We start from the raw sequence: 284,418 nt of genomic DNA on the forward strand, positions 1-284,418 counted from the left end.
TTAAAGTAGAGTCAATAGGACTTGCTAAAGATTTGGATGTGAGAGATGGGTGGGGGGAAGAGAAAGCAAGGGTCTAGCTTCCACCACTGGGTGTTTGGTGGGTGGTTGCATGGGGAAAGATGTGGGTGCCTGGCAGTGGCAATGGGAATCCAAAGTTCTGTTTGGACTTGTTAAATTCAAGGTGTGTGCTGGTTTGGATAATATAATGTCCCCCAGAAAAAGCCATATTCTTTAATGCAATCTTGTAGGGGCAGACATATTAGATTGATTAGGTTGGAATCTTTGGATTAGGCTGTTTTCCTGGAAATGTGACCCACCCAACTGTGGGTAATAACTTTGAGTAGACTATTTCCATGGAGGTGTGGCCCCACCCATTCAGCATAGGTTGTGATTGGTTAGTGGAGTACTTTAAAAGAGAGCTGCACATGCCCAGATGTTTGCTTGCTGACGCTGATGGTTAGACATGCTTGGGGTTGCGGACCTCTGATGTTGGCTGCAGCCAAGAAAGACATTTTGAAGACGGCCATTGAAAGTAGACTTTTGCTACTCCAGAGTTTGCCTGGGAGAAACTAAAAGAATACCCCCCCCCCAGACACCCTAGAGAAAAATGTCCTGGGAGAAAGCCATTTTGAAACACAACCTGAGCGCAAAGAAGATGCCAGCCACGTGCCTTCCTGGACAACAGGGATTTTCTGGATGCCATCAGCCATCTTTCAGTGAAGGTACTTATTGTTGATGCCTTATCTTGGACACTTTTATGGCCTTAAGACTGTAACTTTGTAACCAAATATACCCCCTTATAAAAGCCAATCCATTTCGAGTGTTTTGCAAAATGGCAGCATTTGCAAACCGGAACAAGGTGTCAATAGGCTTCCAAACGGAGCTGTCCTTTACCCAGCTGGGTGGACATGACTAAAGATCAAAAGAGAGGTCAAGGAGGAGAAATAGGTTGGGAGACTCTTGGCATATAGAGGATATTTAAAGCTTTGGGGCTGGGTGGGCTCACCAGGGAGAGTGTAGGAAGAAAAGGGACCCAAGACTGAGCCCTGGGGATGCCATCCCTGGAAGTCAGGTAGAGTTTCCTGGGGCTGCTGAAACAGGACCACAAACTGGGTGGTTTAAAACAACAGAGGTTCATTCTTTCACTGTTTTGAGGGTCAAGTGTCCGAAAGCAACACATCAGCAGGGCCTCACTCCCTCCGAAGGCTCTAGGAGAACCTGCCTTGACTTGTCCAGCCACTGGTAGCTCCAGGAGATCCTTGGCTTGCAGCCGTATCACTCCAATCTCCACCTCCGTCTCCACGTGGCCTTCTCGTCTTCAGTCTATGTCTTCTCTCTGTCTTAAATGCTCCTCTGCCTTTCTCTGATAATGACATTTGTCATCACATTTAGGACCCATCCTAAATCCAGGATGAGCTCATTTTGTAAATACATCTACAAAGACCCTTTTTCCAAATAAGGTCACATTCACAAGATGTGAACAGATCTTTTGGGGAGACAACCATTCAACCCACTACACTAGGTGAAGAAGCAGACAGCGAGGTAGTGGGGAAACCAGGAAAGTATGGAGTCAAGGAAGCCTGGAGGAGAAAGAAATTCAAAAAGGAGCGAGTGTGTGGTGGTGCCAAATGCTGCAGAGACATGGGATGTCGTGAGGACAGAGAAATCATTATTGGACCCATCAGCTTGAAGGTCACCGCTGACCTGCCTCGTCGAGAGCCGGCTCCGAGGGATGGCGGTGCCTGAAGACTGATGGGGGTCGGCTAAAAATGGGGTGGTGTGGAGGTAGACACGGCACCTCAGACCATGCATTCAAGAAGCTTTATTGTGAGTGGAGCAGAGGAGTGAGACAGCAGCTGAAGGAGGAGGTAGCATCAAGGGGGAACTCCTTTGTTATTTCTAACAGCAGAGCAGGAATCTAACATGATGGGATTGATCAGTAGAGAAGTTGAATATTCAGGAAGGTTTGGGATGATTGCACAGGGAAGTCCTTGAAAAGGCCAGAAGGGACAGGACACAGAGCCCATGTTGAGGGTTTGTTGTTGGTTAGGGCAGGAGCAGGCCAGCCAAGGTAACAGGGGGTGGCCAGTGCATTCATCACAGCACCTGATAATTCTGTCTCATGAGTTCCTTGCTCTGGTTTGTGAATTTATAACATGGTAGGGATGTTTCATTGTAGCCCCAGGAGCTCTCCCAGCATGCAGTGCATGGCACCTGCTCAAAGGATGTTTGCTGAACAGATAATTCCCAAATCGATTTCTAATGTTGATATTGAAAGTGAGGGTCAGGCTTCTGTACAAATAAAACCAATAGTGTATACACTGGTGATTCTATTTGCTGCTGTGCCTTCTTCGCCCCCATCTCTGCTTTTCAAAGTCCTCCAGGTCCATCATGCCAATGCCACCTCCTCCAGGAGGCTTTCCTTGATTCTTCCAGGAGAAGGATCCAGGTTTCCATTCTGAAACCTGCGCCTCTTCTGACAACTCACCCCTTTGGTCTGGAATTAGGCTTACTGTGTTTTGTCTTGACAACTTCCTAACCTACTGTTTGTAAATGAATGAATGGTAGGGTCCCTAGAGATAGAGTTGTGTCATGGTGCTCCACGGGTATTTTCTGAATTGAGTTAGACTTAGCATGACTTCTTTCTTCCACAGAGCTTGAAATTACAGACCCACTCTGCAAAAAGGGAAGAAGGCGTATCACCAGCTCCAAGCAAACCACAAAGTGATGGGTTTTCATTTTCAGTGCATGTCTAATGAGGAAGTTAAGTTAAACTGGGCCCTACTAGAAACCCAGCCAGCAAAGGTGGGTGCTCCTCTCCTTGTGAGCGTCGAGACTGGGTCAGCCCGAAAGCCTGATGTTCCTTCTCACGTCCCCGGCACCTGGCACAGGGCCTCATCCAAGTATTTGCAGATCTGTTGAATTCTGGAGCCTGAGAGCCTTCCTGTGGTCCTTTTACCTCTGCATTCCTTGGATTATAAGTGTCTATAAATATTTTCTGAAAGATATTATACTATAAAGTGGCAATTTTGAAAGTCTGAGGGCTGCTCAACTGTTTCTAGCAGTGTGGTTAGGACCCGCGCGCTGACTCGGCTGACTTAAGGAGCATGGGCAGAAACGGATGGATGGTTCTGGGTGGCTCCAAGGAGCAGAGTCAGGACTGAAGGATGGGGAGAGCAGGTGCTCAGAGGCTGATTAGGGCTCAGACCCGAGACAAATTCTTGACAACGAGCTTCCATGATGGAGCCGGCTGCCTCCTCCCCCTGACGCTCCAGCAGAGCTGGCACCAGGGGACTCCATGGGTCCTTCCACTTTGGAGAGAAAAGGCAGACACCTACTGCTGTGGGCTGAATTGTGTTCCCCAAAAAGATATGTTAGATCCTAACCCCATCCCACGAAGGTGGCCCGATCTGGAAACAGGATCTATGTCGATGTGATGAGTTGAGATGAGGTCATTCTGGAGAAGGGTGGGCGGTAATCCACATGACTGGTGTCCTTATAAGAAGAAGGAAATTTGGACACAGAAAGAGACATGAGAGGGGAGAAGCCCAGGTGACGATGGAGGCAGAGACCGAAGTGCTGCAGCCAAGGAGCGCCGAGGATAGCTGGAAAGCCCCCAGAAGCTGGAAGAGGTCAGCAAGAATCCCCCTCCAGCAAACCAAGACAGCCGTGAATGCCAGCAGGTGTGCGGGGGAACCAGCAGTCCTCGTCTGAGGGCACTCCAGGCTTCCTTCCACCCCCCGCATATCCTCACCAGCATTCTCGTACTTCAAGGGAGCACACGCGGAATTACTTCTGACCCTCTGTGATATCAGCAGCTTTATCCTCAAATTTCAAATGCCAGGATGCTGGACAAGATAATGGGAAGGCAGAGATACATTAGAAATGACCCCCACCTTCAAGGAGCTCAGTGTCTAATGTGGGTGCAGGTGGGGTGGAGAAAGGACACTTGGGGGTTTATGGAGCACTAAATACTGACACCCTGCTTTCCTCTCTTGACTTCAGAATCAACTGAGAAATAGGAAACAGGAGACAGAGAAAAGGAAATCAAAGTACCAGCTTTACTACTGATGCCGTCGATTGAAGAATGTGGTCTAAGGCCAAAGGGGTGGACAAATGCATCTCTGAGCTGAACTTACCACCCGCCCACAACCCTCAGGCTCCACGATCCCGTGCTCTGGAGAGGGCAGGGGCCAGGCTGGCTGCACATGCTCAGTCGCTTCTCCCAAACCCACCAAGCTGACAAGGCGCTCTCCCTCTTCCTGGTGATGGAGTGAGCGAGGGGCATCAGAGGCTGGAAGCTCCTCCCAAGCTCCTCCTTCTTGGGGAGTGGAGTGGGCTTTCCCAACCCTCTGTGGAAGCATGAGGAGTGGGGGATGAAGGCTCCCTGCGATGAACATGACCATCCAATTAGGGCAGAGTACACCATGCGGTCAGACAATTTAGACAATGCTGCTCCATTCAGGGCAGAAAGGTGAATGGGCTGTGCCAATCCAAGGAGGCCCAGTGGAAGGAGGCCGTCAAATCCAAGTAGGCTTGGCCAGGCCATGAGAATTACGCTGAAACTTCACTAGCAAAGACCACTTTCTCACTCACACTCTGAGAAAGGACCGTGTTCTTTAATCCATGCTTACAGGTGTAGAACTTTTGTAGGTGGGACCTTTTGACTAGGTTGCTTCAACTGAGATGTGACCCACTCATTCAAGGTTGGTCTTAATCTTCTTACTGGAGTTCTTTACAAGGGAATAAAACAAAAAGAGATGAAATTAAGAGAAGCTCACAGAGAAACACCCAAAGAAGTTTAGAGAAAAAGCCACAGATGGAGAAGCCAGAAGCTGGGGCAACGAAACCTGGGAGAGAAGGACCAGCAGACACCGCCATGTGCCTCGCTATGTGACAAAGGAGACCAAGCCCGTCAGTAGCTGGTCTTCAGGGAGGGTATCGTCCTGTTGATGCCTTAACTGGGACATTTCATAGCCTTAAACTGTAAGTTTGTAAGCTAATAAATCTTCATTGTTAAAAGCCTGTCTATTGCTGGTATTGCACTTTGTCAGCATTAGCAAACCAAAACACACTCCATATCCAACACCAGCAGTTGGGTCTCAGCTCTACCTAGTGACTCAGTGTCCCAGGGTATCAGAGGCTCCGTCTTCCTATGAAGCTGCCTTTTCAACGTGTCATTTCAGGGTCACCACCCAGGGAAGTGAGAGCAGGTGGGTCCGAAGGAGCTTCTCCCACTCTCCCTGGAAGGTGCATGCAACCCTTGGGATCACAGTCCATTAGCCAGAACTAGTGCCATGGCCACCTACCAGCATGTCCCCCACTGGCAGTGTCAGGGATGCTCCCGTTGCCTTACTGAGAAATATTCAGCCCCTTCCACAGGTAAGCCTGCAATCATAAGTGCTTTCAGCTGGGAGCAAGGCTTTCGGAACAAATACGGTTAATGCTTCAACTTAATAATGAGGTTCTATTAGCTGCTCAGAACCCACTTGCACTTGGGAAAACTCCTGATTCTCTGCAGGGGTCCAGATGCAAGAGCAATAATCTGAGGCCCTTGGACCCTCAGGATGGGAAATGAATTACATGTTTATTTTCTCTAATTTCTAATTGAAATTTAGCATGTTCTTCCACTAAGAATAGAGGCAACAAGCTACAGTATTCTGTTAATAGCTGTGAATTTGTCTCCAGTAGAAATCACAAATATTTTCACCTCACATTACAGTTGTTGCAGATATGTCAAAATAGCATGTGCACAGATCTCTAGACTGAAATCGTGGTAGTTAGATCTCACTGGTAGATCTGGCTACTTAATGTGTCTGGTAGTTTGGAGCTATGAACCCCAGAAAAACATGTTCTTGAACTGAATCCATTCCTATGGGGGTGAACCCATTGTAAGTAGGACATTTTGATGAGGCTACTTCAGTTGAGGTGTGGCCCTCAGTCAGGATGGGTCTTCATCCTATTACTGGAGACCTTCATAAGCAAAAATGAAAGGGAGGGAACAGCCAGAAGCTGAAACGCAGTGGAACCCGGAAGAGAAGGGAACGGCCAGGAGAGGCCGCCATGTGCCTTGCCGTGTGACACGCTAAGGACCAAGGATGGAAGGCAGCCAGCCCCAGCATGCCAGTCTTGGGAAGAAAGTTATCGCCTTGATGATGCCTCGATTTGGACTTCCCCTTAGCCTCAAAACCATGAGCCAAGAAATTCCCACTGTTTAACCTGACCCATTTCAGGGTATTTGCTTGAGCAGCCAAGAAACTAAAAAGATGTGCTAATAAAGAAGCCCATTATATTAGTAATGATGTTATACATTATTCATTTTGATAACTTGACCTTAGTATAATTGGTTTTCTTTAGAATTCAATGCATTTTATATCATGCATGTAAAACTTCATCCTGAGAAGAAGCCCTAGGTGAAGTTTCACCAGCTGACCTCAGGGTCCGTGGCACGAAATAGTTAAGAACTCCAGGATCAGTTAGATTCATGGACCTAACCTCAGAGAGGGACCCAGCCATGAAAAAGCACCACATGCTGCCTGGGTGCTAATATTTATTCTTTCATTATTTTATTTATAAGTAGTGATTAGAGATGATCTTAAATAAATGTTTTATTTTAAACATTTTTATAGAAAACGCATAAAGGCCTAGGGAAATCTTCTGCATTTCGTCCCCTCAATGTAACTGGCCCTTCCAGGATGGGGAGGAGGGAAGAGCCCCTGATTTCTAGTATTTACCAATTTTTGTGGCATAAATACTCGCACTATTTCTGATTTCAAGCTACCAACATAATGTCACAAAACACAGAGTTGCAAAAAGATGCTGAATAGAGTCCTATTATATTGTATTTCCACCATACAGATACAACAGACACAATAACCTCAAGAGCACAGGGAACAGTAAAACATAGTAAAATAATTAGGATGCAATGAGTTTTGGTTCTAAATACTTTGCTTTTAAAATAATGTCTTTAATTGTAAGTTTATGCGATTTCCTCTTCAAGAATGAAGGTGGATCCCTACCTCACCCCATATACAAAAATCAACTCAGAATGGCTCAAAGACCTAAATATAAGAGCAAGAATTATAGACATACCTTGGAGATATTTCAGGTTTGGTTCTAGACCACCATAATAAAGCAAATATTGCAATAAAGCAAGGCACACCAATTTTTTGGCTTCCCAGTGCATATAACAGTTATGTTATATGTGCAATAGCATTACGTCTAAACAAAAACAATTACATACCTTGATTAAAAAATACTTCATTGCTAAAAATGCTAAACATCATCTGAGCCTTTGGCAAGTCATAATCTTTTTGCAGATGGAAGGTCCAACCTCAATGTTGATGGATACTGACTGATCAGGGTGGTGTTTACCAAAAGTCGTGGAGCTGTGGAAATTTCTTAAAATAAGACAACCCTAAAGCTTGCCATAGCAATTGACTCTTCCTTACATGAAAGATTTCTCTGTAGAACATATTGCAGTTTGGTAGCATTTTACCCACAGTACAACTTCTTTCAAAATTGGAGTCAACCCTCTCAAGTCCTACCAACCAAGTTTATGGAACATTCTGAATCCTTTGCTGTAATTTCAACAATGTTTACAACATCTTCACCAGGAGTAGATTCCATCTCAAGAAACCACTTTCTTTGCTCACCCATAAGAAGCAACTCCTCATCCATTTTATCAAGAGAATGCAGCATCTCAGTCACATCTTCAGGCTCCACTTCTAATTCTAGTTCTCTTGCTATTTCCACCACATCTGCAGTTATTTCTTCCACTGAGGTCTTCAACCCCCTCAAAGACATCCATTAGGGTTGGAATCAACTTCCTCCAAACCCCTGTTAATGTTACTGTTTTGACCTCCTCCAATAAATAGTGAGTGATCTTAATGGCATCTAGAATGGTAAATCCTTTCCTGAAGGTTTTTAATTGACTTTCCCCAGATCTGTCAGAGGAATCACTATCTGTGGCAGCTATTGCAGCCTTACAAAATATATTTCTTAAATAATGAGGCTTGAAGATTGAAATTACTCCTAATATATGGGCTGCAGAATAGATGTTGTGTTAGCAGGCATGAAAAAACATTCATCTTGTACATCTCCATCAGAGCTCTTGGATGACCTGGTACATTGTCAATGAGCAGCTGTATTTTGAAATGAATCTTTTTTTCTGAGTAGTGGGTCTCAACAGTGGGCTTAAAATATTCAGCAAATCATGCTGTAAACAGATGTACTGTCATCCAGGCTTTGTTGCTTAATTTATAGAGTGTTTCAGTTTGCTAAGCTGCCAGAATGCAATATACCAGAAATGAGTTGTCTTTCCCAATGGGGATTTATTAGGTTGCAAATTTACTGTTCAAAAGCCATGAAAATGTCCAAATTAAGGCATCGAGGTAGGTGCCTTCTCTGGGGAAAGGCTGATGGCATCCAGGATTCCTCTGTCACATGGGAAGGCACATGGAGATGTCCGCTGGTCCTTCTTCTCCTGGGTTCTGGTTCCAAAATGGCTGTCTCCAAAATGTCTCTGAACTTCTGTCAGCATTTTTCTCTCTCTTAGCTTCTCTGAACTCTCTCCAAAATGTCTCTGCCTTTTATCCTCTCATAAAGGACTCCAGCAAGAGGATTAAGACCCAACTTGTATGGGCTGGGTCACATCTCCATAGAAACAACCTAAACCAATAGGTCTGCCCCCACAGGGATGGATTAAAAGAACATAGGCTTTCCTGGGGTATATAACAGATTCAAACCAGCACATAGAGCACAGACAGAGTAGATTTAGCATAGTTCTTAAGGGCTCTAGGATTTTCAGAATGCTAAATGACCACTGGCTTCAACTTAAAGTCACCAGCTGCATTAGCCCCTAACAAAAAAGTCAGCCTGTCCTTTGACGCTCTGAAGCCAGGCAATGGATTCTCCTCTCTAGCCATGGAAAGTCCTAGATGGCTTCTTCTTCCAATAGGAGGCTGTTTTGTCTACATTGAAAATCTGTTGTTTAGTGTAGCCCCCTCCATCAGCTCTTAGGTATCTTATCTAGATCCTCTGGGTAACTTGCTGCAGCTTCTACATCAGCACTTGCTGCTTCACCTTGTACTTTCATCTTATGGAGATGGCTTCTTTGCTTAAACCTCATGAACAAACCTCTGGTAGCTTCAGACTTTTCTTTGGCAGCTTCTTCACTTCCCTGAGCCTTCATAGAATTGAAGAGAGTTAGGGGCTTGCTCGGGATTGGGCTTTGGCTTAAGGGAGTATTGTGGCTGGTTTGATCTCCTATCCAAACCACTAAAACTTTCCCCATATTGCTAATAAGGCTGTTGGGCTTTCTTATCATTTGAGTATTCACTGGAATAGCACTTTTAATCTCCTTCAAGAACTTTTCCTTTGTATTCACAGCTTGGCTAAATGGAGCAAGAGGCCTAGCTTTCCACTTAGCTCAGCTTTTGACATGCCTAAACATTTCTAACTTTTGATGTAAAGTGACAGATGTGCTATTTTTCCTTTCAGCTGAACACTTCGAGGCCATTGTAGAGTTATTAATTGGCCTAATTTCAATATTGCTGCATCACAGGGAATAGGGAGGCCTGAGGAGAGGGACAGAGATGGGGGAGCAGCTGGTTGATGGAGCAGTCAGAACACACACAACATTTATCGATTAAGTTTGCCATCTTATATGGGCACTGTTCATGGCACCCCAAAACAATTACAATAGTAACATCAAAGATCATAGATCATTATAACAGATAATAACAACATTAAAAAAGTTTGAAATATTGGAAGAATTACCAAAATGTGACACAGATACAAAGTGAGCACATACTGTTGGAAAAATGGCACCAATAGACTTACTCGATGCAGGGTTGCCAAAAACCTTAAATTTATAGAAAATGCAGTATCTGTGAAGTGCAATAAAGTGCAGTATGCCTGTATACAACTCGTAGAAGAAAACTTCGGAAAGCATATTTAGGACCTTGTGTTAGGTAATGGTTTCTTAGACTTTACACCCAAAGCACAAGCAACAAAAGAAAAAAATAAATAAACAGGACCTCATCAAAATTAAACACTTTAGTGCATCAAAAGACTTTATCATGGAAGTAAAATGACAACTTACACAATGGGAGAAATTATTTGGAAGCCACATATCCAATAGGGGTTTAATATCCATAATATATACAGAAATTCTTCAACTCAACCACAAAAAGACAAACAACCCAATTTAAAAATGGTCAAAGGACTCGAAGAGACATTTCTCCAAAGAAGATATACAAATGTCAAAAAAAAAAGCATATGAAAAGATGCTCAGGGAAATACAAATCAAAACCACAGTGAGACATCATTTCATACCCACTGGAATGGCTATTATTTAAAAAAAAAAAAAAAAGAACAGAAAATTGCAAGTGTTGTGAAGGATGTGGAGAAATAGGAACACTCATTTATTACTGGTGGGAATGTAAAATGGTGCAGCCACTGTGGAAGACAGTTTGCCAGTTTCTCAGAAAATTAAGTATGGAATTACCACATGACCCAGCAATCCCACTTCTAGGCATATACCCAAAAGAACTGAAATCAGGGACCCAATCAAATATTTATACACTGATGTTCATAGCTGCATTATTGAAAATTGCCAAAAGATGGAAGCAACCCAAGTGCTCATCAACTAATGGATGGATAAATAAAATGTTGTCTATCCACACAATGCAGTATTATTTGGCCATATAAAGGAATGAAGTTCTGAACCTTGCAGACATCATGTTGAGTGAGATAAGCCAGACACAAAAGGGCAAAGATTGTATGATCTCACTGATACGAAATAATTAGAAGAAGCAAAGTCATAGAGTCAGAATCTAGAATTTAGGCTTTCTTGAGACAGGGTTAGAGTAGGGAATAGGGAGTTAAGGCTTAAAATGTACAGAGTTTCTACTTGGGACAATGGTAAAGCTTTGGTAATGGATGGTGGTGATGATAGCACAACATTGTGAATGTAATTGACACCACTGAATTATACATTTGAATGTGTTTAAAGGGGGAATGTTAGGTTGGATATATGGTACCAGAAATAAAATTTTTAAAAATAAATCCACGGAACTGCACAACAGAAACAGTGAACCCTAAGTTAAAAATGAACTAAAGTTAATAATACAATTATTAAAATATGCTTTCATTAATTGTAACAAATGTACCATACCAATGCAAGGTGTTAATAATAGGGTGGTACATGGGAATCCTGTATTTTATGCATGATTGTTCTGTAAACCCACAATTTCTCTAATAATAACCAATCAACTCATTCAAAAAAAGAAAGAAAGGCAGGGATGCAAAAACTAATGTGAAATTTACAAAACCTGTTATAAGCCTCTCCCTTGGTCTCCTCACAACTCCAGGGTATAGATCGAGCAAATAAGTTCCCTTTTAAAGCTGAGGGGGTGGAGGCTCAGAGAGGCTGAGTTACTTCTACAATGTAACACAGTTGCTAAGTACCAGATGCTCATTCTTCACACAAGGGCACCCCAGGTCACCCCTACAGAGCAGACAGTGCCCGGCGCCACTTGAAGAGCCTTGAGCCTTAAGCAGTAAACTGCATATCAAAGTGAAATTCTAAATTGGACCAAACTGGACTTTATAACAGCAAAGTGATTGGAAAGCACGGGGTTTGCCTGAGAGTTTGTTGGGAGAGGGATGAGGAGATTCAAATGAGCATGGCTGGGGGCAGCGGTGGAAGAAAAATAAAGCCCTTTCAGTTTTGTAGCACCTAAGGACAAAGGGTTCGAGACACCAGCTCCATTTTGTCTTATTTGTGGCCCGTGGCTGCACCACATCCCCCCCCACACACTCGGCCTATGGGGTGCCTTGTCAAAGTTGATTCAATTGATGGATGAATAACTCAGGTGTCAAACTCTGTTAGGCTGCAAGAGGGTTTATTTGACTTGGGGCTCAGGCCCGTGGATGCCATTACAGAGCTATAATTGGTTTTTTGAGGTGAATCAGTTTTCCTGTTAGCAGACTAAAGTGACTGAGGGTTTCAATCAACCAACATCTATGTTGTCCCGGGAGAGCAGCCAGCAATTCTTGCACCCAGAGATCTTAACTGCCAGCGGCTGCTGCCCCTGCAGCACGCTCCAGGGGAAAGGCTCACAGGACCAGCCTCCAATCCCAACTACATGATCCCTGGGTGGCAGAGCACCCTTGGTCACCTGCAGCAACCTCTCCCTGCCCCACCCCCAGAGAAAGCCTGACCCTGCTGAAGTGCTGGGAGGGTGGCTTTGCTCCCTGTCAGTCCGGAGCTCACTCACCTGACCTTTAAAACCACTTTTGGGCAAGGTGGCCTTGGCCTCTCTAAGTGGCGGGACACACACCACTGTTACCTGTTTGTTCCAGGTGTCATCCCTGAAAGCGGGACTCCCAGCTGATGAGCTTCAGGTCCAGAAACCGAAGAGCAAGACTCCGCCTCTGTCAGGAGGTCCGAGCTCTGCCACGCATGTGGCCCCGGGCTGCATTCAGACGGCCACCATGGCAGGTCACCACGCACCTCCCGCTCTCCCTGCACTTTATTTTCTTTGCTCCTTCACTGTCTGACTTCCTACTCTGAGCTCTGCAGGGGCACGGCATATTTTGTTATGTTCACTCTGATATCCTAAATGCACTGCCCGGGGGCTGGCACACAGTAGGCCCTTGAATTTTGGGGGGTTGAATGCAAATATATTCACACTGTAGCCTCCCTCACCCCTTCCCGCATCAAGACTGGGCTGTAACCCCCCTGGGGGCAGGAGGAGAGGAAGCAGCGTGTGATTTCAGTCACTCTGTGACCTGTAGGTGGGAACGGTGATAATACACAGCCCAGGAGGTTGCGGTGAGGGTTAAGAGGCAGGCAATGCAATCACCATGCAACGTGCAATCCCAAGATAAACCATCCGCTCTAGGAATCAGCATTTCTGAGTCCCCCTTCAAGCTCCTGGTTCATAGGAGACACCCCACAAATGTAATGGGGTGCCAGAGGAAGCTGGTCTTTAAGAGAATTTTTAAAGAGGGATATTTTATCCTTTCAAACCTTGAAACAGTGTTTGCAGTTGGCATGGAGTGGAGGCCAGGCTTGCCTTTGGACAAACTGTCCTTGCTTGGAGAGAAAAGCAGCACAGGGGCCTCTTGGCTTGAATCTTGCCTTTTTCCAGCTTCTAGAAGCTGCCTGCGTGCCTTGGCTTGTGGCCTCACATCACTCTGACCCCTGTTTCCATCACCACATCACCTTCTCTCTGACCCTCCTGCCTCCCTCTTATGAGAACAAGAAAACGGATTCTTCCCTAGAGCTCCAGAAGGAACACGGTCCTGTCAATGCTTCATTTTGGACTTCTGGCCTCCAGAAATGTAAGAAATCTGTGTTGTTTTAAGCCACTGGATTTGTGGTCACTTGTTACAGCAGTCATAGAAAACTAACATGTCATCTCACCCTTTGGCCGTCATCACAGTTATAATGGATTCAGGTAAGACTCATCAGTGGAAGATGACACTAAGGGTGAATGGTTGAACAGAAACAGGATATTTACGTAGTCTCCAAGCGTCTGTCATAAGACATTTATTAATTACAAAGAGAAAAATAGTTACCTGACAGCAGAGAAACCCAACAGACTTTACCTTAACCAGGTGATCCAAGGTAGCATCACCCAAAATGAAACAAGTCAGAATCATGTGCCTCCTGACACGACGTACCAAGAAGAAAACACCATCATTTCTATGGTGTGGGAACCCAGGGCACAGGGCATTCCCCAAGGGCCTTGAAGACTGCACGCAGCAGCTTGTGTGACCTAGGTTTGTCCTATTCTCTTCGTAAAATCAGGTGCTAAATGTAATCTATACCGGAAACTACCTCCCCCGGAGACTCGCTGAGATACTGTTATCTACAAGATAATCTGTAGTCCTCCCCTCCTCCCTGTGATTGCAATCAATCCCTTGCACAACACACACACACACCCCACCCCCATCCCCACCCCCACCTGATGCTCTCAGACCCACTGGAATGTCGAGCCCTTATAACCAGCTTGTTCAGTCCCCCCAACAAAGGGTGGAGTATTTTCCCATTGCGCTCTGAACCTGCCGCCACTCAGAGCAGCTCCTGGATCCAGGCAATGTGACTGACTTACAGTTTTTCCTTATAAGTAAGCCCTGAATAAAAAGTTCATACCTCTGAACTTTCCTGGCATCGTCTTTGGCATCTCAGCAGCAAAGGCCCACTTGGGCCATGACATATGGTATTGTGCCAGTTTGAATGTATTATGTCCCCCAAACGCCACTGTCTTTGATGTAATCTTGTGTGGGCAGACCTATCAGTGTTAATTAGATTGTAATTCTTTGAGTGTTTCCATGGAGAGGCACCCCACCGAATTATGGGTGATGACTCTGATTGGATAATTTCCATGGAGGTGTTGGCCCGCCCATTGGGTGGGTCTGAATTAAATTACTGGAGCACTATATAAGCTCAGACAGAAGGAGCAAGCTGCTACAGCCAAGAGGGACACTTTGAAGAAAGCACAGGAGCTGCAGATGAAAGACAGTTTGAAGACGGCCGTTGAAAGCAGACTCTTGCTCCGGAGAAGCTGAAAGAGGACAAATATCCCAAGTGCAACTAAGAGTGACATTTTTAAGGAACTGCAGCCTAGAGAGGAACATCCTGGGAGAAAGCCATTTTGAAACCAGAACTTTGGAGCAGATGCCAGCCACGTGCCTTCCCAGCTAACAGAGGTTTTCTGGACACCATTGGCCATCCTCCAGTGAAGGTACCCTTTGTTGATGGACACTTTATGGCCTTAAGACTGTAACTTTGTAACCAAATAAACCCCCTTTTATAAAAGCCAATCAATCTCTGGTGTTTTGCATTCTGGCAGCATTAGCAAACTAGAATAGGTATCCATGCCCAAACTGCATACCCTGGGTCAAATCATAAAAACATACCGGACAAAACAAAGCTGAGGGGTATGATACAAAATGACTAGTCTGTAATTTTCAAAAATATCAAGATCATGAAAGGCAATGAAAGTCTGGGGAACCGTTCCAGTTTTAAAAAGCCTAAAGAGATACAGCTAAAATGCAATGCACAATTGTGAATTGAATTCTACCCTAGAAAAATTTCTTTTGTTGAAAAAAACATTATTGTACAATGATGAAATTTGAATAATTTCTGTAGGTTAAATAATAGTATCGTATCAGTATTAATTTTCTGGTTTTAATCCTTGTTCTGTGGCTATATTAGAAAATGCAACTCCACCCCTGCTTTTTTTAGGGAGTATGTCCTGAAGTATTTACAAGTAAAAGGGCATCATATCTTTGACTTACTCTCAACTGATTCAGAAAAATAATGTACACACGCAGAGATAATGATAAAGCGAATATGATAAGATATAAACATTTGGGGCTCTGAGTATAAAGGAAATCTTTGTATTATTCTGGAAACTTTTCTCTATGTTCAAAATTATTCCAAAATATAAAATTTAAAAACAAAGAAATACTGCATCATCAATACTCTTGATGGTAGAAAGAACATCGATAACTGTCAAAAAGTGATTTAGAGGAATTGGGGTCTGAATGTGAAGAAGTTTCAGGAATACTTAAACAATTTCTCTCCCTTCTATTTTCTTTTCTATGTGTGCACAAGAATAATAAATGATCAAAGTCTATGTCTAAATGAGTTTAAAAAAGCTACAGTAACTTTGCAATAAAAATTCTAGTTATTCTAAGGAAACACTGACAGTTTAATTGCTAGCTCTTTTTCTTTCTTATTGGTACATAAATAATGATGTATCTTTGAATAGAAAAAAAAATTAGGTAAATAAATATTTCTAACCCTGACTCTGCCAGGGATTAAAGTGTGTGACCACAAACAAGGCGATTTACCGCCAAGAACATTTTTTTCCTCATCACTAAGACTGGATAACGGTATCTACCTTGCAGAGCAGTTGTGGGGATGAAAACACCATCATAACGATAAAAATAATAATGGCATTTAAGCCAGTGTGTCTACTTGGCAGGCATGGCACTCACTCCTGAATATTAGTGCAGACTCTGCTTATTGAGCAGGGTCACAAATTTAATTCACACTATCAGGTCATGTGGGAAAAAAATGTTTTTGTTTATTTAATGTGGAATGAAGCTGCTGTTTGGCTGGCATCCCATTTGGAGTGCTCTCTTAGCCGACCACCTCTGGCCCTACCGCTCTCTCACTCTCTAAGGTGCCGGATGGTGAACTGGGAGAGGAGCTCACACGCCCCAGGGTGGTGGGAGGCTAGAGACCCTGCCTTGTGCTCAGCCCAGGGTTTCAAGGTCTCCTCTGATGCTGAAGCTTCCAGTGACCACAGTAACTCATGGAATGGTCTTTGGGGTTCCTCTAAGGTCTGGGATCACTACTGGGTGGCCCCTGGCTGCCATCCTCCAACCTCCACCCCCACCCCCCACCGTGGCCAGGGCAGGCCCTCTGGTCGACCATGCAGCCTTCTGGGCACCTTTCTGTAGGTGGGCTTCAGGGGGACAGTCCCTGGCCCTTCTTTGCCCTTAGGAGACCTTTACCTCTGGAAACACTCTCCCCTATCTTTGAGCCTGGGGCTCAGGAAGAAAAATGCGAAAATAGCCTTCTGCCTTCTTTGCCCTGCAACCACTCATACCTCCTTCCTTCTCTCCCACAATTCTCCAGTTTCGTTTGCTTTCACTTCCCCAGATCCTCTCATATCCTGACACTGTTCTCAATGGAGGCTTGCGCCCTCCTCTTCAGACCACTGGGGATCTCTCAGAACCTCCAGGCTTTGCTGTTGATGTGCTAAGGAGGGAGATAAGGAATCCTAGTAGATCCTCTCTCTCCACAAAGCCTGGCTTTCAAAACCAGGTGGAGCACAGCGTCAGCTGCCTTGGGGCAACAAGCCTTCTGGCTCCCCCGGAGGAACAGGCTACAAGGAAAGAGAATTTTAAGAGGGAAATAAAATGCATTGGTTTAAATCTACAAAAGATTATCCTTGGAAAGTTACTATGATAATATGGCCCTAGAAGAGGGAGTGAGGTCCCCAAAGCTTGAGGATAAACTTCAGATAAAGCATTTGCAAATTCGTGGTCTTAAACCACCAGAGCAGCAAGACGCAGGGGAAAGCGCCTGGAACCAGGAATCCCTGGTTAATTGGCACTCCTGGAGCCCCCACATCTCGATTAAGAAATTCAGGGTTTAGAAGAGATCACCTCCAAGGGCTCTAAACTCTGAGATTTTCTGGGCAAAGGTCCTAATTCCATGTACTTCCCATTTCTCACTGAGGCTGCCAAACAAGGTCAAAATCAAAGCCGTCTTAAACTTTGGAGTTACTTAAGGAATTTGGACTCCTATGTTCTGCCAAAGTTGGCTCCCTGAAGAGATTTGGAATCGCTGCATCCATCTACCCAGGAGAGAAGTGTGGTGGCTCCCAGGGAGGGGTCATTAGCAGGAAACAACCTGGGGCAGAGGACACAAGAGCAGAGCCAAGCAGGAAGGAACCAAACGGGGAGTACGGGGATGTAGAACAAGATGGTAAATATGGGGACCTGAGCGAGGCCATTCCAGAAAATCTAGCCCAGCAAGTACTGAACCATCTCAACAAGAGCACATCATTTCTTCCTGAGCTGTGATGACAACCTTCCCATGGGTCTTCCTACCTCCACTCTTGACCCCTCTGATCCCTTCCCCACTCTATCAGCAGCCCTCAGAGTCCATCACACCTCTGGATCTTCCCACTGATCAGGATAAAGACCAGGGCTTGCAAGGCCCTACAGTGTCCTGCTCAGTGGTTCTCAACCCTGACCATATAGCATAACCATGTTGGATCCAATACCAAGAGATTCTCGTTCAGTTTGTCTGGGGTAAGGTCTGAACGTCAGTTTTTTTAAAATCTCCCCAGATGATTCTAATATGTACCAAGGACTGAAAAACCCCTGATTTGGCCCTGCCAACTTCTCCAACCTTATCTCATACCATTGATACTGAACAAAAGCAGTGGTTTCTCTGCCTGATGTGCTCAAATGATAAATTCCTGAGATACCAGGATTTCAAAGAGAGAGAGAGAGTTTATTGCTAGGTGTGAAGCAGGAGATCAGATGGCCCATCAGCAAAAAATCTGTCTCCCTGAATTGCAATAACTCTGATGGTTTTATAGTGCCAAAAGATGGGTGGGTTTTAAGAGAATGAGCATAATGACTTGAGATGATGAGGTTAGAGATGATTTCGAATTGGGTTGGGTTAGTTCCGGGCTGACTCAAGGACTTTCATTAATAAACATTAGGGGCTGTCTTTAGTGATCATAAGACTCTAAATTTGAAAAACAGAATAAGGGGGTGTAAGTGAGGGTTAGTCACAAGGTTTTTACAGTCACAGAATAAAATTTATATCATTATACAATTTTTATCAGAGATCAAGGCAGCTGGATTACAGTTCAGAGATTTCAGGTATTTCCCTCTGTCCATTCTAATATATCAGAAAGCAAAAAGTAATATCTATATAATGATTCGGTAATCATAATCACCCCCTAAATTCTAACATCTCGGTCACACCGTTTTCCCTCTCATTTTCTTTATGATACAGCAATATTCCCCATTTATCCCCAATACCTTTAATAGGCCAACCTGCCTTCCCTCTTGGACCCTTTGTATTTGCTTAAATCCTATGGCCAGACTGCTTACTCATTCACAAGCTCTCAGCTCAAACATCCCTTGCCCTGGGGAGCCTTCCCCAACCTGCTTGACTAGATCATGCATCCTCTTGCATGCTGTACCACTCAAGTTAGGAAAACAGACAGAACTAAGTGTTTCATGTAGAAGGGATTTACATCCCTGGAATTGGTTACAGGTGATAGAAATGCTAAGGACCCTAACAGGGGATGATGTAGCAACCAGGAAATTAGCAACAGCAGGGAGCTGCTCCCACACCTGGAAATAAAGACATAAAAGACACTTACCAGAGGCCAGGAGCTGGGGCAATCTGGAAGTGCTGGAGTACAGCGAGTCACTCAATGTGGGCTAGAACCACAGATGGAGGGTGTCTATAATAGGTGATAGAACTGAAGAAGAGACACAGCCATTGCAAGAAAGACCATCAAAGCAGAGAGAGGGAAAGAATTACCCTGAGTTCACCCTCTCTCCCATCTTCCAGTCTTCTACTAGTGTGTCCCATTTGCCCCAAACTACCCAGAAGCCAGATGACAAGGAAGCCTAGGAAATGTAATTCTATAAGACACCCACTGTGCCAGTTTGAATGTATTGTGTCCCCCAAACGCCATTATCTTTGATGTAATCTTGTGTGGGCAGATGTTATCAATGTTGATTAGATTTCTTTGAGTGTTTCTTTGGAATGCGCCCCACCCAACTGTGGGTGATGACCCTGACTGGATAATTTCCATGGAGGTGTTGCTCCGCCCATTCAGGGTGTGTCTAAGTTGATCAGTGGAGCCATATAAACGAGCTGACTCAAAGAGAAGGAACTCAGTGCAGCTGTGAGTGATGTTCTGAAGAGGAGCAAGCTTGCTAGAGAGGAACATCCTGGGAGAAAGCCATTTTGAAACCAGAACTCTGGAGCAGATGCCAGCCACATGCCTTCCCAGCTAACAGAGGTTTTCCGGATGCCAATGGCCATCCTCCAGTGAAGGTACCCGATTACTGATGCATTACCTTGGACACTTTGTGGCCTTTAGACTGTAACTGTGTAGCCAAATAAACCCCCTTTTTATAAAATCCAATCCATCTCTGGTGTTTTGCATTCCTCAGCATTAGCAAACTAGAACACCCACCAAAGTAGGTTTTCCAGGAATCCATTGCTGCATCAAACCATCCCCCAAATTCATGTTTCTGTGGGTTAGCTGGGCTCAGCTGGACAGTTCTGACTTGGGATCTCTTGTGCAGTTTTAGTCAGTTGTTCAAAGTCTCAGCTAGGCTACAAGCCCAAGATGACACACTCCCAGGGCTGCCAGGTGACACAGGCTGTCAGCTGGGAGCCCAGCTGGAGCTTCAACCAGAACTCCCCTCTGTGGCCTTTCCATGTGTCTTAGGCTGTCTCCCAGCATGATAGCTGAATTCCAAGAGGGAGTGTCCTAAGAGCAATCTTTCCAGGAGACCCAAGTGCAGCCTTAAAACTTCATATGACCTGCACTCGGACATCATTTCTGCTGTACTATCAGTCAAAGCACAATCTGGATTGAAGAGAGTAGAAGAGACCCCACTTCTCAATGAGGAAGTAGTGGAGCATAGAGGGAGAGAAGGTGTTAATGGTGGACATTTTTGGAGATTAGTGCCCCATCTGCCCTCTGGCCATAATTCACATCCATTTTTCCCAGGCAAAACTTACCCCACCCCACTCCCAGGACACCCAAACTTTCATTCCTTTATGACATCATGTTCAGGCACAAAGTTCAAGATCTCACCATATTAATCATGTTCAGGTGTAGAAGAGGCTCCTCAAATGCAGCTGCTCAAGTACAGTTCTCAACCCAAAGACTTGTGAACTGGAAAAGTTATCAGTCCCCTTATGCTCCTATTCCTAACCTAGAGTGGTGGGACAGGTAAAGGAAGACTATGGTAACACTCCCATTCAAGAAGAGGTGGGTAGAGTAGGAGATGCACAGGCCCATAGTAATTCTGAAATTCAGCTGGGCACATCTCCTTGGGAGCGGTTCGCCATGACCCTTGGCTATGTTCTCTGAGTCAGCCTTTCTTTTCCACAAGAGGTGGCCCAGGTGATCAAGGAGCTTTGTCGGCCTCCCTCCTGCCTATATGAAGTTGAGGGCCAAGCAGCCTTTTAGCATCTTGAACTGTCTCTTCAGTCCAAGCTGATACAGTTCCTTAAAAATTCATATGCATTTCATATCATCAAATTATAAACGCACATTTCTTGCTGAGATGTGCCCTTCTCTTCTTTGAGCTGCCTCCAAGCTGAGGGCCAACAACTTCAAGACTTTAAAGGCCCTGTTGTATAGCAGAGATGGTCTAACAGTTACTCCCTGTGATGCTCATAAGTCCCCTTCCCGAGCAGAGCGGGTCTACGAAGTACATCCTCAAGTCATTCTAAGGTCTTAACAAAGGGTCATGTAGTTGACTCCTAGATTTCATTTTGGCCAGATACACCGTGTTTTATTGGCAGCTCCTTGGATTTGATCTTTGTCCTGAGGCCACTTCTTACTTGAAAACATCTTGCCATCTGGAAAGATTGTCCTGAGCTCTCTGCCTTTCCTCTCAATTCTGAGTGGTTCCTTTTTTAGATTATATCTTTCTATCCATATCTTCAAGGAAGCCAACTGGCACTTTTAGCATTCCACTTGGAAACCTCCTTAGCTGAATCAATAAGTTAATTAGGAAACCTTTTTATGTCCCAAGTCAACACAGACAACTGTCTCTAATTGTTTTTCCAGTCTGTAAATCACATCCCGTTTTCTCCAGCCTCCAACAATTTCTTCACTGACAGTCTCCTTGAGGTCCTTCCAGCTTTCGCCTACCGCTAGTCCCAAAGACAAGTTTTGGTTATGGCACCACCCCATTTCCCAGGACCAGTTTCTGTTCTAGTTATCTAGTGCTGCTTAACAAACCACCCCATAACTTAATAGCGTAAAATAGCAATTTATTAATCTCACATGGTTCCTTGCACTTAGCTGGGAAGTTCTCACTTTGAGGATTCTCATGCAGTTGCGGTTGAATGACACTGGGGCTGCTGTCATCTGGAGGCTCAGCTGGACTGTATGTCCAGGATGGTCCACTCGCAGAGCCAGCAGCCGATGGTGGCTGTTGGCTGGACCCCAGCTGGGGCTGTCACACATGTGGCCTCTCTGTGGGCTTCTCACAGTACAGTGGCTGGATTCAAAGAGGGATGATCCCAAGAATAAGCATTTCAAAAGAACCAGGAGAAAGCTGGAAGACTGCTTATGACCTTGCCTTGGACATCACTTCCACCGTGTTCTCTTTGTCAGAGCTGTCACAGGCTAGCCCAGATTCCATCATATGGAGAAATATCCTCCACCCCTCAGTGGGGGGAGGGGTGTCATGTGTACAGAGAAGAAAGGATGGATGGTGGCCGACTTCGGAGGCAAGCTACAACAACGGAGAAGGGCAGGCAATGGACCTGCAAGCAAGGAGGCCAGTGACTAGCACCCTTTTCTCACTACTCCCCGTGATTTTATTCATAGCATTTATTTCCAGTTTATAATTAAATACTTGTTTGACTCTGAATAGTCTCCCTTTTTCCCAGACCATATGAAGGCCCGGATCACATCTGTTTTTATGCACCATTGTGTTTTCATACTTAGCACAATGGCTGGTCCTTACTAAGAGTTTATGCAGTATTTGTTTAATAAATGAATGAACAGAGTATAACTACTCCATGGGAGCTTTCAGGGGGGCTGGGGGCCCATATTTCCATCGAAGCATGTAGGTCTCTGTCCATGAACAAAGGGTAGCAGAACTCTTTCTGTACCTTCCTTTGGCATCTGGGAGTGACAACTGTTGATAGCCTGATGCCATCCCCTGCCTCTCATTGGCCGCACATGAAGAGTAGTGTACCCTGCAGATAAAGGGATCCTCCCCAGTGCAGTTGGGAAGGAACACGGAAAGGACCTTGGGTGCTGGCAGCTTCGGAGTGGGACTGTGTCAACCAGCCAACGGGGACCCCAGCACTAACATGTATTCATGACATCGCCTAGAGAAGCTATAGCTCTGTTCTCATGTCTCCACATCCCATAGGCCATGGGAGCAAGCACACGGGCCACAGCTCACACCCATCAGGTGGCAGTGGGTGAGCCTCGGGAATCAAATTCTTCAACAATCCTAGCCCACCCGGGGCTGGAAGGAAAACAATCAGCAATGAAGCAATGAAGTCCTTGTCAGAGGCTTGAGATAATGTAAAGATCACAACTGGCTCCTGGGCTCTTGCTTAGAAGACGAATATAATCAGATAAAAAATTTAACCCAACAACCAGCTTGAGGATGTTTTCAAGAGTGCTGTGGGAGGTTTTGCAGAGGGCCTCGGTTGGCTCATCTCATCCTCATCCCAAAGCAGGAGTGTCGCCGTGGATGGTCAGGCTCAAGGTCACTCATGGGACCATTTTCTCAAGAGCAGTGGTCTCTAAAGGGGGACTTGTGTGCCCCTGGGTGTGCCAGACCACTCATTTCAATGTGGGAAGGGAATGTTAGAATTTCCCTTGATATTTATTTTTAATTTCAATCCTTCTCAATGTCCATTTTTTGTGTATGTTTCATAAATAATATACATAATAAAGTCATCGAATAGAAGACATAATTTATAAATAGTATAATAAATTGAAAGCTGTTTAAAGTTGGTTTTTACTGGTACAGGTGTACAAAGAAAAAATTGGAGATCACTGCTTAAGGGTCGAGTATGAGCAAGAGAAAAATGAATACAGATGAACTGGCAACAAGTTCCTCACTTTCACCTCTGCCCTCCAAACTGTGAAGATAAGAGGGTTCTCTGGTTGCTTCCTCTCTCTCCAGGGGGCTGGTTGGGTGGGCTGGAGCAGGGGTGTCCCCTCACTCAGGACACTGAAAGCCAGGAAGGACTGGAGTGAGGAAGGGGAGGGATGGGGTGGGGTGAGGAGGCCACTTAACCTGCCTACAGTGGCCACAAGGAGCCTTCCTGCTCCTCGGGGCTAGGAGAGGGGCCCAGCACTGGGGTCTGGGGCTTGCTGGGCCTTGTTCCCTGCACGCACACTTCTCTCGGGAGGAACATCTTGGGCGGTAAGCCCCCATCACAGGCAGGCCTGGAGGTCCTGGGACCCTTGGCACGCTCTCTCAGTAGCATTCATTCCTGACAGTTGCTTAAAAGACTAAGTGATCCCATTCCTTCCACAAATGTAACCCAGCCCCTTCTACCTGCTGGACCCTGGACCACAAGTTTTACATTTGTTATAGACAAAGAAATGAATATCCAGGGAGATAAGATGGATTCCCAAGATAGCAGCCAGGAAGTAGAAGGACCACTGTGCGCCTGCTGTGTGTGAGACACTGCACATAGTAGGGAGCTAGGTCCCTGTCCTCAAGGAGTCTCCATTCTTCTGGGGAACTGAACGACCAGGCTTTCTCACATTATGAAATGTCTCTGGAATTGTTGGCTGGCTGGCTAGCTGGCTGGAGAGATGGATGGATGAATGGATGGATGGATGGATGGATGGATGGATGGATGGATGGACAATACAGCAATTCCTTTGTCATCATACTCATAGGTTTACTCATTCCTGATACTTAATAGCCATCGGCTTATTGTAGGTGAGGGTTTCTCAAAGTGTGTTCCATGAACCCTGGGCATTAGCATTTCTTGGTTTTGAATGTGTGTGGGGGAGGGAAGGAGGTGTCAGTGGATAAATCAGATGCCTGGGATCCATGAGTCTAGTGAGTCTGAATCCATGGGAGTGGGTCTCAGGAACTGCACTGAAAGTGGCTCCCCAGGTGGATTTGTACATGATGAAGTGTGCAAACCTCTGAAGTAGATGATACTGAGCTTGAGAGTTGGTGGAATGATAGAGGGAGGCAGCGAAGAGAGGAAGGGACTAAGGAGAAAACACCAAGCAAAGCCAGTATTAAGCACCTACTGTGTGCCTGCTGTGTGCCAGACACTGCACATAGCAGGAAATGAGACAGACACAGTCCTGTCCTCAAGGAGTCTTGGTTCTTGTGGGAACTGGGTAGTATACAAGTAATTTCAGAGAGATGAGTTACAGGAAGAAGAAGGTTCAGGAAGCTGCAAGGATGGGTGACAGGCTTGACCCAAGGAAGGCCTCTTGGAGAAAGTGGTGTTAAGCTGAAATCTGAAGGAGGGACAGGAGTTAGCCCAGCAGGCAAGGTGGGGAGCAGAGGTCCAGCCCAGGACCACCCGTGGGTAGGCTGCTTGGCAGGGAGGGGCTGTCATGATTCAGGAGCTGAAAGAAGGACAGTGAGGCCAGAGCAGAGGATGCAACGGGGAGGCAAGAGGCTGGCAGGGCTAGACCCCACAGGGCCTTGGGGGCACAGCAAGTAGCCTTGAAATCCTCATAGCAATGGGTGACCATTGCACAGTGTTGGCAGTTAAATCTCATGGATGGAGAGAGGAGCCCCTGAAGAAGACTGAGTAGAAGTCAAGGAGGCAGGGGGTACACCAGGGCATAGCAGTATCCAAAGACCCAGCAAGAGAGCTGGGAAATGCCATGAGCCAAACTGAAAACTTGATTACTATGAAAAGGGGGAGGATGGATGTTGGGGAACTTAACCAAAAGGAGGTTAAATCATTTACTGAAGGCTATGAGATAATAAGTGGTAGAGCCTGGGTTCAAATCCAGGCTGTCTGGTTCCAGAGTCTGCTCAACTAACCATTCCACCGCACCAGGGGCTGGCAACTGTGACCTGCAGGCCAAATCTGGCCCACCACCTGCTTTTGTAAATACAGTTGTACTGGAACACAGCCACACCCACTCTATAACAGCAGCACTGAGGAGCTGCCATGGAGGCTGTATGGCCCACAAAACCAAAAATGGTCACTGTCTGTCCCTTTAGAGAAAAAGTTCCCAACTTTGCACTATAATATCTACTTTAAATGAGATAAAGTATGTAAAATGATCAGCACAGTTCCTGGTGGAGAGAAAACACTAAAAAAATAATAATTGTGTGTCTGTTGTAGTTATAACTGGTAATATCTGGATTGGCATTAGGACTAGGATCAATAGCAGTTTCAGAATCAGGATTAGTATCAGTAACAGCAACAGCAGAAGCAGCAGCAGAATCAGCATCAGCTTCACTATCAGCAGAATCAGCATCAGCATCACTATCAGCATCAGCATCTGCTTCAGCATCTGCATCAGCACCAGCATCTCTATCAGTGTCAGCATCAGCACCAGCATCACTATCTGCATCTGCATCACTATCAGCATCAGCATCTGCTTCAGCATCTGTATCACTATCAGCATCAGCATCAGCACCAGCATCAGCATCAGTATCACTATCAGCATCACTATCAGCATCAGCATCTGCTACAGCATCTGCATCACTATCAGCATCAGCATCAGCATCTGCTTCAGCATCAGTATCACTATCAGCATCTGCATCTGCATCAGCACCAGCATCAGATCAGCCATTCCACCAGACTGCCTTCCAAAGGAGAAGCAGAAGTTCTAGTGTCAAGGTGAGGCTGGTAAGTAATTCACAAATCCTCTCTGAGCCCTCAGGAAGTCCCCCCACCTCTATCAGGTACCAGCAGAGAGGTGATGGCACTCAAAAGGTGGAAGAGGAAATACCTCCTGCCAAATGAAGCCTGTGTTTTGCAGGGCTGGGGATGGGCTAAAATTTCAGCTATTTTTCAATGCTTCAAATCTGTGTAGGTGAGCAAAAGTTAAAAAGGGAATTTGTCGACAAAATGATTCTAAAGTTCATCAGGAAGTGGGAGCTAGAAGAACAGCCATGGAAAGTTTGAAAAGAAAAAAGTAAAACATGAAGTAGGATGATACTCTGCCAGGAACTTTAGATTATATTATCTCATTTAATCCTCATGATAACTCCATAAGGTCATGACTGATATTAGCCCCATTTTAGAGATGAGAAAGCTAAGGTGCAGAGACCACAAAGGATCTCCAAGGATATCTATGTCTATATCTATATCTACATATCATCTATATATATTTACATCATACCTATACTTTACCTATACCTATACTTATACTAATATCCACATCTTTATATCTATCTATATTTATATCTATCTCTATATACCTATCTACGTCTAAAACTATACCTACACCTACACCCATACCTATGAAAAGGGTTTGAGAAAGAATCTAAATGCAGATTATTTTTAACCAGATCCTAAGCTTTCTGCATACCCCATGCTGCCTCCAAAGCAGCCTGGGAAAGCCATATAGTGATTAGTGAGTAATTTGGATTGCTAACAAAACCTGCCTTACTGCTGATGGAGAGAAGTGCCATGCCTGTGGTCTTCATCAAAAATGGCTAATGAGAAGACACTTGTATTATTTGGGAAATGCTGCTGTTTAATAAGTAACCCCTCAACTGAAAATTTTACACACACACACACACACACACCATGGCCAAGAAAGTCTGCATGAATTCAGCAGAAATGCTTATTATCACAAATGTGAGGCTGTGCTGTGAATAGTAAATTCTAAACCCCTTCCCCTTCCTGCTGTTCATTACTAGGGTTTGGAGAATCTCCAAATGTTGGGTCAATTATTTGATCCCAGTGGTATGATTGATCAAAGACCCCAACAACCTCCATGCTTATTAAAATCTATTCCACATACCAGCAGCAATTAAAACTTGGGACTCAGACTGTGTCAGCTTCCAGGCCCATCTCACATGACTAGAATTGATAGAAAATTTCCAGTAGCCCCAGCACTTGGCTCTGACAGTCTGCACACTTGATGGGTTTCATTTCAAGTTAAAATATATGCCAGGGTTTATCATTCTCACTTCCTCTCCCCCAACTCCCCACCACATCCACACAAATGGGTACACCATCCCATCGCTCATACATTTTTGTACTATTGGTGGTCTCTATCATTAGATGAAGCAAGCCCTAGATAATAATAAAGCCTGGAACCCACGCATGACTGGCCCAGAAAAGGCCAGCCCCCAGGTCACGGTGTAGAAACTTGGGCTTTATACTCGGTCCTCCTTCTCCCTTATCCCAACATCCCCAAGCTGCAAATTATACCTTCTTAATATCCCCAAAGTCCTTCATCTCTCTCTATTACTGCTACCATCTTCAAAAGTGATGAAAGGCACTCAAATAACTTGAATCCATGTCAGGGAAGGACAGATAAGGGATGTCTTAGGTATTCAGTTTACTAGGTACCTTCTATGGGCAAAGCGCTGTGTCAAGCACTTTATACAGAGGATCTTTCTAAGTTCCTGCCATATCCTATAGGTGGATATTTTTATCCCTGTATTACAAGTGATGAAATTGAGCCTAGGAGACGCCAAACCCCCATTCCATGGTCCCCAGAGCTAGAAATAGAACTAAAGTCTGTGTTTTCTATACAAATCCCAGATGTGTTGGATTAAATTCAAATCAACAAGTACTCTGTGAGCTTCTGCTCTGTGCCAAATATTCTTCTAAGTGCTTGGAAAACAGCAGTGAATGACAACAGTGAATACAAAAGCTATTCTCTCAACTCCTGTGTAGGATACAGGTCATAGCAACCTGTGTTCCTGCTGCAACAACTAGGGAAAAAATGAGACAATTACATTGGAGAGCTATGGATTCAACAAAACAGAAGATAAACTAAAATTCCAAAGAGGGAGGGGACTCTCCTAAGTTGAGTAAATAGAGAACCACTAGGTTCTCAGTCAAAAGTTCAGAAGGAGTGGAATTTAGTCTCTCCTCTAGGGCAGCTAGTAATTACTGAGAAGCTGTATGAAACAGGGTTTTCAGGGTCTGCAGTGACCAGTCACACATCATACACAAGTCTGGAACGTGTGGAAAATCTGAGATTGCACTGAAATTTGTAAGTTCCCCTGACCAGGGGTCTGGTACCCCTCCCCACCCAGACCCTGTGGACTGTCTTGCAGCTGGCTCCCTGAAAGGAAAAAAAAAACAACAATCTGCTGGGACCAAGAAGGGGGGCTCAACCCAGCCTCAACTGCAAAACCAATTAACAAATTAATTAATTACCTTTTGGAGCTGGGGGTGCTAGAGAAAGGCTGGGCTCTGGGAAGGGGTTGGAGGGGGGTGCATAAAAGCAGGTACCCATTCCCTGGCTCCAAAAACACTTTTTTGTTGTTGTTGGTGGTGGGTTTTGTTTTTTTTTTTCCCCCTACATTTTATTCCTTCTCCTCTCTCACTGACTCCTTATCATTTTACACTTCAATAGCCCCAGCAAGGGCAGAATTAAAGCTGTTGGAGAGCAATTATCCAGATAATAGCCCAAAGCACTCTGACACTGACAAAACTTCCAGGCTGGAGAAAGGCTTTAACAAGGGACTTCTTTTTTTTTTTTTCTTCTTTTTCTTTCCTTTTCTTCATCTTCTTTTTTTAATTTAAAAGAAACATATGTGGCTCAAAAATTTAAGGTAATATAGTGGTTATTTTCTATCAGATAGCCCAAATTGAAGGTCTAGGTTTGTCCTGGGGGAGGCAGAGTACCCAGAACTTCTTTGAATTCCAGATTAACTTCTGAAGAAAGTCTCCACACCAGTCTTTAATTAGCAACTCAGGCTGACCAAGGAATTAAGCTGAAGTTGCCCCAAAGAGGAGAGGGGAGAAGGGAATAGTGCCCCTGGGAGACAGCTAGAGTTCCTAGGATTGGGAGAGTGGACAGAGGTCCACTGGTTCTAGGAACTCAGAACCCAGGGGCTGGAAATCAGAAACCAGCTTCAGTCAGCCACACTCTTCAGTCAGAGTCACCAGGAGAAATAAAGGCTCTGCACCTCCTTACACTGGTGGGGGAGCTGCGGGCTGGCAAGTGCCACAAGCTGGACAGGAGAGGAAAAGCACCAAGTCTAGAGGCTTCACAGGAGGGTCTCATTCTCAGGGAAACTTTATACCCTCCTCCTGAGACCTGGGCCTCTCTAGACTGGGAAAAACCTGACTGGGGTCAACCATATCTGAGGAGACCATCTCACAAAAAAGGCTACATAGAGGCAGGGCAAGAAACAGAAAAACAAGATGTGAAAAATTCTGATCAACTAAACAGAGCCTAAGTTAGAGGTCTAGAATAAGTTGAACTGAACACCAAAGGTTCAAGAACAAAGCCAACCAACAAGAAAACCCTAGGTTAAAGAGTGAAAACAAGCTCCAGAATAAATGAATCAAGAAAATCAGATGCCTAGACAATTTAAGATAATGAGTCATACTAGGAAACATGAAAATATGGATCAGACAAAGGAACTAACTAACAGTTCAACTGAGATACAGGAGTTGAGGCAAGTAATGTTAATTAAATGAAGTAAGGAAAGAACTAATTAAAGATGTTTAAACAAATCTCCTAAATCAATTCAATGAGCTGAGGGAAGATAAGGCACAAAAGATGAAGGATATAAAGAAGACATTGGTTGACCATAAAGAAGAATTTGCAAACTTAGAAAATACAAATGGCAGAACTTATGGGAATGAAGGACACAATGGAGGAGATGAAAACACAATGGAGGGATGCAACAGTAGATTTGAACAGGCAGAAGAAAGGATCAGTGAACTGGAAGATAAGACATTTGAATTTATACACACAAAAGAACAGATGGTGAAAAGAATGACAAAATATGAGCAGGGTCTTAGGGAGAAGAGTGACAACAGGAAGTGCATGAATATATGTGTTATGGGTATCCAAGAAGGAAAAGAGAGTGGAAAGGGGGCAGAAAGAATAATAGAAGAAATATTCACTGAAAATTTCCCAACTCTTGTGAAAGTCAGAAAATTACAGATTCAAGAAGTACAGTGTACCTCAAACAGAATAGATCCCAATAGACCTAATCTAAGACTTACTGATAAGATTGTCCAATGTCAAAAACAAAGAGAGGATTCTGAAAGCAACAAGAGAAAAGCAATCCATCACATATAAGGGAAGCTCAGTAAGCCTATGTACAGATTTTTCTGCAGAAACCATGGAAGCAAGAAGACAGTGGTATGATATATTTAAGATACTGAAAGAGAAAAACTGCAACCAAGAATTCTATACCAGCAAAACTGTCCTTCAAAAATGAGGGAGAGATTAAAATATTTTCAGACAAACAGACACTGAGAGAGTTTGTAAATAAGAGACCAGCACTACAAGAAATACTAAAGGGAGTGCTACAGGCTGATAGGAAAAGACAGGAGAGAGAGGTTTGGAGAAGAGTGTAGAAGTGAAGATTACCAGGAAGGATAAAAGGAGAGAGAGGAAAAATAAGATATGAAAAGCTGATAACACAGGCTATCAGGAGATAGAAAGAGGGTAGAAATTGGGCATTTGATGCTGAAGAACTACAGAATGTTCAGCAGGATTGATTGTATAGATCCATAAATTGATAGCATAATACTGTGCGATGGTAGCACAATATCGTAAGTACACTGAACAAAGATTTCTGTGAGTAAAGATGAAAGAGGTGGGATGGGGAATGTATAACACCAGAGGTAAAGATAGATGATAAAGCCTGGGACTGTATAACTTAGCAAAAACTGGAGTGTCCAATGACTCTTACTAAATGTACAAATATAAAAATGTTTTTACATATAGGAGAACAAATGAATGTTAACCATGCAGAGTGTTGAAAAAGGGATGGTATTGAGGGAAAAACATAATCAAAGCAAACTGGAGTCAACAGTAACATAATATGCTTCCATTAAATGTAACAGAGGCAACATATCAAAGCTAAATGTGTATGAGAGGGGGATATAAGAGAGGGATATGAGATTCTTGGTAGTGGTGTTGTTGTCTGTCCTTGCTATTATATTGAATTGTATGACATTTTATTTTTCTTTTCATTATCTTTTTTATTCGCTAAAAAAAAAACACAGAAAACTTGTTTTCATAGTAATCAATATGTTCAAGTGCTGAATGTGATAAATGCACAACAATATGATGATACTGTGAACAACTGATTGTACACTGTGGATAATTGTATGGCATGTGAATATATCTCTATAAAACTGTAGGAAAAATAAAAATGGGGTAAAAGTGCTGGAGAAAACATGGAGAGAGGGACATACCTACTTACTGTTGATGAGGAGGCAGAATGGTGTAGCCTTTCTGGAGGACAGTGTGGTGGTTCCACAAGAAGCAAAGTATGCGGGGGCCATAAGGTCCTGCAACCTCATTATGGGGTATGTACTTGGAAGATCTAAGAGCAGAAACATGAATGGACATTTGCACACTGGTGTTTATGGAGGCAGTATTCATGATTTGCAGTGGGTGGAGGTGGCCTAAGGGTACATCGACTGAGGAACAGAGTGGTAAACTGTGGTGTATGCATACAATGGAATATTGAGAAACTACAAGAAGAAGTGAAGCTGTGAAACATGCAATGAGGTGCATGGATCCTGTAAACCACATTTTGAGTGAAGTACCCCAGAAACAAAGACAAACGCTATAATGCCTCACCAATATGGACTAACTACAATATGTAAATTCAGAATTGAATCTTAGAGCACAGCCTATCAGGGGAATGATTATTGTAATGGTACCTAGATTGTAAGCTCTTTCAGCAGTCAAATCTATTCCTGAATTGTAATGGCTATCTCCAAACTCTGAGATGCTGATCCCTTTGCGTATAACCTGATAGGTCTCTGGAACATTGGGTATCTGTGTGACACCTGAATCTCAGAACTAGAGCTTGGCAGATATGAATGTCATGATTAGCGCATATAGCAACTGTTAAATTTTTTTTTTAATGCTGAAAAAGAGCCCAGACTTCAATTAGAGATATGAATGAAGCAGATCTAGTTAAGACTAGGGCAAATCAGGCCAAAGAGTAAAGGTCAAAACTGACTGTGTTTTAAAACTTCAACTTCCATGTGAGACCAAGGGAAGAGATGTTTATTTGGTGTAGGATCTATATTTTCTAAACCATGTAACTTCTACAGTCAGTTTGTTCAAACACCACGATTACATGGAACTTTGATTAGTAAGTGAGATATGGTAGGTTTGTATAGGTTAGAGTGAAATAGCAACACATCCCAAAGTAGTTTGGGCAGAGAATAAAAATATATATGCAGGGTCCCCTGAGGAGCTGGGGGAAGATGCAGAGGTGTTGGACTTCTTCACCTGGGTTGTTGCTGATGCTTTCACAAACATTGAGGACTGAGAGTTTGGTATGTCGAGCCCTCTATCTTGGGGCTTGCCCTTATGAAGCTCGTTACTGCAAAGGAGAGACTAAACCTGCTTATAATTGTGCCTAAGATTCCCTCCCTGAGTACCTCTGTTGCTCAGATGTGGCCCTCTCTCTCTTTCTAGCTAAGCCAACTCAGCAGGTGATCTCACTGCCCTCCCCATTACATGTGACCTGACTCCCAGGGGTGTAAATCTCCCTGGCAACACAGGATATGGGGGGGTGTAAATCTCCCTGGCAACATGGGACTCCCAGGGATGAATCTGGACCGGGTATTGTGGGATTGAGAACATCTTCTTGACCAAAAGAGGGATGCGAAATGAAACAAAATAGTTTCACTGGCTGAGAGGTCACTCTGGTGGACATTCTTATGCACTATAGAGATAACACTTTTTAGGTTTTAATGTATTGGAATAGCTAGAAGTAAATACCTGAAACTATCAAACTCCAACCCAGTAGCCTTGACTCTTGAAGATGATTGTATAAAAATGTAGCTTACAATGGGTGACAGCGTAATTGTGAAAACCTTGTGGATCACACTCCCTTTATCCAGTGTATGAATGGATTAGTAGAAAAGTGGGGACAGAAACTAAATGAAAAATAGGGTGGGATGGGGGGATGATTTACGTGTTCTTTTTTACTTTTTTTTTTTTTTTTTTGGTCTTATTATTTCCAGTGTAAGGAAAATGTTCAAAAGTAGATTGGGGAGATGAGTGCATAACTATATGATGGTACTATGAACAGTTGATTGTACACCATGGATGATTGTATGGTATGTGATTATATCTCAACAAAACTGAATTTAATTAAAAAAAAGTTCAAGAGGGTCATGCACAAAAACCAGTGATAAACAAGAGGTGGGCTGAGTCTAACTAAACTGCATCCCAGCCACAATCCAACTCAATCCCTGAGGAAAGAGGAAGAATCTCTGATAGAAAAGGACATCATCTATAGTCTCTGTGGGTCTTTTACACAAAATGGTCAGCATACAATAAAAAATAAATCAGGAGACATTCAGAGAGGAAGAGGACATGACTCATAATTACTAAAAATATTGACAATAAAAGCAGACCCACAGATGATAAAAGTTTTAGAGTTAGCCAACAAGGGTTTAAGAATAATTATGATTAATATGTTTAAAAATAGATGAAATGATGTACAAAAGATGAAAAATGGAGAATTTTAATCAAGAATTTGGAATCTATGAAAACAAGTGAATGGACAATCTGGAACTAAAAAATGCAATGTCTGAAAGTGAGAACTTATTAGATGGCTTTAACAGCAGATGGGACAAAGCAGATGGGATTAGTGCACTTGAAGGGAGGTCAATGGAGAAATATCCAAACTGAAGCAAACAGAGAAAGAAGAATATAAAGAACAGAACAGAGCAAAAGAGACATGTGGGTTATGGCCAAATGGTCAATTTGGAGTCTCAGAAAAGAGGAAAGCAGAAGCAATATTTGAAGAGATAATATTTGGGACTTATCCAAAACTGATGAAAGATATCATCCTACAGATTCAAGAAGTTCCATGAACTCCAAGCAAGATAAACACAAAGAAATTCCACCTTGGTGTACCATAGTCCAATAACTAAAAATCAAAAGACAACCACGGAAATTTTAAATGGTCACAGAACATTATCTTCACATGAGCAATGATAAGATTATCATAAATCATAAAGATTTATGACTGACTTGTCAAGAGCAACTATGGAAGCCAAAAGACAATGGAATGACATATTTAAAATGCTTTAAAAAAATCCTCCCTCCATGAAGCTTTCAGACTAGTGGAGAGATAATAATAACTAAAGGCATACATATGTACATTTTTCAAGTGGTAATGAATGCCTTGAAGAAAAACAAGTTAGGGTAAGAGGGTAGAAAGTGATGAGGAGGGGGATTCTAGAAGATGGCGGTTAGGAGAGACAGGGCAAAAAAAATCTCCATGAAAAATACTAGATAAAAGACAGGAAGTGCTCCAGAACACCAGTTCCAGTGATGTATCAGCTGGACAAGGTCTGCTAAATCCACAGGGACCATGCACTTGATGAAACCAAGAGTCTTCATTCCAAAATGAGTGAGTGAGCCTGTTGGAGAACCAACAGCCATGCCGCAATCTGGGGAAACCATGGGTTGGCATTTAGAGTTGGATTAGTTTTAAAGCCCCAAAAGTGGCTGTGGATACAGCAGCAAGAACTGCATAGTGAAGCACGGTGGGAACCATGTCCCCCCAACCTGTGGGCACACCTCAATACCTGGCATGGAAGATAGCCTTTTGTGCACCCACTGCTAATTGTCTCAGATCTGGGAAGACAGAGGTCAGTGAAAAGGAGAAAATAACCATGCCCCATACAGCCATCTTCCTGGTGGGGTGGGAACACTCCTGCACAGCACTGCAGCCCAGAGCTGCCCCAAACAACCCAGCACAGTGGGAAGTGTTTCCAGCAACACGTGCACATGCCCCAATATTTGGCATGGACAATAGCCTTTTGTGCACCTGAAGCTAATTGTTCTGGAGCTAGGAAGGCAGAGGTGTGTGAAGAGGGAGAAATTAACATGCCCCATACAGCCAATATTTCAGCAGGCTGGGAACACACCTACACAGCCTTGCAGCCCAGAACTTCCATTGGGGGATGGCGCGCACTTGTGATGTAGCACAGTCTTCCCTCAGCAGAGATCCTAGGAGGGCACAGCTTGGAAGGGGGACCCACTCGGAAATCCCAGGGACCATACACCAATACCAGGGACTTGTGGGTCAGCAGCAGAGACAAACTGTGATGAGACTGAACTGAAGGTTTAGACCCTTGCAACAGCTTTAACTCTCCAGGAACACCTGGGTGGTTTGATTATTAAAGCTGCCCTGCCTCCCTAACCACTCAGACACATGCCCCACATTCAGGGTGGACAGCACCAACTGCACACACAAACTTGGTGCATGAGTTGGACCCCCACAAGATTCAGACCCCCACTCACCACAAAGACAAATTTGGGGAGAACTGGTTTGAGGGGAATAGGTGACTCGCAGATGCCACCTGCTGGTTAGTTAGAGAAAGTGTATGCCACCAAGTTGTAGATCTGACAAATTAGAGATAATTGTTCCAATAAGCTTATGTATCCTAAAAGAACCCTATCAAGTTAAGCAAATTCCAAGAGGCTAAAAACAACAGAAAATTTTAAAGCATATGAAGAAACCAGACGATATGGATAACCCAAACCCAAACACCCAAATCAAAAGATCAGAGGAGACACAGTACTTGGACCAATTAATCAACTAACTAGAGACAAACAATGAGAGCATGGCACAGTATATAAAGGACATGAAGAAGACCCCAGAAGAGCATAAAGAAGAAATTTCAAGAGTAAATTTAAAAATAGCTGATCTTATGGAAATAGAAGAAACTGTCAAACAAATTAAAAAGGTTCTGGATACCCACAGTCCTAGACTAGAGGAAGCTGAACAGCAAATCAGGAACCTCGAAGAGGACAGAATGGAAAGTGAAAGAACAAAAGAAAGAATGGGGGAAAAAATTGAAAAAATTGAAATAGACCTCAGGGATATGACAGATAATATAAAACATCCAAATATAAGAGTCATTGGTGTTCCAGAAGGGGAAGAGAAGGGTAAAAGTCTAGGAAGAGTATAGAAATAAAATTGGGGGGAAAACTTCCCAAACATTCTAAACAAATAAATACACAAAGCATAAATGCCCAGCAAACTCCAAATAGAATAAATCCAAATAAACCCACTCCAAGACACATTCTGAAGATTGTCAAATACTGAAGAGAAGGAGCAAGTTCTGAAAGCAGCAAGAGAAAAGCAATTCATCATTTACAAAGGAAACAGCATAAGACTAAGTAGTGACTACTCAGCAGCCACCATGGAGGTGAGAAGGCAGTGGCATGACGTATTTAAAATTCTGAAAGAGAAAAATTGCCAACCAAGAATTCTTTATCCAGCAAAGCTCTCCTTCAAATTTGAGGGAGAGCTTAAATTTTTCACAGAGAAACAAATGCTGAGAGAATTTGCTAACAAGAGACCTGCCCTATCTGAGATATTAAAGGGAGCCCTACTGACAGAGAAACAAAGAAAGGAGAGAGAGCTGGAGAAAGGTTCAGTACCAAAGAGACTCAGTATGGGTACATAAAAGGACATTAAGAGAGAGAGGGAAAAAGTATATCCGACAAGCATAAACCAAAGCATAGTATGGCTGATTCAAAAAATGCCTTCACAGTAATAATGTTGAATGTAAATGGAGTAAACTCCCCAATTAAAAGATATAGATTGGCAGAATGGATCAAAAAATATGAACCATCAATATGTTGCATACAAGAGACTCATGTTAGACACAGGGACACAAGAAATTGAAAGTGAAAGGATGGAAGAAAATATTTCATGCAAGCTACAACCAAAAGAAAGCAGGGATAGCAATATTAATCTCAGATAAAATAGACTTTAAATGCAAGGATGTTATGAGAGACAAAGAATGCCACTACATACTAATAAAAGGGGCAATTCAACAAGAAGAAATAACAATCATAAATGAGACAAACACTGGCAAAACTAAAGGAAGCAATTGATGCTTCCACAATAATTGTGGGAGACTTCAACACATCACTCTCTCCTATAGATAGATCAACCAGACAGAAGACCAATTAAGGAAACTAAAAACCTAAACAATCTGATAAATGAATTTGAATTAACAGACATATATAGAACATTACTTCTCAAATCACCAGGATACACATTTTTCTCTAGTGCTCATGGAACTTTCTCCAGAATAGATCATATGCTGGGACATAAAACAAGCCTCAATAAATTTTAAAAAATTGAAATTATTCAAAGCACATTCTCTGATCACAATGGAATACAATTAGAAGTCAATAACCATCAGAGACTTAGAAAATTCACAAATACCTGGAGGTTAAACAACACACTCCTAAACAATCAGTGGGTTAAATAAGAAATAGCAAGAGAAATTGCTAAATATATAGAGACAAATGAAAATGAGAACACAACATATCAAAACTATGGGATGCAGAAAAGGCAGTACTGGGGGGGAATTTATAGTGCTAAATGCATACATCAAAAAGGAAGAAAGAGCTAAAATCAAAGAACTAATGGAGCAACTGAAGAAGCTAGAAAATGAACAGCAAACTAATCCTAAACCAAGTATAAGAAAAGAAATAAAAAGGATTAAAGCAGAAATAAATGACATAGAGAACAAAAAAACAGTAGAATAAATAACACCAAAAGTTGGTTCTTTGAGAAGATCAACAAGATTGACAAGCCCCTAGCTAGACGACAAAATCAAAAAGAGAGAAGACCCAAATAAACAAAATAATGAATGAGAGAGGTGACATTACTGTGGATCCCAAAGAAATTTTAAAAATTACAAGAGGATACTATGAACAACTGTACGCCAACAAACTGGATAATGTAGTGGAAATGGACAATTTCCTGGAAATTGAACAACCTAGACTGACCAGAGAAGAAATAGAAGACCTCAACCAACCAATCACAAGCAGAATGATCCAATCAGTCATCAAAAAGCTTCCCACAAATAAATGCCCAGAGCCCGATGGCTTCACAGAGGAATTCTAACAAACTTTCCAAAAAGAACTGACACCAATCTTACTTAAACTCTTTCAGAACATTGAAGAAAATGGAACACTACCTAACTCATTTTATGAAGCTAACATCAATCTAATATCAAAACCAGGCAAAGATGCTACAAAAAAGGAAAACTACCGGCCAATCTCCCTCATGAATACAGATGCAAAAATTCTCAACAAAATACTTGCAAATTGAATCCAAAGACACATTAAAAAAATCATACACCGTGACCCAGTGGGGTTCATTCCAGGCATGCAAGGATGGTTCAACATAAGAAATCAATCAATGTATTACAACACATTAACAAATCAAAAGAGAAAAATCAAATGATCATCTCAATAGATGCTGAAAAAACATTCAACAAAATCCAACATCCCTTTTTGATAAAAACACCTCAAAAGGTAGGAATTGAAGGAAATTTCCTCAACATGATAAAGAGCATATATGAAAAACCCACAGCCAGCATAGTACTCAATGGTGAGAGACTGAAAGCCTTCCCTCTAAGATCAGGAACAAGACAAGGATGCCCACTGTCACCACTGTTATTCAACATTGTGCTGGAAGTGCTAGCCAAGGCAATCTGGCAAGACAAAGAAATAAAAATCATCCAAATTGGAAAGGCAAAAGTAAAACTGTCATTATTTGCAGATGATATGATCTTTTATCTGGAAAACCCTGAGAAATCGACGATACAGCTACTAGAGCTAATAAACAAATTTAACAAAATAGTGGGATACAAGATTAATGCACATAAGTCAGTAATGTTTCTATACACTAGAAATGAATGAAGTGAAGAGACACTCAAGAAAAAGATACCATGACACCATTTTCAATAGCAACTAAAAAAATCAAGTACCTAGGAGTAAACTTAAACCAAAGATGTAAAAGACCTATACAAAGAAAACTACATAACTCTACTAAAAGAAATAGAAAGGAACCTTTAAAGATGGAAAAATATACCATGTTCATGGATAGGAAGGCTAAATGTCATTAAGATGCCAATTCTACCCAAACTCACCTACAGATTCAATGCAATCCCTATCAAAATTCCAACAACCTACTTTGCAGACTTGGAAAAGCTAGTCATCAAATTTATTTGGAAATGGAAGATGCCTTGAATTGCTAAAAACACTCTAAAAAAAGCAAAACAAAGTGGGAGGACTTACACTCCCTGACTGTGAAGCTTATTATAAAGCCACAGTAGTCAAAATAGCATGGTAGTGGCACAAAGATAGACATATTGATCAATGGAATTGAAGTGAGAATTCGGAGATAGACCCCCAGATCTATGGCTGACTGATCTTTGATAAGGCCCCCAAAGCCACTGAATTGGGACATAACAGTCTTTTCAACAATTGGGGCTGGGAGAGTTGGCTATCCATATCCAAAAGAATGAAAGAGGACCCCTACCTCACACCCTACACAAAAATTAACTCAAAATGGATCAAAGACCTTAATATAAAAGATAGTACCATAAAACTCCTACAAGAAAATGTAGGGAAACATCTTCAAGACTTTGTATTAGGCAGTCACTTCCTAGATCTTACACCCAAAGCACAAGAAACAAAAGAAAACATAGATAAATGGGAACTCCTCAAACTTACAAGTTTCTGTACCTCAAAGGAATTTGTCAAAAAGGTGATTAGGCAGCCAACTCAATAGGAAAAAATTTTGGAAACCATGTATCTGACAAAAGACTGATATCTTGCATATATAAAGAAATCCTACAACTCAATGACAATAGTACAGACAGCCTAATTATAAAATGGGCAAAAGTTATGAAAAGACAGTTCTCTGAAGAGGAAATACAAATGGCCAAAAAATACATGAAAAAATGTTCAGCTTCAGTAGCTATCAGAGAGATGTAAATTAAGACCACAATGAGATACCATCTCACACCAATTAGAATGGCTGCCATTAAACAAACAGGAATCTACAAATGCTGGAGAGGTAGTGGAGAAATTGGAACTCTTATTCATTGTTGGTGGGACTGTATAATGGTTCAGTCACTCTGGAAGTCAGTCTGGCAGTTCCTTAGAAAACTAGATAGAGAGTTATCTTTTGATCCAGCAATCGCACTTCTCAGTATATAACCAGAAGATCTGAAAGCCATGACATGAACAGATATCTGTATCCCAGTGTTCATAAGAGCATTATTCACAATGGCCAAGAGATGGAAACAACCCAATGTCCTTCAACAGATGAGTGGATAAATATAATGTGGTATATACACACGATGGAATACTACGCGGCAGTAAGAAGGAACGATCTCGTGAAACATATGACAACATGGATGAACCTTGAAGACATAATGCTGAGCGAAATAAGCCAGGCACAAAAAGAGAAATATTATATGCTACCACTAATGTGAACATTGAAAAATGTAAAATAAATGGTTTATAACGTAGAATGTAGGGGACTTACCTTGAGGAGCTGGTGGAGAATGCAGGGGTATTGGGCTTCCCCACCTCGATAGTTGCTGATGTGCTCACAGACATAGGGGACTGGTGGTTTGATGGACTGAGCCCTCTACCACAGGACTTGCCCTTGGGAAGACTATTGCTGCAAAGGAGAGGCTAGGCCTCCCTATAATTGTGCCTAAGAGCCTCCTCCCGAATGCCTCTTTGTTGCTCAGATGTGGCCCTCTCTCTCTAGCTAAGCCAACTTAGGCAGGTGAAATCACTGCCCTCCCCCCTACGTGGGATCAGACATCCAGGGGAGTGGATCTCCCTGGCAACGTGGAATATGATTCCCAGAGAGGAATCTAGACCTGGCATTGTGGGATGGAGAACATCTTCTTGACCAAAAGGGGGACATGAAAGGAAATGAAATAAGCTTCAGTGGCAGAGAGATTCCAAAAGGAGCCGAGAGGTCACTCTGGTGGGCACTCTTATGCACAATATAGACAACCCTTTTTAGGTTCTAGTGAATTGGAGTAGCTAGCAGTAAATACCTGAAACTATCAAACTGCAACCCAGAACCCTTGAATCTTGAAGACAATTGTATAAAAATGTAGGGGTGACAATGTGATTGGGAAAGCCATATGGACCACACTCCCCTTTGTCTAGTTTATGGATGGATCAGTAGAAAAATGGGGGAAGGAAAAAAACAAACAAACAAACAAACAAAAAAAGGCACCCAGTGTTCTTTTTTACTTTAATTGCTCTTTTTCACTTTAATTTTTATTCTTGCTATTTTTGTGTGTGTGGTAATGAAGGTGTCAGGGTTTGACTTTGATGATGAATGCACAACTATGTAGTGGTACTGTGAACAATTGAATGTACACTTTGTTTTGTATGAATGCATGGTATGTGAATGTATCTCAATAAAATGAATAAACAAACAAACAAAAAAAGAATGTAGGGGACTTAGCAATAGAGAGCAACTAGTGAAGGGGGAACAATAGCCCAATAAGAACAAATAAGTTATTGTGGGTAAATTTAACATTCTGGGAATGCCCAGGAATGACTATGGTTTGTTAATTTTTGGTGGGTATAGTAGGAACAAGTTAACAGAAATGTTATCTTAGGTTATCTGTCTTTCTTATTCCTTTACTGGGTTATAGCCTGTATATTTTCTTGGGGTAGAGTAGGAACATTTTGGAAGTAAACTATCAAAACAAAAAAAAATGGGGAGGGGGCTTTTGTGGAGGGTGCATTTGGCAAGAGCCCCCCTGAGAGCACTGGATACATATTGAGGCAACTGGGCTTTGGGCTAATTGGACTTACATTTTACTGACCTTCAATCCAGTGCCCTTCCTGGGACCATGAATATATGTTCAGATATACCACACTGGGACCAGAGCTGAGAAAAACAAGGTCTTCTTTTCGTGATCGTCATTTCTTGACTGCCACAGCCTGGGAACGAGGATGGCTAGGGCAGTGTTTGGCCTGGAGGTCCCTGTTTCAGTTTGCTAAAGCTGCCAAAATGCAATATACCAGAAATGGACTGGCTTTTAATAATGATTTATTAGCTTACAAGTTTACAATTCTAAGGTCATGAAAATGTCCAAAATAAGGCATCAATAGGGCAAAACCTTCCCTGAAGACTAGTTACTGGTGAGCTTTGACTCCTCTGTCATCTGCAAGGCACAGGGCGATGTCTGCCAGTCCTTCTCTCCTGGGTTTCATTGTTTTCAGCTTCTGGCTTCAGTGGCCTCCTCTCAGCTTCTCTGTGGGTCTTCTCTTTAGCTTCTCTGGGCCTTTTCTCTGAATTTCATCTTTTAGCTTCTGAATGTTTTATCCTCTTATAAGGGACTCCAGTAAAAGGATTAAGACCCACCTGGGGCAGGCCTCAACTGAAATGGCCTAACCAAAAGGCCCACCCACAATAGGTCTAACTCACTGGAATGGACTGAAAGAACATGACCTTTTCTGGGGTACATATGGCTTCAATCTACCACAGCCTCCCTCCAGTGTTTTTGCTGGGATGCCAGCCCCCATCCCTTCTCTGCCAGGGATGAGGTCGCTCTTGTGGTCAAGGCAGATTCGGTTGCTGATAGTGTCCCTGGTGTGGAACGAGTCCTGCTCATAACATGCCCGGAGTCAAAGGGAATCTGCCCTCCCTCACCCCACCCAGGTAGTTCCACTTCTTTCTGCCAGTCTTGCAGGGCCAAGCCTCCTTCTTCCCTCTTGTTCTAAAGCCCTTCCTCTCATCCAACATGCCCTTCAGATCTCAGTTACAGAATCACTTCCTCCTGGAACCTTCCCTGGCACCCCACACCCAGGTCTGGTACAGCCTCCCTTTCTTTCAGAGCTGTTTTATTAATAACAGGATGAACTGATTAAGGTCTGTGTGCCAGTTTAAATGTATTATGTCCCCCAAAATGCCATGTTCTTTGATGCAGTCTTGTGGGGGCAGATGTATTAGTGTTCATTAGATTTGAATCCTTTGATTGAGTGTTTCCATGGAGATGTGATTCAATCAACTGTGAGTGAAACATTTGATTGGATAATTTCCATGGAGGTGTTACAGGGTGGCTGTTAATTGGATCACTGGAGTACTTTAAAAAGAGCCACACAGGCCCAGATGCCTGCTGCAGCCAAGAGGGACACTTTGAAGAACACGCAGTTGCTGAGAGAGGAGCTTCAGCTTACAGAGATATTTTAGAGACGGCCTTTGAAAGCAGACTTTTGCTCCAGAGAAGCTAAGAGAGGACAAATGCCCCAAGAGCAACTAAGAGTGACATTTTTGAGGAGCTGAAGCCTAGGGAGGAACGTCCTGGGAGAAAGCCATTTGAAACCAGAACCCTGGTTTCACACTAACCACATGCCTTCCCAGCTAACAGAGGTTTTCTGGACACCATTGGCCATCCTCCAGTGAAGGTACTTGATTGTTGATGTGTTACCTTGGAGACTTTATGACCTTAAGACTAACTGTGCAACCCAATAAACCCCGTTTATAAGAGCTGATCAATTTCTGGTGTTTTGCATTCCAGCAGCATTAGCAAACTACAACAATCTGTCTCCCGGACAGAGGGCAGGAACCAGACCTGGTATAGTTCACTGTGTATCCCTGTCACTTAGCATGGCACCTGGCATGAAGTGTATATTCAACAATGCTTTGATGAATGAATGAATGAATGAATGAATGAAGATACCTAGACCCATACCTCAGAAGAGGGAGTTGGGCAAAGGTGTCAGGGATTTCCTCTCCCACAGTTCCTGATACAGCAGCACTGATTAAAAGTCCCCACTTATGCAAAATTCCTCACCATTAAACGAATACTCTAGTCTTGTTGCTGGAGGTTGCAATGTGAGAAGAGCTTGGGGCTAGGGTGGGAGGAAATGTGTTTTCTAAAATTTTTTTTCTTGAAAATTAGTGATGCCAACCCCCAAATAACTGTTCCCATTTAATAATGATGATGATGATGGTAATATAATAGATAATATTTGTTGAGAGCTTACAATGTACCAAGTTCTGTCCTGGGCATGTTACATGCATTATTTTATCCCCTTTTAGAGATGGAAAAAGCACTGAGACTTAGAGAAAGCAGGTAGGTTTGCCCAAGGTCTCTCAGTGAGCAGGTGGAAGAAGCAAGACCCAGGCCCAGGACTGCCTGACCCCAAGCCTGCATTCCTTCTACCAGGTAAGGCTGCCTCAGCAGAGAGAAAAGGCCTCTCCACCCCGCTGCAGCACAGGGGGGGAGTATGTACCTAGGGGCTCAGATTTCACCTGCCTAAACAATCCTTTCTGAAGCTGATGACACCACCAACCCGACCCCACAAACATACCCCAAACCCACACGAGCCAGGGGATTAGGCTGCTCTCCTCCAGCCACTCTGATCAGGGGCAGCTCCAGTTCCTTTTCTGCTCAAAGCCAGTGCTTTAGGACATTTGCTTTGCAACCTGCCGAAGTGGAAGGCAGCAGCATCTTTGCCTGTTTCCCCCCAGACACCTGAGTCCTCCTACAAAGTCACAAGCATCCCCAAGGACCCCTGGGCCAGGCCTTTGCAGCTGGCAGGTGGATTTCCTTACACTCTTGGAAGGACAATGAGGGGCTGCCCCAGCCACTGTCTGCCTCTGGGACTTCCAGAGCAATATCCTCAGTAAAGTTCAGACTTGTGGTTTCCTCACTGGGAACATGGATGGGCAGCAGAAACATAAAGTGAGTGTCTAGCTGCTGAGATGGCCCTTACAAGCTAGCAGTGTTGATGACACATACACGACTATATTTAATACGAGGCTGCTTATACAGAGTGTGCAGATTTCAGAGGAAGAAGACAGCACACTTTGGGAAGATGGATCAAGGAAGACTTCTTGGAGGAAGCAGCACTTGAGCTTGATTTGACAGCAGAGAAAGGGAAAGGCCCTGCCCAGTTCAGCACTCCAGGTGGCCAGTGAACACCATGTGGCAAAATCCAGTCTTCCTCTCACTTGCCTCTCAGCAGCACTGGCCCCTGACAACCGCTCCCTGCTGCTGGAAACACTTCCTTCTCTGGGCCTCGAGAACCCACGCTTTGGTCTTCTCACCTGGTGGTCTCTCCTTAGTCTCCTTTGCTGGTTCCCCATCTCCTCCTAACATCGGAGCACCCCGGGGCTCAGTCCTTGCACCCCTTCCCGATCCATACTCAGTCCTTGGCGAAGCAGTCCATTCCCAAGGTGGGAGTGACCATCCCTATGGGGGCAACCCCCAAAAGGCTGTCTGCAGCCCAGGCCTGTCCTCTGAACTCAGACTCCTATTTCCAGCTGCCCGTTGGCATCTGTACTTGATGACTAAGAAGCCCCTCAGATTGCATGTATCCTCCTCATCTCAGCTTCCACATCCCCCAGGGTCTTCCTCAGCAGTAAACGGCATCTCCTCCGAAGGCTGCTCAGGATAAAAACCTTGGGGTCATCCTTGACCCCCTTCCTCTCACGCCCCACATTAAATCCTTTGGGAAATCCTATTGCCTCTATCTTCAAACTAGATCCAGATCCAACCACTCGTCCCACCTGCCCTGCTACTGCCCTAGCTTGGACTATTGTAATGGCTCCCCCACGGTCCCCCTGCTTCCATCCTTGCCCCCCAAATTCCATTCTCAACACAGCTGTCAGAGTGATTCTTTAAAAGAGTCTGCATCACTCCTCTGTTCAATGCCCTTCAATGACTCCCTGTTTCCCTTAGAATAAAATCCAGAGTCCATACAGGGACCTACATGATCTGCCCCCACCACAAATCCTCCCGGTTCCCTCTGTCTTCATCTCCCACTAACTGCCCACCCCTCACTCCACTCCAGCCCCTCCTCGCTGTTCCTCACTCCTGCAGGGCAGGCGCCTGCCCCAGGGCCTTTGCATTAGCTGTTCCCTCTCCTGGAACCCCCTTCCTCAAATAGACCCAGGGCTCACTCTCTCATCTCCTCCATGTCTCCTCAAATGTCTCCTGCTCAATGAGGCCCACCCCTGCCCACCCAATACTACATTGCCACCACATTCTCAACCTCCAATACCTCTCTGTTTTCTTTACTCCTATGACTTACCTTTTAATAATTTTCTTCAGTTGTCTGTCTCCCCTTGCTAGGTTCTAAACTCCAAGTGGGCAGGGATTTTTCTTTTTATTCACTGGTGTATCCTAAACTCCCATAACAGGGCCTGGCACCTAGTAGGTGTTCAATAAATATTTGATAAGGAGCATGGAGAAGGACATGTGCGGGTGACTGAGCTTGTACCTCGACTTACCAGGCCTGGGCCAGGGGACCTGATATCACCCCCTGGGGAGGGTAGTAGGTACGGGCGTTAGTGCCCTCTGCAGCCCCCCCGAGCCTGAGGAGCGAGGTCAAGGCAGCTCCCTTTTCCTCACCCAAAATGCCACTGGCAGGGGAGGCTTGCCGGAGGGAACCGCCTTTCTCCCAACCGCCCTTTCCTCACTTCCTTATCTTGCCCACACACTCCCTTGTGCCAAGGCCACTCCTGCCACCGCCAGCGCGCATGCACCGTGGCCAGAACAACCCCCGCCCGCTGCAACGGCTCCTGCGTCCTCTCAGAACCAATCCTAGCCCCTCTCCCTTCAGTATTGCCATTTAAGGCTACTTCACCTCTTTTCCAGCCCTACCCTTCTTACCAGCCTATATAACCTGTAATCACCCCTGAATAAATCTTTTTGGCGCATACTCCTACTGGATGAAGAGTGTCTTGTCCTTATCGCCGCCCTCCACACCTTGCACGCCTCCCGCCGAGGACCCGGCCAAGTCCTCCGCCTCGCCCTCGGCTCCGGGAAAGAGCCCCCGCCGCCGGTACCCTTTAAGCAGCCCCGAGAGCTGAGGGCTCCGCTACCGGCCGCCACTCCCCCCAGAAGCAGTAACCGCGACCGCAACTGGTGCCCCGTGTGAGGAAACGTCTCCACACAACAGTTCGGCAGGTCGCCCGCTCGCCCGGACGCCTCTCCAGCTTCCCGTTTCCTCGCCTGCAAGGTAAGGGCCGCCTCTCCTTCGCCGCTTCCGGAGCCGTGGGAGGTTCACTGCTCCGAAGCCGCTCCTCCCTTCCCCCACGCTCTCTTCGTCCGGTGGGAGTGTGCGCCAAGGAGAGCTCTCTTCGTCCTCTTGTATGCGCACTTCTATGACCCCCGTTCCTCCTAACGCTCTCCCTCTTCCCCTCCATTACTTTGCTGTGGTTCTTTGTATCTTTGTTTCCTCATTTGGCGCCGTGTGCCTCTTTGCAACCGCCCCCCCCGACTGCTCCCGTTGCCAAAGGGCACTGCTTTCCGCTCTCGCCGTCTCCTTCGGCCTCAAGGCCACGGTTTATCTCATTCTCTCTGCTCGGTAAACAACCCCCCCCTCCTCCCCCCTCAGCTATGGGTAATCGTCTATCTACGTGCCAGGCACCTCAAGTTCGTGCTCTAGCGGGTCTCCTAGACACACATCGCTGTAAAGTGTCTGTCCGGCAGCTGCAGGTATACTGGGACCTCCTGCTGCCCTTTAACCCATGGCTCACCACTTGCCATCTTTGGGACCCTGTTACTTATGATCGTCTTATTGATCGAGTCACTAACGCCATGGAACATGAGAGCAAGCGCTTCCCTCCCGGCTTGCTCCCCACCTTGATAACCATCCGCTCCTGCCTTCAAGGCTCCCTCCCCCCTGATCGAGGCCCCGTTAAATCCAAGGAGGCCCTATCAACCCAGCCAACAGATTCAGATAGCGATACTAATTCAAATCATGACTCGGACACGGAGTCCTTAGTCGAGCAGATTAACAACGCGCTCGAGGTGACTCCCAAAAAGCAAAATAACACTGCGCCACGCCAAGATGGCGAACTTCCTCCTTCTTTTTCCATCGAGGGGAGGAAATGCTCCGGCGATGACATCAGCCCTAAGCTGGGCCGGAAACCGCATACGCTTTACCCCGCCCTTCCACAGGGCGGAGCTAGTCCGTCATCTTGTGCCTTGAACCCCGCCCTTTCACAGGGCGGGGCTGATCCACCATCTTGTGTCTTAGCCACGCCCACCGCGCCGCCATCTTGCGACGCTTGGGGCCTCCCACTCCCGCCTCCCCCTTCGGCGAGCTCCCCCTCGGAGCCGCTACCGGCAGCTGCCGCCGCTCCTTCCACCCTGCCAACTAACAACCCCTGGCTGCCTTCTACACCTCAAGGCAACCCTTGGGGCAACGCTCCCCCTACCCCCACTCCCGCGCCAAGCCCTCTGCAAGCGCGTCCTCCTTTCTCTCGTGCTTTTCGCTGCTTTCCTCTTAACCTTGCCCCCACCCCACAGAAACCGTATGACTGGTATCCCATTGACTCAGATACTATCAAGCAGCTTCGCAGGGCCGTCAAGGAGGACGGGTTAGGTAGCCCATACGCTTCCCAAATACTGCAGGATCTCGGCATGGACTTTTGCATCCCCCAAGACTGGGCCTCGCTTGCCCGTTCCATTCTTAACCCCGGCCAGTTTGTTGACTGGCGTGCTCACTTCCAGGCGGAAGCAGCTAAGCAAAGTGAGCAAGACACAGCCATTGGAGTCTATCATCCCCCCGAAGCCTATATGGGCACTGGAGCGTTTCTAAATGCGACTGCTTATATTAATGTCCCTGCCACCTTCTGGACTATCCTCAGAGGCATCGCCTTACGCGCGTTTGCCAACTGCTCTGCCTGTCGGCCTAATAAATTCACCAAGCTCTTCCAGGAGCCGAGTAAGCCTTTCGCCACCTTTGTCTCCAGAGTCAAAGAAACCTGCGCTCAAAAGGTAAGTAATCCCCAGGCCCAATATTACATGTGCCCATCCTCAAATCCTGGAAAATCGTACTGTAATTCCCCCAACGAGTACTACTGTGCATACTGGGGGTGTGAAACACTAACCACTAATTGGAAGCCTCCTGTTCCTAATCATTACCTTACCCTAAAGTGGGCCCCTACAGGGTGCAAACTCCCTACTGTTAACTGGCTCGGCCAAGAAAGTAAGGGATCCTGCACACATCTTAATCTTACAGTGCAGCTCCCCACTGATCCCTCCTGGTTACTCGGTCAAATTTGAGGCTTCAGAATCTATGAGAAAAGAACCGACCGAGGATCACTTATTCTTATAAAAAAGGAGGCTGTAAACCAATCATGCCAAAATACTGCTTTAAAAACACCCTCTGGCATAGGTCCCAATAAAGTCATTAACCCCCTTTTTCCACAGCTCTCCAGCCGCACCTCAGCTCCAACCAGCCGCACCTCAGCTACAAACAACGCATCGCCAACCCCACCACCCCAGCTTCCTCTGCCCCCTTCTCGTTATTCCTCTCCCCTCCTCAGCCTCATCCAAGCCGCCTTTACCTCAGTAAACTCCTCCAACCCCAATTTTACCTCATCCTGCTGGCTCTGCCTCTCCACCTCTTCCTCACTATACGAGCCTGTTGCCTCCAACCTCTCCTTTTCAGAAAGCACAGAAAACAGCCCCTTGGAATGCAATTGGAATACCTCTGCCATCCCCCTAACCTTTCATTCAGTCTCCTATACGGGAAAGTGCGTCCGCCCTCGCTCCAGTAACTCTCCCAACCTCACTGCCTGTGCCAGCTACTCATCTCCCAGCAGCTCTGCCAAATTTCTCATTCCTCATAACTCCTCCCAATGGCTCTGCTCCTCTACAGGACTTACCCCCTGTCTCAGCACGAATATCATCAGTGAATATAAAGAAACTTGCCTCCTAATTGTCCTTATCCCTAGGGTCTTATACCACAGCGAAGAAGACTTCTTCCTCCGTCTGGAAAGAACTGCAGCTCCTGCCCTTCTGCAAAAGCGAGAGCCCATCACTGCCCTCACAATTGCCTCCCTCCTAGGTCTTGCCGGCACTGGCACCGGAATCGCTGCACTAGCCAGTCAAGGCTCCGCCCTAACTCACCTCAGGGCGGCTGTTGACGAGGACATTCATCACTTACAAAACGCTATTTACCATCTAAAAAATTCTGTCAGTTCCCTCTCTGAGGTAGTGCTCCAAAACCGCCGAGGTCTTGACCTTCTCCTCCTCAAAGAAGGAGGCCTCTGCGCCGCCCTAGGAGAAGAGTGCTGTGTATATGCCAATTCCACAGGTCTCGTCGAGGACAGCCTGAAAAGAGTCCGAGAGGGACTAGAAAAGCGTAAAAGAGATCGTGAAGCCACCAGTTATTGGTCCAGTTTTTTCACTCCCATCCTCCCATACATCCTTCCTTTTCTTGGCCCCTTATTAATGATTATTCTAGCTCTCACCTTAGGACCCTACATTATCCGCAAAATTGTCCAGCTTGTAAGGAAACAAACGGATGCCATTTTTTCCTCGTTCGTGCAAATCCAGTATCAGCGACTCGCCACCTCTGACGCCCCCCACTCCAAGATGACAGCCAACCCTCCGCGACCTCAACGCCACCGGTCGACTCACCAACCGCGAGGCCCTTCTCAATCACCTGAACATCGCTCTCACCTCGAGTTCCAGCTTCTCTGAACCCCTGAACTTTAAACCCCTCACCTTCACCCAGCCCGCTGCAGCGAAGCCATTGTCAAGCACCCGGGCACCACACCAACACTGAGCTCCAGCCTCGCTGAGCCACCGTCAACCCCTTTTTCCCTTCCCTAACCTCCCCCTTCCCTCACCCTTAGCGGGCCTCTCTGGTAAAGCCTCTTCCTCTAATTAGAAAAGAAAGGGGAATTGCGGGTGACTGAGCTTGTACCTCGACTTACCAGGCCTGGGCCAGGGGACCTGATATCACCCCCTGGGGAGGGTAGTAGGTACGGGCGTTAGTGCCCTCTGCAGCCCCCCCGAGCCTGAGGAGCGAGGTCAAGGCAGCTCCCTTTTCCTCACCCAAAATGCCACTGGCAGGGGAGGCTTGCCGGAGGGAACCGCCTTTCTCCCAACCGCCCTTTCCTCACTTCCTTATCTTGCCCACACACTCCCTTGTGCCAAGGCCACTCCTGCCACCGCCAGCGCGCATGCACCATGGCCAGAACAACCCCCGCCCGCTGCAACGGCTCCTGCGTCCTCTCAGAACCAATCCTAGCCCCTCTCCCTTCAGTATTGCCATTTAAGGCTACTTCACCTCTTTTCCAGCCCTACCCTTCTTACCAGCCTATATAACCTGTAATCACCCCTGAATAAATCTTTTTGGCGCATACTCCTACTGGATGAAGAGTGTCTTGTCCTTATCGCCGCCCTCCACACCTTGCACGCCTCCCGCCGAGGACCTGGCCAAGTCCTCCGCCTCGCCCTCGCCTCCGGGAAAGAGCCCCCGCCGCCGGTACCCTTTAAGCAGCCCCGAGAGCTGAGGGCTCCGCTACCGGCCGCCACTCCCCCCAGAAGCAGTAACCGCGACCGCAGACATGGAGGCCGAGAGGCAGGAAACGTGCTCAAGGAGAGGTGAGCAGTCCACTTCCCAGGCAGACGTGCATTACCTCAGTCCTGGCATCTGAGTTTAACTCCTTCACCTCGTTAGTCCGCTGTAAAAGTCACCGGAAGAAGTTAACTCCTTGCCCCCACTTCTCCCATATGATATCGAGTGAAAAGGGCCTTGATGTTCCCTGTTTCAGGGGGACCTGGGTCTGGTTGAAACCCCCAGGGAAGACAGTTCCCTCCAGATGTGGGCTCCTTAGCCTTGGAGCTGCCATTCATTCATTCAACACATGTGCTCTGGGCACCCCTTGTGTGCCAAGCCCTGAGCTGAGCAATGAGGGCACAAGGATGAAAACAAAACTGTGAGGCCTGTCTTTTGTGAGGTTACGGTCTAGTGGGGGTGAGAGGTGTGTGCAACAGAATCTTTACTGGAAAATGCTAAAGCTCTATCTTTACTTTTCAGTGGCTGCTCTAGGGGTTATAATATACACTTTTAACTTAACACAATCAATGTTCAAATAATATACCATCATTTGATATGGAAGTATCTTACAACAGCATACTTAATTTATACCCCCATACATCATGCTATTATTGGCTTTTACTTTTATGTATGTTATATATCTGTGATACATTCTTACTACTCTTTCCTTAAACAGTCAAATATTACAAGAAAAAGTTTTAATGAGGAAAAAGTATTTGATATATACCCACATTTTTACCTTTACTGGCACTCCTTATTACTTTGTTCAGATGGGAATTTCTATCTGAAATTATTTTCCATTCAGTCTGAAGAACATCCCTTAAATTTCTTGCAATGCAGGTCTGATGGTAACAAATTCTCTTAACACTGGTGTATGTTAAAATGTCTTTCATCTTCATTTTTTAACGCTATTTCCCATGGATATAGAGTTCTCGGTTGACAGGTTTTTTTTTTTTCTTTCAGCACTTTAGAGATATTATTCCTTTATCTTCTGGTATCCATCATTTCTGGTGTGAGTTTTGAAAATCTTACCTTTTTATCTCTGTGTATAACATGTCTTCAAATATTTTTCCTACCCTACCCTCTCTTAAGGGATGCCAACCACACATTCATATGCTGCTTTATATTGCTCCACAGATCACAGAGCCTTTGTTCATTTATTTTTCAGCTTTTTTTTCCTCTCAGTTCTTCAGTGTGGGATATTTTTCTAATGCCCTGCCTTCAAGTTCAATGATCTTTTTATTTTTAAGTGTATAATCACATCCTGTGAAGTTTTCATTTCAGAGATAGAGTATTTTGAAGTTCCAGCAATTGTGTTTGGTTCTTTTTTTTATACTTTCCATTTACCTATTAATTATGTTCATGTTTTCTTTTAAATAACAAGTATATTTATAGTAACATTTAAAGTCCTTTTCTGCTGATTTTTTCATTGCTATCTTTTCTGGGCCTGTTTCTATTGAATGCTTTTCCTGGTAATGGGTCATATTTTTCTCTTTTTTTTTTTTTTTTTCCTTGTATATCTAGTCATTTTTTATTGGATTCTGGACATTGTGAATATACTACTGTTGATATCTGGATTTTTTGTCTTCCTTTAAAGATTGTTGAGTTTTGTTCTGGAAGGCAGTTATCTGTGGATCAGTTTTAGTCTTCTGAGACTTGTTTTAAAGTTTGTTCTGGTGGGTCTGGAATAGCCTTTACTTTGGGGCTAGTTTAACCCAGTCCTAAAATGTAGCTTTCTGAGGTCTCTACTGAATCACCCAGGTCTCCATCACGATTGGTCAAGTCTTGAATGGCTTCCAGCCCTGGGTAAGTTCTGGAAACTGTTCATCTTACAGCTCCCTGCCCGTTGTTTTTTTGTCCAGCCTTGTTTCAACTTATGCTTGTACAGCTTAGTATTCAGCCAAAAACTCAGGGAGAACTCTGGAGCTTTCTCTGCATAGCTTTCTCCTTCCCAGTACTCTACCCCACAAGTTCCAGCCACTTCAGCCTTTCTAACTTCAACTCTGTTTCCTCAAATCAAAGAGATTGCTGGGCTCTCCTGGTTATCCCTCCTTTGCCAGCGTCTGGTAAATGCTTCCGGGAAGAAAGAGTGATCACAGGACTTACGGATTTTGTTTTCCTTCTTTCAGGAGTTACAATACTGTGCTGCTGATTGCCCAATGTCTGAAAACAGTTCCTTTATTTATTTGTGTCCAGTATTTTTGTTGTTCATGATGGGAAGGTTATTCCAGTAACAGTTTTCCAGTGTGGCCAGAAGATGTAGCAAAGTGGAAGAAATGAGAGTTAACCTTCCGCCCCCATTCCAAGAAGGCAGCCAGTCCTCTGTGTTTTCTTGCTCCCAAGGGTTGTCAATAAGTATCAAAGCAAAGGAAGAAAAATAAGCCCAGAAGTTAATAAAGAAAGACTTTACTAGGGGAATTATTGCAATAGGGAGATACTCAAAGCCTGAACCAGAGACATCTCAGGGAAGCGGTGGAAAGAGATCATGTGCCAAGATGAAGAGGGTGCTAAAAACTGCTAGGGCTCTTGAAATGTGCAACAACATGAAAGTTGAGGCAGGAAATATTGATTTGTGTTCATGCATGTGGAGTAGGGGTCTGGGCCTGAGATGGTGCAGACAAGTTACAGTGCAGGAAGCTCATGTCAAGTTCAGGGCCTCGCTGTCCCACACAAACAAACCTAGTTATGTCAAGCCCAACATTTCATCAGCCTTTTCATGACTATTGAATGGCAGTGTCATTTGTACACCTTAATATCATAGACATGGCACACTGCCATGCTGATCAACAAATGATTGTAAACACAGAGAGTAAAAATGAAGTCCTGATAACATGAATGAACCTTGAGGACATTTTGTAGAGTGAAATAAGCCAGACACAAAGGGACACATATTGTATGATCTCACTAATACGAACTAATTGCAATGAGTAAACTCACAGAGTTAACATCTAAAATATGGATTACCAGGAGATAGAATGAGGGTAGAGAATGGGGAGCAGATGCTTAATGTGTGCAGAATTTTTAACTAGGTTGAATTTAAATGTTTGGAAATGGATAGAGGTGATGGCAGCACATTGTTGTGAGTGTAATTAACAGAAGTGAATTCTGTGTGTGATTGTGGTTGAACAGGGAAGTTATGTTACTAGAAGGAAAGCTAGAGGTTAAAATACGGGACTGTCTGTTTTAGTTTGCTAATGCTGCTGGAATGCAAAACACTAGAGATGAATTAGGCTTTTATAAAAGGGGGTTTATTTGGTTACACAGTTATAGTCTTAAGGCCATAAAGTGTCCAAGGTAACACATCAGCAATCGGGTACCTTCACTGGAGGATGGCCAATAGTGTCCGGAAAACCTCTGTTAGCTGGGAAGGCACGTAGCTGGCGTCTGCTCCAAAGTTCTGGTTTCAAAATGGCTTTCTCCCAGGATGTTCCTCTCTGGGCTGCAGTTCCTCAAAAATGTCACTCTTAGTTGCTCTTGGGGTATCTGTCCTCTCTTAGCTTCTCCAGAGCAAGAGTCTGCTTTCAACAGCCATCTTCAAAATGTCCCTCATCTGCAGCTCCTGTGCTTTTTTCTTAGTGTCCCTCTTGGCTGTAGCAGCTTGCTCCTTCTGTCTGAGCTTATATAGTGCTCCACTAATTTAATTCAGACACACCCAATGGGCGGGCCAACACCTCCATGGAAATTATCCAATCAGAGTTATCACCCACAGTTGGGTGGGGCGCATCTCCATGGAAACACTCAAAGAATTACAATCTAATTAACACTGATAGGTCTGCCCACACAAGATTACATCAAAGATAATGGTGTTTGGCGGGACATGAAACATTCAAACTGGCACACTGTCTAACACAGTGAACCCTGTGGTTGATGATGACTGTGATTAGTAGTACAAAGATAAATAAGTTCTTTCATGAACTAGAACAAATATATGTCACCATTACAAGATGTTAATAATAGGGCAGTAAATGGGGGGAAATGCACCTAATCTAAATTGTAGACTATAGTTAACAGTAATATTTTAATATTCTTTCATCAATAGTCACAAACATACCACACCAATGTTAAGGGTCAAAAATGGAGGGTGGGGATGGGGTAAAGAAGTGTGGCTTTGTTCTGTTTTTTTTTTTTCTGAAAATGTTCTAAAATTGATTGTAGTGATGAATGCACAACTCTGATTATACTGTGAACCACTGATTGTGTACTTTGCATGGATTGTATTGTGTGAGAATATGTGTCAATAAAACTGCTTTTAAAATATTTTTAAAAATTATATGAAATCCAAATTTCAGTATCCACAAATAAATAAAGTTTTACTGGCACACAGTCCTGCTCGCTCATTTATTTCTTGTCTAAGGCTGCTTGGAGCAACGACGGTGGAGCCGAGTTGTGACAGAGACCATATAACCCGCAAAGCCTAAAATACTTAGCATCTGGCCTTTTGCAGAGAAAGTTTGCCGATCCCTAGTCTAGAAGGCTGTGATCTGTATGGGGCAGCCTGCACCAACGGGCCAGCTTTGAGGAAATCCAACAGGTGAAAATCCAAATTGGCAAAAGCCAACTTTGAAGGTGGCTTCTCCAAAGTGCAGTCACTACAGCTGTGCTGGTTTGAGTGTATTGTGTCCCCCAAATGCCATTATCTTTGTGGTCTTGAGTGGGGCAAACATTTTTGGTGCTGGTTGGATTTGCTTGGAATGTGCCAAGCATCACAATCAGCTGTGGGAGATGATTCTGATGAGATGTTCCCATGGAGGCGTGGCCCTGCCCATTCAGGGTGGGCCCTGATCGGTGGAGCCATATAGATGAGCTGACTCAGAGAGAGGAACGGAGTGCAGCTGGGAGTGATGTTTTGAAGAGGAGCAAGCTTGCTAGAGAGGAATGTCCTGGGAGAAAGCCATTTTGAGGCCAGAGCTTTGGAGCAGACGCCAGCTGCCTTCCCAGCTAACAGAGGTTTTCCGGACGCCACTGGCCATCCTCTGGTGAAGGTACCCGATTGCTGAGGTGTTACCTTGGACGCTTTGTGGCCTTAAGACTGTAACTGTGTAGCGAAATAAACCCCCGTTTTATAAAAGCCAATCCATCTCTGGTGTTTTGCATTCTGCAGCATTAGCAAACTAGGACAACAGCCAATCTTTAAGATGTTTCATGCAGTTCAACCCCAGCACGAGTGGCCCAAAACAGGTCCCTGGAGTTAAGTGGGCACAACTCTAGAGCCCTGACATGTTCACTGAAGATTTGGAGTTTGCACCACCTGCAGTAGGTGCGCTGAAGGGGGGCCACTGAAAACATGAGCCAGGGACTGAAAACACCTGACCTGAGTAGAATGGGTAGCTTTAAAGATTTTAGCCTGTTGCTAATGATTATTGATCAGTGCTGATGATCACTTCTGAGTCATAAACCATCAGAACGTCAGCTACGGCAAAGGCCAGGGAACTCACACAGCCCAACTTGCTTATGACGCAGTTGGCACAATTGAGGTCCAGGGACAGAAAGCCATTTACCTGAGGTTGCACAGCACGAGAGCGGCAGACCCAGGACGAAAAGCCAGGTCTTCTGAGTCCCAGCCCTGTGCTCTCTCCATGACTCCGGACCATGCCATGCCCCTGGACCCCTCCATCACAAGGCCCTCCCTTACATGTTCAGTGGATATCTCAAATCACTTTGGGTTCCTGAAAAGATAAGACTCTTTCCATTTCTCTAAACCAGTTTTATTGCTAATTCCATTTGGCTTCTTCCCTAACATCTTTCTAAATTAGTGAGATTATCTTTCAATTCACACATGTCCATGATTCTGACTAAAGAAACATGTAACATGGAGAGAGTAGCCCTCACCTAAGGAAATACCCCACCAAAGTCAGTATTTATTGAGCAGCTACTATGTGCTGAGCACTGTGCTAAGCACTGGGGAGCCAGTGGGAGGTGAGCGAGACATGCGCTGGTCCTCCCTGGGCTGCCATTGTACTGGGGAGGTGGGAGTGGGTGGAGAAAGTACAGGGCTCCGGGGACACATGCTGGGAATGGGGGTGTCACCTACTCTTGGAAGTTAGCCAAGCCTCCCTGAAGAAGGCATGTTTTCATCTGAGACCTCTGGGACGAGCACTTTTATCCAGAGGAGAGACGGTATTAAGGAGAAAAAATGAGCTCCCAAGAGGACAGCATTTTCCAGACCCAAAGGATGAGAGAGTCCAGGTGTGAGTGGGGCCCAGAGAGGGAAAGCGGGCACAACCAGAGGCTGGAGGGTTGGGGTGGGGTAGGGGGTGAGGGACACAACGTGGGGTGAGTTAGACAGTAGGGGTCATGGTGACGGGGATGGAAAGAGGTGGGACATTTGGAGTCAGGTACCTATAGGATCTGGTAATTGGTTGGCATCTTAGTTTCCCAGCACTGCCGAAACAAAGGACCACACACTGGCGACTTAAAGCAACAGAAATCTATCGTCTCACAATTCCAGAAGCGACTAGTCCAAATCAAGATGGGGCCGTGCTTCCTCTGCAGTCAGCAGGGTTCTCGTGGGGGCTTGCCAACATCCACGGCACTCTTTGGCTTGTGACATAATTCAGTCTTGGCCCCCACCACATAGCTGTCTTCTCTCTCTCTCTCTCTTTCCACCTGTGCCCAAATTTACTCTCCTTAAAAGGACCCCAGGGCCAGTGTGGCCAACCTGAGGTGCAGCCCGAGGCACCCTCTCTGCCACCCTCGGGAGCAGGCCGGGGGGCGGTGTTGTCACCCTGATTTGTAGATGAGAAAAGCAAGGCTCTGAGAAGAACTGGGCTGGTTCAAGGTCACGGGAAGGATCAAATCTATTCGTGGCCAAAGACCATGCAATCCAAGGAATGCGATGACCCCAGCGGTCCATAGGAGGAGCACGGATTGATACTGTGGAGACATCGACTCGAACTGCCCAAGCCCTGGGGGGATGGCCGGTGGCCCCTGTGGGGAACAGTTCAAGAGGATGTCACGGGGTCAGACTGTGCAGACCAGTTCCGGGCCGTGCAGGATGCCTGCGGGAATGCAAGGACCTCTATCCCCAGGAGGACGAGGAGGAAGCCAGCAGGTTTAGAGGGAGCAGCTCCCACAGGGGCCACCACAACCAAAATGAGAAGGGGCAGTCGAGCTAATGAAGGCCATCAGGCAGTGGGCTCAAGTTCTCCCATTTCAGATTGAAATGGACCTTTTGCAAAATGCTTTTCAGTTGCTCGCCAAGAAAGCGTCTTTCCTTCTGTAGTTCCATGCACTATAACGTACAAAATAATTTATTTTCGTGATCGAGCTCTTGGCCCCGGAAAAAAACCTGGCAAAGATGGGGTTTTTTGCATGTGTCTCCCCTGTATACCTATCAGCAAAATGTAGTTGCCCCTTTTGAATTCTCTTTTCTCAGATTGACCTGAATTCTGCCACTTTGAAATAACATGCTGAATATTCGCAGCAACCAAAAATCATTACACAGGAGTGTTTCTTGTGCATGACCCATTATATCCTTTTTAGTACATTTAGAGGAAAAAAAAACATCTTCCTTTAAGAATGCCAGAGTGGGGCCATTCCTAATAGAAGAGGCAAGATTATCAGATATTTATTTCTCCAAACCCATCTTGACCTTTTGTATATGGGGAGGTACTATGAGGTTATATACTCCATTCCCGATACATTTTGGTTTCTTTTTTTGCATTGAACTCCAGGTTTTCTACATTTGGAGGGCAGAGATTTTGACCCCTGATTCACAGTCTGTGTCTAAGTGAAGGGAAAGGCTGGTTATCCCCATTCCTTCTCACTCTGTAAGCCCTGGTGGGGGGTCCTGGGTTAGCACGGGTTCTGCCTCAGCCAGTTCAGACACAGTGCTCTTGAGGGGGGACCTACTGTTACCAGAATCACAGCCAAGAGAGAAAATGGTGTGAATTGAGAACTCAACTAAAAGGGAAAAGATTTCTACCTGGGGGAAAAGAAAAAAGGACCCTAGTCATGTTGGGTTGGTGTCCATTCTAATCCAGTTTGACCTCATCTTTTTTTTTTTAACTTTATTTATCGAAAAATTAAAACAAACAAACAAACAAAAAACACATTTCAAACAAAACAAAGCAAAGGATTAAGACAAACAAATAACCTAAAATAACTACTTTGCTTCCAACATGTTCCTAACCATACCCCCAAAAAATCAACAAACCATAATCAAAGGTATAAGAAAAATCAAATAACCTAAAATAACTACATGGAAGCTAATTTTTTTAATGCAATAGCTTTTTTTTTTTTTTACTTTATCAAAAAATTCAAACAAAATAAAACAAAGGATTAAGAATAACAAATAACCTAAAATAACTGTATTGCTTCCAGCATGTCTCTACTGTACCCTAAGAAAATTAACAAACCCTAACAAAACAAAGGAGTAAGAAAAATAAATAACCTAAAATAACTACATTGCTTTCAACATGTTCTACCATACCCAAGAAAGTTTGCAAACCATAATCATTCCTGAGCACTCCCATAACATTGAGATTACCCCCAATAGCTTACCTGTACTTATTAGATTATCGTTCCCCCTTCACTAGTTGCTATCTATCTCTAGGTCCCCTCCATTCTACAATATAAAATATTTATTTCACATTTTTCACAGAGTTCATATTAGTGGTAGCATACAATCTCTCTCTTTTTTTGTGTCTGGTTTATTTCACTCAGCATTATGTCTTCAAGGGTCTTCCATGTTTTGACCTCATTTTAACAACATCCTCAAAGATCCTATTTCCAAATCAGATCCCATTCACAGGACTGTATCTTTTTGGGAGACACAATCCAATCCATAACAGTTGGATTGGGAGGAGAAGGAGGTGAAGGGTATTCCCGGATGTCCATTTGGGACCACGAGTTGGATGAGGGCTTTAGGGCAGTAACCTGATGGTAGCATGTAGTGCATGTGTGATGCTTCTCATTTCTAATCTTCGAGCCCATGGCCACCCTGAGGTAGGACCTGAGCAACGCTGACCAGGGCAATGGTGCTGACCTGGAATGCAGGAGATGGGGGGGCTCCAAAGGACACTGGCGGGCAGCAGCTGGCACAGCCTTTCCCAAAGATGCAGAGTTAAACTCCAGGGTCTCTAGGAGATCCACAAACAATTGAACCCGCTTCCTTGGATGACCCACCTGTGGCCCAAGGGTGGAAAACCCGCCTGGCCCCTTTGCTAAGCAACATGCCACCTAAGGAAGGAACAAAGTTGGCTCTCCCCAAACGCCTGTTGTCTCCTCTATGTTGCGTATAAATCCTATCTTTGTCTTTGCTACATGAAAATCCATACAGTGTTGGTTTCTCTTGTATATAAGTAAACGTGCTGCTTATGACCTGTGTCTTTGATTTATTCTTTGACAGTGAGCACCACCATTATCTCCATTTTACAGATGAGGAAACTGAGGCTGGGGTTCGTCCAAGGAGCCAGGCAGGGTTCCAGTGCTGGCTTTCTGTCTCCAATCCCCTCCTCTCCATCCTTTCCCCAGGACAGCTCACAGCCTGAGGAGGCTGAACCTCCAGACCCCAGCCTGCTGCAGAAGGTATTTCCAAGCAAGAATCAGACTTGAACACAACTGGAGTTTCTGATATGATGGTGCTTTCCAGGGCCATATACACTCCTTTGTCCCCAGAGGTGCTGGGGAGAACTGTCAGGACCACCTCAGTGGGAGGGAATGTGGAATGTGGGGGGAAAAGGCTCCCCCTGGGGACACATATAAAACTGCCGGATTTGCTTTAGGGAAACATGGCTGGGCCTAAATATCCTGACTGCATCCCGGGTCCACCCTCAAGCAGAGGCGCATTCCCAGGAAAGTACCGCCATCTGCTGGATGTCCCCTGGTATGACGCTCTCTATCATAGAACAAAAACATTCAGAAAACAGTGTCTCAAAAACACCTAAGATGCTAGCATGAGTCTGGTTCACTTCAAGGGATGTTTTACTGTTTGGAATCAAACTTGAGACTATGCAAGTGTTTGCTCCACTGAGCATTTAAAACCAAATTAAAATAAGTGCTTTTTAATGATTTAATAAATATTTATTGAGCACTAATAAAATAAGACAGACATGGTCTTTGCCCTATCGTACGTTGCATTCTGGTAAGGGAGGCTGTACATCATACGTACAGACAGACGTATAATCTACCTATGCATACATGTACATATATCCATGCACCATGTGTGTATGCACATACATCTGTACACAGTATGTGCATACAAAGGTGCATAGGCAAGCTCACCTGAAGCATTGATCAATGTCATGAAGATGAAGAAGAATAAAATATGTTCATTTCTGGGGCTCTGTTGGAGGGAGCTGGGGGTTGCTCTCCATCCAGGGCAGTGTAGATGGTCTTTTGAATCAAGAGAAGGAGGCAGTCATGCAGGAAAGAAGACATTTCCAAGCAGAAGGAACAGCAAGGACAGAAGCTGAGAATGAGCTTGACAAGTGTGAGAAGCCGCTGTGGCTGGGCCATTGGAGAAGTTTGGCTCAGCTGAGTTCAGTATACGGGAAACCTGAATGGGTGAGACTTATTCTTCCCCAAATTATCTCTCAAAAAAGAAGGTGTCCGCTTAGAGTTGAATCTTTCAAAATTCTCCCACTACTGGGCACTCTTTCAGCTACTTAAGTTTATACATCTATGTTCAATGTGGGGAAGCCTAATAGCCTGAAATGACCCCTGCAAGAGCTAGTTTAGGGAGCTCACCCGCTGGGCAATCAATAGCCCCAGCTGGAAGGTTGAATCTTGTAAACAGGATTTCTAAAAATCACTTTAAAATCCAGAAGGAAGGTGGTTGCATAGAGACCATGGATAACACCCACAGGAAAAAGGAAAAAAAAAAAAAATTAGTGTCCTAATGTGCTTAAGTTAAATTCCCATGGAAGTGGTCATACATAGATTCAAAACTGCTGTATCTCAGACAACTGAAATAAAAGTAAGGGAATATGCTCTAGAGGACCTTGGCTGGCAGCTTGTTAGAAATGCAGAATCAGAATCTGTATTTAAAGGGAATCCCCAGGTGATCCACCCGCCCTCTAAATTTAAAAAGCACTGCTCCAGACAACCTGGTACAGAAGTCAAAAAGTGCTCTAGCGATGGCAAAAGTCTTCATGTTGAAAAGGCAGGTAGATCACTTCAAGTTGCTTCATAAACTGCAAGGGGGTTAAAAAGAAAAAAGCAATATTCCTAAACAGTTATATTGTTTTATAATATATTAATATAATATGTGTAACTAAAGTAATAGTGTAGCAGGGAGGGTTGCCTAGAGCCAGACTGCCTGGGTTTATACTCCAGTTCTTTCCCTGTGTGTCCCTGAGCAAGTTACTCAACTTCTCTGTGTCTCGATGCTTTTACTGGTAAAAGTTAAAACTTAATATTATATTTAAGATATATATTTTTGTGCAGATGATATGAATTTAATACTACTACTTTTTTTTAAATTTTATTTTTTACAAACACGCCCCAATTCCCCTTCTCTCTTTCCTTCCTCCCCACCCCCAGCCTCTAATCTGCTTTCTACCTCTGCAAATTTGCTATTTCCAGTTATCTCTTATAAGGAATATCATACAATGTTTGTCCTTATGGTCTTGCTTGTTTCACTGAGCATAATGTTTTCAAATATATTTAAAATACTTGATAACTGTATATTTAATATATTTGTTTCATCTATACTCATAAAAGTTTATTTATTTAGTCTGTCAAAAAAACATTTAAAAAAGTTCTCTAGCTGGGAAAAATGCGAAAAGGTGGCACACCTTATATTTTGGAAACACAATGTGTTTCCGTTTGCGTTGGAATTCAACTAGCTCCTGTGGTTCATTTGGGTTCTAAGATCCCAGCTGGGTTAAGCCCAAGTCCCTGCTGTAAACTAGTATTTCTATTGACCTGTAAACACTCGAGTCAAATGTAAACAATGCATAAATGAATAGATGAAAAAAAGGTGACTTTGAAAAGCAGCGACAGGAACCAGCTTGCCCACGTCACACAACACAACAACCCCCCACCCGCACCCCACTGTGTGTGGATGCCTGCTGGGGTTACCCCGGGGACACAATGGTCAGAGGACTTTCCCAGGGCCACTGGCCCAGGGCTGGAGCCCAGAGAGGAAACCTCAGCTCAGAGGTTGGTGTCAGGTGGGTGCAGAGGGAGCCTGGGCCTTGGATGTGAGCCCGCGGTGGGTGGGGGTGATACAGGGCCTGAGACAGGCAGGAAGCGCTCTGCAGAAGACAGCCTCGGAGTGGGCAGCTGTGCATTGTAAGCCAGTTTCCCCGTGTTTATTTATTTCCGTGTGGCCATTCCCCAGTCTTTGGAAAAGTCTTCAGAAAAGTCATTGCTTCAATGTCCCAGTCGTGGCCCGGCTGGGCTGCAGGACCCCTGGGAGCAGTCACAGGCTCCGTGGAAGAGCTTGGGCAATCTGTAAGGAGTTTCCAAGAAACAGCCACTCTTAGAGAAAAGCATTGGGGCTTCTAAGCTCAGACACCTTCCCCACTTGGAGAGTCTCCCCAGATACCTAGCTCAGAGGTTCCCCGTTTCACTCCATGGAGGAAGGGGCAGTTCCTCTCAGAAGCCCACACAGCTGGGTTGTGGGAGACTGGACAAGTAAGAGACCGGGTCAGAGGTTGACATGGAATTTGGCGCCCTAGCCCCATGTCAGCCCCATGTGGAGCAGTCCTGCAGGTGCACGTGTTCAAGCTGAAACTAGAGGCACGTGGGTGCAGGTGGGTGGCCCTGTGCTCCTCCACTCCCCTCCCTGGGGCTCCCAGGCAGCCGAATTTGCAGGGAGACTTGTTCCTGCCCCATGACCACAGGAAGACAGAGCAGAGGAAGTGCTGAGTCCACCCAGAACGCCCCCAGCCAGCAGGCCCCCCACCCCTCTGTGGGCTCCTTCCAGCTTAAGTCCAAACTGAGCTGAGTTCCTCCAAAACCTCTCCCCAGCAGCAGGGATAGAAACCCAAGGAATAAAGCAAAAACGAAGATGCAAAGTGGGTGAGACACCCCTACACCACACTCCCAGCAGGTCCAGGGCAAAGAGCTGTGTTTCCTCAGAAGAGTCTGCACAGAACACGGGGCCCATGGCAGTTGGGGACACGAGAGCCAAAAGCAGATGTCTGGAGTCCCTGAAAGCTGACGGACACCTGGAAGAACCCAGGGGGACCCTGGCAGGACCAGGGAGGAGGTCAGGGCTCCTGGTGCTCTGGGGAGGCAGCGAGGGCTGGATGGAAGGTGTGGGGCTCAGCTCCCTACAGGCACTGCATCAGTCAGAGGACGACTGTGCTGACTTCTAGGGGAGCTTTCTCAGCTCAAACTGGAGTCTCTCCCCAGGGCTCCCCATGCTGTCCTCTGTCCCTGATAAAAAGTTGACCCCCACCCCAGAGGGCCCCTCTTGCCCACCCCTCTAGGCTCCTGCCCCACCACTCACGCTTCACCCGGGCCTCTCCCGTCCATGAGTATCTGTGCAAATCTCCCTCTGCCTCCCTCTCATGAGGACACATTACCTCGGGCCCATGTGGGTAATCTAGGGCAATCCAGGATCCCTCTCTCAAGATCCTCAACTTTATCACACCTGCAAAGACTCCCAGCACCACCTCTGCCATTCATTCATTCATTCATTCATTTATTGGCCATATATGGTAACACAGTTTCCAGGGGTTAGATGTGGACATCTTTGGGGGGACGCTTTTTCAGTCTATCAAAGCTGGGAAGGCACGTGACTGGTGTCTGCTTGCTCCCAGGTTGTGTTTCAAAATGGCGTTCTCTAAATTGTCAGTGTCAGCTTTCAACGGCCGTCTTCAAAATGTCTGTCTCAGCTGCAGCTGCTCTTCTGTCTGCGCTCTTACATAGGACTCTAGTAAACTAATCAAGCCCACCCTGAAGGGTGGGCCACACCTCCATGGAAATTCTCTAATCAGAGTTATCACCTACAGTTGGGTGGGTCACATCTCCATGGAAACAACCTAATCCACAGGTTCCAACCTAATCAACACTAATACATCTGCCCCCACAAGATTGCATCAAGCAACATGGAGTTTTGGGGGACATAATATATCCAAACCGGCACAGAAGCCAACTGGCACATCCCAGGGCCAATTATTGTCAAGGCCAATTAAAAGATTTCCCCAAAGTTTCAGAACATAGTGAGATGCTTATTTTGTAATGTCGTCAGTGGAAAAGGCAGAACATGACACTGTCTTTACAGCCTGATTTCAAATGTGTAAAATTATTCACTGAAATAAGTAGAAGGAAGTGTGACTAATGAAAGCTGTTCATCTTTGGTGAGTGAGATTACTGATCTGTTTTTCCCTTCGTTCTACTTCTCTGTTTTTCTAAGTGAACATGAATTATTTTTATAATTCAAACAAATTTTTAGAAAAATGTGTTTAAAGGATATATATGCAGCTAAATTGTGATTTATTTTGGATTTCTTCCTAAACTAAAACAGAAATGAAGTTATAAAAATATAGAAAAATGATATAAAACCACAAGGACAAGGAGAACAAAAATGAGAGGAGACAACTGAAGATGAGAAAGTCACCAAATTTTCAGAGAACGGAAAGATTTCCATCACTGGAGGTCTCAATGAGCCCAGCTGCTGGGGACCACCCAGGAGGGGAGGCCCAGGGCTGGAGGTAAAGATGAGGAAAAGGTAGATCTGTGGGTCAGGAGACCTGCAGGTGCCTCCCCTCTCCTCCACCTCACCCAGTGGGCACCACCTCTACCCCTGGGAGCTGGGGGCAACAAGTCTGGTGCAGGGCATAGAGAGGCCTGGAGTTGAAAACTGGAGGGGCAGGTGAAAATCTATGCACTGATTAAAGGGATCCCTACCCTTCCCCTGCTCTAGCTTCTAGATGGCAGACCGGCTCACAGGTTCATAGGGGGCATGGAAGATTCTAATCTGGAGAAATTAAATGGCCTTAGAGAAAAGGTCTCCAAATACCAACATGAAAGTTCACCAACAGGAGGCCAGCTCAGCTCCCAGGCACTCCACAGGGAAACTCACCAGTGCACCAGTCCCTCCAGCCTCACCTACAGCCCCGCCTGGGACACATGCACTTACCAATTCCAATCCCCTATTCGCTTGTAACCCCCTAATCTGCACCTCAGCTCTCAAATGTGAGCCAGAAGCAAAGGGTCTCCAGCTTGGAAATCACCAGAACAAGAGACCTAAATAGACAAATGGGAAGGAAACCGGAAGGCATGGGGAGAATGCAGAAAAGAGACGCCTGTAAGGAAAAAGAGGTAAATAAAAAAAGCTCTAAGGAATATTCTCAGAGTCAAGACATTGTTATCCTTGAAGATAGAATACAGGTCTAAAAAAAGTATTAGATAACAGCTCTTAGAAATAACATTTTTTTAAAAGGTTAGCAAAATTTGATTGAAAGGTTGGAAGATTTCTGCCCTAGTATAACCTCATTAGAGAGGCCTGCCCCCAAAATCACCCAACCAAAAGTGTTTTTATCCCTTACCCTGATTTTCTTTGTACTCCATAACCCATCTGTGCCAGTTTGGATATATTATGTCCCCCCAAAAGCCACATTCTTTAAGGCAATCTTGGGGGGGCAGATAAATCAGTCTTCTGATTAGGGTGGAAACTTTTGATTGAGTGTTTCCATGGAGATATGACCCACCCAACAGTTGGTGAGGCCTTTTGATTCGATTATTTACATGGAGGTGTGGCTTAGCCCCACCCACCTTAAAGCCACCCAGGGTTTTAATTAGATCACTGGTGTCCTTTAAAGAGAGCTCACACAGAGAGCAGAAAGGAAAAAACACCCCAAGAGATGCTTGCTGATGCTTAGAGATGCTTGGAGATGCAGACAGAAGGATGTTTGGAGATGCTAGGCTAAGAGAAATGCAGAGACATGTTGGAGAAAGCCATTTTGAAACACAGCCCAGGAGCAAAGGACCTGCAGACACCAGCCACGTGCCTTCCCAGCCCACAGAGGTGTTCAGATGCCATTGGCTTTTCTTCAGTGAAGGTATCCTCTTGCTGATGCCTTAGTTTGGACACTTTTATGGCCTTAGAACTGTAAATTTGTCACCAAATAAACCCCCTTTATAAAAGCCAATCCATTTCTGGTATTTTGCATAATAGCAGCATTAGCAAACTGGAACACCACCCAACCTATTATTCATTCATTTATTTGTTTACTCCTCCCTCTCTCCCCCTGGAATAGGAGGCCTGTGAGGGCAGGAACATTTTCTGCGTTGATCTCAGCTGTACCCCTAGCACCTGGAGCAGTGCCTGAACCAGGAGATGTACACAGCAAATATTTATGGGAGAGAGGAAAAAGGGAAGTCAAGAAAATCTTCTGAAAAGTAGAACAAAAAGATAAGGATTTTGAAAATAGGGTAGAAAAGATAAGTAAACTATGGGATGGATTTAGGAGATCCAATGTCCAACTAGCAGGAATCAGAGAGAACAGGAAAAGCCAGGCAGGTAGAATCCCCAAAGTTGCAGTGGGAAATTCCCCAGAACTAAATGCAGGGCTCTCCAGACTGAGAGCCATTGAAAGAAAAACCAAGAAAAGATTCACACAAAGGCACCTCATCCTCAGAGGATGTGAGAGACAAAGAAAAGATCCTGAAGAGAACGTTTCCTAAAAAAGGAAAATATCATCACAAAAGCTCAGGAATCCGAAGGCAGTGGAAGCTGGAAGATGAGGCAATGTCATCAGCATCTGGAAGGGAAACTATCAGATCGAGCATTCGCCTGTAATAAAACCTTTGCAGCCATGCTGGTCTCAAAAAACAGGCTCCCATACACCTTCTTGAGAAAGCTTTTGCAGGATGTGCTCTAGCAGAGCAAAGGAATAAACTAAAAAAGACAAAGACATGGGACCTAGGGAACAGAGAATTGATACAGGGAAGACATGAAGAAAAGTCCAAGAGTGATGACAGGGCAACCAGAAGGCAAGAAGTTCAAAATAGAGCTGGAGGATGGTGGGCTTCAGGGGGAGAGACAAGGGAGAGAGGGGAGGTACAGAAGAGATAGGACCAGTTTACCTGATGCTTCTGTTTAAAAACTGCATCAATGAATATTTGGCAGATGTCAAAATATTATGTAAAAATTAAATTTAAAATAATCAAATAGAAAATAGTCAATTAAAAAATATAATCATTAATAAAGTTATACAAAAACTTTTATAAAGTTATACAAAAAAAGAAAAACAGTACTTGGATTATCAATAAAATATAGTCATAATAATAATGTAAACCCTGACTACTGATTTAGCTAAAAATTGTAATCATACAGACAATAAGGGAGAGGGGGGTGGGGCACGGTTGGTGATGATATAAAAGTACCTTTATCTACCAAGAAAAGATAAGGGTATCTTCATCTACCAAAATGCAGAGATTAGATAATGTCTGAAATTTATTAACAAGGAAATAGCAATATAAGCATATTATTAAGAAATACGGAGGTAAATACCAGAAGAATCAGCTTAGGAAATGGAAGTTGGCAGCCTTGTGGGGAGGACTATGAGCTAAAAGGTGAAAGGCAGGGGGCTGCTGTTTTTCATTATAGTTTGTTAGTACCATTTGACTAAATAAATGTATGTAATGTTTTATTAAAGTAAACATTAACTAATTGTTTCAAAATCCAAATAAATAGGATTGTAAACAGTTATACCTTAGTTGACCATGTTGCCACCACTCAGAAAGGGATGGAAGGGCAAACTGGCAAAGGAGAGAGCACACGGGTGGGCACAGGAGGGCGGGATGAGGGAGGCTGCCAGCAAGGAGAGCTCTAGGCCCTGCCCTAACAGAGGGAGGGGTGGACCTCTGAATTTGTGTAGAACTAGTTAACTAGGCCCAGGGCTGTGGCTGGGGTCAGAGAGAAAGAGCAAAGAAAACTCAGCAGACTATGGGAGCTCCTTTGTTTACTGGTATTTGAAATATCACCCAGTTAAGCCCAGCGGGACCCCTGGCCTGGAGGCACATGTCTGCACACCCCCTCGAGCCCACAACTGCTTTTCCCTGGACATCGTGTGCACTGGCTGTCCGTCCATCTCTGCCCAATCAGGCGGGCTCTGGAGTCGCTGATTTCAGCAGTGGGGCCTCCGCCTCCTCCCTGGCTGTGGGTTCCAAAAGGGAAATGAACAACAAATTCCGTGGCAAGAGCAGCTTTTCCTCTCTGGGAGCAGGAACATTCCCAGACGACCAAGATGCCTCTGAGTTCAGGTACAGTGCAAAAATCATGGGTTTTGTGTTCAGTGGGAACATGGCTCAGATGCCAGCCCTGCTACTCACTAGATGGTGACCTTGGACAAGCGACTTGTCCTGAGTCTGTTCCATCCTTTGAAAGGGGGAGTGAGATAATATCCCACATTCACAGACTTTTGGAAAAGTAAACTAGGGATTGGAAATGCCTGGCACTTGTTAGGTGCTCAGTAAGTGTCTATCATCTTTACCTGTTTCCACTCACACCAAATGGCCCCCACCATAAAAATCCAGGCAACAAGCTGTATTAGTTTCTGATCGCTGCTGTAACAAATTTCCCACAGCACATTCATTCTGACAGTGCTGGAGGTCAGAAGTGCAAAATCAGTTCCGCTGGGCTAAAATCAAGGTGTCAGCAAGCCTATGCTCCTTCAGGAGGCTCAACAGGAAAATCCATTTCTTTGCCTTTCCCACCTGCTAGAGACCACCCACATCCCTCCATCTTCAAGTCCACCACTCCAACCTCTACTTCCGTAGTCCCATCTTCTTTTCTGACTCTGACTCTCCTGCCACCCTCGGATAAGGACCCATATGATTGCATTGGGCCCATCCAGACTATCCAGGAGAATTTCATCTCAAAATCCATAACTTAATCACAGCTGCAAAGTCCCTTCTGTCATAGAGCATACCTATTCACAGGTTCTGGGGATCAGGGTGTGGTTGACTTTGGGGTTTGGGGAACCGTTATTTGGCCAAACACACAGGTCTTCTGAAAGTCCACTAACTGCAGGAGCTTGGACAGGTGGACTAGATCCCATCCCTTTCCTTCACCTCTGTAATAAGGTGCTCCGCCAAGACTCATTTCAAGGAGACTTTACCAAGGAGTTGCGTACAAAGGTAAAAAGCTACAATGATGGGCAATGTGCAGCTGGGTTTCCAGGATTACAACTTCCTTACAAGGCACTGAAGAACTGCAGACAAGCTCCGTCAGGCCCAAGGTATTCTGACACCTGTGTCAGGCCTGGCACTCCTCTGACTCGGGGCAAGAGGTGGGGGTACAAGGTCCCAGCTGAAGGCTCAGCCCCAGCCGAGTCCAGAGCAGGAGGGAAGAGCCAGGCACTTCTGGTCACATAGTCTGGGTCTCCCCATGGACTCCCCAGGATGGCTGCTCTTCCATGGTTGATGATTATCAAAACTCATGGCTCACTCAGGACTAGCGACAGACACATCAATGACCTGGAAATACTTTCTACGCTTGATCACCAAACTTCCTGTACCCAGGGTACATTTCTATCTCCTTTGGCTGGCAAAATGGATCCCTGAGAAAGCTGTTAATTAGGTACAATGCACCTAGTATCACAATTCTTGCTACTAATAAATTAGAAGTAACTCAAGGTTAAACTGTGTTCTTTCAAATGTAACGCCATGCAAGCCATGCAATAAAAGCCTAATGTATCAGTTAAGACATCCCACTATATAATGAAATTGAAGTACTATTACAAATAATAAAACTCAGTGGCAGTAAGTCAAACTGTGATCCTAGGAAAATAATTCATGGGGATTTCCTGACTGCAGGCCCTCCCCTCAGCCCAGAGCAGCTGGGCAATGGACACTCCACTGACCATGGCAAGTGTGAACACCTTGGCCTTGACCTTCGAAGATGAGCCTCCATGCTCCTGGAGCGACCAAAGTGGTCTGTTAGTAAACATGGACTTGTCTCTACTCTCCTAAAACCTTAAATGGTGATAAAAACATCCTGCAACATAAAGCCCAAAGGTAGTCCAACACACCAATAGTGGGTAATTTATATGACAGCTTGACATGGGCCAGGCTCTTCAGAGGGATTATCTTATCTGAGCTTCATCACCAGCCTCAGGGAGACACTACTTGCTACTTTCCCATTCAGTGGAGGAGGAAATGAGGCCACTAATGTGTCTGAGGCCAATCACATGGGACTCAGCAAGCATCAGGATGCAAATCTAGGGTGTCTGGCCGAGCCCAGTTCCTAACTACTCCCCTGTGCTGCTAGGCTGGTGAACTGTAATAGTCTAATATGGTATTTGCTAAGCCACAGGGGTTCCTAGGTGAAGTCTGCAAGCACCCAGACAAATAAAAGGGCAACTCCATCTGGTATGATCGAGACAGGGGCTGTGGGAATGAAGCTGGGCATCGGTTCTGTCCTGGGAGGTCCAGGAGGCTTTCTGGGGGTAAGGGTGGACTTCACAGTGACACCACCGGGGAGCCACAGGATGTCTGCAAGCAGGGGAGTGAAGTGGCCAGAGAGGTGTTCATGGAAGGTCATCCTGGCTCAAGCTGGGCTGAAGGATCTTTGAAGCAAGTGCACTTTCTGTAGTTTTCCATGAGAAACAGCTGAGAAAAGGAGTGTCTCCCTTATGCTCACAAGTGCAAAATGCTCACACAGCTTTAAGAGCTGGAACGCTACTCTCAGGAACTAAGATGGGAATGCTGCCTTGCAGCCCGCCTCGGTCACTCTGGGCGTCCCCTAAGGGGACCAGCTCCCTGCCTCTCCGTCACCATTTTCCATTCTTCCTCAAATTAGCTATTCTACACTTCTTAAGGAGAATTCCAAGCTACTCTTTTAAATATACTAAACAATTCTTAAATAGAATAGCAAATTTACTTTAAAAAAAAAAACAAAACAAAAAACCTATAAAACAAATCAGCTACTTCCATCCACCACTCTTATTTTTCCCCATGTCAGTGACTCTCAGGAGCAAACAGGAAAGCTTTCCCACTTCCAATTTAAATTTACTTCAACAAAGGCTTGTCAACCCAAAAATCACTCCTCTGTATGCTTAGCATAATTTCTCTCCTTGACACAAATAAAGGATCCTACTTCTCAAGACAAAATTCATCTCTTAATATCTAAGTAAATTGATGAATTTAACAAGAACCCTCTGAAGCTGGCTGTTGTGGCTTTATTATAGGAAAGCTTGATTTCCCAGATTCTACACAAGTGAATTCAATAGGGCAAATAAAAGTAAACCAAACAGATTTCTTAAATTATGTTCTGTGGTAGATTGAATTACATACGCCAACAAGACACGTTCTTGGCTGGTGGGGGTGAAGGGCAGGGGTTAAAAAAAAAAGACATGTTCTTTTAATCTTAATCTGCATGCCTGTGGGAGTGAATACATTTGTAAGTAGGACCCTTTGAAGTTGTATTATCAGTTAAGGTGTGACTCATTTGTGAATAGGATCTTCTAAGATCCTATTTGAGTGTAGCCAAACTAAATAAGAGTGAGCCTTTATCAGCATTACTAGACTCCTTATAAATACAAACCAGAGTCAGAGAAAGCCAAGGAAGAAGCCAGAAGTCAGCAAAAACCAGAAGAGCTGACACAAGGAGAAAGAAATTGCCATTTGGCTGCAGGCAGAGATGCAAGCCAAGTATTGCAGCAACCTGGCACCAGAACACTACAGATTTGGGTAGAGAGCACAGCCTTGGTTTTGGACTTCCAGCTTTCAAATCCATAAGACAGTAAATTCCTTTTGCTAAGCCAATCAGTGTATGGTATTTGTCATAGCAGCCCTGGCAAACTAAGTCACCATCTGTCCTCAAGTATCTCCAAAGCTCATAGCTTCAGTGAACTATAACTAGTTATGTAACTACCAATTTACAAAATCATGAAAATTTTTAATCTTCTCCAATAACTTCATCTATTTCTAAAGGGCTTAATAAAACAGTACTTTGAAGCTATGACAAAAATCCAATATAATTACAATACAAGCCAAACGCTGCAATTTTCAATAGATGATGTGTGATATTACTGTTTGTACAAAGAACTTTGGCGTCACTGTTTTAATTATCACAGTGAACTCTAGTTATGCAGATCATCAAAGTTATTCAGACTTACAGCAGACAGTATCTTCTTTTCCACTTGGTAATGAGTTGTTAAGCACATATTAAAGAATTACTAATTAACTTTTAGAAAGGACATTTACATTTCTTGTGGAGTTCAGTGATTTCTTAAACTTCTACATTCTCCAGTGATTTTGATATGACCTGTGATTCAGAAACATATGAGCCAAATTATTCACTTGACAGCCTTTCCCTAGTTCTAATAATATTCTAAGGAGGTTTCTGACACTGATGTTTCCCTGCTAATAAGTGTCTCATCATTTCATTCCTCAGATGAACCCTAAGGGAATGTGGGCAAAGGAAAAGCCAAAAGAAGCAAACTTGTGGAATTTTACCAGATGACACGTCAGATGTGAAGGGAGGGCACAATTTTGCAGACTCTACTGTGTGACTCCGGGACTGGTGTATATCCAAGGGTCACTAAAAATGATTCATTAAGGGTATTCTTTCCGAAGAACAAGGTCGCAACCTGGCTGCTCCCGGGGCAGCAGCAGTGGGGAGATCTTGAGATTCGCTTTCCTTCTATTGCCCTCTTTGCTCAGCTGTAAAGAAAATGGTTCAAATGGATGAGCTGTAACCTCATCTAAGAGTCTACAAAGGCCCTCAGTTTAGAGCAGACACAGATGCCAATGCGACAGAGAGTGCAATTAATAGAATAAAAAACCTTTCTGTGAGAACCATCTGTTTGCTTTCCCGGAAGACTTAAGGGCAGTGATGGCAGGGGTGGCGTGGGCCTCTCACCTGACAGTTCAGACCTAAGGGAAGTGGGGTGGGGCGACAACAACTTTCCTTTAGGAATCTGAACACCTCTGGTAGGGGCAGAGAGCTGCAAGGTGCCCCAGCAGGTCCTGCATGCAAAGAGGACAGGTCCATCAGGTTCAATCCTTCCCTCACTAAGTGATTCCGTCTTCAGTTTTCTCAAGAGGAAACTCAGGTAGGCTAAATATAATCAACACAGAACAAACATCTTGAAAGGTTCTGGGAAATAAGCCAGACTTCTTTCATCTTTGTCATTTTTACCCTTTTTTTGTTAAAAAATGCATCCTTCTTCCTACTGCTGCCACGAGAAAGATGTAATTCTAAATAAATGTTCTATTTAAGCCCCTGGAGATTAATCAAGCCTCCAGGGGCCCAAAGACACAACCTCCCTCTGGACCACTGCAAAGCTCTTCCCATTCCATCATGCTGCAGCCTCGGGATGGAAAACGCTATAAAGACTTTATAGAGACACCATATACTTGAGGTATCTCTGCCATGATTTCAACTATTTTCTTTTTTTCTATAAAGGTTCCAAGTTTTAGAAAGAAAACATTCATTAAATCCCATACTTTGGTGGAATGCTAATGACCTTTCCCTACTGCAGGGCTGCTTACGAGCACAGGTGTGCAAAGCTGGGGTGGGCTGGGCCACCTGCTACAGCCCTCACCTGTCTCCTCTGCCCTCCAGTCCAGTCCCAGCCTGGCCAAATGGACTGTCAACACCACTCAGCATTCACAGCACTTACTTCCTCTAGAGAAATTAGAGAGGTTGGTGCAACTTTTGTGGCAAATTTAATAGAAGAATATAACGATCACTCTTAATTCAGAAAAACAAAAGGTTGCAGGCACAAAAACCCTTACAGGGTTACTGCTGTTCAGAATGAAGAACTCACTCACAGTATCCCCAAGTTGGCAGTTTATTTTAAAAAACATCACCCCAGTTAATTACATTTTCTTCCTTGTCCATCATATCCTTAACAGAAAAAGCTACAGAATTGGGGAGGGGAGATCCATTGTCTTTGCAGGCTGACTCACCTGCAGAGGAGCCATGGATGGCAATGATGATTTAAAAGGTCTGAGTTTTACTCCTGAATCAGGCAAAGGGTAAATGACAACATAAGAACAGATTTTGTTTACAGCAATACCATAACACAACATTGAATTATTACAGTGCAGTGGTTATAATTCTCTTTACAATATTCTTAGCCCAAATACCAGACAAACTAAATAATCACCCAACTGCTCACAGACCTGTAGAATTAGTGCAAGCAGTTGTAGTCTTCATAATAAAACCCCAAATTGATAAGGCTTTTCTGGCAGTGAGTCTTTGACACTAAAAGCTTCCTTCCTCTTCTGAGAGCAGAACGTTCTGCTCAGCGAAGACCCGTGCCACCCTCACTTTGAGTCTTGGTCTTTCTTCTCATCTAAAAGGACGGAGCGGATTCCCAGCTTTTTCAGTTCTTCCACCAGGTCCCCGTTCTGGTGCATCTGCAGAAGAATGTCACAGCCACCCACGAACTCGCCGTTGAGGTACACCTGCGGGATAGTGGGCCAGTTGGAATAGTCTTTAATGCCTGTGGGGAAAGAACATTTCAATGTCACTTAAATGGTCCAAGCTGAACCTTTCCTAGCAAAATGGTTTTTACCCACTCCTAGTGCAGTGTCTCTCCCTTGCTTCCCCCACGCTTGGAGAGCAAGAGTCTGAGCCTAAACCCTTCCCATCGGACCCCATCTGAGGTCTCAGAAACCTACTTGGCCGCTCATCCTGTTCCCACCCTCATCTCACTGGATTTGTGCAGTTTAGGCAAGTGCCCAGGAATCTACCTGACATAGGACAGGCACTCGATTCATGGCAGAGACCTGGCTGGCTCATGTAATTTGCATAAGATACACAAAATCATAGTTCTCAGTGACCTCAAACTTGAAGAAACGCCACCACTTCACTCCCAAATGGGTGATTTAACAGGGTCCATCACAGGAACTCACCAGCACGGCAGGCAGTACCCTCCTACGTGCTTTTCATTCCAATCTGGGGTGGGGAGCACCAACAGGCCCTGCTGCTCAAGATGTTGAGGCACTGATTTTTACCTTTAAATCGTTACTTTCACCCAGAGAAAATTCACTGTCCTACGGCTACAGACCACTGCCTCATCCTAGTCAGCCACCCAATGGGCCCTCGGTGAGCAGGCAATGAGGCTCAGCACAGACCCCACAGCTCACCAAAGCCCATGTCCTGGGCCAGGCGCAGGGCCACAGGGTGAGTGAAACCTGCTCCCTGCTCTCAAGAGCTCCCAGCAGACAAGAAACCACCAGCCCGCCTGTGCCCGGTCACAGGCACAGATGGCTGCGCAACACAGAAGATACGAGGCCCGGTCTGTTGGAGTGCAGATGTGAGATTATTCTGTTCAGTTCTCCAGGGCCATGAGGAAGATGGTTATTACAAAATGATAGCAAAGAGATGTGGTTTCAATCTTGAAGATGTAAAATTACTCTTTTCCAACATCTCTCCTCACCATTCTACTTCCTTTTCTACTTGTATGTTGAGATGAAATATACTTTTTAAAACACATCCAGGCTATAAAGAGAGTCCTGTGTCGGTTATGTGGACAACAGAAGCTGGTCAAAGGACTGGTATACTATGATTAATCACTACAGATAATTTTAATGGCCCAAATGAACATAAAGACAAAAGAGTAAAGTCAACAGAATCTTCAGGCAAAATACATTATTAGGCAAATAAAAGAATGTCAAGTGAATTTTATGTAAATCAACAATACAAAAACTTGTTCTTGACACCCTATCATTTATTATTAAATGTTTAAAATCAAACATTTATTTTGCAAATAAAATTATCTATTTGAATTATATCATGAATAACAGTCCTAAGATACAACTTTAAAACTTTACTATTGCCTTCTAAAAAGTAGCAGCTTTGCTCTCAAGGACAGCACCAGAGAAGGCCTGGCCTTGGAGTGCTTATCTTTATTCTCCAGACCTTCACACACCAGAAGAAATGGCAACAGCATAACAGGCCTAAAAGCACACAATTCTGAGCCACTCCAAGCCACTCAAGCTGCCTGCAAGGAAAACAGACAGCTGGTGGTGTGGGGAAGTATCCCTAGTGGGTAAGTTTCATTAATCATAAGAATGACTTTATAACACCAAATATCTAAGATATATTAGAATATCCTGAAGAATTCAAGCTGTTCATCATTCTGATGTTTGGTGCTACATAAACAATTACTCAGCATATGTTTCTGTTTGAACTCTAGCCCTCAAAACCTATTTTACAATGGTGCCAGCTATAAATCTTTTACTTTTATTTAGACCGAGGGCGGGTTGTGGGAATTAAGAAATGTTTACAGTAAACTTGAGCAAATTTTAATTCTTCTAAATGTTCTTAAACACCTTTACATGAATCGACCATGATACATGATATTGTATCAGTTTTTATTTTGTATTGAAAATATATTGTTAAACTCTCTATGACAATAAATGTCTACCAATTTCTTTTGATGGGATCTACAATTTTTGAAACACCAAAATCAAAGTAAATCTGCCACCTGATGGCCACTCCAAACCACATTTTTAATGTATCCTAAAAAGCACAAATTTTTAAAGTAAAACCTTTCCTGAGTACAAAAACGAATTGCTTTTATCAACCATTCTTACAGTACTGCACTCAAAGGATTTGGCTTGTCTCTGTCATTAGCATTCGTGCTGCCCATCCTGACCACCGTGTCAGGGGGCTCACCACCTTACAGGAAGGAAGTCACTACCCAGACAACTGACTTCCAGACCACATGGGATTCCGGAACATCCAGCGTGCAGTCATATGTGACTGGGAATAACTCATTCCAAACCTCTTGGCCCTCATCTGTCTTGCATGGTAATTTACATTCTAAGAACTCAGAAGAACTCCACCTCAGAGCTCATGATGGCATTTTCTTGACTGTATTCAAAGTGCCTACTAGCTGTTAGTTTACTAAAATTAAACTTACCTGCTTCTTTACTTTTTAGATTAACAAGTGCTGCAGGTAGCTGATACCAAGGTAAAGGTTCAAAAGTGCCCTTCTTAAAAAGTATATTTCCCATTTTTTAAAAACCTGATTACAAGTTTAAGTATTTAAGGAAATAGCCAGTTGTTTCCTAGACAATGACGTGAGAAACTTCCAATAATAAATGATCAGTGTGCATAATGTGAAAATTAAAATGGATCCTATCAACCCACAATTAATTGCTTAAACATAGCTAATACACTTCAATTTTCAAAAATTGCAATACAGTGATATTTCTTACAAATACCACTTGCAATAACTCAGTGTAAGAGAGCAGTTCTTGAAAATCAGAAAATCATATCAAGAATGGACTATATTAATGATAAATATATTTTGTACATGAGGAGATTTGATTTGGGAAAGAAAATGTTGACTGCAAAGTTACGTAACAGAATAACACTAGGAATTGGAAGTTAGGAGGCTGACTTACAGAATCAGTTTTATACACTTACACTGCTATACACACACACGAATAAATATTTAAATTAATATTACTTTCGAAAGTATCAAGCTAGAAAGAAGAGGGGAGGAAATGTACTGGGAAAGTCCCTCCCAGGGTTCTCAAAAGGTACTGTTAGCTTTTGAAAATTCATCACCTTTTAGAACACAGGCCTTCACTCCTGGTTTGGACAATAAATTATACAAGCACTGTAATCACAGTTTTCTTTTTTCTGGGTAGGTTTTCCCTCCAGGAGTGTCAAAGCCTCCTGACTAGATTCTGTGGCCTTGGGCTGGTCACGCCACCTTCAGGAATCAGTTTCTTCACCTTCCCTAATTTACAGAAAGACATTAGGACCACATGAGATTATCTGAGCTGCCAGTATGGAAAACAGTCGACCCCTCAACAAAGGCAAAGCAGTGCTCTATGGCAGAGCAGACGAGGGTCATCAGACCATGGCTAATACCTAGTACAGGTAGCCTCAGATAAACTTCTCATTCTCCTAGCCTTGGTCTCCTCATCTGTAAAATGGGAATAACACCCGAGACCTCATAGATTTATTATGAAGATTGAATGAGATAACACTGGTGAAATGAAGAGAACTGGTGAAATGAAGAGAACTCCTAGAACATTGCAAAGGCAATGTGGACATTCTATCCATGTCAGTGTCCGCTCCCCCCACTCCCCACCCCTCATAGTAGAAACAGAGACAGCATAGCGGAAGGATGCAAGGAAAAAGACCAACTGAGTATGCTATGCAGTAACAAAAAATACCATTTACTGAGCTAAAGGGTTACTGAGTTCTCTTTGTTTTACCTAAATAATTTCATTTAATCTTTACAAAAATTCTACAAGGTAGGTATATTTATCCTTCTTTTACAGATGAAGAACTTAAGGCTCAGAGAGATTGACAAATTACCTAATGTCACAGTGTTAGCATTTGATGGAGCAGAATTTACACCTAAGTTTCTAGGTGACAAAGCCACAGCCCTGAATCATCCACTACCTGCCTCCCTTGCCAAAGGTGGCCTCTGGCCTGGGATTGGCATCTGTCACTCCAGTACATGTGCTACATATGTATCTGCAATGTATGGATGGCACTGTACAATGCAGGGCATACGTACAACATCTATAACATTTATATACACAATGGCATTATGCCATAAGTACCTTCTTGCAACTTGTCTTCAACAAAGATCCTTCCTGCCAATTTTTCATTATTACCAGCACTGCTACAGTGAACCTCTTGTTAACACACCTGCAGAGGTCTCTGGAGACCAGGCTGGTGGCAAATGCTGCCTGCAGGCCAAATCTGGCCCACCTCCTGTTTTTATAAATAAAGTTTTATTGGAACTCAGCCATGCTCATTCTTTTATGTATTGTTTGTCCACAACTTCTCTCATACAACAGCAGAGTTGAGTAATTGTGATGGAGACTGCATGGCCCACAAAGCCTAATGGGCTTCCTCTCTGGCACGTTACAGAGAAAGTTTGCCAAACCCCTTTCTAGACTACTGGCAAGGGAAGCAGCTGGGCCTTCAGCTCTGTCCATTTCCAATCTACCGGGTACTGGCAGTTACTCTTCCAAAGTGGTGGCACCACTTTATACTCCCATCTGCAGTAAACAACATATCCTCACGCAAGCACATGCACACAACTTGTTACCTGACTTCTAATGTTTGCCAATATGATGGCATTTGGTACTGGAGAGGTTAAGGGTATTTTCAAACACTTGACAAACATTCAAAAACAGGAAAATGGTTACATAAAGTTATTTGTCCAACAAATATTTGAGTCCCTGTTCTGTCAGGCACTGTTCACAATGCAGGGCATACGTACAACAGTGATCTAAAGAGGCACAAATTTGATAAAGTGTAGTGTTTTTAAGAACAATGACGAAAACATTCCTTGAAAGCTTGCTTTGCACAAGCAATATGCACAGCCCCAGGCAGTTGCATAAGACATGCTACCCACTCTCAGGAGGGCAAAGAACTGTGCATGGGCAAGCATGATCTCATTTATGCTTTAAAAGCAAACTAAAAAACAAAACAAAACAAAACACAACTGTGAGGTACAAGATCCAAATTTTAATATTGGTTTAAAAGGACTTATGGAGGATTTTCACTTTCTTTATAACTTTTAGTGTTTTCCAAGTTTCCTCTATGACAGAATATTACTTTAATAATTGAAAATAAAGGACATTCTTAGTTAAGACCAGACTAAGGACATGCGGTGTCTGTCTACAGGGCCTGAGCCCTTTGCGGCCCTGTCTTCGGTGTGTATGTACTCCAGATTAAAGGGAGAAGGGAAAGAAGAATTGAGGAAGGTCAGAATGTGATACTGTCTCCCCATCCCGTGTTTCCTGGGTCAAGGTCTCAGGATAAGACCTGTCTGCATCACCCTCGCTGGACCCCAGCTTCCAGAACTAGAAGCCAGCATCTGAGGGTCTTCCTCAGTTTGGGCCCTTCCATAGAGCACAGCCTGCTCTGGCACAAGAAACCAGGGGAGGCCAGTTTTGCAGTGGTCCCTCTCATCTGTTACTAGAAGTGACCCTGGGGCTGGGAGGGGAGCACAGACACAGCTCTAGCAAGCAAAAGCAAGCCTCACCCTCAGCCTGGCAGGCTCTCTCAGGAAACTAAGGTTTAGGAGCAAAGAGATGGAGAGTCTTACCCTAGTTTTAAAACATTACTCTGGCTAAACTAATTCCCCCGTGGGAACATACGCACGTCACCCTGCTCCACTCTGAATGTTAATATTTAAACCAATCTTTCACTTTTCTGAGCAACAACAGAGGTATATGTTCAATATATCAACAGTATATCTATTAACCAAAATAACAATCTGATGAAACTCGAAGGTCAAGAAATTTAAGGGTTCAATCCTGTTGCTGCTGTCTGAACACCTGAGAACATGATGAGATCACAAGGCAGATGCCTAGGAGAGAAGACAGAATCATAAATGCTATCAGTAAACATTCTTATTTCTGCTCCTACTTGAAGTTTATTGGCCATATTCCAGTATATCCCACCTCTGGTTATATTAAACAAGGGAAAGCAAACTCACAAACCAAAAACCCTCAAAACTTCATACTAGGCAAGATATCAATGACACAACTTTTTACTAAAACCACACTGGCAATCTGCAGGGGACCTGAGGGCAAGTCCCAGGGGAAAGATCACAGAGTGGTTTTCCCTCTCTTATCTTTTAAGCGAAGGACTCTATGAAGACTACAGAGCCCTCTGTTGTGATAAAGCCCAGAGCCTACCAACTGGTGGCATTCTAGCTTGATCGGGAAGACAAAAGGGTCATGAGCTCAATGAATAGTAATATTATACATACCTGGGAATATGACCCTACCTTCTCCGCCCTCAGTTTAACATCTTCTAGGTTCCACCACCAAAACCACCACCTGATCACACATGCAGGACTGAGTTACCCTGCTGTCGCCAGTGTTTTTGTAAGGATTAGATAACATAAGAAAAACTACTTTCAAAACCATAAATGCCAATGATAAAAACAGCTATCACTTTCCGGGTGCCTTCTGGGTGTCAGAAAAGGCACTTTAAAATTTTTCTCTCCCTTCTTTTTTTCCTCACAAAAACACTGTGGAGTTGAGTTTCATTATCCTCATTTTACTGAGGAGGAAAATGCAATTGAGTGATTTGCATCAGGAGAGGATTCCAACCCAAAGTTTCTTTCCACTGCACCAGCTTGTTTTATCCATGTAAAGAATGACTATGGTCAATAATTTCAAATTTAGAAAAATAGATCCTTCTAACATATCCCCTGGCACCTTTAAACTCTTCTCAGTGGCTGTGACTAACAATAGCACCAGGCTCAGGGAGGTGTTGGGACTCAGTCATTAAAAGTCTCTAACTGGCACATCACAGTCTCCTAAGCTGCCTTCCAAGGGGAACAGGCACAGCCTCCCCATTTCTCCACTGAACCCTGACCCAACTAGCCAAAAAGCACATACTGGCCTCTTCCTCCTATCCTTGACTTAGATAAAACAGGGAATGCCAGCAAAGCACCTTGCACAGTGCTTGCCATAAAAGTTGCTAATAAGCTGTCAGGGCCTCCCTTCCCTTCCCCTGGATCAGTAGAAAGCCCCAGGCCCGGGAGCATCTGGCCAGGGGCTTGCCAACCCTTGGCCCCAAGAGTCACTGTGGTTTCCTCTTCCCACCAACCTCTTTTCCAAGCCCCCTGCCCCATATTCCCTCCTGTCCTAGAGTACCTAAAACCAAATTTAAGTTAAGCTCTCTCCCCCACCAGATCCCAACTAAGACCAGGCCAATTGCTGTGCCAAACTCTCCTAACTACATCAGAAAACCATCCTGAGACCCTACACCTTCGGTCAGCAAAGACCAATCGCTGACCTCACTGGCCTCAGACAGGGGCAACCTTGGCCACCCCAGACCATCGACAGACCCAGACCCTGATCCACGATACTGGCCAACGGTGTCACCAAAAGTGCCTACCTCATAGCTGGAATTAAATTTAAAAAAATGTGCTTTCCCCTCTATGCGCCACTTCTCCAGCTGCTTACCACCCTCCTCGGACCCAGCCAGAGGGAACTCGCCCCGAAATACCTATTTCAGCTCAAGGTGAGGTTCGGTGAACCCCTAGGACTTACCCCGCCGCCCAAAACGGCAACGGCAGCAGAATCGCCAAAGCCCAGTTCCGATCACGCCCCCACCCCGAAAGCCTCCACTGTACAGACTCCGCGCTCACCCCCTTCGAACCCTCAGAAAAACACAGAGATCCCCCAGCCCCAGGTCCCGCGCCGCACCACCTCTGACCCTCGGCTCCGAGAGGAGAACAACCCGGCCCCAGGACTGCGAGATATAACCCCTCGGCTTCACGCAGCGAACCTCCCCGGCCCTGCCCGGCGGCACCCCGACTCCCGGCCCTGCGCCCGCAGCGGCCTCCGCCGTCACCCCCACCCCCGCACCTGCGGGCCCTGACCTTGCCGGAGCCCGGGGTCGTCCAGCACGTTGTAGGCCGCGTAGTCGCGGACGCCATGCAGCCGCAGGATCTGCACCACGGCGTTGCTGAAGCCGCACTGGGGCTGCTCCGGCGTCCCCTTGAGGAAGACCACCACCTTGTCCTTCTTCACCAGCGCGTCCAGTTGCTCCGCCGAGCCGCTGCCGCCGCCTGAGCCCGAGCCCGCCGCCCGCGCGCCCGGGCCCAGCAGGCCGCCAACGCCGCGTCCCCAACGGAGCAGGGCCGCCGCCGCTCGGCCCAGGGAGCCGCTCATTCCCGCACGCCCGCCGGAGCCCTCGTCGGCCCGGGACCTGCGCTCACTACAGCGGCCGAGCCCGCCTCCCGGAGGCCCTCATTGGGCCCGTCCGACCGCTCTCCACGATTGGAAGACATTGGCCCGCAACGACCAATTCTGCCAATCACGTCACTTCTCCCGCCCCAGCGGGGTGGAGGCGATCTAAAGGACAGAGCCGCAATCTTCGGCTTTATTATTGGCCATCGGCAATCGCTTTGCAAGTTGATTGGAGACAGTGGATGCCCATCAAGGTCACGCTCTGAAGCAAAGAGAGGCAAAACGAGGGGCAGACCACTTCCCTTCCAAGAGCAGACGGGGTCTGACGGGATACTCCTGGAGGACTCGGTAAGGCGCTGGGCGGGGTTTTGCCCGTTCCGCGGGACGCCGGGAAGGGGTCACTTCCCAGACGAAATTCCGGTTCCGGTGTAAGCGGTGGTTGAGTTGCCATGGCGACGCGGTTGGCGGGCTATGCCTCGTGCCTACAGCGGGTGCGGTAGGGGATTGGAGCAGGCCCGAGCCCTCCTCCTACAGCTGAGGTGAGTGGCCTGTGCGGGGGGGCCCCGTTGTGAAGGGCAAGGGGGCCGGGCCGGGCCGTGGTGGGTAGGCCTCGCTGAGGCTCCCGCGCTGGGGCTTCATTTTGCGAGTCCTCTCCCAGCCCTGCGGTCCAAGCGCGAGCCGACGCCCAGAATAGGTCCCGCGGCCCCGGGCCCTCTGGGGCGCAAGTTATTTCTCTACCCCTCTGGATTTCTGGCCCACTTAAACCCCTGGACCTACGTTTAGGAAAGGTTTGTTGAGGAAGTAATTAAGAAATGAATTGGTTCGCTCGACAAACGTTTCCTGAAAGGTGCTGTGTTTTAGCTGCTTTATCGAATTCCCTCCCAGGCACTTGGCTTAATTCACTGGGTCTGAAACAGTGCTTGGAACGTGGTAGGTGCTCTTATTGGTGGGACAGTGAATCCGGAAGAGCAGGACTCGGCGAAATCGCTTTGTGGTCTGTAGTCTTGGAACGGCTCTGGGTTGGTGGTGCCCTCGAGCACACAAGACTTGCAGAAAAAGCATACTCCAGAGGAAGCTGAGGCATGGCTGCTCCAGGGCCAGCAGTTCCATGTGCAATTTTCCTCTGATAGGTCCTGGGTACTGTTGCCACGGTGATAATGACCTTGCCATGTCATTATCTATCAACCAACAGTAAGAGAAGCTTTGCAATCGAGATATTGTTTAGCAGATGAGTGGTTTCTGTTGGACACTAAGTACTGCTACAAATTACTTAATTTGTTTTTTTATTAAAGCAGTTGTAAGTTTAGAGAAAAACTCTGCAGAAAGTAGAGTTCCCATATATCTCGACCTCCCTCCCCTGCAGTTTTCTCTGTTAACATTTTGCGTTAGTTTTATACCTTTGTTACAATTTTTGAGACATTATTATTATTAGTTATTCTCCATAGTTTACATTAGGGTCCACTTTTTGTGTTGTGCACGTCTATGTATTTATTTTTTTATAACATATAAAGAACTTAAAATTTCTGTTTTAACCACTTTCGAGTATACTCTTCAGTGGTGTTAACTACATTGTACTATCATCACCACCATCCATTATAAAAACTTTTTCATCACCCCAAACAGAAACTCTGTATCAATTAAACATTAGCTCCCCTTTCCCCACCATTACCCCTGCCCCTGGTAACCTGTATTCTAATTTCTAACTATGAATTTATGTATTCTAATTATTTCGTATAAGTTAGATCATACACTATTTGTCTTAATAAGTTACCTTTTTTTAAACCTGAAGTATTTTAAAGATTGTTGCTAGAAGTGACCTGTTTATGCTTTGGGAGTGATCAAGTTTAAAAGCAGAAAATTAGTACCTGTGATTTCAGCAAGTGAACCTTCCAAATATTCATTCAACATGAAAGTTTAGCCTAATAAACTATGAAAATAAGCATAGGACATTACTTCAAAGTGCTCCTCAGTGACATTTTCACCCCCGTCGTGTTACTGATTTTTGCTGATCTTCTAAAGTGGGACCCAAAATTGGTCAGGTTTTTAAAGAATTTTTTTGTTTTTCAGATTCATCAATTCCAGGTGAATCAGAGGAACAAGATGCATCATGAACAGAAATATATAGATAATGCTGTTATGCTGAAGCATAACTGTTGTTCCAGAAGTCCAGCATCTGGTGCACTTAACAATAGAGAATATGTTAAATTATTTCCAAAACCACCTAACTTTATTTCTTATTAATGTTATAGTAAGTTTTTTTGTTTTTTCTATTTAATAAACATTGACGATTTCCTGAAAACCTAAATTGTTTATTGCCTATTCTAAACTTTATAGTTCTTTAGTGCTGACTGGGAGAGGAGAAGAATTTGCAGACTTACGTTTTGAGTATCTGGAGACGTAGAGCATTAATGGGGAGCATCATATCCCTAGCCTAGTGCTTAACATCAACTTTGGAAGTAAAGTTGTCTGTTTTAGTGGCTAGGTGTTATTAAGTTGAGAATACAGCTATCATTATTGCTTTAAAGTAATCTTTGAGCAGGAAGAGTACAGAACCTGTGTTTTTCAAAATTACAGTAGAGTTGCTTCATGTGAAAGAAGATGGGGAGACCGTACATGAAATGCTAAAGGCATAGGAAGGCATGTGGGTGCTTTCAGGGAGCTAAGAGGGGTGGCTTGATAGCATGACCAAGGGCAGGAAAGCAAATCACAGTATAAAAAACAAAGAAATCGGAGCAATATATCTAAATTTAAGTTTCTAATACAACACAACCAAAAATGTGAAATGTTATATATGTTAAGTGTATCCCTTTCTGCCTTTGATTTTAAACCACTCTTGGAGTGTTGGCATTGGATATCAGTGATTTGAAGAAACACAGGAAACTGTTCAAAATATTTCTTCCAAAGCTTCAAATTTTTATACTTGATTTGGTGTTTTGGTTTTGAGGTTTCCCTTTAGAAATCCTGTAATGAAAATATGACAAAATCGACTTCTTATATGAGCAGTTGTTAGAAAGCTGCATTTATGCTCAGATTTATCTGGGTATTTTTGACACATAAGTATATTCTGTATCAGTTTGAAATTTCTCCCTTGTGGATATTAATGGGGAGGTGAGGGTAGCAAGTACACAGAAACTTACATCACAAAATGTAATTAAACCCCAAACTAAATTATCATTCCATGTAAATATGCTGACTCAGACATCCTAAAAATGTTTTCCTTTTCTGTGTTTATTTATAGGTAATGGCTTTACTATGTTTGGTAAAAAACTGGTTTCCATCCACTTCTCCAAAAGCAAACTTACTATCAAATCCATAGTTTAAAACCTTGCAAATGTGAGTCTCTTGCTCTATCAAGTAGAAATGGAGAACTAGATTCAGGATCACTGAGTCAGAGGTGATGGTTCTTCTGAAACTCGGCATGTCTGTGTTTCTGTACCCCGACAGTGCCGCATTCTCATTTTCTTTACTCACCAATTATCAGTTCTTAGAAGATGAGAGGGTGTGTTGTTGCACATAAGAATGTGTGATATAGAAGTGTCTTTAGGTCCAAGCTTGCAGAGCATTCCATAAGTGTTATTTTGAGAAAGTGGTCACTTGCATCGCAAGGGGGATTCCTGAGCTAAAATAGCATTTGGGACCTAGAGTTCTGTAGACTAGAGCTGGAACATGAAATCCTTCTCTGTGTGCACTTAGCTGTTATAGAAGTAATTTTAGAGTATCACCCCACCCTAGAATTAACTTGATTCCCTAACTACACTAAAAATAATGTGATATGTGAGAAACCGAGGCAATGCCCAGCCCTCCAAGAAAATTCTGTAATCCCTAATGCAAAGATAGAAATGCCTTTTGGACTTTGACCAGCTCTCTCTGACAAGACAGATAGTTTAATAAGACTTCTCTGGCGATGGGAATGTCCTCAGCTTTCCTAATCGCTCTTTCCTGCATCCTTTGACATCAACCCTTTTCCTGGCCAGCTTCCAGCATATCACCTAGGTCCTGTTATCTGCTTTCAATGACTGGGCAAAATGAAATGGTGCACCAGATGGGGTCAGTCCAGTCAAGAACAGGCCTCAGGAGATGGGTGAGCAGGTGAAAACATTCTCAGAAGAAGCATTTATGGAAAGTCTGAATGCAGAGGAGAGCCTGATTCTGTTCCAGGGTATAGACTGTAGGGGGATGAGGCCTGTGTGCCAATAATGAGCATCACTAAGTATCCATGAGAGCTTTTTTATTCCCCTTGAATGTTCCACCCCTCCTATCTTCCCCTTCCTGGACTTTATTTATTATTATTATTATTTAAAATTACTTTATCAAATTAAAAAAAAATTTAAAACTCCTTGTGATATCTGACAACGGTTATGCATTTTTCAAAGAGGTTTCTTTTGTAAGGGGAAACAGTTTTAAGGAATCTATTTGTACTCTTTTCCTCTGCTCCTAATTTACCCCAAATAATATCTTGCATGTATGTGTTTTTGTTTTTGTTTTTGTTCTTCCAACTGTTTTTATGTGTGTAATTCATTTAAACCTTATATTAACCCTAGTTTAGTGGTTCTCAGACATTTTGGTCTCGAGATTGTTTTATTTCTCTTATTTGATTATAACATATTTTCAATAGTCTTTAGCACTTCTTGTTCCTTTGTAAGTTTTATTGCCTTCACAAACACTTTTTATATTATACTACATCAAATCCTTTAGAAAACTAAATATTCCCAAATTGTCTTCTCTGACTCTACATGTGTGTATACTGGATGCAGAGGTGATTTGTAAAATTAAAATGACAACAGTGTTTCAATCCTGAAATCCAATGGGAAACTAAACCATAACTTTTCATTTCTGAGAATTGTGTTCTCTTGTCTTCCTTTTTACCTTGGAGACTGAACACCTTGGCTATAGGCCTTTCAGTATCAGACAGCTGCTGGACTTTGTTCTATTGAGAACTTTATTTTATTTCGAGGAAAAGAGCCCAAATCCTGTCTCCTGCAAGGTGGTATTAAGAATTAAGTGGTAATCATAAAATGTGTTAAGGTTTTTGATTAAAGGTGATGATAGAATTGTTGACGTTTCCTCAACTGCCTGTTTAATGAACGATTTTAATGTTTCTTATCGTGTTCCATTTTTACTAGCAGATAGTTTCTATAACTCAGACTGTTAGTACATTCCAAAGACTTCTGAGAGGCGCCTAGACCACAAAACATAAAAAGCAAGGAGCTAGTGCTGTTGTGTGTCAAACCTGTTATGAAGATTTATCTTTCAGCGGAAGTTTGTCTCCCTCTGATAATCACCGAGTTTGTAGCCAGAGGAACATTTAGAAAGTTTTATTGTTTTCCTTCAAATGACTGCTGAGATGTATTGCCAAGGCCGTAAATATTCTTGATGGTGAGTCAGAATTTCACTTCGTACTTCAACCTTTGGGCCTTAATAATTTCATGCTTTCACAATTAAATCTTGCTATCATGGGGATCCATTGCTCCAGCCTTCTTCAACAACTCATCTAGCAAAACAAAGAGAAATTCATCCCAGTTTCATTGGGGGGAGGGGGGTATACTGAGACATTAACTGTTTGTTTTCCTTTGCAGGAGAAAATCAGTGGTTCTTAAAATATTTTTTCTGCTTTTATGGCCAGAAAAATCCCATTTGTTAATTCTAAACTTTGCACTTTTTGAAGTTGTGGCCTAGTGAGGTGTAGTTAATATCAAATTTCAGTGAGCCCATTTCAAAGAGTTTCAATAAAAGAAAGACCTACATTATGTTGTAAACCAATTATATTCTGCTTTAAAAGTGGGGAAAGGAGAAGGAGGTTTGCAAAGAATTTTGTATTAAAATCCTTGAGGAAAGGTGCCTTGTTGGCATATCTTCTTGTCTCCAGTTCTGCTGTGATCTGGCACTTCCCTGTCATATTTATTCAGTGCAGCTCTAAGTATATATAGAGGCCAATCCAGTTGGTGCCACATTCCCGTTTGGTTCTTCTCTTCCCACCATGCAGTGGCAGCTCTGTGATAGTTCACACCCGCTGTTGGCTGTCTGCAGATGGGACCAATATTACCCTATAACTTGAAGGAATTTTGGCTTGTGTAAGAAAATAGCACGTTAGCTTTCAAAGTCATTCTGTCTTTTGAGAAACTTGGAGGGCTCCATCAACTTCATAATGAGCATCATGCCTTACCCAGCAAGGCAGGTAGGGGGCACTAGTCCATTTTATTTAGGGGCAGCCAAGAGCCATTAAATGCTGTCTGTGTAATTACACACAGGGCCTGGGAATTAATCTCCTGGCCCAATCCTAAAAAGAGCCTCTCAGTAATCACTCAAGGCCTATTCTTATTTTAGGGAATGGCTAACTTGCTTAAGTTTTCTAATATTCCAGCCATAACCAATTAGAAGCAGTCGGTTTAAAAGGCTAACACTAAAAGCAGGAAGAAACAATGACTGATAGGTTAGCAAGGATTAAAACAAACCAAAAAAAAGCAGACATTTTGGGATTTACAAAACAAACAAGACCTTTCTGGGAACATCTTATGTAAGCAGCCTCCACCCCTCCCTATTCCTTGAGCAGTAGAGCCTTGAATAATGCTTCCAGGTCACCAAGGAAAAGAAATCTCATGCCACGTGCTCTGCAGAAGTCAAGAAAATGTACAGTATAATTTAGATTGCCACTAAAAACGCTACACATATATGTGGCTTAAAGGGGTCAATTTCTATTATGTTAAAAGCTACACTTCAGAGGAATACGTTCTTCCCCCATTATGACAGGTAAGCAGGGTTTTAATCTAATTCTCTTATGTACCTCACAATAGTCCCTGGTAAGCACTTTAGAACTATGTACTAAATTTAATTAGGTAGCAAGGGAATGGATAACACAGGCATGAAGATGAGTTTTCCTAAACTGTGAAGCAAATGCTGGGCTTAATGAGGGAGCTCAGCTAAGTTAGAGCCTGAGGTAGCTGTCCATAAAGCAGTTCCGTAAGTGCTATGCTGCCAATCAATCCAGGGTGCCTAATAAGAGCTGTCAAAGGGTGGAAGCACTTCACTTGCCCCCTGCCCAGCCCTATCTCACTGCTCTTGGGGACCAAGACCCCTTCAGGTCATCAGCATCTAGTCCAGCAGGATTTATTTTTATAATCCAGGGCCTCACCACCGTACCTGGCACATACTATATACTCAATACATAATTCTTGAATAAAGAACAATATGGGATGGTGCTTCAACAAATCCCAAATTGCATGACACAACATTGACAGCAGAAGGCCTGGAAGGTGAAGAAATGGTCAGCCCTTGAGCACCCACAAGCTCTGTGCTAATAGGATGCAGAGCAGAATAAGACACTCCCAACTCCCGGGGCCCCCACAGTCTTATGTTGGGAACAGGTGAGGAAACTGGTGCAAGAGTGTCACCAGGTCCTGGAGAGAGGGGTTTGCGGAGACACTCTGGGCACAGTGGGGTCAGAGCCTCAGGGATCAGGGAAGGCTTCATTGGGAAGGAGCGTCTTGACCTAAGTCTTGAGTAAAGGGTAAAGAACATCTACATGAAAGGAGGATGGGCTCTCCAGGAAGACAAAGCAACTGGGGCACAGCCCTCTGAGGGAGCACGCAGAGGTAGACAGAAGCTTGTGATACGGTTCGGGTGAGGCCTCTGCAAGAGGAGTTCTTAAGAGAGCATCCCGGCATGATTGTTGGGGGATCAGAAGAGGCCGAGAGTAACAGGGAGGCCATTTAGGAGCCTGTTGTAAGACTTCCCTCCTCCAAGTCTCCGGGACACTGTGAATGAGCAGTGGAGGCTGTGAAGCAGCAGTGACAGTATTTGGTGTCTGGCTAGATGTGTGGAGGGCACTGGGAAGAAAAGGGAGGTAATCAGGATTATCCCCTGGTTTCTGCCTTAGCTGCTGGTGGCTTCTGTTGCTAAAGTGGGAAATAGAGCAGGAGGAAGAAGGAGCACTGAAGGGGTGAGGCATGGATCACTCTGGGACATTTTGAGTTTCGAGGTACCAGAGGGGCATCTGAATCATCAGGTGACCAGGTGCAGTTTTGCAGATCATTATCTCTACTGGATCTGATGGAAGAACTGGGTTGGGGGAGAGATTTGAGCAGGGAGAGCAAGAAAAGAGAGCCAAGGAAGAAACTCTTAAATGAATACATTTAAGGAAGGGCAGGCCGTGGAGGCTGAAAGCTGCCTGGAGAGGCAGGAGGAGATGGGAGCCAGTGGTTCCGTGGTGGGGGAAGCTGCAGAGAGCCTCCAGGTAAGGATGCATCTAGCAGAGGAGGTGACTTGGTCATGGACAGAAGCAGTCAGGGGTGTTGGGACCTTCTGGGCAGCACACATAACCTCTCATGGTCTCTGGAATAGGAAGGAGTTGGGCCAGTGAATTTTGAAGTGTCTTCTGGCCATTATTTCCATGTATGACAGCCTTTGTTATAGGCCATCTCTATAGTTGTAAACTGAGCAGGTAAGGTCCAGTCATTTTGCACCAGTGATTCAAAAGTCTCCGGATGTTGGAATCGACAGCCTTGATCACTGAAGCAGGTGAACTAATCCCACGGGCATAACGCCAGCAGAGACCTGTCAAATACCCAAGGACACCAGGATGTGAGTGCCGCCTTCTCTCCTGGCTGGTTATGGGGGATGCTTCTGTCTGCTGAATGTGGCTCTTTAATTAACTAGGAGGAGGACTTCACGGCATACACTGCTTTTCTCTGCAGGCCAACTCTCTGACATCAAAGAAGAAATTTAGGATTAAATTTTTTTAAATCTTAGGCCAAGCGCTGTTGCTATCGCACTTGCAAGGACTTGGCAGCAGCCAGTGTGAAGAGCAATTGTTTTGAGTGTGTTTTTGCCAGGCTGTTTGCAGCAAGATTCCCAGGCTTTGCGTAACTAGGGCTAAAGCAGTGAACCTCGGCCTTCTTCGTTAGGGTGGCCCATCAAGAGTTAGGCAACCTTCTTTATGCAGACACGTGGACTGATGTGACATTTACAAGCCCCTGCCACTAGATAAAGGAGAAGGCTGGGCCCAAGTGTGGGCTTCTCCAGAGAGCAGAGTGCCGCCTGCCCTTGCAGTGCTGGGGAGAGACAGGGGAGAGGCCCTGCCTGGCTTCTGCTGCCCTAACTCAGGGGCCAAGGCTGTGCCTCTTCGTGTGCCAGACTGGGCTCCGGGCCTCCCCCGGCTCCCCAGGCACACTGCCCGTCACACGGTGCTCCTAATACTGTCACATGGTCAGAATAGCCAAGCCTGTCCAAGTGGGGAAAAGACACTTCAGCAAATTCCAAAGCCATGTCTCCTGGCAGCAAAAATTAAAAGACTTCTCTCCTTCCTTGGTGGGGAAGTCTTCCTTGCTCTCCCTGGATCTTCGACCTCTTTCTGAGAGTTGCTTTCCACCATGAAGTTTTGTTTGAAAGCTTAGTAATTTGGAGATTTAATTCACCATAATTGTATACATTTACAGAACTTGCAGTTGGCAACACGTCTTCATCTTCATTATTCTTTGCAATCCTCATGACAGCTCTTACAGGGCAGACTCTTTATAGATGTGCAAATGCAGGGAGGTAAGACAGGTCACCCCGGCCAGCCGGCTGGGGTCCCAGGAGATGCCAAGTCATGACACTTCCGACCCAGTGAGCTCTCACTCCACGGACCCACCCCAGGGTTGGCAATACCGACCTTGTCAAGGCTGCACTTAGAATTCAAAACAAAAGCAAACAAACCAGGCTCATAGTATGCTATTGTTAAACCACAATGATGAACAGTTGACGCTGTGACTGAAGAGTCATCCACACACCTAGGACATTTAGTGACCTAGTGTACTGGTTTGAAGCTGTTATGTACCCTGGGAAAGGCCATGTTCTTTTAATCCAATCTTATGGGTGCAGACCTGTTGTTGGTGGGACCTTTTGATTAGGTTGCTTCAATTGAGATGTGACCCACCCAGTTCAAGGTGGGTCTTAATCCTTTACTAGAGCCCTTTATGAGAGGATAAAAGGCAGAAACACCCAAAGAGAGCTTAGAGAGAGAAACATCCAGAGAGATGTAAAGGAGAATAGCCCCGGAGATGCTAAGAGAGGACCTGCAGATGCTCAGAGAGAAAGCACTGCAATCAGAGGGAGAAAGTAACAGAACCCAGGAGTGAAGGACCAGCAGACACCAGCCATGTGCCTTGCTGTCTGACAGAGGAACCCCGGATGCCAGCAGCTTTTCTCAGAGAAGGTATTGGTCCTGTTGATGCCTCAATTGGGACATTTTCATGGCCTTAGAACTGTAAAATTGTAAGCTAATAAACCCCCTTTGTAAAAGCCAACCCACTTCTGGTATATTGCATTCCAGCAGCTTTAGCAAACCAAAACACCTAGAAAACAGCCAATCTTGGACATGACTTTGCCAATGCATGGCATGGGCAATCAGAGAACACAAAACCACATAACTGTGTGTGTGTGTGGCTGGGGGGGGGGTGTATATGGGTCCTCTATATTTTCTGCATGATATTTCTGCAAGTCTGCAACTTATCTAATAAAAGTAAAAAAAGAAAAACACATTTACCATTTGAAGTGAGGTCATCCAGCCTTGTGCATTTTATGGATTGAAGCTGGTAACTCTGATGGTTTTCTGGCTGCATCCACAGATACTTGGCATAAGTGGAAGGTGCAGCCATGCTGTTTACACTCACTGCTACCCCTTTCTTGCCCCTTCAGGGCGGACGCTCTCCTTCCTGCAGGAGAGAGATCACACACAGACTTCTCATTCATTACTGAAGCTGGTGCTGTTTCTTGGCAAAGTACTTTAACTTCTCATCAGTAACTTTAACCCATAAGGAGCTCATCACATTCATGAAGTCAAAGCTTGTCACTGGGTTCAGCATAGCTCTCAGTAAAAATATAACCTAAGAAATGGATTGGAAGTAAATCATGCCCAGAATCTGGTCCTCTGTGCTTGCTACCAGACAGACTGTAGAGTATGCACACCAGGCCAGGCTGCCTGGATTTGCTTCCAAATCCGCGACTCAGTAGCTGTGTGACGGTGGGCAAGTTACTGCCCTCTCTGCCCCCTCATCTGTGAAACGGGATAATGCTAGGTGCCTAGCCTGAAGGGCAGTGATGAGAGTTAAATGAGAATAAAAGGAAAGACTCAGAACAGGGCTTGGCACACATCAAGCCCTTAATAAATGTTAAATGTCATGATTGTTCTCCACCATTCAAGATACAGCTTACTTCCCCACCTATCCAGAATACCTTCCTCAAACACTGGAGCCTTCACCCCTCCTCCCTCATGTCCCTGGGTTCCTCCAAGAGTTACTTCTGTACCATGCAGTCTAGCATTTGATGAAATGCAGTTTGGTTTTGCCAATTCAATGCTTTGTGTGTTTTAGTATTGCTTCCCCAGTAGATTTGTGCATTGATTTTTGGCAAGAAACATGTAATTTGCTTTTGTTGGATTTGCACTGCTCATAGCCAAGTCCCAGGCAATTTGGGGCACTTAAATATCTTGGGTTCATCACTATGAGTGGGAAAAAGCTGGTAGAGGGGTATTGTATACAGGTACTATAACTAACAGTTAAAACCTAAGGTGTGAAGACACAAAAACCTATGCCCGAATGCTTATAGCAGCTTTATTCATAATGGCCCCAAACTGGAAACAACCAGATGTACTTCACTGGGCAAATCATTAAACTCTGTCCGTCCATACCAGGCAACACTACTCAACAGTGAAGAGGAACGAGCTACTGACACAGGCGACAACCTGGCTGAACCACCACGGAATTACGCTGAGGGACAACAGCCAATCCCCAAAAATCATATACTGTATTATTCTATTTATACAACATTCTCAAAATGACAAAATTATGGAAATGGAGAACCGATTGGTGGTTGCCAGGGGTGAAGAAAGGGTGGGGGCAAGAGGGAAATGGGTGTAGCTATCAAAGGGCAACCTGAGCCAAAAATCTTCTGTATCTTAACTTCATTGTCATCATCCCAGTGCTACTGGACTATAGTTTTGCGGAAAACTGACTAAGGGCACCAGGGGATCTTTCTGTATTATGTTTACAACTGCACGTGAACCTACAACCTCAAAATAAAAAGTTTAATTAAAAAAAAAAATCTCCAGGTTGTCCGCACAGAAGCAGAAAGAGTAGATAAGTTTGCTCACTGATGGGGAAAACAAGATAAGCCTCTTATAGAAGGACTCTAAATTTTTTAGGAATAATGTTTATCAATTGTACTTAATATTTTTGTTTATGTTAATACTTATTCCTTGGAGTATAATAATAGTATGTAGTCATGCTGAAAGACGTTATTGTCAAACACAAGACTCACATTATGTTTTAAACACAATCAAGATTCACGTAATGTGTTAAACCTTAGAGATGCTCTTTTCTAATTCTCCCATCTTACAGATTCAGCAACTCAGAAGTGACCCAAAGTCACACATCTAATTAGAGAAACAAGGGCGAGATCCCCGTTGTCCTAGGATCCAGCCTGTGCTTCCTATACACTTTGTATTTTATATTCTTCTTGTATAAAAGCACAATTAAGTGTATCTAGAGGAATATTCTGCATTACCTCACTTCCCCTGCTTGAAATGACTGCCTCACCCCACAGGGCCCCCTGCTCAGTCACCAGTCACTGGGAGGCAGCTGCCAGCCAGGAGGGTGGCCTACTCCGATAGATCAACAAGCCCGCCCTGGAAGCACACAAGTAGAACATGAGAACACTTGGAGAACTGGGGGGGAGGCGGGGGGGGGCATGGGGGGCAGAATTGGGAGCAGAGCCGGAATGAAAACTGGTTTGTGCCAGTTTGGATGTACTATGTCCCCCAAAATGCCATGTTCTTTAATGCAGTGTTGTGGGGGCAGACATATTAGTTTGTTTGGAATCCTTTTATTGAATTATTTCCATGGAGATATGGACCCCACCCATTCAGAGTGGGTCTTGATTTAATCACTGGGGTCCTATAAAAGAGCTGACAAACAGAAGGACAACAGAGCAGTTCAGAGAGACATTTTGGAGACAGCCACTGAAAGCAGACTTTTGCTGACACTTTGGGGATGCTAGCCCAGTGTTTGCTCCAAAGAAGCTATTTTGAAGAACGCACAGGAGCTGAGAGAGGAGTTGGAAAACAACCCAGGATCAGCAGACACCAGCCACATGCCTTCCCAGCTAACAGAGGTTTTCTGGACACCAGTGGCCTTCCTTCGGTGAAGGTATACTCATGTTGATGTCTTAACTTGGACATTTTTATGACCTTCAGACTGTTAATTTGTAATCAAATAAACCCCCTTTATAAAAGCCAGTCCATTTCTGGTATTTTGTGATGGTAGCATTAGCAAACCGGAACATGGTCCATCTATAGTGAAGCTAGCGACAGAGAGGAAAACAAATTTTCGGGACACGAGTAACTACCCTGAGACCCTAGGCAGTGCTCCTCCTCCCCAAGGCCCCATCCCCCCATGCCTGTCTCAGTTTACCCATCTGTACAAAGAGGGATTGTATCAGCCAGAAAAGCCATTCTGGCTCTGGATATTTTGTTCTAATCTTGCTGTGGAGACTGAACACACAGCACACATCTGAAAATCACACTTACCAGACAAGAATCGTAGGGGATTGCTGTTGAAGCAAGCTAACCATTTACAAATGTGAAACAGACCTGAGTCATTTCCCCAGGCTTATTCAGTTGGTTCCCGCAGCCCCGTGAGTGGTGGTGGAGATGCTGGCTGCAGGAAAGAGACATGGAGAGAGAGTAGTAAAAGCTTCGCTTTTTAGGAGACATCGTGTACACTGCACAAACAGTCCCCACTGCCAAATGAGTCACAATTTCCCAAAGGCATAATTTTAGTGCCCTTCTTGTGGTTCCCTCCAGGGCTGCTTCTGAAAGGGAGGCCTCAGGGCAGGGTTTCCTGTGCTCAGTTCCAGAGATAACAGAGGGGCTGCCCCCATCCATCCCTCCCCACCCCACCCCTTGCCAGAATTTTCTTTCTGGAAGGGTTTTCATTTCCACTCCTTTCTGTAGCGGCGGATAACGCTGTAGATGAGTTGAAGTTTTCCAAGCTTTCCTGGTTGCAAACTCCTCTGTTCTCCTACAGTTGCTTTCTCAACTTTTTCCCCCTCCATACAAACTATTTTGGAGTGGCAAAAGACGGCCACCCACTTGCCCTTATGAAGTTTGTTACTGCAAAGGAGAGGCTAAGCCTACTTAAAATTGTGCCTAAGAGTCACCCCCAGAGAATCTCTTTTTTTGCTCAGATGTGGCCTCTCTCTCTAAGCCAAATATGCAAGTAAACTCATTGCCCTCTCCACTATGTGGGACATGACTCCCAGGGGTGTAAATCTCCCTGGCAACGTGGGACATGACTTGAGAGGAAGAGGTTGGCCCTGGCATCATGGGATTAAGAAAGCATTCTTGGACCAAAAGGGGGAAGAGAAAGGAAAAAAATAAAGTTTCAGTGGCTGAGAAATTTCACATGGAGCCGAGAGGTCATTCTGGAGGTTATTCTTATGCCTTATATAGATATCTCTTTTTAGTTTGTAGTGTATTGGAATAGTTAGAAGGAAATATCTGAAACTGTTAACTACAACCCAGTAGCCTTTATTCTTGAAGATGATTGTGTAACTATATAGCTTACACTGTGTGGCCATGTGATTGTGAAAACTTTGTGGCTCCCACTCCCTTTATATAGTGTATGGACAGATGAATAGACAAATGAAGACAAAAAGTAAATGAATAATAGGGAGAGATGGGGGTATAGGATGTTTTGGGTATTCTTTTTTACTTTAACTTTTATTCTTACTCTTTTTTTGTGTGTGGTAATGAAAATGCTCAAAAATTGATTATGGTGGTGAATGCACAACTATATAATGGTGCTGTGAACAACTGATTGTACACCATGGATGACTTTATGGTATGTGAATATATCTCAATAAAATTGAATTTAAAAAGAAGACTGCCATCCAATTAACAAAATATACGGTCCTGCTTTTGATGAGACAGTGTTTATTTCAGGCTTAAGAAAAGCAATGGGAGCATGTTCTGAAAATCATTAAGCCTGTAAAGCCAATGATAATAATAATAATAAACTAATATCTGCATAATATTTTACAGTTTATAAAACTTTATCACACATGTTCTTACTTGTGCAATATTATTGCTATCTCAATTTACAATGAGAAACCAAGGTTATATGGTTCACTACAGTGCACCCAGCTAAATAAGTGGCTGAGCTGAGCCTGGAATTTGGGTCTCGGCTCTAAAATCTATGCTCTGTGCCACCTCAGCCGTGGGAGGGACAGCCCATCTCTGTGCACCATGGTACCCTGTACAGGCCCCTGGGACCCAGAACCAATGCACTTATTTTATACTTGCCTCCTTCTTCCAGACTCCCTGGGGGTCGTTGTCTACACCTCATTCTTCTCCTTATTCCCAAAGACCGGCACATAGTAGGTGCTCAGGAAATGCTTGATAAAAGACTGATCAGCTCCATGCCAGAAACTGTAGTGCTCCTACCATCCCCAGAGCATAACAGTAACAGCTAAGCTGAGTTGGGTGTTCACGAGCCCAGGTACAGAACCATACAAGCAAGGCTCCTATTCTTAGACCCATTTAACAGAAGAGGAAATGTAAGATGAGTAAGGTGCCCAAAGTTGCAAATTCAGGCAGTTTGTCACCAGACCCCGGGCTCTAAACTCCCAACTACACCAAACCATCACTACCTACAGGAGACTGGTTATGCGGAGCCCTGCCTTCCAGCAACCCTGGTGGGGCCATCTCTGTTCTTTTGCAAATCTCCAGGCCTGTTTGTCCCTTGGTCTCCCATCTGTCATGCAAAGGTAATTAAAAGTTTCCTATCTACCTGGAGGATCTTTGCAGAGACTTAATAAGGAGATGCACGTGAAAGTATTCTGACAGCAAAGAGCGTTATCCAAAAGCCAGGTATTACAATAATCGTTAACCACCATCTGCAACTTTGCATGGCTGTTGTAACCGCACGGCCTGCGGCTGCACCTTTGGTGGAGTCTGATGATCCCGAGAAAGCAGTCACGGGCAAAGATGCGGAGGCTCTGTGTATCTCCTATGACGCATGAATAATTACAACTTAATAAATGGGTTCCAAGGAAAGGAGGCATGACGGACACTCTGGCGTTCTAATTCAAGCTACATCTACCCGAGCGTTAATCTGGGGTTTTGGCTAATCCTTCCACCTCTCCCACAATTTGGAAGAGACACGCACAAAACATCACTAACTGGGTCTGTTTTACAATGTAATCTTTCTCTTAGAACCCTGATTTTTACTCTGATTTAGTCAACAAGCATTGATTGAGGGTCTTCAGCAACTCTCAGAGTGTAAAAAGCAAAACGCCCTCCAGGAAGCATTAGATTTGGGGCAGTTTCCTGACGACTCTGAGCCTCCTTTCCCTCATCTGCAAACTGGGGGTAGCCACATCTAATTTGTGAAGACTGGAGTTCGAATGCACTAAGTACCTGACACAGAGTCCATAGTTCTACAGGTTAAAGCTCACGTTAGGAGCTCTCTTCCCCATCAAGCGAGAGGAATGAATCATGCGAGCAGAATGAATCATGCGACTATATAATTACTCAGAAAAAAGATAAGGGCTAAGGAGGAGGGCCTGTTCAAAGTTTCAAAGCTGGTGGATGCTCTGGAGGGACGTCAGTGACTGCTCCGCCTGGGCAGGGACAGGAAGAAGAGAGAAGCTAGAAGGCTTCCAGAGCCTTCCAGCAGTGGGAGGAGTCTGGCAGAAGAGGCGAGGAGCAAACCCCCAGCCCCGGCCACCACAAGTGCAAAGGCACGGAGGCAGATAAGATTTAGAGGTTCTGCTGCAAGGTTAAATGGCTGGGGACTTGGCTGGATCAGGGATTGGCCATAGGGTGGGAGGCTACGTCTGCTCGCTTGGGGTGGGGTGGGATGGATTTATGGGGTTAGGAAGCAAATTCTTGAGCCATGGGTTTGTGGGAAGTCCAGATGACAGGTGGAATTCACATTCCTGGTGTCTCATCCTGTCCCCCGGGGAGCCTGGGGGGTTCCCATCTGAGCCTGGGGCCCCGGAGATCCTGCGCGGCAGCGAGGAGGGTAGGGAGGGAGTGGCCGGGGAGGGCGCCCGCGCCCCCACAGAAGGACTGCCTGGTGGGTGTCATTTCTTCGTGGATTTCACGCTTTCGGGAAAGTGCCGCAGCCAAGGCCCCCACTTCGGCGCCGTGCGGGGAGCAAGACCTGCCCACCTTCAGCCCCTCTCCCCAGATCCAACCCTCCCCCGGGGAGAGGCGGCTACGCGCCATCTCCAAGGATGAGGCCCGGGGGCGGCTGCGCGGGCAGCGGGGAGGCGGAGAGGCCCCTCCCGGGGTCCCCGTAGGTCGCGGTGCAGCGCGTCCTCGGCCCCTCGTGCCAAGCGCGTTCCTCTCCGGCTCGGCGGTGCTGGCGGGGCCTCCCTGCGGCTCCCGGCGAGGGCGGGGACGGGCGCGGGTGTCCGGGCCCCGCCTCGGCCCCGCCCCGCCCCGGAGCCGCCCGGGACGCAGGGCAAGGGAGCGGGGAGGCTCGGCCGGAGCTGCCCGCGGCGCCGCGCTCCTCCGCGCTCCGGGCTGGGTAAGTGGCGCGGGGCCGGGCCCGGCAAGACCCGACCCGGGCTGGTCCCCTGGGAAAGGGTCCCGAAGGCCGAGGGGGACCGGGGAAGTCGCGCCCGGCCGGGGGGCGGGGGCCCGGCGTGACAGCTGCGGGCGCGCGGGTATTTTTAGTTTAAATCCTACCGCTCCCTGCCGGCAGCGAAGTCCTCTCCCAAACCCTGGAGGTTCGGCCTGCACGGAAAAGCCCCGAAGTCCCGGGACTGTCACCGCGGGCTCGCGGGCGCTGGTGTCCCCGGGCCTCGGCAGGAAACCGGGGCAGGAAAACCCCCTCCTGGCCGCCAGGGGATCCTGTGCCTGGGAGACCCGAGAGCGGCCGGAGGGAGGGAAGTCCCACCCGCCGCCTCGGTTTAGTTCAGACTCCTCCTGGCTGTGCAGCGTTGGGCAAGCCACTCAGCCTCTCTGAGCCTCGTTCCCTCGTCTCTGAAGGACGGGGTCAGGAATCAGAAATCGCTGCGGGGATTTCTGAGGGAGCGTCAGATGGATGCTGACTCCCCTTCAGATCAAAGTCTTCAGCTCTTGACGGTAAACATTGGACCCAAGTGGGTGTGGACCTGATGCCATGGAGATCCACCCGGATCCGCCCCTCTGTAGCGAGTCTGACCACTGCTTAGAAAGCCTGTGGAGGGTGATGATGGATATTATTATTATTAAATAATAAATATCATTATTTTATCACTTTGGCCCTGAAGCTCTGGCCCAGAGCTGACCTGGAAACCCTCTTGCTGGCTCCTGTTCTCCGTTTTCATTTTTAAAGGGTTATTGTCCTTGTGGCATTAGCAAGGGAACTTCTACAGTCCAAGCTGCTAGTGGGGGAGCCTGACTTGGCAAAGGGTACATGCCCCATCCCACGGGAGTGAGGCCAGGAGAAGACAGTGGAGAAAAGTGACTGTCTCTCCAGAAAAGGGAGTATGTCCCCAAGTCCCTGCCCTTTTGAGCTGGCCAGGACAGTGTTCTCCATCCAGAGTCCCAGAGAGGGGGAGCGATTTGCCCAGAGCTGCACAGCAAGGGAGCCGCGCAGCTGGGCACAGAGCGTGGGTCTCTGGAAGGAGCCAGCCCTGCGTTCTGCACAGCTGGGGCAGCCAGCAGCCCACAGAGGTCAGGGGCGGGGAGGTGGGAGGGGCACCGGTGCCGCGGGCTGTTTTGCGCAGTTTCCTGTAACCGTGCCCCAGCGGGGCTCTCTGACACGTGTGGGCTGCACATTCCCCAGGCAGGACAACACTCGGCAGCCGCAGCTGTGCCAAGCCTGCTGGCCCGGGGCGTCGGTTTTCAGCCGGAGGGGCCCCTCCGGGGGCGGCTGGAGAGGGCGTGGGCTGGAACAGCCTGTTTCTGGAACTCGCACCTCACTGGGGGTCTTGGGGAGAAGGCCTGAGGATTTGCCGGTGGCTCCAAGAGAAGTGGTGAGAATCCAGGCTCAGTTTCTGCCTCAGGGTGCAGGCTGGCGTCTGACCCCCATGGGCACCTTCAGGGTGAGTTTGAGCTCCTTCCGCCTCCATGGACACAACCCTCTGGCCCGGGACGCTTTGCATGTTTTCCAGCAGCTGCAGGGCTGTCCCTGCCTGAGTGGCCCCTTGGACCTTGTAATGCAAAAACCTGGGGCCTGGGATTCTGGGGGAGCCTGTGGCTGCGGTGTGACGTCCCCTACGGGGAGGCAAGACTGGACAGGTCCAGCACGACCTCCAAGCACCCTGGAGACTCCAGGAGCCCGGAGGGGCAGCAGGGTCTCCGTGTTACCCAGCTGTTAGGAGTGAGGTGACCAAGTCAGATCCCTGGGTTTCCTTGGCCCTTTCCTAGCTGTGTGACTTTGGAAAATTCGCTTCACCTCTCAGAGCTTCAATTTCCTTCTGCTTGAAACGAGGATGACAGTCCTACCAGCGTCAGTGCTGCTCTGAACACTGGAACATTCCATGTAAAGCTCTTTGTTCAGTACCGGACAGCTGTTGTCACGGTTTGGGGTGAAGGGGCCTGGTTTGAACATCCGGGTTCCTCCTTATCTGTGCCCCGCCCCTCTCTACCTCGATTTCCCCATTTCTGTCAAATAGTAGGTGGTCCTGGATTGTCTCCCTCTGGGCCCTTCTGGCTCTGAAGGCTGCTCTAGGACCCCAGGAGAGAGATGTGAGGAGGGCCTGAACAGGGCTCAGATATGTGACTGGGGCTTGGAGCATATCGGGTCTCTTGCCTCCTATGATCCTGGCGATGCCTGCAGGTGAGGCAGCCATTCCTACCGTGTTTCCAGAGGCGGAGCCTGAGCCTTTAAAGGGTAGAGCTAGGATTCGAACTTGGGACTTTGACTGGATGCTCTTGGTTACACCCCACAACCAGTCCCAGACAAGACAAGGACACTGTTATACTTTAATCCTTGAGAGAACTGTTCTGTGCAGGCAGGATCCTGGTCATAATGATGCTGGATCAGCAATCTGTTCTGGGGATGAGCCACTGGGAAGCAGGTGGGGGACAAGGATCAGGAACTGACACCTCGGTCTTGCCATCTCCAAAGCAGAGATCTCCCCTGCCTTTGGGGTTGCTGAGAGTCCAGCACTCAGGGGGCTGCCCAGCATGGTGGGGGCACCCCGTTAACGGGAGTGATCATTGTTTATCATTGTATTATTACTAACCCTGTTGCCAGCCCACTGTGGTGGGGCCTGGGGCTCTCGCCTGGTTTTCCAGGCTGCAGATTCTGCTCAGGGAATCCCAGCATCTGGGAAATGCTTTGAAAATCTCAGCAGAGAGCTGCCAAGAGAACCAAAGCTCAAAAAAACAAACACGCCAGCAATGAATTGTTTAGGACATGTGTGCAAGAGGGAAAATGACAGTGAAAAGCAAGGCAGTGGCGACCTTTACTACAAATCCAACCACAGCATGTGGGGGTGGGGCAGTGGGGGTTGTGGTTGGCAGTGTCACCCTGGGGGGCTTCCGAGGTGGTGCTGGTTACAAAGGAATTCACTTTGTAATGACTTTTAAAACTGTACAAATATTCTGTTTCACAGTTTATAACAGGTTTAAAAAAGTCAAGGGAGTGAGAAGACAAAATCAGGGTGGTTATTTTTTGGGGGCAGTGGGCGTGGGTGCGGGATCAGGGAGGGGCCCGCGGGACCTTCAATGGAACCGATTATGTTCCAATTCTTCAGCTGAGTGGTACGCTGGTGGGTGGGTTTTTTTATTTTGTTTTTTAAATTTTAATGCTTATACACACACACACACACACACACACACACACACATATGTATATATGTTCCATTATATATATATATATATATATAAATCTTACATAATACACATAAAATAAAAAGATAATATGGAACATTTTCAGAATACTTGTTTAGAAAATCAGCCTCTTTCCTCAGATTCAAAATTAATCTGGCTGGATTAAAAAACTAAAATAAAACACAAATCTTGTGTGACATGGGAGAAGTAATTGGTCTCTCCCGAAAGCATACAAGAAGGTGACACTAACACTGTACAATCTCCTACTGGCAGAGTAATTTTTGAAGTCCTGACCTAGTGCCTTATGCTCCTGAATCATAAACTCCTGAGTTTGAGCTGGGAGGAGCCTCGGGTCACCGGGCCGAGAGTACTGGCTTTACAGCCCAGGGAAGTGGCCCTGCCAAGGCCAACACGGGGCACACCCCTGGGCCACCAGCCTCCTGCTCGGGACTTTTTAATTTTAAAAAGTCAGAAGAGAGCCCCAGCCGGTGATGATCAGGCACCTCGAGATCTTACATGAACAGAAACATTGTCAAAGGAAAAGTATAGGCAGTGCTCAGAGTAACACTGCCTTCCAGAAGTCCTTCTGGGAGAGCTCCTCCTTCTTTTGCTGGGCATGGTCATTGCTGAGACAGCTTAGTGCTGTGGATATGGTGGGCCTTAGTTTTCAGCTGGGCAGATAGGTTCAGAGAGGTTGACCGCTTTGCCCCAAATCACACAGCGGGTTAGTGAGGGAGCAGGGGAGCCAGTCAGAGGGAGAACTGAAAAGATTAGAAACTTTTTAAAGTGGGTTGTGTAGCGAGCACATTCCTTACTCCTTAAAAGATGAAATGCGAGGCGCCCCAGCCCAGCCTTGCAGAGGATGGTTGGGTGTTGTCTTCCAGCTGTCAGATCACAGGGAGGCTCTGGGACCCAAGGGCTCCAGCGTGGCCACACTCTCCTTATGACCGAGCTGGGAGTGGTAAACCCAGAGTCAGAGGAAACCCACCCCACTTTTAGTGCTAGTGCTTTTTGGGCACTTGCTCTGATTTCTGGCCTCCTTCTTCCTGCCCAACAAAGCAAAGATGTCCTTCAGGCTTTGCCTCTGCAGAGGTGCCTGTCCCTGCCAACAGAGCTCACAGGGACCAGCCTGCAGGTGCTGGTTTTCCAGATGTGCAGTGAGAACAGAGGCGGCTGCTGTGCGCAGATATGCATGCTCACCTGGGCAGCAGAGATCTGGGTCCGTCCTGGGGGCCAGTCTGCAGCCCTGTGAGTGACACTCCTTCTCCCATCTAACGGGGGTGGTGATACCTCCCTGTAAGGTAGGGCGTATGTGCTGAACTAATGAGCGCCAACTTTATCCGTGCTGCGTGACTTTAAGAGACAGGAAACAAACCTGTGATATTTGTGTCTAGGTGCCCACAGAGGGTGTGTGCACAGAGTCAACAAGTATTTGCAAGTGACAGCTGCAGAGGAGAATGAGAGAATGCTAGAACTGGCTGGAGCCTTGGAGACCATCTGAGCCTGTCCTTTTACATATGGGGAAACTGAGGCTCCACCAGCAGAAAAGATTGGCCCAAATCTCTCAGGTGTCTTGGGGCATGTTCAGGATCTGAGATCCTATCTCCTGACCCCCATCCAGTGCTCTTTCCCTTATAACCACCTTCCCCTAAAAGTCTGTTCCATCAATGGGGTAAGTCGGGATTGTTGCATGATGCAAGTGGGAAGGGTGATTTTCAGGGTCAGGCCCAACCAGTCATCAGCAAGGCATGGATGGAATAAGGTGGGGCCACCGGGGCCTGTTTAACTTTAACTAAGCCAATAGTTTTGAGATTCGTAAAGGCCTGAGCTTCTCCCAAGTGACATATTTTGAAATAAGACAGCAGGCTGACTCACTGGGATAGCCGTCTTTCCTTGTTTTCTCAAAGAGCTCAGCCCTTGTATAATGGTGCGAGTAGCCTACAGTTCTATGGAAGCTTTGACCCTCACCTGGGCCAGTCTTGGTTTCCTGCTCTTTAAAATGGGAGGTTGAAATTACATCTCCTAGGCACCTTGACGTTCAGTGGTCAAAGAGCCACAAGTGTTTGGGGACCTCCAGTCTGGCCCCTGCAATCTGCCCACCTACCCCAGAAGGACCAGATCTGTTAATTGGTGACTCCCTGCTTAACCTTCAATGGCTCCCCATTGCCCTCAAGACAAATTCCCAAGTCTCTGGCTGGGAATTCCATGCTGTCTACAGCCTGGGCAACTCTTGGCCCTGTGAGCTTCCTCACTGGACTGTGGACCCTCCTGTGGCCGGGGTACAGGGTCAGTCATCCTCATGTCTCGGCTCCCAAGTCAGACCCTGGCAGTGGCCGGGTATTCAGAGAGAGATTTTAAAAATTTAAAGAAAAGGCTTTATACATGAAAGAGAAGTTTACAAACTTCAGGGGGAAGGTGTGATGTGCATCTTTTCTCTTGAAAGCCCTCTTAGGGGACTGTCCTATTGGGGAGAATGTCCGGTTTTCCTGGGCTCTCCCGGGGCCTTTCCTGGGATCTTGAGCAAGTCTCTGACCTCCCCTGAACACACCACTCTCTCTCCTACCCAGGCCTTCCCTCTTACTCTTCCTCTCCCAGACCCTCCAGTGGCTGCTCCTGCTGCCCAGCGCCATCCCAGCTCACAGCCACAGACTCGTAGAGGTGTCCCTGACCACATGGTATACCCCATCCCACCCTGCTGAGCAGTGCTCTCTCCTCTCACCCGGTCTCATTGTCTTCAGGGCACTTATCACCACCTGAAATGATCAGTCACTCATTTGCAGTTAAGCTCATAGTCTGTCTCCTTTACTGGGAAGTGAACTCCATGAGGGCAGAGATTTTTGTCTGTTTCCAGAGCCTAGCCATTGTAGCTGCTCAATTAATATTTATGGATGAATGAATGAATGAATGAAGAAACGAATGCCTATATAAACTGATGGGGTGGGCCGGATCCCATCCAGGATCTCTTGCACGGTTTGTCATAACAGCTAGCATCCACCCAGCACTTAGCGAGTGGCAGCCTTGTTCTAAGCGCTCTCTGCATTTTCCCCCTTAACCCTCATGACGCTGGATGCGGTGTGCTCAGGTAGTATTCCCATTTTATAGAGAGGCATAGTAACCTGTGCTCAGCTCGTGGGGTTGGGAATTGGACCCAGGTTATCTGCTCCCAAAGCCTGTACAGATAACACCAGCCCACACTGCCTTCCATGCTGCTGGTGCACAGGCAGGAAGTGGTGAATGAGTCAGCCCTGGAGCTCGGGCCCCCGAACTCAGGCCTCTGGTTCTTTCTCAGCCTCCCCTGCTGGCTCTCACATCGCCAGGCGATTCCTCGGAGGAAATGCTTTCTGTGTGGCCAGTCACGTGGCTCCAGAAATGGCAGAGGTTTTCCAGAGCCACCCGCCCTAGGGCACCCCTCCCGCTCCACCCCAACCGCACCCTTTCTCCGTAGGTCCCAGGGAACTCCGTGTGCAGCTTGGGCACTAGCTGTTGAGGATGCGGTGACCACAAGCCGGCGGTTGTAGGTTGGGTGGGAGCCAGCGGGGATGCCAGGCACACTGCCGCTCATCCAGGCCGGGCAGCCAGCGAGCCTGGCTTACGTAATTTGCCTGTTTATTGGTTTGCTGAATTCAAATCCAATGTTGCTCAGAAACAATTTTAGAAAACGGATTTTTAAAACTCTTGTCCCATGACATCTCTTGTCCCCACTTCCTTCGGGGTGAAGCCCCCCAGTGCATGGGGAGGTGGGGTGCGTGCCAGGCCCTCCTCAGCAATGTCATCCATCGTGGTTTGTGATGCAGAGGAGTCGCCCCAAGTTCCTGTATTTGTTCCCTGCAGGAAGCAGCGGGTGAGTCATGCCCCTCGTAGCTGTGCCAACTCTGGTTTGGGAGCCGGAGAGGCACTTGTTGGTGGCTGGATCTCGGCCCTTCTGCCTTTGACCTGTGTGCGTTGGGCAACTGCCTTCCGTCAAGGGACTAACGTGGGTTGAGATGGACGTGGGTAGAAGATGCCAGAGGCCTGTCTGGTGGGCACGATGATGGCCTTCAAGAGACAGTCCCCTCCTGGAGGCCGAGGGCTCTGGGACGGGGAAGCACAGGGGGCTGGAACCTGCTGGGCACGGACTTCCTTTCCTGTACTGCACCCTTCACCTTGCTGGGTATGTGTGAACGTGCTTTATAAACTGCAGACCCCGACACAGAGGTGCAGGGTAATTTGTAGTGTTGGTTCCCCCACAGGGTGAGGTGTCACTAGCACCATCTGTCTTCCCAAGCAAAGGACGGCTAGATTTGCCACGTTGGCTGAGGTGTGGGGCTGGCTGCTGTGAACTGTGGAATCAGACAGACTTGGGCTGGGACCCCAGCTCTGCCACCTGCTAGGTGGTCTTGGCCAAATCCCATAGCCTCTAGGGGCCCTGGCTCACTCACCTGCAAAACGGGGCTGGTCAAGCCCTCCACAAAGGCAGCTCCCATTGCTTCCCTTTCCGGCCCCTCGCCCCACCCCTCGGAGTGCACCCATTTCCCCAGGTGCTCACTGGCTTGGGGGCAGGGAGGGGGCTTTGGTGATAATGTGGGCCTGGAAGGCAGTGCAGCGCTTCTGCCTGCGCTGGCACTTGTGGGGAGTTGGACCCTTCTGGTCCGTGGAGGAGCACAGCTGCAGGGAACCAGCCCTCGGCCCAGGCGTTCTTGGCCAAGGCCATGGCCAGGCAGGTCTGGGGAGCTGAGATGGGCAGGCTGTGCCCATTGGGAAGCCAGCACCCACTTTAGAGCAGTCTTTACTGGGGCAACCAGGTGCAAACCTCACAGCTTGATCCCTTCTTTCCTTCCCAGGGTCCCTAAAGCAACATATTTCTCATATAGAATCAACTAAAAAAATTAAAAAAGCCAAATCCACCCCATCAGGCTTTGGAGTCTTTCTCCCAGCCCTGAGCCTTGGGGTCTTCAACGTGTGGGGGTCAGATCTCCAAGAGTTGCGTTGGGGCCACTAGCACTCGACAAGACAGGTTCCATGGTATAAGCTCAGGGCACAGGTTGGCAGCCACCCCCTCTCCAACTTCCTCTCCAGCTTCACTTTTACTTTTCTTTTAATCCTCTGGTTATACCATGTTCTCATAGTCATCTGGGTGCCACCCTAGACCAGCTGTCAGGAATTCCTGGGCATGGGCTGCATATCTGTAGTTTTTAAAATGTAGTGGTTGAGAACCAGTGGGTTTTGTCAAGAAAAGTCTCAGCATGAGGCTAATGTGTTTTAGGAGCTCTCTTATCACCAGTCCATCTCTCTCTCTCTCTCTCTCACTCTCTCATTCCCTCGCTCTCTTTCATTCTCTCACTCTCTTTCTCTAACAGGGGTCAGGCTTTAGGTGCAAGCTGGCAACCATATCCAGAGGGAGTGAAGTCAATACTATTCATATTCATTATATTTATTTCTTATGATGTTCTATTTATGGCAATTGATCCTGACCCTGGTATTCTGTTTAAGATAAAGGTTAAAAGTTTCCTTTTTAAATAAACTTAAGTTTTAAAGGGGTCAAATAAAAGAAAAATGAGAAAAAAGTAACTCTGCAGGTGTCTGCAGATGTGGCCAAAATCCTGACTGGGATGCACTTCCGGCCAAGTCTGTGGAAAGAGGGAACAGGGTGGCCTCTGAGGGTCCTGCTGGCCAACACCTGCGAGGAACTCGCTGGGCTGCCCGACAAGACGGCCGGATTTCCCGGGACCCGTTCGCCCCAGGTCCCAGGGAGAGCCGGGGGTAGCAGATCTGAGGGTGGTGCGTGCAGAAGGAAGGGGCTCCCAGTGGCTTTACCCAGGGAGCCCCGGGGAGGCCCAGCTGCGTTGCATCTGCAGCAGTGCCTTTGCCCCTCTCTCCTCCGTCCCCAGCCCTCCTTAGGGCATCCCAGTGGCTTTACCCAGGGAGCCCCGGGGAGGCCCAGCTGCGTTGCATCTGCAGCAGTGCCTTTGCCCCTCTCTCCTCCGTCCCCAGCCCTCCTTAGGGCAGCGTGAGTTGCTCCATGTCCTGCACTCGGGGGTACTGAGAGCCAAGCGCGAGGACAGGACGGCAGAAAAAGCTGGGCGCGGCCCACAGGGTCTGTTCCTCCGAAGTTCCGGTTCTGGCTCTGGGCCTGACTGCGTTTCTTTCGCATGGGGCTGTGGGAGGTCCTGGTCAGGGGTGGGGCCGTCCTCAGGATCCTGAGGGTGCAGACCCTGCCTTGGAGGGCCGTCCTCGGTGGGCCTGGCAGGAGGTCCCTGAGAGTGTGGGGAAGACTTCAGCTGAAGGGCCAGGGCCACCGAAGCGTCTCTAAGTGAGGGAAACCCCGGAGGGAAAAAGCTGATGCAGACCCAGCTCAGCCCGTGGAGGACTTTGGCTGCTCTGCCCGTTCCAGGTAACGGGGGATTGCCTCGTGGTCTGCTGAAAGGAAGATAGAAGCTTCTGGGCTCCCAGACCTGGAGGAAGGCTGTGCTGACAGGCAGGGGGTGGGGTGAGGTAGATCCCTCGGGCTGATGAATAACCTTTGCCCTCAGAGCTTCTAGAACAGGGGTTGACAAAGTTGTTTTCTGTACAGGGTCTGATAGTAAATGTTTTCGGCTTTACTGGCTGTATGGTTTCTGTCACAGCTCCTCATCGTAGACTCAACTCTCATAGACAGAATGCAAATGAATGGATGTGGCTATGTTCCAATAAAACTTTATTTTATGGATGCTGAATTTGAATTCCATATAGTTTTCACATGTCATGAAATATTCTCCCGTTGATTTTTTCTCAACCTTTAAAAATGTAAGCACCATTCTTAGCTGAAATTGTCATACACAAAGAGGCAGGGGGCCGGAGGTTGGAAACCCTGTTCTAGGAGCTCTCTCTGCAGTTGGGGGGCGGACCATGCACACTTGAGCTAGTCACTGTTCTGCTCATTTCCATTTTTAAAAATGTGGTCTGTTGAGTGAAATAAGCCAGACACAGAAGGACAAATATTGTATGATCTCACTGATATGAAATAATTGGAGTAAGCAAACTCATAGAGTCAGAATCAAGAGGTATACATTACCAGGGGACGGAGTGAGGTTGGGGAACGGGGACTTAATGCTTAAATTGTACAGAGCTTCTCTGTTGGTTGATTGTAAGGTTTTGGTAATGGATGGTGGTGATAGCACAATATTATGAATATAATTAACAGCACTGAATTATATATTTGAATGTGGTTAAAAGAGGAAATTTTAGGTCACATGTATGTTAATAGAATAAAATTAAAAAAAAAATCCATGGGTCTGTACAACACAGTGAACCCTAAGGTAAACCACAGTACAATTATAAAAATGTGCTTTCATCAATTGTAACAAATTTACTGCATTAATGCAAGGTTTTAATAATAGGGTGGTATGTGGGAACCCTATATTTTATGCATGATTTTTCTGTAATCCCACAACTTCTCTAATAAAAAAAAAAGATCGTTCTGAAATAGTCCTCAGTCTTAAGTCTGCCATTTAAAATAGAACCCAATGCTGGTGAATTAGTTTATTCATTCAGCAAATATTAATAGTCTAGTGGCAGAGACCTGGATGTGAAAGCTTGGCATATTCTGGCTGTGGGAACTTGGGCAGGTGGTTTAACCTCTCTGAGCCTCAGTTCTTTCATCTGGTAAAGAAGCAGTAATAGTAAGACCTACCACGTACATGAAATAACCTGTGTAAGACTCTTGGCATAATACCTGGCACAGAGTACTCTAAAGGTTAGCTGATATTCCCTCACCTCTATAAAGAGTGCAAGAAGGGGTGCAAAAAGATGGACGGGAACATTTTATCCCTTTATCCAACAACCCTGCAAAGTAGATCTTATGTGGCATTTTATAGAGAAGGAGGCCTGGAGAAGCTGGGGCGCTTGTCCAAGGTCACGGCTAACAGTAGATGGTGCAGCTGGAAGACAGTCTGACTCAAAAGACCGAGCACTTTTCAAGAGAGCCTTGGTGGAGAGCTTAAATCTGGCTTATCTAGGTGTTGCTGATGGAATTAATTTAATCATTAGTCTTTCTGGTTAGAGCCGGAGCTCTTGTTCTAACTCCTCCTTGCTGGGGAGACCAGCATGTTTGGGGGACCTCAGCCTCCAGCAGCTGTGGGGGTGCTTCAGGCAGAGGGCTGCCTGTCTTAGGAGAGCCCTTTCGCTGTACACAGAGCTCCAGTTTGGAAGCCCACCTGGAAACAGGCATCTGGGGAGACCTTAGGTTTTCCGAGTCCCTGCAGGGCTAGTGGGGAAAGTGCTAGAAGACCAGTTTCGGGGAATCCACTTTCAAACGATGGAACCCTCGGGATCTTGCTAAACAAATACTGGAGGTAAGTTTCTGGTGGTTTTATGCCTTGGTTTTGCCTTATGTAAAACAGAGATGGACGTGTCGTAATTGGTGTCTCATTGCTCCAGGTTAGCACGTGTGTGCTGAGCTCCGGTGGCGCTTTCTCTGAATGCACAAAGCAAGGCTGGGGGTGGGGAGGCCTGTCCTTGGGCGTTGCCGGCCTCGGCCTCAGGAGATAAAGCTCGGACAAGGGGAACAGGACTGGGCAGCTGGGATTCTGAGCCAGGGACGCTGGGCCGCAGTTTTCCACACCCTCCCTGCGTTGCATCTAAGGCTGCTGATGAGAGAAGGGAGGACCCCTGAGCTCTAGATTCACCACGTGCTGTCCTGGCTACCCTGGGGCATGTCTCCCTCCTCTCAGTGACCCGAATAAAAGCTGCTCATGACAAGGCTAGTTCCCAGCACCCACCACTGAGTGGCTGGAGACTGGGGGAAAGGAGGGAGGACTTTAAGGGGGGGAGTGACAGGAAATGAAGGTGGAAGTAGTGACCTACAGCCACGGTTTGCTCGAGACTGGGGTTTCCTGGGTTCAGGGACTTTCTGTGCTAAAACAGGGATGCCCAAGGCCAACTGGGATGAGTTGGTCACCTTGGTTTGTGGATCAGGGTGCTGGGTGCACGGTGTCAGGAGCAGGGGTGGTCTCTCCTGTGAGCCTCAGGGCTCCTCCGGGCCCCTCCCCTGTGCACCAAGAGCCTCTGGCCCTGCTGCCCCCCGAGAGCTGGTGAGCACCCTAAAGGCAGAAACCACCCTGTCCTGGGGGCCAAGGCCTGCGGCCAGAGCACAGGGTGTTGCTTGAATGAATGGGAGGTTGAGGGATTCCCCCTTCGTCTCCTTCGGGCTGGGCACAGATCACTTAGCAGCTAACTCACACCTTGCCTGGTGCCGTTTCCTCTCCCAGATGCCCTTCCTGCCCTCAGCCACCTCCTGCTCTGGTCCTTTAAGACTCAGCTCGAGAGTCACCTGCTCTAGGACTCTTTTCTTGACCTCCCCCTCCCCCCAGCACAGTGTCTCCTGCACCCACTGAGTCCCCCTGAACAGAACCTTCCTCTGTCCCCTAATTGGGGTTATTTGTTTATATGGTTTTCTCCCCCGCCTCCAGTGAGCTCCTCAAGGGAGCGTCTCCAGTTTAGTATTTTCTCTGCTGCACTTGGCCCCAGCATGCCCTCCAAAGATTTCTTGAAGGAATGAACAGAGCTGAACACCAAGCAGAGATTCATTCATTCCCTCCTTCACTATCCAAGGCAGGGGATAATCCAGCAGTGCACACAACTGGCAAAGCCTATGCTTGGGTGGAACTTACATTCTAGGGAAAGGCTGATGATAATCAAACAAATAAGTCAGTAAAGTGGAACAAAGCAGAAAATACAGAGGAGAGGGGCTGGTTGCCTGCAGGCTGGGATGGGGCTCCAGGTCCATGGAGGGGAAATAGCGTAGGCTCAGCCTAAGTGGGAGAAAGAAGGCCTCTTCCCCTGGGTGGTGACAGCTCAGGGACAGTGGCCTTTGCCTTTCATACAAAGCATGTGGACTGTCAGGCCCTTCAGGGAAATCCATTAAAGCCGGCCTTGTCTGAGAGGAGGGAGAAAACAGTTTACAAAGCTGGATGGTGTTTTGTGCCTGGGGTGGGAAGCCAGCGTGCGCCCGGCCCTTCCCCTTTGGCTGGGAGCGCAAAGAAGGGTGCCCACGTGCTGACGCCGCTCCCTCGGCTGTGGGTGACCTGGCAGCCGCAGCAGTAGGTGGGGCCCTGGGCTCTGCTCTGGGACTGTGGGGTAGACCCCAGGGAGCTCAGCTTCCTCCCTGTGGAAGGGATTAAAGCCCCCTCCCGGCCCCAGCACAGAGGATTGTCAGGGAGAGGATCTAGGGGGATAATAGGTATGAGAGTGCTTGGTCAGCTGCCAAGAGCTGGACACAACAGTAGGCTATTGTCCTCTGGGTCTGACGGGGAGCTCAGTCCCACACACAGGCCCCTGCCAGGACAGCAAAAGGCAGCCTCCTCCCACAGGGTTCCTCGGGCCTATGCTTGGGAAACAGGCTGCTACCCAGAGTGCCAGGCGAGGGCCTGAGTCCCCAAAGGTGACCCCAACCTGGCTGACAACTCACAGAGAGCAGAGGAGAAGGCGGTCACCAGGCCCGGTCCCCTTGGCTTCACACACGTCGTAAACCTGGCATCTTGAAGCCCTGGCAGGAGCAGGCACGCACTAATTATACTCTCCACAGCCTGTGAACAATTGACCTGGGACGCCAGGCAGGTGAGGGCTCTAGGGGATAGGTCTCAGGGTCTCTGAGGCTTCCAGAGAGAGGGCAGGAGTTGATGGTGCTGGGGAAGGCTGGGCTAGGTCATTCAGTGGACCTGAACTTGCAGCCCCCTGGGATGGAGTCAATTTTAAACTTCTTGGGCTCTGCTAGGGAACTTTTGGGTAGGACAAAGGCAGCAGGCTCACTTGTGTGTGACCTTGGGTGGGTTACTTAACCACTTTGAACCTTGACTTCTTTATGTATAAAAAAGAAGAAAAGCATTCCTTTTTAAGAGTGGGTGGGTAGACTCAATGAGCTGATGCATGTAAGCACCTAGCACAGTGCCTGACACCTGGTAGGCCTGTGGCAGTATTTGTTCCAGAAAAATCAGGGCAGGCTTCCTGGAGGCAGTGATACCAGAGCTCATGGGTGAATGTAGCCAAGCAGAGAAGGGCATTCTGGGCAGAGGTAGCAGCACAAGCAAAGGCACCGAGGGGAGAAGCACATGGTGTAGACAGGGAGCCACAAGTAGCTCCTGCTGCATGGAGAGGAGGTGGGAAGTAGTGGGAGGTGAGGCTGGAGAAGTGGGTGGAGAAGGGCCTTGACTGCCCCACTAAGCATCTTGGACCTGCTCCAGTGGGGGCTGTGGGGCACCTGAGGGTTTAAAGTCAGAAGTGCCCTTGGCTCTGAGCCCTTAGATGCCCCTTTCTGCCAAGAAGAGAAGACTCTGGTTCCTCTGCCCCCTGCAAGGCTGGCAGGTTTCCTTAGAAGCATCTCAAAGCTTCATGCCTCCACAGCCAAGCATGGAATTTGCTCTGCTGGCTGCGGGTCTCCCTCAGGTTTCGCCGCCCCAGACACTCACCTGCTCCCCAGACTCCAGCCGGATGAAACCTTGCCTTCCCCCACCCCCACCTGGCTGTTCCTCCTGCAGCTGGCAGCTGAGTCATGAAATGAAAAGTGAGGTTCAGGTGGTTCTGTGTCATTTTGCAAACCAGACCTGAACATTGTGGAGGATATTTTTATTAGTTGGAAAATAAAGCCGCGGTGAGCTAAATGTATGGGCTACTTTGTCACTGGCTGCCGTGGACTCAGACTGTCAGCAGCACCCCGGCTCTGTGTGGGACTGAATGGCCTACCAGGCCAGAGACCAGCTCTTTGCAAGCTTGTAGGTGCATTTTACAAACAAGGATGCAGGCACAGAGAGATGAGTAAACTTGCGTGAGGTCCCACAGTTGATAGATGGCAAAGCCGGTGTGCAGTGCCCAGGCTGGTCATGCTTCAAAGTCCTACCCTTTTCTTGATACCACAGCGTGAATGCCAGGCTTAATACTTGCTTTAGCTAACATGTAATATCTAATATGTAATATCTAATATAATATATAATTTCTACTAATATAATATGTAATATCTAATATCTAATATGCAATATTTAATGTAATTGTGAAACCTTTTAATTAATTTGTTTTTAAAATGTATGTAACTTTAAAGTCTTTTAATTTTTTTAGAAACAGTGTTCCTGTCACCTTAAGGAAATTAAATTTTTTAAAAAAGATTTATTGGAACACAGCTACGCCCATTTGCTTGTGCATTGTCGATGGCTGCTTCGGCCTTACAATAGCAGAGTTGAGTACCTGCCCCAGAGATACAATGGCTGCAAAGCCAAAAATATTCACTATCTGGCCTTTCACAGAAAAAGTTTGCTGACCCTGATCTAGGTGCGCAGAGTTTGTAGCATGCCCTGTATCTTTTCAGCCACAGCAATATTCCATGATGTTAATTGACTCATTTCTCATTGTAAAAGCCCCAGAATATTTCATGGAGTGGATGTTACAAACTTCCCTGAACTGTTTCCTTTTTTGCTGGGCAGTTCTATCGCATCTTTCTGTTGACTTTCCTTATCTCAGTCGCACTGTCACATTTGCAAATTTATCCTTTATTTAACAAACACTCCCATGGGCACTGTTCTAAGCTCTTTACCAATATAACTCACTTAGTCCTCGGCTTAGCAAGAAGTTCCTATTATTATCATCGCTGTTTTATGGCTTGAAGGCAAAGTCACAGAGGAGCTAATCGTGGCTTTTCAGCCCCCGTGCCAGGGTTTGAATCTCTCCAGGCTGGCCCCGCAGTCTGTGCTCTCAGGAGCGGTCAGCAGGCGCCCAGGGAAGGTCCAGCCTTGGATGGTGGCCCCGTGGGGGCGGCCGGGCCCGGCAGGGAAGGTCCAGCCTTGGACGGTGGCCCCGTGGGGGCGGCCAGGCCCGGCAGTGACTCACCTCGAGCCACCCGCCCCGCCCAGCTGCCCCACGCCACCTAGCTTTGGCTTTCCTCTGCGCCTCCTGTTACACAACTGGTCAGCTCAAGCCAAGTGACCACAAACTTTGTTTCTTTGTGGAAAATGGCCCCAGAAAGGTCTTCTGATGCTGAAGAAGTGCAGAGACGTAGGAAAATCGTGGCTTCTGGTCTAAAAAACAGCAGTTGGGGGTAGTCATATAAGATGGCTGAGCCCAGCGGGGGCTCTGCTTTGTGGCCTGAGGGGTCGCAACTTACCACCACCCGTTCTCAGCCTCCTGAGGTCAGGGGGCCTTTGGGAGGCTGATGCAAGCTGCAGAGCTCACAGGAGAGCAAACATGTACCCAGGATGCTGTGGAAGATTTCGGGGGGTCATGGCCCATCCAGGGACCCCAACCTGCTGCCTGGGATGTGAGTTATATTCCCTCGTCCACAAAGACATTTTTTAGAAGTGAGTTTAGTGAATAATTTCCCACAGGACAATGAACTGGTGGATTCCAGAGCTTCCCATATCGAGAAATGCCGGGTAGCGATTGGTGGTGGGAGGGACCCCAGCTGCGGGAGAACACTCCGAATGCTGCACCCATCTTCCAGAAGAGAAGACACTCTGAGCCGTCGTCACCCAAGAGCCTGGTCAGGATGGCGGGCTCCGGCCCACTCTGCTCGTCTCTGTGGTCTTTGCGCCAACCCCAGTCAGTGTCTGTGTGGAGCAGGTGATGAACCAAGCTTGGTCGTTAAATGAGCCAAGCTTCTCCTGAGCTTCGGGAAGGAATGGCTCTCGGCTGGAAGATGAGATGATCCCACCCAGACCCTGCCTGTTCCCCAGGTCCTTCGAGGGCATGCCCTCATCTTTACCTGACCTGGTCTGGGTGGAATGAGAAGGCACGAAGGGCAGCAGTGAGAGCCAGCTGGGCTTTGCTCAGCCGACACTTCCTGCAAGTCCAGGCCCAAGTCTCCTGCGGCTGGGGTCAGTGTCCCTGTGCCGGCTGCTCTGCCTGGGTCATTTTGAGCCACATTTCTGAGCTTTGGCTCAGGCCAGTCCACCTGCTTGTTATACCCTTTGCCACTTCTCACGTGACCGGGCCCCATTCATCCTTCTCGTCTCAGCCAGGATATTTTCTCCGTATGACCCCCTGCGTGGCTCCCTTCATCAGAATCATTGCTCCGTTCTCTAGGCTCCCAGGGCTTCTGGCGGACCCCTCCATTTTGCCATCATCGCAGTCTGACTTAGAGTTTGCGAGCCGTCGTCTCTCCCAGAGGCCGTGAGCTTTGTAACCCGCCACCCCCAGCCTGGCAGAGCACCAGGCGCATCCGACGCTGAAGCCCAGTGGTCTCAGATTGGAATCGTTGCCTCCCAACTGTTAGCTGGGGAACCTGGGGCAGGCCTGAAACTACTCTGACCCTTAGTATCTTCCACTATAAAATGGAAATGAGGAAGAAAATTGCCTCTCGAGTATAAAAAATATGTTTATTATTAAGTCAGCAAATACTAGTTGAGCTGAATCGAGTATAGCTTCTCACAGGGGAAGGGCTTGTTCGTCATGGAAATTTATTCCAAATTCCAAATAACAAATGATCCACCCTGGGGTGGGCACCCGGGGCATGCATGGCCGTGTGAATGGGTATGAGGGCCGGGCTTGACTCTCATTTCCTCTGAGACCCGCCCAGGGTCGCCAGCTTCCCACGGTGATGCTGCCACTGGAGGCAGGACCTTCTGCTCCCCGGCCAGCGCATTGCCACCCCCTCGGGCTGCATATGGCATCGCTTTGGGGAGGCAGAGGTTACTTTCTGTTTGTTCCTTTGTTTGATTTGAAAACGGTCACACCCATTTATATAATGCCTGTGGTGGTGGTTTATTTAATGCCCAGGGACCAGGCTGGATCCTGGAATGGTCATCAGGCTCTCAGAAGGAGCCTGGCTAAAGAGGCTGGGGTTACAGGCAGCTCTGGAACCCAGTAGACTGAGGTTCAAATCCCACGTCTGCCATTTGGGCACTGACAGTGGCCTCTTCTGAGAGTCTAAAGGCAGGTTGTGTCAACTCTCTGAGCCTTAATTTCTCTGAAATGGGGATGGTGATTGCAACCTTGCAAATTATTAAGGATCAAGTGATGTGATGAGTGCCTAGAGAGAGTGAAGCATGCTGGCTAGTGCCTAACTCATGCCCAGTTAATGAAAAGAACCCCTTAGCTTCCCTTTACATTGGCACACCATCGGCCCTACCTGGATAAGGTAGTGAGCCATCTGTCACTGGAAGAGTACAAGAGTCTTGGGAACCACTTGGTGGACATATTTTCAAAGAAATTTAAGCAGAGGCGGATGGTTACACTGGGTCCACTTGAATGCCTCTGCTAGTCTTGTTTTCTGGTTTGCTAATGCTGCTGGAATGCAAAATACCAGAAATGGATTTGCTTTTATAAAGGGGGGTTTATTTGGTTACAAAGTTATCGTCCTAAGGCCATAAAAGTGTCCAAACAATGGCGTCAACAATAGGCTACCTTCACTGAAGAACACTGATGGTGTCTGTTAGCTGGGAAGGCACAGGCACGTGGCTGGCGTCTGCTCCCGGGTTCTGGTTTCAAAATGGCTTTCTCCCAGGACGTTCCTCTCTAGGCGTCTGGGGTTGCTCTCTTAGTTTCTCCCAGGCAAACTCTGGGCTAGCAAATGTCTGCTTTCAACGGCCATCTCCAAAATGTCTCTCTTGGCTGCTCTGAGGTCCTTCTGTTTGTGAGCATTTTATAGGACCCCAGTGATTAAATCAAGGCCCACCCTGAATGGGCAGGGTCCATATCTCCATGGAAATAATTCAATCAAATGTTTCACCCACAGTTGATTGAGTCACATCTCCATGGAAACACTCAATCAAAGGATTCCAACCCAATCAACACTAATACGTCTGCCCCCACAAGATTGCATTAAAGAACATGGCATTTTGGGGACATAATACATCCAAAACCAGCACATCCTGAGATTCTGATTGCTTTTTATTTAACAGCTTTTGTTGAGATATAATTCACATACCATATAATTCACCCATTTAAAGTATATAATTCAGAAGCTTTTACTATATTCACAGAGTTGTGCAACCATCACCACCATCAATTTTCAACCATTTTCATCATCCCAGAAAGAAACCTTGCACCCCTTAGCAGTCACCCCACAACCCCCCCCCCCATTCCCCCACTTTCTGTCTCTATCGATTTGTCTCTTCTGGGCATTGCATATAAATGGAATCATACAATACTTGTCCTTTTCTGTCTGTCTTCTTTTGCTTAGCATAATGTTTTCAAGGTTCATCCACATTGTTGCACGTATCAATACTTCATTTCTTTTTATTGCCAAATAATATTCCATTTGTATGGGTTGGATGTACTACATTTTATTTAGCCATTCATCAGTTGATGGACATTTGGGTTGTTTCCACTTTGGGGCTATTATGAACATTCATGTATAAGTTTTTGTGAGAACAAATGTTTTCCTTTCTCTTGGATATATATACTCAGGAGTAGAATTGCTGGATTATATGGTAATTCTATATTGCACTGTTTGAGGAACTCTCAGAATATTTTCCAAAGTAGCCACACTATTTCACATTCCAACCAGTAGCATAGGAGGTATTCTAGTTTGCTAACGCTGCCAGAATGCAAAACACCAGAAATGGATTGGCTTTTATAAAAGGGGGTTTATTTGGTTACAAAGTTACAAGTCTTAAGGCCATAAAGTGTCCATCAACAAAGGGCACCTTCACTGGAGGATGGCCAGTGGTGTCTGGAAAATCTCTGTTAGCTGGGAAGGCACACAGCTGACGTCTGCTCCAAAGTTCTGGTTTCAAAATGGCTCTCTCCCAGGACGAGCCATCATTAAAATAAAAAACTTTTGTCCTTCAAAGAACACCATCGAGAAAGTGAAAAGCTAACTCACCAAATGGGAGAAAAGTTTTGCAAATCATATATCTGATAAGGGACTTGTATCTAGAATATACAATGAACTCTTACATTCAATTATGAGAAGATAGCCCAATCTTAAAATGAGCAAAGGATCTAAACAGACATTTCTCAAAAAAGAAGAAAAACAAAAAAAAATACAAATGGCCAAAAAGCATGTGAAAAGATGTTCAACATCATTAACCACAGAGAAATACAAATCAGAACCAAAATGAGATACCACTTCACACTCACTAGAATGGCTATAATAAATAAAACCGATAATAACAAGTGTTGGGGAAAATACAGAGAAATTAGCACCCTCCTGTGCCGGTTTGGATGTATTATGTCCTCCAAAACGCCATTACCTTTGATGCAGTCTTATGTGGGCAGGAAACATAATGGTGTTGATTGGGTTCCTCAAAAATATCACTCTTAGTTGTACTTGGGGTGTTTGTCCTCTCAGCTTCTCCGGAGCAAGAGTCTGCTTTCAACAGCCGTCTTCAAACTGTCTCTCATCTGCAGCTACTCTCTCAGCCTCTGTGCATTCTTCAAAGTGTCCCTCTTGGCTGTAGCAAGCTTGCTCCTTTTGTCTGAGCTTATATAGTGCTCCAATAAACTAATTAAGGCCCACGCTGAATGGGTGAGGCCACAGCTCAATGGAAATTATCCAGTGAAAGATCTCACCCACAGCTGAGTGATCACATCTCCATGGAAACATCCAATCAAAAGTCTCCAACCCAATCAACACCAATATGTTTCCTGCCCACACAAGACTCCATCAAAGATAATGGCGTTTTGGGGGACGTAATACATCCAAACTGGCACAGGAGGGTGCTAATTTCTCTGTATTTTCCCTAACACTTGTTATTATCGGTTTTATGTATTATAGCCATTCTAGTGAGTGTGAAGTGGTATCTCATTTTGGTTTTGATTTGTATCTCTCTGTGGTTAATGATGTTGAACATCTTTTCACATGCTTTTTGGCCATTTGTATTTTTTTTGTTTTTCTTCTTTTTTGAGAAATGTCTGTTTAGATCCTTTGCTCATTTTAAGATTGGGCTCTCTTCTCATAATTGAATGTAAGAGTTCATTGTATATTCTAGATACAAGTCCCTTATCAGATATATGATTTGCAAAACTTTTCTCCCATTTGGTGAGTTAGCTTTTCACTTTCTCGATGGTGTTCTTTGAAGGACAAAAGTTTTTTATTTTAATGATGTCCAGTTTATCTATTTGTTTCTTTTGTTGCATTTGCTTTTGGTGTCATATTTAAGAACTGTTGTCTTATCAAAGGTCATGAAGACATATGCCTTGGTTTCCTTCTAAGAGTTTTATAATTTTAGCTTTTACATGTAAGCCTTATATCCTTCTGCATTAATTTTTGTATATGGTGTGATGGAAGGGTCCAACTTCATATTTTTGCCTATGTATATCCAGTTGTCCCAACACCATCTGTTGAAAAGACTCTTCTTTTCCCATTGAATTATCCCTGGCACCCTTGTCAAAAATGAACTGATCATAAATAGGAGGTTTGATTGTTTCTTTATCTGTGGGGCATTTTGAAGAAATGAAGTGCTTCCCCTCAAAGGCACAGGATGGTTTTTAAAAATTATAATTGTCTTTTTATTAGAGAAGTTGTAGGCTTTTAGAAAAATCAAGAAGAAAGTACAGCGTTCCTATATAACACACATAGTTTTCCCTATTACTAATGCTTTGCATTAGGGTGGTAGTTTTGTTCCAGCTGGTGACACAATATGCTTGTAATTATAATTATGACTATAATTGTACTATTTATTAAGTATGGTGTAGTTTACACATGGAGTGTTTTTTTACCAAGCTGAGTCCTGGCTGTAACTCTGCCAGGAAGTTGCTGCAAGATCGTAACGGGGCTCTTTCCTTGTCTAAGCCTCAGGCTCCCGTCTGAGGCACAGCTGGACAAGAGGGTTCCTAAGAACTGGTCCAGTTTTGGCACACAGAGACTCGGCGAGGCTAATGCAGAACCTTTTGTTGACTTCCTGGGGTGCCCCTGTCATGCTCTGCAGCGAGGTCCCTAGTGTGGGGTCTGGAGCCAGTCTCGATCAGGGGCTCTGCCTTTCCAAGAATGTCGACCTCATGCTCGTGCACTCAGCAAGCAGCCCCGCCTGGGTCTCCCGAGGGGCTGAGATCCAGGCTCCACCCCCGAGGCTGACAGTGAGAGGGACCAGGGGTTGCAGGTGCAAGGGGCTGATAGCTCAACAGGGTTGCCCATAGGGCCACAAGGCCTGACCTGAATGACACATGCTTGCTCTGGGCCAGATCTGGAGAGTATCAGGTTGAGCTGTGGGTGCAGCTGCGGTGGAGAACTCTCTGCAGCTCTTTTGCCTGCCGGTTGGTGGAAAATATTACTCTTCTTACACTTGTCTCTCCAACCAGGGCCAACACGTGGACCAGGTGGGTGCTGGACCCTCACATAGAAGTACGGTGCGGTGTTGTGGGGAAGCCATTGGAGTTGGACGGCTTAAGTTCCAATTCTGGCTTTGCCTGCTTTGGGGAAAGTGATTTAACATCTCTGTACCTTGTTTCCTTATTATAATATGGGGCTCATAATGGGAGGACCTCATGGGAGATTTGCTTTAGAAAACTGGCACAAAGAGCAAGTCCTTCTAACATCTGCAGATCTGCAGTGGTTATAGGTTGGAATTGTGTCTTGGGACAATGCAGCGTTTACTGCAGGGCTCTCTGCCTGCTCCACAGTAGGTTATTATGGCCCATGGCTATGACATTGTTCCGGTTTGCTAATGCTGCTGGAATGCAAAACACCAGAAATGGACTGGCTTTTGTAAGGGGGTTTATTGGGTTACACAGTTACAGTCTTATGGCCATGAAGTGTCTAAGGTAAGGTGTCAACAAAGGGTACCTTCACTGGAAAAAGGCCATTGGCATCTGGAAAACCTCTGTTAGCTGGGAAGGCATGTGGCTGGCGTCTGCTCGCTCCCAGGTTGCGTTTCAAAATGGCATTCTCCGAAATGTCTGCATCAGCTTGCAACAGCCATCTTCAAAATGTCTATCTCAGCTACAGCAGCAAGCTCCTTATGTCTAAACTTACGTAAGGCTCTAGTAAACTAATCAAGGCCCACACTGAATGGGCATGGCCACACCTCCATGGAAAGACTGAACCAATAGGTTCAAACCTAATCCACACTAATACATCTGCCCCCACAAGATTGCATTAAAGAATATGGCTTTTTCTGGGGGACATAATATATACAAACCAGCACAGACACACTGTAACCTGGTGTGATTCGCCTTTAGGTTCCCAGAACAGAAGATAATTGTAGTCCCTAACATTCTGATAAGGTAGGGTTTCTCTGCAGTGGGTTTTTCCCTTCCTAACAGTGATTCTGTTAGAGAAAACTCCCACTGCGAATGGATTTGCCTCTTCCCTGTAAAACAGCCTTCAGGATTAAAGCTCGCCCATCTCAGAAGGCATGGGAGGCAGGTGGGAGCCATCGCTCCCCTTTTACTCTTTTACCAACGAGGAGCTGAGCTGGTTGACATCGGAGCCGGCATTGGAATCCAGGGCCCCGGATGCCCATCCAGGGCCTGTTCCCTCCCCCACCCCCCGCCCCCCGAAGGAAGAAGGCTCTTGGCAACTGTTTATGTGTCAGCCGAGGCCAGAAGAGGCATCGTCATTTATAATTTCCAGATTTACTTATCCATTCAAAAATATTTGGGGGCAACCCCTAGGTGTCATTGTCCCAGATGCCATGATCGAGAGGCCAAGGACTGTGCCCCGGTGCAGGTTGCATTCAGCGAGAACCACAGACTCAGAGTTCAGGGGGCTGGACTCGAACCCAGGCCCCCTACCTTGCGAGCTGTTTTTCAACCCTGATGCTAGGAAGCCCCGTGGCAGCTGCACAAGGTGTTGGGCAGGGATTCAGGCCCCCTTTGAACCAGGGCCTCCGGGGACTGTCGGGGCCTGCGGGAGGATGGGGTAGTGGCCAAGGGAGGAGCTCTTTGGGAGCTCTTGTGAGTGACTCCAATTGCTTCTCTGATGTTACACACTCTTGGCTGCTGGTTCAAGGTGCCCACTTGTTTCAGTTTCCAAGCAAATACCATGAAATGGGTTGGTTTAAACAATGGGAATTTATTTGCTCACGGTTTGAGGTGGGAAAAAGTCCAAATCAAGGTGTCATCAAGGTGATGCTTTCTTCCTGAAGACAGTGGCGTTCTGGGGCTGGCTGCTGGTGATCTTTGGTTCTTAGCTTGACAGATGGCAAGGCCCATGCAGCCCCTCCTAGCTTCTCTACTCTCTTCTGGGTTCTGCTGAATTTTAGCTTCTTGCTTCCGTGGCTTTCTCTCTCTCTCTCTCCCTGTCTGAATTTCATTCTGCTTATAAAGAACTTCAGTACTAAGAATTATGTACTGAAGGCCAGGCCCAACCTTAACTGAAGTAGCCTCATCAGATGGATTCACAGGAATGCATTGGATTTAAGAACATGCTTTTCTGGAGTACATGGCTCCAAACCACCACGCCAGTTTTGTCCTCAGGGAGCTGCCCACGGAAGGAGTTGGCAGTCCGCCCCCTTGGGGCTGGAGCAGGTTCCCATTGGCTCACGTCTCCCTGTCACTCACCTCCTCAGTCTCTGGGAAGTGCTTAGTTCCAAGGCCCGAATTAAAATGTTAAAATAAAGAAGTTGGTTAGCCATTCAGAACTGCAAAATCACAGTGAGATCTCATCACACACCGATTAGGATGGCCAACAGTAAAAAGGCTGACCACACCAAGCGTGGGTGAGGATGTGGAGGCACTGGAACTTCCATCCACTGCGGGTGGGAAGGTAAAGTGGTGAGGCCACTCTGGAAAAGAACTTGGCAGTGCCTTAAAAGTTTAAATATACACCTACCACATGACCCAGCCATCCCACTCCTGGGTATTTATGCAAGAGAAATGAAAGCATATGTTCATAGCAGTGCTATGTGTAATCTCCAAAAACCATCCATCGATGGGTGAATAAACAACCATACAGTGGAATATTCTGAAGCCATCAAAAGGAACGAATTATTGATGCACACAACAAACATAGATGAATCTTAGAATAAGTATGCTGAGTGTAAGAAGCCAGACCTCTGAAAGGAGTACATGCTGTATCATTCCATTTATATGAAAAACTCTAGAAAATGCAAACTAATCTATAGTGACAGTAAGCAGACAGTGGCTGCCTGGGATGGGAGTGGGCAGGAGGAGAGGATTACAAAGGGCACCAGGAACCTTTTGGAGGTGATGGATGTGTTCATTATCTTGACGGTGGTGATGGTTTTATGGGTGTTTATGTCAAAACTTATTAAACTGTACAGTTTAAATACTGGCAGTGTATTTGCTGGAGTTCTCTGGGGAAAACAGAATTGACAGCATAAACGTGTGTGTGTGTGTGTGTGTGTGTGTGTGTGTAAATATTATGAGCTTTATTATAGAAATTGGCACATGTGACCACAGGGAGGCACAAGCCCAAATTCCATAGGTCAGGCGCCAAGTTGGGAACTGTAATGAAGGTTTAATGAATACCCCAGGAGAATTTCTAGAGATAGAAATTCTTTCTGACTGCTGAAATCCTTAAGGCCTTCAACTGATTGGATGAGACTTCTCTCATTGCTGAAGGCAGTCTCCTTAGTGGTTTGTAGATGTCATCAGCCGCAGATGCAATCGACTGACTGATGATTTAAATCCATGAAATTTACAGTAACAATCAGACCAGTGCTTACCTGACCAAACAACTGGACATCATAACCCAACTAAGTTGACACATGAAATTGACCATCACTGGCAATTTATTGTATGTCAATTATACCTCAATAAAGCAGTTTATTTATTTTTTTTAAAAAGTGATGGCTCATTCCCAGCCAACTAATCAGATGCCTTCCTTTCGGGAGCTCCTGCAGAGACAAGGTGTGGCAACAGATAAAGTGAAATATGACACTCACTAACCCTGCCCTGCCATCCTAAGCCCCAGTTTTCTCATTGTGAAATGGGACCCATGATAGTATCTACCTCCCAGACGTGGTCGTGGTCGGGAGGAGAACATGGGAAGTGATTAGTAAACACACAATAAATGGTAGCCCACGTGGGGCCCCCTGGGGCGCCAAAGCAGGGAGGGGTCGTTTCTACTGGGGGAGGGGAAGCCAGACAGGTTTCCTCCTCTGTGTGCCTGTGAGCCAAATCTCCAAAGGAGAACGGGGAAGGGGAAGAGCAGGGGAGGGGAGAGCGGAAGGGCTATGCTTGAGAAGCAGGAACTAGACTTGGAGCATCTAGAAACTGAGGCAGAACCCGAAAGCCTTGTGGCAAGTCAGGCAACTGTGGGGTTAGACGGGAGCCCCATCCTCGAGGGTCCCCAAAGAGCAGTGACATCCACTGGGCCAGTTTCTTGACTTGGGGTCTGAAGATTTTTCTGGAGATCATGGGCTTCTGTGAGAAGTTTAAAAACTTTTAAACACTGTATATTGGTGCCATGCTTTTCAACTGAAAGGCATTTTCATCAAGGAGAAAACGTATTTCTAAAGTCAGTGTTGAGAAAAGTGGAGTCTGGGAATATATTCCCGCACAGCCATATTCTTTTCTTTTAAAAGCATCTGCATTTTTCAGGCTTGAGCTGTGCTGCAGTGCCCCCCTACCCGCCCCTGGGGGCTGCAGGCCATGCTGAGCTGACGTCCAGCAAAGGGGCTGCTGGTCCCGCCGGGGGAGGCTGTGGCTTGGACCAGCCGGACAGGCAGGTCTGGTGGGTTCAGTGTTGGAATCTCCTCTGTGGGGAAGTCAAGCAAGGTTCCTGCACCAGGAGGTGTAAACGCACTGGGGCAGAAGGGGCTGGCAGGTTCAGCTGGGAGACGCCTGTCCACCATGCTATCAGGACGCTGGTCTGCGTCACGGGGGAAGGTGGGGACAGGTGCATGGCAAAGGGCCCAATATCCAGTCTCCTGGGGGGGGGGAGGTGCTGGGCATGCCAGCCTGGAGGGAACTGGGGCTGGCCGTGCCCTCCTGCAGGGTAGATGGCGAGCTCTCCTTCTTGGCATTAGCCTGAGCAGGGCATGCAGGCCTTGGAGATTTAACCTCAAGATGAGCGGGGGTCTGTGGTGTGTCACTGCCCAGGATTTCGAGAGGGCACTTAGGGCTCCCGCCCTCCCTCTTGGTATTGTGCAGGTAGCGCTGGGTGGGGGCAGGGGGTAGGGGGAGATGGTGCTCTTTGGACAGTGTGCCCTTTCAGGGCAGGCTTTTGTCCTCACCCCCACCCCTCACCTCACCCCACCCCCCATGCAATTTCTTAGAAGCACTGAGACTTCGCTGGTCCTTAAGGATCCCACGGACTGGCGGGGTCGGGTGGGGTCTGTCACATTCATTCACAGTCACACTGAGCAGGCACTGAGCCCAAAGAGGAGGGGAGTAGGGAGCAAGACAGATGAGGGGACAGAGATTTTCGGATGGTAGGATCCAAGCTGAGATTGACAGTCAGGGAAGGCTTCCTGGAAGAGAAGCCCTCTGAGCTGAGCCTCCAGGGGTGCTCAGTGTCCTAGGCAGAGGGAAGCAACCTGGTGAGTGCAGAGGAAACAGTGGGTGTTTCTTGTTCCTGGGAGGTTAAGGGTGTGTGGGGGGCAGGGGGGCAGGGTGGCCAGCAGGAGGTGAGGCCGGAGAGCTGGTGGTATCTGTGGTTACCTTCTGGGGCCTTCGAGGAATAAGTGTGTGTGAATACCTTCAAGGTCTATCAATGAAACAAAAGCAGCCACTGTGTGCAGCTCAGCTCCAGGGATGCAGCTTGAAGCAAAGGCCTTTATAGTTTGGGGAGGGAACCAGCAGCAGTGCCTCACTCTGTCCTTCAGGTGAAAGGGGCCTGCTCTGTTCTTAACCCAGGTAACTCAGGGAGCTGGGTCAAGGAAGGCAGTTTTGGACACGTGGTGAATTCAGATTTCTTTTGGTTTTCTAATCTTGGCCCATATTGGACTGACCGTGGAAACCCCTAGCTGCAATCCTTCCCTCCATATATATATGCATATGCCAAACGCATGCGTGCGCACACACACACACACACACACACACACACACACACACACACTCTCTCACACCGCAGCTGGAATAGTAAATTCTAGCTAAAAGGAGCCTTAGACATCATCGAATACAGCAGTTTGCCAAGTGTGGCCCTGGGACGGGCAGCATCTGCTTCCCCTGGGAACTGGAAATGCAAATTCTCAGGCCCCAGCCACTAAGACCTCCTTATCTGAAACTGGAAGTGGGTCCCAGCAACCTGCATTTTAAAACACAGCTCTCCAGGCAGTTCTGAGGCAGCCGCAAGTTGGAGAACCACTATTCCAATCTGTTGTTCCTCGAAGATTTTTTTTTTTGTCCCCAGAAAAAGCCACATTTTTTTTTATTTTTTTATCTTCATTTTATTGAGATATATTCACATACCACACAGTCATACAAAACAAATCGTACATTCGATTGTTCACAGTACCATTACATAGTTGTACATTCATCACCTAAATCAATCCCTGACACCTTCATTAGCACACACACAAAAATAACAAGAATAATAATTAAAGTGAAAAAGAGCAATTGAAGTAGAAAAGAACACTGGGTACCTTTGTTTGTTTGTTTCCTTCCCCTATTTTTCTACTCATCCATCCATAAACTAGACAAAGTGGAGTGTGGTCCTTATGGCTTCCCCAATCCCATTGTCACCCCTCATAAGCTACATTTTTATACAATTGTTCCTCGAAGATTTTTAAAACCACAAGAATACATGCTACACACACGCATGTATGACCCGGCTATCAAACAAGTCTTGAACCGTATTTTTCCCTAGCACACGAGAAGCTCTGTGAAATTTTCCATTCCCTCCTATTCTGTTGTCTTTCGTTATGAAGAATCTTTGATCAAGACCTCTGCACTGGTTTCACAGCCCGCAGGGTGGAGAACACTGACCTAACGCCTCTCCCCCCAGATCCGAAGCCCGGCCTCGCGGATTGGCCCGCCCAGCGTCACGCCTGTCCCCGGACTCGGGGTCCCAGCGGGGTCCCCCGGCGCCTCGCCCACGCTGCGCGCCCCTCCGCGGGGCCGTCCCCCGCCTCCCGGACCACACCCAGGGGCGGGCCGAGCGCCACCCTCAGGACCCCGCCAGTGCCTGCCCCCTTGCAGCCTCTGATTGGCTGCCCTCCTGGCAACCTGAGCCAATCGCAGCTGGTCCTCGGGAGCCAAGGCCCCGCCCCTTGGAGCCCCCGGCCCCGCCCCTTGGAGCCCCCAGCCCCGAGGCCCCGCGCTCTTTTGCGGGCAGTCTGGCTTCCGCGCACCGGTTCCGCTGGTTTCGTGCTTGCCTTCATGCCTTCTCCCCTCTCAGACCTTTATGTTTTTACTAAGCGTTGCTGAGACCAGCGTTTCCCGGGGCAAAATCTGGGTGTCCTTCAGTCTGTGCCTTTTGAGGGAGAGTTGGGTGTAGTTAATTGGAAGGTGATGGGAGATGCTGACTGCGGAAGGAGGTGGGCCGGGGGCCGCCGGCCTCACTGCCCGGGACCGTTCATCTGGGGTGGCTGATTGCAAGTCGCCTCTCCAGAGCACCGGCCTTGGAAGCAGTTGCTGGCCGGTCCCCTTAAGTGGCTGTAGTTGTAAAGCAGACCCCGACCACCCTGGTTACAAAGTGGACTTTCTTTGTCTTTTATAAGCCGGTGGGCAGAGGGGGCTGTAGTGCAGTCTGTGCGGCATTAGTGCAGACTCCTACTCTCCCCAAGCCTCTGTTTGGTTACATCTAAAATGGGACCAAACCCAGGAGTTCTCAACTCCAGAGGCAGCTCCCTTGGAGAGCTGTTGTAAGATTCAGTAAGGTGATGGGAGCATGCCTGGTCCAGTGACCAAATGTGATGCCCAGCCTCCCTTACACACTTTGTTCTCGGAGTCACCTTCTGCTGATGCCACGTAGGAGAGAACTGCAGGGCACCATCCTCTCCATGCTTTGGACGATGGCTTCTCTGCCACATGATCTGTGAGAAGCAAACAAGAAAGAGCCTTCCCAGAATCCGCTTGACAGAAGCTTTGGGATTAAAACCAGCTGCAAGCTCAGTTCCTGAAATTCCAGCCACGGTGTATGAGAGCAGCAGGAAAGCGAGTGAGGGTGGGATTGGTGAGTGGCAGGGCAGGGCAGGGCTGAGCCGTGGAGAAGCGAGTGGTGGGGAGGCTGAGCGTGCCTGGTGCTACGGCCAGCCTCTGCCTGCACTGCCGACGGGTCTGGGGTCAGTCTGTGGTGGGTGGTCCCCGGCCAGGTCACTGGAGCAGAAGCCAGGCCATATGGGAGCTGGGTTTGCACAGACCCAAAGTACTTGGGTTCTCGAGCAAAAGCCAGTGGTCAGCTGGATTGGCACAGAGCTGGAGGGGCAGGCACTGTGTCACTGAGGCTGCCTGGCAGCTGGGACTGCAGTTTATTGTTCCCAACACTAGGTTCTTGAGCAAAGGCCCAGATTTGTGCCCTGGAGTTGCCTTCCTGGAACTTGGGTGCTGTTCCGGTTTGCTAGTGCTGCTGTTCTGCAGAACACCATAATGAATTGGCTTTTATAAAGGGGATTTCTTCGGTTACAAAATTACAGTCTTAAGGCCATGAAAATGTCCAAACAAAGGCATCAACAATAGGGTACCTTCACTAAAGATCACCAAGGGTGTCTGGAAAACCTGTTTCTGGGAGGCACATGGCTGGTGTCTGCTTGCTCCCAGGTTGCGTTTCAAAATGGCATTCTCCAAAATGTCTCTAAGCTGCAGGTCATCGGGACAAACTCTGGGCTAGTACCCCCAAAGTGTCAGCAAAACTCTGCTTTCAATGGCCATCTTCAAAATGTCTCTGCAAGTTGCAGCAGCAAATTCCTTCTGTCTGAACTTTTATAGGGCTCTAGTAAATTAATCAAGGCCCATGCTGAATGGGCAGGGCCACACCTCCATGGAAATTATTGAATCAGGGTTATCACCCACAGTTAGGTGGGTCACGTCTCCATGGAAACAACATAATCCCAATATATCAGGAGATTGGATTAAAAGATCATGGCTTTTTCTTGGGGGGAATAATATATCCAAACTGGCACAGGTGCCTGTGGAGAAGACTCACAGAGGGCAGGCTGCCCCAGGGTCCACCAGGGCTCCCCAGGGCCCCCCAACTGCGTGGGCAGCACTCTGAGGGATTCTGGGGGAAGGTATAGACAGGACGTGGCAGCCAAGTAGCGCCATGTAGTTTGAGAGCAGTGGGTCCTTCTTAGCGTCTGCATGATGGTGGTCAATGTTCTTCATATCACTGACTCTCATTTTCTTGGCTTTAAAGTGGGGATAATAACAAGTGTCTCACTGACTCTTTGTAGGATAAATGAGTTAATTGCTGTGATCCTTTTAACACAGAGTTGGGCACATACAAAATGCTAGATAAATGTTGGGTATTAATATTATTATCATTAATCCTGGATTCATCACTTCTTGGCAAGCTCTTTGCCTCTGCAAGTCTCATTTTCCTTCTTTGTAATAATGAGACTAATAGGGCTAGCCAAGCTGACAGCAGCTCGGGAACCTGATGTCCCCCCTCTCTTGCCGGGAGGGAATTAAGGGATTTGGTTCTGTCCTAAGCAGGATTCTTGGTGTGTCTGGATCATCGAATAGCAGGAAATATTGTTGGCACATTTTGTTGGTGTTTGGGTGTTGGAGGATTTGGGGTATAGGGCTGTTCTAGCCTGGTCCTGATGGGGTGTCTGCCCCTCACTGGTGGTAACACAAAGCCATGTCGGGAACCCCATTCTGCAGCCTGAGCTTCCCAAGGACCAGAGAGGGGAAGGGAGGTGTTGAAGCCAAGCGGCCCCTGGTACACAGGGTTCTGCACCGCGGTTGACAATCCGTGGTCTCCCAACTGAGACTGACTAGGCACCAGTACCCTGCCTTCCTACAAGGCTGGTCCCCCCAAAATTGCAGCTGGGCCAGTTGCTCAGGGAGCCAGGAGCAGGACAAAGGAAGCCTGTGTCCTTCACGGTCTCCAGATGGACGGCCATCCTGTGGGTGCCCTCACATCCCTTCCTCGCATCTCCCTAGCAGGGCCCACCCTGCAGGCTGCTGTGCTCAGGCTGCCCATGCTGGTTTCCGGCGGCCCAGCCCCCAGCAAGCACCAGAGGGAGGCTGGAGGGCCCGAGGCACGGAGAACCCCGGGTCCCTCCAGCAGCCTCTCCGACCTGGGTGGGGTCTCCTGCAGCAGTTCTGTCTCCTTGGAGACCCCAGCTCCTTCTCAGTCTCTCCCAACCCTTATCTGGAAGCCTCACCTCCTCCCTCTGTCTCTCCAGCTAAGCCACGCAAGTGGCTGATCTCTGGGTCGCCTGCTGACTCCTGACGGCTTTTCAGCTCTTTCATCCCTTGTGGATCCAGGTCCTGGCATCACATCCCTTCTGTTTAGCTCAGCCCACTACATTTACTCTGCCTAGTGGCCCCTGACCCACAAGGGCTGCTAATTCCCAGGAGCAGTGCTGTTATGCCTCGAGTTTTGGTGGGGTGAGACATCATTTTTTGTTTGTTTGTTTATAAAAAAACTTACTGTGGTAACATACATATAACATAAAATTCCCCATCTTCACCATTAATTTTTTTTTATTAGAGGAGTTACAGGTTTATAGAAAAATTGTGCAGAAAGTACAGTTCCCATATAGCCATCCACTCCACACACACAGTCTTCCCTTTTACTAACAGTTTACATTAGAGTGGTACCTTTCTTACAATTGATGGAATGTTAGTATTATAATTGTTATCAACTATAGTCCATAGTTTACCTTGGGGTTCACTCTGTATTGTGCAGTTCCATTCTGATAACATAGTGTTTCGGTTTGCTAATGCTGCCATTATGCAAAACCCCAGAAATGGATTGGCTTTTATAAAGGGGGTTTATCTGGTTACAAAGTTACAGTCCTAAGGCCATAAAAGCGTCCAAACAAAGGCATCAACAATAGTATACCTTCAGCGACGGAAGGCCAGTGGCATCTGGAAAACCTCTGTTAGCTGGGAAGGAAAGTGGTCGGTGTCTGCTTGGTCCCAGGTTGAGTTTCAAAATGGCATTCTCCAAAATGTCTGCATCAGCTTCCAACGACCGTCTTCAAAATGTCTCTCTAAGCTGCAGCAGCGAGTTCCTTCTGTCTGAGCTCTTAACAGGACTCCAAACACTAAATCAAGACCCACGCTGAATGGGCGGGGCCACACCTCCATGGAAATAATCTAATCAAAGTTATTACCCACAGTTGGGTGAGTCACATCTCCATGGAAACAGCTTAATCCAAAGATTCCAACCTAATCAACACCAATACATCTGCCCCCACAAGGACTGCATTAAAGAACTTGTCATTTTGGGGGACATAATACATCCAAATCAGCACACATATCTACAATCTAAAATTAATTTTAACCACTTTAAAGTATACAATTCAGTGGTGTTAATTACAGTCATAATGTTGGGCTACCACCACCACCATCCCTTACCGAAACTTTTCCATCACCCCAGAGGTTCTGTACCAATGAAGCATGAGCCCCCATCTGCCCCCAACTCCTTTCCCTGGTAATCTAGTTTCTGACTCTATGAATTTGCCTATTCTAGATAGTTCATATAAGTGGGATCCTGCAATATTTGTCTTTTTGCAGCTTATTTCACTCAACATGAAGCTTTTCAATGTTGTAGCATGTATCAGCACTTCGTTCCTTTTTACAGCTGTACAAATATGCTGCATTTTGTTTGTCCATTCACCTGTTACTGGACACTTGGGATGTTTCCACTTTTTGGCTGTTGTGAAAAATGCTGCTATGAACATTGGTATATATACGAGTATCTGTTTGGGTCCCTGCTTTCACTTCTTTAGGGTGTATACCTAGGAGTGGGATTGCTGGATCATGTGGTAATTCTGTGTTCAACTTTTTGAGGTACTATTTTCTGTTTTTTGCAGCAGGTGCACAATTTTACATTCCCACCAGCAATGTACAAGGGTTCCTATTTCTCCACATCCTTGCCAATACTTGGTCTGTTCCGTTTTTTTTTAATAATAGCCATCCCAGTGGGTGTGAAGTGGTATCTTGTTGTTGGACAGTGTTTGGGGGCAGTGTGATCTGGTGAAACAAGCACCGGCTTTGGAATTCAACAGGGTTCAAATCCTAGCCCTGCCGCTCACTGGCTCTGGGTCCCCAGGCCGGCTGCCCTAGTCCCAATGTCCTTCCCTGTGAAACGGGGCAGGCGTGACAGCCCCTGCCCACGAGCACCTGCGACACGCCCCAGTTAGTCCTCCCAGCATTCAAAGAGGAAGGTGCTGTTTCTAACCCCTTCCCGGAGACGGGAGAGCTCAGCAGAGCTCAGTCTGAGAGGAAAAAGCCCCACTTTTCCACCCTCTGCTGCCTTTCAGAGTGGGATGCCTTTCAGAGTGGGAAAACCTCATGCAGTGTCGGCATCCGTCATCTCTTAAATGCCAGCGCCCTTCTCGTCCCTGGCTGGTTTTGTTTCGTTTTAACCTTCATCACATGTTCCAGTATCCTGTCAACCATGTATTTCTTTATGACATTTCCCCTTCCTCCATTCTCCCTGAGCTTTCCCTATGACTTTAATTAAGAGTTTCCTGTTGAGGAGGTGGCCCAAGCCTGGAGCTCAGACTCTAGAAGCTTCCTGGCTTCTCACAAAGATGCCCCCCTCACCATCCATTCTGGGGGACGCTGTGCCCCAGCCGTGTCCGCAGGTCCTGTCCACCTCGTGTGGGCTCGGCAGTCTCACAGGCCGGGGCTTCCAACCCACCCCCATTTTCTGAGCATGCACCCCCTCTCGAACCTGCTCCTTCCATCTTCCCCATCCTGGGATATCTATCTTCAAGAAAGCAAAAGTCACTTCCATTCTGGCTGGCATTTGTGACAACCCTTCGGGGGACACTGAAACCCAAGCCTGCACCAGGAAGGGCTGGCATCCTCCGGTCCTGCCTTCTGCTGACTCAACAGACACACAGCCAGGCGGTGGCAGGCCCAGAGCCCGTGTCATGCCACCTGCAACCACAACCCAGGCAATGGGAGAAGAGGTTTAGAGATAGAAATGGCTTTTTTTTAATCTGAGCACTTTTTTTTTCCCGAAATGTTAGAAAAAGTACATAGTCCCGTGTTTTACATCGTCTCCATTCAACCAGTCTGAGAAGGAAAACAGAATTGCCAAAGATGAAAATTCTCCCCACCCAGAGAGGCTTGTGGCTGAGCCAGCTCCCAAGGCCTTCCCTGGCTCTGCTCTGGTCTCCCAGCCGCCATCCCAAGGGTGACCTGTCTGAAGCCCCGAAATAGTCATGCGCCTCCTCCCACCTAAGCCTCTGTGGCTCCCCATTGCCCATGGCCCCTGAGGCTTCCTGACATGGCCCTTGCCTCCCCACCCCCAGCTCCCTCCATTGTGTCCTCCCCCCGCCCCCAGTTTCCCCTGCTCCAGCCTCCTGCACCCCCAGTGTGTCTCCAGCCTGCTCCTGTGCCCTTGGCATGTAGCAACAACCCCTCGGGCGTCCCTTCCTCCAGGTAGGCTCCCCAACCTCACAGCTCACCTGGGGCTGGATTCCAGACCCCCTCAGTGGTTCCGTGTATCCCGTACACCACTCCCTCAAGCCCACATGGGCCTGTGCTTTCTGATTATGCGTCTCTCTCCCTCCTGAGCCATGCCTGCTCCACCTCCGAGTCCTCAGCACCCAACTCCCAGCAGCTGCTCCGACACATGAATGCAGAAGTCAAGCAGCCAGGAAGCCCCATTCCAGCCCCACGCCAAACCTGTGGCTGATTTGAGAGCCTGGATGCAGGTTCACAAGGAAGAAACTCCTCCCCCCAACACATGAGGCATTTAGGATAAAAGGGACCCGCTTCCAAGCACGGAATGTTCCAGGCACTGCAGGAGATGGATTTTGACATTCATCAAATCTAGGTGTTTTCCCTGTTTTCCAGATGAGGAGACAAAGCCCAGAGAGGTTAAGTGACTGGCCAAATGTCACCCAGCTGGTGAATGGTGGGGCTGGGAGACCGGGACCAATTCTAGTTCTTCTGTTCCCGAGGCCTGTCCCAGCCCAGGACAGGGGCCTGTGGGGTCGCTCAGCTTTGCTGGCAGCTGTGGTCTCCTGCAGATGCTTAAACAGGTCTTGGCAAACTATAGCCCATGCACTGCATCCAACCAGCAACCTGTTTCTGTATGGTAATGAGCGAAGAATGGTTCTACATGTTTAAAGGGTTAGTAAAAAAAATAATAAAAAGAGTATGTGATGGGGATCATATGTGGCCCATAAGGTCTAAAATGTTTTCTGATTGGCCCTGTACAGAAAAAGCAAGCTGATCCTGCTCTAAAATGTCCTCTGGACCATTCTCCGTTGAGGGGACTTGAAAAAGCAGCAAGAGGCCTCTGCTCTCCCGTGGGAGCCTGTCTGGCTGCGTGGAATTATGGCTGCGGGGGCCGGCCCACCTCTGCCTTCCTTGGAGGGGCTGCAGCATTGGAAGCTGTGACCAAGCTGGCTGAGGAGGGGGCTCTGAGGGGACAGAAACGGGCCAGGGCCCAGGCCAGGGCTGACAGCCTGAGGGCAGAGGCTGGTCCCCGGGCCAGGCAGCTTGAGGCTTGGCTTGGCCTGGCTTGCAGCAACCAAAGTGATTCGGAACCTCTTAGTAACCCAGAACCCCAGTGTGAGGGCTGCAAGTTCCCTCGGGACTGTTCACCAGTGCACAGATGGGGAAACTGAGGCTAAGAGGCAAAGGCGCTTGCTCAGGGCCACTCAGTAAGCATTTGGTGGAGTTAACTCTTCTGACTCTGAGGCTCCAAGCTCTGGCTCCGACCTCCCCCCACTCAGCGAAACCTGGGCTTCTAGCAGAGGGAACAGCGACGCCGGGCGCCCCTGCCAGCCAGGGGACAGCTGCCGAGAAATGCAGCTGAGCTGCGGGGTTGGTTGTGAGGAGGGAAGAGGGAAGAAGAGAGGCTGGAAACAGGGTCGCTGGGGGCGCTTTGGGGGCAGCTGGAAGACCTCGGACTTTATTTTGAGGAGCAGGGAAGCGGCAGATCTTTTAAGTGGGGCTAATCTTGCAGGATTTGTGCTTTAGAAATTCCTAAGCCCCTCTGGCTGCCCCTGGAGGAGGAACGGGGAGAGGCCTAGAGCCTGGCCAAGTTTATCAGAGGACCGACCAGCATCCTCATTCATCGGAGGATGTACCGACTGCCTCCTCCCAGGGAGAGCCCGGGCGTGCCCCCGGCTTGCTGGGCCACCTCATAACCCACCTGCACAAGAGGAGCAGTGCGTGAGGTTTCCTCCTGAGCTTTCCGTGAGGGTCCAGGGGAAGAATGTCTCCCTGATCTTTAAATCAGTTGTGGGTGGGGTTTTCTTGAGGTGCTCATCTGCTTCTTATCTTTCAAACTTTAAAAACTGCAAAGTGATAATGAGGAAAGAACTGAAATTGTGCAACTGTAACAATTTTTGAATTTAGCTATATGACCGCTTGTTGAGCTGTACATCGAGAGATAACACCTTTCTGTGTGTATGTTATATTTTACAGTGGAAATGGCTGAAGTTGTGGAACCCATGACATTCTTTGAGATTTGCTCTCTAACTTCTTGTGAAATTTTACATTGAAAGTTATTACTGTTGTGTTTATATGTTAAAGTTCACAATAAAAAAAAATGGAAAAAAATAGCTGCAAAGTGGAGCTGACTCTCCTTTGCATTGGCTGTTGGAAGGTTTCGGGCTGGATTCCGTTCCAGGTCTGTGCCCTGGCACCGGGCTAGGGGGAGAATCCAGGTGGTCCGTGAACTTGGACGGGAAACTACTTACATCCGTATCGCTACTACCTTCTAACTGCTGTTTTGCATTTCCTCTCATGGGGCAAAAGGAAACAAAACTCACTCTGCCATCAGCAGCACCCGTAACTTTGCCACGTGTAGCTTTATGAGCATTACAGGTGTTGCAGATATTCTGAAATGTGGTTTGTGCCCATCGCTGTTTTAAAAAGACAGTAGTTATTTGCTAGATCTCATTTACTGGGTTAATAAAGAAGCACATATATATATGTCCCAAATTTGATTTTTAGTATTTTAGATAACTGTATTTTAATATAACTGGTTTCCTTTTTAATCCTTGTCCACATCTGAAACCATTATTCTGAGACAGGACCCACAGGTCTCACTAGACAGCCATTGTGGTCAATGGTACAGAAAAGGTTAAAAGTAAGATTTTCCCCCCTGCCCCAGCTCAGAGTTCAGCCACCTGCAGCCTGCATGCGCGTTCATTGTGCAGCTTCTCCATCCAGCTGTGCGCTTCCTGAGGGCAGGGATGGTGTCTGCTTATTTGCTGTTGTACTTGCAGCGTCCAGCCTGACTCAGAGCATGTGCTTAATTCCATATGTTTCATTGAACTGAAACAAAATGGTCCGTGGATCAGGCTGAGAGGCCGAGGCTCCTGAACTCGGGACTGGCTCTGCCGGCCTGTGACCCCACCAAACGCACTCGTAGCTCATGCAGCCGGGACTGATCTCACGGTGTGAGGCCCGGCCAGGGTCCCGCCCCACTGGTCCCAATAGGATGTATCTTGTGGCCTCCAAATGACCACCCCTCATGGACCCCAGGCGGGCATTTCCAAGGCATTTCCAGTGAGAAAGATTGTCCAAAACCACACTGCCTTTCGGTGATTAGAGCGTGTCATCTGAAACTCCTCGAGACTTGTTTCTGTCCCTCCCAGTCCTTGCTTTGTAAAAATAAAAGCTGGGGCTTTTGGAAACCAGTCAAGTCACACACTAGGAAAGAGATTAAAGCCACAATGAACCAATTTAAATGCCTGCCGTTCTGATGTGCTTTTCAAACGAAGCATTCAAAGAGAGGGCGCGGCTGCAGGGAACATTTTAAGTTGTTAGAAAAAAATCAAAACAGCTCTGTAAGCAAAACAACATGTTGGGAAACAGTTTTGAGTCGTGGGCCCGGCTCCCAGTGTACAGCCCACTCAGAGTCACTTGCTCCCGCCCCCTCACTGGCACTGTTTCTCTGCCAGGCTGCTTCTGAAGGTCTATCTCGTTTTCTCCTTGTCTTCACCGGTTCCTGTTTGAAGGCTCTTCCTCCTGCTCGGTGCAGGCCCGTGGCACCTCGCTGGGTGGGTGTCCAGATTCCCAGTCAATGCTTATTGAACAACCAGCGATTGTTGAGAAGAAAAGACAAACAGACTATCCACCCACTGTTATAAAAGGTTTTACTCTCTTCTTATCATTGCAAAGAAATGATTGTCCTTGAGAGAAAATTCACAAAGTACATAAAGGGAGAAATCAGGAAAAAAAATCCCAACCATAGTCCCACCAATCAAAGACAAGCATTGTTGACATTTTGTGTGTTTCTTGCTGCTTGATTTAATTTTTATAAAACACAATTCACATGTATTTCTCTCTCAAAAAGAGAGTTTGACGCAGGCTGGGTGGCCGCCATCTATCTTGTGGCTACCCAGGTCAAGGAATGGGAGGTCTGAGGGGTCACGTTGGATGCGTGTAGGGCCAGACCTCGGAGCGGATTAAGCCACTTCTGCCTATACTGCCTGGCCCCAGCAGTTCACGACCCTCTAACTGCAAGGTTTCCCAACCGATTCTTTTCATGAGCATAGCTTTTGTTTTGTTCCATTTGTTTGTTTGTTTTAATTCACTATAGAGTTGTGATTACTAGGTGTATAATTTTGCATCATTTTTTATTATCATTATATCCTAAGCATTCTCCATCACAAACTTATTTTAAACATACCCCTTGTTGGCTGCATGCTATTCTACTGTAATTTGCTAAACTAATCCCCTATTATTGGGCATTTAGGTTGTTTCTAGTATTGTTTTGCCATTTAAAATAATGCTGTGGTGGGTTTCTTGGTACATTAAACTCTCCCAAATTCTGGGCTATTTCAACAATATTTGCTGAGGACTTACTCTGTGCAAGGCACTCTGGGAAATTGAAGGATCAGCCAGACACAATCCTTCAAATGAGATGGAGGTATAACTTTAATCCAAAGTAGTTTATAGTTGCTATATGTGGGCAACTAGAACTGCAATACGGAAGAATTTTGCCTGGGCTTAATGAGATTTTAATGAAGTCACTTGAGAAAATCTAAAAGTTGGCATCTGCAGCCTAAAAGTTAAGGGTCATAGGAGAAGGGGGCAGCCTAGCAAAGGGGGGTTGGTTTGGACAGGAGACCTAGGCCAGCGGGCCAGCGTCGCTAAAGCAGGGCTGCATCTCAAGAGCTAAGTCAGAGAACTGGCAGTGGCTGCCAGGGGTGCTGAGTGGCGGGAGGTGGTGGGTGGCTCGTGGGAAACTCTGCCTTGATTGATTAGCATGTATCTGCTGTTGACCTGAGGTGGTGGAAAAGTAAAGACAAGACAGCTGGCAAACATGGCCATCCCTGCCTGGGTGCAGCGTCTTGACCAGTGCCACAAATTGTAATCCTTGGGTCGAAGCCTTTTTGTAAAGAAACTAGAGTTCTTTATTTATCACAGACATCTTAGACGGTGTGAGTTTTAAGATCCTTTTCTGGATCCCAAAGAGAGTTGCCCCTCAGTGCCAAGGGGCCAAAGGGGAGCTTTGCCAGCCTAGTGCCCGGGGCCTGCTCTTCCTGTTCAGCAGCCAGGAGAGGCCAGACCTGTTCCCCAGTCCTTTGGCTGTTTGACAAACACACTTGCCCCTGGCTGTGTCACCCAACTTCGGAGCACCAGGAGGGGTGTTGGTGGTGGGGTGTGGGCCTGTTCCCAGGGTCTGCTGCCCCGTGCCCCGCTCTGTGCCCCCCCGCCAGCCCCAGACCGCCCAGGCCCTCTCGGAGCCCCCTGCATCCTCGCCTGTCGCCCTGAGCTCACGTGGTCCTTCCTTCAGCCCCCACAGGCACCATGACTCAGCAGCCCCAGGACGGCTTCGACCAGAGCGTGGAGGACGCCCAGGCATGGATGCAGGCCGTGCAGGAGCGCCTGCAGCTGAATGACAACACCCAGGGGCCCCGCGCGGCGCTGGAGGCCAGGCTGCGGGAGACCGAGGTAGGCAGAGGCCCCGACCACCGCCGCTGCCCGCCCAGCTCCACCACTCTTGGGCTCACCGCCTTGGCCATGTCCTCCCCTAGGGCCTCAGGTTTCCTTTCTGTTAAATGGCAAATGGCAGGGGTGGACCGGACCCATGTTTCTCAAACTTTGATGTGTACCCAAATCTCCCAGGGATTTTTGTTGAAGTGCAGATACTGATCCAACAGGTCCAGCTGGGGCCCCAGATTCTGCATCTCTCACGAGTTCCCAGGTGATGCTGAGACAGCTGGTCCTTGGAGCAAGCTCCTCTCCTTCCTGTCCTGACCAGGGTCACCTGTGCAGCCAGATGGGAGGGACCCCCCCCCCCCAGTCGGCCAGCCCTGGCTTTGTGCCCCCTTCCCTGCTTCCACGAGGCTGAGGTCCTGCAGGTCTGGGTTGTGCTGGGCCTGCCTTCAGCGGGGTGGGCAGGGGCCCTGCCAGTGATGCCGTGACCCTCCAAGCTCCCCCAGGGCTGAGGGGCCGGCTTCACCCACCCACCTGGTGCAAAGTGAATCCTCAGTGCCTGAGGTCTAAACTGACTGGAAGTGCTGGCACCTGGGGTCTGGTCCAGCACTGTGGTGCCCCCATCTGAGGGTGGCTGCCAGGGAGCCAGGGAACAGGGGGAGGACCACTGGGCCGAGAGTCAGAGACCTGGGTTAGAGTCTCCATGCTGCTGCTTAAGTGCTGTGTGGCCTCAGCCAAGTCCCTTTCCCTCTCTGGGTCTCAGTTTCATATGTGTAATATGATCTGTACTGGAGTGATCTGGGCAGGGAGGGCTTCCCGGCTGGATGGGGAAGTGAGCAGAGAAAAGATCTGAGACCATGAGTCAGGGCAGGGGCTCTGCAGGCGGAGGGGACAGCATGCTCAAAGGCACAGACATGTGCAGGGAGCCTGCAGAACCTGGAAGCAGCTCTGATTGCTGCAGAGAAGGGGAGCAGGGCCAAGGAAGGCAGGGAGGGAGGTCAGCAGGGGCAGGTCATCGAGGGCCCCAGGTTCCCCACAAGGGAGGTGACTGGACGCTGCACCTACCCAGGGCAGGTCCCACCCTCGGCCAGACGCCAAGCTTCTCCAAAGTGAGCATTTCCTCCCCTTTTTGGTGTCTGCCGCCCTGACCCACCAGGGCTGGGATGTTGGCCAGGAGCTTGTGTAGGGGGCAAAGATGGTGGTTCATGGGCCTTGCGTATTTTCCAGGTCCACCTTAATCTGCAGGAGTCTGAAGTGGCTGCCATGGGTTGCCCTCCTCAGAATCCCGGGTCCCTGTGACCACATCCACACCCCTTTCCAAGACTCAGGCCTGTGCAGCTGGGTCCTGGTGAGCAGTTTCTGGGGCGTTTACCCGAGGTCCAAAGGGGAAGGCAGGTGACGATAAAGAGTGAGGCCCGTGCAGAGGTTACACCCAGGGCACCCGGGGAACCTGGCCTGGGGGAGGCCATGGCAAGTGACTTCACTGCTGAGCCCTCAACAGTGAGGAGAAGTTAGCCAGCTTGGGGGTTGTGGGGGGCGAGGGATGGTCAGGAGAGGGGTTCCAGGCAGGTGAACTAGCATAGGGAAGATCCTGGGGGTGCAGAACAGCTTGGGGCATGCAGGGAGCCCTGGCATTGGTGCTCAGGAAGCATCCGGCAGAGGCGGGGACGAGCCAGAGGCTGACGGCCTCCATGCCATGCCAAGGAGTTTGGACCCTGGTCTCTAACAGAGCGGGGGATGGACTGCAATTGTGGAAGGTGGGGGACTGGAAGGGGCGGGGCCAGCCTGGAAGTCGGGAGGGAGGCAGACTTGGCCTTTGTCATCATAGTCATCATTATTGTCACCAATGGGGCATTTATCAATTGATTACTCCCCGGGGACACCAGGCAGGGGTCGGCCTGGGAGAGGGAACTGACATTCATTAAACAACAATTATGTGCTAAGTAAAAGGCCACTGTCGACTTTCATGTTTATTTTCACAAAAGCCCTGTGAATGTGGCATTGTTATGTGCATTTTAAAATAAAGAAATGGATTCCCAGAGACACTAGGAGATTCTTAAGTTCAAGGAATCGATCTGTTCAGGGCTTGAATCCGGATCGGAACCCAGAGCATCTTTGGGCCAGCCCTGGGCCAAGCCGGGACATGGGAAGGTGGGGGAAATGCAGACATGCTCTTGGGGGTCCACGGAAGACTGGGGAGACAGGTTTGCCAATCATCAGAGCATCCAGACAAGTACTGGGGACACCATCCCTAACCATGGGTATCAGGATGTTGTTCTCCCAGACATTCCATGGCTCCCCATTGCCCGCCAAAGAAAAGGCCAAACTTCACCTGGCATGAAAAGGCCAAACTTCACGTGGCATCAAAAGTCCTCCACTGTCTGACATACCCTCACCTCCCAAGCACACACCTCCTCCCCTTGGCAGAAACCTCCTGGGCTTCCTGTCACCCAGCGTCTGTCCCTGCTCCTCCCTCTGCTTGGAATGCCCTCTGGTCTGGGCCTGGGGGTGCAGCCAGACGAATAGCTCCCTGTCTAGGAGGTGCTTCCTGACCTCACTTCCCTGTCCCAGCCCCAGCTCCTGGTGGGCTCTGTCCAGGAGCCCCACAGCCCTGTGTTGTCCTTGCTGCCCGAGGGCGTTTATCACTTTGGATCTTGTACCCTTTGCTGGCTGGTCATCATCTTCTGGAGGTGGGAATGACTTTAAGCAAAGTCCAGGGTGGTCCTTGAGAGGGTGAGCCAGGCCTGGGACCCCTAAGTGCATCCGCCAGGTGAGCCCCGAGGGAGGTGATCTGGATCAGTGCAGACGGGAGTTGGGTCCTGGGTGCTCCGGCCACTGTCTCCCCCATGGGGCCCAGGCGTGCTTCATTGTCAATGTGCTTTGACATCCCAGAGCAGTTTTGCAATGAGGAAGAAAGCTTTCTGCCCTTCCCACCTGGTGAAAGGGAGATGCTGGTGCCTTCTCCACCCACCCACATGGGACCTTCTCCCGGGCTCCAGGGTCTCCCTCGTAATTCCTCCACCAGCTCCATTAAGCACACCTGTATGTCCTTTTGCTCGAGTGATGGATGTGAGTTCCAATCCAATTCTGACATGTAGAATGGCCAAGAGTGAGTCCCGTGCCTTCCCAGAAGCTCATTTTCCCATCTGTAAAGTGGGGGAAAGATCCCCTTGCTCCTTGTACAGCTGAGGGGCTGTTGGAGACTCAAATAGCCTCACAGCGGTGACAGCCTTTGCTCCTGGGAGCAGGACTCACAGAAGTTAAGAGCTCTGGTTCTGGGTCTTGCAGGCCTGGGTTCGAATCTCAGTCACAACTGTGTACCTTGGGAGCATTTTCCAGAGTGCCCTGAGCTCTAGCTTTGCTGCTTGGGAAAGTGACCATTGTGGCCTTGCAGGGGTGCAAAAGGATGAAGAAGGAGAGTGCAGGAAGATGACACATGGACATATTTGGCACACTACAGGCAATGCCAACCAAGCTGGACAGACGGAGGCAGTCGTGACTTTTGGTGTTAGATGCTGGAATACACATGACGCTGACAGTTCCTGCCCCTCGACCTGCCCCCAGGAGCCTCTGGTGGGGGCTTCCGGCTTCTCTCCCAGATCCTAGGGTCTCATTCTCTTTGCCCTCTTGTTCCCAGCCTTGTGGGTCTTGCACATGGGTCCTGGCCCCAGCCAGCTGCTTCCTCACAGGCTCCCAGGCCCCTTTGTGATCCTACCATGAAGGCTTGGCTTCCAAAAGTCAAAGGCACCTGTCTCGAAATACTTCTTACTTCTAAACCTTTTTCTGAATCCCCATCTCTAAATGTCTGCACCATCCCTTGAGGCTTGGTGTCAGTACCACCTCCTCCAGGAAGCCTCCCTGGAGCTCCCACAATGCTTTGTGGTTCGAATGGGCTCGTGTCTGCAGGACACCACCCCAGCCTGGGACTCGGGGCCATGCCTTGTTCATCCAGGACCTCGAGCCCAGCCGGTGTCAGCCTAGAGGGGGTGCTCTGCTTGTCCTGACTAACCCCGCTCCTCCTGCTCTCCTGGTCCCCCTGGCTCTTCTCCTCTCTGAGCTTTCCCCCTCCTTCCAACCCCCACCTGACTGTTGCCCACATTGGCTGCTTAAGCTGTAAACAATTCCCGGCTGCACTTCTGAGTACTTCCCAGCTGGCCGAGCATCCCCTGCCAAGCATTTCTGGACTGTGTCCTTGCTTGTGATGGGCTAGGAAAGAACCTCGCATGAGCCAAAGAGTGTGGTCAATTAGGCTAGTAAGGGAGGGTGGAATCTCCTTCTCAAAATGTGGCTTTGCCAGCTCAGCCACAGTCTCTGGCCTCCCAGCCCTGGGCACGGTGCAGACACCCGCTGGGGCAAACGTGTGTGCTTCAGGTCAGGGTGGACTGTGTGTTCCGCCTGCCTTGGGGACAGGCCAGCTCATCTCCCTCTGGCAGGGAAGCATCATACCCACTCCTCGCAAAGGGCAAAGGGCAAAGGGCAGTGTGTTTTGGAGCCTTCCATGGCTCCTCAGTCCAGCCTGTGTCTCCCCCACAAGGAACCAGGAGGCAGAGGTTAGGGCCCAGGGGAGACCCCCTAGTCAGGACCCTGGGCTTCATTTGGGGAAGGAGTGGGAGTCCTGGTGGAGACTTTCCAGGCCGGGCCGCCTCCTCCAGGGTGTGGCAAAGCAAGACTGAATTTCTCCTCTTCCCCCACGTTGTTGATTCCCTTCATTTCTAAGGCTGGTTTCCACCTAAGCTTCAATTGGACAGAATCTTCCTGCAAAGCTCAAGGTTTCTGGGTGTCCCCTGCTCCCTCATTTATAAAATCGGAATGACTGTGGTTCCACTTTGTTGGCCTGGGGAGTGGGCATGACGTCTACTCCAGAACTTTGGGAATATCATACCCAAGTCTCTCTGGGTGGCAAGAAATTCTTCCTTAGCAACACGAGGGGTCCCTTGCTCCTAGTGGTGTGAACGGTCAGGGGCCCGAGAGTGGGTTACTTTTACTCAGTCCAGAACATTCCGTGGTGGCCCTCAGCTCTTCAGTCCACATTAATCACCACAGATGCTTTTGTTGCCGAGGTTGCTGTTTGCTACTGATGGGGTCTTGGGGGTCCCTGTCTGGGTGCTCGTGGGGCTCTGCCACATCCTGCACTTGCTCCTGCCTCCTAGACCCCAACCAAGCACATCTTTCCGTGTCTTGGGGAATTTCCCGTGCCCTTGGCTCCACTGCTCCCCTACCCCACTCATACTCTCACCAAGACCACAAGTGAATGACCTCATTCAGTCCCACTTTTGAATAACAAGTGTTGGCCGGGACATTCCTCCTGCTATCATTATGAATATCATCATCAATATAATTGCTAATCTATCTTATGCACAAAAAGGATCGAGACCGTTGCCCATTTGTACTCACTGGTGGTGGGTCTACGTTAGTGCTCCGTGGTTTACAGAGTATATTAGCTTATGTTAATTTTTAAATTACCATTAATTTTTAAATTTGCACTATAGCCCTGTGTAGTACACAAAGCAGGGGTTCCTGCTATTTCAGGATGAGGAAGGGGGGCCCAGAGTTGTTGAGTGACTTCCCCAGGTCACACGGTTGTCAGCATCAGACATGCTGACAACCATGTGCTACTTCTCCCCAAGAGTCAAGCAGCCCATTGGAGCATCAGGCTGAGAGAACTGACCGCTGGCCCCCGGGGAGACAGACCGGGGATCAGAGCTTGAGTTTTAGGCAAATGTGCCATCAGCACATTCAGATCAGAAGGTAAATACGAGGACAGTGACAGCGAGCACTTAGCGACTGGGAACCAAGCATGCACGCAGCACTGATGGAGCTCCCTGAACTACCTTGTGCTTCCTCGGACCCCTGCCTCCCCCATCTCACAGACCTAGAGAATTTAAGGGCCTTGATGAAGGGCGCACAGGGAGCAGGGAGTGGAACTGGTTGGAGTCCAGCCCTATCTTCCTAGAGGCCCAGCTCAGGCCACCAGTTAAGCAGAATCGTGATGATGAGTCACAACGACCGCTAATGTTAACCAGAAACTTACTATGCGCTGGACCTTGTGGGTTGGTCTTGTCTGCCAAGAAGCTGACACCAAAATGAAATTAAATGTGCAAGACATTTACTAGGAAAATGCCTAGGAGAGAAAATGGGGCGGGAGCCTGGGAGAGACGGGTCAGACTAAGCAGGCTGGCCCCAATCCAGGAGGGCGGGGAGGGGGAAGGGGGCAGGGGAGGCGGCCTCGGAGGGACTTTGGCAAGGCCACGGGGAGCCCGCAGCCAGAGCCACCCGTCGGAGGCGTGGACACCAGGCACGCCTTCATGCTCCCTCCCCGCGCTGTCCCTGGCCTGGCAGCCTGTGTGGTCCCTGTGGGAATGCATGGACGGGCTCCAGGGCTGCTCCCTGCCGTGGAACTGAGGGGCCGATTCTCCGGGCTGCACACACCGGGCAGCCCTCGACGGGCACTTTCTCATTTAATCCTGAAACGAAAGTCTGGGAAGTAGATGCGATTAATAGCTTCATTTTACACATGGGAAAACCAAATCCAGAGAGAGAAAGAAACTTGTGAGTTTACAAACTAGAAATGGGCCACGTGGGGGAGGGGAAGGAACTCAGCAGACGCCGCCAAGCAGTTTTGTGCAAATCTCTGCCAGCCCCTGCTCCTCCCCGCAGAACAGTCCATCAGATTGCCAGGTACACAGAGGAAGGGGTGTCAGGCCATGGTTTGAACCCCAGCTTCTCTGGCCCCAAAGTCCCACCTCTTCCCACCAGGCCACAGTCTTTCCAAAGCTGGGCCTGCTTGCCTTTGTTCTCAACCCTGGAAACTGTCCCTTGTGTCCACAACAGAAAATATGCCGGCTGGAGCCCGAGGGGAACGTGAAGGTGGGCCTGGTGCTGCAGACAGCCGAAGCCCTCCTGGCTGGTTGCCGTGAGGACCAGAAACCCGAGATCCTGGCCCGATTGAAGGATGTCAAAGCCCAGTGGGAGGAGACTGTCACGTACATGACTCACTGCCACAGGTATGATGGCCGGGGCCGGGCTGGCCAGGCCTTTGGCCACAGCTGCTGAACCTCCCTGCCCAGCTCCATGCTGGCCTGCGGCCACCACCCAAAGGCCCTGCCTCCAGTCCTGAGAATGCTGGGAACAGGATGTTCTTGGGATTTGGGGCCTGCCCTGCTTCTAATTATCATCCCGCTTCATGATGAGACTATTCACTCGGGGTCCATTGTGTTCTGCCAACACTTCTTAACAGACCTGCCTTTGTGTACATCCTCCAGCAGAATGGCAGAATGGCCCTGGAATTACAAGGCCTGCTGTTTTGCTAACACCCTAGCCCAGATTCCCTGCCCGTCCAGGGAGCCAGGTGGTCAGGGAGAAAGAGTCAGATTGGCCTGGGGTTGACTCTTGCCCTGCTGGTGCCTTACTGTGTGACCTTGGGAAAGTTACTTGGTCTCTCTGAGCCTCAAGCTCCCCATCCAGACCATGAGGATAATTGAGTGTGCCTTGAAGGGTGTTAGGAGGGTGGAATGAGAGTGCAAATGCCAAGAGCAAGACACAATGCTTGATGTGCTGTTGGCCCTAAGACAACAGGAGCTGCCGGCATCCTCTCCATCTTTATACAACGAGAAAGTGGATGGAGACTGGGGTGTGCTTTGCACAGCGTTTCCTGCCTTTCAGCCTTTTCACTCGAAATTCCAAAACAAGTGGCCTGATGTTAGCTGGATAGAGAGGACCACCTCCATGTTACAGATAAAGAAACTGAGGCAGGTGAAAAGGCAGGATTGTGCATGAGCTCATGTCACCTCTGGGACCCACAGTAGGTCCCCAGACTTGTCCCCACTGAGCCATAACAAGCCCAGATGCAATCTGCAAATCGTGATGAATTCCCAGTGGCCACGATCTCATGATTGTTAGGGCACAGACTAGTGCGAAGAACCCCGGGTGACTGTGTTCAAGTCCCAGCACCAGTGAGAAATGATTGGGGGTGACATTAGCAGGAGTTTAGGGGTAGAATGTGGGGCACTGGTGGCTAGGGGCTCCCCAAGCCACAACACCAAGGTTGGGGGGTTCCTAGAGCAGGTCTGCAGTCTAGGCCACCTGCTTGACCCTTAGCCTCACCCATGCAGTTAAGTTCAGGCCAGGAGGGTCTTACCTAGGAGGAGGGAGGGCCCAGAATCTGCAATATCAACACAATGCTCAGGCGATGCTGAGGCCAGAGCAGGTGTCTCTGTGCCTTAGCACACTGTCCCCTCGGGTCGGGGAGGAGCCCGGCAGGCAGGTCCATGGCCCCTGTCTCTGTGTCCACAGCCGCATCGAGTGGGTGTGGCTGCACTGGAGCGAGTACCTGCTGGCCCAAGACGAGTTCTACCGCTGGTTCCAGAAGATGATGGCCACCCTGGAGCCCCGTGTGGAGCTGCAGCTGGGCCTGAAAGAGAAGCAGTGGCAGCTGAGTCATGCCCAGGTGCTGCTGCATAATGTGGACAACCAGGCTGTGCTCCTGGAGCGGCTGCTGGAGGAGGCGGCCTCCCTGTTCAATAGGATCGGTGACCCCAGCGTGGACGAAGAGGCTCAGAAGAGGATGAAGGCCGAGTATGACACTGTGAGGACCAAAGCCAAGGTGAGGCTTGGCAGGCTTTTCCTCATCTACCCACCCATCTACCTACCCACCATCTACCCATCCAGCCACTCATTAGCCCACTATCTATTCATCTATCTACTCACCATCCACTATCCACCATCTATCATCCATCTACCTACCCACCACCTGTCCATCTACCCATCCACCTTCTCACCCTTCCACTCACTCACCTACCACCCTTCTGCCTACTCACCTACCACCCTTCTGTCTACCCAGCTCCTAATCATGTCTACTCACTTACCCATCCACCTCCCTACTAATGCATCCATCTACCCACCCACCTATCTACCTCTCCACCAACCTAATCAGTCTATTCATCTATTTGACCACTTAATCACTCATCCATCCATCTACTCACTCACCTAACCATCAACCCACCCACCTCTTCACCCACCGATTCACTCATCCATTTTTCCATTTCCTACCACCCACCTACTGTTGAACCCTCCACCTACCTACCTATCCACTGACTACCTCTCACCCATCTGCTCATCCACCCACCAACCCACCATCAAACTCTATCCATCCATCTTCCATCTATCCATCCACTAATAATCTACTTGTCTACTCACTGTCTATCCACCATTCATCCAACCACTGCTCACCCACCCACCCATTCATCTCGGGACCATGTCCCCATCCATCTACGTACTCATAAAACCAACCATCCATTCATCCTTCTTTATGCCACAGCATCCACCTAACTACCCAACTGCCCAGTTCTTCCCTCCTTACCTAGTCACTTAACAGTCACACGGACCATGGACCTTCCCTGTGTCCAGAGGTGGGATAAGTTCTATTCCAGATACTGAGGAACAGAAATATTTAATAAAACCCACTCCCTGCCCTGTCAAGGAAAACTTCCCAAATGATGGTTATGTTTAGAATTATATTAATAATATTAATAATGCAATCAGCAGTAGATGCAATCAACTGATTATAGATGCAAAGCCATCCACAAAACACCCTCACAGTATCAATCAGGCCAGTGCTTGCTTGACCAAACAACTGGATTCCATAACTAGACAAATTGACACATGAACTTAACCACTCCCTACCTGCCTCCTCCTGCTCAACTCTAGGCTCCACAAGCGGGGGTGCCTGTCTTGAGTTCCTTTACGGCTCCTCTGCAATGCATATTTGACTGCCTGGCTGACTGCATACAGGAATAAATTAATCTACACATGCACATCTCTGCTCAGCAACCCTTTGAGGGTACCCCAGTGTCACTCCATGCCCCACACATGGTGGGTGCTTCCTGCACATGCACTGACTGACTGACAAATGACTGTGATGTTCACTTTCACCCACAGCTTCCCTGCTCCCCTCCCCTTCGCCCTCTCTCCCCTCTTCCTTCCTCCCCATCTCCTCCTACCCTTTGGTCTTCTCCTTTAGTCTTTGCTTTGCCACTCTCTCTTGCCACTTCCCCATCTCTCTGCCCATCCTTTGCCCCATTCCCTCACTTCCTTCTGGCCTTGATCTTTAACCAACCCAGTGAGTCATTAAGCTTAATTTTTTTTGAAAAGATCTATCCAGTTCTTTATTATATCTATTATATCCACCTGTTCTTTTTATCATTGTTATTTTTCCCTTAATTTTTGCAATCCTCCTTTTATATCTGCAATCATTCTAAGCATATGTATGTTATAATCTCCACCAGATTGTTGAAGTAGCTGAAGTTCTGGGGTCTGATGCTGCTGTCTGTTGTGGCTCCGGATGCAGTGGGTTGTTTCCTTGGGGGCTTTGTAATTTTGAATGTGAGCTCATCGCAAGCAGGGCTTTGTCTGCAGAACCTGGAGTGTGGGGCATGGCCCTGAGAGTGGTTTTGTGTTTGCTTCTGCGAGGAAATTACTGCCACTACGGTTCATTCCTATTTTTAGGTCAATGTATTGGCTTAGGGGTTTCTGCATCAAGTGGATATTCTAAATTTGAACCCGAGCCCAAATTATGCAACAGGTCCCTGTTCTATGCTCTGAAAGGTGATTTTTTTTTTCTTTTTTCCTTTTTTTAGCCCAGATCCCAGACTGAAACACATAAGCTCCCTTCTCCTATTGTGTTAGTGGGAGGATTTTTTTCCAATTCATCCTTTGACTAAGGGGACAGTCATTTGAGAGTCTGGCCTTTTTGCAGTGTTCTCTGCCCACTCTGGGCCCAGAGTCTTTTCTCCTTTTCCACCTGAGCCATAGACCCAAGCCACTAGTCACCAAGCCCAGCAAACACACACGTGGGTTTCACACCCTGCTTTCCACAGCATCCTTACTTCTGAGCTGTGCCGACACCTCTTACCTTGGTGTGAGCTCGGCCCTCATGCAGACCATTGTTTAAATGCTTATTGTATTTTAGTCCATTTCTAGGTGTCAGCAGTGGAAGGGGGTTCAGTTTACCTATCTGTATTGCCGGAACTGGACATCTCCTTGGTTCTTCACACTCACAATTTCAGCTCAGGGTGAGCTGAGACTTGGTGACCCGGGAATCCATGGGATCCGTGAGCAGGCACAGGACTCCGACCCCTGAATGCTCGGGAAGGGGCCTGGGCTCAAAGCCAGGCTCTGCTGCTTCCCAGCTGTGTGGCCTCGGGCAGCCCACCTTCCCTGCCCTCAGCTCGGGAGGCCTGAATGGGTTCATGTTCCAGCCCTTTGGAAACTGCCAAGCACTTTCCCATTGTAAAGGATGGTCTCCACTCTCAATAGCCTGAGAATAAATAGGGATCACAATTGTGTGACACACAGCAGGTGTCTGAGCTATTTACTGAATGGGAGAGAGCCCGCCCCTGCCGCCTGATGGTAACTAGGATAGAGGGAAGTGGCAAGAAGTCATGGGGCAGCTGCAGGGGGACCAAGGGAGACAGACGAGGCAGTCTCGGGTCTGGCTCCCCCAGAGGCGGCCTGCGCACACCCGAGGGCGAGGCCAGCTTACCCGGGGCTGCGGGGCTGCTCTGCAGGTCCGCCCCTCGCGCCTGGGCCCCGCCCCTCCCGCCTGGGCCCCGCCCCTCGCGCCTGGGCCCCGCCCCTTGCTGTGATTTACAGGAAACCCCAGCAGTGGCAGCCGGCAGACAGAATGCAGGGTGCAGAGAGGAAATGAAAGTGCTTGCAGTGTGTGCATGTGGAGGGGGGATTCCAGGGGACTCTGTGAGTCAGAGAACACCCCCAGTTTCGTGCCAGTTTGCAGAAATGAGCGCCGCGGAGGGGCTCATCGTCGTTCCTGGGGCTTCTCCCCGACTGGAATAAAAAAGAAAAAATCGTAGCAATCACTCTTGTCGGTCTGCGCTGTCATCATTTCTAAGCTTCTTGAGGTCTCTGACTTCACTTGATCCTCCCAGCCTCCTAATGTGACAGGTAGAGGAAGTATTACAGGACCCGGGTTTTTTTTAGATTAAAAATAAGAAATCTAAGGGCCATGTACCACTGACCCACTACAAAGAACCAGAAGCTCTAGGCGGCTCCCAGTTTAGTCTCTACCTTCAATTTTGCCCCGGGTCCTGGGTGAATACCGGGCCCTGTGCTCATCACGGGGTGTCTCGTGGGGGTCCTGTCACAGGCTGCAGGCGCTGGAGCTCCCGGAGGAGGGGAGCAGTTTGCCGCCAAGGATTCTCAGGAGGCAGAGGCCCAGCCAGCGAGGCCCCGGGGGAGCAGGGGTGCGGGTGTCGTGGCCTGGGCCCCTGAAGCTGCCGCCCCGGTGGAAGCCCCTCAGCCGATCTAACTCTGGCCTCGACAAGGAAGTGGGGTGCCGGTGTTTGCTGGGGTGACTGGATCTTGCAAAGGGAAGTGAATTTAGTTTGGCTTTCTCAACTGTTGGGTGAAGCCCACAGACCCTTGCTTTTCTCTTTCTGGACCCCAGAGATTTGGGACCTCTGGTCTTACAGGGAGCAGGTTCAGCTTTTGGGTGGGGAGGGACCCAGCAGCCATGGAGGGGTTTCCACCCCTGTCCCTTTGAGAGCTGGCTGCAGGGAGGCCCAGAGGAGAGGATGTGGGTGTTGGAAATAAAGCGGTACCTGTAAGGGAATAAACGCTCACTCGGTTCTGGAGGAGAAAAGAATTTATTTATAATCTTGCAAGATAGGGCGTCCAGCCAAACATGTGGCAGGCTGGTGCGCCAGAGGAAGAGAATGGCGATCTTTAAAACTCCTACTTCTAATTCGCAAGTCCCTCCCCTGTTTCCCCATTGACTGGGTACTACAGAGGTTACAGCCTATCCGAGAACACTAACTAATTTATCTTTTGAGATTTTAATTTGTACAGCCTATTCCAGAGAGCCAATTAGCTCATTATTGAGATTTTGAACTGATCAGCCTATCCCAGAGAGTTCATTTAGTTAAAAATTTTTTTTTTTTTTTTTTTTTTTTTTTTTTTTTTTTTTGCTGTGAGTTCCCGCCTCTGATCTTACCTTATATCTCTTTACATTCCAGTAACCATGGTTACTTTTCCATATAAGGAGCTAGCATAGATTTTCTTTCTTCTTTTTACTATAGGGCTTGTTTAAGCTGGTTCTGCCTCCATTTTCCTTATTCCATGCTGTCTCTATGTGAAAACTAAACTTATCCCTTTCTTACAGTGGGGGAGGCAGGCAAGCCCCTGCAGACCCCCTGACTCTATATCCAAAATGTTGTGCGAATGTGCATTTTTCTGGGGAGAGGAGCCATTGCTTTGATCAGATTCTCCAGACAACTGAGAAGCTACAGAGGAGCTACTGAGGGACAATCTTTACATTGTAAGAACAGGGTTTTTGCCCTGCCCCAAGGGCATTTATGCACATCCTTGGAAGGCACTTAACCTCCCCACTCCAGGGTCCTCGTCAGTAAAATGGAGTGTCACCACCATGCACCCACCCCTGGGCATACCCCAGCCTTCCAGCCCTGACACAAGGAAAACACTCTGGTTCCATCCCACATGGGGTGGGGAACGCTGGGTGCCCAGTAGCCCCTGAAGATCCTTGGTGTTCCCATTGTCTCCTGGTCACTCCCTGCTCCGTGAATTCTTGCTGTCCTCGGAGGCTCACCCCACCAGAGTCAGCCTGAAGATACGTCAGGCCTCGATTTCCACAAACACCTGCCTCCACAAGGCCGTCACTGATGAAATATGGGGGTTCTCTGCCCAATGCACACTAATGGCCAACTCCTGAAACATCAGGCTTTCAAAGGGAGAGTTTATTGCTTCACAAAGCAAGAACAGATAGCCTGTGGACCTAAAGTCCATTGCCCAGAACTGCAGTAACCCTGAGATTTTTATCGTAACAAAAGATGGGCAGGTTTTACGTTAATGAATATAATGGCTCCAGATGACAAAGTTAGCGATGATTTAATTCTTGAGCATGCTCAGGTGGATAACATACTTAGTCACAGAACATATGTTAGAAAACAACATCCTTAACATGATGATGGGTGTGATTTTTAGTATTATAATGAGGTATAGGTCACTTATAAGTTAAGATTTAAGCCACTGTGCATGTCAGGGGAGCCAACTTAGTTAGATCCAGCTTCACCTAGAGAAGATAGCTTAGGAATTGGAGTGGATTAGTTCTGAACTAACTCAGTTTCCTTCATTAATAAACAGCAAGGGACTGTCTAGTGATCACAAGACTTTAAAGTTGTAATCCAAGATAAGGGGGTACAAGCAGGGCCAATCAGAAGTTATCACAAGGCTTTTACAATCATAAGGTAAAGATATATTCACTATCAAAGATCAAGGCATCTGGGTTACAGATCAGTGAGTTTCAGTAGATGCAGGTATTTACTTTTGGTTATTCTACGATATACTAGAAAGTAAAAAGGCAGCTACATAATAATTCAGTAATCATAATCATTTAACTCTTAACTTCTCAGTTACCAGGCAAGGAAGACTTTGGCTGACTGGGTGGTGAGAATGGAGTTTTTACAAAGCCCAGCCTGGCTGGGCAGGTAACTTGACTTCATTGGACATCCCATTCTTCCAGGCACTTCCATTTCTGCCAAGAAATTTCCTCCCTGGATCACCTCTCTCCCCCTGCCCCTTCTCTTATCTGAAGGGCCCCTCCTTTCCTTCCTGGCTGCTACTGGAACTAAAAATATTTCCCTTTCTAACTGGAGTGCTTTGGCTCTCTCCTTCCCAGCTGTCCCACCTCATCTTGGGGCCTGAAGGTCTTGCAAGACAGTTGTCTCCTGTGAGGGATGCAGTTGCCAGCTTGTAAACCAACACACTTCCCGCATCCCTCTGTGGGGCAGGAATACCTGGCTCACCGGACAGGTGTGGGCTGAGACGCAGCTTGTTTGCTGGGAGAGGGCGGAGGTGCAGCAGCTGGGTCACCCTGACAGTGGCACTGAAATCCAAAGCCCTGGACAGCCAAGAGCTTGGCCTCCCCACCTTGCCAGCATCCTGGTTTGTTGATAGGTCTGAGACACATAACAAGGAATGCTGCTTTCAGGTCCCATCAAGCTGTGTGACCCGGTGAAAATCACTTACCCTCTCTGGGTTTCCAGATGTGAAGAGAATTCAGAGCTTGCCAGCATGCACAGCCTCTGTGCTGGCCTGTTAAACGCCTCCTCCAGGTGCCAGCACATTGCCGGCCCTCCATACGTGAGTGGGGAGAAATGAAACAACCCAGAGGTCTCACGAATGGGCCCTAGCACCACTCCATCACAGAACAGCTTCGGTGCAGCAGCCACCCTTCAATGAGTTTTTTTTTTTCTATGAATAGTGGAAGAAATCCTTGGTGAAGAGCAGGGCTGTGTCCTCAGTCCTTTTCAGGTTCTTTTGGAAGGTTCTTTGTGGGAGCTGTCATTTGGCAGCAAGGGTTAGTGCTGCCTACAACACGATGCCACGTTATGACAAAAGTGAGTTGCGCCCCAAATTATCCATGCATTCAGACGTTCATATGCAAGAACCAAAGCAGTTCATGCAACCCTCTCTGCCTGACTGGTGCAGGCCTCACCCTGCAGACAGGGGTCCCTTGAGGCAGGCCAGATGCCTTCCCAAGGCCGAGGGCTGGAATCCCGCCCCAACAGCACTTGGAGTCAGGATTGTGTGACCCAGTGTCTCCCCTCAGCGTCCGGGCGGGCTCTCAAGGATGGGGGTTGCTGCTAGGATATTTTATATATTCATCCTCTACTTTCAGCCATGGGATCCCATTTTCAACATCTGCTGGTCAACAGGCCACTGTTTTCTCTTATGAAAACCCACTTTTTACTTTCAATATGTTAATTAGCAAAGCCTCTGGTTTTGATGAAAAGGGGAGCCCAGGAGCACTGTGGGGTCACCTCGGAATGAATATTCTTTCTTTCTTTTTTTCCTCTCAAGTTTTCCTACCCTTTCTTTACCTATCTCCTGCTCAACCTTCCAGACTTGCCTTTGGATATGTCCCTAGTTGCCTGTGCAAGCCCCTGTCCACCGTGCGTGCAACTCTGAGTTTCATTCTTCCTGAACAACTTGCAGCTTCTTGAGTGGAACCCCCCACCCTCTCCCCTACCCCTTGCATTACAAGCTCCTTCTGCATCAAGACTGCTTCACCTGGAAGGAGATTCTTGAGCGGACCACTGGCCAGCCCCTGGGGTGAGGTTTAAATCACAACTGGCACCCAGGCCACAGCACCCAACAATCCCAAGCATTTTCAAGTCAGGTATAGACATAGCAGGCTGACTGCCAGTAGACTTGTTTGTTTTTAATTCACTGAATCTGTTTTCCGAAGGACCGAGCAAACAGTAGCCTCTTCCTTCTCCCTGCTTCCTGCAGAGGCCTTTCGGGAAGGTGTGTCTGTCTGGCATCTTGGCCATGAATCAACACCACTTGCGCTGCCCTTCGTAAAAACATAAATCCATGCCACCTCTGCAGATTGGCTGGGTTTTGGTATCCCTGACAGCTCTGTCCTGGCTGCAGCTGGTTTAACTATTCAGTCTAACAGGGAGGCTGAGCACACGCCCATCTGTCACCCTGTCACCCCTTGGCGTGGCCAGGACCCCAGAAGTGGCCGAACTGTGTCCCTGTGACCGTGAGGCCTGGCCCAGATCTGGGCTGGACTCCTGCCTGGCTCAGCTGCATGCCTGCTTGAGCCCACTGCCCATCATGGGGACTTTATTGCCTCTGGGTGCTGCCAGGTGCCAGCTCCACATCCTTCATGCACACAGAGACACCAGCCTCGGCCTCTCCGTGGAGAGTTCACTCTGCAGCGACATCCATCACCCTCAGCACCAACCAGGGCCCAGCATTTATTCTCTGCTCGTTATTCCCAACCCACTTTGTTTCATACATCAGCCTTTCCTGGGCATGCGGGAAACTCTGCAAGGGCTTCAATAGATGCAAAGAATCCAGGAGGAAGAAAGAGGCAGCAGGGAAACTTGCTGAGGGCCCGGGGCCATCTGAGGCTGTTGGCAGTGGACACAAAGAGATTGTCACTGCCCCATGGTCCACTCTGGAATACAAGCAGCTCTGGCATCCTCCTGCCTGCCGTTCCCTGCTGGGAAGCACCGAGCCTCACTTCCATGAGGGTGGAGGAGAGAGAACATCTCACCTCTTCACTGAGCCCTTGGTTTCCCCATCTGTAAAATGGGGATATTTTCTCCCACTTGCAATGGTTGTAGCAAAGGTTTAAATGAACTAGTATTTCTAGATTGGATGATAAGCTTCTCAAAGGAAGGGGAGGGCACATGCAAATAGCCGGGGAAGGTTTTCGAATCTACATACCTGTCCGCCTATCACTCGAGAACATTTGACTTAGCTTCTCAGGTGGTTAGAACCTTCCCTGACACGGCCTGGCTTCGTGGCAAAGAGCTGAGGTTGGCAAACTTTGGCCCGTGGGCCAAATCCAGTCACCACCTATTTTTGTACAACCCATGAGCTAAGAATAGTTTTGGCTTTTTTTAATGGTTGGGAAAAATATACAAAAAGAATATTTCATGACGTGAAAGTTATGACAAATTCAAACTTCAGTATCCATAAATAAAATGCAATTGGAATTAGGCCGCCGTCAGTTGCTAAATGCATTCATCGTCTGTGACAGCTCGGCGCTACAACAGCAGAGTCGAGTAGCTGTGACAGAGACCATATGGCTGGCGAAGCCAGAAATATTTACTATCTGGTCCTTGACAGAAAACATCTGCTGACCGTTGGCAAAAAGCACTGATTTGAGAGTCCAGTATTAGCCGTTGGGATCCCGCCCACGAGGCCCTGTAGGAGTTATAAGACCTTCTAACTCCAGTTTGGTCATTTGCATAATGGGATGGTTTGCTGATTGCTGTGAGCATTAAATAAGATGATGCTTGTAAAGCTCCAGGCACATAGTAGGTGCTTATTAAATGAAAGTTTCCCCTTTCTTGACTCACTTCTTGAAACCTTTTCTCCAGGGGCAGGCAGGTTTTGGTGGTGTTTATTCTCCCTGCAGTTCAGGAAGCATCCACAGAGCCTGGCCTGAGCCACACCCTGGGGAGATGAAGTCACTGAGGCCAGCCTTGTTCCTCGGGAGCTCTTGACTCCCCCAGCAGATAATTAGGAACTTGGCACAACGCAGGGGGACAGGTGTTCTGAGAGAGCTGTGTCCCTGAATTTGGGGAACACAGAGAGAAGGCTACTAATTTGGCCTGGGACACTGGGCAAAGCTTCAGAGAAGGTGGGGCCTGGGGGTTGGCAATGCCAGGTGGGCACCTGCCCACCAGGTAGCGGACAGGTGGTGGGAGGGAGTAGGGAGGACATCCCATTGCAGGATGCAATTGTAGAGTGGAGTAGTCACGACAGAACCCTTATGGCCGGCGAAACCAAAAACATTTACTATCTGTTCCTTTGCAGTTGCAAAGGCGTGGGGCCACGTCTGGGCCATGTCGTGTCACTGGATGTGACAAGAGCATTGGGGGTGAGGTGGGGGTGGAGCAAGAGATAATAAACAACAACTCACAGTTATTAAGCATTTATTTAATCCTCACTGCACCCCAGCGAGGCAGGAGCTGTTATTAACCGCACTGTACAGATGAGGAAACTGAGGCAGGGAGGTTAAACACTTGCCACAGGCAGCTGGGGTCCCCAGTCCCAGCCCTTGACTTCAACAACAGTGAGCGGTATGGAGGGGTCTGGCCACGGGAAGCCAGGCTCTGGGGGCAGAGGGGAGCCCCAGGAGGGGGTTAGGGAGGGGCTGCTGGGATCGGGAAGTGTTTTGAAATACAGAGTCTCTAGGTGCACAGTGGGTCTTACAGCAGGGACACAGTGATATCCACAAATGCCAGCCTCCCTCGGGACATCAGCTAGTCCTTTGTGTGGTTACAACTTAGGAGGGATTGGCTGAAAATAGAGATGATTCCAACCAAACACTGAACATGGCTGGATCCTGAGGAATTGAGGGCGGCTGCTCCTTTACTTGCAACCCCCCATAGACACCTTTAAGTGATGCAGCTGGAAATGCCACTGACCCTGTCTTGCTACTGGGTTTGAGTCTTGGCACTTTCCTAGCCAGGTGATGTTGGGCAGGTAACCTCGCCTCTCTGTGTCTCGGTCTCCTCATCTATCCATCTGGGATAACCATGGGGTTCTCAGGAAGGCTCAGTGAGACGGAGCCCTTCTGGTTCTTAGAGAGGTGCCTGGCACCTTGGCGAGTGCTCAAAATGAGAGTGTTCCGTTGTTGTCGTCCTTGTGATTGTTGTTTCCATGCCCCTACATTCAGCGCGGCTCCTAGGACATGGCAGGAAAGAAAGCCAACTGAGCAGCTGAGTCGAGGGCCCAGTCCTAACCTGCTTTGCTTGCCAACATGAAGCATTTCTTGGCGTAATGCTAAGAAGGTGGAGCAGAGGGTTTGGGCTCTCTTTGTCTCCAGCAAAAGGGTTGCGGTTGTCTGCACACACACGCACACACACCTAGCCCGGCTGTGGACTTCCTGACCTCATGGCCGCGGCTTCTCCCCTCTCCCACAGGACCGGGTGGACCTGCTGGAGCAGGTGGCCCAGGAGCACCGGCAGTTCCAGGCCGGCATGGATGAGTTCCAGCTGTGGCTGAAGGCGGCCACGGAGAAGGTGAACGGCTGCCTGGGGCGGGGCTGCCAGCTGAGCACCAAGCAGCGGCTGTCGGCTCTGCAGGTAAGCCCGGGGCTGCGTCTCCACCAGGGGTCCCGGGCAAGGGGGTTGCCTGTGACGCGCTCATGCGAGGCAGGTTCTACTTTATAGTTTAACTGGTCAGTGCTGGGTGCCCAGGAGATACAAACGTCATGACACACGGGCCCCACGTGGGGAGAAGTGCAGGACTGAGTGTAAAATACTGGGGTGCTAAGCTGTTTGTGGGACTCCCTAAGCCAGTAGGACAACAGCATGGCCTCATCCCAGAGCCACATGCCCCAGGGGACACTGGGCAGTGTCTGGGGACATTTTTCGTTGTTCCAACTGGGATGCGGCCGCTACTGTCATCTATTAGGTGGAGACAACGGATGCTGCTGAACATCCTACAATGCACAGGACAGCCCCCCGCAACCAAGACCTGTGCACCCCCAAATGCTGAGGGCAAGGAACCCTGGTGTAGACAAAAGGGCAATAGACCTGCCGTAAGGAAGCATTGGATCCATCCCAGCTTTTCTGACTTGCTGTGTGGCCTTGCCTGAGCCCCTGACTCCCTCTGAAAATTGGGTGGATTATTGTTAGTTATTCAAAAAACACTTTATAATTTTTGCTACAGCTGTACAACACACCTGTACTATTTATTTCATACTGGTATTTAAGTTAACTCACTTTTTAAAGGACTGATGAACATTTACTTAGAAAGAAAAGGTATATCACTTGCCATAAATGGCAAATGCATGCAAATGAAATAAATACAATGAAAAACAGGGTCATGAGGTTCCAGAGCTTCTGCTGCCAGCTGAAGCCTCCAGCCTGAGATTCACTCTCTCCTTGTTAAAAAAGGGAAGGTTGACAAATGTGGGGAGATGTTGAAGACAGAAAGGACCCAACAGAGACTTTCTCCTTGTCTTATCTAAAGGCTTGGCAAAGTCAGGGAAGGGAATGCCTTTCTCTCATGGCAGGTCAGTGACATTTGATGCACTGTCTACCCCTTGGAAAGCCAGTCCCCCCACCCACCAGCTCTCCTGGTGTTCTGGTTTGCTAAAGCTGCTGGAATGCAATATATCAGAAATGGGTTGGCTATTAACAAGGGGATTTATTAAGTTACAAGTTACAATTCTAAGTCCATGGAAATGTCCAAACTAAGTCATCAACAGGAGGATACCTTTCCTGAAGACAGGCTGATGGCATCTGGGGTTCCCCTGCCACATGAGAAGGCACATGGCAATGTCAGCTGGTCCTTCTCTCCTGGGCCCTGGTTTCAAAATGGCTCTCTCAATTTCTGTGGGTCCTTCTTGCTTCTCCCCTGGCACTTTCTTTCTCTCTTAGCTTCTCTGAGCTCTCTCGCTCTGTGAGCTCTTTTAAAGGACTCCAGTAAAGGATTAAGACCCAACTTGGATTGGGTGGGTCACATCTCCACGGAAACAACCTAATCAAAAGGTCCCACCCACAATAGGTCTGCCCCCAAAGAATGGATTAAAAGAATATGGTGTTTCCTGGAGTACGTAACAGCTCCAAAACAGCACACCTGGGAATCTAGGGATTCTGTGTAGCATGACATTCGCAGGGCCTCGGGGATACACAGCAAATGTGTTGTCCTCCCACTGGTGTCCTTTTCCTTCTTCCCTCCTGTCCCCCTCAGGACATTGCCAAAGACTTTCCCAGGGGCGAGGAGTCTTTGAAGAGGCTGGAGGAGCAGTCTGTGGGGGTCATTCAGAACACCTCTCCTCTGGGTGCGGAGAAGATCGCCGAAGAGCTTGAGGAGCTGCGGAAGGTCCTGGAGAAGCTGCGCGTCCTCGGGCAAGAGGAGGAGGGGCGGCTGCGGAGCACGCTCAAGTCCAAGGGCGCCTGTGAGCGGCAGATCACGCAGCTGGAGGCAGAGCTCGGAGAGCTCAGGAAGTGCCTGCAGAAGCTGGCGGAGGAGGGCCTGGAGCCCACACCGAAGGGAGAGACTGAGGACGAGCTGGTGGCTCGCTGGAGACTCCACTCGGTAAGTGGGTCTGGGCAGACCATGGTCCCGGCCAGTCCCGGTGCTGTCCGCGCCCCTCGGTGTTGCCACGCTGGGCTCCTCTGCGCCATGGGAGAACCGTGCTGAGCTTTAAGCTTGCTCGCTGATGTTCCCTGAGTCTTCAGCAATCTTTCCAAGTTCCCTGAGGCGGGAAGTAGGAAGGTTGGGTGTTTGTCACCATTTTCCAGATGAGGAAGCTGAGGCCAGGAGAGAATTTTCCGTCACCCCCAGGGACACAGGATGAGTCAGTGAGTAAATAAGACCAGAGGTGGCCTGGGAGGCCAGGTTTGGGCCTTGCAGCCACTACCTTGTCCTGGAAGGTGGACTCCCCGAGCATGGGGCAGAGGTCAGAAGGGAAAGCTCTTAGCATGGAGATAACGAAGAGCAAACACGACAGGGTTCTGGGGAGCCCAAGCAGAGGATGCCCACCATGAGAAAGGTGGGTGGATTTCAGACCCACACCCGATGTCTGCACAGATCACTCTCACCCCCTTGTGCAGACTCACTAGGCAGGAAAAGAGATTTTTTTAATAGGGATTAACAACACCCCACCACCCCAGTTCTCTTTATTGTTAACTCAATATCACAATTCCTGAAATGTCCTTAAGCTGTCACTCCAGATGCCATCTCCATTCTCACTCCCCTCCGATGTTTGTCCAGACACAGAAACATCTGTGTAGCTGGAAACACAGCAAGGTCCTCTTAGTGGGCCCCTTTCACTCAGCCTTCTGGTCAACCAGGGCACACTGCAGTGATGGTCTTCACGCAAAGGGAACTGTCTCCCCGTCAGGACTGTCTGCGTCAGCTTGGGTTAGAGGTGGTGGGGTGCAGTGGGGTAAAGGGCATAGGCTTTGGTGCTGGACGGCCTGGGTCAAGGTCCAGCTTCTCTCCTTGCTAACTGGAAGGCTTTGGCAGCCCTGCTTTAACCTGTTGAGCTTAGAGTAGCACCTGCCCAAAAGCCAGTGCTGAAGAAGGATTGCCTTTGACCAGGGGAGCGGAAGGCCTGCAAAGCCCTGCCATCCTGGAGAGTCGCAGGGAACCCCAGCCACCTGCCCGTGGTCTGGCTGCATTTCAGAAAACCTCCCCACATCTCGACAGGGTCTCCGCCCCACCTCATTCTGTGTTTCTTCAATTAGAATCAAGACGTGGCTAGCCAGAAATCAATGATAAAGGAATTGTGGAATTTGCTACTATCACTTGTGTTCTTAAACTAGCATTCACATGGTCACTGTTCACACTTATGTGTGATAGAGCAAGGAGCAGACAGCAGTTCTGCTCCAACCCAGCCCTCCGGGAGCAGCTGGGTGCCTTGGCAAGAGGCCAAGTGCACGGCTCCAAGGTGGCCCAGGCTGGCTGGGGCCCAGAGCGCCCATGACTGAGCAGAGTGGGGGAGGGGAGTGCACAGTTATCCTGTCTTGCACCAAAGAAGAAATGTGGACCGTTTTCCCTTTCGTGAGAAACAAGCATACTGCAGGGAACCATGTCCGTGTCGGGGCCTCGGTTAGAAAGCAACTTACAAAGAAAGTCTCTGTGTCAGGACATGTTTGTCTGCAAAAACTTCGAAGCAGGGGTTACTTACCAGCACCTGCTGTCTGGAGTGCTGTATAGCTCCATGATCCTCGTTTTATGGAAGCTGAGAAGCTCAGAGGCTGGATGGCCTGCCCAAGTTGCCCACGGTAAAGGAACTTGAACCCAGGCAGTCTGGCTCAAGGGGCCGTGCCTCTAACCACTGGGCCATCTCTCCCCCTGCAGCCCTGAGACCCCCTCCCATAATGGAGAGTGGGAGGCTAGGAATAGCTGGTGGCATCTGTCTGCTGATAGGGGGGTGGGGGGCACTTGTCCCCTCCAGGCAGGCTTGGAGCCCCAAAGGTCGAAATCAAAGTGGTTTTCTGGCTGAACTGGAGTCAGTTGGGAAATGCGCCTGGCTTCCAGGGCTCATCCTCCCCAGCATCCCAGATAACCAGAAAATTTAAAATGTCAGCATTGGAGGTACAAACGGGGCATGTCAGAGCAAGAAGGGATCCCTCACTTTCCCAAGCAGGGAAACTGAGGCCAAAGGGCCAGAGCCCAGCCTGGCCACACAGCCATGGGACTGCATCCCTCTCCCCACAGCTCCCAGGCCACTCTTGCTCTGCTCCTCAGGGACCCGGGGCCCTTGCCATTTCTGCCATGTGTGCAGCCTCAAGTGAGCTTTTGGCCTTGTGGGGTAGGGGTGGGCCTTTCTCCCGAGACACCCCATAATCCTGCTTGCCTCTGTCCCCCACCCCCCCCCCATCCTGCCCAGCCAGATCTCAGCTTGCCTTGCAGGCTGGCCAGCTTTCACAGGCACTGCGGGCTGGGGCTTCTCACAAATGGCTTGGAAGCTGCTGGTTCACGACTGATTTCGTCTTAGTCTTCTACGAAAACCTTTCTAGATGTCTGTACTTTGTGCTTAATAGTTGAATACTGTCAGGATTAGTTTTGAGGATGCCCGGAGCTGGCCAGGCAGCTTCTAAGTCCTCCTGTCTACAGAGTGGCTCCTACCGTCCCCTGGCTGCCACCTCAAAGCCCCCTATGTGAGCTGAAAACTGATCCTTTTCATACGTGGTTCACCCTAGACTGAGCCAACTTGAAGCTGCTGCTGGTGAATGAAGGAGCTCAACAGAGATGGGGATTGTCAGGAAGGGCGAACACAAGGCTACCTCCTGGGGGTGTGGGGGGGCACCAGCTGGGCAGGTGCCTTGTCAACACCACACATTTACCCTTACGATGGGTGAGGTTGGTCAGAGCAGCCCCATCTGACCAGTGAGGCCAGGGCCTACGGCAATGCAGCTAGGATGGGGTGGAGGTGGGTTTCCAAGCCAGGGCCGTGCCAAAGCCCACGCACTTCTCACTCCCCCATCCTGCCTGCTCCTGAGCACAGGCTGAGCAAGGGGCTGGGGGTGGGGCCGGTCAAGGGCTAACTCCGCACTTCCCATGACAGCAGGCCAAGGCCATGTCTGCAGTGCCTGGACACTGCAAAGTGAAGTGAAGCAATTCTGCTGTAGTCCATGGAAATATATTCCAGGCCTGCCAATAATAACAACTGGATTTGAAAAGCACCTCTCGGATGCATGATTTCACTGGATGCTTAAGAGGCAGGTTTGGAGCTGGATGACCTGGGTTCTGAGGGTAGGTCCAACCATTCTCCAGCTCTGCAACCTTGAGCAAAACTCTTAGCCCCGAGTTTCCTCATGGGGTCAAGATACTTACCTTCTGGGATGCTTGTGAGGCTTGAATGAATGGGGCACCCAGAGCACTCAGCATTGGTGTAAATGTTCCCCGAATCTCAGTTATTTTCATTACTGAGTTTTTGTAGTTGTCAGAACAATGATAATAAAGAAAAGCTCGGAGACAGGAAATCCGAGATCTGGATCACAGAGCCGGGAGGTGGGAGAGCAGTGGCTGAGCTCCAAGGTGGGTTCCCAGTCCCCATGCTGTGGGACAGTTTTCCCCCCTACCTGGCCCACCCCCACCAGCCCTGCTCCTCCCCTCCACGCATGCCTGCCCTATGGTGGACGCTCTCCAGGACACCCCCTCACCCTCCTGCCTTGTCTGCTGCAGGCGACACGGGCAGCGCTGGCCGCGGAGGAGCCCCGGGTGGAGCGGCTGCAGGCCCAGCTGAAGCAGCTCGTCGCTTTCTCCCATGACCTGCAGCCGCTCTTCGACAGCGTGGTCTCGGCCATCCAGGAGTTCCAGAGGTACATGGAAAGGCTGGTGGGTGGATGGGACCTCGGGTGGGACCGACCCCCAGACTCAAAGGGCCTCCTGGCCCATCTCACCCCTCTCCGGAAGGTGGTCTTGCTTTCTGGAAACTTAGGTCAGTCTTGAGCCTCTCAACTCACTGGCTGTGAGATACTCATTTGATTCCAGCATCGTCCTCTTGTGACTGTTTTACATTTTGCTCCCAGAAAGAGGCAGGAACTTTGCTTTTGTCCAGGGTAAGCTGCTCGTTCATCCATTTGCATCAGGGCTCTTCATGCAGCTTAGCCTTGGGAAGTCTTCATCATGTGATGGCCAAGAGGAAGGGCATTTTAATAGCCAGTCCCCAGTCCCTGCTTTCTGAGGGGGTAAGTCCATCTTCAGCCCACGCCTGGAGCAAGCATAGCCAGACCTCTGCTTTCCTAGCTCAGCAAAGACCGGCAGATCAAATTTGCACCCTCTGAGGTCTTGAGCAAGATGCCAATGTGGAATCTGTGTGTTTTAGGCACTGGCCTCCAAGGCGTTTTGAACCTAGTGCCACTGACCGCGTGGCCCTAACACCTCCTCTGCCGTGCGGGGGTCTCCTTCCAAATGAACTAACAGCTGCTGCCCGGCTGCATGTCTCCTGCCCCACGGGTGTCCCAGGTCCCATATCTGTGGAAGGAGAAGAGTGGTCTTGATCTCCTGTGGGATGCTAAGCGGGTGCCTTGAATTTCCCTTGCAGGAGGCAGACAGTGGGGTGCGGTGGCCGGGGGTCTCCCCTATCCCTCCGTGACTTCTCTTGCTGAGATTCAGGGTGGGTGAGGCCCTCAGGGCTGGACAGGAGCTGCCAAGCCCACTGAGGCAGGCAGACCTCCAGTTTGGTATCCTTTGTTTTTGTCCTGGGTACTAGACTTCGGTTTAGAAGTAGCCAAGCAGGGGATGCTAGAGAGTAAACCCAAGAGCCCAGAGCTCATTAACGGGAGTTCCATGACACGTCGGGCTTGTCCCTGTTGCGTGACCAGAAGGCTGTCATTCATTCTGAGGTCTGAGCTGCTGCCTCGTGGCCTGGGCCTCTGGGGTCATGCAGAGGGGTTCTGCGCGGCCTCTGGCACCCATCTTTGCTGTGGGCCTCTCCTCCACCCTCGCTCGAGTGCATCCTCTTCACATCTGTCTCCAAATGCCGCTCTCAGCTCCTCCAACCCCTGCCCGCCCCCGAACCTTCCTTCTGACCTCAAGTTGTTGAAGACCGTCAGGGGCCTCCTCTCACGGGTATCAAATCTTAGCTGTTTTCCACAAATCTTCCACAACTTTCCTACACAGGGAAGTTTCTAGGTTTCATCCTACACATTCCTGTTTGTCATTCTGCAGCAACCAGTCATTTTACTTTAGGACAAAACTACTCTCTTTTCCTTAACAAAAACACATCCGTATGCCTTACATTTTTAAATTGCCAAAAATATCTCAGAAACTGTCTTCAAGCCGACATCCTACAGAACACAATTACTCTTGAAATAAAGTTTATCTTGAAATAAAGTTTATTGAAGTAATAACTCAATTTCATTAAACACAAATATACCCTTTTCAGCATCTTAAATATTTAGTAGATAAAATGCTAGTTTTTTTTTTTTTTTTTATCAATAAACCTGCATAAGCTTAGGTAGAACATACCCAAGTAGAATAATATTGTATGCGTGCATCGTACTTAACATTAACTCAGGAGACATGGCTGTTTTTAACTAACAATATTAAACTTGTCCCATTTGTCAAAGGTTTAACAAAACTATGTGAACTTGAATTTTTTTAAAACACTTGGGTTTAGTTCTACAAATACTCTCTGGTAGTATTAGAAGTTTGGCTTCCGTAATTTCTGGGTCTTCAGGAGTATTAATTTATATACAAGCACTTGTTTATCTTTAAGCCAATGTGAATAGAGCTGTTTTAAGGAGTTTTATAAGTTAATTTGGCAATACCATCCAGAGGTAGGTAAAATGTCATACATTAAATATATAGACCAACACAGATAGAGAGCCTGGAGCTTCAATTTAAAAATTTTCAGCTTGAGTCAGACACAAAAACACAGGAACACGGAAAACATAAAATACAAAGCTCACTAGTTTATATTATAGAGCTGGCTTTCTGTCCTTGACCCACTTTTATATTTTTATCAGAATTTGCTCTTGGCAGACTGGCCACACTGACCTTACTTGCTTCATATGAGGCTAAAGCTTTCCCATCAATATTCATGGGGGAAGCTTTTAAATTTTCTTTGCCCTGGTGTGTAATCTTCTAGAAGCTTTGCTCTTTTCTCAGGCCTATATGACCCTCAGATTTCTTGTGGACAGAGGGATCCTTTAGGTCCCTTTCCAGGTCCGTCCATTCAGCTTTTCCTTCCAGGATTTAGCATCTGGGGTTCAGACAACACCTATCAGGTAATCCTGGGTCATGTAAACCCCAAAGAATTCTAAGTTCTCTGAGTAATTATGCCTCTGAGTTTTGTCTTTGACCACAGGTTAAAGAGGCTGTGGTTGGAACGCGAGAATAGGTGAAGGGTCTCATCTTACAGGGCACCTGTCTGGTTTCCTTTTCTCCCCACCTTCTAAGTAAAAGAATAAATGAAAAGGAGAGTTTGTAGATGCAAAGGAGGATAAAGAGAAGGGGCTGAAGGCCCAGCCGGAGTAACTCACTTTTTCCACAGTCCTCGTTGGTTGTCTCGGCTTCTTGTTTCTTAAGCTTTTCATTGGCTTTTATAAGGAGTCTTTTAAGGAGGCTGTTCTGGAATCACTAATTCTTGTTGATACCCCATTACACCAGTTAAAATAAGCATCTCATGGCTTTTGAGATATGTGGGATCCCTTATTTTCTCAATGTCCTTTGAAGAGAACTACTTCATCTAAACTAAAAAGGCCCCACCGTGGCCACTGCAATTCTAAGTCATCCTTAGTAAAGTCTGACCTTTTTTTTTTTTAAATAGACAAGTTAGGGGTCCATAGTTTTTAAACATGTACCCAGCCAGCATCCCAGCCAGGGAACCCCAGATTCTGAATTTTTTGACAAAGAAGAACCCATGTTACTTACTTGAGATCTCAAGTCTTTACGGTCTGATCCCCAGACTCGAACGAGATTCTTCATCTGATCCCCAGACTTTGGCACTGCTCAGAGTCAGAGCTCAACACAAGGACGGAGCTCAAGCTCAGGTCCCAGAGAAACTTACCTTGACTTCTGGGCACCGGTGAGAGAGCTGAGAGCACAAGGGGCTCATGGGTTCCTTTCACCTGCTCTTCTCAGCACCTCCAGGGGCTGTCAGGGGTCTCCTTCCTATCCCACTCTTGATGCCAAAACTGTTAGAGATATATCAGAAAAGTTATTAATTACGGGAATTTATTTGAGCAGTTTACATTTCGTGAATTGGGCAGCATCCAAACCATATGTGGAAAGGAGCTGCACCGAGGAGGTGAGAGGGGGAGCAGGTGAGGAAATGTGCTGATTGGCTGGCGTTTTCATTTGACCTAACGAGGTCCTATAAAGTGAGGAGCAGATATGTATTAATTAGTATGGGATGCTGTCCGTTCTGATAAGCTACTGGGCTGAAACTGCTTTATCACCGGACTGGCTCATCTGCAGTCCTGTAGGGTGCATTCCATTGTTCCATTTTCTGGGAAAGCCTCTGCAGGTCAATTGTTTTTGTCTTCTGGAGAATCCTTTCTTGGAAAGGGGTACCTTCCAGCAACACCCTGACAGCATCTACCAATGTGGAAGAAACAGCAAAACTGAGCTAGCTTTTGGCAACCCCTCAGAGTAAAAAGTCAACATCCAGGGTCCATCAAAAGTGGCAGAGTCTGATAAACAAGCCCCACTTTAAGTTGGGCATTTTGTTTTACTTAACACAGGATAAAGACTCACCTTCTCTGTGTGGCACTCACCATCTGCCTCCAGTAGCCCTTTCCATCCCCACCTCCTGCCCTTCTGCACACAGCCCACACCATGCTGCATGGCGATCACAGAACACACCATCTGCATAGACACCTGTGTTCTGGATCATGCCATGCCCTCTGCCCAGAATACCTGCCCTCATTAACTTCTGGCAGAGGCTACCTCCTCCGAGGAGCCTTCCCTGATCCCAACCCTCACTCTCTCCTTGGCTTTCCTGTGGCACTTTTATAAGCCCACTTTAACACTTGTGTTGTTAATGGTGTGTTACTATTACTTCAGTTTCCCCAATAGTCTGACAGTGTCCTGAGGGCACGAGTCCAGTCGTTGCCTGGCACAGGGATGGTTTCCAGTAAATGTTGAATTGAATTCAGTTGAATTTCCTACAGCGCTCCCTGTCTGCATTCTGGGGTAAGCAACTCACAAGTTCAAACACCAGCCCTCAGCAAAGAAAAGGAATAGTTCCCAACATGGAATACTTTGCATGTATTATCAGTTCTAGAATTTCTATTGGGTCATTTTTCAAATCTACCTTGTCACTTTTTATGGTTTCCTGTTTTCTGCAGGAATTTTCAAGCTCGGCTTTTATTTCTCTGAACATAGCTGTTTATAGTTTGTATCTGATCATTCTATTATCTCAACAATTTGTGAGTGTGTTTCTGTTATCTGTTGTTTCTGGGCCAGCTTATCACTCATGGTTTCTTGTTGGCTTGTGTGTCTGGTTATCTCCGACTGGGTGCTAGACATTGTATTTGAAAAATTATTTGTAGAAACTGTTTGAGCCTACGATGATAACTCACTCAATAAAGGATTTGTTTGCTTCTGCTAGTTGCCCAGGGACAGTACCAGCCTAGGGCCTCCTCAATTCACCTAGAGACTTGAGGTTCCCTGATCATGAACCGGGGCTGCCAGTTATACATCCAGTGCACTTTTTTTTTTTTTTTTTTTAGAGATAACAGTAAAAATAATGTTTATTGTTTATTTTCTGATTACAACACAAATATATGCTCCTTGAATAAAATTTGGAAAACATATAAAAGTTTCAATGAGAAAAAGTAAAAATTACATATAACCCAACTTTTTAAAGTAACCAAATTTCTTATTATATTTCACTGATTTTTTTTTAAATCTTCATTTTATTGAGATATATTCACATACCACGCAGTCATACAAAACAAATCGTACTTTCGATTGTTCACAGTACCATTACATAGTTGTACATTCATCACCTAAATCAATCCCTGACACCTTCATTAGCACACACACAAAAATAACAAGAATAATAATTAGAGTGAAAAAGAGCAATTGAAGTAAAAAAGAACACTGGGTACCTTTGTCTGTTTGTTTCCTTCCCCTACTTTTCTACTCATCCATCCATAAACTAGACAAAGTGGAGTGTGGTCCTTATGGCTTTCCCAATCCCATTGTCACCCCTCATAAGCTACATTTTTATACAACTGTCTTCGAGATTCATGGGTTCTGGGTTGTAGTTTGATAGTTTCAGGTATCCACCACCAGCTACCCCAATTCTTTGGAACCTAAAAAGGGTTGTCTAAAGTGTGCGTAAGAGTGCCCACCAGAGTGACCTCTCGGCTCCTTTTGGAATCTCTCTGCCACTGAAGTTTATTTCATTTCCTTTCACATCCCCCTTTTGGTCAAGAAGATGTTCTCCGTCCCACGATGCCGGGTCTACATTCCTCCCTGGGAGTCATATTCCACGTTGCCAGGGAGATTCACTCCCCTGGGTGTCTGATCCCACGTAGGGGGGAGGGCAGTGATTTCACCTTTCAAGTTGGCTTAGCCAGAGAGAGAGGGCCACATCTGAGCAACAAAGAGGCATTCGGGAGGAGGCTCTTAGGCACAAATACAGGGATGCCTAGCCTCTCCTTTGCAGCAACCGTCTTCCCAAGGGTAAAACTTATGGTAGAGGGCTCAACCCATCAAACCACCAGTCCCCTATGTCTGTGGTCATGTTAGCAACCATCGAGGTGGGGTAGGCGAATACCCCTGCATTCTCCACAGGCTCCTCAAGGGGGCACTACATCTTTTTTTTTTTGCCTTGTTTTTCTTTTTTTTTTTTTTTTTAATTTTCCCTTCTTTTTTAAATCAACTGTATGAAAAAAAAGTTAAAAAGAAAACAAACATACAATAAAAGAACATTTCAAAGAGACCATAACAAGGGAGTAAGAAAAAGACAACTAACCTAAGATAACTGCTTAACTTCCAACATGTTCCTACTTTACCCCAAGAAAGTTACATAATATAGCAACATTTCTGTGAACTTGTTCCTACTATATCCATCAGAAATTAACAGACCATAGTCATTCCTGGGCATCCCCAGAACGTTAAATAGCTTATCTGTTCTTCTTGGATTATTGTTCCCCCTTCCTTAATTGCTCTCTATTGCTAGTTCCCCTGCATTCTACATTATAAACCATTTGTTTTACATTTTTCAAAGTTCACATTAGTGGTAGCATATAATATTTCTCTTTTTGTGCCTGGCTTATTTCGCTCAGCATTATGTCTTCAAGGTTCATCCATGTTGTCATATGTTTCACGAGATCGTTCCTTCTTACTGCCGCGTAGTATTCCATCGTGTGTATATACCACATTTTATTTATCCACTCATCTGTTGAAGGACATTTGGGTTGTTTCCATCTCTTGGCAATTGTGAATAATGCTGCTATGAACATTGGCGTGCAGATATCTGTTCGTGTCACTGCTTTCCGACCTTCCGGGTATATACCGAGAAGTGCAATCGCTGGATCGAATGGTAACTCTATATCTAGTTTTCTAAGGAACTGCCAGACTGACTTCCAGAGTGGCTGAACCATTATACAGTCCCACCAACAATGAATAAGAGTTCCAATTTCTCCACATCCCCTCCAGCATTTGTAGTTTCCTGTTTGTTTAATGGCAGCCATTCTAACCGGTGATTAGATGGTATCTCATTGTGGTCTTAATTTGCATCTCTCTAATAGCTAGTGAAGCTGAACATTTTTTCATGTGTTTCTTGGCCATTTGTATTTCCTCTTCAGAGAACTGTCTTTTCATATCTTTTGCCCATTTTATAATTGGGCTGTCTGTACTATTGTCCTTGAGTTGTAGGATTTCTTTATATATGCAAGATATCAGTCTTTTGTCAGATACATGGTTTCCAAAAATTTTTTCCCATTGAGTTGGCTGCCTCTTTACCTTTTTGAGAAATTCCTTTGAGGTGCAGAAACTTCTAAGCTTGAGGAGTTCCCATTTATCTATTTTCTCTTCTGTTGCTTGTGCTTTGGGTGTAAAGTCTAGGAAGTGGCCGCCTAATACAAGGTCTTGAAGATGTTTTCCTACATTATCTTCTAGGAGTTTTATGGTACTTTCTTTTATATTGAGATCTTTGGTCCATTTTGAGTTAATTTTTGTGTAGGGGGTGAGGTAGGGGTCCTCTTTCATTCTTTTGGATATGGATATCCAACTCTCCCAGCCCCATTTGTTGAAAAGACCATTATGACTCAGTTCAGTGACTTTGGGGGCCTTATCAAAGATCAGTCGGCCATAGATCTGAGGGTCTATCTCTGAATTCTCAATTCGATTCCATTGATCTGTATGTCTATCTTTGTGCCAGTACCATGCTGTTTTGGCAACTGTGGCTTTATAATAAGCTTCAAAGTCAGGGAGTGTAAGTCCTCCCACTTCGTTTTTCTTTTTTAGAGTGTCTTTAGCAATTCGAGGCATCTTCCCTTTCCAAATAAATTTGATAACTAGCTTTTCCAAGTCTGCAAAGTAGGTTGTTGGAATTTTGATTGGGATTGCATTGAATCTGTAGATGAGTTTGGGTAGAATTGACATCTTAATGACATTTAGCCTTCCTATCCATGAACATGGAATATTTTTCCATCTTTTAAGGTCCCCTTCTATTTCTTTTAGTAGAGTTATGTAGTTTTCTTTGTATAGGTCTTTTACATCTTTGGTTAAGTTGATTCCTAGGTACTTGATTTTTTTAGTTGCTATTGAAAATGGTATCTTTTTCTTGAGTGTCTCTTCAGTTTGTTCATTTCTAGCATATAGAAACATTACTGACTTATGTGCATTAATCTAGTATCCCGCTACTTTGCTAAATTTGTTTATTAGCTCTAGTAGGTGTATCGTCGATTTCTCAGGGTTTTCTAGATATAAGATCATATCATCTGCAAACAATGACAGTTTTACTTCTTCTTTTCCAATTTGGATGCCTTTTATTTCTTTGTCTTGCCGGATTGCCCTGGCTAGCACTTCCAGCACAATGTTGAATAGCAGTGGTGATAGCGGGCATCCTTGTCTTGTTCCTGATCTTAGAGGGAAGGCTTTCAGTCTCTCACCATTGAGTACTATGCTGGCTGTGGGTTTTTCATATATGCTCTTTATCATGTTGAGGAAGTTTCCTTCAATTCCTACCTTTTGAAGTGTTTTTATCAAAAAGGGATGTTGGATTTTGTCAAATGCTTTTTCAACATCTATTGAGATGATCAATTGATTTTTCCCTTTTGACTTGTTAATGTGTTGTAATACATTGATTGATTTTCTTATGTTGAACCATCCTTGCATGCCTGGAATGAACCCCACTTGGTCATGGTGTATGATTTTTTTAATGTGTCTTTGGATTCGATTTGCAAGTATTTTGTTGAGGATTTTTGCATCTATATTCATTAGGGAGATTGGCCAGTAGTTTTCCTTTTTTGTAGCATCTTTGCCTGGTTTTGGTATTAGATTGATGTTAGCTTCATAAAATGAGTTAGGTAGTGTTCCATTTTCTTCAATGTTTTGAAAGAGTTTGAGTAAGATTGGTGTCAGTTCTTTCTGGAAAGTTTGGTAGAATTCCCCTGTGAAGCCATCTGGCCCTGGGCATTTATTTGTGGGAAGATTTCTGATGACTGATTGGATCTCTTTGCTTGTGATGGGTTGGTTGAGGTCTTCTATTTCTTCTCTGGTCAGTCTAGGTTGTTCATATGTTTCCAGGAAATTGTCCATTTCTTCTACATTATCCAGTTTGTTGCCATACAGTTGTTCATAATATCCTTTTATAATTTTTTTAATTTCTTCAGGATCTACAGTTATGTCACCTTTTTCATTCATTATTTTGTTTATATGGGTCTTCTCTCTTTTTGATTTTGTCAGTCTAGCTAGGGGCTTGTCAATCTTGTTGATCTTCTCAAAGAACCAACTTTTGGTGATATTTATCCTCTCTATTGTTTTTTTGTTCTCTATGTCATTTATTTCTGCTTTAATCCTTGTTATTTCTTTTCTTCTACTTGGTTTAGGATTGGTTTGCTGTTCATTTTCTAGCTTCTTCAGTTGATCCATTAGTTCTTTGATTTTGGCTCTTTCTTCCTTTTTAATATATGCGTTTAGTGCTATAAATTTCCCCCTTAGCACTGCTTTTGCTGCATCCCATAGGTTTTGGTATGTTGTGTTCTCATTTTCATTCGTCTCTATATATTTAGCAATTTCTCTTGCTATTTCTTCTTTAACCCACTGATTGTTTAGGAGTGTGTTGTTTAACCTCCAGGTATTTGTGAATTTTCTAAGTCTCTGATGGTTATTGACTTCTAATTGTATTCCATTGTGGTCAGAGAATGTGCTTTGAATAATTTCAATCTTTTTAAATTTATTGAGGCTTGTTTTATGTCCCAGCATATGATCTATTCTGGAGAAAGTTCCATGAGCACTAGAAAAGTATGTGTATCCTGGTGATTTGGGATGTAATGTTCTGTATATGTCTGTTAAATCTAATTCATTTATCAGATTGTTTAGGTTTTCAATTTCCTTATTGGTCTTCTGTCTGGTTGATCTATCTATAGGAGAGAGTGATGTGTTGAAGTCTCCCACAATTATTGTGGAAACATCAATTGCTTCCTTTAGTTTTGCCAGTGTTTCTCTCATGTATTTTGTGGCACCTTGATTGGGTGCATAGACATTTACGATTGTTATTTCTTCTTGTTGAATTGCCCCTTTTATTAGTATGTAGTGGCCTTCTTTGTCTCTCAAAACATCCCTGCATTTGAAGTCTATTTTATCTGAGATTAATATTGCTACACCTGCTTTCTTTTGGCTGTAGCTTGCATGAAATATTTTTTTCCATCCTTTCACTTTCAGTTTCTTTGTGTCCCTGTGTCTAAGATGAGTCTCTTGTATGCAACATATTGATGGTTCATTTTTTTTGATTCATTGTGCGAATCTATATCTTTTAATTGGGGAGTTTAATCCATTTACATTCAACGTTATAACCGTGAAGGCATTTCTTGAATCAGCCATCTTATCCTTTGGTTTATGTTTGTCATATTTTTCCCCTCTATTAATATCCTTTATTGTACCCACACCGAATCTCTTTAGTACTGAACCTTTCTCCAAGTCTCTCTGTCCTTTCTTTGTTTCTCTGTGTGTAGGGCTCCCTTTAGTATCTCCAGTAGGGCAGGTCTCTTGTTAGCAAATTCTCTCAGCATTTGTTTGTCTGTGAAAAATTTAAGCTCTCCCTCAAATTTGAAGGAGAGCTTTGCTGGATAAAGTATTCTTGGCTGGAAATTTTTCTCATTCAGAATTTTAAATATATCGTGCCACTGCCTTCTTGCCTCCATGGTGGCTGCTGAGTAGTCACTACTTAGTCTTATGCTGTTTCCTTTGTATGTGGTGAATTGCTTTTCTCTTGCTGCTTTCAGAACTTGCTCCTTCTCTTCTGTGTTTGACAGTGTGATCAGTATATGTCTCGGAGTGGGTTTATTTGGATTTATTCTATTTGGAGTTCGCTGAGCATTTATGATTTGTGTATTTATGTTGTTTAGAAGATTTGGGAAGTTTTCCCCAACAATTTCTTTGAATACTCTTCCTAGACCTTTACCCTTTTCTTCGCCTTCTGGGACACCAATGAGTCTTATATTTGGACGTTTCATATTATCTATCATATCCCTGAGGTCCATTTCGATTTTTTCAATTTTTTTCCCCATTCTTTCTTTTATGGTTTCATTTTCCCTTCTGTCATCTTCCAGGTCACTGATTTGTTGTTCAACTTCCTCTAGTCTTGTACTATGAGTGTCCAGAATCTTTTTAATTTGGTCAACAGTTTCTTTAATTTCCATAAGATCATCCATTTTTTTATTTAGTCTTGCAATGTCTTCTTTATGCTCTTCTAGGGTCTTCTTGATTTCCTTTGTCTCCCATACTATGGTCTCATTGTTCATCTTTAGTTCTTTGAGTAGCTGCTCTAGGTGCTGTGTCTCTTCTGATCTTTTGATTTGGGTGCTTGGGCATGGGTTATCCATATCGTCTGGTTTTTTCATATGCTTTATAATTTTCTGTTGTTTTTGGCCTCATGGCATTTGCTGAACTTGATAGGGTTCTTTTAGGATTTGTAGACCAATTGAAGTCCTTGTCTCTAATTCATCAGATCTACAGCTTCATGGAGTACACTTTCTCTAACTAACCAGCAGGTGGCGTCCACGAGCCACCTGTTCTCCACAAGCCAGTTCTCCCCTGCTTAGCCTTTTTGGTGAGTGGGGGAGTGAGTCTTGTGGGGTCCAATTGGTGTACCAAGCTTGCGTGTGTAGTTGGTGTTGCCTGCCCTGTATATGGGGCGTGTTTCTGGGCAGTCAGGGAGGGGGGGGTGGCCCTAACAATCAAATCTCCCTGGTGATCCTAGAGTTTTAAAGCTGCTGCAATAGTCTAATCCTTCAGTTCAGTCCTGCCACAGTTTGTCTCTGCCACTGACCCACAAGTCCTTGGTATTGGCATATGGCTCCCTCCTGAGACTTGCAAGTGGGCCCCTCTTCCAGGCTGTGCACCCCAGGTCCTCTGTTGAGGGATGACTGTGCTATGTCACAGGTGAGTGCCGTCCCCCCAGGGCAGTTCTGGGCTGCTGGGCTGTGTAGGGAGGCTCCCAGTCTGCTGAAATGATGGCTGAATGGGGCTTTGTTAATTCACACTGCTCCACCTTCCCAACTCTGGGACAATCAGCTGAGGTTGCAGGGAAGGCTAATGTCCACGCCCAGTTTTGTGGTGTGTGCCTGTTATTTGAAGCACTTCCGTCACACTGGGTTGTCTGGGGCAGCTCTGGGCTATGGGGCTGGCGATGGGCAGGAGTGTTTCCTGTCCACCAGGATGATGGCTGTGAGCGGACACCCCCCTTTTCTTGGGAAGTTGTGGTGTTTAGTGAATTTTCTCAGCCACTGGATTATTGCCTTTTGTCTCAGAGCTCTCTTAGTTCTGCTCTTGACTTGACCTGCCCAAATTGCAAGTCTTTGAAGCTTTCTGTATTGGGCTTCTTAGAGTACTTGTTTTAGAAAAAGAAAAAAGGATTTTAAAAAAAAAAAAAAAAAAAAAGGGCCCCCCTCAGAGATCTAATGGGTTATTGAAATGCTAAGAGATGAAGCAACCAGGGCCATTAAGGAAAGGTCCACAGGTCAGAGAGATCAGCTTTTCTTCAGGATTTGCATATGCGCCTCAGGGCCTGAGCTCTGCCCTTCCCCTTTCTATGTTCACCAGAACTCCAAAAATCCTCCGCTTTTATTTTGGAGTTTTTCGTGTTGTTTTTTTTTTTTCTATGCCTGTCTCCTCTCTGCTGGGCTGGCTGCTCTCAGATTCTCTGGTGTCTGGTCTCAGTCTATCTATCGTTGGAGTTTGGATCAGTAGAATGAGTTTCCGATAAGAGCTGCCACTGCAGTTCTCCCTTCTCCTTCCCGGAGCTGACAGCCCCTCCTCCCACGGGACTGAGCCTGGCAGGGAGGGGCGCAGGTCCCCTGGCCGCAAAAACTTACAGATTTCGCTGATCTCAGCAGTTCCACGTTTTCATGAGTGTTGTATGAAGTATGCCCAAAGTCAGATTGCTCTGTGGTGTCCAGTCCACGCAGTTCCTGGCTTTCTACCTACTCTCCTGGAGGAGTAACTAAAACATACAGCTCACCAGTCCGCCATCTTGCCCCGCCTCTCCAGTGCACTTTTATCTTGAGGGCATAGTTCTTTGAGGTCCCAACTCAAAGTGGGGCTTGTTTATCAGACTCTGCCACTTTTGATGGACCCTGGATGTTGACTTTTTACTCTGAGGGGTTGCCAAAAGCTAGCTCAGTTTTGCTGTCTCTTCCACATTGTTAAATGCCCTCAGGGCCAAAGTAGCTTGGGGTATTGAACTCACATTCTATTTTTGTTGTTGTTTTTAAATTTGATATAGATTTTTTTCTTAAGTTGTCCTTAGTGGAAGGTCCTGTCCAAATGAGCTAGTCTTCCATTACTGGAAAAAGTCTCCATGTGTTATCTTATTTAATATTTACGGTGACCCTATGAGAGGGTCACTGTGTTCCCCATTTTACAGGTAATCTCAGCTTTTTACACCTACCCCAGAGTCACAGGATGTTCATGTATCTAATTTATATTAGCACCTATGGGTGCCGTGGAGCCCCAGGGTCTATCCTCAGAAGGACCGAGGTCTGTGGGCAGCACCTTTTCATATTAATATTAACCACAGCCCCTTCCACCTACGCTTGTGTTCATTGCCACGGGCACACCCAGCAGCCTGTGGGAGAGGACGGCACTCACCCTGGGAGCAGCACAAGCCCGGGTCCTTGGGGGTTTGGGCAGAACCTCGCTCCCAGACTGACCCCACTCTCTCCCCTCTCTGACTCTCCCCTCCACGGTCCTGGCAGCCTGAAGGCGCAGAGCAGCAGGCTGCGCAACGCTGCGGGGCTGGAGCTGTGGCAGCATCTCCAGCGGCCACTGCAGGACCTGCAGCTGTGGAGGGCCCTGGCCCAGAGGCTCCTGGACGTCACAGCCAGCCTGCCGGACCTGCCGTCCATTCACACCTTCCTGCCCCAGATCGAGGTAACTGTGATCCTGCCAGGGGGGCCGGCCAGGTGTGGGCGGGGGCAGCTGAGGCCAAGTGTGGCGTTCCAGCCACTCGCACAGGGCCCACCAGGTAGCTGGGTAAAGCTCATGGGTAAAGCTCATGGCACCAGGCCCGAGCGCACCGTAAATGTCAGGGCTGATTGTCATCAGTGACAAAGGCCATATGAGCTCTAGGGTACAAGGTTTGCCTGCAGCCTGGTGACCTGAAGGCTCTGCACTGACCCTCCCCCCATCCTGAACTGTCCCCTATCCCTTCAGGACCCCATTTCAGGCCATCCTCTGGGTAGAAGCACTGACGGCCCTGCGGGAGAGCAGCATATCGGGCTGCGCTTTACCATTGCTGTGAATCAATTAGTGATGGAAAAGCTGACCCACAGTGGCTCAAACCACGGAGGCGTTCACGCAGTCCCAGGGCTAGCTTGATGGGTTCACCCAGGCTCTTTCTAGCTCTCTGCTCTGCCTTCCTTGGTCTGTAAGCCATGGCTCTTTCCATGGTCCCAGGAGGGCTACTTCCACCCCATGCGTGCATCCCCACGTGAACAACAGCATCCTCCGTGAGAAGAAAGGGGTGGGACACAGGGCTGTCTCCGTCCGTCACTCCCACCTCTCAAGAGAGAGGCAGATCTCTCCCAGAAGCCCCCAGTGCACTTCCTTTTACATCTCATAGGCCAGGCAGGCCCTCCGACCGTCGCTGACCCGTCACTGCTGAGGATGGGGTAGCCGTGACAAGCTCGTACTGATTATAGCCATCATCCTGGGCTGGGCCTTTTGCCACCCAAACAAAATCCAGGCTCTTTGGTGAGGAAGCAGGACAGAAGGCTACTGGCTGAGCAGCCACCAGCATCTGCACAGACGCCTGGCAACACAGCCGCTGCAATAGGCTCTTGAAGCCTTGAGCTCTGAACTCCATAGAATACTTCTGCATCTAGAGATTCTTAGACACATAGTGTGGGAAGAAATATAAGACAGTATCCAGGTAACCCCCCATATTATGCATTAATTTTACTTCTGATGTTAGAAGTCATATGTACTCAGGGAACATAAGGATTTGTGAGGAGGAACACAGAATCACCCACAGCACCACACGCTGTAGGACCGCTGCTAATGTGCTGGTGAACTTTCACCATCGCCTTCTCTGAGCAGCTCGGGACCTCCCAGGGAGGGTCATCACCCGGGGCCCCCACCCCACCATGCTGTTCAGTCGTAGACAGGGGCCTGCACTGGGGAGGGTCTACCCTTGTAAGTTTCCACTTGGGGCTCTTGGTGGACCCTGCGTTTGTCTTCTCTCTCCATGGGTCTCAATCTTTGTGGCCTGGCCCTCCCTCCCTGTGAGCCCCTGGTGCTCTGTTTTCCTGAAGGATGATGTTCCATGTATTTGAGGGACTCTCCAGGGCTCCGGAAAGTGAATTTCACGTGTGCCACCAACCTCAATTTGAGGTCAGACAATCCCAAATCCACCTTTCATAGCTGATGAGAATCCGTCTAGCCATTTTCATAAGATCAGGTAACTAACAGCAGCTTTAAGTAATTAATGACAAGTTTCAGGTATTTGGGATCATGTTGTATAATCATATAGCCTGATATTTTCACTCTATGCATATGAGTCTTTTCTCAGCATCATTTGAAATTATGCATCATTTTTAATGACTACATAATATTGTTTGTATAGCCTATCATTTATTTCATGTATACCCTATTAGACACGCTGTTTCTAATTTTTCATTGACATGATTAATATTTGCTGAATATACATGCCCACAAGTTATTGTCTCCATTTCTACCATTGAGCCCCTTCATTTTGCAGATGTGGGGTCTGAACCGAGGAGACGTTAGGGGGCTTGTTCAAGGTCACACCACTCAAGAGTGGCACAGCCGGGGCTGGGACGAGGGCTCCAGACTCCTTTCCAATGTTCTTGTCCCAGTTTTCACATTGGATCCTAGTAACAGCTTTATGAGGAGGGCAAAATGGATTTATCACTGTCACATGATTGTCAAAAAAACCAAGTCCCCGGGAGGGGAGACACTTGCTAAGCCACGGAGCCACTGCATGGCAGGGCCAGCCCTTGGCCACAGCCCGGCTGACCAAGGCAACTGCTTTCCCCATCACGTCACAACTGCATTTCAGTCCCATTCTTTCCAAGGCAGTGGAGAACAAAGCCCAGCCTCCAAGAGGCAGCAGGAGCGGCACCCCCTTTCTAGAATGTGGCCTAGGACCCCAGGGCAGCCACCTCCCTGAGCGGTAGGGCTGGAAACAAGCCAGGACTTTGGTTTGCTCATGTTTGAACACCTTTTGCATTACCCTCACCCACCTGCCCCAGTGGGACGGCCTCACTCAACAACTCAAGCTGCAAGTCCCGCTGTTTCCTAACTCAGCTCCTGCATTGAGCTTCTGACTGGCAGGTGGATCCATGAGTTTCCTTTAGAACTAAGGTGTTGAGCCCCCACAGTTGTGCGTGGCTGGTTATATACTACCAGCTGAGAAGAGCTGCCTCTTATTGCATGTTCACTGCGGGCTGTGTGCTGTGTTGAATGCATTATGGGCGCCTTCTCATGTCAGCCTGCCAACCTCATGAGCTGGTGTGTGAATACTCCTGCTTATCAATAGGGAAACTGAGGCTCAGAGGAGGTTAGTGAACTGCCCAAGGCTCCTATCTACTATATAATCCAAACTCATGACTGCAACTCCCCGGCCTGAATTCTTAGTCCCTGTGATGCTGTGTCTGGGTTTGGTCAAGAGTGGGTGAAAGTAACCCCACAGTCTTGACCATGGTGTGCCACAGGTTGCACCAGGATAGCTGTGTCAGCTGTGTTTATGCTGCTCTTCCTGCAGGAGCGCTCACTACCCTTCAAGGGCAGTCATCAGTGCCACCTCCTCCAAGGAGCTGTCTCTGATTTACTGTTCCAGTTTGCCAATGCTGCCATTATGCAAAATACCAGAAATGGATTGGCTTTTATAAAGGGGGTTTATTTGGTTACAGTCTTAAGGCCATCAAGTGTCCAAGGTAAGGCATCAACCATCAGGTACCTTCACTGGAGGATGGCCAATGGCATCCGGAAAACCTCTATTAGCTGGGAAGACCAATGGCTGGCATCTGTTCCCGAGTTCGGGTTCCCAAATGGCTTTCTCCCAGGATGTTCCTCTCTAGGCTGCAGCTCTTCTTCAAAATGTCACTCTCAGCTGCTCTTGGGGCATTTGTCCTCTCTTAGCTTCTCAGAAGCAAAAGTCTGTTTTCAAAGGCCGTTTCCAAAATGTCTCTGTAAGCTTCAGCTCCTCTCTCAGCTCCTGTGCATTCTTCAACGTGTCCCTCTTGGCTGTAGCAAGCTCGCTCCTTCTGTCTGAGCTTATATAGTGCTCCAGTAAGCTAATCAAGGCCCATACTGAATGGGTGAGGCCACACCTCCATGGAAAGTATCCAATCAGAGTCATCACCCACAGTTGGGTGGGTCACATCCCTATGGAAACACTCAAAGAATTACAATCTAATCAACACTGATATGTCTGCCCACACAAGACTGCATCAAAGATAATGGCATTTTGGGGGACATAATACATTCAAACTGGCACACCGTCCCTGCCTTGAACTCACTGCACTTGCTCCAAACTCCGCTTAGGGAAAGGATCACTTTCTGCCTTGGATGGCAGTTACCTACCTGGGTAGGGGTCCTTTTTTCTTCTCCTCCTAGCTCAGCATCGAGACTTTGAGAGTTCTCAGCAACTTTATCAGGTGAAAACTGGAGGGACTCCGGCAGCTGAAGACAAAAGCCCTGGTCTCCAGGACCCTCAATTAGAGAGGCAGGAGGTGTCTATACAAAACAGCTGGCTACTCAGCAGGTGCTTGGCACAGGCTCTAAGAGCTGCAGGGGTTTGGGGCAGGAAGAGGTGAGAGTGGGCTGGGAATGTAGTCAGGGCAGGCTTCCTGGAGGAGGTGGGGTCTGGGCTGTGCCAAATGCAGGCTGCGTGGGAAGCCAGCTGAGTCCCTGTTAGGCCCCGTCGTTGCTGGGCGAGCTCCTACACATCAGGTATCCCCTCCCCTGGGAAACCTTCCTGAATTCTCACTCCCCGGTCACCCCCTAGGGGTGACTCCACTGCGATCAGTGATCAGGGATCACTAAGGAGAGATCAAAATGGTTGGGTGTGGGTTCGGCTGCAGCGTGGAGAGCCGAATCTTAGAGGCCAGCAGGATGACAGCTGACCGTCAGAGCTGCTGTGTCCAGGTGAGCAAGGCTGAGGCTTGGAGGGAAGACAGATTCCTGAGACATTTAGGAGGTAGAATTCTCAGGGTTTGGTAATAGGAGTGATGTGGGGGGTAAGAGAGTCCTCAAAGTTGACCTGCAATTCATAGCACCCCCTAACATTCCCGGCAGCCAGTTGCTATCCCATTTGTGGCTTCCAGCACAAAGGTGCAGACTCCTTTGCAATGGCACAGGTGTGCTCCTGCCACGTGGCCGGGCTCCGTCCTGCCCCATCGTGCTCGGTGGTTAACGGACTCCTGGTCTCCCGCAGGCGGCCCTGGCGGAAAGCTCCCGCCTGAAGGAGCAGCTGACGATGCTGCAGCTGAAGGGAGAGCTGCTGGGCAGCATCTCCGGCCAAGAGAGAGCCACGGCCCTCCTGGAGCAGGCGGCCAGCTCTGGGAGGGACAGAGACCTGCTCCACAACAGCCTGCTGCAGACGAAAAGCAAACTGCAGGTGAGGCTCTCCCACCCCGGGCCTCGCCGGAGGATGGGGCCGCCCTTCCAGGATGTATTCTCGTGTGCCCCACCATCTCGGGCGCCCCATCTATAATCTGGGGAGGGATATGGCACCAGCCCTCTGACTGGACCCCTGGCCACCCACCGTCCTCCTGCCCTTGTCTCTGCGTCCCCTCTCCCCACTGAAATCAAACAGACTGTCCTCCTCCGCGACTGGGGGAGGCTCAAATACGAAAATGCAGGTAAGAACAGTAAACCTTAAACCACCATGGAGCTGGCAACTATTATTATTAGTGTCACATTGCTAAATGGTTACATTAAGACATGTCGTGGGTAGTTTGTTCTTTAATGTAACAAATGTTTGTTGAGCATCTGATGAGGATGATGATGATGATGGTAGCTCTGGTTTATGGAGCATTGACAACGGGCCAGGCACTTGCCAATAGTGTCACATCCATGATCTCCGAGTGACAGCTCTATGAGGGAGGTAGGATGACTTTCCCCACTTCACACCTGGGGAAACCGAGGCAGGAATGGTCACGTAGGTGGCGAGCCAGAGCAGCCCATGGCCACCTGACCCCAGAACCTTCCATCAGCAGTGCCAGGCACAGTTCCAGGAGCTGGGGGGACAAAGAAAGGAAGAGCAGGTCTTTGCTCCCAAAGAACTCACAGTCTGATGGTAGAGACAAATAAATAGATAATCACTAGGCAACATCCAGTGTTATTTCAGAGCAAGAGGGGGAGCAAATATTTCTGTAAAAGAGCCAACGAGGAAATATTTTAGGGTTTGCAGGACAGGCATTCTCTGTTGCAATCACTCACCTCTGCCACTGCAGCATAAAAGCAGCTGTAGATGAATGTGTGTGGCTGGGTTCCATAAAACTCTATTTACTAAAAACTTTGTTTATTTGGTGGGTGGGTAGGGGCATGTGGTTTGCCAGCTCATGTTCTAGAGGGGTGTGGCCAAACTGTTATCTGAGGACACCACGGCATCAGGGAAGGCTTCCTGGAGGGGGTGACCTGAGTGGAGGCTTGAAGGGTGAGTATGAGCTGGCCAGGAGAAGGCTGGAGGAAAAGCACAATGGTTGTCAGGGAGCGGTCTCACAACAGGGTGCCTTTGAAGAAAGCTCTTCAAAGCTTTGAGTGGTGCCTGTTCCGTGTCTCTGCAGAGCTTGCTCGCTCAACACAAAGACTTTGGGGCTGCTTTTGAGCCCCTGCAGAAGAAGCTCTTGGACCTCCAAGTCAGAGTCCAAGCCAAGAGCGGACTTCGGCGGGACCTTCCTGGAAAACAGGCCCAGCTCTTGCGGTTGCAGGTAAGGGGTCTGCAGTACCCACGTCACCCTTGCTCGGGAGCTCAGCTGCACCCAGAAGCAGCCCCCTCTCCTTCAGCAAAGCAGCAGCTTCCTCAAGGCAGAGATCTGAGGCCTCACTTGAAAGCTGACCTTTTGTGCTCATTTACCTGATGGTTCCTGGCCTTTAACACTCCCCAGACTGCTGGTTCCTGAGCCTGACAACATGATAATCTGCCCTTCTATGTACTCCTCAGTTCCAAAGTCTAACATTTGTATTTGTTTTTAAAATTGCTTTGCTAAGTGTTCTAATGAGTCCAGAGACCTTCACAGAAAGAAAACCAATTTGGGTATTACACGTAAATGTTTTAAAACACATGTGGGCTATGAATTGGATGATCATTGATAACTATTTGCTGGATAAGGAGCTTCCTGGTTTTTCCAGTGCGTGGGATGCAGCTATTATTTTTGTAATGCCCAAGCACAGCTCACCCAGAAATTGAGACTGTGGTCTCTGGAAGTCATTAAAGTTGGTGCATTTTTGGCTTTAAAATTGGGATAGGAGTCTTCATAACGAGAGCTAAGTCAGCAAGTAAGAGTCAGACATGAGTTTGTCTGCTGAGATGCTACCTGGTCTTTAGCAAAGCCCATTTACCCAGAATATTTTCCTCTGATTTTGAAAATCTCACACCTGCCCTGAGAGTGGGCCCATCAGGTTCCCATGTGCCGGTGGGGGCAGGGGAGCTCCAGCATCCCAGACCCCCGTGAGCTCCCACCCATCATCCCCCACCCCCATCAGCCTCTGTGGTGCAAAAGCAGAAACAGTGGCCCCCTCCTTCCTTCCCTACTGCAGGGGCTGCAGGAAGAGGGACTGGACCTGGAGGCACAGATGGAGGCGCTGAGGCCTCTGGTTCGGGAGAACCTCAACCACCAGCACAAACTGGACCAGCTTTCCTCAGACTGCCAGGCCCTGCACAGGTCCCTGGAGGTAAGACAGCCATGAATCCTGCCCTCCTGGGCCTTCCCCCCTGCTTCCTTCGTTCCTTCCACCCCCTTCTTTTTTCCTTCTGCCCTGCTTTCCTTCCCTTCTGCATTCATTCGTCGACAATTATTGAGCGCCTCCTGTATGCCAGGCAGAGTTCTGACCCTACAAGGGAGGGAGCAAGACTCCAAGGCCCCTGCTCTCCCGGGGTTACATTCTAGTGGTGTGGATGGACTATTAATCGGTAAATAAGCCAATAAAGATACAACTGCACATCGTGGGAAGGGCCACGAAGCCAAAGGTGCCTCTGATCCTGAGCACGGCCAGGCGGCTGCGCACTCGTTTGCTGCGTCACCGCGAGGTGCGGGGAGCGCGGCCTGGGCGCAGAGCTCGGCTGCAGCGCCCTCTGGCGGCCGCAGGGCGTCCTCACGCCTGCGCGGGGTCCCCTCGGAGCCCGGGCGCTTCATCGTCAGGTCGGAGGAGGACGAAAGTGAGACTCCAGGCCCCGCCCCGACGCGGATTCAGAGGCGGTCCTGGGCCAGCGACAGGGGCCTCGAGGACGATTCATACCAGGCTTTGGGACAGACACACGTCGAGAGAAAACGCGTGGTCTAAGGCAGTGTTCTCCTCCTTATTTATTTTTTTATTAGAGAGGTTGTAGGTTCAATTCTGCACAAAATAAAGAGTTGCCATGTACCTCCCTGTTATTAACATCTTGCATTAGTGTGGCACGTTTGTTACAATCCATGAAAGAACATTTTTATTACTGTACTTTATAGTCCATCGTTTACAAGAGGGTTCACTCTTTATGTTGTATAGGCCTGTGTTTTTTTATTCTAGTAACATATATACAACATAAAATTTCCCCTTTTAACCACATTCAAATAAATAATTCAGTGCTGTTAATTGCATTCACGATGGTGTGCTACCATCACCACCATCCATTACCAAAACTGTACAATCAACCTAAATAGAAACTTGGTACAATTTATTAACTCCCCATTCCCTGTCCCCACCCCATCCCTTGGTATCCTGTATTCTAGATTCTGACTCTATGGGTTTGCTTATTCTATTTCACATCAGTGAGATCATACACTATTTGTCTTTCTGTGTCTGGCTTCTTTCACACAACATAATGTTCTCAAGATTCATCCATGTTGCCACATGGATCAGGACTTCATTTCTTTTTATAGATGAATAATATCCCTTTGTATGTGTGTACCACATTTTATTTATCCATTCATTGGTTGATGGACACTTGGGACACACTCTATTGTAATAACAATATCCCTGACACCCAATTTACAATCCTGTACTTCATAGATAATGTTTCTCACAAAGACATTTTTTTTTAAATGAATGAAGTACCCATTCTGTAACAGTAAAGGGAAAAAGGAAAGTAGTTTATAACAAGATGGTGCCTTGCTCTATGGAAGTGCTCCAAGATGGTGACACTGAGCACACGGGGGGGGGGTCAGGACGCGCCCCTTTGACAGCCACAGATGCTGAATCAAGCAGTATGGCCACCTTCCTCTAGTGGTGTGATTTTGTGAAATGTGAAAAACCTTTGGTAAAGTTCCAGTCAAACCAAAACCTTCTTCCATCCATTTACACATGACATGCATTCTTGGAAAAGCCAGTTTGTGTTAAGACTGTGATTGTGTGATAACTGGAGTATGGCATGATAAACAGGGTTCCCGCCATTGTGAAATATCCTATAGGACATGAGGGATGTGGGGCAGCTCCTCATTGTTGGACTGTCCCACCCAGCCTGGATGGCAGCACCCATGTACTCTTGCTGTGTCTGCTACAATCACCCCACCCCACATTACCCTGACAACCAGAAACTTCCCCAAGTTTCTAGGAAATGTGGGAACCACCTATGGAGACCCATTGGTCTAGGTGACTGTTCTGGTTTGCTAATGCTGCCAGAATGTAAAATACCAGAAATGGATTGGCTTTTACAAAGGGGGTTTAATTGGTTACAAGGTTACAAAGTTATAGTCTGAAGGCCATAAAGTGTCCAAGGTAAGGCATCAGCAATTGGGTACCTTCACTGAAGGATGGCCACTGGCGTCTGGAAAACCTCTGTTAGCTGGGAAGGCATGTGGCTGGCGTCTGCTTGCTTCTAGGTTGCATTTCAGCTCCTTTCTCAGCTCCTGTGCATTCTTCAAAGTGTCCCTTGTGGCTGCAGCTCCTATCCAAAATGTCACTCTCAGTTGCTCTGAGGTCCTTCTGTCTGTGAACTCCTTTATACGACTCCAATGATCCAATTAAGACCCACCCTGAATGGGCAGGGTAACACCTCCATGGAAATTATCCAATCAAATGTTTCACTCACAGTTGATTGAGTCACATCTCCATGGAAACAATCAAAGGATTCCAATCTAATCAACACTAATATGTCTGTCTCCACAAGATTGCGTCAAAGATAATGGCATTTTCGGGGACATAACCAAACTGGCACAGTGACACATAAGGTCTGAATGAACTCATTTAAATCTTTTTAATAAACCAGAAGCGAGGGGTCTCAAGGTTGAGGCACAGAAAATAGAGAAATAGGATCCACTGCCCCTGCCCTTCAGAAGCTCACAGAAGCCCATGGAAGCCAGAAAGTTCAGTGTTAATGCCTGCATTGAAATGATGAGATAGATTAATCATTCTAATAAAAAGCCACATTTACTGAGTGTCTTCTAGGTGCTTGGCACTTTGCATCCACTAATGCATTTAAATCTTATCAAAACCGCCAAGTATTTTTTCCCTATTGTAAAGATAGAGCTGAAGCTACTTGCCCAAGCACACTCAGTAGGTGAGTAGCAGAGTTGCGGATGGAGCCCTTTCTCCCAAGCCAGGTGGCCTGGTGAGCTTGGACCTCCAGAGGGTGGGTGGTGCCTTGGCCACCGTCCTGTGTGTTGGGGTGATGCTTCCAGCCCATCCTCAAGAGATGTTACATCAAGAGCAAGACTCGCTGCAGGGAGCAGGCCACACCCCCACAGACACATGGGCCTTGGCTTGGCAAGTTTGGGGAGGCTACCTGGGGCCAAGAAGTTGAAAAATTCTGTCAGTTCTGGCCTTATTAGCCCCTTATGCCAACCAGCTGTGACAAGCAGCCCCTATGGGTTCAGTGGCACGGTCCCACTATGTGATCTTAGAGGGCCTCAGTCTCTCCATTTGTAAAATGAGAGGTTTGAACAGATGGGCTGATATTCTGGGATTCAATGCCTTTTTCGTCCAAGATGCTCAGAAGCCCAGTCCAGGGCTGGAGAACTGGAGGCCACCTAAAGCAGTAATACAGTTGATTCTCATTGTTCACAATACTGAAGGTCTCTGAAGTCCTCCACAAACATTGAATTAATGAATACTGAACAATTGCCCTAGAGAAAATGCAGGATTAGGTTCCTGTGAACCTTTTGTTGCAACATTTCCTCAATGGATCAGTAAATAACCCATTCATCCATTTATCCACCCATCCATCCATCCATCCATCCACCTTTCCATCCATCTACCCATCCTTCTATCCATCCACCTATCCATCCATCTACCCACCTATCCATCCATCTACCCATCCTTCCATCCATCCACCTATCCATCCATCTACACATCCTTCTATCCATCCACCTATCCATCCATCTACCCACCTATCCTTCCATCTACCCATCCTTCCATCCATCCACCTATCCATCCATCTACCCATCCTTCCATCCATCCACCTATCCATCCATCTACCCATCCTTCCATCCATCCACCTATCCATCCATCTACCCATCCTTCTATCCATCCACCTATCCATCCATCTACCCACCTATCCATCCATCTACCCATCCTTCCATCCATCCACCTATCTATCCATCTACCCATCCTTCCGTCCATCCACCTATCCATCCTCTACCCATCCTTCCATCTATCCAGTAATGAGTAGAGCTCCTAGCATAAGGGTCTGTGGAATCTATGATCCTGAGCAGTGGGCCCTGTCCTCCATAGGAGGTAAGACATCCACGTCCACAAATAACCCTGGTTCAAGATGGAGGTGATACCTGCACTGAGAGAGCACAGAAGAGGATGACATGATATCCACCCTGGTGGAGGTGGGGCAGCCAGGGAGGGCTTCACACAGGAGGCACCCTTTGAGCTGGATTTGGAGGGACAGGTGGAATCTGGGCTCATGCACATGGAGCTTGGGGAGGGTGCTATAGGTTGAAGGAACCACAGAGGCAGAGGCTTGGCAGTAAGAGCTTGGGTAGGAAACTGCGAGTTCAGTTTTTGGAGAGCTAGGGTCTTAGCTTGGGTCCTGTAGATCCCAAAGTGGTCACTAAATGGACTAGTATGGAGTCCAGGGCCCACAGATATCATATGCAAGACTATGATGTGTGTACACACATATGCACATTGTGTGCAGGTACATATTTTGGGAGGTATTCATTGTTTTCAACAGCCTCACCAACCTGAGAAGCAGCTCGCCTAGATGGGTGGGGATCAGGCATGTGGAGGGGTGGGACCAGAATGACGAAGGGCCTCATCTGAGTTGCTGAGTGTTTATCCCCCAGACCTGCCACCCCCAGGCTCGCAGCTGTCAGTAAATGTAAGTTGAGCATCCACTCCCAAAGCGTGTCTTATTTAAAAATGAAATACAGCTATTACTGTCAGGCCACGCACAGGATTGAAGAGTAAGAAAGCATATTTTTGTGTCCCTTCTTTCCCCAACTTGAAAAGCATTCCATTAATCACAACTACATTTAAATAAAAAAACATTTTCTTAATCACATCTACAGTGCTTGTCCATTTACATATATTAATGTAGCAGTGTCTCCTGGTTCAGAGTTTCCACCAACCCACTTTGGACAAATAAAAAAAATGCGCCTTCAATTGTAGTTTGCAGAGACATCCTAAATCCAGGGCACTTGCATGTGGTTCTCTGCGTATTTGGAGGCTTTTTCACTATAACTTGTGTGTGTGTGTGTATCTTCCTCTGCAGTATATTTTAAAAATTTTATCTTTTTATTGGTAAATATATTAAAAATGCAGAAATCTGCAGGCCACAATTGTAGTTTATTGAATTATTACAAGGCAAGTACCCTTGTAATCACCAACCATTTTGACAGCTGGAACCTTGCCAGCCCTCCCCGTGCCCCCTGCTGAGCTCACCACCCTCCTACCCCTCTAGAGTCCTGCTCTCCTGTCTTGTACCGTAATCCCTTCCTTACCTTTCTTTGTAGGTTGATCACACACATGTGCATCCCCAAACATTACAGTTCAGCTTTGCCTGTTTTTTAAAATATATATATTTTAAGTCTTTTTTAATCTATAGGCTCCTCCTTCATCTCTTTTTTTCTCACTCGCAATTTATTTGTTGGAGCAACTAGAATCTTTATCAAGTAGAGTTTCCCACAGCCTGGAGTCTGCTGATTGCATCCCTGGGGTGTAGTTTAACATGCTCCTCTGCCCAATGTATTTCCTTACATTGGAAATTTAGTCTGGAGGTTTGATCAGACCCAGGTTTGCATCTTTTTGGCCAGACTGCTTCATGGGTGACTTTGCAGTCTCTCGTCAGGCAGCGTGTGATGTCATGTCTCTTTTTACGATGTTAGTAGCAGCTGCTGCTGATCAGCACCTAGATCCTTAATTCAGTAGGGGTGGAAAATTGGTGATATTCCAATTCTATCATACTTCTTTATTTATTGTTTAAATACTTCTTCAAAGAAAATTGCTCCTCCTTTGATTATTTTGGTACTTTTTAAGTATAAGAAGTTTGAATGCATCCTTCCCCCACACCAAGGATGATCTTTGTGTCCCCTTGGGACTCCAAGTACACCCCCCAGTCTGGAGTTCACTGATCAGGGCAGTGACATGACCTGTGCAGAGGTTACAGGAGGGGGGCAGTAGTAGTGGGGTTCAGAGAACTGGAGTTTGCAAAAACCTTTCAGGCCTCATCATTGGTTTGTCGAGGACAGATGGGGGGGCACCCTCTCATGTCCCCATCTCTTAGTATGGGCTGGTATCAAATGTCCTCAATCAGCGTTTGTGGAAGGCAGGACGGCAGGACCTGCAGAAGCCCAGCAGACAGTCACCAGGAGCTAAGTGGGGGTCATGGAAGGAGAGAGGACGATCGACCTGGGCTCCGGCTGGGTGTCCAGGAGGATGGCGCATGGCTACTCTGCTGGATTCAGCCCTCACCTTTCAGGAAGACAGAGAACAAGGCCCCAGCCTCGGAGAGCTGAGCAGCAGATTGACCCAGGAAACAGGGCTCAGGAAGGGGAAAAAAGCAAGACTATTTTTTTAAAATTTTTCATTAAAGTATGATCATATGCAGAAAATTGAATAAGTATGCAGTTTGATGGAAATTAATAAGCTCAACACTTCAGGCTAGCAATACCCAGATCAAGAACCAGAATCCTACCAGCCCCACCTAAGCCCCTCAGGACACTTGCAGCCCCTGCCCATCACTCCTGACCCCTGACCTCTGACTATTGAACAGCATTGGTTGGGTTTGCCTGTTTTCATATTCCATTTAAATTGAGCCAGACAGAATATTTTCTTTTGTGTCTGGCTTACCCTGTCCACGTGACGATTATGAATTCATTCCTATTGTTGCATGCAGTTATAGATCATTCATTCTTTTTGTAAAATAGTCCATTGTATGAACATGCTGCAATTTATTTATCCGTTTGGGTAGTGTCCAGTTTGGGGCTATTACCCGTAGTGCCCCAGGCATGTCTTTTGTTGAGGATATGTACGTGTTTCCATTGGATCTGAGACCCAGGAGTGAAATTGTTGGGCCAAGGGTATGCACATGTTTGGTTTTAGTAGCTGTTGACCAGCGGTTTTCCCAAGTGGCTGTATCAACTTAACACTCACACGAGTGGTGCACAAGAGCTCCATTGCCCACAAACTCACCAACACTTGGTATTTTCTATAAAAGTAAGATAGACTTAGAGGCATTTTAAACCAAAGCTGATCTTCCCAAGGTGAATTCCTTCTATGGGTGCACAAGGAGGCCCCATCTCTCAGGGTCCTGCTGGGTGGGGAGCCCTGGGGGGCCATCGGGGGGGTGGGGTGAGGGGGTGGGGAGAGTGCCCAGGGTCTCTGCCTTAGGGGGCACTCAGGGAGCCCTGCCCTACCCCCTGCCCCGGCTGTCTGTGCTGCAGGACCTCACGGATGGGTGCCGGCAGGCCGTGCGGGAGCACTGCGCCTTCAGCCACAAGCTCCTGGGGCTGCGCCAGTGGATCGCTGTGCTCACCCAGAGGCTGGAGTCGCTCCGGGGTGACGCGGGCCCGTGGGATGCTGAGTCCCGGGCAGAAGAGGTCGAGGTGAGGTGATGTTCTCCCAAAAGCAACCTCCAGCGGCCCAAGCGCCCATCCTGGAACCTCACCCCGTGCGTGTGTGTCTGTCTGTCTGTCTGTCCTTCAGAGGCTGGTGGCTGAATTCCCTGAGAAGGAGGCCCAGCTGCCCCTGCTGGAAGCCCTCGGCCAGCTGGTGATGGCCAAGTCTTCTCCGGAGGGGGCCGCCAGGGTCCAGGAGGAGCTGGGGGAGCTGGCGGAGTCGTGGCGGGCCCTGCGGCTGCTGGAAGAGAGCCTGCTGGGGTGAGAGGACTCCCTGGTTCTGAGCCTTGTCCTGGGCCCCCTCTGTCGCAGGGGTTCTGCTGGCTGCCTGGCACCTCCGGGCTTCCTCTGCCCGGCGAGTCCAGCAGGGGCAGTCAGAGCAGGGACAGGTCCCGGCTTGGGAGTGAGCTTCCAATCCAAATGGTTTGAGCCTCAGGTTCCTCACCTGCACCTTCGTGACAGCATCTCGTGGGTCTCAAGCAAGGCCATGGATGTGAACGTGCCTCAGGATCTGTGCCTGACACACCGGAGGGAGGGCCCTGACATGGGATCAGCCGTGGAAACCGGAGATGGCTCCCACTCCCGGTGCCCCGACACTATTCCTTCCCCTGTGCCCTGATGAGCCCCCACCCCATGGCCACACTGACCTGGCCGAGTTTGTCTTCTCAGCCTTGTCAGAAACTGGCAGCTACAGAGCATGGAAGTGGACTCAAGGGAGAAAATGGTTTTCACCAACGACATCCCCAAGTTTGGGTTTGTCATCAACCCTTCGGATCCCATTCCCAGGCATCGTCGTCAGGTGAGTCTGTCCAGGGGGCTGTAGGGCAGGGGCCACGTGCTCAGCTTGCAGGGCTTGGTCATGTCTCCGACCCGGTGGAGCCTGCCCCCACTGCCCAGCCACTGCCCACAGGGACCCAGGGACCCGCAGCTGCAGAGCCAGCCAGCTGTGACGGGGGCAAGCAGGCCTCTTGGAAATGCAAAAGGCAACCCTGCTGGCAGGAGCGCCAGGGCGGGAGCTGCCTGCTTGGAAACTGCCTGCTTGGTGGGAGTTGAGGGTGGGCTGTAAGTTGTATTTTGTAAAAGAACTAACCAAGCTATGTTGTATCACCTGTCACTTCCCCTTACTGCCTTTAAAAAAAAATGGAGTCATATTGAGAAGAAATTCATCCTTGTTCTTCAAAGACACGTCCATTCAGTTTCCCTTTCATTCTTTCATTCGCTCATCCAAAATATATTGATTATCACTGTGCTCCAAGGATGGTCCTTGGAGCTGGATGTGATTAAGACAGAAAAGAAACACTTCTGACACTCATAGCACTTAGATTCCAGCTCAGAGCTTTTTAGAGTTTATGGTGCACCCAGGGATCTGGTTCAAATACAGAGTCTGATTCAGTGGCTCTGGGGAGGGCTAGCAAAAAGTGGGGTGAGCGCTGGCAGAAGGGCCAGCCAGCAGCAGAGGAATTGTGGCCCAGTTCTGGGGCAGGGACATCCTCCTGGGAGAAATGAAATTTCAGCTGAGTCCTCAAGGCTGAGTGGGAGTGAGCTAGAAGACTGGAGAGGGATGTGTCTCATGCAGAGGAGACAGTGCAAAGGCCCGGTGGTAGAGAGAGGGTGACGCAAGGGGGCAAGAGATACTGTCAGGCTCAAGCTCAGAGAATGGTGTGTCAGGAGCTCCCGAGACAGCAGAGCATGAACTTGAGGCTCTCGGGCCATGCCAGGGAGGTGTGAGAAGCCACCAAAGTGTATAAGTGAGGGCTTAGCTGAATGGACTTGCATTTTAGACATCACTGTGGCCACAGACACCTGGAGAAGGATAGTAGGATGGAAGGGTGACAACTATAGTAGCTACCCTGGTGACAGATGATGGTGGCTTCTACTAGGGACCAGGTAGTTTACACTGAGAATGCCCCTAAATGCAGCTGTGCCCCGTAGAGATACATTCCTCATCCCCAAGACCTTTTCTGTCACCCTCTGGCATCCTGCCCTCCACCTGACCTCTGCCTCCAGTGGGGTCCCCAGGATCCATGGACAATGGGCTGCTTTTGCCTCTGCTGCTTTGGTCATGTCGTGCATCCCTGCAGGGAAATCCACTCCAGGAAGGAGAAGGCAGCCGTGAAGATCTCTCCCAACTCCTGAGGAACTTTGTGCAGTGGTTGCAGGTGGAAAATTCCAAGCTGGTTAGAATCATTGCAATGAAAACTACCACAGCCAAGGATCTGAGAACCAGAGAAACAAAGCTGCAGGTTTGTTTCCAAGGAAAGGTCCCCATCAACGTGTTTGCCACCAGGGAGTTCTTTTAAAAAAAAATCTCATTCACAGCTTACGATCTGTTTTTGCTTAAATATAATGGTTTTTAAGCTTTCGGGGTTCAAATATTTTAGAGCTTTTCCTGGCATCGATACATTCATTCACTCATTTCTCCAGCCTACTTCTGTGTTCCCCAACTTGGAAAATAGCACCTCTAATCACTTGACTCCTGTATCAGTCAGCTATTGCTATGTAACAAATCACCCCAACACTTTGAGACTTAAATCAACAACCATTTATTTAACTTGTGATTCTGAAGCTCAACAACTTAGGCTGAGCTCAGTGGGGCAGTGCTTCTGGTATTTGCTGGGCTCCCTAATGTGTCTACTGTCGGTTGTAAAGCAGCCAGGTGGCTCTGCTCCTGGGGATTGGCTTCCTGTTGGTGATGAGAATGAATGGGCAGCACACCTGTCATCTTTTAGCAGGACAGCGTGGTTTGTTCTCATAGCAGACACAGGGTCTAAAAGTCCACATGAAGCATGCAAGGGTTTTTAAGGCCTAGATTAGGAACTGGTACCACATTAATTTCCATGCGTTCTGTTGGCCAAAGACCCCACCTCTTGATGGGAGCATCTGAAAGTCATAGTGCAAAGGGCATGATGTGGCAGGGGTGGGGCCAGTGTGGCATGGAAGACTCATGGCCATTTCTGCAATCCCCCTAGAACAGCTCTCCTTCCTCCTTCACGCTCACTTCTAATTAGCCACCAAGACTTCCTTGAGTCCTCCTCGTTGATATTTTTGGTTTCTGTCCCCTCTTGTTGCCACTGTTATAGCTTAGGTGTTCACCATTTTTGGCCTTGATTATGGCTCTAGCCTCCCAGCTGGTCTCTCTTCATGGGCCCCACCCAAGCCATGGCCCACTCTGCAGTCAGAGCAAGGCTTCAAAATAACAAATCTGACTGTTCCCTTCCCTTAATTAAAACCTTTCAGTATAGAATCCAACCCCCTAAGTTTACAACACAAGGCCCTTCTCAACCAGGCCCCAGCCTGCTTCTTATTTTTTTCTTATTTTTCTGCAGTTTCACTCTGGATTTGGATTTCTTTTTATTTATCTTGCTTGGGGTTCACTTGGATTCTCAAATCTGTGGTTTGGTATCTTTCTGGGAAATTCTGGAAAAAATTCTTAGATATTATTTCTTAAAATATTGCCTCTGACTTGTGTCTTTCTCCTCTCCTTTAAATGATGTTATTTAAACACGTATTTTATTCCTTCTCACTGGGCACTTTATGTCTCTTACCCTCTCTTGTGCATTTTTCATCCTTTTGTCTCTTCGTGCTACCTTCTGGATAGTTTTTTTTCTGACCTGTCTTCGAGTTTACTAATCTTCTCTTTAGCTATGTCTCATTTGCTATTAAGATGACACACACTTTAGCTATGCCTCATATTGTGTATTAAGTTCTTAATTTTTGTTATTGTATTTATTGATTCTAGAATTTCTATTTGGTTTTAACATTCTGCTCTGTTGCTTTTCATAGCTTCCAGATCCTCGCTGAAAATTTTAAGCCTGTCTTTTAATTCTTTGAACACAGTTAACAGAGCTGTTTTACAGAGTGAATCTAATAAGTTCAATATGCCAAGTCCATGTAGGAATATTTCTGTTGTATGTTTCTTTTTCTTCTAGTATTTGCTCTTGGTGTTTTGTTTCATGCATGGCTGCTTTGATTGTGGGCTGGACATCATGTTTGAGAAAGTATTTGTAAACATAATTTGAGATTTGGGATAATCTCTTCTTCCAGAGAAGATTTTGTTTGCCCTACTCTCTAGGGAAGTAGAGGCATTATCATTCCAGGACCATGGACTCCAAGCTCGAGGCTTGATGTTCCCTGAACCACTAAGATAACTTGAAGATGGGCTGGAAGTTCATGTAGGGTCTGGGTTCACTCTGATCCTCCCCTACTCAGAGGCTGAAGCCTTTAGGAATCTCAGATAAAGGGGTAATGATTTATCAGGGTCTCCCCCTCTGCAGGACCCCAGACTCTGACCTTCATCTCTCTAGTCCCATGAGGCTGCCAAAAGCATGTATCTGTTTCTCAGTTGTTTCTTTCAGATTATCAAATATCCTAAAAACAAAAGCAGGTCTAAACACTGGGCTTCCTTCTCTGGGTTCTCATCCTTTCCCTGGTTTTGCTTGATATACCCCACTTTTTCATTAATTCCTTGATGCTTTTTAAATATTTTTAATAGTTTGTTGTTAGTGAAAGGTTTGAACTCAATTATCCCATTGAACATTACCAGGAAGCACTTCCTACCTACCTCTCCTGTCTCATGGTGGGCCACTCCCCTTGTTTCCTGCTTCCCACCACCCAACTACACCTATACCAGAAACAACTTGCAGTTCCCCAAATTAAGATCCCGTGTTCTTGCAGAGACAATGTTCAAGGGGGCTCTGAGAAGCTAAGCAACTTGCCCCACATTGTATAGCTTTGGGGGGGGGGGCAGAGCCAGGATCTACAGGATTTAAACCCAGGCTTTTGTATTAAAAGCTCTGCTTGTACCCACCACATTTTCCTGCCTCTCAGTAGTCCTGAGACTAGGGAAACATTACTATGTTTTGAAATACGTTATCAAACAATCCCAACATCATTCTGCTAGGCTCGGAAGTACCAATAGAAAGCTGGCTTCATCAACTATAGCCTCCATAGTGATGATGACTTTTTAATCAAGCTCTCTGGAGGACTTGCTGGCATGTAAGATCCAGAGTCCAGAATGCCAGTGTTGGAAGTGACCGTGGAGGTCAGCAGTCCAGCTGCCCTTTCATGCAGGAGTCCATTCTGTAGCCTTCTAGAAGGATGGGAGTTGTCCAGCCTTGCCTTGGATTTGCTTGGGTGCAATTCCCACTCTGAGGGTCTAGTCTGCCTCCTCCCAATTTGCCTCTCCTGGGTGAAACTGATGGCTGGGTGGGGCCATCTGGGCCACTTGGAAGATGTGCCATGTGGCTGCCTTTTCCCCCAGGAGCTGGAGGCTCGGGTACCAGAGGGTCAGCAGCTCTTCGAGAGCCTCCTGCGTCTTGGGCCTGCAAGGGGGACTTTGGATGAGCTGGAGGACCTGCGGTACCAGTGGATGCTGTACAAGTCCAAACTCAAGGACACCAGTCACCTGCTGGTAGGTGCTGAGGATGAGAAGGTCCCTCAGGGGGGCCAAGGTCACCTGGGGAGACTGAGCTCGGCCTGCCCTTGGCTCGGCCCTGGGCCTCTACAGACCAGGCCGGGGTGACCACCCAGGGCGAGGGGAGGAAGACCCACGGGTCCCAGGCACTTGACTTGCTGGTGCCATTTAACCTTCATGGCCACCCCGTGAGCTGGAACCCTGGCTTTTGCCATCATGATAATGTCCACAGAGCACTTGCTAACTTCTAGAACGAGACCCTATGTGCATCATCCCGTTTCAGTCCTTATGGCAACTGTCTGTCACAGTAACTGTCCCTCTGGTCTCTGGAGCGGAAGCTGAGACTCAAGTTAAACAACTACCCTGACGTCACACAGCCAGCAAGGGGCCGAGCAGGCCCTAAAACAGCGCCCTTGTGTTGTAGGCATGAGCCAGGGAGGTGCTGGGCCAGGGGTCGGGAGATCTGGGGTCTGGAGATCTGGGGTCTGGCCCCACTCCGCCACCAACAAGCTTTGTGACTCTGAGCAAGCCCCTCCCCCTTTTGGGCCTCAGAATAATAATAACGGCTAATAATAATAATAATAATAGCTAAACTTTATTGGGCCCCTATAAAGTGCCAGGTCCTCCTAGCAGCCCTAAAGGAGCTACTGTTATGATTACCTGTGAGCCGACGAGGAAACTGAGGCACGGAGGTTAAGGCCCATATGTTGAAGGGCAAGGGGTCTGAGAGGGCCCCCGGAGCACCTTTGAGCTCTCGGTGCTGCAGATTCTGTGCTTCCTCCGGCCCTGGAACGGCCGAGCCGGCCACTAGGTGTCAGCCCAGCCCCAGCCAGGGCCCCACCTGGGCCCAAGTGTGTTAGAAAGCTCGTTAACGCCATCACCTGCTGGCTCAATCTGTCCAGATGACTGGGAGTTTTAAAGAAACACTCCCCTGACAAAATGAATATTCCATTACGGGCTCTGCTGGGATTTAAGTTTCACTCACTTAACTTTTTTTTTTTTTCCCTTTTCCTCTCTTTCCCTAAAATAACAGATGCCGAGTTCTCCAGGGGAGCCAACCAGATTCCTGAAGGTACGGTGTCTTGCCATCTGCTCGCCGCGGCTAGAGGCCAGGGCATCGGGAGGCTTTGCATGCCTGTGCACGAAGGCAGGACTCCTGGGCTTTCTAGAAGTTTCCATGAAGTCTGAGGAGTGTTTATGGGGAATCAGCACAGGGATGCACTGTGCTGGGTCCAGGAGTCCTTGTGTCTGGAAACCCCAGGCTTAGGGGGAGCCTGGCCGGGCTGCGCAGGGTCCCCGTCATTTAGCAGCCCAAACCAGGACACCTTGGGGAGTGAATGAGGAAGCTGTTAATAATTGCCCAGTGACAACAGGTATGAACCAGGACCATCCCAAGAAAACTGGACCTTTCTAGGCCACCTGGACCACGTGAGCCCCCTAATATCAGGTGGAGTACATGGGGCTCAGTGGGGTCAAAAGAGGAGGGGTGGTTGGACCCACAGAGAAGAGCTCAGAGCCACTGGCAGTGCCCCCAGGCCCACATAATGAGGGATAACAGCAGTAAATACTAATGAGTCACAATCACTATTACTGTAGAGCCCATTTGTTGACCATCCACCATGTGCCAGGAACTATGCTAAATCCTGGTGAAAGCATCTCATTTAACCCAACATCTGCCCCCAAGAGGCATTCTTAGCATTATCTCCATCTTAAACCCAAGGAAATCAAGAAATGGAAAGATTCAAGTGGCTTGTTTGATGAAGGCACACAGCTCAAGAAAGGTCTATGGGCTCTGACTCCAAAGCCCAAGTTTTAACTTGCCACGTTGTGCCTTGGAGAAGGCATCCCTGAGACTGGCATGGTACCCCCATTCCAGAAAAGGCTGGTATAAACTGATGTCACCACTGCCACCGTTTTGAAGGATCAGCCTGTAATTGCATGAAGTCTGGCACGTTCTGGCCCTAAGTGGTCCGAGTTCGAGAGCTCTCGTTCCATAGAATTCGTGGTTCCTGGGTGCTTTGTGCCCCAGGATTTCCTCTTGACACTCTTTGGTGGGAGAGCAGGTGACCCTTGGACTGGGCCAGGCAGTCACGAGACAGGCTGTGCTCTGGGCCTAGGGCCCACCAGCTCTGTGGCCTGGGCAGATTGCTTAGCCTCTTGGGGCAAAACAGACCCATCAACATCTACTTTGTTCCCTTCATAAATTTGAAGAACACGATAACTGTTGTACATGGAAGTAAAAGTGCTTCAGATTCTTAAAGCTCTGGCCTCCCCACTAGTTAGAATAACAAAGAGCCTCCTCCTGGACTGGGAAAGGGCCCCAGGGACAGGTGGCCTACCCAGCCCGGCCTGGGTCTCCTGGAGGTGATGTGGACCGGGCGTCCAGGTGGCCTTGGGCTCCAACCTTCATCACTGCGCCCCGAGACGAGTCTGCAGGAATCGTACCCTGGTGCCCAGCCACGCAAGCTCGTGGAAGTGCCCACTAGATGCTTTCCGGTGCCCGGGGTTTGACTGACGTGGGCCCTCCTAGGCAGGCACAGGCTGCCAGCAGCCGGGATTCAAGTCCATGTGGTGTGCTCATTTGCTGCCCCCTTGTTAATTAATTCATTCATTCATTCTACAAATATTTTCTGAGCTCCAGCACAGTGTCAGGTATCATTTTAGGCACTTGAGATACATCAGTGGGCAAAAGAGTATTACCTCCTAGTTTGGTGGACAGAAAATAAGTGCATGTATATATAATAGAATGTTAAAGGCTTCACAGGAAATTAAAGCAGCATGAGAGTACAGAGAACAATTGGGGGGGGGGGGGTGCTGTTTTAGAAAGGATGGTCCCAAAGGCCTCTCAGAGGAGGTGACACATGGACAGACACCCAAGGGCGGGAGAGAGGCAGGAATGGGCTTGGTGCAGTTGGAGGGACAGCAGGGGCCAGTGTGGCTGGGTCAGAGTGGGCGGGGGGGAGTGCAATCCGAGATCCGCCAGGGACCGTGCCCGTTCACACCGACGGGGCTATAGCCTAAGAAGAACCCAATGGCTAATTGTTCTTGGCTCCCTTTGTTGGAAGAGTAAGGCTGGGTTTAACTCCAGGTCCAAAGCATCCCAGAGCTGGAAGGGGCAGGAGAGATGCCCTTCATCCCTCCATTTTATAAATGGAGAAAGGAGTGGTGGAGCAGCTTGCCCACGATCAGTCACATACTACGTAAACACTTACTACATTCCAGAGGCTGGGGTGGGCCCTGGGGACCAGACAGAACTGACAACTTGCCTCCCGTCCAGGAGCACCCAGACTGGCGGGGACCCAACTATGGAAACCAGATGGCAGGGGAATGGCATGGGCTATGCTGGAGGGGTATAAACAGAAGGCTTGTGGAACCCTCTAGAAGATTAGGAGCCCTTGCCAGAATTGCCCAGTTAGTGACCCAAACCCTTGCCTTCCGGGCTCGTTTGCTCTGAATTTGATCTGAAGCTCTCCCCTTAGGCAGGGAGCCTTCCAGGCCAGCTTGTAACCTTGAGCAACACCCACGCCCATGGAGTCAAACACTTGTTGAATGAACTGACATTTGTTGAGTCCGCCGTGAGTTCTGGAATGGTTCTAGGGGCTTTGAGGGGATGGTGTTGCAGGTTGAAGAAGTGAACAAGATGCTCATTGGGCTATCACAGAACTAACAGTTGGACAGGTGCAGCAAAATGGAAAGGAACCAGCAGAAGGCGGCATGAGAAGGAGGTGGCAGAGGCTGGGACCCAGTTAGGTGGATGTTTCGGTTTACTAAAGCTGCTGGAATGCAGTGTACTATAAATGCGTTGGCTTTTTCAATGAGGATTTATTAGTTACAAATTTACAGTTCTACAGCCATGAAAATGTCCAAATTAAGGCATCAAGAGGTAGATACCTTCTTAGAGAGAAGCCGATGGCATCCGATTCCTCTGTCACATGGGAAGGCACATGGCGACGTCTGCTGGTCCCTCTCTCCTGGGTTCTGGTCTCAATGTCTGTCTCCAAATGTCTCTGGGCATTTTCTTTCTAAGCATCTCTGAGCAATCTCAGTTTCATCTGTCTTTTATCTTCTCAAAGAGGACTCCAAGAAAGGGGATTAAGACCCACCTTGAATGGGCTGGGTCACATCTCCACGGAAACAACCTAATCAAAAGGTCCCACCCATGATAGGTCTGCCCGCACAAGAGTGGATTAAGAGGACTTGGCTTTTCTAGGGTACGTAACAGACTCAAACCAGCACGAAGTGGTCATGGGGGGCTGTGCTTGGCTTAGCTTCAGAGATCCCGGGGAAAGACTTCACGGAGAGCTCCCTGAGGTTGAAAGGGAACTCCTGGGGGTTGGAGGGTTGGAGGGTGGGGACTGGCCTGCACAAAGGCCTGGCAGGATGGCTATTTAAGAAACTGTCATGAGCCCCTCATGGTTGGGACCCAGAGCGTACGTAAGCTGTGGCTACCGCGGGAGCAGGCCCCAAGTCATGAAGGCCTGGGGCCCTAGGGTGCTGGACCTAGCTCGTTCCATCCTCTCCCATATAAGGGCACCCACAGAAAATTACTGTACTGCACGGGCTCTGGAGTAAAGGGTCCAGACTGACTCCTCCTGCCTGCCTGGCCCAGCTGCCCCGGCTACCCTGAGGCTGGAGGACGGTGTCTGCACACCTGTCACCTCTTTACCTCATCCTGGTGGGAAGCTGGGCTTTCAACCAGAGCTGCTGCAAATTGAGCCGGCATCAGAATCCCCCAGAGGGCTTGTTAGAACTCAGGATACTGGGCCCCACCCTGACAGTTTCCCTCGCTGCTGGTCCAGGTTTGTCCGGGAATTTGCATCTCTAACATTTGCATCCAGGTGGTGCTGATGTTGCTAGTTTGGAGGCCGCACTTTGAGAACCACTGCTGTATGCTCTGGGTTCGAATGCAGACACAACCACTGTGGTGGGTCACCTACCCTCGGGGCTACCAGGGGGCTACCAGGTGATGGTGGGCAACGTTCCTGTTGTAAGAAAGGGCACGTGGAAGGTTCCCATTGCCACCTAAACGAGGTCCCGGGCGAGGCTCTGCAGCCTCAGTCCCTGCTTCTCTTTCTGGGAGCAAAGGGAGTAGTGGCACATCGAGGAGGGCACTTTGATTTGGGTCTCGTGTGTTCTGTTTGTCAAGTCGTGTGTGTGTGCACCTGTGTGGGTTGCACGTGTGTGACTGTGCATGTGAGCACGCACACACACAGGGCTGGCGGTGTGGACGTAGATGCTATCTGCAAAGGTTGTGATCGTGCCAATTTAAAAACACTCCATATATTATTTTTCATCCGAAAGGAAAGGAAAAAACCTTGCCCCCAAACTGATAATTTATGAGCAGTTGGTTCTCCATGCTTTTTTTTTCCTCTCTCATTTGCACCACCGAAAGACTTCAGCCTGATTGTACAAACAGAATAATTAAGATTTATTACTTCTATAGCTGCCTACGCACTTGCCAGCCCCGTGCCACTGGACGAGTTTGCCTGCAGCACAGACATGTGAAATGTAATTGCTTTGAAAGGTGCTGTGAGCCAGGAGTCCTGCACTGGCTCCACGACGGGACAGGGTCCTACCTGGGACGAATTTGCAGGCATGGAGAGCAAACACCTCCCATGCACTGAATTTTGTGGGCTCTCATGGTCCAGAGCCAAATGTCGGGTGACCAGAGAGTTGTAGTTTATTTAATTGACCCTATTTTATAGATTTTAAGACTCACATTTTCACAACTTTGGAATCTGGGCATCTTCTTCCAATCTCTTTCTTCCAGAGAGGATTTGCGTTTGCTTCTCTACATCACCGAGCTCACTGCCAACTTGAAAACTCTTTAAATTAAGATTGCTGCTCAAGGGTTTTGCTTTGTTTTGTTTTCCTTTGGACCACAGTAGTTGTGTAAATTTAGCCTGGGGTTCAAATTCAAATTCTCAGAAAGCTGTTTTTGTTTCCCTCCCATCCCCCAAGGCCAAGGTAAGCCCCTGAGTTTCCTTGTTTTCCCTTTCTGTGTGGCAGGGTTTGTCTCATTTCCTCTTGGTCTGAGGGGCAGCCCCTCGGTGCCCCAGCTTTATGGAGGTGCCCCTATCAGGTGCTCCATCTGGGTTGGGGTTTTTCCTTTGTTCGTGGTATGTAAAGTAAGTGTGAGCCTTACAATCAGCACCTTAGATGGCATAGAATACTGTGGTACCAAACCCAGAAAGTGCTGGTAAGATTCACACACTAAATAATCATTTTCTCTGATGCAAACTATGATTTTGTTTGATCCCTCCAGGCCTGGTCTTTAATGTCCACAACACACCCTCCTTTTTGGTGGAAGGAAAGTGGCCCCTTGGTCCTTGACTCCCACCTGCAGCACGTGGCCAGATCGGGATCGGGGCAGAAGGGATGTCACTTGACTGTCCTCTGAGAGTCACTGTGCCACTCCAGGGCAGGTCGAATATGGCAAAGGCCTGGGCTCTGCTGGGGCTGTGCCCTCGCTGACTTCAAGAGGAGAGAACCAGGGACAGGCTCCCACCAGGTGCTCCATCCTCCCAGGGCCTGTCTCCATCCACCGACAGGCCCCGGAGCGACTGGCTGTCACCAGCCTGTAGAGGACTTGGTGCTGTGACTTTGGATATCAACATTTTGAAACGTGTCTTTGACTGCTGAAATGCAGAGAAGTGTTGTACATTTGCTGTTTTTATGTCTTCATCCTTCCACTGCTCAGCCCACCGGACTCCTACCCTCAGCCCCTCTCCAAGGTCCCTCCTAGTGAGGAAACCAGGCCCTGCCCCTCCACTGAGCCCCGTGAGCACACTGTCATCCTTGCACCTCTGGGCAGTGTGGGGGTGATGGCCCCTTCCATTCTGGTGCCTCTTTTCTTTTTTTTTCCCCAGTTATCAAAATCAGTGTTGATAAAATACTAGTATTTAATCTACAGTACATACCCAAAGTTTTTCAGTTTTCTCAATGCTCTTTATTAGAATTTTCTCCCCTTGGTCCAGGACCCCTCTGTGCTTGCAATCGTCACACCTCCTTCTCTCCACTAATCGGGAACTGTTCCTCGGTTTTTCTGAATCTTTCTTGACCTTGACATCTTTGAAGAGTCCAGGGCAGGTATTTGGTAGATTGTCCCTCGATTCTGGGCCCCTGTGACTGGATTGGGACTGTGTGTTCCCAGCCGGAAGGCCACGGAGGCGATGCTGTGTTCTCCGAAGTGCATAGTTTTAGGAGGCTCGAGATGCCGTGGCCGGTCCCTCCCCCGCCGTGGCTTCCCTCTCCCCGCCCAGGCCAGGTCTCCAGCCCGAGCTGTGGCTCCAGAGGCCCGGTGCCTGCTAGACGTCTACCTGGATGCCCCCTGGACCCCATACTCAGTATGTCTAAGGTTCGCCTCACCAAACCCCCCCTCTCCCGGCCAGAGCCTGGTCCCATCTCAGAAAAGAGTTACTCACCTCCTGGGTCCTGAGCCGGGTGCCTGCGGGTCATCCCAGATGTGCTGAGCGTGGTCCTGGGGGGAGACCAGTGCTAGGCCCAGAGCCTGGCTATGGAGGGATCTCAGATGCGGAAGGATGCGGAAGGGGAGGGGAGTGGAGGATGTGGGGGGACAGGAGAGGGGAGGGGAGGGGAGGATGGGAAAACAGAAGGGAAGAGAAGGGAAGGGAACCACAGCCTTTTGCCCATATGTCTGCTCCTAAATGAGGCTCCATCCTTACTTGAGTAATGGCAAAATCACCCCTCACTCAGGTGTTACATCCAGAGGTGCTTCTCACCAGTTAACTAAACTACCTCCAAAAGGCCCACTAAGGTTGTCTCCCATCCCTCTCCCAAACCACCCCAGGCTCTAGAAGAATACAATCCTGAATGAACCAGCCCCTGCCATCCTGTCCGTGGGAAGGAACCATCTGGAGACTCTGAGCCCTTGCAGAGGTGAATTCTGGGCTATAATTCAGAGCTCCTGGCACTTAGAGCTTAGGGAAAAGATCTCCAAGTCAGAGTGGGCCTGGGGACCTGCCCCTGAGATTTGCCAGAGCAACTGCGGAAATGCAGTGGGCCCCAGACACATCCCCCTTCCTGGGAGTCTTAAGGAAACAGGGGGAGGGAAGCCAGCCAGCTCTTGGCTTGGCAGCTTATCAAACGAACTTTGGGGACTGAACAAATTGCTAAGTGAGAGTTTAATGAGGAGGCCTTGGGGCTGGCGCATCTTTAATTGCCAGGGCAAAGCTGGCCCCTGCCAGGCCTGTACGTCACCTGGGGGGCTTAGTGCTGCCCTGAAAGCATCTCTGTGGGGAGGGAGTGCAGCCCCCGCCAGCCCCAGGCCCCGGTAGTGACATGGCACATCTTCCAAACGCACACGTCAGCACATCCAGGCTCAATGACAACAGAGGCCCGAGGCAACTTTGTCGTTTTAGGTGCTGTTCCTGTGAGAAGGGCTGTGTGAGAGGGTGGAGAGAGCCCGGGCTTTGGAGCAGGGATGGAGATGTGAGACGGCATTCCCCTCACCACCTGTATGACCTTGCACCGGTACTCTCCCGGAGACTCAGTGGCTTCCTCTGTAAAATGGGCACAGGGAGCCCAGTGCACAGAGCTGCTGGTGTGGGGGGCATTGGGGAAGCTCAGGTGTGAGGTGCAGAGCTTGGTCATGTTGGGACAGGGGCGGGAGGGGGCTGCATTAATGAATGGGACCCCGATGTCCCTGGTGAACCCTCAGACCAGTGGGGACTGTTCACAGACAGCTGTGAGCGAGTCTCCATGGTCGCCTCCTGGAGTTGACGGCCAGGTGCACAGGAAGGGAAGGAGCTCCGAGTCCCCTTTATTCATTATTTTATTCATTCAGTTATTGAGCCCTGCTAGGGACACAGCAATGAACAAAACCAATGTGGTCTCTGCCTCCAAGGAGTCAAGGGAAAGACAAACCCTCATCAATGGAGAGGTGTCAGTCAAGTGCCATGAGAATGTGTAAAGGGGGGTGTTTTGGTTTCAAGGATGGGGAAGGTGTCTCGGGGAAGGTGTCTCTGAGACGGTGATTGAGCTGAGATTAGCGGGATCAGCAGGCGCTCACCAGCAGGGTTGGGGAAAGGAGGGAAACAAGTATTCCTGGCAGAAGGGATAGCTTGTGCAAAGGCCCTGTGGCAGGAAGAAGCAAGGGCCTTATGTAGCTGAGATGGCATTAAAAGAGGATCGTGCTTTCCTTCTGATGGTTCTGGGGAGGTTGGTGGTGCCAACCAGGCGTCTGGGCTGGTAGGAGCTGTCATGTACCCCAGCTGCCATCTGGTATTGGAAAAAGAGAATAGGCATTTATTGAGCACCTACTATGAGTATTAAGCATAACATGTGTTGCCTCATCCATCCTTATAACTCTGGTAAGCAGGTATCATCCTCCCTGTTTTTCCAACAATTGGAGGCATTGAGGCACAGAGAGGCTAAGTGACCTGACCTAGGTCACACAGCTAGGAAGTGGTCAAGCTAGGGCTAGTCCCAACTTTTACTTGTTTTTTTAACCAATTCCACTTCATCAGTGGCAGGAGACTAGGTAGAATTTACTGTCTTGATAAACTCATCTCTCCTGAACTCAGAATCCTGGACTTTCAGGTTTCTCTACAACTCTGAAAGTCTCTTGCCCAGAGCCTCCAAGTATTTCATTCCCCTACAGAACATCTCTACCACCATGGGCTGTCAACCCTCTGTTTCCATATCCTAAAGGATGGGGAGCTACTCACCTCCTGAAGAAGCCCCTCTCTTGTTGAATAGTTCTTAACTGGGTAGAAGATACTTTCCGTGGGGAAACTGAGGCAGAGAGCTGTTCCAGGATATGGGAAGAGCTGAGATTGTCAACTTCCTTGACGCATTCTTAGGAAGTAGACTCTTCCTGTGTGTGGGGGGGTTTTTTTTTAAGCCCTTGAGAGTCATACTAAAATATGCCATTTATTTTAAAGAGTATTTTTGAATTCAAGACCCTCAAAATGAAGAGAAGATGTCAGCTCTAAGTGAATAATCACTGGCCAGTCACCAGAAGTCCTTTGAAGACTATCCCTTGTCAAGACTTTTCATTGTAAACACACTTTGGATCATTAAAGATGTTTTCCCCAGGGATCATGGCCAAGGCACAGCCCCTCACTTAAATAAGCAAAGTGTTAGCTTTGAGAATGGAGGAGCAAACAGAAATAGGAGACTTATAAACAAACCTTCCATTTGGGAGAACATTAATTATGGGGTTTTAGTTCTGGTGTAAACCCTGGCTGGGGGTGGGCCTATGACATGTTGTCTTGACTCTTTTCCCTCTCCTGGGAGGGGCTGGAGATTCAGAATCAGGCACAGTCAACATCGCACGTCAAGGAGTCAAGTTAGAGGCCTCCCAGACCGAGGCAACCTGACGCGAGCCAAGCAGAGGGGCAGGAGGCACACACCAGTGAGCTGAGCCTAAGCCCAGGCAGTCGTTGCAAGAGCCCTCCCCTATGAACTCATCTCATTCAGCTGTTCGAACAATTTATCCCCTCTCCTGAAGTCACTGCTGAAACAAATAATAAATAAATAAAAATGGGCCGGCAGTGCCTACCCATTATGTAGTCTATAGGGAGTCTGTTTTTACAAAATCAAGTGTAAGGACTTTGGTGGGTGAGAACATTTGAGGCTGGAGGCATAAGGTTAAGTGTTGCCAGTATGGAGGAGATAGCTGAGGCAGGAGAGTGGATGAGACGGCTCAGGAGTGAGATGGAGAGTGAAGGAAATGCCAGGTGGGAACCTCCTAGGAACACTGCACTTAACAGTGTTTCCTTAACAATGTTGCCATCTCCACCACCATCATCATCACCATTATCATCATCCTATTATCATCATCACCCTCACTGTCATCACCACCATCACCAACATCACCATCACCACCATCACTTTCACCATCATTATCATCACCACAAACACCATCAGCACCACTATCACTACCATCATCACCCTTACCATCATCACCACCATCATCACCCTCACCACTATCACCATCATCATCATCATCACCAAAAACACCATCATCACCACCACTACCATCATCACCCTCACCACCATCACCATCACTATCACCATCATTATCACCATCATTACCAGATGGTGGCTTTGGTGTCCTAGAGAGTGAATCTCTGGTTCTTCAAAGGAGCCAGCAGATGTATTCTATAATAATAGGACTACTAAGGGCTTATATACTTTTTAATTGAGGTATAAATATACTTTGCTTTGAGTCCTCATCACAATCTGGCAAAAGGGGGTGGGTGCTTTAACCCCATTTTACAGAGAAGGAAACAGAGGCTCGGAGAGCTTACTGACGTTCCCAAGGTCACACAGCTGGTATGTGATGGAGCTTGGATTGGAACACAGTCCATCAGGTTCCTGAGAGCCAGGCCCCTGCCCTGCACTGTGCCCCTTCTCCAGGTCCTCAGCGGCCAGCTCTTGACCCCATACTCCTTGACAGTCACGCAGATCCCACAAAGCCACTACCTTGTCAGTCCTTCTTGAATTTAGGAAATTTCCTGTGACCACTTCCATGGACCGTACAGCTGAGGAGTCCCTCAAGCATTTGCATTTGTGAGACTGACCTTCAGGTGACTTTGATGATGATGATGAAGACGTGCAATCACATCGGCCACAGGTCTTGAGTGCCTGCTGTGTGCCAGGCTCTGTCTCCTTATTACCCCCACTCAAGATGAGGAAATAGGTTGAATGACCTGCTCAAGATTCACAACCCAGCACTCTCATGCACCAAGCACAGATTTTTGTAATACCTGAAAGAGCCTATAACCTTATTTTTTCCCTTCCGTTCACACCGATTGCGCATTAGCCCCATTTCACAGGCGGGAACACTGAGGCGAGCCACAGGCGGGAACACTGAGGCGAGCGCGGTCACACGGTGGGTCCCGACAGCGGCTGCTCCCGGCGCCTTCTCGGAGCCGGGAGCCGCTCACACGCCCCGTTTTACTTCTTGCAGGCCCGGCAGCGGCGAGGGCTCGGCGCGCTGTCCCGGAAGGTGTGCTGCGTGGCGCTCCCCCTGCAGGCGCTGCTGCTGCTGTTGCTTCTGCTGCTGCTCCTGCTCCCGGTCGGGGACGTGGACCGCAGCTGCGCGCTGGCCAACAACCTCGCCCGCTCCTTCTCGCTCATGCTCCGCTACGACGGCCCCCCGCCCACCTAGCCCGCCGGGCCCCCAGGTGACTTGTTCTCCGGCCTCCCGTCCGCCGCGGGGCTCCTGCCCAGGACGCCCGGGGCCGCTGGAAACAGGGGCAGGCTGGAGCGCAGCAGCAGCTGCAGCGTCAATACTATCTCAGTGTTCCAAGAACAAACGGCTTTTTATACAGTGCTGCCTCGGTCTGTTTAGACTAAACGTGGGTGTGTGTGTGGCTAAGGAATGATGCATAGAATTTTTATATGCGCTAAGTGTAAATGCTCAGTATGGACAGTTTCATTTATGACATCTGTTTGTAACTGGGACAGTTCCTAGCAGTTTGCTCCTCCGATGGGATTTGATGCCATTTTTGCCTGGAATGTGGGAACAATAACTTGGCACTTTTATGGCTTCCTCCTTTCTGGAACCCAATCCCAAAGCCCAGGGGTTAAAGGCCTCTGAGCTGTCAACCTAGAGGAGCAGCTCCCGCCCACACTCAGAGCCCAGGGACTCTTGCTTTAGGCACAGTTGGAACCAGTGTGCTGGAGTAGTTTTCAAGACCGCAGTGGGTTAAGGTGCAATGGATTGGTGACAACCAGTGGTAGGCATGATAATATGGTTAAAAGTGACAAGTACTCGAGTGATAGCAAGGGAAGAAAAGAAAAACCACAAAGAGTAGACCAAGAGCTAACAAAGCACAGCAGAAAAGGGCCGTCGAGTGCCGCTCCCCAGAGCCCTGCAGCTCAGTAGGCTCCCACAGCTCCGGCCTGTGACAGGTGTCCGTGGCCCTGACCGTGAGCCTTCAGGACATGCTGAGATCACGCTCTGTGGGCTCCCGTCAGGAGAGACTTTATTTTTAAGATTTCCATGCAGAATGGGGAAACGCTCTGAGCTGAGTGTCATCATCCACAACTTGGGCTGGAACAGAGGGGGCCGGGGCTGGAGGTCCAAGGCAGAGAGGGTCCCTGGCTGGGGGGCTCTCCCTTCCCTTCCCAGAAGGGGCTTTGGAGAAAGGCAGGTTCACGGGACCAAGAAAGACCCCCACAGGGGCCGAGCAGACACCACGCCAGGGCCTTTCTTGGGGAATTCCAGGAATTTCTCAAGGGCTTCAAAACTGGATCACATTTTCCTTAACTCAATACTAAGTTTTCCCTTTTAGAAGAAATCCTTAGTGTGCACTCTTTACAAATCTGTTCTGTCTGCTCTGCTACAATGAGGAGACCAAAGGATTCTTATTGACCTTGCATAACCCCAGAAGGATCCTTTAATCCAAGGGGGCACTGAGGCCCAAGGAGGCTGTGCCCTCTCCTGCTGCTCTCTCGCACAGGCCAACCCCCCACCCCTGCAGGGTGTTGGGCCCCAGCCTTGGCAGGGACTTGCTGGTGACTAGGAGGAGCCTGACCATCCCCTGGGCAGGAGCTCGATGCTGCCGGGAGCTCTCAGTGCTAACTCAGCTCACCTTTCTCTGGATATTTGGAAACCAAGCCACCCTCAGCAGGCAGCCACTTTCAACTGGAAAACGGGCAGACTAGGCCAGGCAGCCAAACCCAGAGGCTCCCTGGGTCGGGTCTGGCCCGCCCTAGGGAGCCAGAGCTGGGGCCTCTCTCCCATGGCCCCCAGGCTGTGCCCCTACCATAGCACAACCCCTCACATCAATATCTGTAAAAAGAAAGTGAGGTCAGGGGTACTACCTGTGGGGGCCAGAGGGATTGCACAAGTGCAGCGGGGGTGGGAGCATCTATATATTTTTTTAAACTTTGATAATAATACCATAAATTCTGCTTGTCTGCCTAACCGCTTTTTTTTAAAAAAAAGATAAATGATATTTTCATAACTTTAGTTTCATATAAATATATGTAATATGATATAACAACCCATTTACTGGTGCTTTTCACATGTAATCTCTTTTGCTTAAAGTGGATACAGAAATTATTATTCTCATGACTATTTTCTAAGCTCTTTAACAACAGCCACAGCAAGCTTTAAAGTGACATTTGGAAAAGATGTGGCCATGGGACCTGCGTGCAGGTGTTTGTCCCCTGTCCCCAAAGTGAGAGGGGTCTTAGAATTGGGGCTGTCACTGCCCAGTTGTGTGTGTGTGTGTGTGTGTGTGTGTGTGTGTGTGTGTGAGAGAGAGAGAGAGAGAGAGAGAGATGAGACAGACAATGACAGATGGAACAGGGAAGAGGGGCAGAGACAGAAAGGGGAAGGAGAGAGGGAGCAAGAAAATGAGAAGGGGGGTGAGGAGAGAGACTGGAGCAGAAGGAGTCTGAGAGGTGCCATGTCTACCCTCTGGCCTCCCCATCCCCACTCCTTCTTCCTTATTCTGTTCTTTGAGTGTGGAAAGCAATATGCAAGATCCAGAGGTGCGTCTAAAGCAAAGACAGGGTGGAGAAACAGACAGGTGTGGACAGCCGACAAGCCCAGAAGGCCCCTGGGGACACCAGCAGGAGGGGAGGAGGGAACACCAACAGCAGAAACACAAAATACCTTTTATTTGGTCCTGGCAGGTGCCTGGTCCCTTGGTGGACACATTACAAGCCATATTTTATTTAATTCTCACAAGAACCCCTGGTGTTTGGTATTACTTTAGCCCATTTACTAGATGAGAAAACTGAGGCTCAAAGATTAAGACACTTGCCAATGGCGGAAGTGGGATTTGGACCCAGGCTTGCCTGACTCCAAAGCTTGTGCTTGGGAGAAGAAGGAAGAAGGCCCAGGGCTGCTTCTGCTGGTTGCCTATAGCCGTAGGGACTGCATTCAGGGAGCCAGCAGCTCCCTCCGAGTCTGCAGCTGGGATAGGACCAGAGCTCTGGCCTCCCCCTGCTCCTCTGCAGGGCCAGACGCCCTGAGGAGCTACCACCAGCTTCTTTCTTGCAGGTTGTCTTCAGCCATCGTCTCACAGCTCAGAGAGGTGGAGCTTCCTACCACCTGGGAGCGAGCACCTCTTACAACCCACTGTGAGGTCCTGGGGCCTGGATGGTGCCACCTTGTAAACCCAGGTGCTGGGGAGTAACTTCAGGTGTAGTTTGTTGACTTGCATTAAAAACCCAGAGGCAAGTGTGTTTCCTGACACCTCAAACCCCTCCTGGATACAAGGAAATGGGTCCCTGGTGATGTGCCCCACTTCCACCTTTCAGGCCCTATTCACTTCAAGCAGGTGACCAGAGTTCCTAGCAGGGACCAGATGTCCAAGGATGCTTGTCCCCGAGCAGCTGCAGGGGAAGGAAGCTGGGGACTTGCAGCCTGGGGGCCATGGAGAATGACAGGCAGAGGCAGCTGAAGGCCCGAGCGTGGATGGTGTTTGCCAACCGAGGGCCCCTTGATGGATTGCTCTTGGAAACTGTGTTCCAGGAGCTTTTGCCCGCCCTGCCTTGCAGGGGAATGGTGCTGCCCTGCCCAACAGTTGGTGGTTAGGAGATTATCTGCACTGGGGCCTGACCTGGGGAGGCTGGGAGGCTTTGCAGAGGCCTTGGTGCACTGTGCCTGCAATCGGCCTGGTTGAAAAGGGCACACAGGAAGTAGAACAGAGGGAGTGGAACGCAAAGCAATTTCGGGCTGTATCACTCTTGCTCCCAACTTTCATCCAAGGACAAGGACCAATGGCAATGCTTTCCCTGACCAAAGGCAAAACGGAGAAATAGGGACAGATATCTTGAGCTTTTCATTACATGGAATTTTATTTCCTCTAACAAGCAGTTCTTTGTTCTGCTATTACCTTATTTCTACTTCTCAGGGTGAACAATGGCATTTAGGAAACAAGAGGTGGGGAGTTGACAGCTGTGTCTATGTTTATGGTTTATGTTTTGTTTTCAGAGTCCTCATCCCACAAAACAACAAGTTGCCGACTGGATGTTGGTTTCCCCACCCCTCATGTTCTCCTTGGTACATTAGATCCCAGAGGCTGGCAATCCCTGCTAGAGAAGTTCCAAAGGAGAAAATGGCTGCAGGGTGAGGGTGCTTTGTCCAGGACCCCCAGGGGGAGAGAAGGAAAGAAAAGAGGGAAGAAGGGTGCATGGGAATGTGACTTGTGGCACTGGGCGGGGGAGGCCGGGGGCCTTCTGCTGTGGCCCTTGAGGAGGACACACACGGCCCGTTGGCCCAGCTCCCCTAGAGACCCTGTGTGTGCTCCTGATAAGTGGGGAGAGGTGCCCTGGGCCTCTTTGGTTGAGTCCCTTCTCTGTGCCAGGCTCTGTGCTGGAGGATTCAGGGGTGAAACAGCATTGAGGGGCTGCTGGAGGCTGGACGGCGAGGCATGAGACGCACACTGTGGATGGGCTGTCCTTATTTCTCTTATTACTATAATGATTAGTCTCTAATCATGGACCATGATGAAAATTGGTGCTTGGAAATACCAAATTGAGAAATCCACTTCTCCCCACTGGGGATTTCCTGGTTGGACGTGTACATTACAAGTACATGAATTAGGATAATCTCTTGCCCCTCCCCACCCACAGAGGGACCCCCGAGGGAGGCCTGCTTGGGGCTTCTGGACCCAGGAACCCTGCAGTGCCAGCAGCTCCCTTTGAAGTTTATCAGTGTCTCTTGCTGGCCGGGCACAATGGCCTTGAGCGAGCCTCTTGGGTCCTTCCCCAGTTGGCATCGTGGCCAAATTCCCTCTCGCTAGGAACTCAGCTAATCCCAGCCCCTGCTCCCCACATGCCAATCTGATTGTCACCATCCCGGTGCGCAGGGGAGGAGAGGCGGTGAGCTGGCACACAGCCCAGCAGCTACCTGGCCCACGACCTCCCTTACCGTGCCTCTGGCCGACGTGGAAACTGGTCACAGAGCTTTCCCCACCTCCTCTCCAGCCCCAGTGGACCTCCCAGTCCTCCTCAAAGCCACTCCAGGCAGCCACTGCCCATCAATCACGTTTTTCACGTAAGAAAACTTGTTTGACATCCTTATGCCTGATAGCAGCCTGCTCAGGAAACTCTCAACTCTGATATCCTCCTTTTGTAAAAAAATTAGTATGTTCCCAATGAAAACTTATTTTTCCTTAGTCTAGTACCTGGGTGAGAGAAGCCAACTCCAGAAAGCAGGTAATGGGATGCACAACCAGAAAGGACTTCGAGGGGAGGCAGAATCGAGTGGGAGATGCTATAGACTCTGGTTTTTTCAGACTGTTGGAGGTGGGAGGGTCCTTAGAGACCCTCTGGATCTCAACTGCGTGCCCATTTGATAGGAGAGAAAACTGAGGCCCCAAACAGCTCCTGGCACCCCTGTGAGTTCAGGGAGTTAGTCCCAGAAGTGGGGGTGGATCTCTGCACCCCCCAGGTGGCACTGCTTGGTGCCGGGCAGGTTTGTGCTGGAACTCTGCTAACAGGCTGTGTGACTGTGGGTGAGGTGCCCAGGCCCCCCCAACCACCCACCCATTGGTAAAAGGGAAAATTAGCCCAGGACCTGCAAGTCTGCATAGTTGAGATGTTAGATGTTCTGGGAAGGTGGCCATGGGCTCCTGGCTGGATTCAGCCACAAGTAACAGATAACCCACCCCACCCCCCACAACCCCCACCAATTTTGGCTTAAACAAATTAAGGATTTTGCTTTTCTTTCATCATGAGAAGTCTAGAGATGGGCAGTTGCTGGCATCATTTCAGGAACTCAAGGATGCCAGGGTCAAGGTTTCTGCAACTCTCCTTTCCTTTTCCTTGTGCTAACCTCATGGCCCAAGATGCCTGCCTTACCTCCTATTTTTCATCTGAGTTCCAGGTAGGAAGAAGGGGACTGAGCCAGCCAAATCTGCCCTCCTTTTAAGGAGCTTTTCTAGAAACTCTGCCCAACAACTGCTGTTCTCATCTCATTAACCAAGACTGGATCCCCCACATCTGCAGAGTCTGGGAACATGACCCCCAATAAAATGGGGTTCTCTTAGTAAGGAGGAAGGGTACAATGGGTTGGAATGGCTCTTAGATGTCTCTGCCTCAGTAGGAATGAAAACCAGGGTTCACCCTGACGTTCCGTGTCTTGGCCTCATCCTCCAGTAGCAGAACTTGCAGGCTTTTCCTCCCCTGCCTCTCCCCTGCCTCTTCTGCTGACAGGGCCAGGCTTCCAGTCCCTCCCTGTGTGTTGCAAACGTTCCTTCCACATTCAGGAAACTTCTAGGCCCAGCTTTTTGTAAGACTTAAGAATGCACAACTACATCATTTGTCCCTACTTGGCCAGAGTCTATGTGCAGACAAGGCCCCCTCCCCCTCTTTGTCCTGCTGTGTCATCAAAGGTGTTAAAAAAACGTATCACCTTTATTGCATGAGGATTCAGCTCAAGAAATTCATATTTGCTTTAATTTCTTCTAAAACACAAGGTCTCCTGGAAAGAGCAGGTCTCTGAGCAGGAAGCCACCTGAGAACTTATCCAGGCCAACTCCTCACTCTACAGCAGACAGCTGAGTCTTCCTGGAGAGGGAAAGCGACAGGCAGAGACCTTGGGTCCTCTGTCTCCAGGGAATGTGCATTTCATAAGATGATGGAGTGAGCCAGACATAACCCAAAGAGGCACATTGGTGGCCTGGGGGTGAGAAGGAGGGTATCAGCCTAGGGCCCTTCCTAAGACCATCCCCTCCAGTCATATCCCCTGGAGGCGGTGGCCCTGCCCACCCACATGTTAGACACTTGCTAAGTGTGCCAAGGTGACGTGAGATCATCCCAACTAGAGCTTTGTTCTTCAGTCAAGTGGCTGTTTTCTTATATTTGCCTGGTGGGAGATGCTGTCTCTTCCTTCTGGACCTTTCTCTGTGCACTAAAGGAGCCCAAACTTTTCCCACTCCGGCCCACCAAGTTCAAATCCTGGCCCCTTCCCTCTGAGCCTCGGTCCTCTCGCCTGCTGCATGGGTGTAACAAACTTCCATCGCAGGACAAAGTGGGCGCAGAGCCTGGCACACGGTGGGCATTTGACAGATACTACTTTGCTTCCCTGCGGAGAGCTCTTTCCAAGTGGTGTGGAGGCACTTCTCTTGTTGCTCGGCCAACAGCAACTGGTACAGCCCCATTTCCAAGTCCCAGGCCTTCAGGGGCACCTCCTTTGGCCTTTGTACCCATGCCCTCATGCATGCCAGGCCTCTGTCAGCCCCCTTCCCTGAAATAGCCCTCTTGCTGCCTCTGCATCACCCCCACAGGTAAGGCCAGCTCTGACGAGCATCCACAGGGGGACTTCTGTTCATCCTCTCCTGCAGCCAAAGGCCTGACGCAAAGGGCTTTAAAACCAGCCATCATTTCTCCCACAGTTACAATGGACAAGAGAAACTTCCCACTCCAAAGTAGGAAGGAGGGAGGAATTTGTTTTTAAAGAGAAATTAAAAATCAAAAGCTCATGGTCAGAAAACAAACCTTATGGCAGAGCCCCCAGAGCTTTAAAGAACAGTCGGTGGGATTCAGCTTCCCACCCCCCCAAAAGCTTGCCTTTTGGTTGCCATGGCGACATCGGAGCTGCTCACAGGCTAGCAGCCGGGAGGGCTGTGGACCTCTGAGGTTGGTACCTGACGGCCTTGACCGGACAGACAGAGGGACTCAACTGCACAGAGGTAACTCAGCCCCCAGGAGTCTGGACTTCCTTTCTGGGAAGCTCACTTCCGAGCTCAGCTCCCAGGGCCACCAGGTGAATCCCTTCTCAGCACCGCTGTGGGGATAAAGAGGGTTGGCAGCTCTCTTCCTCTTCTGATGACAAGGGAACAGAAGGGAATGTAGTTGAGGCCCAGTCATGTTGCCCTTACTCCTTCTAAACACCTTGCTGGGGACTCAAGACCTCACTCTCAGCCGCTGCAAAAAGCATGGAGGGCCTCCACAGCCTCCCTGAAAGCAGCCAGCTCCCCAGTGAGCGGTGATTTGTGATTTGAATCCAGGGATGATTGACTTCAGGTCCCATATTCTTTCTGCCACTCCATGGAACTTTCCTTTAGCCTCAATTGCTTTGCTTTGCTTTGCAGGCCGTGGGCTACTGATACTTAGGCAGCTGGTGAGCTTGTTGGGGTGGGGGTGGGGGGTGGGGAGGTCCAGGGCAAGGGCAGCAGGGCTTTTCCAGGGCAACACCAGGCTGAAGTGACAGGGATGGAGACAGATGCCCGCCATCTGTTTCCACCCCCCACCCCCCCTGCAGAGAGGCCATTCCTTGTGGGGGCAGGTGGACAGGATCTGGTTTTGTGAAGTAACTGCTTATAAAGCAGCTCTGATTCCTTCCACCAGAGGAAAAAGGGGTGCTTTCTCTCCAGAGACAGTGGCTGTGCATGTTCTAGAAGTTTTATGGGGGAGAAGGAAGGGGACAGAGGAGGTTGTATATACGTGCAAGCGTGGTGTGTATGTGCGAGTGTGTGTGTGTGTGTATGTGTGCACATGCCCTACAAACATCCCTATCCAGAAGTGCAGCTGAGCAGCCCTTGTTTCCAGCGCTGGGCTTCAGGGCAGCAGAGACCACCAGCCCCTGGTCTCCAGGGACCTTGGAAAGACCACATTGGACCCCGGATATTTTCCCTGACCCACTGCTGTGGCTCTTTGGGAAGCCTCTTGCATTCTCCCCGCAGGGAAGACGGCCAGTGGAACCCTCAGACCTCCATCGCCTGGGAATGTCCTTCGGCTGGTTTGGAAATGACGCCTGCTTTTCTTGGGGTAACAAGCAGAGACAGCAAATTGCCTGCGTGTTCAGGAGGACTTAGCTCTAGGGATCCTCAATTTGCCCGTTTCTCTCTTGTTCTTTGTGTGTATGTACATGTGTTTCAGAAGACAGTGATATTTGTAGCATTTGTTGAGTGCATAAGGTAGTAGAAGTGGGGAAAATGGCAAGTTTCTTGTACCAGTTTGGAGAAATGAGTACTTTCCCCTGAATTTCAAATCCAAATGACCAACTCTCCCATTCCAAAGCATCGACTCCTGATGGATTTGTTAGTTTCCTTTGTCTTTCCTTTCAGGGGAGGGCTCAGGAGCCAGAGGGCCCCACACCTCCTTGGAACCCACCTGTGGGTGCCAGCTGCACCCCCACACTTGATCCACCCTAAGGCCAGGTCCACACCAGTAACCTCCTCCGCACTGACATCTGACGGCCCGGTTACCCCCAAGGCTGCTAGCCTGACACCACCCAGTTGTTTACCTGGCTGGCAGCAGTACAGTGTATGTGTGTGTGTGTGCACGTGTGTGTGTAGATGCTGCTTAAGTGGTTTTTGGTGTCACAAGCAAACTATTTTCATTGTTCAAACATTCTCCTAGATCAACAATGCAAACAGGGACCATAGCCACTCACGTCAAATTGTTTGTGATTGTAAAACACGCATTTGTAATAAACTAAGCTTTGTGGGAAGGCAAGCAGCGTTGGAGCCAAATGACTGTCTGGGAACACGTGTGTGTTATCTCGGTTCACATCACATCCAACAAGGGCCGAGAGCCTTCCTGGCTCTGTTGGGAGGGACACCGAGACCCGTCCAGCCTCTTCTCCGAGCTCTGTTTTAATCCGCCGCTGAAGTTTTCATCTTCTTCCCGTTGTTCAAGTTGGAAGTAGCAGTGTTCTAAAAGATGGCATTTTTGTTCTTTTATTATTATTATTTTTTTAAATGTATCTACTTCATGTTTGGAAATAAAATATATATATATTGTTCTATGAAATACTGTGTGGTTTGGAAAATCTGCTTTGAAGTAAAGAAGTTTGTCTGAAGAGAATTTGAGAAGGGAGATGGCGGAGGGCCCAGGTGGACCTTATTTTTTCCAGGTGGACTTAGTGCCCCGCTTTGGGAGAGGCTGGACTCGACGTCGTAGCCACGCTCTCCAATACCCACGGACGCCAGAATCACCTGGGGTATCTTTTTTTTAATGCATTTCTTATTGTGAACTTTAACATATATACATAACAGTGATAACTTCAAAGTATGATTTAACAAGTAGGTAGAGAGCAAATTTCAAAGAATGTCATGGGTCACAGTTCCACAACTTCAGCTATTTCCATCATTGTAAAATATAACATCCATACGGAGAGGTGTTAACTTTCAATGTACAGCTCAACAAGTGGTCACATAGGTAATTTCAAAAGTTGTTGTGGGTTACAGTTCCACAGTTTCAATTCTTTCCATGTTATGCAATATAGGGTATATACAGACAGGTGAATAGTTTCAGAGCACAATTCAGTGAGTAACTATAGAGCTAATTTCAGAGGATGTTCTAGGCTACAGGTCCACCATGTCATTTACCTCCTTCCAGCCATTCCAACTCCCCAGCATCTAAACAAATATATATATGTATGTAGAGTTTCAGTATTCATAGATCTTTGTTAAATTCTATCTTGTCTGTTGCTACCCTTTCCTCTCAATCTCTTTTTCCACCTTCAGGGGTGTCTGGGCAGTGAGCACCCTAACTTGTTCATATTAAAAAGGGGTATTGACATTATGGGGAAGGGGACTGACTGCATCTGATTGTTGTTCTTAAAGAGGCTATTGCTTCTGGATTTTAGGACTTGTCTGGCATAGGAACACTCTGGTGGACTTAAGTTTCTAACAGATAAAACTTAGCGAGTGAATGTTTTATAGACTCAGGTAGAGACCTAGGTATTTGGGGACTACTTTTGGTAAGAGCATGGCATATTGTGGCCATTTGGGATGTCTAGCTGGACCTTGCATAAGAGAAACCTCCAGGATAGCCTCTTGACTCTATTTGGGATCTCTCAGCCACTGTGACCCCAGCTTGTTGCCTTTCTTTTTTCCCCCTTTTGGTCAAGTAGGCATTTTCAATCCCTTGCTGCCAGGGACAGGCTCATTCCTGGGAGTCATGTCCCACACCTCCAGGGAGATTCGTTCCCCTGGGAGTCATGTTCAGGGGTGTCTTTAAAAACATTCCCAGCCTCTCCCCAGAGCACCTCTGTCATTCTCCCAGGGGTGGGGAGCAGTCAGGGTGGATTTTGAAAATTCTTAAATGCTCTCTAGAGTAGAGGGATAGGGCCATGAATAGATCAGGTCACCAGGGAAGTAAAACTAGGCCTTTCTACCTGTTCCAGTTTGCTAATGCTGCCAGTATGCAAAATACCAGAAATGGATTGACTTTTATAAAGGGGATTTATTAGGTTACAAATTTACAGTCCTAAGGCCATAAAAGTGTCCAAACTAAGGCATCAACTAGAGGATACCGTCACTGAAGAACGGCTGACAGCGTCTGGAACGCCTCTGCAAGCTGGCAAGGCACGTGGCTGGTGCCTGCTTGTCCTTTACTCCGGGTTGTGTTTCAAAATGGTGTTCTCCAAAATGTCTCTGGGCTTCTGTCCTGATTCCTTTCTGTCAGCTCCTCTGCAACCTTTCTTCTTTCTCCTAGGACATTTCTCTCTAAGTGTCTAGGGGCCCTCTCTCAGCTTCTCCTGGGCAAACTCTGGGCTTCATCTCTTAGCTTAGCATCTCCAAACGTCCTTCTGTCTGCATCTCCAAGCATCTCTAAGCATCAGCCAGTGTCCATGTCAGCTCTTGAATTCTCTTAAGTACTCCAAAAAACCAATCAAAACCCACCCTGAGTGGGCAGGGTCCACACCTCCATGAATAATTTAATCAAAAGTATCACCCACAGTTGGGCGAGTCACATCTCCATGGAAACGCTCAATCAAGAGGTTCACCCAACAAGATTTGGTTAAAAGATCACGACGCTTCTGGGGTCCATAATAGTCTCAAAACAGCACACCAGCCATTTCACTGCCAACCCCCTCCATCAAAGCCTCAATATGGCAGACTGTTTAGCAATCAGGTCTTTGGTTTGGGGAGCTGGTTTCTCAACCCAACTAGAAGCTGCAAACCAGAAGGGGAGAACACTCTTACAAGCAGAAGAAGCGGGAGATACTATCTTCATGTTCATGGAGAGGTCTGAGAACAGCCAAATACACACCCAGGACTCACAGCAAGTTAATGAGGGCTTCTGATGATGGCTCTGGCTTGCCAGGAAAAGGATAACTTATGTCCAGAACCTTCTACATAAGAAGGCATGGAAGCATACACTTCAGTTTAGAACACTTTCCATTAGAAGGATTTAAAATAGAAGGACTTTGCTTCTTGCCTAATTTATTCCCCCAAATGAAAGTAGCTTTAAAATCAGCCATTATTTTAATAATGTATGCTTTTCCATAGCTTCTGCCATGTCTGTTATCTTAAACTTTTTGGGAGGAGAGGGAGCTGGGCCCCTGAGGCAGAAAACGTGCCATCTGTAATCCCTCACTCTTTAAGTAACTGCTAAAAGGAAAAAATCAAAGTTCTGTTCACTGTGTTAATCCAAGGGATGTCAGAACTGTGAATGAGCCAGAAAGTCTTTGGACTTCTGGATCGGGCTCCAGTTCAGCAGTGCACACCGTAGAGTTTGACGCTGCTCAGGTGGATCCCTGCGTTTCAAAGCCTGCCTAAGACAAAGAGCAGGGGATGGAAATGGCTGTGCTATCAGGAGAGGGTCCTTGGTTTCCGCAGATGGACTTGGCTTCAAGGCAGGTGGAACGATGGGGCCACAGGTGCCACAGCTTGTCCAGCTGCCGGCGGGAAACAGCAGAATGACTTTGCACTCTCAGGTGGCAGCAAGGCCAGCAAGTCGATGTCTGTTTCTGCTACAGGAAATCACAGGGAAAGAAAGGAGGATGCCAGGGGTTTCTGGCTCCATTGTTTAGAGTCTTAGGGTGGTGCCAAATGCCCTCAAAGCAGCTCTTGCAAATCCTGTGGCCCTGGGTAGGGAGTCTCCTCACCTTCAAATTAGTTGTCCCCCCAAAAATAAAGCATATTCAGTGGAGAAAGACAGAACTCTGCCCACTGGGGTCCTCTACCACTTCGGTTTATGTGGAATTGGTTGCGGTGTTGCCCTGTTTAACTGATTTTCAAAAGCCCTAATCTGCATAATGTAAAGGTATGCCACGCGTCATTTCTAGCATCTAAATATGATGAGCATGTTTATTTCTACAAAAGAGGCTTCACCAACTTGAAAGGTGAAATCACTGCCCTCCCCCCTACATGGGATCAGACACCCAGGGGAGTGACTCTCCCTGGCAACGTGGAATATGACTCCCGGGGAGGAATAGTAGACCTGGCATCATGGGATGGAGAACATCTTCTTGACCAAAAAGGTGATGTGAAAGGAAATGAAATAAACTTCAGTGGCAGAGAGATTCCAAAAGGAGCCGAGAGGTCACTCTGGTGGGCACTCTTATGCACAATTTAGACAACCCTTTTTAGGTTCTAAAGAATTGGGGTAGCTGGTGGTAGATACCTGAACTATCAAACTACAACCCAGAACACATGAATCTCGAAGACAATTGTATAAAAATGTAGCTTATGAGGGGTGACAATGGGATTGGGAAAGCCTTAAGGACCACACTCCCCTTTGTCTAGTTTATGGATGGATGAGTAGAAAAATAGGGGAAGGAAACAAACAAACAAATAAACAGACAAAGGTACCCAGTGTTCTTTTTTACTTCAACTGCTCTTTTTCACTTTAATTATTATTCTTGTTATTTTTGTGTGTGTGCTAGTGAAGGTGTCAGGGATTGATTTAGGTGATGAATGTACAGCTATGTAATGGTACTGTAAACAATCGAAAGTACGATTTGTTTTGTATGACTGCGTGGTATGTGAATATATCTCAATAAAATGAAGATTTAAAAAAAAAAAACTGCACCCCCCCCCAATACTCCTTTCCCTGCTTATTTTCTCTCCATAACTCTCCTCACTAACATATTATATTATGCTCATTTATTTTATCATCTTTTCCTATGGAATATAAGGTTCAAAAGGACAGTTATTTTATTGTTTTGTGTTTATTAATACATTTCCAGTGCCCAATGTCTGTATATAGTAGACTCTCAATAAATAATACATAAATAAATAAATAAATACTTAAAAAAAAAAAAGAGGCTTCAAAACTTAGATCAGGAACTTCAGTGTTAAAACATTGTGTCAGTGGGAAAACTAGATTCGGCTTCCCCCATTTTAATTTAGCACCTTTTTGGGAACGCACCCCACTGTGAAAATAGCATTAAACACACACGGTTTCCAGGTCTTTGTGGAACTCTCTCTTATATTCCTTGGCTGGCTGATTAATTCACTTTGGTGACTGTGTAGTTTTTTGCTTTTCACCACCAGGCATCCCTTGGAAGTAATTATCCTACCTCCATCTTTGGCTTGCAAACGTAACTGTGACGTGTTGAGTTGGAGAGATTCATCTTCTTCTGCCGGAAGCCCCTTGGCGAGAGCGTTGCTCAGCAACGTGACCCTGTCGGCCTCGGCTGTCACCATCTCGCCAGTCCTGGCTTCCACGGCTTCCACAGGGACCCTTTCTCCACCCCACTTCCCTCAATTATGTTTCCAGAGCAACCTGACGTGCTCGGGGTTTCCGTGGCTGGGATTCCGTATTGCGAGTTCCCGCAGGCAGGCTTCCCGGTTCTTATTCCCAGATCAAATTCTGTCTTCCCCATGGCCATCTGCCACTTTCTAGTGTCTTCTACCAAAGGACACCAGGGGAAATCGTTTCCAAGGGCCCTGCTGCGTGGCTGGTCTGACCTTGCAAGTGTGTGCTTCCTCTCCTGGATCATGTGCAAATAATTGAGGCCCTTCTGCTTTGGAACGAGGTGACAGGATGACAAAAAGAAAAGGTAACACTAAATGCAATGCGGTATCTTGGATCACACCCTGGAAGAGTAAAGGGATATTAGTGGAAAGAGTGGTGGAATGCAAATAAAGTCTGTAATTTAGTTAATGATACTGTACCTGGAGTTCATTTCTTGGTTTTGACAAAGTAACTGTAGTTACATAAGATGTTCAGTTAGAGCAAACTGGGTGAAGGGTACATGACGACTTTGTGCTTTTTTTTTAAACAAATTTTCTAAAATTACTCCAAATAAAAATTTTATTTTTAGAAATACGGTGTTTTATGGCCTTGGAAAAATGTCAGGGCTGTTTTTTACCCTTGACTTGCTCCCTTAATGTGGATGAATCTGTTGTAGCAATAAAGAAGGGTGTGGTAAGAAAACCTTTGCAACTGGGGATCAGTGAAGCACAGACTTGCAGGCAGCCTGATCAGGTTCAGCCCCCAGCAACCACATTTGTACGATATTTGACAGTTGGCAAGTTGGAAAGTTCTTCAATTTTCCTACCTCTAAGGGCTATGATTGTGAGGAATAGTTGAGATAATATGTGTAAAGGATTTGCACAGCCCTTGGCACATAGTAAACACTCAATCACTGGCAATTATTTATTCCACCATCATTCCAACTGTCTCCTCTTCCTGCTAGTGGAGTTCTGAAGACGTGCCTTCTAGCCGTCTGAGCTTGGAGTTCTCTAATTTGCTTAGTTAGACCCCAATGCACTGGCTTTTCCCTGCTCTGTCACCACTGCTATGGACTTACAAGTGTCCTGTGGTTACTTGTTGAGAAGAGAGCACAGAATCAGTCAGGGTTTAGTTGCAGAAAACAGAAACCACTCTAGGTAAAGGATAAAAGAGTTTATTATGAGATATTAGGTGGTTTACAAAACATTAGAAGGGCTGGAGGGGCAAACTCTAGCCTGAGATTCCAGGAAGAGCTCCCAGCCCCACGTCAGGCCATCTCCTCTTGTACTTCTCTTCCGTGTTGAGATTCAGACTGGAGAATCTGAACTGGCACCACCTGGGTCACATCCAGAACTTGCCAACAAAGGAGTCAGGGGATTGTCATTGTTAGCTTTACCCTCTGCTGGGGACTGAATCATGTCCCCGACAAAAGGCATGTTCAGGTCCCAATCCCGCATCCTGGGGTGTAAACCCATTTGTAAATAGAACCCTTGAAGATGTTATTAGTTAAGGTGTGCCCAAACCAAATGAGGGCAGGCCCTAATCCTTAATCTGATATGGCTCAGGTCATTACAAGCAAAGGAAATTGGACACAGAAAGAAAAGCCACAGGAAGCAAGACACTGGAGGTCAACAGGACCTGGAAGGGAAAGGAGAAGACACCGCCATGTGCATTGCCATGTGATGGAAAAGCCCAGGACCAAGGATCGCAGGCAGCCCACCCTGGAATGCCTCAGGCTGCAAGGAAAAACCATCACCTTGCTGAAGCCTCAATTTTGGGTTTCTCTTAGCAACATGAGCCAATAAATTCTCATTATCTAAGCCATCCCATTGTATGGTATTTACTTTAGCAGATAGGAAACTAAAACACCCTCTCTGCATTACAAGAAGGCATCCTGTAAGGGGTTTAATGGTAGTGAATGAGCAAATTTAGCCTCCCAACAGCCCACCCCTTTGGATTCTCAATACCCCTATGTTCCGGTTTGCTAATGCTGCTGTTATGCAAAATACAGAAAACGGATTGACTTTTTTAAAAGGGGTTTATTTGGTAACAAAGTTACAGTCTTAAGGCCATAAAGTGTTCAAGGTAAGGCCTCAACAACAGGATACCTTCACTGGAGGATGGCCATTGGTGTTCGGAAAACCTCTGTTAGCTTGAAAGGCACTTGGCTGGCAACCACTTGCTTCCAGGTGGCATTTCAAAATGGCGTTCTCCAAAATGTTGCTCTTGGGGCATTTTGTTCTCTCTTAGCTGCAGCTCCTCTTCAAAATGTCACTTTCAGTTACTCTGAGGTCCTTCTGTCTATGAATTCCTTTATAGGACTCCAGTGACCAATTAACACCCACCCTGAATGGGTGGGGGAACACTTCCATGGAAATTATCCAAACATTTCACTCACAATTGATTGAGTCACATTTCCATGGAAACACAAAGGATTCCAGTCTAATCAACACTAATCCATCTGCCCCCACAAGATTGCATCAAATAACATGGCTTTTGGTGGGACATAATATATCCAAACTAGCACACCCTGCATGCCCCTAATTCCATATTTCAACTTCCAAACCAAAGCAGCAGTAGCAACAATGACAACAAGCTCCCACTCATCTAACACATCCACCTCTTGTACAAACAAGGGCCTGCTCATCTCACTACTCAGTAGACCCACCTCTGTGTTCTGTTCATTCGTTTCTTTCTGGTTCATTCACAATCTTAACTTGATATCCTGAAATCTATGAAATAAACTATAAGGTAACAACCACCATATTGTAATATATTATGTCAAATAATAAGAAAGAGAGAGAAGGGGAAAGCTTAATTAATACATGCAAATATGTCTGCATACCACAGAAGTAGCTTCTATTGTCTTCATTTGTGCCAATTGTTCATGAGGTTATAGTTGATATCTATCTATCATCTATCTATCTATCTATCTGTCTATCTATCTATCTATCTATCTATCTATCTATCTATCTATCTATCTAATCTCTTTCCTCCTTTACTGTTTCTACACTCCCTTTGCCCTGAGGCAGCACCTCAGCTTCTCAGGGGGAGGGGAACTTAGAATAAAATGTGTAATTCTAGCTTTCACTCTGAGACAGATGAAACCTTGTTGGGCCTGCCTGTATGGGTTGCTTTGGTCTCTATTAACTTACGCCATGAGGCAGGGCAGTGTGAGACATCTTAGGAGACAGAGCCCTATGTATTGATTGCTTCTTCAGAGCACACACCTCACCTTGTTGGACAGCATCCCACCCTCGGAAGCTGTTGCTTCTCGCCTGGCACTATCATTCGCTCTCAGTAGGCCATTCCACTGCTCTGTGTCACCTGCTTCTGCTTGAAGAGAAACATGGTAAGACCAGTGAATCCTATGAGCATCAAGCTATTTCTTTTCTCATGAGTTCATTGTTCAGAGTAATGAATATTGAGGTATGAGGCATTAATTGAGATCCTGGGTGGTGTTGCTGGCATAAACATGGCAGAGAAGGCAAATCCCTATCTAGAAAAGGGGCTACAAGTCTCTGTCTCCTCTGTGATGGAAGCGACCCAGTGTGATTGGTCCCACCGGGAGACCACTGGTGTAATTGCTCCTCCCAGGAGGCTAGCTCGTCCCGGGCCCTCAGCTGGTCTCGGTTATTAGCAAGTTGAAAATGCATCAGAGGCAGTGGACAAATCAGCTGTGGTGGGGAAAGTTCCTGTTGTTGGGTCTATATATAGACTCCATCCCTGCCACCATGCCCACTTTAGCCATGAGCAAACACTGGGGTAACTGGGAAGAGAACAACTGAGGCCCAAGGGGTGGGACATCTTGTCTACCTGATTACACAAGCCTCTTCTATGTGGATGGATTTTGGGGAAGCATCCATTTGGTACATGTGTCCTTACTCCTGAGATCTACTTTGAAAGCACTACACGTGTATCTTCTCCTCAAACCTTTTTGCCATCAATCCTCCAATGTTGTGCTTTTTAAGTCCTTGACCATCCTGCTAAACCAATTCATTTGGTAAAAAAGCATTTATCAAACTCCTCGCATGTGTCAAGTATAAATAAAATTGTGAACAAAACAAACCAAAAGACCCTCCCTTCATGGAGCTTGCTTTCTAGTGATGGTTATTGCTCATTCATCCATGTAGATCTGTACATCCAGTTATTTCTCCTTCCAGGCTAATTGGACAACCACAGGAATAGCTCCAGTGCCTCTGGGCAGCCTTTCCCTTCCTCACTGTCTTTCATTGCCGGCACTCAGGGGGCTGCAGTCTGTACCACTATATTTCTGGCTGGTTCCATCATATCATGCAAGGTCATGTGTAAACTAGGCTCAAATCCCTTACTCCCAAGACATCTGGTCTCGGGGAGCTGCGATGAGACTCGTGTGGGATGAGGGAGAGGTGGCTTCGCGGCAAGAGTAGGTGACCTCAGGGTGCAAACCACCTACACACGCAGGCCACAGGGTGACCCAACGAGACAGCGGGAAGACACGTCAGGCCTGGGCACTCATCCAGCAATCTAGCCATGGCACTGGGATCAGACGAAGTGGGTCCCCACTGAGGGACAGTCTAGACACACAGCTGCTGGGGCCCTTCCAGCTCATGGATGGCTCCAGGTCACTTTAGCACCAGAATTTCTCTCCATCAACTCATCCAGGCACCTCTGGGAAGCAGACAATCCTGACAACACTCTGGGATTGACCTCCAGGGACCTGGGACTCCGCACCCCAGTCTCCAGAGGCTCATTTGTGACTACTGTTTTGTGCCTTCTCAGGCAGTGCCCCACGTTGCTCTTTATGTACTTCCTGTGCCATCCCAGGTCTGCTTGCTCCAGCCTTCTTGCCTTTGCTTCAGTCTTCGGCCCCATGAATTCCGATCTGATTATCTGTTTGTTTTGAGGCTCATTCCTCTAGGGCAGGGTTTGGCAACTGTAGTCTCTGCCTCAAATCCACAGCTGCCACCTGGTTTTGTACAGTCCAAGAACTAAGAACAGTTTTTACATTTTTAAATGGTTACATTATTAAATTGTTACATTTTAAGTGGTTAGATAAGTACCTACTTAATATCTTCAGTTTGGCCTCTTGGTCTGCAAAGCCCTAAAATATGGACTATCGGGCCCTTTGCAGAAGCCTTTGCCGACCGCTGGTCAAGAACACCGAGCGCACGTTTTCCCTCCTCCGTGCAGCCCCACAGCAGGCAACGCTCCAGGTGTCCGAGCTCCTCACCCCAGGAGCCCTGCAGGGCCCTCCTGTGCGACCAGACCCCAGGCAGCTGGCCCTGAGGGACCAGGGAGAAAGTGCCCCGGACCGGAGTGGGAGGACAGGGTTCCCAGGACCCCGCTGTGACCTTTGGTGAGTCACACCCCCTCAGTGCACCTCGTTCCTGCTCTGTCAACGGGGAGCTTGGGTGTGGAGCACCTCGGAGAGCAGCTTCCGTCCTTTTGCGGCCGTGTCTCCGCACAGCAGGAGGACAGGCGGAGAGGGCCAGGCGCCGGCATGACGGGAAACGAGCCCGGGGCTCCTCCTTCACGCGGGGGCCACGGACAGGGAACTGTGCAGGGACATGTGTACACCCACACAGACACACACACCACACACCACATATAGACACAGACTCAGACACACGCCACACACCACATAGACACACAACACAGACATACACCACACAGACACACACCACACACCACACAGACACATGCCACACACCACACAGACACATACCACACAGACACAAATCACAGACACACACCACACAGACACACACCACACACCACACACAGACACAGACACAGACACACGCCACACACCACATAGACACACAACACAGACACACACTACACAGACACACACCACACACCACACAGACACACACCACACAGACACACACCACACAGACACACACCACACACCACACAGACACACAACAGACACACACCACACAGACACATACCACACAGACACAAATCACACAGACACACAACAGACACACACCACACAGATACAAATCACAGACACACACCACACAGACACACACCACACACCACATACAGACACAGACAGACACATGCCACACACCACATAGACACACAACACAGACACACACCACACAGACACACACCACACACCACATGCAGACACAGACACAGACACACGCCACACACCACATAGACACACAACACAGACACACACCACACAGACACACACTACACACCACACAGACACACAACAGACACACACCACACAGACACATACCACACAGACACAAATCACAGACACACACCACACAGACACATACACCACACACCACACAGACACACACCATGCACCATACACACACCACAGACACACACCACACACCACACAGACACACACCACACAGACACACACCACAGACACACACCACACACACACCACACACCACACAGACACACACCACACAGATACACACCACACAGACACACACCATGCACCACACAGACACACACCACACAGACACACACCACAGACACACACCACATACCACACAGACACACACCACACACCACACAGACACACACCACACAGACACACACCACAGACACACACCACACACCACACAGACACATACCACACACCACACACACACCATACAGACACATCACACACCACACAGACACATACATTACACACCACACAGACACACACCACATACCACATACCACAGACACAGACACAGATACACACCACATACACATACCACACAGACACATATACCACACACCACAGACACAGACATGGACACAAACACACACCACACAGATGCACACACCACAGACACTGACACAGACACAGACACATAGACCCACAGCACATCCAATAAAGACACACATCACATGGAGGACGTACGTATATCACACACAGACACACACCATACAGAGCAAGCACACACACACACACCACATGGAAGACACATATCACCTCACACAGACACATGCCACACACAGACACAGACCCATACCATATAAAACACACACAGACACACACCACATAGAACAAACACGCACACCCTCTCTCTGTCAAGCCTTCTGTGACTGTATTTCACGGGTTGACAGGCTGGGAGCCAGACCTGCATCCAAAACACACACACACACACCATGGAGGACACACATTACTACACACAGACACATACCTCACACAACACAAAGACACACATACAAACCACACACAGACACACATCACCACACACAGACACACACCACACACAACAAACACGCACACCCTCTCTCTGTCAAGCCTTCTGTGACTGTATTTCACGGGTTGACAGGCTGGGAGCCAGACCTGAGTTCAGGGGGCAGCTCCTGGAGAACCCTCCTCACCTCTCAGCTCAGCTAATCAGCTCTTCAGAAACCAGAAAATTAAATTTAGGGCCATTTCTCTGTTCCGGATATTGTGAATAATTTGAGCATTACTCTGGGCAAGGAAGAGAGAATGCACTTTTTCTTTTTTAAAACTAGGCTTGAAAAGTAAACCATGGCGTGGGGGTTAACACACATTTGGGTGAGGTCGGGGGGAAGCATCGACGTTCAGCAAGCGCAGCCTTCTGGGGTGGGAGGAGGGGGTCATGTAGGGGCTGTGAGGAGAGAGCGTGCATTGCATTAGAAAAACATCTTCTTACAATCATATTGTTGCTGAAAGGTACATTTGACCTTGAACAAGGAGCCCGGAGGCCAAACTCAAATTGTGTAGTCCCCAATCCGAGACTACCTCCCAGAAGCTACATTTGAACATTCTTCAAATTCCGAATTTTTCTTGGAGTTGGGGGAAGACTGGGAGGGAGACTTGACTTGTGGGTAATCCTCACCGGGCTTCATAAAACAACACAGCATTCACTGCTGGCTGCACATTTCTACCCGTGTGATTTCATTTGATCCTTAAAGTAGACAATGAAGGGCTTGTGGTGTCTCTTCTACCGAAGAGGAGGACAAACCCGGGAGAGGAGAGGCTTCCCCAAGGTCACAGCTGGGAAGTGACCTGGTGCCCTCCAACCCTCCGCCTCGCCCTGCACCACTGCCACCAACCAAGCAAATCCACCGTTTGTATTTCCTCAATCTGCAACCCCAAGACTATTGAGGACAGAAGAAAGCAAGGTCTTAAGGTTAAAAGAGCAGAGAACTGGGGAATGAAGACAAATCCCTACCTGAATGGCTGCCAAGAGCACTGTATTGAGAAGGACTCTGAGGTTGTGATCAAGGAGAGTGCCCCATGATCTTTTGACAATGGTGGCAGGGGGAGAAGCCATCCTCCCTTCAGCCTAATTTCTTCATCTATAAAGTAAGGAGATTCCTCTCACTCTGGGCCTGTAAACTCACGTGCTTACTGAATCCAGACACAACAGGCAATTGAGTGGAGGAGGCCAAGTACAGAAAATATTGTGAGCAAAGATTGGGGGCCCTGTCCAATTATTGCTTACTGAGTCTTACTTACAACTTGAAGGTAATTCAGGATTTCAGATTTAGTGTAATTTTAAAATTTAATTGCCAATTTTTAAATTTTAATTTGAATACTTAAAAAATACTGTGCAAACTGTATGTGTGTGTATGTATGCGTGTGTGTGTGTGTGTGTGTGTGTGTGTGTGCATGTGTGTTGGGCGCCTTCAGGTTAGATGTGGCCCACAGGCCATCATTGCTTTGCAAGCTTTGGTCTAAATAAGCCCCAAGATTCTTTTCAGTTCAAATATTCTAAAATTCTATGGGGATGCAGACCCACAGGTCACGTGCGTGTGACATGGGTCTCAGTGGGCCCATCGTGCTATGTGCACCCATCGTTGTCAACTTGGTCACTTACCCACTTGTCCTGAGATCATTTTGAGCACCTACAATGCATCAGAGCCAGGCTTTTATACACATTTTCTCATCCAGGCTTCACGAGGACTCTTCAAACTGTCTCTTCTCCCTTTTATGCAGCTAAAGACAGCAGCTCAGAGAGGTTACTGACTTGCCCAAGTTTACACAGCAACATAATCAAATCAAAATTTACTCCTTGGTGAGTTTTCAAGCTTTTGGGATTTGTGGGTGGAAATCCATGACATAACTGACACTAGTGGAAAAACAATCCCCCAATAGTGATAAACGCATGAAGTTAGGTAGGACTTGACCCCAAGTCACATTTGCTCCACTGCAGCGTCTCGGAGTTCCCGAGGACTGTGCTGTGATCTTCTCCCAGTAATAACCCAGCAGGCATTACTGGGGCTGGGCCAGCAAGCCCTGGTGGCCGTCCAGCCGGTAAATTGTCCCAAAGGGCCGCCTAGATTTGGCTTTGGTGGAAGGTGGGTGAGACGGAGGGGCCCCGAAAGGCGGTGTCTGTCCCATCTGTTCTGCGTTACCAGGCTGTTAAATATTTCAGGCTCTCCATTGTCCAATAAGCAAAAGCAGAGCTAATCTCTTTGTTTAAGTTTCCTTGACTGACATCGCTGGTGATTAAGCAACATGCTTATTTTCTCATAACTGAAGCGGACGGTTTGCAGGAGGTTTGAAAAGAAAGGAGACTCACCCACGAGGGCGAGTGGGAGGCTTCCTGATGCTGACGGGGGTGGGAGGAAATGACAGCCTAGAGACGGGGGTGGGAAAGAGGGGGGCTCTGCCATGGGCTTGGCCACAAGGACGGGAAGTGAGAGGAGACAGAAGACTTTCCAGCCGCCCACCCACCCACTGATTCATCTCTCCATCATCCCGTTACTGGTTTGCAAGGTCTTTCCACAGCTCCGTCCCTGCCATGGGCCCAGGGCAATGTAAGAAGGTCTGAGAACATAATTCCTTACACACCAGAGTCTTTTTGGTTCCCCAGGGGGGAGTGTCATGTTATGTGAAAAGATACGGGGTTTCCCCCTTGACATGCATTCATTCAGGGTTTATCGAGGTCCCACTACATGCAAAGAAGTTTGCTGGGTGCCAGCGTCAAGGAGATAAATATATAGATTCTACCCTCGAGGAAGGAAAGAAAAAAAGAAGCGACATTCATGCTTCTGAACACCCGCTATGCACCAAGCTGCAGGGAGGCCCTCTTCCATCCATTCTCTCCCTGCCTTGGTGAGATGGGAACTCTTATTTCTATATTTAATGGCAAGGAAACCAGGGTTGTGAGAGGTTGGGGATCTTGTCCAGGGTTTCTCTGCCCAAAAATGAGAGAAAACAAGAAAAGAAATGGTGGCAGCAGTGTCAACCTCATAAAATTACACAACAGATTCCCGAGCCCCTGAGGGACAGCTGCTGCCTTCCCTTGCATCACTCGGTTACCCGGCACAGACACCCTTTGAAATGGGTTGACAATTATTATTATTATCCTCCTTGCACAGACTGAGAAACTGACACCCAGAGGGATGGTGGGTTTCGCCCAAGATCAGACAAGAAGAGGGAGGCAGGGGTGCAGCCCAGCAGCAATTCCCTGCTGTGCATTTGGCAGCAGGGGAGCTGGTCTACAGCTGTGGCATCTACAGGTGCCACCACTGCCCTGGGCAGCCCAGGGTGGTGGCTAAGTCCCTGGCATGAGCAAGACCATGTTGGCATTCCCGGTTCCACCACCTCAGCTGGCTGTGGGACTTTGAGCAGGTTTCTTACCTTCCACAGTCTAAAATAGTCCCTATGTGGGCAGACAGCCTGGTGGCCCTCCAAAAACGGGCCACATCCTAGTCCCCAGAAACTTTGTCACTTACCTAAACTTCCCCATGGCAAAAGGGACTTTGCCAATGCGTGAATCAAGGCTCTTGATTTGGGGAGATTGTCCTGGGTACCTGCGTGGACCCAGTGTAATAACAGGGGTCTTTGTAAGAGGGAGGAAGGAGGGTCAGAGTCAGAGAAGGGGAGGAGACGGAGGACGCAGAGGTTGGAGTGATGCCACTGCTGAGAGGGGCCACATGCCAGGGAATGCAGGAGGACTCTAGGAGCTGGAACAGGCCAAGAACAGATTCTCTCCTGGAGCTCCCTTCATTCCAGAAGACCCACTTTCAGACATCTGACTTCCAGAACCATCAGATAATAATGTTGTCTTATAATTTTGTTACAGCAGCAATAAGATACTAATATGCAACCTCCTAGCTTTGCCGTGAACATGAAATGAGCTGATCTAGGCCAAGCCCTTAACACAGTGCCTGGCATGTAGTAAGTGCCCAAAAACTAGTGGTTTTGTTATTTTTATTGTTGCCACTATTATCATGTGCTGTGGGGCCACCGCTCTGGGGCTCCAAGCAGCCCTCATTCTAGGGGAGCTAAGAGCGTGTGCCTTACATGATGGAGCACCTGGATAGAGGGAAGGTGAAGAGAAGCCCAGAGTGTGAGTAAGGCTGAAAGTCCCGATGGGGACACGAGGGCTGTAGAAGGAGGTGGAGTGGGGGGTGTTAACAGCTCCTCTGAATGCCATCGGTAATGTCAGAGCTTCTTACCCAGCTCCCGAGCAGATTGCAGGCGGGATGGAGAGTGGAGCTTGTCACATCTGCTGGGTACTTGGTTGCTGGCCCCCCAGCCTTCCAGGCTCCCACATAGTCTGCAGGTCACTTCCTTATGCATTGACTTATTTAAAGCACATTAAATCTCTGTAACAATCTTCTCTTGTTTTCCAAGCATCATTTTTTGTTTCAAAGTGGAAATAGCTAAATTATTTTCTGATAAAAATGTAATGCATGCTCCTTGGAGCGTATCTGTTGACACGGAAAGTGCAATTCTGTGATTCTCTAAAAGAGCATTTGTGATCGGTGGACTGATTGGATTAATGACCCCAAAGCTTCACTCCTCCCTGTGACCCCTCCCTTTGGGCCCTCCCACTCCGGGTGGGGGCTTTCCCACAACCTGGCTCTGGGCTTAGCCATGTGACTTGTTTTGGTCAACGGAATGATAGCAGCATTGATGTAAGCAGAGGCCTGAAGTAGTTATATCTTTGTCCCTGCTGCGCAAACATGCCTGAGCTAAGCAGCTGGAGGATGAGAGACCTGTAGCTCCGTTGCCCCCCCACATTCCAGCTGACAGCCAGCTGGCATCTGCACCTGTGAGTGAGCTCAGCCAAGACCAGAAGAACCACCAGCTGAGCCCAGCCTGATTCAGTAACCCCTAGATTCATGGGTTCAGTGAATGTTTACTGTTTAAAGCTTCTGGATTTTGGGATAGTTTGTCATATGCAATTACTGCTAAAACAAGTAACTGAAAAAAACAACAGTTACAACTACCACTGGCGTGTTCTGAGGACTGACTTGGTGCTAGACGCAGTCTTCAATGCTGTGTAGACATCAGGTTTCTTACTGACATACCTGAATGAGAATTGCCTAGAAGCTTGCAGGAATGTCCCAGAGCTCTAATTTAATTTTCCTTAATCAAGAAAAATATCTAAGGAAGGATCTGGGAATCTGAATGTCAATCATCTCCCCTTGATTCCTGGGTACCACGTCGTGTTGGAGCCGTTCACACTCCTGGACCCTGTCAGCCAACAGCAGCCTCACCAGCAGAGATTCCTGTGACCCTTTTACAGGTGAGGAAAGTGAGGCTCAGAGACATTAATTGTGATAGTTTGAGATGGAGCCAGAGCTTGAACCCAGATGTTGTCATTGTCAAAGACCAAGCTCTCAACTAGTCATCAGTCGTCGCCACCCCTCGGCCAGAGGCCGCCCCTGGTCACCAGTGGAAGTGTGTTTCTGGGCTTATCTGAGACTCTGGACCTGCTTCAGGCACTGGTGAGAGGTGGCCAGGGATTGACACAGTCTTCCTTCTTTACTAAAATGGAAATTGTTGTTAAATGAGAACGTAAATATTTAATTACCCACAGTGACGACTGCGTAACAATTTCAAGTCCAGATTTGGTATGAAGCCAGCGTAAAACAAACACAACACCTGGGTACCAGGCCCCTGCCTTCCTGAATGAAGTCGGTTGTTCTGCCCCATAGTGGAGCCTTTTATTTTGTTCCCACTCACAGAGCTTCCAGGTGATGGAAAGTGCCGGTACTTGGCCACAGGCTTCTGGCACTTCTAATGGTTTAGACCTTAAAAATCTCACCTCTTTGCTGTTAAAAGCCCTTTGAGTGCAGCCTCCACTGTCTGAGGCGAGAGGTGATGGTGGCAGTCTCCTCAGGCCATTAGCTGATCCTCACTGCTCCCCAACGGCCCATGCCAGGGAATTCTTTTACCTGTTCTCTCCATTACCCACACCCCTTTGCCTCAGTATCTTTCCCTCCTCTACGGCCCACACCGAAAAGAAGTGTACGGAGGTTGCTTCTTCCTCGGTACACTTTTCCCAGCCTGTCCCCCTTCTCCCAAAAGTATTCTCTTGCCCATCAAACGGTCAGGGCACCAAATCTCCTCTCGGCAAAGCTCTTTAACCTATAACACATCATCACCTCCTCTGTGAAGCGTTTCTGGGAACCTGCTCGATCTCTGTCTAAACGTTTTAAAGACATCAACAGAACCTCGTGCTGCCACAACACAAACAGGCCTCACTCAGGACAGGCAGGAAACCAGCTCTCTGCTGAGGCGTCCATCCCGCGGGCAGCCAGGAGTCCAGTGCAGGGGCACCGGCAGGAGACTGGAAAGACTCTGGGACCCGGGTCCAAAAATAAAAATAGTATTCTCTTGTCGTGTCCTAAGTCCGGGTGCCTGGCACAGGCAGCACACACATGGCGACAGGTGGACACGTGGGGAGCCTGGGCTCTCAGGGGGATGAGAGACGCACGGCCCGGCCCCCAGGAGCCTCCAGGCCTGAACTCAGCTGCCTGGTTCAGGGCCCGGGTAGGGTTCGGCTGGGAGAGGTGGAGAGCAGAAGGCAGTGGCTCCCTCTCGGTCCCTTTGTTGGTGCCTCTGTTGTCTTCTTGTCATGCCCCCCTTCACCCACCCCCCAGCAGAATGCAGATTTAGAAGTGTATTTCCACCAGGCCAGGGGGTCCTGGAGGGCAGATGCAGGCACTGAACTTGGGTCCCCAGTTAAAGCAAACCTCTTTTCTTTTTCACCCGTGGGAAAATTTCAGCTACGGATGAGCCAGACAGAGTTACCCCTTGCTTCCTCCAAATACTTTCCTGGCTTTAGGTCTCAGCTTCTGCTCATTGCCTTGTCCGAAACGTCCTTCCCTCCCGTCTTTGCCGCACTAAATCAGACCTGCCCTTCTGGAGCCAACTAAAACTCCACTTCCTCCAGGAAGGATTTCCATGTTTGTCCCTCAACCAGCCCCAGCCCGCTGTGGTCTCCGATGGCGCAGGGCTCCAGGGGGACTCATCCAACCCAGCTGGGTGGAGCCAGGGGCTGCCTGGGTGTGAGGCTGGACAAGCCAGTTCAAGTCCCAGCCCTACCCCTGGGTGGCTGTGTGACCTCGAGCATCTAATCTCTCTGTGCCTTCATCTCCTCACCTGTAACATGGACCCAGGGGCTGCCTGGCAGGGCTGTTGTGGTTTTAAAATGGCGCAATGCAAGTGAATTGTCTGCCCAAGGCTGGACCTTGAAAACAGGAGCTGTCGCTGTCAACAGCTTCAGACAGAAAGAGCACAGGCTCTGGAGTCGGAGCCAGGTTCGAGGTGCAGCCTCACTGCTGAGTGGGTGCTCTGGGCCTTATGTCCGTGAGCTTCAACCCAGGGATAATCAATGCCCATCCTGAGGGTCACTGTAGGATTAAGAGAGATAAGAGATGTGAACATACGGGTGTTGCGTTAATATTAATAGAATCTGAAACTCAACAATTTTTAGATAAACCAACACTGAAGCTTGGAAGAGTGGGAGGGATGTGTATTCCCAGATCAGCCCACAGGGAGGCGACATGGAGCCCCGGTGAGAAATCCCATCAGCAATATCTGCTTTCATATCTCTCTGTTTATTCTCCGCCACCTGCCATGAAGGTAGACAACGTGTAAGAACCCTCGTCGGATGACAAGATAGAAAAAGAACTGACCAGAGGAAGTACAGATGGAATAGAAAAAGGAGGCAGGGGAATGAATAGCTCTTAAAAATCCAGGGGTCCTGCCAACCTACACCCCCAGATGAGGTGGCACAGAGGTTATCTGCTGGTTTTATTTGCCCCAAATCCCTTCCCACATCTTCTTGAAATAGGCTCTCCCTTCCGTGAACTGCCCTGTGCTCCAGCCATGTGATTCTAGAACAGCTGCCCTTTAGCCGCTGGCCAAAGTGATGGGCACGTGGCCCAGGCATGGACACGCAGAGCCTCCCCTCTCTCTGGCTGAAGGAGCAGTGATGACACAGGCCATGCAGGCAACTCAGCCAGACCAGTCCCTACCTGCGGCTTTACCTATGGAGGCTGGGAGAAAGGCCTCTTTGACCTCTTAGGCAGCTCAGCTGGGAGGACATAGACCTGGAGCTTTCTGTAGCCATTACTTCTTCTCTCCTACTGCACAGCGGGACTCATCTGCAGTAGAAAAATCTAGACCAACACCCAGAGGCAGCAGAGGGGTGTGTGTATGTGTGTGAGAGAGACTAAGAAAGAAACTGAGGCCTGGTGACATTGAGTCCTAGGCCAGCTCTATCCACAGACTTCCAGTTATGTTAGGCAATAAATTCTTCTTTTTACTTTAACCAGCTTGAGTTGTGATTCTGTCATCTGCAGTTGAAAAAGTCCTGCTTAATCCAGGAGGGATGGCAAATGCAAAAAAGGGTTGGACAGCGAGGTCTTGCTGGAAGACACTCCCAAGGGCAGCCAAGAGGTCCCAGGATAGAAGGATTCCTGCCCACGGGCGGCAGCAGTGATGGTCTTGTCTGAGGTGGGACTGGTGGAGCCCCCAGAGAGGGGGTCTTTTCAGAAATCCTTACCTGGCCCCCCAGCTGAGGAGGCCTCAAACCTACCCTCTCCATACCTGCCAGAGCTGTCACCTTCCCAGACCTAGGCTGGGTTTTGCCCACACTCAGCCAATGTGCAGTAGAGATGCCGGCCTATTGCCTGCCATGGTCAACTGCCCCTTTGACTCAGCTTCCTTTCCCATAGGCGCTGGAAGGGGCCAAGTGACCCAGTGCCTCTCAGAGCTGTTTGGACCAACCCATTCTCCCTCTTAAGAATCTCAAGTAAGTGACACAAAGCTTGCGGACATGTAGAGTTGTGTCAGAGTTGGCCCCTGACAAGCCATAGCCCTGGCAGGGGCCAGGAACCACAGGTAAACTGAGGAAGCCAGTCTGCAGAAGAGGCATTGGAGCCACCAGGGAGAAGCAGAGGAGTGGCCATGTCATCTCTAAGAGCATCTCGATGCCTTTCCAGTTCCTATAAGGCCCAGCTGTCCCCCCTGTACCTTCTTTCTAGGAGCTTCCCTCTGCCCTTCAATAATCCCTCTTCAACTTGAGTTAGTTGAATGGAATTTATGCTCCTTGTAACTAAGAAGTAATGGTGCCACCTTCATCTGCCTCATTAGGCAATTCACCTGTAAGCAACAGAGATGACTTTGCGTAATTAAGCAAGAGGGAATTTACCGGAAGGCCAGGACAGCTGATCTGTCTGGCTTGGAATAGACAAGTGTCAGGGGTTCCAGAGGGTTTGGAAAGCAGGAACTACTCAACAGTCTCCCTTGCACACAGAAACTGGAATCAATGAATTCCAACCAGGTTTCCCTTTCTCAGGTCCCATGGGCTGCCAGAGACTCAAAGACTTCGGAGAGCTGGCCCAATTGGCCACACTTACCCCACACATAGACCCTGAGGCTGTGCGTGATGGTAGGAGAGAGGATCTGGCCATAGGAGCTCATGAGGCCCCTCGGGCTTCTACAGTGGGAGAGAAGGGACATGGATTTACACGTTACCAAGACTGTCCCGATTCAGGGAGAGGCAAGTTACCCAAAAGAAGTTAACACGGAGAAGAATGGATGCTGGGGAGCCAAAACACACACTAATGAAGCCGCCCAGTCTCTACAGCTCAGGATCACTCTTGGCTCCTTCGTTGGTCTGGTTCTAGTTGCCCAAATCTGGGCCAACAGAGAAGGAAGGATGGGGATACAAGGGTTTACATTCCTTGCAACTAAGATGTAGGAGTGCTGCCTTCATCTTCAGGAAGAAAGGGCAGAAATCCGTGGAGAAAACCTTTGGTGGGGGGCAGGAGGGGACAGCTCACAGACCCCAGGCTGGAGGAAGACACCATTTCTGCTAAAACTGGGAAGGAGGAACAAGCCAGCCTGCTGGACGTGGGCTGCGGGAGTGCAGAGGCCAGGCGTGAGGACGCCCCAGGAGCCCTGCATTTCTCTCTATGGATCACGTATCAAGTCTTCCTGAGAGTGAAGACGCTGGGAGGGAAGGGGAGCTGGCAGACCAATAGTTACGTGGCAGTGAATGAGCCAGGGACCGTCAGAAGGTCACTGAGAGGCACTGAGGCCCAGCTGAGTGGAGAGCAGGGCTTTGGGTGGCATCTGTCACACAACAGCCCTTGGCAGCCAGGGGAGGAGCAAAGAAGGCAAAGCTTGGGTGGAGACAAGGTTGGATGTTTGCAGAAGAGGTGCAGAAAGAGGGTGAGGGGAAAGGATGCTGAGGGCGTGGGCGAGAGAGGGGCTGGAGCAATGGGTCATCGGAAACTCCATGGAAGGGGATGGCCAACAGGAAGAGAGCAGAGGGGTCCAAGGCCTGGTGGTCCGGACGGACAGGAGGCTGCAGCCAGGGAGGGCTGACGGAGCTCTCCATCATGACCGTGCCAGGTGGTCAAAGTAGAGAGGGAGGCCCAAGAGCCAGACGCTCGGGTCACACACTTGCCCCCTGAAGATCCCCTGGAGGAAGGCAGGCCCGGGATGGAAGAGAAAACCAGATGTTGGTTCCAAATCATGGCTCAGCAGCTTTGCAGCCACTGACCTTGGGCTGGTTTCTTCACTCTTGGGAATCTCTAGTTTTTTTGTTTTTTTTTTTAATCTGCAAAGCAGGTTGTGAGAGAATGGACAAGGAAGGGCCCCCTGAGGTGATGATTCAACTAAGACCTAAATAATGCAAAGGCAGGAGGCTCGGGGTGCAGAGGGAGAGTGTTCCTAGGGGGAGCAGCAGTGCAAAGGCCCTGGGGTTGCAAGCTTAGGGGTCACAAGGAAGGGCAGAGAGGCTGTGCCCGGACCCTGTCCCCAGCTCACCCGGCTCGTACCCTCCTTCAGTCAGGTCCCTGCCCAACTGCCCCTTGTCTCACAGCCCTCCAGACCATCCCCTCTCAAACAGCACCTGGCCACCATGCGGCCACCCCTGACTTGCTTGGTTTTTCTTTGCTGCTCGTGTCATCCCCTGATACACATATCTTACTTGTTGCTCCTCTCTAGTGTGAGCTCTGGGAGGACAAGGACTTGGTTTTGCCTGCTGATGTGTGCCCAAAGCCTGGCACAGTGCCAGGCACATCACAGCCTCCAGCATTTGTTCTTGAGGAGGCTGGAGGGAGATGGCGCAGGGCCCTGGGGCCCGCAGTGGAGGGTTCGGGCTTTGCTCCACTCAAGGCCTGGAGCCATCGGGGGGATTTGAGCTGGGTATGATGTGCCTGGCTCTGTGTTTTGATGAGGCTCCTCTGGCTGGAGCTGTAGGGGGCAAGAGGGAAACAGGGAGGCCTGTTGGGGGGTTATTCCCTCATTCAACGCAAGAGGAATGTGAGAGGAGTAAGATGAGGCTCGCACTGTACAACTACTGGACAGGAGCTCCCAGAAAACACTCGTCCACAAGTGGAGGGACAGACAAGCCCCCTCTTCTCCAACACACACTTGAGGGAAGAGCCAGGCTGTGTGGGGACCAGGGACAGGCAAATGGAAGGATCTGAAGTGCAGCCAAAGAAGCTGTGAGAGGGGCAGGTGGGAAAATGGAGTCCCGCTCTGAAAAGCCGGTATCTGGGGTCAGTGGCACTGAGAGAAGCTGGTCCCCAGAAGGAGGGAAACTGAGTCCCAATTGCAGACTCAGAGGCTTTAAAAGCAGCAAGGCCTCTCTCAGTCTTTTGCTAGAGAGCAATCCATGCTTAGTGCAAGGTAATGATTCTTTCTTGTGCCCCCCCTCCCCTCCTTTGATTATACTCTGGCTCGATGACTCAATTTGAGCAGTCTACACTGGGTAGAGACCCAACAAGTAAATGGTTGCCGCAAAGCATGCTGGGGCTGTGATGGGCGAGCCTCTGTGGGGCTGTGCGAGTACAGGGCAGGGTGGACCCTGGGCTGGGGGGTGAGGGGTCAGGGCAGGCTTCTTGGAGGAGGTGACACCTGGGCTGAGCCCGGAGGGTGAGTAGCATCTGGACCAAAGGAGCTTTTTATGCATGACTTCACCATATGATAACATTTCTCTCTGGGTTATGTAACCCAAAGAATTGAGATGATCCCAGTTTAGAAGAACTGAGACATCGCAATTCCTCATGGCCCCACTGTCCCAGAAGCTAAAGAGTCACCCAGTAGGAAAACACTAGAATGTATATATACCAGTGTCAGGAAATGTATATATATATATATACACCTATATATATACATATACATATATACCTATAGATATGTATATGTGTATTATATAGAGAGAGACAGAGACAGAGAGATGGGGGGAGAGAGAGAGAGAGAGAGAGAGAGAGAAAGGAAGAGAGAGAGAGAGAGAGAGAGAGAGAGAGAGAGAAATACATAAAAATATTGTTCAGACTCCTCAAAGCCAGAAACCAATGATCTACTATGAGGTTTTCATTTGCCAACAGCACTTCGATGGACTGTTGAAGTTGAAAATGAGGCTTCCCTGACCTGCAGTGCCCGAGGTATCCTCTAGGTTGGAACCAGGAGCTTTATCACACTCAACCTAGACAACTCCTCTGAGCCTCGGTTTCTCATTTGTGGTCCATCCTGGGGTTGCTGTCAAGACTAAAGAAGCTCTATATGTGAAGGGGTCTAGCTGGTGCCAAGCCCGTAGGAAGTAACCAATAAATGCTTGTTCCCCCTACCCCAGCCTGCTCTTGAACCGAGGCTGCCTGAGCTGCGTGGAATACAGCCTGGTGCCTGGCACAGAGATGGAGGTGGACAAATGGTTGGTGAATTGAATTGCCTCAGGGAGAGACAGGCCACCCAGAGAACCCAATCTGACAAACTAATCCTATTCTGGAGTCTTCTTCACATAGGGATGCTGAACTCTGATGACACTCTCATCTTCCCCAGTGGCTATAAATCTCTGCCAACAAGTTATCAGATAACAAATGCTCTCCTTGTGAAGCTTTAATATTCCTTTGAACAATAAAGGTAACCCTTTGGCCTCACTTATCACTTTTCATGGCAAAGTCAGGTTTCAGTGTGAGACAGTTTGGAGATCACAGAAACATCTGCTTGAGAGCAGATAATATGGAGAGAGTTCCATGCAATAGAAAATCCCAACTCCACTGATAAACTTCCTCAGAAACCCAAATCTGATTTGGATCCCAAAGGAGAAAAATGAAACCAGAAACCAGAGACACAAATACCTTATTTTGCTTTGTTTGTTTTCTTACATGTGTGAGAGCATTCTAAAAGAGAAATGCAAATATCCCCCTGTTAGGTTTCTTCTTTCATCAAGGTTAAAATTCTTACTAAATCTTTGTTCCCAGAGCAAATATTGTGAATTTTAAGGTTTGGAAATATTTTATTGATGTGCATAAAATTTCATCTTTATGAACAGAAGAAAAGGACTAGAATTTCCCGGTGCAGACACTGTCTGTCTTGTGCATGGCTCTATATCCAGCCCCTAACACAAGGCCCAGCCCTCAGCAGATGCTCATCCAGTATTTGCACAGCAAATGAACTAAGCTGTAACCTCAAGCATAATCAAAACAATCATAATCCATTTTGCAATCATTTTAGAGTCACAATGCCTTTTCCCTTTTGTCCATGGAAAACCTAAAATAGCTCAAGTCTGATACATCCAAGCTTTAGACAGACTCTGACCCAATGGAAATACTTGGACGCCTCAATTTCATATCAGGGTCCAAGTCACACTCTCGCCAGCCCCGTGTATAAGCTAAACTTGCTCCATTAATAAGGGCTATCTATTATCTCCTCATTTCTCATTTGAGGAATGTCACTCACTGGGTGAAGCAGTTGCCATCCATTTATTCTTTGTCAGTCACATGTAGGCTTCTCGCCAGCAGAAAGGACTCTATGAAATTACCAGGAAGAATTTGAAATCAGGGTCTACACATCTCCAGCTCTAGAGCAGTGAGCCAGAAAGAGCACAGGACTGGCCCCACATGGGGAAGGAGCTTCTGGGAGTGCAATCAATACTGAGTGATGTTGGGACAGTCAAGGAGATGGAAGAGAAAGTGGGTGGGCAGTGAGGGAGAGAAACAGGAGGCTCAGGCAGCCAGACACCACATTTTTTAAATACTACATGAAAAACAAACAAAATGAAACAGAAGGAGCGCTGTGAAGCTTGAAAAGTTATCTAAGCCATGCCTCCCTGTAAAAGCTCAGGAACACCGAATTCACATAGAAATGAGCAATAGAAAATTATCAGAGAAGAATATTACACAAAGTTGTAAGAGAAAAGAGAATAAGAAGCAGAATAATATCCCTACTGACACCAGAAAGACCACAAAACAGACCAAAACTGAAGCCTACTACTTCAAAATAAGCTCAAAGTCATTAAGAATATGATAAAGGACTCAAAAGAACAACACAAATTAGAATTTGGAAAACTAAAACAAAGAGGTGAGAGAATTTAAGGATTGGAAAGAGAAGAAAAAATCATTTTATAAATGAAGAAAAGCTAGAAGAAACACCATTGCAGACAACACAACAGAGAGTGTCTTCAGAGAAATAAAAGAAGAGAAGCAGATACATTTTAAAAACAAAAACAAAAATGAATAAAGAGATAAAGAAGATTTGAGAGGAAGTTCAAATATAGAAAATAGGCAAAGATCCAACATATGGAAAATAGGAGACCCTATTTTTAAAACCAGTGGAGGAGTAACAGAACAGAACAAATACTAAAAACTATAATTCAATAACACCTTCCTGGAAAAAAAATTGGAAATTACATATTGAAAGAGCACACAGTATACCTAAAATTACTGATCAAGAGCAACCAACACCAAGGCATATTATATTAAAACCACTGACTTTAAAGAACAAAGAAAAAGTCCTTTGGCAGTTTAGGCATAAAAGAGCATGTGATTTATAAGGTAAAGAAAATTGGATTATCATCAAGTTTTTAAAACAGTAACAATTATTGCCAGAAAATGGGAATTCCTTAGTTAAGTTATTTACGGAGAAAAAAATGTGAGTCAAATGTTTTATATCCAAGAAAACGAATTTTCAAGAATAGAGAATGTAAAGATAACACAAACTGTTGTTAACATGTAGGAATCAGGAACTATTGCTTCTGTGATTCCTTCCAAAAGGAAACTACAAGAGGAAGAGTTTCAGGTGACAAAAATAAGAGAGAGGCATCAATAAATGGACTGTGGTGAACCGTAAATACATACATACTTGTAGAATTAAAGCCAAATGAGTTTAAAAAGGAGGGATTGTAGTACATTCTGGGCATATGCTCCGGCAAAAGCAACGTAGTACAATAACAAAATAAAAATGGGGGGAAAAGAGGGAAATATATGCAAAAACATTTTAAACAGTTTTCAGGAACCGTAATTGGGGTAGTAGCCTTTGTTGTTTTATCCTGAGACCATTGTGAGTGTTAGGTGAGATAATGCAAATGAGTAATTATGGGATATTTTAAATAGTCTCTCTCTCTATATATATGCGTGTGTGTGTATCTGTGTGTGCGTATTCCTTGAGAATCAAGATGTTCAGTGTAAAAAATGGAAATACAAATATAGTAGAGGAGAGAATAAGTAAAAAAAAAATCTGTAGTACTGATTTGAATTAAAAACGTCAGTTTGAACTCATGAAGTATGTTTTTGCATATTATATATATCCTAGCACCGTGCATTGAAAAGTCCTACAAACAATATGTCACCGTCTAAAAACTAAATATAAATCATAGACCTAAATATAAGAGCTGAAACTATAAAACTTCTAGAAGAAAAAAGGAGTAAATATCTGGGACCTTAGAACAGGAAAAGATTTCTGGACAGGATATACAAAATATTATCAAAGCAAAAAAAAAATTGATCCATTGGACTCCACTAAATTAAAACCTTCTGCTTTTCAAATAGAGCTATTACATATTTATTTATTTTTATCATTGTGATTGTCTTTCTAAGCCCCACAAAGCCAAAATAAAATTGAGAGTTAAAAAAATAAAACAAGGCACCAACTGGGAGAAAATATTTGGAATACATGTACCTGATAAAGGACTTGTATCCAGAATATATAGAGGATGCCTAGAATTTAATAATAGGAAAACAAGCCCAATTGTAAAAATGGACAAACAACTCAGACACTTCACAAAAGAAGATATAGGAATGACCAATAGAAATGAGATACCAGTGCATACCCACTAGAACATCTACAATAAAAATTTGACATTAATAAGTGTTGGCAAGGATGTAGAGGCTCTATAACTCATAGATTGTTGGTGGGTGTGTAAAATGGAGCAATCACTTTGGAAACAGTTTGGTGATTTCTTATAAAATTAAACATGCACCTATCATATGACTCAGAAATTCTACTCCTAAGTATTTAACCAAGAGAAATGAAAACACAGATCCACACAAAGACTTAAACAATGGAATACAATTCAGCAATAAAACGGAAAGAACAACTGCTAAAGGAGCCAATTACAAAATAGTGCACTCGGTATGCTTCCATGCATAAGGAGTTGCAAAACTATTCTACACTGATTGGAATCAGATTAGAGTTTGCCTGGCTGGAGTGGGTGTTTGACCATAAAAGGGCAGAAGGGAACTTTCAGGGATGATGGAAATATTCTCTATATTGATTGGGGTAATGATCACACAGGTGTAAAATTTGTCAAAGTTCATTAAACTGTACATTTTTGCATCTGAAGTATAGTCCAATAAAATCATTAAAATAATAAAGTAGAGGGGATTGTGGGGAGATGGTGCAGTAGGAATCTCCAGGAATTAGTAGAAACTAAAATAACTATTGAACTCTCAAAAACTGTCTAAAATTATGTTCCTCGGGGAATGCTGTGCAGCATCCAGGGAAGAGGTGGACAAAAAAAGCTGGTAAATTGCAGTAAATATCAGTGAATTTTACCTATTTTTTTTCTCTTTTCTCTTTCCACTCCCCATTTGGGAGCAAAAATAGTTTGGAAAAGTCACAAATTGATGACTCTTGGTGTCAACAAAGATGACAAAACCTAGCAACCCCAGAGGGGTGGGAGAACTAGATTTCCAGAGCTATAACAAGTTAATACCCAGGATGTCCAGTTCTCCACAAAAAAATTACAGAACACACAAAGAAACAGGAAAGTATGGCCCATTCACAGGAAAAAAGAATTTGCTAGAAAATCATCCCTGAGGAAGCTCATCTGTTGCAACTATTAGTCTAAGACTTTAAACAACTCTCTTAAATATGTTCAATGAGCTAAAGGAATCCATATAAAAAGAATTAAAGGAAATTAGGAAAACATTGTCCAAACAAAATAAGGGGATAGAAATTATAAAAAAACAAACGAACAAACAGAAACTTTAGAGTTGCAAAGTACAGTAATTAAAATGAAAAAAAAAAAAAAACCTCACTAGACAGATTGAACAGCAGATTTGAACAAGCAGAAGAAAGGATCAGTGAACTTGAAGACAAGCAACTGGAAATTACACAGTGTGAGAAACAGATAGAAATAATAATGAAAAAATGAACAAAGCCTGGGGAACCTGGAGGACAACTTCAACATATTCACTGGAGTCCCAGAAAAACAAGAGAGAGATAGAAAGGGGCAGAAAAAGTATCTGAAGAAATAATGGCTTAAAACTTCTAAAATCTGAAGAAAGACATGAATATACACATCCAGGAATCTCAATGAACTCCAAGCAGGATAAACTCTAAGGGATACACACTAAGACCCACTAAAGTAAAATTGTCAAAATCCAAAGACAAAGAGAGGATTTTCAAAGCTGCAAGAAAGAAGCCATTTTTACTTTTGGTTTGTAAATGCTTTTTCCCTCCTGTATGACAGAACAAGCAAAGGTGTAAAATAACATTTAATATCTATATTAATGGACATACAATGTATAAAGATGTAATCTGAGAAAATAACGATAAAAGTGGGGAAGGGACAGGGAGATATAGGAGTAGAGAGTTTGTAAACTGAAACTAGGGGACAAAGAAAAATAGGAGTAGAGAGTTTGTAAATTGAAACCGGGTTGGTACTAGTCCGACTAGGTTGTTAATAGTTTAAGTTGCTAATTGTAATTAGAAATAAGAAAATAACTAAAAAAATGTAGAGAAAAGTAAAGAAAAAGGGAATCAAAATGGTACACTCAAGAAAGCAACTAAATACAAAGAAAAAGAGGTAATAATGGAGTAATTGAGGGAAAAAACTATGCAAGACACACAGAAAACAAAGAGCTATATGGTAGAAGGAAATCCTGCCTTTTAAAGTGAAAAGACAAGTTATAGAATGGAAGAAAATATTTGGAAACCACACATCTGATAAGGGTTAAATATCCAGAATATATAAGGAACCACTACAACTCAGCAACAGAAAGACAAACAGCCCAATTTTAAAATGGGCCAAAGATTTGAGTAGACATTTCTCCAAAGAAAATATTCCTACGGCCAATAACTATATGAAAAGATGCTCAACATCCTGAGCCATTAGAGAAATGCAAGTTAAAACTACAATGAGATACCACCTCACACCCAATGACTATTATTTAAAAATCTGAAGATTATAAGTGTCGGTGAAGATGCAGAGAAACAGGAACCCTCATATACTGTTGGTAAGAATATGCAGTGGTGCAGCCACTGTGGAAAACAGTTGGGCAGTTCCTCAGAAAGTTAAACATAGAATTACTGTGTGACTGGACAATGCCACTCGCAGGTCCCTAGTGAGAAGCAAGGAGACTGGAGGACCCAGGACATGGTTCCGGCCGGTGTGAGCAAGGGCTTAGGGTCAGACAAGGGCAAAGGCTGTTGGTGACCCACCCCACCCACAGACCACCCCAGGAAGGCAGCCCCAGCCCCCACAGGCCACCTCTACCTCTCTTCTCTGCGTCACCTTCTCCAGCAACCGGAGCTCGCCAGAATGGTCAACAGTTAATACCCAGGGGTAACCCTCAACAAATGAAGGATGGGGTGACAAAAAAGCACCCCAGCTTCTTGCCCCTCAGTGGGGCAATCCTGAAGCATGTTCCAAACAGCCTTAGAGGGTCCCCAGTGGGATTGAGCCCCAGTCACCCACAAGAAGCCACTCACTGCTCTCCCTTTTGTGGCTTTCCTTCCTCCTCCGTCTGATGTCCCCATTCTCTCCTGCACTTCCTGGGACAGACTTCCAAATAAGACACCTGCCCCACCCTCTGGGTCTGCTTCTCGGGGAACCCAAACTAAGATAGCAAGGGAGTGAACGACAAAGCAAAGGCACGAGAGCGATGAGGCTGCCTTGGATTGCTTAGGGATAAAGCAAGCAGCCCCCAGTCCCAGAAGTGCCAATGTCTCCACGATCACATGCCATGATGGGGCCACCCTTCAAATCATCAACTAGGAAAAATGAAGTTGACCACAGCTCCCATCTTGTTGCTAACCTTGAATCTTCCATTAAAAATAGGCCAGTTAACATCCCCGATTAAACTAGAGGAAGAGTAGCAACAGACAAGATAGAATTTAACAAAGGATTATGAATACTGAATCTCTATATAATTTTCTTCTTCTTAGTAGCTAGTGTATTAGAATACCTAGAAGGAAAGAAATGAAATGGTGGAACTGTAACCCATAAGATCTTGGAAGTTTGTTCTACAGCTACTTGTTAAATTGCAATTCGAAAGTTATCACCTTTTTGTATATATGCTATATTTCATAATAAGGAAATAACTGAAACTATGGTACTGTAACATAAAATTTTGGAGAAATTTCCTATATAACTACTCATTAAACCATACTTTGAAGGCTATTACCTTTTTATATATATGTTACATTTCACAATAAGGAAATAACTGAAACTATGGCACTGTAACTCAAAACATTTCTGGAAATTTCCTATATGACTACTTGTTAAATCATACACTGAAAGATATTACTTTTTTGTGTATATGTTATAGTTCACAATAAGGAAATAACTGAAACTGTGGAACTATAACCCATAACATTCTTTGAAATTGGCTACTTGTTAAATTGCACTTGGAAAGTTATCACCTCTTTGTAAATATGTTATATTCTACAATTTAAAAAATATGATTAAAAACAAACAAATAAAAAATAGGCTGGTTACTCGTTTGGTTTGGGGACCAGCCAGGTGGGGAAAGGACCGCCCCGGGCTGACCTGTGGACAGGAGGGGCCCCCAGGACTGGCCCTTGCTCCCCACACCCATTTCTTCCCTGCCTCAAGCTTCAAGGGCACCTCTGCCATCTGTCAGCTCCAAGCTGAGCGTGAACTTAACCCCCAGGGGGATTGTTCCACTGAAATCCCCTTGCAGGGTATTTATCCCACCAGCCTCTCTCCTATCTGGGACCCCAAAGGAGTTGGGAGTCACAGAGACCCAGTCATCCGATCTTCTCAGGAGCATGGTGGATTCCCAGAGTGTTCACGACACCAAGAGCTTTTTATTTGTGTTTTAATGTCTTTAAACTCCAGTGCATTTCCCCGGAGCCCTGGTGGGGCCTGAGGTCTTTCCAGCCCACCTGCCGCCTGCCTGACACAGAGCTCTGCCTGTGTCCCTGCGGCGAGGGGACATGGCCACCTCCTGCCACCTCATCCATCGACAGGCCAAACACGAGGTGAGGATCAAAACAGGCCAGGCCCAGGCGCCGCCAAGCCAAACACAGAGGACACCAGGTTCCCCTGGAAATCGGTGTTCCCCACCGCATCTGGAAGGCCGGCTCCAGTGAAGCGGCTCCGGAAGGCCTGAGGGACCCCCGCGCGCCTTCATCTTTATGGGGATGCCAATAAAAATCTTAGAACATCCAGCTTGCAGGTCCCTCGGCGCTGCCCCGGAGCTGTAAAATGGGATATGAGCGACTGGGGAGCCGGGAGGGAAGAGGCCTGCTCTGGAGAAAGCCCACCAGCCAGCCAGCCTGCAGGCCGGGGAGTAAAGCAGCCGCCATCAGGGAAAGGGCTGGCCAAGGTCCTGCTGGACGGGGAGGGGCCCAGGGCCTCTGCTCCAAAACCAGGCGCAGAGCTGTAAAATCCATGGGAACTTCAGGAAAGAGTAACAAGCGCCCAGCAACTACAGGTTCTTAAAGAAACTTGGGAACAGCCAGGCCTCAGGAAAACCGCAGACCCTGTGGCAGTAGACTCAGCTCCAAGGGCACTGGAGTGAACTGTGTTCACTGACAGAGGGGGATAAAGCATCTGTGTGTTTGCATGCGTGTGTACATGGATGTGTGCATCTGAGTCCATGTGTGCTGGGCATATACCAGTTGTATTTGTGTACATGAATGTGTGTGTTTGTGTGGGGGCACATGCAATGCACAATGCATGTATTTGTGGGTGAACAGAATTGCCAAGTTTAACGAATAGAATACAGGATGCTCAGTTAAATTTGAATGTCAGACAAAGCACGAATAAGGTTTTAGTATAAGTATGTTCCAAATATTGCATGGGACATACTTATACTAAAAATTATTCATTGTGTATCTGAAATTTAAATTTAACCAAGTATCCTGTATTTTATTTGTGCATGAATGCCCAAATTCGGTGTGGCACTTGACATTTTGAGATTATAAAAAGAGGGTCTTCAGTAAGGAGGAAAAAAAAAAAAATATATATATATATATATATATATATATATATGTTAGAATGATAGCCCTCTAAAGTTCATTTAGCAGTTTGTTAGGTTGGACACTCTTAATGAGGGGAAAGCTGTTTGTCTTGTACAGTGCGGTTGTAACTTAGATGCATTTAACCAGCAAATTCATCTCTCGGGGCTTGCAGAGAGAAGTAACAAACAAAAACGGCGGGGCTGGTGGGGACCTCTCCTGATATTCCCCAGTGAACGGAAACCTGAATTGGAGGCTCCCCACCCTCCCCGCCCCAGATGCCCTCCCAGTGGGAGCCTGGTCCAGCCCCAGGTTCTCTAGGGTTTAAAGACACACAATTTTTCTACCTCGTGACTCTGACATCTTAGCCAGCACCTTTGTCTGTGGCTTTCCACAGACACAGCAATCTGTGCAGAGGGCAGTGGAAATACTCATAGACGTGCACCTTCTTCCGGCTCCAGGGAAATTGAACATCTAACACAAAGACTTTTTTTCTCCTTGGGAAATGGTCTTAGGTTCAAACATCCTAAACGCTGTGAGTACCCCGAAGATAACGCAGTTGCATGCAGCAAGTATCTCGGAAATCTTCCTTAACCCGCGGCTGGACGTGGGATGGGGGAAGGGGAGGCCTGGACCTGCTGGGTGGCGAGAAGTGGGTGTGTCCACCCCGAATGGGCCCTAGAGATACCCCCGTTAAGGAGCCTCAACTGGCAGTCTGCTGGCCGATTCTGGCTGGCCTGCAGCTCCCCATATTTTTAAAAGCTTGTGTTCGGATGGTTGTAGGCAGGGCATGCCCCCTCCAGCTTCACCCTGTGCCCCCACCCTCATGATCTTATTAGGATCAGCTGTTAACTCAGTTATGCTACCTGCTAGCTCCTGGAGGGAAGGGGCCCACGGCTGGGGATGGAACCTGGGTCTCCCGACTCCCAGCCAGGGCTGGACTCTGTTTCCCTTTCCAGCCCGCAGGCCCCAGCTATGGAAGAGTGAAGCCCACGCTTTCAGGGGTGCAGGGCTGGGATGTGATTCCCCAGCCATGCCACCTTGGGAAGCCTTCCCAGCAGCAGGTGAAGTTACCACCTTAGCCCTGATCAGGCAGAAACCAACTCTATTTACAGGTCTCTACCTTTTTCCTTCATTTAAATTCACTGCTTGGAATCTCAAGTATCTGCAAAAAAGACAAGAACTGCTTTGTTCCCATGGGGATGTTTTTTGGTACATAGGGGAATCATGCAAGCCAATTGTTAAATTTTCAGGAACTTAGTGATTATGCAAAACAATAAAAATTAAATTATACAAGCTTATGATTAAATAAATTATATTACAAACATAGACAATAAATACTAAAAACTCATCACGTCTGTGTTATCAGGGTTCTCCAGGGAAACAAAACCAACAGGAGATATATACAAATACATTATCTGAATATTATGATATTTATTATAGAAATTGACTCACATGACTATGGGGATGGGCAAGTTTGAATTCCATAGAGCAGGCTGTAAGCTGGGAATTCTGATGAAGATTTCAATGAATTCCCCAGGAGAAGCTGGCTGGCTGAAGTAAAGAGAGAAATTCTTCTTCCTCACTGCTGAAATCCTCAGCTCTCCCTTTAAGGTTACAGCTGATTGGCTGAGACGTCTCTCATTGCTGAAGGCAATCCCCTTTGTTGATTGTAGATGCAATCAGCCATAGATGCAATCAACTGACTGATTATTTAAATCCCCAAAATATCCTCATGGTAACAATCAGGCCAGTGCTTGCGTGACCAAACAGCTGGGTACCTTGACCTAGCGAAATTGACACATGAACTTAACCATCACAACTTCCTAATTATTTTGTTATATTTTACTATTCCCCATCTCTTAAGGTTATTTAACCTATTGTATCTCTATGGTGGTAATATTATATGATGGGGTGCTCTGTCCATCTCTTCCCAGCTCCACATTCAATGTCACTGACAGTAATAGCTTGAAATCTGTCACTGGGGGAGCATTTGCACCATAGAAATCAGCAAATGAGGATTTGATTTATTGTTTTGTTTTTTGTTTAGACTTTAGAAAGTCATGGAGAAAAAGTTAATATGAAGATTTAAAGGATAATTTGCATTAAAAAAAAGGTCAGAATCATGACTCTCAAAAAATGGATTCAAGTCAAATATTTTATTTAACTCATCAATTAATGAGGAACCAGTAAGACGTTGCAACTGGTTCAAATGAGGATTTGCCTTACAGAGATTTTTTCTGTTTTCTACCTGACAAAATTCATTTGCTTAGCTCTGAAGAGGAATCATTTGCATAGCCATGAACAGAAAAAATTTGCATTTCTATCAATTTTCAAAATACAGATTTAACTTCTATCTCTGCTGCTCTGTAAAATAGCCTAGTCAAAGGCAAACAAAGACACAGATAATTCCTGGAGGGTCTAGAGTTCCATAAAAAGAATATCCAGTAATCCTCTTTTGCCCATTTCAAAATCGTCCACAATTTTTCCTGACAAGATTAAATTTAAAAGTGTGTTGCCTCTGTAGCTGTTACATTGTGAACAGCACAAAAAGTGAGAAAATATTCTTCCAAGATTTGAAAACTGTTATCCAATTCAGTAAAGAAGTTGCTTACATCATTGAGAAATAAGTGAAGTTCTGACACACATCTCAGTTGTTTCATTTTTGCCTTACTCCCTAAAGTAAATGAAAATACCAACCAACATTCATGTCAGAGCTCCTCAGTGAAATGAACAACTTCTTTGCTGCATCGGATAACAAACATTTAGTCAGAGTCTGATTTTGTCCAATCATGGTTGAACGGCGATTATAGGTTGGCTGCAGATACGGAGTTCAGCAAAAATTAACAAAAGCAATCTATGAGAATCAATTAGCTATATGGAATGTACAATAAAGAGCATTACATTTTTTATTACTGGCAAATTGTGTGCTAAAATCCCTTACGCCAGAAAAATTTATTACAAACTATGTATGTATACATAGTTTTTCCTGGAGATCCAGGTGATAAAAATTTGCCAGCACACCACTGACTGACAGCCCTCGTGCCACCATCTAGACCATGGGGTTTTGATTTTTTTTTTTAATCTATAGGAGTAAGAACTTTTTATATCAGGAACCAGCATATACACACACATACACCCCTAAAAAAATCATGAAACAGTTATTTCCTTTTTTCTCTGGCTGTATTTCTGATCTATTCTGTTCTTTTCTATTCAATTCCATTCCTTGAAATATCTCCTATTATGTCATAGCACCTGGGAGTGTGAGTGAATGAATGAATGAGCACGTGAAGGAATGAAAATGACAGTGGAAAGATAGTCTTCAGTCGAGTAATCACTTATTCAGCCTTGTAGAAACTCACAGGAAGCATCCAGAATTATCATGCCCATTTTACAAGACCCCAAGAGCTGAGTGACTTGCGGGGAGAAATTCAGGCAGCCTCACTCTTTGGCAATCTTGACACTGGAAGAAGAAAGGGGGAGAAAATGGCAATGATGATTATTATGCAGCAGAAACCAACAAATTTTTCCCACACTGACGGAAACAGGATGCAAAGCTGAGTGCTGATTTGTAGCTGTTGGAAATCAACATGCATCACTTGTAATGGAATTTAGGAAATTCGTGGGGCCAAAAACCAAACAAACAAACAAAAGAAACCAAGCACACCCACACATTTGGTTTCTTGAGCGATGGTAACAACCAAATCGGATACTAATCCAAAACACATCTGTTATTTTAGCTTTTAATCACAGTTGACAACTTTCTAGCCTGTTTGTTATATAAGCTGACCCGGCTCCAATTTTGGTATGGATTGTGTTAGTCATGGCCACCTGTGTTTTATTAATAACAAAATGCTATTATATGTTGAGGGTTGATCATTGTCAGATTCGTTATATATAATCTTTTGTAAGTTTCACAATAACCCCATGAGGTAGTTACTGTTTATGGTGGCTTGGAGCTGTAAACCCCAGAAAAAACATGTTCTTGGATGTAATCCATTCCTGTGGGTGTGAACTCATTGTAAATAGGACCTTTTGATGAGGCTCCTTCAGTTGAGGTGTGGCCCCAACTCAACCAGGAGAGGTCTTATTCCTATGACTGGAGTCCTTTGTAAGTGGAAATTAAATTCAGACAGAGAGAAGAAGACAAGTCAACGGAACCCAGAGAAGCCAGGAGAGGCCGCCATGTGCATTGCCATGTGATAGAAAAGCCAAGGACCAAGGATCACCAGCAGCCAGCCCCAGAACGCCACAGTCTTCAGGAGGCAGCATGGCCTTGCTGAAACCTCAATTTTGGACTTCTCCTAGCCTCAAAACCATGAGCCAATAAATTCCTGTTGTTTAAGCTAATCCATTGCAGAGAATTTGGTTTAGTATTTGGGAAACTGAAACACTGTTATTTCCCCCATTTTACAGAGGAGGAAACTGGATTGGAAGAAGTCCTTCAGCCAGCCAGCGGCCAAGCTCGGATTCAAATCCAGTGCTCCAAAGCCAGTCTTCCTGCCACACGCATGCATGCCTGGAGCTCCACGTGGGCTGAACTATCAAAGTCTGTAGGAAAGAGTCTGCAGTCTATTTGTTCCATCCCATTGTGTTTGTTCCACCTGCAGCCTCTGGCTGGTGACCCCTGGCCTTGACCCTCTGCTCTGTTTGTGCTCAGTCAGATTACAGATGGGCAGGGCCAAGGGCAGCCTGCCTTCCTGGGTAGTGTCATGGAAAAAGCACAGGCTTTGAGGGCAAACAGACCTGGGTTCAAATTCTGACTTTACCGTTTACTGGTTACGCGGCCTTTGACCTAGACTCTCTCTCCCCGAAACTCAGACTCCTCATTATAAATGTGAGTAAGTATGAGGATTATGGGGTGGGGGTGGAGTGGGGGCACACAGTGAGGGCTGGACAATGACAATTCCTTTCCTTGCCCCAGGCCCCATGGAAGGCCCTGGCCCTGGTGCAGCCTGAGCCCTGAAAAGCTGGGTCACCCAGAGAGAGGGGGCTGCACAGACTTACCCAATAGCAACAGCACAACACAGGCATCACATGTGCTTTCACCTGCCCATGCCATGTGAGTTTACCCCCACCTAATTCTCCAGGCAGGGAAGAGGTGGTTATTCCCTTTTTATATGAGGAAACTGAGGCTCGAGCTGCAGGACCAAGCACAGCCCCTCCGCCTCTCCCTGCTTCCCAAACCCAGCATTCCTGGACCCCCTTCATGAACTTCCATGCACCTCCCACCCATGCTGCCGTGACTTAAATTCATCTTCAAAGGAAACTTTATTTCACTACCAAAAATGGGGAGCCAGCAGTGGCTGCCACGAAAATGCTGTAGCTATAACAAAGAATCAAGTGAAAGTAAATCAAGTTATTAAATCCCAGCTAGAAATGCGATTGCCCATCCCCGGTTTTGACACTGGGGCCTGTCCTCTACTGGTTAAAAAGGGACAGAGATGAAAGTCAAAGCAGCGTTAAAGAAAGAAGTACCAACCTGAGACTCTCTCCTTGATTTAACCAGAGGTTTGAAAGCACGTTGAAAGGGAAGAAACATTTCATTTTTGTGTTCTGGTGCTATTTAACGCCGCAGTCCCTGCGCCGTCAAAATCACCCCTGGGCTTCTAAAATCACCCCCTTCTTTGGGAAACACTGATAGACATGCTGTTACTTGGGTCTCTGAGGAGCCGTGTGGCTTGCCCAGTGTCACACAGCAAGAAAGCAGAGAAGTGGTGGCTTTTGACCCCTCGGCCAAGCTATTCAGCTACAACACCCAGTCCAGAAACCCACAGGGAGGGTGCAAAGGGCTTCCCTTGCTGAGAATGACTGAGCTAAACTGACAGAAACTTTTCTGTACTAGACTGTTCCAGAAATGGGGTAATTAAAAGCACTGGTGGTTTAGCAGTGGCCGTCTCCCAGAATGGAGATGCCCCACGCCCCCCATGTAATGTATCAAATCATGCCCCCAAAAAGATATTTGCAAGTCCTAACTCCTGCCTGGTGAATGTGACCCTATTTCCCCAGGGAAGGACTGGACACAGAAGACAGATTGGAAAGGTTAGATGATGGTTCCAGCGGGCGGCAGGAGAGTGGCCACATGAGATCCTCTCTTGCCAGGACTTTGAACTCAGCTGGCTCAGCGGCAACTCGACTTGAGGCTTTGAGCCCCTCATGACTGGAATTCAGCCTGCACCAAGAAAAGAGCCAAGAGGCGACACGTCTTGGATACGCTCTTGACCCAGGCATGTGCCGAGACCTGTGTGGCTGGCTGAGCCCTTGCAATGACCCCATGTGGCTGACAACGATTATGTGCCTTGAGCTAGTCACAAAGCTAGGAGAGGGGCAAAGCAGGGTTAACCCACACAGCCTGTCTGGGCCCTCTGCCCTGGGCCAGGGTAGCTTTGCTCTTCATTTAGGTGCAGATGGGGTTGGCGGAGAGTTGGCAAGAGAGGCTAGCGGTGCAGATGGTCAGGTGTAAGGGACGGGCCCCCGTGGGAGACGCTGCACGCCTGGAAGGAGGTCATTCGAGGCCATTGGATCCCTCGTCTTCTATCCCCCTCTCCTTCCAGACTTAGCAACCCACAGCCTCACTGCAGACAGAAGTGGGTGCCTCTTGGTTAGCCTCTTTGTGCACCGCAACACCTGTGAAAATCAGCAAACACACACAGGTTGCCCCGGCGAGGAAAGCCCTTGGGTTGGGAAGTCCAGCTCCCTAGAGTGACAACCACATTTGCTCGTTTCATCAAACAGCAGAGAGGCCCCAAGGCTGCTTTCACTGGCCACCCCAACACTGAAGGGAGCAGATGAGGACACCTGTTACTGTCCTCACCTTCGACGGAGATGCCCGGGGACTGGAGGGTCCCGCATTGTGCTTAGAAATCTGCCTGGTGGACATTTGCTCCACTGCAGTTTCTCTGCCCGCCGCCTGCCCAGCCTCGCGTCTGCTCCGTGGCCCACTCATGACATATTGGCAGAAAGGAGAACGAACCAAGGGGAAAGGTGAATATAACCCTGGTAAGGTTGAATCACGTCTCCCACAAAGACGTGGTCAATTCCTAATCCCTGGTGCTGTGACTGGGAACGTATTTGTCAAGAGGATCTGTGAAGATGTTATTGGTTAAGGTGAGACCACACTGAAGCAGGGGGGTCCTAATCGTCCTAATCCAACACGTCTGGGGTCCTTATAAACTGAGGAAGTTTGGACACAGTCAGGAGAAGACAGCCAGCCACAGGACGGAGGGAGAGACTGAGTTACGGACTTCCCATGGGCCACCGCTGGAATGTTATAGACTTCAGAGGAAGCACCTCCTGCCAACAGCTCAATCTTGGCCTTCTAGCTCCAACACCGTGGGACGGTAGCCTCCTGTAGCCGTCTGCGGGGTTGGTTACCGCAGCCCTGGCAGGCCAAGACGCGCCCTCGTTGTGACAGGGCTGGTCCGTTGGCAAGCGCCTTCACGCCCCAGCCTCGCCGGGAGGGACGGACAGACAGATGTGTTGTCCTTTCCTCTGCATAGAGACCCTTTTACTCAGCCTGGAGCCTGGATGTTGGGAGGCCTGCTTCAGAGAACAACTCGGCTAAATCGTGCAGGTTTCTCTCTCTGTTTCCCCAGCCCCGGAGGAAGGATGGTAGAGTTATGTTAGAGAAACCGAGGAAATCATGGCAGGATGGGGTTGGGAGAGCCCCTTGCAGCTGGCACAAAGAGACTCCCCTGGGAGAGGGGCCAGCCTCCCAGGCCACCTTTGTGAGCGGCCCCTTAGCCAGAAGGACCTGTGGAGCCGGCTGTGGGAGGTGCTGGCCAGGCTGGGCAGCTCCTGCATTGGTGCCAGGACGGCCAGTGCTCCAACCCTGCAGACTGTCCAACAGGGACTGGGGTCGCCTCCGCAGAGCGGGGCTCAAAAGCTCGCTGCTCTTGGGAATACTCCTGCCCCAGGAACTCCCCACCGGGGTGGACCCCAGCCCTGCCATGGGCTCAGGAGCTGGCTGTTTGCATCCTCAGGGATGACAGCCGTCACTGATACAGCTGCCGTTCACTGGGCACCTACTATATACCAGGAGATTGAACCAAGCCAGCTCACCAAAACCGCACAGCAACCCTCCACCGTATGTGTAAGGGTGCCCATTTCACAGGTGTGAAAGCTGAGGCTCAGAGAAGTTAAGCCTCTTGCTTAAGGCCACACAGTCACTAAGCATCAGAGCTGGGATTCAATTCCAAAGTCCAGGCTCCTTCCATTCTGCCGCACAGCCTCCATCCCTGTCATTCCAGCGGGGCTGCCTCTCCCCTGGTAGCCGGGTTTCTGGGGCTGGTTAGCACAGCTAACACACCATCAACAGCACCCCCAAACTGGGTCGCCCAACTTCTGCAGCCTGGTGGGAAGAGACCTAGTTCGACATCATAGCATGACCTTGGGCAAATCGTTCCCCGTCTCTGGCTGTGCCTAAAATCCCTCATCTCCCAGGCTGTCGGGAGGCCAGGGTAGATGATGTCCAGTAGCTCTGAGCAGCCTAGCCTAGGGACATCTGGAAGGCTTCCTGGAGGTGGTGATGCCTCTACTTGGACCTCAAGACCCAGTAAGTTCTGGCCCAGAGAAGGTCCCGGATCAATGATTGCAGAATTTGATGGTTTCTTTTGTAACTGTTTCTTATCTGAAGATGAGATTCCTGTGAGTGGGGGTCACACCCCCCACCCCAAGTGCCCAGCAGAGGGCTGGGTACACAGATTTTTGCTTTCTCCTCAGCTGCTCTGATATGCAAAGAATCTAAGATCATCTCATGACTCTACTGGGGGTGGGATGGGGGAGGTGGGGATAGGGGCTGAGGAGGCTGCTCCCCATCCTCCAATACACAGGGCAGCCCCCACCACAAACAGCCATCCAGCCCACAGTGCCAAAGAGAGAGGTCCTGCTCCAGCCACCACCCCCAACCCCACCCCACCCCCGCTTCCTACCACCCTCCAGGTGGGGGAACCAAACCCCGGCGACATGGAGGCCCGCACTTGGCGTGGTTCTGAGGGTCCCTGCAGGAGTCCTGGGGTGACCTAACAACAGCAACGACAAAGCCAGTAGCTGCTGAGATGAGCCCATAGGCCTGGCCCGGTGTTTGTACCGGGCACACATCATCTCATTTAATCCTTCACGGAGCTTGTGAAGGAGGTACTGTTGTAAACCGAGGCACGGAGAGGTTAGATGGCCTGCCCAGGACACAGAGCCAGGACCTGAGCCCGGGACCGTCCCACATTCTTTCCATTACACGGCCCCACCTCCTGCCAAGTTCCTATCGAGAACACTGGTAACCTTGTTTTGCAAAACAAGCAATTATCCTTCTGTGATCTCGAATACCTTCATTCTCACAGTTATAATCATTGTGCTCTGTTGATTTGGGGCTTTGCGGTCCTTCTCAGGATCACCACCCCAGTGGCCTTGGGACAAGCCCTCTGGCCTCTCAGCCTCAGTTTCCCCACCTGAACAAAGGGATTTCAAAGCCTCGCCCAGGGTGGCTGGGCCCGTGGCCTGAGACCCTGGTCCACGGCCCACCCACCCCGTGACCCCCAACCCCCACAGATGCTCACACCTTGCTGGGCCCTTCCCCCTGGGCCAAGGTAGCCCAGTTCTGTGCCTGCCCCACCCCTCCTTGCCTTTGCAACAGCATCTCCTGTTGGGGGGGGCCAGGCAAGATATTTCCAGGGCCAGGGTTAGGAAGGCTTTGCATAGTTGTGTGGGCAGCCAGGCCATGTCCCCCACGTAAGCCCCTGAACAAAGAGGCCTCACAGTGCTCCCCTCCTGAGCTGGTCACATTGTGCAATGTCCCCGGCCGGAGCGGTGCAGCCGCTGTCAGAGGGCCCCGCGGCCCACGAGGGCGCCATCAAGGCTGTGTAGGGGGACAGGAAGGGCACGGGAGGGCACAGGGCACACGGCCTTGGTGAAACCGTGCATTTGTCCCTGGGGACTGACAAAACGAAAGCCTTCCTGGGCGCTGCTCTGGCCCTGGTCAAGGAATCTCTCTGGGCTGGCCGTTCTCAGACCTCCTGGGGCGACCCAGCTGGGCTCAGGGGCGGAATGAACCCCCAGCTGGAGCCAAATGCTCGTTTTTCACTGAACTGGAACAAGACTTGCAGGTTTTTCCAAAATCGTTCATTTGGAACGGGTGTGCGTTTGTTTATCCATCTAATAAACGCTGACCACTGCCACGTGGGCCAGGCACAGATCAGAGGGCTGGAGCTATGGGGGGAGTAAGACATGAGGTCTGACCTCAAGGGGTCACAGACATGAAACAAATATGAAAGAATATTCGAGAAATATTGGCCATCTCCACAACCTTAGCACAGAGCACCGGCCCAGGAAGGCCTGTGCACAAAGGGGCTCCCGAAATCTTTGTTCGGTAGATGAAGGGGGGAGGGACAGGGACGGAGGGGGTACCCTAATAGAAGTGTGATGAGGCGCTGTAGGGACAGCCAGGTGAGGATGCTAATCCTCTCGGCAATCTGAGTTGCTGGTAAACTTCGATTTCACCAACTCAAGTTGCCTGTTTCTGAACGGAAGGAAACGATGTCATACAAGAATGATGAAAGGTGTAATTGAGTTTTCAAAGGCCCAGAAGGCGTCCTAAGTACAATTTCCTGGTTGTTCATTAATATATCCATTTATTACGTTATATTTCCATTCAGCCAACGTTTATTGAGCACCTGCCCCAAGCCAGAATCGCTAGCATCTAACCACACAGCTCTTCCAGCTCCCATAGCAACACAAAAGTGTCTTCTAGGGAAGTCCATTCAGTCCGGGGGGAGGGGGCGACCTGGGTTCAAATCTCTGTTTTCCACTTACTAGCAAGTGACTTACACGAGAAATTTAATTTCTCTGACTTTACGTCCCTGCTTATAATGATACCTGCCTTACAGAGTTGTGGGGACAGTTATACGTATTACGGCTTCATACATTGGGGCTGTCACTGTCCCAACCCTTTATATGTGTCCTGGTCTTCACAGTTCACAAAGCCCCTTTGCTTTCAACGTTTCATTTGATTTTCACAATAACCCTGAGAGTTTAGCAGGACAGGTCTGTTTAGTAGTCACTTAACAGAAAAGGACACTGAGGCTCAGAGAGGTGAAGCAACTTACCAAGGGCACACAGCAACTCAGGGTCAGCACTGCTGTGAAATCCCAGAGCTCGGAACTAAAAGTGTGAGGATTGGCCTGATGCTGTTGTCAGAGCTTCATAATGCAGTCAGGAGACTCTGGGGTCTGGTGTTTCCAAAATAATCAGTCCCATTCCAGAAGTGGGAGAGGCTTAGCATCAAAAACCAAGTACCCACCACCTATTTTGGGTGTGTTTGTGGCCCAAGGGATGTTCTCGGAGAAATGCCTGATGAGGCAGGTACTGTTTCCCAAGAATAGCCATAACAGTATCTTCTAGCCCAGGTGCTCTGCTGCTAGTGTGACTTTCTGCCAGCCCATCAGGAGGTCGAGTCTAATTCTCCTCCCTGTGAATCTGTGTTGGATGTTGTGGCTTGTTTTGACCACCACAATGTAGCATTTGTGATATTCTGGGACTTCTAGGGCCAGGTCAAAGGAGCCTTGCAGCCTCCATGTGGGTCTCTTGGATGGATCCAGAATAACCTCCAAGGACCAGCCACCACGCTGTAAGAAGTCCCCTCGTGGGGAAGCCAGGCACAGCGCACCCACCGACAGGCCTAGCTGTGCTCTGTTGAGCATCAGCTGTGAGCCCTCATGGACACCCTGTGTGGTCAAGCCTTCAGATATTTCCGACACCAGCCAAATTCAAACTGCAAACAGCAAGAGAGTCCCCAAGCAAGAACCACTCAGCTGAGCCTGACAAATCACTATGAGAACTATGAGAGATATGACTCACTAGTAATTTAAGCCACCAGGCTGTGGGGAGGTTTGTAATACAGCCATGGCTTGCGGCGCTCTTTGGTTAAATAGAACAGAGGGTAAGAGATTATAGTCATACCTTGTTTTATTGCACTTCACTTTATTGCATTTTGCAGATACTGAGTTTTTTACAAATTGAAGGTTTGTGGCAACCCTGCATCAAGCAAGTCAATCAGCTCCATTTTTCCAGCAGCACATACTTCCTGTCTCTGTGTCACATTTTGGTAATTCTCACAGTATTTCAAACTTTTTCATTGTTATTATATCTGTCATGATGATCTGTGATGTTATTATTGCAATTGTTTTGGGCACCATGAACCATACCCATATAACATGGCGAACTTCATAAAAAATGTTGTGTGGTTCTCACCGCCCTGTCTGGCCATCTCTCTCCCTCTTCTCAGGCCTTCCTATTCCCTGAGATGCAACAATATTGAAATTAGGCCAATTAATAACCCCACCATGGCCTCTAAGTGTTCAAGTGAAAGGAAGAGCCTCACGCTCTGTTCTTTCACTTGAAATTGAAGTTAGAAATGATTAAGCTTAGAGGAAGGCCTGTCAAAAGCTGACACAGGCCAAAAGCTGAGCCTCTGGTGCCAAACAGTCAGCAAGTTACGAATGCAAAGGGAACATTCTTGAAAGAAAGTAAAGGTGCTCCTCCAGTGACACATGGATGGTAAGAAAGAGAAACAGCCTTATTGCTGAGATGGAGACAGTTTTAGTGGTCTGGATGGAAGATCAAACCAGCCACAACATTCCCTTCAGCCTTATCCAGAGCAAGGCCCTAACTCCCTTCGATTCTACAAAGGTTGAGAGAGGCGAGGAAGCTGCAGAAGAAAAGTCTGAAACTACCAGAGGTTGGTTCATGAGGTTTAAGGAAAGAAACTCTCTCCATAACATGGAAGTGCAAGGTGAAGCAGCAAGTGCTGATGTAGAAGCTGCAGCAAGTTACCCAGAGATCTGGCTAAGATAATTGACAAAGTGGCTTCACTAAACAACAGAATTTTCAATGCAGATGAAACAGCCTTCTGTTGGAAGAAGATGCCATCTAGGACTTTCATAGTCAGAGAGGAGAAGTCAATGCCTGGCTTCGAAACTTCAAAGGACAGACTGACTCTCTTGTTAGGGGCTAACACATCTGGTGACTTGAAGTTGAAGCCAATGTTCACTTACCATTCCAAAAATCCTAGGCCCTGAAGAATTATGCTAAATCTACTCTGCCTGTGCTCTATAAATGGAACAACAAAGCCTGGATGATAGCCCACCTGTTTATTGAATGTTTAAACCCATGTTGAGAACTACTACTCAAAAAAAAAGATTCTTTTCAAAATATTACTGCTCACTGACAATGCACATGGCCACCCAAGAGCTCTGACGGAGACGTACAAGATGAATGTTGTTTTCCTGCCTGTTAACACATCCGTTCTGTAGCCCATGGATCAAGGAATCATTTTGACTTTCAAGTCAAAATTAAGAAATACATTTTGTAAGACTATAGCTGCCATAGATAGCAATTACTCTTTTGGATCTGGGCAAAGTCAATTGAAAACCTACAGGAAAGGATTCTCCATTTTAGATGCCATGAAGAACATTCGTGATGCGTGGGAGGAAATAAAAATATCAACATTAACAGGAGTTTGGAAGAATTTGATTCCAACCCTCATGGATGCCTGTGAGGGGGATCAAGACTTCAGTGGAGGAAGTAACTGCAGATGTGGTGGAAACAGCAAGAGAACTAGAATTATTAGTGGAGCCTGAAGATGTGACTGAATTCCTGCAATCTCATGATAAAACTTGAAAGGATGAGGCATTGCTTCTTATGGATGAGCAAAGACAGTGGTTTCTTGAGATGGCAACTACTCCTGGTGAAGATGCTGTAGACATTGTTCAAATGATAACACAGGATTTAGAATATTCCATAAACTTAGCTAATAAAGCAGCTGGCAGGGTTTGAGAGGATTGACTTCAATTTTGAGAGAAGTTCTACTGTGGGTAAAATGTCATTCAACAGCATCACATGCTACAGAAAAATCTTTCATGAAAGGAAGAATCAATCAGTGTGGCAAACTTCATAGTTGGCTTATTTTAAGACATTGCCACAGCTACCCCAACCTTCAGCAACCACCATCCTGATCAATCATAAGCCATCAACATCGAGGCAAGATCCTCCACCAGCAAAAAGATTACAACTTACTGAAGGCTCAGGTGATGGCTAGCATTTTTTACCAGTAAAGTATTTTTTAATTAAGATATACATTTCTTAGACATAGTGTTATTGCACACTTAATAGACTACAGTGTAGTGTAAACCATAACTTTTATATACACTGGGAAACCAAAATAATGCATGTGACTTGCTTTATTGCAATGTTTGCTGTGGCAGCCCAGGGGTCAGAACCCCCTCCCTTAGGGAAAAGGGTGGAAACTTGAGGAGGCAGAGGCCCTTGTGACCAGAGCACAGACACTGAAGGTCATTGAGCCTAATCACTGTTGATCGACTTCCGGGAGACTCAGCTGGGGCTTTGTTGTAACCAAATCTCACAAGGCTCTGCTGAACCATATGAAGCACTCCTTTTCCTCTTGTTTGCGTGGATCATTGACTTCTGTTTTCAACCAGCCACCATTGGGAAAAATACTCCTGTAAGTAAGTCCCTAATTAAAACTCATCAGTAACTTTTTGCGTGGAGTGTTCTTTGGTCTTGAGTTGAGTTGGCTGGAACCAAACCCGCAGTATCTCCGAGGCATGCCTATAGTCAGGAGCCCTTCCTCTGGGCTCCCAGAGTCACCTACATGATAACTACCCGTGGATCCCAGACCCAAATTATTTGTTTGTTTCTTGAACTAGACTGTGACTCCTGGGCTGCTGAGTACATGTTAGGGTTCTGGGGTTGCCGGCAACAGAAGTGAACACTGGCTTGCTTGAGCAAAACAGAATTGATTGGGAGGATTTGAGAGAGCTGTAAGAATTAGAATAAAAACAAAAGACTGGATTCAGAAAGGAGTGAAGCAGCGCTGGAGATGCAGATGGAAGGACATACAAGAGTCTGTTCAGGTGCCAGCACCAAAACTAAACAGCCGTTCTTTCTCATCATCATGTCACTCTGCTCGGTATTCAAACTACAGGGGGAAAACCCCTGATTGGCCTACCTTGGGCCACCTGGATGCCAGTCCCACCAATGTTGTATCCACTGTCCCCTCAACAAAATTGGTGCTGATGCCAGAAGAAGGCAGGGTGGGTACTAAGCGGGCAAAGCTGGGCCTCCACATCTGTCTTAGCATCACCAGTATCTGGTACAATGTCTGGAATATAACAGATACTCAAGAAAGGCCTATATTTAATCAGTGAACAAACAATCAATGATACATGTGCATGAATGAATGAGTGAAGAAATGAATGAGTGAACGATTGGAAAATGAATGGGCAGCGTGTCAACCTTTGAAAACATCTGCCAGATATTAAAGCATTTGAACTCTCCTCCACCCAGGGAGGCATTTCTCTTCTCAAGATGGTTTTTCAGGCCTGGATTCTAGAATGTCTAGAATTTTAATCCCCTAAACCTGTCAGGTTAAGAACATTCAACACTTTGAACAGAGTCTGTGATAATTCCTGAAAACACCCCAGGAGCAATGACTCCCTAACCCTGCTTGATTTTAAATTAAGTTTTCGGGGGAGAGGTGATGAAAGAGGCAGATGTGAAGGAGAGTTGGTGCTGAGGCCGGGAGCTGGGAGGTCTGATGTTTTCCTTGCTGCGTCCACCAGGTGTTTAGCAGAAGGCAGCTGGGTGATGCTTGGTCTGTTGGAGACCATGCTTCACCGCCACACGTCTGCCCAAAGCCACACATGAAGGGAATCAGACCATTGGCCTCACGCTTTACACCTCTGGCTGAGAGGAAATTGTCGACTTCACCAGCCCCCAAACAAGAGCTAATTCCAGTCTAACTCTATTCTATTCTACTGGTTCTGTCTTTCCATATCCTAGCCTAGCCTATTATGCCTAGTCTGGTCTAGTCTCGTCTACTTCTCCTACATCCAGAGAGGCAAAATACATTGCCCAAGGTCATGAAACTCCCAAGTGGCAAAGTCAGGACTTGAACCCGGGTCAAGTCAGTCTCCTCCAGCTGCTTCCCAGGGATTAAACAAAAGAGGACTTTGAACTGCAGCATGGCCCTAATTCACAAGCGAGCCTGCCAGAGCCATTTCTTCTTGCTTTTATACAATCGTCACAAGTGTGATTATCTGATCCCTGGTTTACAATGAGAGACAGCAAGTAAGAGCCAGGAGAGGAGCTGTAGAAGGAGGCGTGTTTAACAGTGACAAGCAGATGGAAGAGCGGGCTCAGTGACAGTATGTGGTGGAGGAGCTAGATTCAGACTAACCCTCCCGATCATAACAGTAAGGACGCTGGGCAACATATTTTTTGAAAAACTGTTTGAAGGCACTGAAACGCAACCCAAACCTGGAGGTATGTAACTTTTGAAAGAAGGAAACATGGTTTTATTGGTCTCGAAGAAAAAGCTTTTGGCTTCCTTGTCTTTTTCCCTGTCCCCCTCCCCTTCTCCCCCTCCTTTTTTGGTTTTCAATTTTAATTTGTTCTTACTTTTCTTGTATTTTAAGGTGAAAGCTTTGGATAGATTTGAGACCTTTCCTCTTTTCTAATAGACAATTAGTATCATAAATTTCCTACTAAGCACCACTTTAAGCTTCATCTTTCAAATTTTGATATGCTTTGTTTTTGTTTTCATTCAGTTCAAATTACTTTATAATTTCCCTTTTGATTTCTTTTTTGGCCCTACGTTACTTAGAAGTATGTTATTTAGTTTCAAAATATTTAGGGATTTTCCAGATTTGGGGGAGGTATTGATTTCTAATTTAATTCCTTTGTGAGCACAGAGCACACTTTGTATAATCAGAACCTTCTGTGTTTGTTGAGAATTCTTCTCTGGCCCAGAATATGCTCTATCTTGGTCTATGTTCTGTGTGCATCTGAGAAGAGTGTGTGTTCTGCTGTTGTTGGGCAAAGTGTTCTATAAAAGTCAATTAAGTTATGTTGGTCAATAGTGTCCTATTTGTTCTTTGTTCCTTTTTTCCTCTTTTCTTCCTTCTCTCGATTGAGTAATTTTTTTTTTTTTTTCCCATCTTATGTCTTTTGCTGGCTAATTAGCTATACCTCTTTGTTCTTTTGACTGTTGCTTTAGGGTTTCTAGCACACATTTTTAACTTCTCACGGTCTACGTTCGGGTGATATTATACTACTTCATGTCCTGCATAAGAATTTGTACCGGTGTACTTCCATTTACCCTCCCCTGGCCTTTGGGCCAGGCTGTCAGACATTTCACTTCTTTATATGCTATGAACCCCACAATATCCTGGTATTGTAAACTGTCAAAGTTTTTAAGGGGTTTTTAAAAAGAAAACCCTGTTTTATATTTATCTACTTATTTATCATTTCCAGAGCCCTTCATTCCATTTAAAAGGCTGCCCACACTAAGTTGGACAAGGATGCAGGGTAACTGGAGTTCTGCTGGGGTGTGTCAAATGATGCAGCCACGGTGGGAAACAGTTCAACAACTTCTTATAAAGCTAGACACATACTTATGTATGAGCTGACCATTCTGCTCCTTAGTTATTTACATAAAAGAAATGAAAACACATTTCCATGCAAATACCTATACAGGAATGTTCACAGGAATTCCATTTATGATAGCCAAAATCTGGAGACAACCCAGGTCCATCACTGGCAGGTGAATAGATAAACTGTGGCACTTCCACGTGAGGGAATATTACTTGGCAATGAAAAGGAACACGATATTGACATCCGTGGCAACATGGAAGAATCTTAAAAAAGTTATGCTCTAATGAAGAAGGCAGACCAAAACAAAAGAATACAGACCCTATGACTTTAATTATACACAATTCTAGAAAATGCAAACCAATCCATAGTGACTGAAAGCAGATCAGTTGTTACCTGCGGGTGGAGGATGAGAGAGAGGGATGGATTTCAAAGAAGCATGAGGAAGCTTTTGGGACAATGGATATATTCATTATTTTGATTGTGGTGATGTTTTCCTAGATGTATACGTATGTCAAAACTTCTCAAAGTTTACATTTTAAATACATGTCATATATTGTATGTCAATTATACATCCATAAAGCGTAAAATTTATTGGATGGGCTTTTAAAGCAGATTGGACCTGGAAGAAGAAATGATCAATGAACTTGACAGCACAATAGAAATTACCCAAACTGAGAAAATAATATTGAAAAGAAATGATGAAGTGAGCCTCGAGATTTTTAGTTAACATATGTGAGACCAGAGTCCCTTAGGGGGACAGAAAAAATATACAAAGAAATAATGGCCAAATATTTTTCAAATTTTCACCAAACTACAGGTCCAAAAAACTTAAACACCAAGCAGGAAAAATATAAAGAAACTGACACAATCAAATGTCTGAAAATCAAAGCTAAAGAGATAATCTTAAAAGCATCCAGAATAAAAAAAAGATGCATCAAATTCAGAGAAGCAATAACAAGCATGACAATCGTCCCTCACCCAGCAGCAGGAGGGGGTGCTGGGTTGCTGGGGTGGGGGAGGTGGTGGTGGAGGTGAACATGGTTAAATCTCAGCTCTGCTGGGTACCCACTACCTGAGCCTTGACAAGGTGTTTCCCAAGTAACAGCCATCCCTTAGGGTGCTTGAGGATTGCAGGAGACACGCAGGACCCAGTGCTTGTACCCAGTGGGTGCTGCACGAAACTTTGTAGGTGAGGCACGTGGCCTCCCAGCCACCTGGGGACCGAGAGGCTACACTGACGGGCATGGGGCTTGCCAGCCAGGAGGGTCCCGAGAGCACCTCCCTCTATGGGCTCTGGGTCTGCACCCATGCACAGTACAGAATCCGTCCACACTGACCCAAGAAGCACTGTAAAATACTAAGAGAGGCAGATGAGCTCTCTGCAGGTTCCCATCACCTGTGCAGGTACTGCATAGGTGCTACAGCTCTATCCCTTATCTCATTTGACCTTCTCAGACCTTGGTGTAAAAATCCCTGCCCATTTTATAGAGGAGGAGAATGTCTGCCAGTGGGAAGGAGGGACTTGCCCAAGGGCCCAGAAAGTGGCTCAGCCTGGGCTCAAGGCCTGCCCAAACCTTTGTCCTCCTTCCCCCTGGGCCGCCCAGGATTCAGTTGTTGTAGATGCTGGAGGCTAAGCTGGGGCTTTGGGGCCTTATAAATTAATACTTGAAAATGTCCCTGGAGCCAGGTGTGACCAGTGAAATGTTAAACAAATTAGGGCTCTCTTTCAGAATCTGCAGGCGGCTTCCTGGAGCGCTAAGGCCCAGCAGCTTTCTGGTGGGGGGCAGTGCGGGGATTGGGAAGGGTGGAGGGGTTGGGGGTTGGTGAGCTTTGTGGGACCGGCCTCTGGTTTCCTCTCAGACCCGTGTAAACATCTGAAAGGATGCCCAAGGCTAGGACAGTGCTTCCCAGGTTGACACAGCGAGAGACAAAGAAGGAACTGGAAGGAACCCTGTGCAGGGATGACTCAGCGCAGCCGCCTCCCCCCGCAGGCCAGGTGAGAAGGCGTGAGTGGGTCAGGCCATTGGCCAAGGCTTTTCCACCATCCTGCCATCTTCCCCCAGCTCCACCTCCTCCACCTTCGTGGGCTACTTCCTCGGGCCAAGCAAAGGACAAAGGCACCAGGTCCCCATTTTCCAGGTGTTTTCTGGGTGCCTCGTTCTCTCTCTCCGTTTCTGAGGCTGCCTGGTGCTTGGTTGTTTGGCCTTCTGTCCCCTACATGAAACTTGCCTCTTTTCTGAAGCAGAAATCAGAGCATCTTTCTGGAGTCTCTCTTTTCCAGAATCCCACCCCAGGGTGAATTTCTGGCACTTCGCGTCTCCCGAATTCTTCCCCGTTCTCCATCCCAACTGCAGGCCCAAGCAGGATGGCGGCCCTGTGCCTCAAGGGGTCTGGATGCTGGAGAAGTCGAGACCTCAACCAGGGGCTGGAGCTGGGAAGGTTCTTGATTCAGCCGCAGGAAAAAATTCAAGGACTAGTCATTGCGCACAGCCGGAGAACTGAATGCGCAGCAAAATACACACTCGAAGAGGGTAAGCGTGGGCGTTCTCCAAAGCAGGAAAAGCCCTCTGAGGTCAGGATCCTTGCATTATAAGGACTTGGAGGAGCTCTTCACCCTCTGGTTATGCTAATTAGGGATTGATGAGGCTTCAGTTTTCAGTGGTTCCTTTTAAGTGCCGACCTGAGTGTGTGAGGGCAGGTGTGCACGCCTAAAGTAACTTCTTGTTCTGGGTCTTAGGGTCACTTCCCCCTCCCTCCTTCCCTATCTAAGTGCCTCAGTCTCACCCCATGGGGGCTCCCACCCCCATCTCCGTGAGCCTCCTCCCTCCCAAGCCACTGCAAACAGACGTCAACCCAGGAGTGAAACAGCCTACTTGTTATGGGAAGAACTTCAATACAGGTCTCTTATCTCCTCCTCCACTCGCAGGAAGACCCATCCATCTGCCCTATATAGAAATTCTGGAGCTGCCACGCTCCCTACCTCCAACTGATCCTCTCAACACCCTTGTGCCTCCATATCTTTGTCTGTAAAATAGGCACAATGATAGGATTGCTGGAAGGCCTCTTGCTTCAAATAAGCAGGGCTGGTAAAGGTGCACCCACATCCGCCACTCTCCTGACGCCTGCCCTATTGCTTGTTCAGACTGTCCTTGGTGACTAGTTCCTGCTCCTTGATGAAATCTTTGGTAGGCCGCATGGTTTATCTGCTCACTCTTAGATAATACTACCACTAATAGCAATCCTATGGTCACAGTGGACCCCTGGTTCTCAATTTAGTAAATATTGCATTCATTTGATGAAATAATCAAAACTCCTAACTTGGTTCAAAGTTAAAACTTCTCCCTCCCTTGACTAGGGCCTGATGTAAGTAGATGGCCAGGCAGCATTGCGGTTCCTGCGAAACTCTTCTATATCTTCCATTCCATTGTCAAAGTGAATACAGTTCCTCTGCTGCCAAAGCCACCTCAGGCAGCCACTTAAGGCTCTTGAGATATCTTAGGGATGAGTCGAAGACCAGCCCACTGTGTCTCCACAGCTGCAGGAGACACATCACACTAGCCCCTCTCACTATCCTTGTATGAGAGAAATGCACTGCCCACGTCTGCCTGGTTGGAGGTGAGGTAGGGATGGGGAGGTGAAGTGGGGGCTCACAGTGCACATACTGCTTTGTTAAAGGAATCCTCCGATCTTCTGGCCTTTCCTTTGTGTTCTGAAGTAGAGATGGGTCATGCAGGTCACGTGTTCTTTCTTTTAGGACTCTCCTTTGCGATTTCCTCCTAGGTGATCTAGTATCCACCCTAGGAAGTGAGAGTCCTTTACACCCATTCATTTGAGTCATCATCTCAGGGCCTGGATAAAAATGGAGAATGAGGCAGGTCCACTGTGCTGGTTTGAAGCTGTTATATATCCCAGAAAAGGCCATGTTCTTTCAATCCATTCCTGTGGGTGCAGACCTACCGTGGGTGGGACCTTTTGACTAGGTTGTTTCTATTGAGATATGACCCATCCCATTCAAGGGGGGTCTTAATCCTTTACTGGAGTCCTTTAGGAGAGGATAAAAGGCAGAAAAAGAGAGACCCGAGAGAGAAATACAGAGAGAGCTTGCAGAGAAGGGCCCTGGGGTGCCAAGAGAAGACCTGCAGAAGCTCAGAGAGGACGCCATGGGAACCAGGAGCTGAAAGCAATGGAACCCAGGAGCAAAGCAGCCATGTGACTTGCTAGAGGACAGAGGAACCACGGATGCCAGAGAAGGTGTCAGTCCTGTTGATGCCTTAATTTGGACATTTTCACGGCTTTAGAACTGTAAATTTGTAAGCTATTAAATCCCGATTGTAAAAGCCAACCCATTTCTGGTATATGACATTCTGGCAGCTTTAGCAAACTGGCACATCCACCTAAATGCACAGGATATAAAGTTCTACTCCACATTGAAGGCCTAGCACGCCGCAAGCACCAAGAAATGTTACCATTCAACTACATGAATGTTAGCTGGTGTTATTATTTCCACCATTACCTGTCCAGGCTTGGCTCCTGCAGCTCTCTCTGTTTATGCTCTAAGCCCTGCCTCAGCCCTGCTGTTTTGTGTGCCACTGTGGCCTGGGGGACCTAACTCTTCTGTAACAGCCCACCATGGCTGCAGCGGCAGGCTGCCCCGATGTGCCCAGAAGAAGCCCTCTCTCGTTCTGGTGCTCCCCATGGCCTGCACTCCACCTCCATCCTCACTCACTGCTCGGCCTACACCTGCTGTCATGCCCCTTCCCCAGTGCCCCCTGCACACACATACACATACACACACACACACACTGGGCTTTGAGCCCCGGTTTACACATTTACTTAGCCTGACTGAGCCTGTGCTCAGCAAGGGTTGTTGCATGAATGAGTGATGAGTGAACGAATGGATGGATGCAACAATGAGTCAAAAAAATCAATCAATCCGTCAATGAGCTAGGAAAATCAGTGAAATCCTCCTCTTTGAATCTTGTCAAAAGTTACACCTCTGCTGAACAGTTCGAATGGGGCCTTGGATGATTAAAATAGCCTAGGGGATTTTCCCTGCATACAAGTGTATATAGGTTTGTCACACCATTTGCATGGAAATACAGACCGAGTAGGAGAACAAGGGCAGGTTATGCTTCAGGGCTTTACAGCAAAGCATCCAAGTGCCCCAATTCTGGGGAATCCCCAGGCCCGGACCCATCCTAAGCCGGGCTCTGAGGCAGCATGGCTGCTCCTCCACCTTTCAGGGGTCCCAGAGGGCCAAGGGACCGATCCCCAGGGGAGCGGTGACTGTCATCGTGGGCCTGCTGTGGACACTTGCAGAACTTGATCCAGTCCCCTCTTTGGTCCGTGGTCTTCAGACTCTTCTACTTTGCCAAAACCAAAGGTCAATTTTCAGTCCTCGTCATCTGGGCAACGTTTACCCCACTGATCCCCGTCTCCACCTTGAAACACTCCCTGCACTTGAATTCTGGGACAGCACAATTTTCTGGTTTTCTTCCTATTTAGCTAGCTGCTTGGTCTCAGGTCTCTTCTCTCCCTTCCCCTCTCCTCTCCTCCCTTCTCCTTTCCTCCCATCTCTTCCCCTGACCTCCTCTCTCTTCCCCTCCTCTCTCCTCCCCTCCCATCCTCTTCCTCCTCCCCTCCCTTCCACTTTCCTCTCCTCTCCCCTCCTTTCCCTGCAATTACTCCCTTGGAGTAATTGCATAAATGTGTCTCTCACTGGTCTAAGAGACACATGTATGCAGCTAGGAGCCAGCTCCTAGCTGCCATTCCCAAGGCATTAGACCCCATTTATGTTTCCAAAATCTTTGTCTCCAGCCTTGTCATTCCCCCCCGAGTTTCAGTTTCACAGAGTCACCCGCCTATCTGACACCTTGGTCCCCCTGCATATCTTCGGACTCTTGGCTCCCACGCCCCCTCACACTTAGCCCTGCTCCCCACTCCACAGTCCTTACCCTGCTCAGTAAATGATAGCACATTCCCCCAACGCTCAGGCCAACAACCTCACATCCTTCCTGACTCTTCCCCCCACCACATCCCACATTGGCAAATCCTGTCGGCAACACCTTCAGGGTGTCTCCCGCATCTAAGGACTTACCCACCACCACTGCCCCCTCATCTCTCACCTGGATTATCGTGAGAACCTCCTCACTGGCCTCCCTGCTGCCACTCCCTGCCCTGTTAATTCTCTACACAACAGCCAAAATGATCTTTCAAGAATAAAAGGACTTATGTGATACTGTCCCTGCCCAGCTCACTGACCTCTTCTACTCTCTCAACCTCATTCATTCCTCTCTGGCCATGCCGGCCTTGTTGGTGCTTGAGCCCACAAAGATAGTTGCCACTGGTAGACAGCATCACAGTTGCCAGTTCCTCACCCCTCTCTGTTATCTTTGCCATGTGACTTTGTGCCTGATCTCACTAGATGCAGAGTTTTTTCCTCCGACCTACTGATGTTAGGCTTGACAATGTGATATGCTTTAGTCAATGGAATATGGGTAGAAGTCACAGCATGCCAGTTCCAACCTTTTGCCTTAAGAGCTCTCACTGTTTCTGATTGTCTGCCAACATGAGAACGTGCCACCACTGTTCCACTGGTCTGAGAGACGCATGTATGCAGCTAGGAGTCCAGCTCAGCAGAGCCCACCCTATGTCGGCCAACCACCAGCTGACCTGCCATGACATCATCAAGAATAAATAAATAAATACTGTTAAGTTTGGGAATATTTGTTACACAGCAATATTGCAGCAATAGCTGACTAATGCACTCCTTCACGATGTTTGCTATTACCTCTGCCAGAAAAGCTTTTTTCTCAAATAGTCACATGATTCGTGCCCTCATTCAAGTCTCTTTTCAAATGTCACTTTTCCAGAGGCCTTCCCTAACCACTCCATCTAAAATACCCCCTCCCCTTCCCTTCATTCCCCTCCATCCCCTTGCATTGCTTTCTATTTCTTCATAGCACTTATTGCTACCTGGAATTTTATTGACTATTTATGTGTGAGTGCACTCAGCCTCCAGAAGAATGGAAGCTCCATGAGAGCAGGGGCTGCCTCTCTCATTATCAGATCCCCAGCACCTGGCACAGTGTCTCATACATAGTAGGAGCTCATTAAATAGTTGATATTTGATGATCAAACCACTTAATCTCTGCCCTCTCCTTCATCCCACCACATGGAGAAACTGATTAACTCAAAAGTCACATCCTTCCCCCCACTCACCCCAAGGTGGGGCTCGCATAGAAATGCAAAGTGACCAGCCATTAAGTTGGTGGAAAGAAAAAAAACTGAAGTATGGAATCTATAAAATCCAAAAGCTGTCATGCCAGCCCCAGGGAAAGTGTCCCATCCCGATGGTGATTGGGTGTGTGTTGGTGTTTGTCCATAAAAGCACATTTTTTCAACATGTCCCTTCCCAGAGCCTTCTCTGGTGGCCTCTTTGCAGGAGAACATGCCCCGGGCTGCAAACAGCAGCCCAGGGCGGTGCTGCTGTGTGTTTGCCAAATGCCGCCCACACTCCCCAGCTCACCCGCCCCTAACCATAATCCCTGGAGGGCGTTGAGTGCCAGCTACGTGTCTGCGCCATGTGAGGCCTTTTGTGAACTTTATGACCTTTATCCTCCCAAGCACTTTGCCAGGTAAACATCACCATTAATATTATAATTTACAGAGGATACTGGGGGGCAAGGAGCTTGCCCAAGAAACTGGCAGAGCTGGAATTTGAACCCCCGTCTTTCCAATGCCAAAGCCCCTGTGGTTTCCACTATATTGTACCATGTCCCTTCATGGAGACGGGGAGAGGTGGGGTTAATTTGTCCCAGCTTGTCACAGAGCTGGTGATCCTCAGGGACTTGAGCCCCAAAGTCTACGAGTGAGTGCTTTGATTTTCTCCACATGTGCCTGGGTCTGGAATTTTTGGAAACTTCACATTGAATCTGACCCACTTGCTATGGCTTATTTTTGAGGTCTTAGGTGGACAGATAGACCATTCTCACTTGTGGCTTCAGACCCCAGCCTTCTCTTGAAATGCTTTCATAAGGGAGGAGAATTGCACCTACAAAGACCTATAAATACAGGTATAGACATAGTTATAAAGATATAAAACTATAAAAAAGGAAGGAGGAAGTGGTCATAGAAATACAGAGAGGAAAGTGACATAGAAGAAAGAGAGACTGAAAATCGCCTTGGCTTCTACAAGCAAACAGCTCGGCAGTGTGCTGAGCTATGTCCACAGAATCCCCTGGCAGGAGGACAAGAAAGATGCGAAAAGTTTCTGGGCAAATAACTCTGCAAACTGCGATTCAAAGGTCTCTAGGTGTGGTCCCAGATGGCAGCCGTGCACAGTGGCAGCGCAGTAGGGGAGAGACAGGACAGAACCAGTGGGCAGGTTGGTGCTGGCTGCTTGGCCAGGAGAGGGGAGGTGTGTGCTGGATCAGCGAGGAAGGAGTGGACTCAGCCTGTGATTGCCCCGTGGCACTGTCCAGGACAGTGTGGTGGCTACAAACAGACACTTTGGTGACAGACGAAGCTAGTTTGTTTCCTAGCTAGGCCTTTAGTTGGCTGTGAGCAAGTGGCTTCACCTCCCTGGGTCTGTAAATCAGGGATAATAGCACCTACCTTGCAGGATCCTGGGAGGAAGAAACAAGATAATCCACGTAGCCTAAGCTCGGGACCTAGAGACCAGAAAGTGGGGAGCGGGTGGAGCTGAGCTGGGCTGATTCAGGCTGTTGGTAGTTGGATGTGGGCCTCCCTTAGTTCAGGCTAATATTTAAAATGATTTGTGTCTTTTAAGCTTGCAGCAGCAGGAGAGAAGCAGCAGGTGCAACCTCTACTATTTCATAATGAATAATAATCATCCCTGGGCCACTCCCCAAGAGACACTATATTTGCATATTTGCTAATTGCCTACCCCGTTGGATGTTGCATTTCACAATTGCAGGGAATAAGTATGCAGAGTCCTGCACTGCATCCTTGGGACCTGCTGCACAGGTCAAGAAAGGTTGAGGGCATGAGTGTGTGCTTGCCCTGGAGCTGAGTCACCCCAGGAGGCAGAACCAGTGCTCAGGGGACTCTCACCCAGTGACAGGGTGACAGGCACTGCTTTCTGTATGTATGAAGCCCCTGATCGGCATAATGGATAGACTCAGAGTTCAATGCTAAGAACTGGGAAGCCTTCCCTGTTCCCCAATCGGAAAGAAACCCCTGCCCTGTGCTTCTGTAGCCCATTGTAAGGGCCCCTATTGTTCCACTGATCATAACTGCTTTGTACTGTGCATGGGTCTGAGATGCTTGAGGACAAAATGTACTGAAGATCTCGAATTTCAGGCCAAGGGGTTGAACCGGATTTTGCCCTGCAGTGATTCTCAAACTTGAGTGCACAGCAGAATCACCTGGGGGCTTGTTAGAGTGTGGAGGAGCTGAGTCCCACCTCCTCCCCCCATCTCCCATGCTGGGATGGGGCCCAAGAATTTGCATTTCTAACAAGTTTCCAGAAGCTGCTGGCACTTTGAGAAGCTCTGCTTGGGGTCTTCCAAGGGCTGCTGAGCCCTACATGATGTGCGAGACTCTTGGATTTCATAAAGCACAGGTTCAGGTCATCACAGGAAGGTTAGAGCCCAAAGAGACCTTTGGGGTTAACTTCTTTCTCCCTTCATTCAACCCAGGCTCAGCAGGGGGATGAGACTGTTCATTTGCTCACATGCTAAATGTATAAAAATATCTTTTTAAAAACCAACCATCCGGAGGATCTAAGATGGCGGCATAGATAGGAGTGGAAGCTAAGTAGTCACCCTGGAACAACTGAAAAAAAACCAGAAACAACTAGTGAATGATCCAGAATAACCGCGGGGGGGGGAGCAAACAAGACTGTCTACTCATCAGACACCAACCTGAATTGGGAGGAATGCCTGAGATCACAGCATAAAATCTGTAAGTAAAACCTGCGGATCCAAGTTGTGAGACCCCCTTCCACATAGCCTGAGCTGCAAAGCCTCGTGGTGCCAGAGACAAGCTCTCTCCCAGCAAGCGAATATAGCTCAGCTGAGCTCCAACTGGGGTTTTAATTAACAAGCATGGACTGCTCAATACAAGATATGAATCCCCAACAAGCAGACAGACACTTTTGGTGATGACTGACCTTGGAGAGCTGGAGGGTGGTCCTGGACTGCCCTGAAGGGGGCTTTCTGTCCCTTTTTCAGCTCAGTGGAGAAAGCCTCAGCCATTTTCAGCTCCCAGTGCTCTGAACCAGACAAGGGTGGAGATAGCACAGGCAGAGTCTATTCAAATGCTAATGACCTCTTCCTAGGTGGGGTATCTTTCCTAAGAGGAAAGAGGTGGGGCCCAGCTCTACCACCTGTCCTCCATGCAGAACCAGACCCCAGAGCCTGGGGGAAAACAACCACAGGCCACAC

General features: G+C 47.6%; 3 protein-coding genes, 3 long non-coding RNA genes and 1 other non-coding gene across 13 annotated transcripts; 4 read left to right on the forward strand and 3 right to left on the reverse strand.

Annotated features, from left to right (window-relative positions):
* Positions 1-75,289: 75,289 nt before the first annotated feature.
* GLRX5 (glutaredoxin 5) lies at positions 75,290-84,200 on the reverse strand. Its single transcript, XM_037831944.1, has 2 exons — positions 83,852-84,200; positions 75,290-75,964 (listed from the first exon to the last, which is right to left on the reverse strand). The coding sequence occupies exons 1-2, from the start codon at positions 84,141-84,143 to the stop codon at positions 75,786-75,788; spliced, it is 471 nt and encodes a 156-aa protein (XP_037687872.1). The 5' UTR covers positions 84,144-84,200; the 3' UTR covers positions 75,290-75,785.
* A 291-nt stretch (positions 84,201-84,491) lies between these two features.
* LOC119531104 lies at positions 84,492-86,460 on the forward strand. The gene is made up of 2 exons (XR_005216217.1): positions 84,492-84,700; positions 86,229-86,460. It is a non-coding gene; the product is annotated as an uncharacterized LOC119531104 (long non-coding RNA).
* LOC119533714 lies at positions 85,155-85,428 on the forward strand. The gene has a single exon (XR_005216823.1).
* Positions 86,461-89,495: 3,035 nt separating the features above from the next.
* LOC119531107 lies at positions 89,496-102,266 on the reverse strand. Of its 2 annotated transcripts, XR_005216218.1 has the most exons (4): positions 101,890-102,266; positions 97,720-97,849; positions 94,681-94,849; positions 89,496-89,652 (listed from the first exon to the last, which is right to left on the reverse strand). It is a non-coding gene; the product is annotated as an uncharacterized LOC119531107 (long non-coding RNA). The 2 variants fall into 2 exon arrangements; XR_005216219.1 differs by lacking the exon at positions 97,720-97,849 and having other exon boundaries at positions 101,890-102,261.
* Positions 101,657-223,221, forward strand: SYNE3 (spectrin repeat containing nuclear envelope family member 3). Of its 6 annotated transcripts, none has more exons than XM_037831946.1 (18): positions 101,657-101,728; positions 142,592-142,749; positions 149,566-149,738; positions 151,027-151,336; positions 162,216-162,377; positions 163,993-164,340; positions 167,941-168,077; positions 181,641-181,815; positions 186,344-186,526; positions 187,698-187,841; positions 188,671-188,805; positions 195,942-196,103; positions 196,204-196,376; positions 196,785-196,914; positions 198,197-198,358; positions 201,376-201,525; positions 202,562-202,600; positions 213,467-223,221. In XM_037831946.1, exons 2-18 carry the CDS (start codon positions 142,606-142,608, stop codon positions 213,665-213,667), a joined length of 2,928 nt encoding a protein of 975 aa, XP_037687874.1. In that variant the 5' UTR covers positions 101,657-101,728; positions 142,592-142,605; the 3' UTR covers positions 213,668-223,221. The 6 variants fall into 6 exon arrangements, with proteins under 6 accessions (XP_037687874.1, XP_037687876.1, XP_037687878.1 ...); XM_037831948.1 differs by lacking the exons at positions 101,657-101,728; positions 213,467-223,221 and adding exons at positions 102,933-103,232; positions 207,794-209,063; XM_037831945.1 differs by lacking the exon at positions 101,657-101,728 and adding an exon at positions 102,934-103,232.
* LOC119532562 (predicted GPI-anchored protein 58) lies at positions 126,469-134,092 on the forward strand. The gene is made up of 4 exons (XM_037835016.1): positions 126,469-126,506; positions 130,700-131,061; positions 133,801-133,941; positions 134,046-134,092. Exons 1-4 carry the CDS (start codon positions 126,469-126,471, stop codon positions 134,090-134,092), a joined length of 588 nt encoding a protein of 195 aa, XP_037690944.1.
* Positions 223,222-258,064: 34,843 nt separating the features above from the next.
* On the reverse strand, positions 258,065-262,230 carry LOC119533134. The gene is made up of 3 exons (XR_005216594.1): positions 262,050-262,230; positions 259,930-260,030; positions 258,065-258,354 (listed from the first exon to the last, which is right to left on the reverse strand). It is a non-coding gene; the product is annotated as an uncharacterized LOC119533134 (long non-coding RNA).
* Between the last annotated feature and the right edge of the window lie 22,188 nt (positions 262,231-284,418).

The sequence above is a fragment of the Choloepus didactylus genome, chromosome 4 (genome assembly GCF_015220235.1).
Source record: "Choloepus didactylus isolate mChoDid1 chromosome 4, mChoDid1.pri, whole genome shotgun sequence".
Classification (NCBI taxonomy): Eukaryota; Metazoa; Chordata; class Mammalia; order Pilosa; family Megalonychidae; genus Choloepus; species Choloepus didactylus.

Excerpts from the sequence above, each read along its gene's own strand:
- GLRX5 (XM_037831944.1), bottom strand. The coding sequence starts at position 84,143 with ATGAGCGGCTCCCTGGGCCGAGCGGCGGCGGCCCTGCTCCGTTGGGGA. Across the intron at positions 75,965-83,851 it reads CGACCCCGGGCTCCGGCAAG|GCATTAAAGACTATTCCAAC; the intron begins GTCAGGGCCCGC and ends CTTTCCCCACAG.
- LOC119532562 (XM_037835016.1), top strand. The coding sequence starts at position 126,469 with ATGGCCAACAGTAAAAAGGCTGACCACACCAAGCGTGG. Across the intron at positions 131,062-133,800 it reads GCACCGGTTCCGCTGGTTTC|CAGGGCCCACCCTGCAGGCT; the intron begins GTGCTTGCCTTC and ends GCATCTCCCTAG. Across the intron at positions 133,942-134,045 it reads CAGCAGCCTCTCCGACCTGG|CTAAGCCACGCAAGTGGCTG; the intron begins GTGGGGTCTCCT and ends CTGTCTCTCCAG.
- SYNE3 (XM_037831946.1), top strand. The coding sequence starts at position 142,606 with ATGACTCAGCAGCCCCAGGACGGCTTCGACCAGAGCGTGGAGGACGCC. Across the intron at positions 149,739-151,026 it reads TACATGACTCACTGCCACAG|CCGCATCGAGTGGGTGTGGC; the intron begins GTATGATGGCCG and ends CTGTGTCCACAG. Across the intron at positions 164,341-167,940 it reads CTCGCTGGAGACTCCACTCG|GCGACACGGGCAGCGCTGGC; the intron begins GTAAGTGGGTCT and ends TGTCTGCTGCAG.